General features: G+C 41.9%; 4 protein-coding genes and 2 long non-coding RNA genes across 6 annotated transcripts; 4 read left to right on the plus strand and 2 right to left on the minus strand.

Annotated features, from left to right (window-relative positions):
• Window positions 1–20,119: 20,119 nt before the first annotated feature.
• mc2r (melanocortin 2 receptor) lies at window positions 20,120–42,676 on the plus strand. Its single transcript, XM_028581335.1, has 2 exons — window positions 20,120–20,472; window positions 42,118–42,676. The coding sequence occupies exons 1-2, from the start codon at window positions 20,120–20,122 to the stop codon at window positions 42,674–42,676; spliced, it is 912 nt and encodes a 303-aa protein (XP_028437136.1).
• Window positions 42,677–55,701: 13,025 nt separating this feature from the next.
• On the minus strand, window positions 55,702–102,465 carry LOC114556901 (melanocortin receptor 5). The gene is made up of 6 exons (XM_028580022.1): window positions 102,172–102,465; window positions 95,862–95,969; window positions 80,266–80,470; window positions 79,088–79,194; window positions 68,132–68,320; window positions 55,702–56,260 (listed from the first exon to the last, which is right to left on the minus strand). The coding sequence occupies exons 3-6, from the start codon at window positions 80,431–80,433 to the stop codon at window positions 55,702–55,704; spliced, it is 1,023 nt and encodes a 340-aa protein (XP_028435823.1). The 5' UTR covers window positions 80,434–80,470; window positions 95,862–95,969; window positions 102,172–102,465.
• LOC114556903 (uncharacterized) lies at window positions 83,905–84,522 on the plus strand. The gene is made up of 3 exons (XR_003692748.1): window positions 83,905–84,018; window positions 84,170–84,404; window positions 84,495–84,522. It is a non-coding gene; the product is annotated as an uncharacterized LOC114556903 (long non-coding RNA).
• On the plus strand, window positions 84,525–85,553 carry LOC114556904 (uncharacterized). Its single transcript, XR_003692749.1, has 2 exons — window positions 84,525–85,082; window positions 85,180–85,553. It is a non-coding gene; the product is annotated as an uncharacterized LOC114556904 (long non-coding RNA).
• fam210aa (family with sequence similarity 210 member Aa) lies at window positions 101,931–111,416 on the plus strand. The gene is made up of 5 exons (XM_028580023.1): window positions 101,931–102,089; window positions 102,788–102,826; window positions 105,906–106,377; window positions 107,326–107,437; window positions 110,257–111,416. Exons 3-5 carry the CDS (start codon window positions 105,956–105,958, stop codon window positions 110,569–110,571), a joined length of 849 nt encoding a protein of 282 aa, XP_028435824.1. The 5' UTR covers window positions 101,931–102,089; window positions 102,788–102,826; window positions 105,906–105,955; the 3' UTR covers window positions 110,572–111,416.
• A 4,447-nt stretch (window positions 111,417–115,863) lies between these two features.
• On the minus strand, window positions 115,864–202,720 carry LOC114557698 (low-density lipoprotein receptor class A domain-containing protein 4). The gene is made up of 4 exons (XM_028581327.1): window positions 202,320–202,720; window positions 128,782–128,936; window positions 126,280–126,330; window positions 115,864–121,890 (listed from the first exon to the last, which is right to left on the minus strand). Exons 1-4 carry the CDS (start codon window positions 202,411–202,413, stop codon window positions 121,333–121,335), a joined length of 858 nt encoding a protein of 285 aa, XP_028437128.1. The 5' UTR covers window positions 202,414–202,720; the 3' UTR covers window positions 115,864–121,332.
• Between the last annotated feature and the right edge of the window lie 85,638 nt (window positions 202,721–288,358).

Below are 288,358 nucleotides of genomic sequence, written 5' to 3' on the forward strand. Positions count from 1 at the left end.
ACTTACATATTGCTTCAGGTGTCAATTCTCTTATGACTACATGTATGTGTCAACTTTAAACAACCCACCTTAACGTTCAAACTGTAATCCATAACCCCTTATGCTAATTGCCACAAATCACAATCAAAGCATTTTAGTACCCATTTAGTGACTAAATTGTTAAACTAAATTTCCCCATGTTTTATTATTTATTTAATAAATATTATTTATTTATTATTCAGCTGAAATTTTCTTTGTACTTAACCTTATGAAAGTGACTTTACTTATACAGTGATAATGATATTCCCTTAACCTCTGTCCACATAGCTCCACAAATCACTCAATTCTAGCAACATACCACAACTATGGTCTTTTTTTACAATATTCTTTTTTAAACTCAACTGTCTGGCTCGACCACCTAAGCTTTACTATACCTTTCCTCTATAAACTAAGTTTCTTTGATTTTACTTATGTTTTGTATGTATAGTCCTCTTCTTCCTGCTTCAAAAAACCCCGACGACAACTATAAAATGTATTAACATGTAATTTTATTTGTGCACTTTGAGCAGGCTATTTTTCATCATACAATTTGTTTCATCTCCATGCAGGTTATAGTCTATAGTTAGAAAATAGCTCTTTGCAGCTTATTTTCCTTTTTTCTTCTTCCACAGACACTTGGTAACCGTACATGGTGACTGGTTCCCTTCTCAGCCCTAGTCTCTTAATTTTTTCACGAAAGTTGAAACATCTGATTGCTCATTACCACCAAGCTAATGAGTTTTGAACTGTTAGTTTTCTATTTCTATTTTTTTTATTTTATTTTTTTTATTCTCCAACCCAACATAAAACCCTTGTATGCCTGATACCGACATTTTCCAACATATTGTATGTAATTATGCTATTGACTCAATCACAATCTGTTCCTGTTATCATTACTGGGTGTGGGGCTCCTCATTTGATGTTTGCTATGGCTCTTTTGCTGTCCGCCATTGTCATAGTTATTTTCCCCCTATTTGGGGACATTCTTTATAATTCCTGTCATTCTGACGTCATCCTTACCTGCATAATCCAATCTAGCACTTACTTTTCCCTCTACTCGTTCTTCCTTCTCTTTTATCACTTTATTTAAGACATAGTGGTTTAGCATTCTTGTTTCTCTTTCTTTCCATACGTTCACTTTCCTGTTCCTTTTCATCTTATCCTTACATAAACCTGACTTAATGTTCCACTCTCATTAACCAAAACCGTTTGGTTTTATTTATTTACATTCTTTTTAACTCATTCTTTATGGTTTCTCTGGATTTATTCTTAGGTTTCACCTCTTCCCAGTATGTCATATCAAAAGTACCGGGCCTCCGGCCACTGATGGCTACCTGGCACCCTCTCATGCCATTTTTCATGCAGCTTAAAATTTGTTTCTTTATTATTAACTCCACTGGGGCTGCTGTGCTGTTTGTTTGAATTTTTCTTGTGTTTTGCTCCCATATTTGCAACTTTTTAGGTGCTTTTACTTCTACTTTGAGCTGTCCTGCCTTTCCATTACAATTATTTTCATAATACCAGGCTTCAACTTTTCCTGTATCCTGATTATCCTGATTTCTTACCTAGCGCCTACCATCCGCGTGCTTCCATAGCTGTGAACTTTAAATGTATATTCTCCTTTGGCCTCTTGCCTCGCGCCTACCATCTGCTGCAACTTTAGTTCATTCAGTTCTCATTAGGCCTATGAGTATTCGACAATCGTAAATTCTTCGTAGATTTTCTGACTCTACCAGCGTTTTTCATCTACAACCCCCTCTGGTTTGTAGCTATTTCGACGATTGTCTATCCCTGACAAATGAAGCCTTTCCTTTTGGCCTCTTATCTGTCTGACCAACTCTTTCCTTTGTTCCACACTGAATGAAAAGTGGGATTTTCGTCAGTATGCGGCACTGTAGATTGTCGTGGAACTTCAGGTTTAGGACTGCACACTGCAATTTACAGGCAACACCGAAAACTGCCGTAAATTGTCGGAAATTGACGTGGGCCTTGCTTGGCAGTTGTCCCCCCATGACCCCCCCTCCCTCTAATTCTAGGTGAGGCTTTCACATGTAAATGAAAATGCTGTGAGCTATACAAATGCAAATCATGGTAGCAGCAGGGGGAGTTTTACCCCAGTCGACATTTTTCTAAAAGGTATTAACTTAATTTTAAGAAAATCTCTTAAAATAGATCAGACTCAGTATAGCCTAATTGTAGACTCTTCAATTGTAGCTTGAATTGATTTATTTAATGAAAGTATGCTAGATTAATTACTTTGTATGTCATTAGCAATGACCAATGTTATGTAAAAAAGATACACAAAATAATTTATTTCAACAATTAGTTTTACAGGCTTTGCCACAAAGGTAAAATGTGCATTCCATGATTTATTCACAGTCTCCTAGAGCTCAACCACCGTGCATAGTGACATGACTACAGTCTTTGGTCTTGCTCATCCGACATTGTCTGGTGGAATGGAAACAGAGGCATCACTGTATAGTTTTCTAAGGAAGTCTTTCTGCTGACACCAAAACACTGTGCTTCACATAAAGCATATCAGCTTTGTCATTGCATGACAAGGTCCCAACCATTTATCTTCTTAAAATACTGGCAAATTCAGCACCATATTCACATGTCCATGGCATATGAAGCTGTTGGCTCTGCTTAAATGGCCTCATAATCCAGACTTCAATTGTCTTATTATTAAGCTTTCCCAGTAATCCATTATAACTCACTGTAATTCACCTCCACACCAGTATGTGCGCTGTTCGCGCCCTGCTGGTTAATCTGCTCCACGGTCTCTCTCTATCATACTGCCCCGCCCCCTACCCCCGCCCTCACTGCTTCCATTTGAAAAAAATCGGCGGGACATGGGAGATGAGTCTGAGAGTTGGAGCAAAAACTTCGGAAATATGGGAATATTTCAGGCCAACTGGTAAAAGAGTTGTCGGTACACTCTGTCAAATTTCACTTGGAAACCCACGGGAGTTGTTCAAGACGTTTGGAGCGTTTTTTTTTCTCTCCTCCATGTCTCCTCCGTAAGTATATGATTATTAATGAAACGGCAAGCTAGTCTGTACTGTTTATTAACTCTTGATCGTACAATGACTGTCTTTGGATGTTAAACAGGCTACTTAGACTTGGCAGTAATGTTTTAAACCCCACCAAGTTTAAACGCGAGCAGCACAGAGATGTGGCTGCTTTCAGCGCCATTCATTACAGAGCTGAGCGGGTGAGTTGCTTTATAAAAGTATATTTTTTTTATCTTGTAATTTTCAGAAAGCTACGAACCGGAGCAAGGGTAAGATTTAAAGAATATGCTTTCATTTAATGAATTTCATTAATTCTTCTGTATAAGGACATAGATACGTTAATAGATACCGATCTTAACCATATTTTGGTTTTTTTTACAGACTAACCTCGCCTCATAACGAGGCTGTGACCTATATTTGCTCGGAGCTGTCTGCAAGTCCAGATTTACATGACGCTGATAATGACGCCATTGTGTGTAAGTAATTTTTACTTTTTCATCTTTCCTTGTTTAATTTTACTGTGACTTGTGTTTTTTATTCATACCACTCTCATTTAATTGTTTTCCAGCTGCCTGTAAGACATATTACCAGACAGCACGCAGGAGCTTCAGGTAGAAACAACCAGATGTGGCATCGCGGTCAGAAGCTGTGAAGAGTTCAGTCGGAGTCGGTCGAGAAGAAAAGAGGGTAAGATTCGGTAAGATTAGATCCGTTTGGTCAATGTGAATATTTTTCAGGTGCATTCATAGGTGTGTTGTGGCCATAAATAAATATCACGCAGTACTGATTGTCTTTATTGATTGATTTTACAGCTGCTGGAAGCAACACAGTGCTGGCTGCGGGTGAGGTGGGCATTTGGAAGTGCGCCAACATAGACATACAGGACAACGCACCACAGACGTCTGCAAAATGGACCGTATTCAGACCGAATGCTGCTGGTTACCAACAGCTCCAAGGCGGCCGTGGGTTAGGTGTTGACGGTGCTGCTTCTCGTGAGCGTGGGATATTTATTGTGTGTGCTGTCTCCGATGCTTTGTACATATTTTTTTTTCTGATTGCGTTTGTGTTTTGTGTCAATAAAGCTCTATCTTTGAATAAACAGCACGTTCCTGGCAAATCAATTTAACTATGATAATCATGACATGAATATACAACATAGCATATATGAAATAAATATATATAATACATAAATAAATAAATAAAAATATATATATATATATATTATCCAATATGCCCGAAATTTCTAATTTTTCTCAAGAGTCCAGGCCTGGGGATAGCTAACTGCAAATATTGACTCATAGCACCACCTGCTGGCAACATGAAATGAGCGTTATATTCAAGGCACTGTACTTTCATGATCTCCTCCTAAAGATTTTTCCCAATTGACATAGGGACTGTTAGGTATTTATGGAATGGACCACTGGAGGAAAATAGGGGAGGGTCATGTGTTTTTATTCTTTGTTTATGGGAGGGTCATCCAATTTTCTTAGTCTACGGGGGATGAGATGATTCATGAGAAGAGCAAAATTTCAAAGTGGCTTGTTTTATGCATATTTATCCATGTAGCTCCATTTAGCTCTCTCAGTCTCTGCCCCTATCGCTAGCAGATGGGTCCCTCCCTATTTAGTCAGCCAGACCTGTATCTTAGAGACCGTGGGATTTCCCAAACTAAATAAATCCCGTTCGCACACATAAACACAAAACTGCTTTGCTAGCTCAATCGTGTTGTAACTGTTGTCTGCTGAAAACATTATTTTATTCATTAGCATGATTGCTGTACTGTTTAGTTCAAAAACATCCAAAACACTGTACGAAAACATAGCTGACCAGACACAAGTTCGAGAACCAAAACTCGCCCAAGCCGAAACTCGCGCCATGGATAACACCAGCCGGCAGCCAGAAAGGCATGAGACGGGAGGTATATCCTTTCAGTCCCGGTGATTATTTGTGAAATTGTGCAAACGACAGCCTTTTCAAGGGATTTGAGAAGGAAGGAGTGGTAGCATGCAAGCTCCCAAATTGACGCTCGTCTGAGAAATGGAGTTTTGGATAATGTTCAACTTTGGCAGCTTTACCTATGCTAAAATATACAATGACTGAGGAAGCCTAGTGATGAGTCCATAGCAACCAGTGTTGAATTACCCAGTGTGCTTTGCTGAATGGTCTCAATGTTTTATTGTTTTATTTCACGTGACTACTAGTTTACTAGAGGAGTAAGTTAGTATTTGAAGTAATGCAGTAATGCAGGAAGTGTGCATTTAGTTTCCATGCTTATTGTGTTTCCACAACAATGTTAGTGAGTAAATCTACTGAAATGGCCACCACACCAAAACAGAGGAGTGTGATGCGTCAGATGAGAATGCAGCCATTTAGCCACCTATGTCATGGCTGTAAAAAAACAATGGAAATCTGTACAGCTTTGCCAAGCGTAAATCAGTACAATGAATTGTTGGGGAGGGTCATCCTTTTTCTCCCAATCATGTTGAAGGGTCATTCCAAAATGTATTGCTGATGGTCAGGTCTATTTTGACTAAAGGTCCCAAAACTCCTCCCGTGGCCCCTTAAATAAATAATGAACAGTCCCTTAAAAGGTTTTCTGTGCAATCTAAACATGCTAAAGATGAAAAGTTATTAAACACTTGAGTTTTTGTTGAACAATGCTGCCACTGCGTGATGGCCATTTTGAACATTTGGCCATTAAACAGGAACTTGTACTAATTCCAGTGTCCAACCTGCCCAAAGTATTTATTGGTGACAGTTTGCAACGCCCACTTTACTTTAGCCACGCCCCTTTCATAACTAATGAACCGTTTGAGACTCTTTTGTGAGGCAACATTACACTCAGCAGAGAGTTCCTTTACATTGGTGACAGTTTGCATGGCCCTTTTAATAACTCATGAACTGTTTATAACACTTGTGGACAAAGGAAGTGGACGTTTTGCCTTGAAACAGGAAGTTGGTGTAACTCAAGTGTGCATTGTCCAATCTGCCTGAAATTTCACATGCTTGATAAAAGTCCAGGCCTGAGGACATCTACTTGCTAAATTTGAGTCATAGTTATAGCACTCTGCTCGCAACAGGAAGTCAGTCTTCCATCCATCCATCCATCTTTGTCCGCTTATCCGGTGTCGGGTCGCGGGGGGAGCAGCTCCAGCAGGGGACCCCAAACTTCCCTTTCCCGAGCAACATTAACCAGCTCCGACTGGGGGATCCCGAGGCGTTCCCAGGCCAGGTTGGAGATATAATCCCTCCACCTAGTCCTGGGTCTTCCCCGAGGCCTCCTCCCAGCTGGACGTGCCTGGAACACCTCCCTAGGGAGGCGCCCAGGAGGCATCCTTACCAGATGCCCGAACCACCTCAACTGGCTCCTTTCGACGCAGCGAGCAGCGGCTCTCTCGAGCTCCTCACGGATGACTGAGCTTCTCACCCTATCTCTAAGGGAGACGCCAGCCACCCTCCTGAGGAAACCCATTTCGGCTGCTTGTACCCTGGATCTTTCGGTCATGACCCAGCCTTCATGACCATAAGTGAGGGTAGGAACGAAAACTGACCGGTAGATCGAGAACTTTGCCTTCTGGCTCAGCTCTCTTTTTGTCACAACGGTGCGATAGATTGAATGTAATACCGCACCCGCTGCGCCGATTCTCTGACCAATCTCCCGCTCCATTGTCCCCTCACTCGCGAACAAAACCCCAAGGTACTTGAACTCCTTCACTTGGGGTAAGGACTCATTCCCTACCTGGAGAAGGCATTCCATCGGTTTCCTGCTGAGAACCATGGCCTCCGATTTAGAGGTGCTGATCCTCATCCCAACCGCTTCACACTCGGTTGCGAACCGATCCAGTGAGTGCTGAAGGTCACAGGCCGATGATGCCATCAGGACCACATCATCTGCAAAGAGCAGCGATGAGATCCCCAGCCCACCAAACTGCAACCCCTCCCCACCCCGACTATGCCTCGATATCCTGTCCATAAATATTACAAACAGGACTGGTGACAAAGCGCAGCCCTGGCGGAGGCCAACCCTCACCTGAAACGAGTCCGACTTACTGCCGAGAACCCGGACACAGCTCTCACTTTGGTCGTACAGAGATTGGATGGCCCTGATTAGAGACCCCCTCACCCCATACTCCCGCAGCACCTCCCACAGTATCTCCCGGGAGACCCGGTCATACGCCTTCTCCAAATCCACAAAACACATGTAGACCCTCCAGGATCCTTGCGAGAGTGAAGAGCTGGTCCGTTTTTCCACGACCAGGACGGAATCCGCATTGTTCCTCCTCAACCCGAGGTTCGACTATCGGCCGAACCCTCCTTTCCAGCACCTTGGAGTAGACTTTACCAAGGAGGCTGAGAAGTGTGATACCCCTGTAATTGGCACACACCCTCTGGTCCCCCTTTTTAAAAAGGGGAACCACCACCCCAGTCTGCCACTCCTTTGGCACCGTCCCAGACTTCCCAGTTGAAGAGGCGTGTCAACCAGGACAGCCCCTCCACACCCAGAGCCTTGAGCATTTCTGGACGGATCTCATCAATCCCCGGGGCTTTGCCACTGTGGAGTTGTTTGACTACATCAGTGACTTCCGCCTGGGAAATCGACGACAATCCCCCGTTATCCTCCAGCTCTGCCTCTAACATAGAGGGCGTATTAGTCGGATTCAGGAGTTCCTCAAAGTGCTCCTTCCACCGCCCTATTACCTCCTCAGTTGAGGTCAACAGTGTCCCATCCTTACTGTACACAGCTTGGATGGTTCCCTGCTTCCCCCTCCTGAGGTGGCGAACAGTTTTCCAGAAGCACTTTGGTGCCGACCGAAAGTCCTTCTCCATGTCTTCTCCAAACTTCTCCCACACCCGCTGCTTTGCCTCTTTCACGGCAGAGGCTGCAGCCCTTCGGGCCCTTCGGTACCCTGCAACTGCCTCCGGAGTCCTCCGGGATAACATATCCCGGAAAAACTCCTTCTTCAGTCGGACAGCTTCCCAGACCACCTGTGTCCACCACGGTGTTCGTGGGTTACCGCCCCTTGAGGCACCTAAGACCCTAAGACCACAGCTCCTCGCCGCAGCTTCAGCAATGGAAACTTTGAACATTGTCCACTCGGGTTCAATGCCCCCAGCCTCCACAGGGATGCACGAAAAGCTGCGCCGGAGGTGTGAGTTGAAAGTCTGTCGGACAGGGGCCTCCTCCAGACGTTCCCAATGTACCCACACTACACGTTTGGGCTTACCAGGTCTGTCCAGAGTCTTCCCCCACCCCCTGACCCAACTCACCACCAGATGGTGATTGGTTGACAGCTCCGCCCCTCTCTTCACCCGAGTGTCCAAAACATACGGCCTCAGATCAGATGAAACGATTATGAAATCGATCATTGACCTTCGGCCTAGGGTGCTCTGGTACCAAGTACACTTATGAGCATCCCTATGTTCGAACATGGTGTGCGTTATAGACAATCCATGACTAGCACAGAAGTCCAACAACAAACAACCACTCTGGTTTAGATCAGGGAGGCCGTTCCTCCCAATCACGCCTCTCCAGGTGTCTCCATCATTGCCCACGTGTGCGTTGAAGTCCCCCAGCAGAACAATGGAGTCCCCCACTGGCGCCCCATGCAGGACTCCACTCAAGGTCTCCAAGTAGGCCGAATACTCCGAACTCCTGTTTGGTGCATATGCACAAACAACAGTCAGAGTTTCCCCCCCCACAACCCGTAGGCGTAGGGAGGCGACCCTCTCGTCCACCGGGGTAAACTCCAACGTAGCGGCGCTCAGCCGGGGGCTTGTGAGTATCCCCACACCCGCCCGGCGCCTCACACCCTGGGCAACTCCGGAAATGAAAAGAGTCCAACCCCTATCCAGGAGTATGGTTCCAGAACCGAGACTGTGCGTAGAGGTAAGCCCCACCAGATCTAACCGTAAGCGCTCCACCTCCCGCACCAGTTCCGGCTCCTTCCCCCACAGAGAGGTTACGTTCCACGTTCCACGTCCCAAGAGCCAGCGTCTGCTGCCCGGGTCTGGTCCTTCGAGGCCCCTGACCTTCACTGCCACCCATTTGGCAGCGCACCCGACCCCAGCGGTTCCTCCCACAGGTGGTGGGCCCATGGGCTGGAGAGATGGGAGCCACGTAGCTTGTTCGACCCTGCCCCGGGCTTCCTCGGGGCAGGGTCACTCCATCTCTACCTTGTTTTTCCATAGGGTTTTTTGAAGTCAGTCTTATGATAAACATTATCCAACTTACGTAAAATTTGCATTGTGTTGTCTAAACTTGATATAAAGCAACATAATTCATGTGATCCAAAATGTCGGGGACGAAGGCCCTATTGAAATTCAAAAGTTTTTTCTTCTTTCTTTCTTTTTTTTGTATAGGACCTGAGCACCGACAACGTCAATCAACAGAATTGGAGTTGATAGGGTTATAAGGGGCGAAGGCCCTATAGAAATTCAAAGGATTATTAGGACTCTGTTTTTTTAATTATTTTTTTATCAAATTAATTGAATTTTGAGGGCCTAAACATGCTCAAAAAGTTATGAAACTTCTACAGACATATCAGAAGTGCTATAAATTTACATTTGATATGGGCCTAGTAGCGCCCCCTACTGTCAACAGGAAGTTGCAGTCATTATACTTTGATTTCCTCTTCCTAGTGGGTTGACCAGATCTACATCAAAAGTGTTCAAGAAAGCATTGAGACCTTGCCCCAAATCTTTCATACACTGTAATTTCCATTTTTATGGATGAAATAAACTTGACTTTGACTTTGACTTTACACAATGGCAGTCCAGGCCTGAAAAGATCTACATGGATCTCAGGCTTGATTTAGTAAATTGGCTCAATAAGTAGCCACTGCAGTGCATTTCACATCACATCAAAATATAATATCCAGAGAATCTGTAATTTTATTCCATAGCAACATTTGATAACATTTATGTCCCATAATCAGGACATTGTAATTATTATTATTGTATATTATTATGATTACGGAAACATGGTTGGTCCTGATTGGTGGAAAATTCTTGCAGAATGAAATGTCTGTTGTCAGGTAAAAATGTCTGTCAAAGAGGCTGAAGCGAAAAGCTGACATGGAACAGCCAAGCTTTAATGATGAATGGACTGATAAGCAGGTCCTGTATGCCTCATTTGCAATGAAACGATGCTGTTGCAAAATAATACAACCAGCATCATCATCAAGAATGAAGAATGCGAACATAACAATTGCGCCGTTCACGTGCATATTAAGTAGCCACATTTTGGTCTTAATACATCCATATATTTACCGCCCCAACAGAGCAGATGGTTTGTTTAGCCAGCAGTAAAGTTGATAAAAATGTGTCCAAATTTCAAGATTCCCGGCAAACTAAGATAAACAGTAAGACTACAAACCGACAGCTTTTGTTTTAGCTTGTTTGTAAAAATTATCTTTTAAATTGACAAACATCATACTTGTAATCCATGGCTCAATTCAAACGGGATCAAAAAATAATTTGCCTCTCCCTGTCCACTACCGTTCATATTTTTTCTGAGTTAAGGTCCCATGAGGTCCACCGGAAGGGGCGTGACTTTGGCTCTCTATACCTGGACATGGCACGTTTGATAGATTCAGCCTTGTCTGCCGCATCCTTGAAAGTTTTCTCATGGAGGATCACGTGACCAACGACCGCAATGGCTGCCCAGAACTAAAGCTCCTCACCGACCTCATAGACCAGGTCTATTCCTGTTTCTTCGATGTCAATCTTTTTTTTTGTTAACACAGTGACACAGTGGAATGCCAGTGGGAGCAAAAAAGCAGGTCTCGTTGCTGTTTACCCGGACACAGAGAGTTACCAACATGGCGGCAGCGGCTAACATGGCTACTGATGCTAGCGTCGACCTACACATGGAAAACAGTGATGGCCAAGGTCTTGGAAAAACAACAAAATGGGCTTGAATCAGTGGTCCGCAACGCAGTGAGGGAAGCGTTAGCAGAAATTGATACCTCGCTGCAAACCTTCAGGACAGAGCTTGAAAGGTAGGGAGCTACAGTACGGGATCTGGTACAACGACTGGACAAGACGCAGTGAGACAACAGGCAGATGAGAAACATGGTGAAAGCCTGTGTTGATGACAAGAAGCAATTTGAGTTTAAGCTAGCCGAAATGGAGGACAGATCATGACGCAACAATGTATGCATCACTGAACTGAAAGAGGGCAGCGAAAAAGATGACCCAGTTGGGTTCCTGCAAAATCAGTTACCGGTGTGGATCCCCTCCTTACAAAACAGGGCTATCATTGAGATTGACAGAGCACACAGAATCTACGGCAAGGGTACAACGGCACATAATCAGATTTTCAGGTGTTTGAGATATCAGGACCGCCAAGCAATCCTTCAGGGGACAAGACAAGTACAGAAGAAAGGTCCGATTCGTGATTTTGAAGCAGCACTACTTTAAGCCTTACTACAGTGCATTCACTGTCCAGCGGCACCAATAATTTATAGGAGCACAGGGCAAGCTACTTGCTAAAGGCGTCTCAAACTTCCTTATTTATCTTTCCTTATTTATATTATATATTAGGATGGCGCGACATCCACATTGGCCGCTCCGCGGCTGGACCGGGTGCCGTTGTCGGGGCCGAAGGACGGAGGGGGGACTCCTTGTCTGATGCTGGAGCCGGTGGAGGGACCAGGGCTGATGCACTCAGCGGCTATAGAGTAGCGCTATCTGGAGTACTATACAAGTTTGACTCAAGAGTACCGTATCTAAGTTTTGGAACCAAGCATTAAAGGAACATTAAATTAGGCTGGAAAAACATGATGAAATGTTTGATGAAATTGTTGTAACATTGTTCATGTTTAACATAAGAGTTCACTAGACCTGTTTCATGCTACGTTTACACGTGGCCGGCTATTTTCATAAACGGACATTTCAACCTCTCCATTTTCAGAAAAGTGTTTGTTTATATGTACCCGTGTATATATGCCGTCAATGCCGTCAAGAGCATGCCAAACCTGTAGGTGACAGAGTAACGAGAATCCCGACAATAGCAACAACAGCAATCAATCACGTCCTCTTTCTCTCTCTCGGCTGCCTAAACCTCCGTTTGTCTCAGTTTACATGCAAACGTGCAAACAAAGATTTCTAAAATCTCCACTTTGGCCAGAGTTTTTAGAAATAATCGTTTTCTGTGATAAAAACGGGGTTTTTGTGTAAATGAGAGGCCAAACCGCAGGAAAATATCTGTGTCTTCCCTTTGTGTAAACGGGGCCTCAATTAACCTGTGACTTTTGATGTGGCCACATATCTTACAGACAGGGGAAGGGGTCTGCGGTCTCAGAGGTTAGGGGATTTATTTTATTTTTTATGTTTTTACCACACTTTGCTTAGATCTAAATGTACACGTGTACATTTTGAAGATGGCTGAGCTTTCAATCTTTTTTTTAAAGTGATGGTTCGGAGTAATTTCACCCTAGGGTCCTTTGCATCATGACCTCGAGCCAAACACCCCCCCAGAAGCTTTTTTCACCTGGGTCGAACATTGGACGAGTTAGCGTAGAGTAGTGTTATCAGCTGAATAACTTAGCGCAGGGGCTAATGGACCCACGTTTGTATCTTGTAAATGACCCCACTAATAATGCCCGAAATGATACCAAAATTCTACACGAGTACATATAGGTTATGCACTCATAAAACGATGGATTGGAAAGTTTGTAAGTACACCAGAAGTGTATGTAAATAACACTTGGCTGCTCTCTTCTGCTCTCTGTTGCTGCTGCTGCTGCTGTGGCAATACAGCCCAACTTTAAAAATGTTCAGGGAGAGTTTGCTGTGTTGAGTTTTAGTGATTTGATCTGACGTTGGACCAGATCTCCCTTTTATAAGTTGGACGATTGCTTAGGGCCGTCTACAAATTACTACACCAAAAAGAGATACAACAAAAATATTTATTAATTTAATGATTAAATAAGGTAATGTCTCCAAACTTACCTCAATTATTACTTGTCTCCTGCTAGTTATACTACAGCACTTTAAAAAAAGGTTATTATATTATATTTTTGTTGCATCTCTTTTCGGTGTTGTAATTTGTAGATGGCCCTAAGCACTCGTCTTACAGCAGCAACAACAACAGCAGAGAGCAGAAGCCAGCTGGCAAGTGTTATTTACATAAACTTCTGGTGTACTTACAAACTTTTCATCGTTTTATGAGTACATAACCTATTTGTACTAGTGTAGAAGTTTGGTATCATTTCGGGCATTATTAGTGGGGTCATTTACAAGATACAACCATGGGTCCATTAGCCCCTGCGCTAAGCTATTCAGCTGATAACGCTACTCTACGCTAACTCTCCCAATGTTTGACCCAGGTGAAAAAAACTTCTGGGGGGGTGTTTGGCTCAATGTCATGGTGCAAAGGACCCTAGGGTGAAATTACTCAGAACCATCACTTTAACATCAGGGGGCTAAACGATCAAACGAGCTAAATTCCTGGACTATTTAAAAGGAAGAACATAGATGTGGCACTTATACAAGAGTCACATTTACGTAAAATAGATCGTAAATCGTCAACAAAATAAATACTTCAAGGTTGCTGCCTCATCTAGTGACGACACCAAAACCAAGGGCTCCATTGTGTTGCTGTCGCAGAAATGCACACTGACCATAGACAAAAATATCAGGCAGGATATCTTATATACGTACCACGTTAAGGAGTAGGAAAATAGCCTTTGTTTCGTTATATGCACCGTCTACGTATGATGAAAGCGTTTTTCCGCACCTAACCAATGAATTGCTTTCTGTCAATGAATATTCATTAATTATAGGGGGAGACATGAATGCAGTACTAGATTTAAATCAGGATAGATCAGTGGTCACGCACACCAAAGACCAAAAACATATATCTGACATGTTTAAAGCAGTTGTGGAATCTCACCATTTTACAGATATATGGAGGATGCACAACCCTACTTGCAAGGATTACACCACTCTTGCATTGATTATATGTTGTGCTCCAGTGAGCTTAAGGCAATGTTCCACACGATAGCAATAGAACCAGCAATTCTGTCTGCTCACAATATGCTGATAACCACATTCCATTGTGATATGTTAGGAGAGAGATCTAGGAGGTGGCAATTTAATAACTCCCTTCTCCAGAACACAGCCTTTGATGCAGAATTTAGAGCCAGACTGGCTTGAGTTTATATCAATCAACACTGACTCAGTTTCTGACCCTGCACTTACCTGGCAGGCAACTAAAGGATTTATTAGAGAGTTCACATCCTTCCTTTCTTGCGGTCAACTTGAAGAGGAAAAGAGAGGCAAGGATTGCTGAGTTGGAAGAACATTGTAAATCTCTAGAGCAGTCTCTTAAGACGTGTTTTTCTAAATCTACACATACTCTTCTAGTCACAAGTTGAACAGCACTAAATGATCTGCTAAGGAGAGCTGAATTCATAATGCACAGAGTGAGGCAAAATTATTATTTTAATGGCTGTAAACCAAGCAAATTGCTTGCTCTGAAATTAAAACAAAGCAAATCCAGAGCTACTATCAATAGCATCTGCACAGACCGAGGTATCTCAACAAATCCTAAGGATATCAGCGCCACTTTTCAGTCCTTCTATTCAAACTTGTATGAGTCCTCCTGCAACTCAGATCTGACACAGTGCCAGGAGTTCCTAAAAGAACTAAATCTGCCTCTTCTTGACCCAGAGGAGGCAGAAGAACTGGGTCAACCTATAACGTTAGAGGAACTTAAATCAAAAACGCCAGGGTTGGATGGATTCCAACAATACTTCTTCTACAGTATTTTGAATATTAGGACCTACCATCTTACAAGCTTTAACATCAGCCATAGAGAATGGTATTTTCCACCAACAAACCAAAACCGCACTAATTTCTGTCATGCCCAAAAAGGGAAAAAGATCTTACAGATTGCTCAAATTTCAGGCTCATCAGCCTCATCGGGACTGATATTAAGCCTTATTCCAAAGTCTTGGCTCTCTGGCTAGAGCGCTTTATTGAGAAGCTAGTCCACCCCAACCAATCAGGTTTTATACAAAAGCGTCAATTTCCGGCAATAAAATTAATTGGAATAAATCTAATCTTTTATTGAACATCAGGCATGTGACATCAGCCATTAGTGTTACAATACCAACCCAAAGCAAAATTACATATTTGGGTATCACCATACATGCATCGCTACAGCGAGTTGTCCAGGACAACTATGAAACTATATTAAGTAGTGTTCAAAGGGATCTGGCCAATTTGTCTGCGCTGCCGGCATCGCTACGGTCCAGGATTGCTGTTGTTAAAATGAACATAGTTCCACGTGTGAATTTCTTAAGTACAATGATCTGGAAGAAACTTGATACCTATAATAAACAACCTAGGCTAAAATACTCTACCCTGCAACACAACACAAACACGGGAGGCCTGGCCCTCTCCAACTTTAAAATGTATCACAGAGCCTTTCAGCTACGGGCCCTCAGAGTGTGGATGGACCCCTCATCTACAGTTCCATGAAGAGAAATAGAGCAAAACCTCACTGGAAGTCTAAGACTGCCCTATTATCACCAACACATTGACCAACTTTAAACAGATGGAGGAGCAAGTATGCTACACCAATAAGTGGCATTTGAATAGCCCAATATGGCACAATGCACACTTAATGTCTGGTAACAAACCCTTTGCTTGTAAGCAGTGGAGTGTCAGAGGTATTTATACTTTATACCAGCTATTCAGTGAGAAAGGTATGTTGAGTTTTTAAGATCTGAGAGCTAGTTTTGAGGTCCCCAGGACATCCTTCTTCTTTTATCGTTTCAGCCTTAAAATGTTATGGAGTGCCATGGGGAAACAGTGTTGAGGCGCACCCAGTCACTAAATGGTTTGTTGATTTTCCTGTGAGAAGATTAGTGTCCAAGATTTATGCTAAGCTGATGCAAGTATCCATAGGAGAACTCCCAATAGTAAAGAAATGCGAGCAAGAGCTGAGCCCTGAGGGGAACACAATTAATTGGGAGACAGTTTGGGACATTTTCCATTGTTCCAAGAACCCAAATCACCAGCCGATCTACTTCAACATATGTCATAGGACATATTGGACTCCTCAGAAGAGATACGTCTCTAAAGTCATTCCCACTCCCTATTGCAAGTTCTGTTAACCTGAACAAACTGGAACTTTCCTGCATATGGTCTGGGAATGTGAACTGGTGCATGAGTTCTGGAATATAACAACATCAATAATATCTGATGTAACAGGATGTTTAATTCCTGCTGACCCAATTGTTTTGTTACTTAATGACGACTCTAAATTGCACCTGCTTGGGAAACAGAGGAAATTTTGGCTAGCTCAAAAACTCAACCAAGCTCAACCGCAAACAAGAAAATGATAGCTCAGCGCTGGCTCCCCCCCACTCGCTTTGTAAAAACAGTGGTTGCCGTATTTTCTAGACAAAGTTATGCTTGAGCTCTCTACAGCAAGGATTAACAAAGCCAAATCGTCGACTCTCAACCTATGGAAAAGCCCAGCAGCACAAATATCAGACCTAATGACCTCAGCGCCACAAGAAATAAAGACAGTGACTAGGCAAGGTGTGATTTCTGTTTGTTTATTTGTTCTGTTTTCCTTGAGACTGCAGAGAGTGGGGGCTAGGAGAGGGTTTTTGTTCTTGTTCAATTTTAGTTTCTCTGTTTTTTATGTCTAATGAGAAAAAAACAATAAAAAATTGAAAAGTTTTCCCATGTTTGGTCTCAAAATGGCGTTTAATACTCGATGTTCAGCAAACGTTTTCAAGACATAAAGTGCACACATCACGGTCCTTCTGAAACACAAACCCCACTCTTCTGTCCATGAGGGCTGGAACTTTAGCGTTCTTAGCTAGCGGGCCTGCCGAGATACCCGCTCCGCCAGCAGCATTACTAGTAGCCTACTAGCCAATCAGAGCAGAGCAGATTAGGGTGGGTCTTTTCTGCAAGTGGATGGGGATAGTTTTTATACAGTCTATGGTGGGGATACAAGTCAATCAAACTACCGTAAATAACAGGTGAACTGTGAACATTGTAATTTGGCATGCGGATAAGAGAGTGCTTCAGCATCTCAACCATGATTTCAACACATCAATAACTCTCTTGCACACATATTGCCAGCATGCCATTGGTTAAGGGTGGGACCTTAACCAATGGCACGCTGGCAATATGTGCTTAAGGTTGCAGACCCCTGCTGTACATTGCCCAATCTGCCCCAAACTGCTCAGGCTTTATAAGAGTCCTGGCCTGACGAAATCTACATACCAATATTGAATTATAGTCGTAGCGCCATCTTCTGGCAACAGAAAGTCAGCCTTGTGTGACAAAGATCATCCGATTTTCCTGATAAATACATGGTGTGGTCTAAACATGATATACATGATGTATAAATAATGTGTGTTCTCTAGCACCACATAGTGACACAGGTATGGGCACAGGTAGTGGTACAAAATGTAAAATATGTAATTTCCAACATCATGCACTCCATGGAGGGAATTAAGTCTTACTCTTGCGTGCACTGTCTGACAGTCATGCGCAGAGTGCAAGGGCCCACTCAATGCTGATGGGAACAACAATATTTGAAATTTGTACAGAAATAAATTTGTAGTTGTAAGATTAGAGTAAGATTGTTTCCAGCAGAAGCTTTGGCGGTAAGATGTAAATGCAGACGAGCCTCTGGAATCTCATCTCTCAGATTACCTTTCAAAAACACGACTGAATGACGTCAGTAGATTGGCAGCTGTCACCTGTGTGATGCGAAATTATGTAGTCTAGTCCACACTGATAGCAGTTTAGCCTAAGATGAGCTAAAAGCTTATTCATCCATGAAGACAAGAGCGGTGTTGGGACTAGGCCTGGCAAACCCGGTTCCTTTTAAGGATTCGAGTCACTTTTGCCAAGGAAACTCAGTCCTACTGCGTACACCCACTCGCCCCCTCATGCAGTCACGGAAAAAAGAAAGCATTTTGAGCCAGACTGTTTATTTATTGTCTTAACTTAGTGTAGCCTAAGCAATATATAGGCTTTCAATGTAGACATAGAAACAGGAACGGCAAAATGCTCGTAGTGAATACATAAAAATAATTTTTTTAAATCGACAGTGTGCTCCACCTAATTGCATTTCAACATATTACATTCATACACCAAACCTACAGTATGCCTAGCTAGGCTATGTGCAGAACATTGTATGTTATTTCAGAAGTGAAAGAATGGCTTTTCATTTGCGGGATTGACTGACATCGACAACTCACAAGTCATCGAGGGCTCGTGAGTCATCGAGGGCTCGTGAGTTCTTGAGTGAATCCCATGGTCTGCAAGATTCTGAGGCCTGCGGGTCGGATAACCTGTCTCGGACTGTCTCTCTGCTCACTCAGTCGCTTGAGTTGATTTGTGGAGTTGTTGCCTACGAAATTGTAAGTTATAAAGCTTTTTGCAGCTAAGATGGCTAGGACTAGTAGTAGCTAATGTTGCAAGAGGTTTGTGTGTGGCGCTGTTATCATTTTAGACTTAATTGTAGTAGGACTCAACTGATCCGAGTTAATGATACTAGAGACTTGCGATTCATGAGTCAATTTAAAGACTTGGGTTAAAGATCCAAGTGAATAACGACTCAAACAGGTTTAGTTGGAACACACACAGCCGTGGAGATGACAGAGCTCGGGAGGCAGCAGCTAGCTAATATGGCTACTTGGTCAACAGTGCACTGTTGTTCATTTTAGCACGGTTAGCACATATCCTTAGCAGTTAAATGAGTCAAGCCGCTAGCCAGTGCACGCCCAGCCCGGGTAATATTAGTGCGCTTAGCAGAGTGGTGGTGGGCATCTAACCAATGTGACACAAACATCCTACTAGTCACTGAGTCAGAATGTGAAATAACCTTTGCTGAAAAAGTGGAGGCAGAGAAACTGCTGCTGCTGCAGGCTGAGATGAGAGCCCAGCTGCTCTGATGCTTGGTTGGCTTCCAGCCGGCTATCATTTCCTGAATGTTCGGCCCAAAAGTGATTCCGTGGAGAGGGTGGTTCATTACAAATAGGACAGACTGGAGTTTAGTTTTTAGTTTATTTTTCTTTGAACTCGAAGTTGAACGGTCTTCTTTCTCTGTATGTTGGTTCGCCATTGTGAGTCAGCAGTAATGTAATGGAGGCACCCGACCCAATTAACATACCGTTTCATTGATTCTTTCCTTATCAGAAGTACCCAATTTCCGAGTACAATGGAACGCAGCATAACCGGCAAAACCAACCCCTGCTGACTAATGTAAAAAGCGTCACTAACTGTGTGAATTTAGGGCGGGAAAGTCGCACCAGACTCTCAGATTATACAACTTGACAAAGCAGCAAATACAGCTATATTCACATGTTTTGCACAGAGAATATCAGCTTCTGCCTTCAAATAGATGCTTTAGAGTTCATTCTTTCAATCGCATAAGACTTAAAAACTCTTTCATACATCAATCTATCCTATTATTAAACTAGCTACATTAAATCCAGTGCAATATTTATTCAGGGTTACAAGTCTCCAATAACTTGTCTGTGTGTATTTTCTGTTGCTATATATGTATACTTTCTTTTCTTACTTGGGTGTTTATGTCATTTGTGGTAATGTTTCATCTACTGTCTTTTGGTGTTATTCATCTTATGTATGTCTGTATGTATGTCTATGTCCTCTTTTTTATATGAGCTACCCAGGGATGCAAAAAGAATTTCAGCACTGGTTGACGATAAAGTTGTATCGTAATCCATGCACACATTCAACAGAAGCAGAAGGACTATACCAGTGTATTTTAGTTCTTTTTAATTTGTCTTTCCACAGATGACGCATCAAGCAAATATTCTTAACAGGCTTAAGAGAAACCAGACAGGAATCAAGAAGACCAATGATTACACCGCTACACGGCAATCTCATTGAACCACTTTGGCAATAACTTTCTGTAAGTCCTGGACAAACAATCACTGTCTGAAAAAAACACCTACAGAAAAAAATCGGTTGCATGTCCCGTGTGTAAACAGCCACAGAGAGACAGATGCAACCACATCGCTATATAATACGACTAAACTGTGCTGAATCCAACAACCAGCACGCCATCTTGGCCAACTATGAACGCTACCACAGCAAATCAGTCGGACTGCCTCGAGGTGAAGGTCCCAGTTCCTCTCTTCTTCATTATCGGTGTGGTAAGCCTGGCAGAGAACCTGCTGGTTGTGGTGGCCGTCATACGAAACAGGAACCTCCACTCACCCATGTACTGCTTCATCTGCAGCCTGGCAGCCTTTAACACCATTGCAAGCCTCACCAAAACCTGGGAGAACCTGATGATTGTGTTTGCCGATGTGGGACAGCTGGAGAAGAAAGGTTTCCCTGAGAAGAACCTGGATGATGTGATGGACTCCCTGCTGTGTATGTCATTTATGGGCTCCATTTTCAGTTTCCTTGCTATTGCTGTTGACCGGTATGTATGTATAGCTTGGATTTGCACACACAAATGTTTTAGATGAACGTTTTACAGCATTTTTATACCACATATTTGACAGTATGAGGGATGAATTGGAATCTGTGATGATATTAATGTGTTCCATCCCAGCCCACTAGTCCACCAGAATCCCCATGAACAAAAGCATCATGTAGTAGCTGTATGTGGCTGTCCACTGCTCCCTAAAGCTCAGAATAGGGTAAACGATTGTATGTGATGGATAATACAATTTCTGCTAGTTCTTTTCAAACTTGTAGAAAATATTTAGATAAAGTTGGTTTTTACATTGGTTGTCATGAGACCATTATAATTGTGAATATTTATTCTTGACCTCAAGTCAAGTGAAACAATTTGGACTTGGTCATTAATTCAATTCAATTCAATTGTATGTATAGTATCAAATCATAACAAGAGTTATCTCAGGACACTTTACAAATAGACCACACTCTATAATTTACAAAAACCCAACAATTCCAGTAATTCCTCCAAGAGCAAGCATTTAGTGTGACAGTGGCGAGGAAAAACTACTTTTAGGAAGAAACCTTGGGTGGTGAGAAAAACTTCCTTTTAGGGAGAAACCTCGGACAGACCCAGGCTCTTGGTAGGCGGGGTCTGACACTGCCGGCACTGCAGGGTGTTACAGGACATAGCAGGGCACAGCAGAGCATAGCAGCGTGTAACAGGGCATAGCAGGATGTTTATGAAAAGTCATAAAGTCGTAGAGCAGTCTGCTGTACTGAACTCAAGCGAATTGTCATTCGCTGACTTTGATGAATTTACTGTTTATCAGACCCCAGATGAGACAAGAAGCTAATGTTAGCTAACGCTGCTGTGACGGCCCCTCTGCCTCTGACTCCCGTTGCAGGAGAACGCTGTATTCCTCCGACACACTGTATTAACACTACTGTTTTAAAACCGTTTTCCAGGTTAGTGGGGGTGCATACCGCTCAAAACCAACATGAAAAACGTAGCTAGTAATGTTCACTCAGCGGTTAGTTTTGTTGTTAAACTGTGTGTGTAAAATGAGTGCCGCGGTGACGTTAAATCACCCTACTGTACCGTCTATTTGCTGGATGGTTTCAAGCTAAGGGTCGCAGCTAACATATAATCCAGCAGATATGCCCATACACTGACGTCCAATGGAATTACAGTAGTCCAGCCTGGAAGTAACGAATGCATGGACTAGTTTTTCAGCATAGTTTTGAGACAGGATGTGCCTAATTTTGGCAATGTTACAAAGATGAAAAAGGCTGTTCTTGAGGTTTGTTTTAAGTGGGCGTTGAAGGACATATCTTGTTCAAAAATAAGTCCTAGATTTCTGACAGTAGTGCTGGGGCCAGGGCAATACTATCCAGAGTAACTATTGTGGTGTAATTCAGTAGCGATGCTGTAATGCTATGTGGTGAGGAATCCGCCGACACTGTTTCTTGATTATAAAGGTTTATTTACATCAAAGAAATCAGCATCATGTACAAGCTCTGCAGAGCTCGGAGAGGACCTGTTTTCCCCGATTTTCCAGTGGTCCTCTGACTATCTTTGTTTTAACATGGTATATATTCTATAATGTGTGTAACATGGATGGGGGAGGAAACAATACTTTGACCAATGGCTCTGACTTCCAGAGAAGTGTCCAGCGAATGTAAGCTAAAGTTCATACGAGTTTCTTTGTTACCAAAAACTTAAGACAAAGTTTATAAAAGGTCCGTTAGAAGTCCAGATACTACATTTCCCCCCTTCCAGACTAATTAAGTCTCGAAAACAAAAAGAGTAACATTACAAAATAACACTTTCCATTACATCAGGTGTCTTGTAATATAACCTTAGCAATAACACAAGTTTTCATAGAGTGTAAACAATTTCTAGGAAGTGTAAACACACATTTTATGGAGTGTAAGAGCAAAAAACCTGTCTGGCAGCTTTCTTCCCAAATATCCATCAATCAATCTAGACAGGAAAATTCTCTCACGGCCCCTCTGCCCCAGGCGACCACCTCAGTACTCCAGATCAATTAGAAATCTTTTTATCAATCCATGTAATGTCTAGGTGTACTCAAATACATATGTCAACCTCAGGAATCAAATAAAATCAAAACATTGCCCCAATTCAGACTGATCGACTCATCGGATCTGAAAAAGGACCTTGCCTTACCTAGACCCCGCTGTCCCTGAGCGTCAAGAAAAACATAAAAACATCTGAGGTCTCCATGTGTATTCCACAACATATTCTTCAAACAATTTAATACAAAACGAATATAAGACAAAGTATATATCCATTGCAGCTCCTTTGCGGTGTCAAATCTCCAGTGTGATGTCGATGGAATCTGAACATTCATCATTGTATCCTTGTTCAGAGTTCTCCAGTCCATTTTATTGTCCATATTTAAGTATCTGAATCCCCTCTGCACATTACCCCATATGCTCTGGAAGAAAAGAAAACACCTACCAGTATTTTTGCAAAACAACACATAAAAGAAAACTCTATAAAATATCAAAATTACTATGAATGAACCAAAAATAATATGAATGATATGAATCACATATGAATCACATTCCATTTCCCCCATTTGATAAAATAAAAAACACTAAACAATATTCAAAGAAATGTGAAAATGACGACAGAATCAGATATTCAAAATGAAGAACTTTCCATCAATACTGCTAGATTTATCCTCAAATGATAGGATTCAAAATTACGAAAGTGTACATTGTCTCTCTTCACTCTACTTCCAGAACTAGAATCAGATTTAGCTGTAACAAGTGTTTCCCTCCTTTTGCAACACAAGCTAACTCATGTGCTTCCTAAATCCCTCTTTGCTGACTTATCGATAGTCAGCAACAAAAGTTATATCATTTTAAAGATAACTCTTATCCTAATGTATCAATCACACCTTCAACAAATTAAATCAAACAAATTGACCAAATCATAAACCTCCCCATTTTTTTATTAACACATATGGATGTAGCCAATTAGATAGAGAAGAACAAATTTATTTTAAGAGCCAATCATTTTGTAGCATGTAATTACGCACTTTCTACAATGTATCACACACAACTCTCTCTTCACTGTTTATTTAACAGATAGTGGGTGTTATAGATCTCCTTATGATAAACACCCCTTCTTTCAACATCATCTACTTGAAATTCCTGTATAAACTGGATTGAGGCTGAAAAATAACCTGACACAGCTATATACTAACATAAAGCAATGTAGCCACCTTGCCACATCATAAAATTATAACCATGCATATGGTAGTCAATACTGAATTCTCAATTTCTCAATGCAAGCCATCATTGAAATTTAGACTGATACTTAAACTAACATCTCAACACATCAGTGTAACATGTTGAACTGTGAAAATTATCCTAAACTCTTCATACCAAGTCAACTCGCAAATGTAATGTGCAGAACAATCGTTCCTCTCCCTTAACATTGTTTCTGTAATTAATAAGCCAAAATTGTAATCTCTATCAAAATTCAATGAATTGCAAAGCTTCACTCTGGAGTCTCTGTAAGTTATTTTACTGTCTAACTCTACAGGTTAGAATCCTGCAGGCTTCAGTAACACCACTGCAACTTATGCAGAATAGTGAAATTCAAATCAGATTTCTAAACCTCTATATAAATGACAAAAGATGCTGATCCATCATTGGACTGTAATAACTGATTTCCATTCGTGAATCTGTACTTAGAAAGAATGATATGAACAGATTACTGATACACTATAAACAACAAATTAACCAATGTAAAAACTTTTCATTTGACTAAGATATATCTGTGAGTGGAAGTGGTCTTATCTTTTCTCACATTATTACTGTTACTATTTTCATATGGTCCTAATGACACTTGTGATACACCTTGCCCTTCTTTTTGTGTTAAAGATAAAGGTGCATTTACGAACTACATCCAAGAATAGTTTACTGATGTTAATGTCAGGCTATTTTCACTAATAGTCACACAATTGTTCTAAGCTTATTTCTAAGATTTCTTTAGTCGATCAGTCATTTTTTATGCTTATTCATGCTTAATTACTCATTTCCAAGAAACTTATGAGCACATTTATGGTAAACACAAGATTTAAAGTGGTGCTTTTGCAGGATTAATTGTGGAGAAACTCAGTTTTACAGATGGTTAATTAACTACATTTATATTGTGCTTTTCTAGTCTTAACCACCTCTCAAAGCGCACAGCTCTGTCAATTAAATCAACTAATCGATTAGTCGACAAAATTGTATAAGTGTTAGTCGACTAAGAATTTCTTTAGTCGAGGACAGCCCTAGAAATAATTACTTCTTTAGAGTATATGTATTTTCAAAATGTGTGTTGTCAGCGCATTACCTACTTTCTATGCGTTGTTATGCGTCGATGCGTCGATGCGCCAGAGCAAATCCGGTCTCTCTCCCCTCCTTCTCTGGTCAGTCAGCTGATGTCCACGCTCATCTGTGGAGATCTGTACCAACTTGTGACTGTTTTTGTCCTTCTCTTTCCGATCCTGATGACACCTCCCTTTCAGATCTTCTGGGCACCTCTAGAATCCTGGCTCCAGACCCCTGTAAGGGTTCACCGGTCTTCCAATTGACGTTAGTTGGCACCTGAATCCTCTTCTGTAATTTCCTCTAGGATTCCATCCTGGTATATTGCAATCACAGGCAAAGTGGCCATCCTGTCCACAATTGAAACACGCTTGTGGAGATTGCATAAAATGCGGATTAAGTCTTCCAGCTCATCCTCTTCCTTTTCCTCTCCAGTTCTGTATCTGTCCAGAAGCTGGCTGTGGGTATAAAATAACTGGAATCACTAATGGTGGCTGTTGATTTGGTGAACACTGATTCTGCTTCTTGTCCTTATTCTTATCTTCCACCAGCTGCATTTGATTGAGTTTTCTGGGAGTTTCTCGATCTTGTTCTTTCTGCTCATGTTCCTTTCTCCTATATAGCTCTACCTGATGAGCTACATGATCTGCATAGACATTTTTTCCCATGCTTCCAAGTCCAACCACCTCTTCCAGTTTGCTCCTCACTGGTGATGGCAGCCCCTTCTGTATTTTGGCTCGCAAAATTGACTGCTCCACTTGACTCACATCTGGATCATTTCCGGTAATATTTCTCCACACCTGATAAGCTCTCGACACATAAGCTCTTGGTTTTTCTTCTTGTTTCAGTGGCTCAATTAGAATATTGTCCGGATGCACATTTGTTGGAAACATATCTTTCAGTGCTCTCCACAGTCGACCTCTATTTGTGGCCAACAATTCAAGATCACGTACAGCAGTTCCCACATATCGATTAAATCTAGCTTTCTGTAGAATATCTTCCATTGCCGGAATCCCAATAAGATTCGTCAAAAGTCTCTTAACATCTCCCATGACATACTGTGTTCCCACCGTAATTTCTTCCAACTTTAGGATCCAAGGATGTGCTCCATCTTGAAGAACAGGCAACTTATCAAGAATATCTGACATATTCTGTCCTTGAATTAGCACTGGAAGCATCTTCTTACTTGTCTTCCCTTTTCTTGACTTTCTCTCCACTTTTTGGGTTCCTTTTTTCAACAATTTGTCTCTGTATCTTCAGCTTCTCATATTGCTCTTCCAATCGCTCCATGTCTCTTTCAATCTCTTCTATGCTAGACATGCAGGATGAAATCCCATAGCTTCTTTACTCTCCAAATCTTCATCACTGTCTTCATCTTTACTTTCATCAGAGGTGTGATCTCTTGTATCTCTTCGTTTCCTCCATTCTTCATCACCTCTTTTCTCCGCTCTGGCCAGCCTCCTTCTGATCACAGGATCATATTCACCCATGATCTCTTCTGAATCACTCTGATCATCATCATCATCTTCAAACTCCATCCTTCTGAACCTCACTTTTCCCTTAGTTTCCAGACGTGTCGTTTTCTTCTTACTTCTGGAGTTTGGATTCATCTTTATGGTCGTTTCTGCTTGTCTTCTCTCTGTTATTTGTTCATCTTCATCTCTGATGCCATAATCACGCTCCTGAGTGATCATTGTCTCACTTTGTTCTATTGTCAGCACTGATCTGTAAAGATCTTTATCACTTTCAGCATCACACATCTTCTGAGTCCAGGTAAAGTTGGGCTGAACTCCTCAAACTTCAGTTCATCTGGGAATGTTCAACAAAGTGAGTTGCTTCTTTAATGTCAGTCTCTGATCATGCCCTGAAAACCATCTGGCTGTCCATTTCAACCACTCAATCATGGGCAGTTGCAAATCTGTCCCCCCTCCTTTTCTGCTGCTCCAACTCCAGATGTGCTTCTGGTGCAAGTGTGTGGGGGATGGGGCCAAAGTTGAACGCTGAATACTGTGTCTGTTGGATTGAGGTCATGTAGTTCAGGGTCTGGTATTGTCCGTCACCAGTTCTGTAGCTCGTTGGGGGAGTGAGACAGGTCCGCTCTGACATCCAGCGAGGCACACTGAATAAACAAAAAACACAGCTCCTCCAAGAGGCATTACTTTTACTTTAATCATACTCATTTTAGTTTTCTTAATTCTCCTTCTACATTCTAACCTGTGACATCGTTGATTCAAAATATTGCTACAAAAATATTACCTAAGTAAGAAAAGTATCATAAAATATGTGCTTCAAGTACTAAAAGTAGCAACTCAGAAAAGTCCCCATATTTTTAAAACTGGAAATGATCACAGTAATTCTATCAATCAACTAAATATGTAAGCAGCTAATCATTTCAACCAAACTTTGAAAGAGGTCTATATCTTTGTTATACAGTTTAACAACAATAAAACATCATATTTTGTAAACATATGTTTTATCTACACAAATCCTAAATCTTTTTTTTTAAATTTGTGATATGTCAGATCACAATAATATCCAAAAGCAATTCGTTTTGGAAATTACCAAAATTATTAATCATTCCTGAAAATTAACCAATTTGTCTCTTTTTCCTAAGTTTTGGTGCTTGTGGTATAGCAGTCTTTACTATCCTCATCTAAACGTTTACCCTCCTGTAGATTGGAGCCCAAATACTGCAGTTATCTCTGTACCAACAATATTAATATGAACCCCATTATCCTAATTCAAAAATACATTTGTCTCTTTCTTTGTCTTTCTGTCACTTTCACAACACTCTCTTTCTGTCTTTAACTAACTTAGTACATCCTTGTACCCTTAACTTTCCCTTAAAGTCATGCCTTATTTTCTTCCCATCGTCTCATAAAACTTTCTTTTCCCTTTCTGTTTTCCCTTTTTGCAACATACGCTTACCATTTTCTCTCAGCTTTCCTAACTATCTTTTGTAACAATTGTTACCCCTTTAATATACAAAGTATATAAACCAACTCAGTCTAATGTTTCATTAGGATTGAATTAATTTTACAGAAATCGGATTCATTGGCTCTGTTTCCCACCTTCACAAATGTCACTCATTTCCTTGGCATAATGACGTGACCACATGTGACAGTAGGGAACTTTAAGCAAAATCAAAAACCTTATAAAACTATCAAATTTTGAATTATTTTATTCAAAGTAAAATCATTTTAGAGGCCTTGCCACTCAAAACAAGTGGTCCAACATTTTGGAATGGCAGAGGTGACAATCCTGGAAACCATCAATCAGTCCTCTCATCTCTTACTTCCAATAGAGGTATAGAGGCTGGAATTTTCTTATTCCAGGGTGATCAATCACTGGTTTGGGTTCCAGATGCAAATCACCTATGCCAGCTGTTAATCTTTTTTTTTTTTTCTTCCCTTTTTTCTCTTCAGGTCTGAGCCTTGTTTATGCCTACTTTTATCCTCAAATCTTTCACCCAATTATTTTTTTATTTTTTTTCATACTTCAGAAGCAAGCATAGTTAAGGCTTCCTAATTAGAAGGACATTTTAAATTATGCCATTTCTCTAGATGTTTTATGCCGTTTTTCTATTTTTCTTTCTTTATATCTGTCAACATAACATTTATAGATTCAATGGATCTCAATCCAATAGTTTCATAGTCAAACAACCGCTATTTTAACAAACAGAATACTGAACCTCAAGTCTGAAAGTCTCCCCCTTTCTCATCTTTGCAGCACAGGCTGCAGCACCCCAGTGCAGGCAGGGAGTGGCTTAAACATCTGTGGACCCTAACATTCCTTAAATTCTAGACATGCGCTGTTCATTCACCAGTGCGATCCACCAGAGAGATGAGCTCTCCAAAATCACACTCCCAACTCAGCAACATAAGACAAAACGCACAAACCAACACAAAATTACACAAAACATCCAACACAAAGCCTACTTTGAAGCTTTTTAACTTGACTATAGTCTATTTTTCTTATTTTATCTAATCCGCCAACCTATACTTATTTTTTTATCCAAAACAAATCTTCTCTATAAGATCATAACGTCCTTCCAGAAGGCTCATACATTTTAACACATTCAACGTTCCCTCCAAAGGGAACTCATAGTTTTAACAGATTTTCAAAAACTTTCTCTCAAAAGAGAGACTCATAACTCTTTAACAAACTTTGGAAACGTTCTCAAAAGAGACTCATAGTTTTAACCGTAATAACCAGAATATCGTATCTAGAACCGAAACAGATATATATATATATATATCTAATGAACAGAATATCATCATGACATATGCACACAGTCTATCACACATCGCAGAGGCACCGCTGTTCACACACACACACACACTCTGTCTCTCATACACATCCAGCAACCAGAATGCATTCATTATAGAGCTACAATTCCTAAAGCATGATTCCGCCGTTTCCTTTTCTTGAATTTTTGTTACCTTTTGAGGTATAGACTGCAATGCAAGATTACTTCAAACATAAATTCGTCAACCCATGAAATCTGTAATTTCCATTGCAGTCTATTCTATACCCCCAGTTCCTAGAACTGACCTGAAACTTTACCTAGTAATTTTCAGGTTTTGTGGCCCATCTAACATTGCCTCACGAGGGTCTCGTTGAGGGCTTTTATCAACATTTATCAAATTAGCAGCGTTATCTCCTTATTTCCTTATTCTCCTAATGTCCTTTTTTTCCCCTGTATTTCCTCTTATTCCCCCTTGTTTTGTTTTCTGTTTGTTTTTTTTTACTCCAATGTGATCCCAGAAAGCCTAGTTTTTACGCAGTGTCTTAACCTGTTACTAATTAGGCTATTGTACACATCTTCCTCTGTCCTTCACCTCACTTTACCTTTCCTCCACTTCTCTATCTCAATTCCACGCACGCTCCCCCCTTTTGCGTTGCCTCACAACGCAAACAAAATTTAGAACAGAATCCTAACCACACAGCAAACAGCATGGCACACGCACACACAGGTTTGAAACGATGCAGCCCCCCTTAACGCACACACACAGAGACACAGAAGAACTGACCAGCGCTCTCAAAGTTGTGAGATAACTCACCTTATCAGCCAATGGAGCGGAAATCAGGTCGACCGTGCCCGCGATGAAACGTCGAGACCGGCGCGCATCACGTCCCGCAATCCTCGTCTCCAGATTTGTGGTGTAATTCGGTAGCGATGCTGTAATGCTATGTGGAGAGGAATCCGCCGACACTGTTTCTTGATTATAAAGGTTTATTTACATCAAAGAAATCAGCATCATGTACAAGCTCTGCAGAGCTCGGAGAGGACCTGTTTTCCCCGATTTTCCAGTGGTCCTCTGACTTTCTTTGTTTTAACATGGTATATATTCTATAATGTGTGTAACATAGATGGGGGAGGAAACAATACTTTGACCAATGGCTTTCATCCTTTTGGAACCAAGCCAACAAGGGCATCCCTAATTTTTTCCAGATGTTTCCAGAGAAATGTCCAGCGAATGTAGGCTAAAGTTCATACGAGTTTCTTTGTTACCAAAAACTTAAGACAAAGTTTATAAAAGGTCCGTTAGAAGTCCAGATACTACACTATATCTTTGGATATGAATATATGAATATTGCCTAGAGGAAGCATATATAAGGAGAATAGAATTGGTCCAAGCACTGAGCCTTGTGGAACGCCATGGCTAACTTTAGCGTACCTGGAGGATTTATCGTTAACATTAACAAATTGAGCTTGATCAGAGAAATAGGACTTAAACCAGCTTAGTGCGATTCCTTTAATGGCAACTAAATGTTCCAATCTCTGTAACAGGATGGTATGGTCAATAGCGTCGAATGCAGCACTAAGATCTAATAAGACAAGTACGGAGGCAAGTCCTTTGTCTGAAGTGGTTAGGTATTTAGTAATTTTCACCAGTGCCGTCTCTGTGCTATGATGCATTCTAAATCCTGACTGAAAGTCCTCAAATAGACTATTGCCGTATAGAAAATCAAATAACTGATTAGCGACTACTTTCTCAAGGATCTTGGAGAGAACGGGAAGGTTAGATATAGGTCTATAGTTGGCTAAGACCACATGATCGAGGGTGGTTTTTTTCAGAAGAGGTTTTATCACAGCTACTTTAAATGACTGCAGTACATCACCTGTTAATAAAGACATTGATCATATTTAGTAATGAAGTGTTAACCACGGGTAACACTTCTTTAAGTAGCCTTGTTGGGATGGGGTCTAAGAGACAGGTAGATGGCTTAGCTGAAGAGACATTTAACAGTAATTGTTGAAGGTCTATAGGATAAAAGCAGTCTACGTATATGTCAGGTCTTGTTATTCTTTCTAGTAGTCCTGCATTTAAAGGTGAACCGTAAGAAGTTGAGAGAAAAAGGTGATGAATTTTATCTCTAATTGTTATAATTTCATCATTGAAGAAGCTCATTAAGTCGTCACTAATCAGAGCTATAGGAATAGATGGCTCAATAGAGCTGTGACTATCTGTCAGCCTGGCTACAGTGCTGAAAAGAAACCTTGGGTTGTTCTTATTTTCTTCTATTAATGATGAGTAATAAATAGTCTGATCTGGCATTTCTGAGGGCTTTCCTATAGGTTTTCAGACTGTCATGCCAATCTAAACGAGATTCTTCCAGTTTGGTGGAAAACCATTTACTTTCAAGTTTTCGCGTGGTTTGTTTTAATGTGAGTTTGGGAGTTATACCAAGGTGCTAATTTCCTTTGCTTCATCATCTTCTTTTTGAGGGGAGCAACAGAGTCTAAAGTCGTCCGTAGGCAGGCCGTAGCACCATCTATAAGGTTCACTTTATGAGGTTATTTAACATTAATATGAGTTTCCCCAGCCTTCCAGTGGCTAGAAATGGCGATATGTGTAAACCAAGCCCTGGGTATCCTGCTCTGCCTTTGAGAAAATGAAAGCTCAGATGGGCCAATCTGGAAGGTTATCTCCCCTTTCTCTGCTTTGCCCGCCCAGAGAATTTGGCCCACCCATGAGAGAGAGACATCATGGCTTTCAAACGAGCAAAGTGGCAGTTGGTCAAGGTCGAAAAAAACTTATAAATGAGAGATTATTAGATGTGTTTTTGCCTCACCATACAGTTTGACAGACAGGCTTTGAATGGGCGATAATGGGGCAAGAACAGATTGCTCAATACACAGCCCGGTCTCATGGCAGTTCGTGATATGGTCACGTTATTGAATCTATTAAGTTGTGGACAGGACACATAAATGTAATTTTTTTGTGTGGCGATTACAAATTTTAAAGCAATGTATTTCAATGGGAAGCATATTTCGTGATCACAGAATGATGATGGTAGCGAGTAGTATTGATAAGGCAAAAGTCTGCGCAGGGAGGTTGGTCGGGGTGTGGATGGGTCAGAAAACACAGGACTTTCACCCCTGCACTCAGGGATCGCATCCCGCGAGTGGCGGCCCGTCCCGTTGTTGTGGCCGGCGTGTGGCGCCTCATTTTCCCGTTGTTGCGTCCCCCAGAGCAGGTTTGAAAATCGTGACCTGTACACATTCAAATTTCGTGGCGTGTACACGAAAAACACAGGACTTTCACCCCGGAGACCGGGGATTGCGTCCCGCGTGTTGCAGTTCCTTTCCTCGTTATTCTCTTCCTAACCACAACCGTCCCTCTGTTGTCGGTGTGTCCCACGTGTGACGGTTCTTTTCCCCGTTCTTCTTTTCCTAACCACAACTGTCCTGTTTTTCTTTGCTCTTTTGTCAGTTTGGGGAGCCCCAATGGCTCCATGAAGGAACACATTTCTTCATCAGTAGAGGACTAACTTTAACTTGCGCATTTTTTGAACTATCAAAATTCTTTGGATAAATTTTCATCATGAGGTTCAACAGATACTACCTATAGATTTCAGTGTTAAATTCTTTAAATATTGTTAATATCTACAATTGCTGCAAAAACATTGCAGCAATTGGATCCAGTATTTGCCACAGGTTGAAAATGTACTTGTGGTGGTAGGTGGCACAGGATGTGACGGCGCGGTGCATGAGGGCTGGGTTCAGTAATAAACCAGTCAAACATAGGTTTATGAACTATTTATTGAAAACAATGACTAGGCTAATAACTAGAACTAATAACATTAACAGATCATTTTGAAATAAATAACTATTTAGATATTAAAGAGGTATTCTAACAGCGCCATCTAATGGCCGATTCACTCTAAATTTGGCAAGGATGCTCATGCCCCTATGCGGAACAATTGTGTCATGCTTGGTGGCAATCAAAATTCTTTTGATATCTTTTTGTCATGAGGGTCCACCGAGTCTACGTGCACATTTATGTGCAGATGGGACTCACGCTCTAGGAGGAGTTAAAAAAAGTAGGTTTTGCTGAAAGCGAATTTGCTAATTATTTAAAAAAATCAAAACAGTGCCATCTTAAGGGTGATTGACGCTGAATTTGGCAAACAGCCTCATTGGCCCATGAGGAACAACTGTGTTATGTTTTGTGTCCATCGGAATAGCTGTTGCCAAGATACAACCGTTCCTGTTTCGATACCCACCTACAGGAAGTTGGTCCTCCATAACTTGCGCATTGTTTTAGCTGTCAAAATTCTTTTGATAACTTTTTGTCAGAAGGATCCACCAAGTCTATACACAAGCTTTCATGCCAATCAGACTCACGCCCCAGGACGAGTTAGACAAAGTAGGTTTCCCATACATCAATATTTTGCTTATTATTTCAAAAAATTAAAACAGTGCCATTTAATGGCCTATTGCCACCAAGTTTGGCAAAGATGCTTAACTTAATAATTGTTTCCAAGATAACGCAACTTCCTGTTTAGACAGGAAGTTGCTGTAACTTGCACATTTTTTGAACTATCAAAATTCTTTGGATACATTTTCATCATGAGGTTCAACAGATACTACCTGCAAAGACTCAAGAAGATTGAAGTTACGGCCTAGGACTGATTCGAAAATGTAAAACAAATAAAAAATACATAATTAAAAATGGCCACCTTCCGGATGGATGGAGCTAATGAAGGTAAATGGGAAATATGTCCGCAATGATTAGAGCAATATGTGTATTAAAGATGGTGACGATCGGAGCAACTATATCCAAGCCTTAGGGGGGGCTATAGAGCCCGCTTACAGGCACTCCCAAGCCTAAATGTGAATTCATGTGTAAGAGTTTAATATTCTGCACATGGCTGCCAAATTTTTAGAGTTTTCGTGCATCCTAAAGTCCTCAAACAAGTGTTGGTAAAATGAAGATTTTTGCATGAAAACCAATTTTTCAGAAATTTTAGAATTATGTAATTTTTTTCTAAAAATAGTACCATGGACTAATTACCAAATTAGAAAATTTGGTATATTAACTTATTACTTTTGTCCAATTTAAGGCGCGCGTTAGGGGGCGCTATGTAGCCCCCTGGCAACTAAGGCATGGATACCCGACCCGATGCCGACAGGTCTCGACGCGTCCCGACGGGCTGAGCCGGGTTTGGACAGATATTTAGAAAGTATGGGTCGGGTTCGGGTCGGGCTCGATCACATCAGCTCGATAAGGCCATCCATCCATCCATCCATCCATCTTCGTCCGCTTATCCGGTGTCGGGTCGCGGGGGGAGCAGCTCCAGCAGGGGACCCCAAACTTCCCTTTCCCGAGCAACATTAACCAGCTCCGACTGGGGGATCCCGAGGCGTTCCCAGGCCAGGTTGGAGATATAATCCCTCCACCTAGTCCTGGGTCTTCCCCGAGGCCTCCTCCCAGCTGGACGTGCCTGGAACACCTCCCTAGGGAGGCGCCCAGGGGGCATCCTTACCAGATGCCCGAACCACCTCAACTGGCTCCTTTCGACGCAAAGGAGCAGCGGCTCTACTCCGAGCTCCTCACGGATGACTGAGTTTCTCACCCTATCTCTAAGGGAGACACCAGCCACCCTCCTGAGGAAACCCATTTCAGCCGCTTGTATCCTGGATCTCGTTCTTTCGGTCATGACCCAGCCTTCATGACCATAGGTGAGGGTATGCACGAAAACTGACCGGTAGATCGAGAGCTTTGCCTTCTGGCTAAGCTCTCTTTTCGTCACAACGGTGCGATAGATTGAATGCAATACCGCACCCGCTGCGCCGATTCTCCGACCAATCTCCCGCTCCATTGTCCCCTCACTCGCGAACACAACCCCAAGGTACTTGAACTCCTTCACTTGGGGTAAGGACTCATTCCCTACCTGGAGAAGGCATTCCATCGGTTTCCTGCTGAGAACCATGGCCTCAGATTTAGAGGTGCTGATCCTCATCCCAACCGCTTCACACTCGGTTGCGAACCGATCCAGTGAGTGCTGAAGGTCACAGGCCGATGATGCCATCAGGACCACATAATCTGCAAAGAGCAGCGATGAGATCCCCAGCCCACCAAACTGCAACCCCTCCCCACTCCGACTACGCCTCGATATCCTGTCCATAAATACTACAAACAGGATTGGTGACAAAGCGCAGCCCTGGCGGAGGCCAACCCTCACCTGAAACGAGTCCGACTTACTACCGAGAACCCGGACACAGCTCTCGCTTTGGTTGTACAGAGATTGGATGGCCCTGAGTAGAGACCCCCTCACCCCATACTCCCAGCAGCACCTCCACAGTATCTCCCGGGGACCCGGTCATACGCCTTCTCCAAATCCACAAAACACATGTAGACCCGGTTGGGCATACTCCCAGGCTCCCTCCAGGATCCTTGCGAGAGTGAAGAGCTGGTCCGTTGTTCCACGACCAGGACGGAATCCGCAATGTTCCTCCTCAACCCGAGGTTCGACTATCGGCCGAACCCTCCTTTCCAGCACCTTGGAGTAGACTTTACCAGGGAGGCTGAGAAGTGTGATACCCCTATAATTGGCACACACCCTCTGGTCCCCCTTTTTAAAAAGGGGAACCACCACCCCAGTCTGCCACTCCTTTGGCACCATCCCAGACTTCCACGCAATGTTGAAAAGGCGTGTCAACCAGGACAGCCCCTCCACACCCAGAGCCTTGAGCATTTCTGGACGGATCTCATCAATCCCCGGGGCTTTTCCACTGTGTAGTTGTTTGACTACATCAGTGACTTCCGCCTGGGAAATCGACGACAATCCCCCATTATCCTCCAGCTCTGCCTCTAACATAGAGGGCGTATTAGTCGGATTCAGGAGTTCCTCAAAGTGCTCCTTCCACCGCCCTATTACCTCCTCAGTTGAGGTCAACAGTGTCCCATCCTTACTGTACACAGCTTGGATGGTTCCCTTCCCCTCCTGAGGTGGCGAACAGTTTTCCAGAAGCACTTTGGTGCCGACCGAAAGTCCTTCTCCATGTCTTCTCCAAACTTCTCCCACACCCGCTGCTTTGCCTCTTTCACGGCAGAGGCTGCAGCCCTTCGGGCCCTTCGGACCCTGCAACTGCCTCGAGTCCTCCGGGATAACATATCCCGGAAAGACTCCTTCTTCAGTCGGACGGCTTCCCTGACCACGGTGTCCACCACGGTGTTCGTGGGTTACCGCCCCTTGAGGCACCTAAGACCCTAAGACCACAGCTCCTCGCCGCAGCTTCAGCAATGGAAACTTTGAACATTGTCCACTCGGGTTCAATGCCCCCAGCCTCCACAGGGATGCACGAAAAGCTCCGCCGGAGGTGTGAGTTGAAAGTCTGTTGGACAGGGGCCTCCTCCAGACGTTCCCAATTTACCCGCACTACACGTTTGGGCTTACCAGGTCTGTCCAGAGTCTTCCCCCACCCTCTGACCCAACTCACCACCAGATGGTGATCGGTTGACAGCTCTGCCCCTCTCTTCACCCGAGTGTCCAAACACACGGCCTCAGATCAGATGAAACGATTATGAAATCGATCATTGACCTTCGGCCTAGGGTGCTCTGGTACCAGGTACACTTATGAGCATCCCTATGTTCGAACATGGTGTTCGTTATAGACAATCCATGACTAGCACAGAAGTCCAACAACAAACAACCACTCTGGTTTAGATCAGGGAGGCCGTTCCTCCCAATCACGCCTCTCCAGGTGTCTCCATCATTGCCCACGTGTGCGTTGAAGTCCCCCAGCAGAACAATGGAGTCCCCCACTGGAGCCCCATGCAGGATAAGGCATTTGTTGTAAATGGTGCTGCAGCTCCTTTAAGAGAGCTCAGTGCGTGTGGGTTTGTGTGTGTGTGTGTGTATGTGTGAGAGTGTGTGTGTGAGAGTGAGAGTGTGTGTGTGTGTGGTAAGTGGGCAGAAGAAAGAGGAAGCAGACGTGTTGTAGATACAACCGGAGCAGAGTTAGTGGTTATTCATTTTATAACGTCGGCCCTGGAGGTAACGAGTCTCTGCTGGTTTTCTGATTACGGTGGGAAATGAAGCGATCAGGAGAGGTTAACACATTGAACATTTTAACAGCTTATTAACATGAGCTTGTTGCCCTGTGTGCGCTGATGCGCTTGTAACCAGCTACTCAATAGCTGGCCACTTGTATATGGATAACCACCCAAATTTGCCTGATAGTAATAAATATCCAAGGTATCTAGATGTTTGGAATTTGGCCAGGTCAGAAAATCATAGGTTTGCTTGCTGAAGCCAAAAGATTGACTTACAACAGTGGAAGAACAACACAAGGCACTGGAGAGAGTTTAACTGCATGTATTGAACACACGGCAAGGTAAATAGCATCAATACAGTAACAATTTTATGTATCACAAATGTAGTAAAGTGGAAAAGTGGGATCCCATGTACAAAAGTAGAAAACTACAAAGTATCAAAATAATAAATGTTCATTTCAATTGCGAGTGCACTCAAAATACATTTCGACCCGGGTCTGTTAAAATAATGTTCAAATAAAGTCATCGATAGTGGATCGATGTGCAAGGTAATTGTCGTCCTCCAAGGAAAGCAAGTGTCAGTGTGCACAAAGTTCTACCTGACCCCTTGGGCCAAGGGGGTAATAGATCAAGGTTCTCCGGCTTAAAGTTCCTAAGTTGCAACCTCCTGGCTACAACCAGGCTCTTTTTCAAGTGGGGCTTGGCTCGCCATCCAGTCTGGAAAAGTTTCTCCAAGGTCTCGGAGGATTTCCACCACCGGTCTAGACTCCACCAGACTCAACCCTGACTCTCCTAAAAAACCTGACCTATATGGAATAGGTCAACATAAAATTACCTTAGAGCTAACACTGTTGACATTGCTGTCATAGGCTAAGGCTGGTATCAATGAACTCAATTATCACTAATCACAGTATCATGTTTCTAGGTCAGTTGTACAACATTAAATTTCTCACTACATCACAACTATCATTTTGAAATAAAGTGCATAACCATAATACATAGTCATCACTAAGGTGCATAATAACAATACATAGATGTAACACAATTACACAGAAATACATTCAAAATACGCTTAATAGCCCTAAATAAATGAATGAAGTGTTTGAAAGTCAAACCTCACTATCATTCACTAGTGTTAGTGTCTCAACAGGCCGCTAACAGAGCTTTAGCAAGGCTCCAGTGGGCCACTAGGCCACAACAGTTAATACAGCAAGTTAACTCGACGTTAAACAAATTTTAAACAAAGCTTGACGGAGCAACTCCACTCACCAGCGGTAGTAGTAGCAGTAGAATCGTCAACTCCATTTTAGCAATTTAACAAGGATAATACACTTTTTTGTTCAAATTAGCAGCAGCCGCAGCCGCTAGCGCTGTTTACATTGAGAACAATGGGCACCCAATGGCGAACATTAGCATATAGGCTAGCGGAACATATCAACTCACCAGGGCAATGAGACAGCTCACTCCGCTTTGGACTCTCTCTAGTGTTTCACACTACTAGTTACAGACAACAGTTTGAATATAAACACTTGAAGTTTATAATTAATGTACCGCTACGATGATTCAGCTAGCTACGCTAGTGTCACTTCCGGTCTCTCTTACTAGCGCGAACGGCTGAGAGGCGGGTCTAAACACTCTATTGACTAGGCTAATGCCACAATAACAATATGCCCTCGTATTGGATGATATCAATGTTACAAGCGATCCTTTCAACATAAAAGCATTTATTTATACTTCTATCTAACTTTCATATGCATTGTATAATCACCTGTATATAATTACCAAAACATTTATTGCATATTTATTTAACTCAGGACTTATTTATTTATTCTATGTTTGCCCAATTTATCTCTGGGTTACACGCTCATCTGTTGACATTTCCGAATGCCTTCCTACAGTTGCTTAATAAAAGCGGGCTTTCCACACAAACAAACGTAGCCTACATGTGTCATTAGTATGAGGAAGAAATGAGATTTTAACTGTGTCGGTCTCGGGTTGGGCTCGGACACAAATTTCTTAATGCCTGTCGGGCTTGGGCCGGGTTCGGTCGGGAATAATAATAATAATCTTAGCAAAAACAATATGTGCCTCGCACTTTCAGTGCTTTCGTGTTCGGGCCCTAATTAAAGCTGCAAGCAGCGATGAACGGGCCCTCGCCTCTTGCAGGTTGGGGTACTGCCGGACGCTAATCTTTGCAGCCGTGCATTTGCGCGGCACTCAGACTCACCCCGGATTTCCACTGGATGCGGAACGGCTGCGGAACGGCTCTGGAACGGCGGCGGAGTAATTAGGTTTCCATTAAAGTCAGTGTGTGTATTTCCACTGACTGCAGAACGGCTGCGTTCCGACTCCGGCACAGCTCCGGCACAGCTCCGGCACAGCTCCGGCGATCCACAGCCCTCCGGAGCAGATACGCAAAGCTTCTATTTTTGCCGGACGCCAGAGAGCTCCGCAGAAATTCAGCACACGGCAGATAGTGCAGGACAGGAAGTCGAGCACAGAAGCAAAATAAAACATCTGTTTAATTTTCTAAATAAAATACACCGTGCTCATGGCGGATCATATTTCCCTGCACTACACCTTGAAAACACAGCACAGAGTTGTTTCCCCTCTACTCCTCTGGATGGAAACTAACGGTTTTGTGGTTCTATTCTACGTGAATTCACGAGAACTTGTGGGTCCTCGTGACTACAGCTGTCAGTCATGGCCACAACCGTGCCGCAACAAATCCGGACCCTGTGGGTATTGATGGACGGCAGAGCACGTGGCAGACACGCAGCGGAGCTGGTCTGCAGCCGTTATGCATCCAGTGGAAATCCGGAGTGAGAGATAAACTTAATGTTAAATCTAGTTATAGATAGATATATATTTACCATTTAATGTTAAATCTAATTATAGATAAATAGGTAAATAAATAGATAGATAGGATTTTGGAATTTATGTACTAGAATTGTCATGTTTTGACCTGCCATCAACATGTATTCCTGAACTAGAAGGTCAACCATTTTTTTTACCTGATGAAGGTCAGGGACCAAAACGTATTTTTCTAAATAAATTATTGCTTGCGTAATGGTCAGTGACCATTTCACGAATTGCTGTGAGACTGTGTTGGACAATACCAGTAAAACATGTAATAATAAAACATTTTTTTAATTTAATATTATATGTGTGGGTCTACATAACGTATATACCGTATATCTGGCAGGATTTCTCCTATGGTTATTTCACTGATTTTACTTGGCTGTGTTGTAATTGTTTAACATTAAATGTTACACAATTACATTGTGCTAGTTGGATATCATTACATCTGAACACAACAAAGATAAATCAGTGAAATCATTTATGTGTGCTTTGTAAAACTGCACACACATTAACTCACTAATGCATTTGAGCTGGCATTAGCTAGTATTTGTTTTATTAAAGCAGCTGAAAGACTTGACAAAGATTGCATGGATCCAAAGCATTCAAAAATTGCACTGGCTACAGCCTTGGATAAGCAACAACATAGACCTGAGGAAAACTGAAGAGTCAGATGTAGGCCTGCACAATATTGGAAAAAACTTACATCGCGATATTGTTTTTTCCTGTGATATATATTGCGATATGAAAAAAAGACTAATTTTTACAAGAGGACATAAATAGCCCTATTTAGAAATACTAAATCATTCTCAACTACTGGGGTGATTTTGTAGGGGAGTGCATCTACAATGAAAATAAAAATGAAAATGGAAATTTTCTTATGTGAACCAGTCTTTGTTGAACTTTAATGCTTTACAAAAACCAAAGCAAGTAAGCGCTGTGACTACTCTTCTGAAGTGATTTTGGAGAGGGAAATTAGGAAGAAATACACTGGTTGACAGACATGACACCATTGTATTCATATAATATCAATCCAGGCTAAAGTGAATGATATTAATAATGCATGCATGTTGCTTCCTCTAAATTTCAGGTTGTGGTCGACTAGCGGGGCCTGCTTTGGTTGTTTGATAAATTGATTAAAAATGATCATGATTGTTGGTTTGCTGTGCATGCAGAGCCTGCATGTCACACTCTTGCAACAAACTGTGTATCCAAGAGCACTTAAATCAGTGTAAATTACGTTATATCAGACACAGACTGCTGTTGTAGATTAGTGTTATGTTTCAGCGTCGCAGCTCCAAACCATAACGTTAGTTGGGACAGACGCCTTGTTTCTTTAGGCTAACTATGTTAGCTTTAGCTTGGCTGGTAGCAGCTTTCTGCGGTGAAAAATGGCCAGGAGATGTCGGGATTATGCTGCATTAATCTGGTGATTTAGTTCGTCTTTGCAGCGTACATAAAACACTGACTACCCATGGCAGTATTACAGTATTAGCATCACTGTGTCGGTACGGTACTTTTCTATACACGGGAGAGCCTCACTTCCCATAACAACCCCGTCGGACTAACGTTACGTCACATGACCACTTGTCTTAAAGAGGAAGGGTCAGCCGGTAACAATCGTAAAAGGAGAACAGTGAAAGTTTACTTTTCTATCGAGCAGCAAAAAAGTGTTAGTGTCAACATCGCAATGTCCTGCAATGTAACTATCGCGCATGTGCACATCGCAATGTAGACGATGAAACAAAATATCATGCAGCCCTAGTCAGGTGTAAATTCTCTGTGTGTTTTAGTCATTAATCCTTCCTCCTGGGTCTGGTTAAACACTGGTGTTTTCCTTAAATGTCAGTACAACACGTTGCCTGGCCATGACATGTAGGCTACAGCACAAGTTTGTTTACTTTTTCTCTTGTTTTCTACTGCTGTCAATCAAACACAGAACTGCCCTCCAGGCCTCCAAGGCCTTTTTTTAACAATAAAATATATCAACAATACATTTAAAAAACACTCCACACCATTTTGACTACAAAAGGGAATGACTAGATGTAATTTCAGTTGGACTTTAATAAAAAATCTATATTAGTGTAGCTTTAAAGCTTCCAAGTGTAACTCAACACCAAAGGATTAACTAAGCAGATGATGAAATGATTTGTTTTCACTTCCAGTTACATCACCATTTTCCATGCTCTTCGATACCACAACATTATGACAATGAAGCGCACAAAGGCCATCTTGGGTGTCATCTGGATATCATGTGGGGTGTCAGCCGTGCTTATGGTGAGGTTCTTCGACTCCAAGTTAATCATGATCTGCTTTGTTGTTTTCTTTATTATCTCCTTGGCAATTATCTGCTTCCTCTACATCTACATGTTCATGCTGGCACGCATCCATGCCAGGAAGATCGCTGCTCTGTCCACCAGCGGCGAAGGGAAGTGTCGGCGTCAGCGGTGGTGGGGCAGCAGCATGAGAGGGTCCCTAACTCTCACCATCATGTTTGGGGTATTTGTGGTGTGTTGGACACCGTTTTTCCTCCACCTCATCATCATCATGGTGTGCCCCATGAACCCGTACTGTGAGTGTTACCGTTCGCTGTTCCAACTGCACGTGGTGCTGCTGATGAGCCACGCCCTCATCGACCCAGCCATCTATGCCTTCCGCAGCGCTGAGCTCAGGCATACCTTCAGGAAGATGCTGCTTTGTTCAGATTGGAACTGGTGCTCATAGCAAAATTTAGTTTATTGTACCCTTTTTATCCACAAAGAGTGCACAGTTGCCATTTACCTGTTGACTGCTGTTGGGAATTCGCAGGTGTACAGATTCAATCATTGGCAAATTATCAAGGATGTTTTATCAATATTAATAAAGTTATGAATATGGTTATTAATAACTTCATCAAATCGACAAACAATCAAAACGGGGCACCAACCTGGAATCAGGGACCAATAATCAAACTGTGAAACACTCTCATTTAGTTGGTTTCCCTTTAAAATACAGATCTTAACTTGGTTAATTTTTGGTTAAAAGGAACAAAAAGAAGGAACTCGAGCACTACCTGTTTCAACCAGCAATTATTATGACAAAATACACAAAACAATCACAGGCAACTGCTATTTGAAATATAGTGGAATTTATTAACTTCAAAATTATCAATGGCCACTCAGTAATCCTTTGATTAATTAAAACCAATATACCTTTTTTAAAACTACAACATAACAAAGCAAAAACAAACCAGCATGTTATCTGTGTGTATGTGTGTGTGTGTGTGTGTGTGTGTGTGAGAGAGAGAGAGAGTGCGAGGAGGAGGGGGGTAGCGCAACCCGGGGGTTGCTCGGTCACGCCCAGATTAGCCGTTAGCTCATTGAAGATAGGCTATGTGTTAGCTGCACAAAAGCTATTTAGCCTCAAGAGGGCGGTGGTGGGCTGTGTTTCAGCTCCATGTGGCTAAGCTAGCCAGTTAGCTAGTTAGCTCTCCACCCAACGTGTTTCTGACAAAAAGACGCTCCATGTAACGCAGTTATTGGTACGTGTGTGTGTGTGTGGTTGAGCGGTTAGTGAAAGAGGAAAGAAAAGAAAGAGACACACTTAGATCTTAGTTATCGATAATGATCAGCCCTCTCAGTCACTCAGGTCTGGACCAACGTGAAATTAGGGCAGACTCTGAGAATTTCGTCTCACTGAGGGGACGTTCATTATAACCACTCCAGTGTGCTAAACAGCTGATTCTTTGCAGAGATAACATGGCTCCGCCGGTCTACACAGACCGCGGGATGGTGTTCTCGTCACCTTGCGGCTGTGAACAGACGGACCGACGGAGATTATTATCTCGCCAAACAGTAACTAAAACTCCTCAGCAGTGGGAGAAGCAAAAAGTAGCATTTACAGCCTGAACAAGCTACATATTCAACACAACATATGAACAAATGCACCGTTATCAAAGTACATTCACAGAAACAGATTTGACTCAGCGGTCACAATCATAATATAGTTATAAATCAAACGCACGCCAGTAGCGCTTATCAATCGATCACATTAAGGGTAAACAAAGGCAACATTAGCCTTTGCACATTAATAACCATACTATGTTCTATCTCTGCCCAGAACACTAAGCCTTACTGTATGTAGACCATCAGTCCATAGGTTTCCACGAAAAAACAGAACGCAATCCGGCCGCTCGTCAACGGGCGCGGACAAGCTGCATGCTCCTCAGCACAAGCTAGGTCGACTTGATGAGAGGAAAAGAAAAGCGGTGTCCACTGTGTTGTGGAAGTTTCTTTTGCAGCAGGAGTAAAGTTTTGAAAGTTTAGTAAAGTGAAACAAATAAGACAGTCAAAGACTAAACCGAGTTAGGTTTTTGTATTTTATTAAGATATATTTGCAAATATAAGAGGAACACAGATTCACAAAAAGCACATCAGCTCAGTGTGGAGTCAGTTCCTCAAATGAGTGAACAGAAACACTAGGCTTATATGCATCTTCAGAGTGACAGCACACACGCACTTGGCTTATTATGACGCTACAATTCTTACAGGCAATCTGATACACATAAAAGACAATCAAAAAACACAAGAGACATCTTGGAGCCATTTCGCCTCCTCCTCCCTTTACGACTTTTACACCCCCAGTTACATCTCAACTGGCATGGGAAAAACTGAATAGGCAGAGAAAGATAGCTTACTGTGGCTTTGTACCCATTTTTCTGTTTCAGACAAACAGTGCTCACATTATGTTCCAGACTTTGTGAATCATTTTTCTACATGTGGAAATGAGATAAACTCCCTTTCAGCATTTGTGAGAGAATTAAAGTAGAAATAAAATTATTATGCTTAAATGCAATTTTGCCATTGTTGAACGAGGGTTCAGTTGAAAACCCCAAAAAAGCTAAGAATATATATTACTGCTCAGAAATGTATTAAACCAAAAACAGCTAAAAACCTATATTATTGCTATAAAAGTACTGGTATGTATTGGATCATGTTTTTGACTGTGTGCTTTCAAATGAAAGAGTGTAGGACACTGCTGTAGAAAAAGGGGAAGTTCATGTGATGGTCATTGATCATGTTGCCTGTGTATCATATAGAGATGGAACATGCTCAAAGGTGAAGTTTTCTGTTTGTGCCTTCTGCCTCTTGTCTACGTGACTTTTGGCTCATACCTGCATTAGCATATTCTTCTATGTGACCTTTTGGCCTGTGTATTTGTATTGGCTCCATGGGCATAAAGATTGGTGAAACAAACCTTGCTGCGTTTGGGGGAGTGAACCAGAAAGATGTACATAAATAAGCGAGTTTTGCCAGCAAAATTCTCTTGTGGACGCAAGGGTTTCAGTACTTCAGCATTTAGAGAAGTTACTCACTGACTCTACTAGGTTCGGGACTGTGTTCATTTTTCATTTTTGTTCAACTTAGCTTATTTGTTTTTGTTTTCCGTGCTTCATATAAAATAAAAATACCTGAGCTTGTGTTGAGCTAGGGAACCAAAAGCCCGTGAATTTTTGTGCCTTTTTTGGAAGATTTTCTCATTTTCCCTCCACACCTGCCTGTGGCGAGTTGCAGCCCGGCGGGGAACCGATCTTGACAGTCAGACCTCCTGTTATCTCTCAGCAGAGTGCATTTCCCTACCTGCACGGCCGGTCAAAGCCCCGAGCGCTTGGCCTCTCTCGACACGGCGACCAGGAAGGCTAGCGGGCGTCCTTTGGAAGGAAGGGACCTTTGGTGATCCTGAGAGGAGCGGCCTTAAAACCGTGAGTACTTAACAAAAATAATTTCGTTATAAAGATTCCCTCGGGCAGTGCTTTTCATACACAGGGGGTTAAGAGTCCGTTAGTAGGGGCCATCTAGGGTGGTAATCGAAGCCTCTTGCCTTGCCTCTGGGTTCCCTGACCCGGGCGAGGGCCCTTTACTACGGGCGTGTGTGTCTCTCTAATAAATCAAAAAGCAGGGAAGTATCTGAAATAACTCCTTTTAATATAGACCAAAACATCCAGACATTAGTTTCTGTGTGTCAGAGGATTTTATAGTTTAAGGCCCCATGCTGTGTTTGAGGAACCTCTGAACCAATGAGAAGAATCAAAGTTACAGGAAGGTGCGAACCTTATCTGCATTCCCCTCCCTGGAGACATTTTGTGACTCTTCTCCTGGTAGTTTGGTGAAAAGGGCTGCGGGTTTTCCAGCTAGGCCAAGATCTCTTTGTCTGTGTCCACATGTGCCACATGTGTGTCTTGTCTCCAGAGGTTAAAAATCAGGTTTAACACAAGTACTGGTCCCAACAAGTGCTTTACATTCATTGGGTGGCATTTACAGTGTGAGTCAACTATACACAAACCTGTACTGCCAATGAACAGTTGTGGGTGGTCAAGGACATCCTGTAGCAGAAAGTTTACAATGGGTCCCATTTTGCCACATCATATATGAGAAGACAGCTAAATCAAGGCTACTGCCAACAGTACATTTAGTTTTCTTTGTGATTAAATGAGCACACTCTTCATCTGTGTGTTTGCATGCACCTCTGATTGTTTCTGTGTATGTGTTTTTGTTTGTTTGTTTACTTTTACATTAGATAAATGCCATCATGCTTTTCTCTCAGGACTTGGATGTGTTTTTTAAATCTTGTATAAAATGACAGATCTTAACCACATTCACATGGAATGCATATTTCCCAGAACCTATTTTAGGACTACATTTTTTTGCATTAATCATAACCTTGTGATTTCCATCATTCACAGGACCATAGTGTACCACAGCTACTGATGCAAACCATATTATGAAAACAGCTCACCATTTTACCTTTTGCTTTTATTCAGACATACATAAATTAAATAAACAATGTTAATTAACATAGCAGTGACATTGGTTGTTTCAACTGAAACTCACATTCATATTTTTGCATGCCATGCCATTCTATTAACTAAAATGAAATATGTTTTCACAGCTGTTAATATGGTCTCACTGTACATAATTGTAGGACTGAGTATGCAATTAGCATGTGGGCTTCACCTCTGTCCAGTGTCACATCAAATTCTATGTTTTCGCTGCTGTTACTGTGGGAACAAAAACTGAGTACTTCACAATCAACAATAACAATGAATCATTTGGCATAATTCCACAGATATGTCATGTTGGAGGTGAATGGAGTAAGTAAAATGGAACTATTACTGTTTTTCTTCAATAAATAAACCTATAGAAAAAAGAATATCATTGGGTTAAAAGCATATGCTTTTCTTTTGATCACACAATTAAGCGCTTACAATAAAAATTAATGGAAAGTAGAAAAAGCAATTACTACACAAAACAGAAAAAAACATCCTTTAAATACTGTTCCGGTGTTAATTCCGGTGACGGAACATCCTTTATCTGGTATGTTTACCATCGTCACTTCCGGTTTTCTCTTGCACTTGTTCGCTAGTGAAGTACGTGATGCAACCAATGGGCACTACTCTGTGTTGTTGCCCAAGAAATAAAACCCGGCAGCTGATAGGACGAACGAGTCACGTGGATTTGTTTTCTCTGGAAATTCAAAGCCAGACTGTCATGGCGACCGTTCAGAATACGATCTCATATTGTACGAAAATATTTCACTGAAACGTGTTTCTGAAAACATTTTAAGCGAGAAATAGGCCATGCAGTTGCTGAATCTGTCTTCATTTCAGATCGACAAAGGTCCGTTTAAAAGATTTCCATCAGATTTTGAGAGACTCTAGTCACCTCATTCCGCTCGTCATTTCCGGGTGAGTCCCGACGGCGCTGCCGCCGACCGAACATGTCAGGTCGGCCAAAATGAACGCCGACAGCCCCTCAGACAGACGACGGCACAGGACACACCGAACAGATTTGAGTCACTGACCTCGGCAGACTGTCCCACGGTGTAAGCGTCCTTACAGAGAGTGCCCTTACAGAGAGTGCTGTGAAGCTATTTGTACATAAGTTTTACATTTCAAGTGTGAACATCTTTACCTAGTTTAATACAGACCACAGGCAGGGATGGAGTATGACTAGATAATCAGGGAGGACATTGACAGACTAGAGCAGCAATAAATATGTATTATGTAGATATAAGGCACAGACAGGAGAGTGAATTCAAATCATAGCAGAAACAGCTGTGCTACTGAATGTTGGAAGATTTGAAGAAGCTGCTTGTTAATTGTCACACAAATGCAGCAGCAGGAGGAGGCAGGGCATACTGCAGTGGTCAAAATTGTCTGTTGACAGGTGATGCCGTCCAAAAGTTTAGCAGCAGGCTACTTTTCCCAACTTACAGATGACAAACAAGGTAACACCCCTCTGAGGCCATAGACAGTCATGTGTGGTTTCTTGGGTTGTTAAAGGTGTAAAACACATAATTATGAAAATGATCTGCTCAACAGTGAATAATAAAAATGTATGTAGTTTAAGTAAATATTGGTTTTAAAACCTCTGACAGACTGTGAGCTTGTTGTGTTGCGCCTCTTTTCATCTTTTTCATTTAACAATACTTGTTTGTTTAGAGCACTTATGATATGTTTTTGACCGTGTGTTCACATAGACTAGTGGCTACATCACATGGTTTTGTCAATAACAACATGCCTCAGGGAAAGCAACAGGTCAGAAGGTTGGTGCAGCAAACTAGCAGCGATTCATCAAGGGTGTAGAAATATTTCACTAAAGATGAGGACTGTACCACTGTCACCAGTGTTTCCCACAGGTTGAGAATTTAATTGTGGTGGTGGGTGGTACAGGATGTGATGGCTGGGTTTCAGTAATAAACTAGTCAAACAAAGGTTATGAACTTTCTTTTTTTGTTGAAAACAATTACTACATAACATGAATAAATAATAATAAATATAAATAAATAATTGAAAAATAAATAACTATTTACATATTAAACAAACCAGACTAAAAGATGATACAGATGAAGGGCAGTCTTTGATGTCCTGTAGTTGGTTTGTCAAATAAATGTTATGGTTCAGCAGATAAAATACCGGATTACCCGGAGCCCAAATATAATGATTAACAACTTAACCTTAAACTATAAACTATATGACCCATAAAGACAGTTAAATGTCATTATAAATCTCAACACTGTCTCACTAACTCCTGAATCGTCGATGACGCTGTGTCATGCACGTGGCGCGCAACTTCACATCGTAGTCTCGGCGGGGCACCCAAGTAGAACCTATATATGGGAAACACAGGTAATTGCAAAATTTGTCAAAAAGCCAGCTCATTTGGAACTTCATTTGAAAGCCATGAAACATTTGGCTTTCAAATGAAGTAGGTGTTTGGATTTCTGCTACACTTAAGGAGAATTCCGGTCAATTTCAACACGTAGTTCTGTTGTTTGTAAATTACGAGTACTGTAAGTAGCGAGAAAAACGAAAATAATCGGTGCTGCCTACACCGAGTTATCCTCCTGCTAGATTTTGCACCCAACTAAAACAGGGCTTAAACGGGGCAAGTTTTAAACATGTTTTTAGCTTCTAAACATGTTCGAAATGCCATTACAAGTGCTTAGCCTTGTGCAGTTATTCCTTCCGAGGGAACACAGTGAATTTGACTGCAGTAGGTGTGACAGAAAGGCATAAGAGTTGTGTTAATAATACCTCTGTTGATTTACTGTTTTCCGGTGAAGTCCACACTAGTCAATTGCCGATCTCATACAATCCAATATTCCAAAATGTATTTTTTCCACAAAATAACAATTTGGTTCTCTCCATAGTAATGAGCATGTTTCAACAGGCTGTAACCTGACACCACAGTGGAGCGAGCAGAGCTGCAGTTCAAGAGTTCAACAGCTATCGCGCATACGTAACCTAGCAACGGTGGACACTGTCAGCAAAAGCAGGGAGGGGCTCACAAGCTGACAGACGGAGCTTGGAGTTAGTACAGGACTAATAAGAGAAAATGGTTCGAGTTTGTGCCTTTCCAAATTACGGAAACCAAATGAAGATATATTTGTGCTTGTGCTTTCAGCATCTACCCCTCTGCCACCGGGAGATTTTACAGTTGTGGCTGGTTGCATTCAGCTTGATGTGCAAACTCCCTTGCGAACATTACGTGAAAGGGATTACCGTGTTTGCAGCGGACATTTTGATGAGGACGACTTCACCGAAAAGAGCGTCAAGTCCCATTATCTGAAGGCAAATGCCATTCCAAAAGCGAAAAGATCAGCTGCAGACAAATTGGAGTTAACATTTTTATGATTTATACTTTCCAAGGCTAAAGTAATACTTACACTTTTTTTTTTCCTGTGAAGAAATGTTTCGTGGTGTTCTAAAAACACTGACACAATCCCAAAGCTCCGTCTTCGTCTCTCCCTCAGCTGACTGTGAGTCTCCACCGTTGCTAGGTTACCTATGCGCATGCGTAATAGCTGTTGAACTCACTTGAACTGCAGCTCTGCTCGCTCCACTGTGGTGTCAGGTTACAGCCTGTTGATACATACTCATTACTATGGAGAGAACCTCGGCAAATCGTTTTTTTGTGGAAAAAATACATTTTGGAATATTGGATTGTATGAGATCAGCAATCGATTAGTGTGGACTTCCGGAAAACAGTAAATCAACAGAGGTATGGATTAACTTTTAACTATTAACTTTTATGCCTTTCTGTCACATCTACTGCAGTCAAATTTGCTGTGTTCCCTTGGAAGGAATAACTGCACATGGCTAAGCACTTGTAATGGCATTTCAAACATGTTTAGATGCTAAAAACACCTTTAAAACTTGCCCCATTTAAGCCCTCTTTAAGCCTGTTGGGTGCAAAATCTAGCAGGAGGATAACTCGGTGTAGGCAGCACTGATTGTTTTCGTTTTTCTCGCTACTGACAGCACTCCTAATTTACAAACAACAGAGCTACGTGTTGAAATCGACCGGAATTCTCCTTTAAGGATTTTCAGAAGTTAGCTGTTGGTGTAAAGACACGCAGGAGCTAGGCTGTCGGAGATCGGATCACTGGATCATTGCATGGTGCCAATGCAAGAGGTGTGGTAGCGCTACACTTAATTGGCCATTTCAATTGTGTGCGCACATAAATAGGCATAAACACAATGCATTGGTTGCCAATGAAGGCGGACAATAGACTGTTACGGCAAACTTTTGATTGACTGAATTTATCATGGAAATGAATGATGCAGCGTCCAACATAAATACAGGGACTGGTGTGCACAAAATTACCACTGGTAAACCCAGTAGTGTGACATGGGTGTTAAAGCACAAACCGAAAGTCAAGCTCAGTGCAAAAGTGCTAATAAATTGGACAGGTTGCAAAATGCTAGAAAGGCTAAGCTACACAAAGCAAGCGTCTTAAGAAATTCAATACAGGGGGGTCACATGATGTAATGCCAGGGGAAGGCTGCTGAAAAGACGGCTCTGCATCACACTGCTACATTTATCTTTTTAAAGATATGTAACCAGGGACATTTGTGCTCAGCTTGGAGAAGAAACATTGCGGGAGCCAAGTACGTCGAAAAGGCAATAACTCCAAGGCATTTGGTGATATAAAGCATCTGCACTCAGGCAGACCCAAAGCTAGGTCTGTGAAATAACATTTTAACAACAATTACAATTTTGCCTCCGAACGATCACAAAAAAAAGTAAATGAGAAAAACGATAATTTTGCACATTACACAGTGTATCCTCCATGTAAATTCGGTCCGTCGCTGCATACAAATTATATAAAATATTACAGAAATAGTTTTACAAAAACTGTTACAGACAGGAACAGATAGGTCCTGTACAAAAGATAATCTGATTAGATAATAATCAAAGTACAAAGCTGCTCCACATACTTCAACATTGACATCACACCTCAAGTAGCTATCATAGCCAAGAGTTAAGGTAAGAGCCAAGGGGATATTAATTGCCTAGCTTTTACTATATCAATGAAGGGTTGCCAAGAAATAAAATGTTTCAACGGAACCACACAATGTACAGTATATCTGAGTTTTTCCAGTTTTAGGTGCTGCATAACGTCTTTGATCAACATAGTGAAAGTAGGAGATTGTGCCTGTTTCCAGTTCAATAGAATTAATCTACGCGCTAGAAGGGTTATGAATCTTGCTACCGAGAGAATACTGTAGGTCCTGTAAGAGGACTGTCCTCTCCTGGTACTCCAAATACAGCCAACATTGGGTTGTGTTTAACCATGTGTCACAGAATATCAGACAAAGTTTTAAATATTGAGTCCCAGAAACTGGATAACTTTGGGCACAACCACAACATGTGCCCCAACGAGGCAGGAAATATCCCACATTGGTCACATAAAGGATTTACATTAGGGCACATTTTAGATAGCTTGGCCTTCGAAAGATGGAGACGATGCAAAATCACCACAGAACGTCTTATTATATATATACAATATATTTTTTTATATTGTATATTGAATACATTTTATTTCCACAACTTTTTTAAAAGTGCATTCATAAACGATTCTTTGCAACAGCAAATCATTTCCAACTTCATGCAGGCCTAATTGAGACTACTTTTAAAATCATCACAAAATCAGTGGGCCTATCCACAAGTCAACAAAACATGCTTAACGTGTTATGATGCGGGGTCTGGGGGTCCACCCTCCGAAACTTTTGAACATTAAACACTTCATTTCCTGCATTCTGGTGAATTTGTATGCACTTATTTCTACCTTTTTCTGAATCAATATGCTGGAAATATCTTTATGTAAAGGGAAACATATTACAATCCAAATATAAAAACCTAATGGAATATATTGCAGTTAGGCTATCAGGCATTCTGTATTGCGTTATTCTCCTTTAGATCTGCTTTTCTAATTATACCTGAGTCAGTACACATGTAGCTTAGGCATAATTTACTCTTCTCTTTTGCATCTTTTGTTGAGGCAGTAACCTCAATTATACATTATTCATTTTAATTTATTAATAAACCCCTGGACTGTAATATTTCAGATGTTTGAGCAAGATTTCTGTGTCCAAAACTTTGTGCACATTCTAAATATAACTCTCTGAGATTTGGAGGAGTTGTGATATTTCGTGAAAAATAATAGGCTATTACAAGAGTAAAGTCACTATATCTCAGAAAATAATCTACCTGCACCATAGCCTGCTGTGCCATACGTGATTGCTCTGCTGATATGGTAGATCTCAGACCTTCTGACAGACACAGAACCTCGTTTGAGTCTCTGGTCTCTGAATGACACAAAGTTTAGGGAAGTGGCTGTATGCTGCTCTACATCAGAGGTGGAAAACCGAAACTACAGAAATACACAGAGCTCAAACGCGAAACATCTGCCGCAGCATGTCGACAGTAGACCGCGTCCTTTATAAATGTGAAGCTGCACAGCTTTTTACAGCGAGAGTGGACACAAAGCGATGTCCGGTTTTATATTTGTCAGTCAACTTTTCAAAATACATTTGTGGCTGAAGCCCCGGCAAAATCAGCTGATGCCGCGTCTGTCAGTGGGAACAGTGAGGCCGTGCTTTGATACGCAGAGGTGTTCGATGCGGGGCTGCGCTGCAGAGAGAAATAAAAGTCCTCCACCTGCAGCCTTGATCTGTATTTGTTTTTAATCAGGGTCAGTGCGGAAAACCCACACTCACACAAGTAGGTGGAGGTGCTGTCATTTGCTAGCACCTCCTTGCAGACCACACTCTGCGGTGCACCGACCAGGTGAAACCTAACTTTAACTCAGGATCATATTTCCTAAGTTTTTTGCTGGGTCCTGTCTCTTCCCTTAATGCTTACTTCTGTTGACTTGGGACAAGGAAACAATACATTTTAAAGCTAATACACGCACGCACAATTACCGATATCAATAGAGCTGCATACAGAGTTTTTTTTTTTTGGTGTGTTGCGCCCCCCAGGGGAGGCACGCCTCACCTATTGAAAACCCCTGTCCTATAACAAATAATCTTGGGCTGAACAGACATGCAACAGACAGAGGTTATCATGTATCCCAGTCCAGAATTCCAGGGGTCTCATTTATAAATTTGTGCGTAAGATCCATACTATAAGTGTACGTACGGCCAAAAGCTCAAAATGGCATACGCCGGAAAAAAGTCTGATTTATAAAACCGTGTGTACGCACACCTGTAAGCAATGTTCCCTTTATAAATCACAGATTGACTACAAGTGTGTGTTCGTGGATCAGCCTCTTATCCCGCCCTGTACACGCCCATTTTTAACCATAAATAGTCAATGCAAAGCACCTCGTGAATGCTGATAAGTATGTTAATGACCTTTGCAGTTGTTCTTTCGTTACACCGAATCATACTGAATCATGACGACTGGCGGAGAAAAAGCAAAAAACCTCTCAGACGCTCAGGAATTGCTGCCAATTGAATTATAATTTTGGCCTGTTCTTGCACAGTGTATGGAACCCTGATCTATAGACTACCTTTATTAATAAAATCTTCCAAAACGGCAGGCATTACAGCACTCGGGGACAACTTCGATATACCAGATGTATATAATAAGATTTAACAGAACTATATATTATATCCAAACAAGCCTTAGTGATAAAGTTGAAGATTATATATAATATTTATTTAAAAAAACACTTAGCTGTCTGACATTTCCCTCTGGAAACAGCCGGTTTCACCCAGAGTGGCAAGAACCTGTATTTGGACCAGGATATGGCACGGTTCCGGTGCGTTGCCCTCTCTACTGGACCCAATTCAGTACATAGATCCAAGAGCGCAGCTATATTACTATTACAGCTATATTAGGGAATTTAAATCGGCATATTAGCCAGTCATTGTCATGGTCCCTGAAGTCTCTTTTTTTCCTGATTCGTCCATTAGCGGAGTCCTCCTGTAGGGCCAGCAGTGCCATCATGCAGCATTACGCACGGATTCACCGCAGTATTTATGTTTACAACAATTTTATGATTGTTAACACCTTGCTAAAATCACAGCATCAGTGGTATCCACCACCCCGAGATACAATTTGAAATCGAAATGTAATAGGCAAACACACTTTTCTTCATGCAGGTTTTGTTATGAACAGTATTAAAGTTAGGACCGATAACGAGGACATTAAGTATAACGATTGCGCGAGAGCTTAACGGCTGTATTTCCAGACTTTGACATTTGATGATATATGCACAGTTTTAAAGACATATATTTAGTGTTCTGTGTTCTGCCATTATCTAATGCTAGGGTATTTGATGCTATCCTGTATTCCATGCAGTCGGGCCATCTCCTCCTCCTGCGAGACAGCGCTGATTAAATATTAAGACTGAGTTTTGATTTAAGATTTGAGTTGGAGGTGTTTATGGAACAATTATCACTCTGTACAAGCACAAATAACACTGCTGGATTTCATCTTCATGGTAACGTAGATGATATATGAGTGAAAGAATGTGCGTGAGGCATCAATACTGGATAATATTATTCCCATTTACTCTCTGCAGTCTGACTTCAGTTCACCACCTCACCATCTGCGTCGCCAATTCCTATTGGGAGGACCGCACATTCTCCCGTCAAGTTTGTTTTTTATAAATCACAACCTTTGCGTGGGAAGTGGCGTATTTATAAATGAGACCCCTGGACCTTATAACAGGACCATAGGCCATGAAGTAATTAGCTGCCCTCTGTCTTACATTTCAAACAATTTGGTGTCTTTCAAACCAAGTCTGAACAATCTGGAGGGAGTCCAAGAGAAGCAATGCATAATCTTGAACTGGATGAGTTGTACCCTCCATCGCAAATTCTGTCCCACTTCTCATCAACCAGTGTAATAAATTATCTGTCTTCTTGATTCTGACCAGGCTCCATCCTTGACCATCATTGGTCTATATGTCTCTTAATACTTACCTGTCAGATCGCAGATGTTTCTCAGGCTGTAACAACAGACAATCTCCTTAAAAGTTTTCCTCATCTCCTGACTCCTAAAAGCATAGATGAGTGGGTCAATCACAGAGTTGCACATGATGAGGATGAGGTACATGTTGAAGTGGGACATGAAGCACACGCAGTAGAGGTTGCGTGGACATGAAATCATGAGGATCAGGTGGAGGAAGAAGGGGGCCCAGCAGACGATGAAGATCCCCAGCAGGATGGTGAGTGTGATGGCCCCCTTCATGCTGGCCCGCTGGTGGATGGAGTTGTAGCCAGGCAGGGCAGCGATGCGCTTCACGTGTGAACGTGCCAGCATGAACATGTGGCTGTAGAGGGAGGCCATGATGAGCAGCATGGCAAAGAACATGGAGACCAGGCAGATGATGACGGGGGTGGTGTCTGAGTAGACGATAAAGACGATCCCGCAGCCCGTGCAGAAGGTCCAGATTCCCCCGATAATGCAGCCGGCTCTCCTCACTGTCATGATGTTGTGGTATCTCAGTGCATAGAAGATAGTGACGTACCTGTAGATAATGACATATATTGATATCTGAAGTGACCTAACTAACCTACTCTTTTCTAGCAACCTTACCTAGTCACTGAGGAATTGCAACAAAAAAAAGCAGCAATGATCAGGCCCTCACACCTTCCTACACATTTCCCGGACAATAGGGCTTTCGCCGAACGTTATTTGGTGCTCTGGCCCTAATAAACATAGTGATTTCAATAAGGCCTTCACCCCCAAAGTTGTCAGTTTTTGGGCCCTAACGATAAACATTTTCCCACTAACCATTCATTTATATGAATGCAGTGTTTCCCATACATAGTTTCTTACATACTTGGGCACCCCGCCCAGGTAGATTGAGACCCGCCCAGGTAGATAAAATCCGAATTAAATTTTTTAAAGTGCACATAGACAAGCGGCCTCCAGCCCCTCCCAATCGTGAAGTAGCCCTCCACGTGCATGACACACAGCATCAACGCGGCACTTCAGGCTATTGGTAGTAGTAGGCTGCTGGTGGTCTTGCCGTAGGGTTAACTGTACGAAACCGCAGAAACACCGCGGCCACGAACGTCATTTATTGTTGCTCACCCTCTTTACGGCAGCGTGTTCTGCTACATATCTTTATGATGGAGTTAACTGGAGCTGACTGGAACTAACCGCTACCAGAGTTAATCGTTGCTAACCGAGCCTTCAGTTGTTCTCTGTGCCCTTATTAGGGCCCGAGCGCCGACAGCGGCAAAGGCCCTATTGAAACTGAAGGAATTATTATTTCTTTTTCCCAGCAAATGAATTGGCTTTTTGAGGGGCTTAACATATTCAAAAACTCACCAAATTTGGCGGTCGCATCAACTCTGGTGAAAATGTACGTATTTTAAGGGTTTTGGGAATAGGCGCACAAAAATGGCTCGCTGGTAAAAAAAATTGAGCCCCTGAAGTGCGTTTAACGTAGACTCACAAAACTTGGTAGATGTATGTAGCATGTCAAGATGTACAAAAAACATCATTAGAGCCATTCCCTAAACCCAACAGGAAGTCCGCCATTTTGATTTCAAAGTTCGAAATTAGTGCGATTTTGGCCATTTCCACATGTCGTACTAATAAACTCCTCCTAGAGATTTCACCCGATGGACTTCAAACTTGGTCTGTATCATCCCAACACCTTAACGATGAAAAGTTACTAAAAGAAAAACTTTTCTCTCAGACGGTGTGGGCGTGGCGTGGGGGCCATTTTGAGTGTTTAGCGATGAGCAAAGAAGTTGTTGTAACTTAAGTGTACGTTGTCATATCTGCCCGAAATTTCTCACGATTGACAAGGGTCCAGGCCTGAGGACACCTACAGGCCAAAATTGACTTTTGGTCATAGCGCCCAACAGGAAATGCGCCTTATATGACAAACATCCTCCGATTTACATGAAACTCAGAATGTGTGGTCTACATGTGATACTGAGCCGCCCCCTATACTTTAACCACGCCCACTTACCCTGGCCACGCCCCCTTTCATAACATTTGAACCATTTAAGGTAGAGTCTTGTGTGAGGTGTCATTGAACTCAGCAGAGTTCCTTCTTCATTGGTGATGGTTTAGCCCGCCCCCTATGTTTAACCCACGGCCCCCTTTATAACTAATGACCCGTTTGATGTAGACCCTTGTGTGAGATATCATTGAACTCAGCAGAAAGTTCATTTTTAATTGGTGATGGTTTGACCCGCCCCATATGTTTAAGCCATGCCCCCTTTCATAAATGCTGATCCGTCTAAGGTAGAGTATTGTGTGAGGTATCATTGAATTCAGCAGAGACTTCCTTCTTCATTGGTGATGCTTTGGCCCGACCCTATATTTAAGCCACGCCCCCTTTCATAAATGCTGACCCATCTAAGGTAGATTCTTGTGTGAAGTATCATTGAACTCAGCAGAGAGTTCCTTTTTAATTGGTGATGGTTTGACCTGCCCCCTATGCATCAGCCACGCCCCTTTTCACAGCTAATGAACTGTATGACGTAGAGTCTTGTTTGAGGTATCGTTGAACTCGGCGGGGAGTTCCCTTTTCATTGTTGACGATTTGCGGCGTCTGAGTGCCGTGCAAATGCACAGTCGCAAGGAGCGGCGTACGCCGGTAACCCCAACGCACGCAGAGGTGCGAGAGCCCGTCCATCGCTGCTCGCAGCTTTAATTAATTTTATTAAGTTGGCTGTAAAAGTTTTAAAGGTCCAATGTGTGGGAATTTTTCCCATCTAGCGTTGAGATCATATATTGCAATCAACTCTCTTGCGCCACGCAGTTCAAAGTACGTATTACAGCTACAGTAGTCTTCACGCTTTTTTCTAATGATGCTGGTCTCTTGTTCTTTTCAATATCCTTTTTCTTTTTCTAGGTGAAGAAGAAGAAGACTCCTGTTCCTGAAATTTGGATTTTGAATATGTGTGGTTCTAGCCTGGTTGACACCAGACCCTTCTCAGTTGTAACTAAGAGTGGGTCTGGGAAAGGTTCATTGACAGTTCAAAGGGGCGTCACCAACGGACGCAGCTCAAATGCCTCGGGGCACATTGGGTAGTCAACATGTTGAATGTAAAAAAAAAGCTGCTCGCCGTCGCTGCGCTATCGTTGTCACGTAAAGCCCGACTCAACGGTTGTGATTGGTGTAAAGCCCGCCTCAACGGTCGTGATTGGTGTAAAGCCCGCCTCAGCGGTTGTGATTGGTGCCTCAATTTTGGGGACATTGGAAATGGGTTTGAATGGACTCTTCGCCAGACTGACTTGCAGAGCAAATCTCAAATTTGCCAGAAGTTCATCAGGGTTTACTCTGGCTAGTGCGGTCCTCCTTGTTTCCTTCTTCAAAGAAGCGGTATCATTAAACTCAGCCGAGACTTCCCTTTTAATTGGTGATGATTTGACCCGCCCCCTATGATTTAGCCACGCCCCTTTTCACAGCTAATGAACCGTATGACGAAGAGTCTTGTGTGAGGTATCGTTGAACTCGGCAGGGAGTTCCCTTTTCATTGGTGACGATTTGCGGTGTCTGAGTGCCGCGCAAATGCACGGTCGCAAGGAGCGGCGTCCGCCAGTAACCCTGGCGCATGCCGAGGCGCGAGGGCCTGTCCATCGCTGCTTGCAGCTTTAATTACAGTTTGAATTTCGTCACGGCACTTATATCACAGCTACCTCAAGGTCTTTCAAAGCTAACAGTTGTGTCCGATTTCAATTTAAGGCATTTTTGTGAACGTCAGGGGTCTTCTTAGGAGGAGCAGCTAGCTAGCTATGTGTCCCATTCAATACAATGGGAAAAGATCGCGGCTAGCTAGCTACACTTTCGGCATAACTATAGTATATTTACAGTTTGAATTTCGTCAAAGGCACTTATATTACAGGTTCGCCAAGGTCTTTCAAAGCTTACGTTCTAAGACATTTAATGTAAAAACATCCTTTTCATCTCATCTGTCCAGATATCACAGAGGGTGGAGTGTCACCCAGATAGCACCTGTTCATCTGTGTGAAGCTGCAGAACAGTATTTTCCAGGTGAGAGGGCACATGTTGCAGAGAATAAAGGAATTGATGTGAGTAATGCAGACCAAAGTAATGATGTTGATGTAGACCAAAGTAAGGCTGCTGAGAGTGATAAAGTGCAACATGCCTACACAGAAAATCTAGCTCTGTTTTACTTGGGTTTGCAGGCAAAGTATTTAGACTTTGGACACACCCACAAAAAAAAAGGAAAATGTGATTTTAATTTAGTTATGTATGGGCTATGGTTCTCTCACCTATCTCTCTCAACTCTTAGCTAACTATAAAAATATTTCATAACGTCACGCAGGCAGCGTTTGCTGCGATATGATATTAATGGCGAGCCGAAAGCGGTCGCAGTGCTGTTGATGTTATACTTCCTCTGAAACGAGCAGCCAGGGACAACAGTTATTTATGTGCCCTGGTGCCTGACTGACAGGCTGAGGGTGAAAGGCATGGCAACTTTATTTCTACAGCACCTTTCAGCAACAAGGCAATTACATGAAACATTAAAGAGAAATTAAAAACGGTCATCATGAAAATAAAAATTAAAAAATAATATACAAATACAATAATAAAAAAATATTTTTTTTTTCCTGTCATGACAGCAATGGGGCTGTCAGTTTACCTTCTATGTTGCAATTTCAAAAGTGACACTGAATTTGAAACAGCATATTGTAATTTCTGCATCTATTATCAAAGTATGTATTAGTAATACAGTGGAAATTAATAGAAATGTGAATATTTGGTTAGCATGTTGATTTAGGGTGTGTGCCCCTAAATCTTCTGGTTGTGCCCCTAAAATTTTCAGTTGGGGGCCACTGTGCTCCTAGTGAAAAAAGTTAGTCTGGAGCCCTGAGTACACCAGCACCACCCACTACAACCTCAATAATAACCATAAAGTATAATTATCACCTTCACCTATCACCTCTGACAGAGCTGTTGTGTTGGATTGCATTAGATTGCGCAGGTGTACCTAATAAAGTGGCTTGTGAGTGTATAGTGTAAGACGTATTTCAGCTGACAAACTCACATGAATGAGATGCAAATTGAGATTGCATTATTAATGCAATAGCTGAATTGGAAAGTAGTATGTAAGTATGGCAATTTGATCATTTCATGGTCGTTTTATTTGTCCCCAATTAAGACCAGCCGATTTTCAGCTGATCGGTCATTACCAGTGACTGGTTCAGGGTTCCCACTATGAACCACATACATTGTCATTCATTTTATAGTTAAAACCTCTGATAGTAAACTTTAAGACAGATTTGTATTCTTATTGTATAATGTCGACTGACATTTTCAGGAACACATAGCCATGGAAATTTGTCAAAAAGTCATGGAAAAGTATTGGTTAAAATGCGTATGAACCCTGCTGGCTGATCAGTCTCTTATATCAGATTTTTCACCAGATTATTAATGGATAAAATGATTTACAAATTTGTGCTTCCCACAATCAAATTCACGTGATCGAGCAATATTTAAAGTGATGGTTTGGAGTAATTTCATCCTGGGGTCCTTTGCACCATGACCTCGAGCCAAACATTCCCCCAGAAGCTTTTTTTACCTGGGTCTAACATTGGGAGAGTAGCGTAGAGTAGCGTTATCAGCTGAATAGCTTAATAGGCAAGTGTTATTTACATACACTTCTGGTGTACTTACAAACTTAACAATCCATCATTTATGAGTGCATAACCTATTTGTACTACTGTAGACGTTTGGTATCATTTCGGGCATTATTAGTGGGGTAATGTTAAGAAACACTTCGGATCCATTAGCCCCTGCGCTAAGCTATTCAGCTGATAACGCTACTCTACGCTACTCTCCCAATGTTAGACCCAGGTGAAAAAAGCTTCTGGGTGAGTGTTTGGCTCAAGGTCATGGTGCAAAGGACCCTAGAGTGAAATTACTCCGAACCATCACTTTAAAATGCTTCATTCCGTTCATAGAACGCTATGAACGTTTTTTTTTTCCCCAAAGCTCCGTAAACCAGTTTGATCACGTATTATGGCCAAAATGATAATCACGATTATTTTTATCAATATTGAGATCACGATTAATTATCACGATTATTTGTTGATTTTAACCAAAACTAATTTTATTGTTACCTAGGCTAATTATAACCGCTTTTACATCCATATTGTGCTACATACATCCATATTGTGCCACATTCCTACTAATACATCCATATTGTGCTACATTCCTCCTTTACTGAAGGATACTGTGAAGGAGTATGCCATTTCAGCTGTTGTGCGACCGCTTTCCACACATGCACATTTGCCGTGAAAGATACAGGCAATGCAATTTTCTGTTCACGTTAACGGCAAATGTGGTGCCCGGTATCTACCAGACGAAATAGCAACGCGGATTTCGGTGGCTCACTACACTGCCACTTACATGTCTGCGTTGCGCTCTGATGCTCTGAAGCCCAGGTTAGAGGCAACATAAACATTGCTGCATTTCATGCTAGTAAACCCTAATAACACGTTACACAGCAGGTAACGGTAGCCTACCGTCTGAAAAACAAAACAGACAGGACAAAATGTTGCGTTTACTGGTAAACTGGTAAACATCGTGACTGGCTTATGATGACCGACTGCTACCTGTTGTGGAATTTTCCTCACGTAACTGTCCTCTGTGACTGTCTACATCTATAAACTAAGCTGCGCGGTGCAGGGAACAACTCTGATTGGCTCATGCTCCAGCAGGGGACCCCACACTTCCCTTTCCCGAGCAACATTAACCAGCTCCGACTGGGGGATTCCGAGGCGTTCCCAGGCCAGGTTGGAGATATAATCCCTCCACCTAGTCCTGGGTCTTCCCCGAGGCCTCCCAGCTGGACGTGCCTGGAACACCTCCCTAGGGAGGCGCCCAGGGGGCATCCTTACCAGATGCCCGAACCACCACAACTGGCTCCTTTCGACGCGAAGCAGCAGCGGCTCTACTCAGAGCTCCTCACGGATGACTGAGCCTCTCACCCTATCTCTAAGGGAGACGCCAGCCACCCTCCTGAGGAAACCCATTTCGGCCGCTTGTACCCTGGATCTCGTTCTTTCGGTCATGACCCAGCCTTCATGACCATAGGTGAGGGTAGGAATGAAAACTGACCGGTAGATCGAGAGCTTTGCCTTCTGGCTCAGCTCTCTTTTCGTCACAACGGTGCGATAGATTGAATGTAATACCGCACCCGCTGCGCCGATTCTCCGACCAATCTCCCGCTCCATTGTCCCCTCACTCGCGAACAAAACCCCAAGGTACTTGAACTCCTTCACTTGGGGTAAGGACTCATTCCCTACCTGGAGAAGGCATTCCATCGGTTTCCTGCTGAGAACCATGGCCTCCGATTTAGAGGTGCTGATCCTCATCCCAACCGCTTTACACTTGGCTGCGAACCGATCCAGTGAGTGCTGAAGGTCACAGGCCGATGATGCCATCAGGACCACATCATCTTCAAAGATCAGCGATGAGATCCCCAGCCCACCGAACTGCAACCCCTCCCCACCCCGACTACGCCTCGATATCCTGTCCATAAATGTTACAAACAGGATTGGTGACAAAGCACAGCCCTGGCGGAGGCCAACCCTCACCTGAAACGAGTCCGACTTACTGCCGAGAACCCGGACACAGCTCTCACTTTGGTCGTACAGAGATTGGATGGCCCTGAGTAGAGACCCCCTCACCCCATACTCCCGCAGCACCTTCCACAGTATCTCCCGGGGGACCCGGTCATACGCCTTCTCCAAATCCACAAAACACATGTAGACCGGTTGGGCATACTCCCAGGCTCCCTCCAGGATCCTTGCGAGAGTGAAGAGCTGGTCCGTTGTTCCATGACCAGGACGGAATCCGCATTGTTCCTCCTCAACCAGGACAGCCCCTCCACACCCAGAGCCTTGAGCATTTCTGGACGGATCTCATCAATCCCCGGGGCTTTGCCACTGTGGAGTTGTTTGACTACATCAGTGACTTCCGCCTGGGAAATCGACGACAATCCCCCGTTATCCTCCAGCTCTGCCTCTAACATAGAGGGCGTATTAGTCGGATTCAGGAGTTCCTCAAAGTGCTCCTTCCACCGCCCTATTACCTCCTCAGTTGAGGTCAACAGTGTCCCATCCTTACTGTACACAGCTTGGATGGTTCCCCTTCCCCCCTCCTGAGGTGGCGAACAGTTTTCCAGAAGCACTTTGGTGCCGACCAAAAGTCCTTCTCCATGTCTTCTCCAAACTTCTCCCACACCCGCTGCTTTGCCTCATCACGGCACAGGCTGCAGCCCTTCGGGCCCTTCGGTACCCTGCAACTGCCTCCAGAGTCCTCTGGGATAACATATCCCAGAAAGACTCCTTCTTCAGTCGGACGGCTTCCCTGACCACCGGTGTCCACCACGGTGTTCGTGGGTTACCGCCCCTTGAGTCACCTAAGACCCTAAGACCACAGCTCCTCGCTGCAGCTTCAGCAATGGAAACTTTGAACATTGTTTACTCGGGTTCAATGCCCCCAGCCTCCACAGGGATGCACGAAAAGCTCCGCCGGAGGTGTGAGTTGAAAGTCTGTCGGACAGGGGCCTCCTCCATACGTTCCCAATTTACCCGCACTACACGTTTGGGCTTACCAGGTCTGTCCAGAGTCTTCCCCCACCACCTGACCCAACTCACCACCAGATGGTGATCGGTTGACAGCTCTGCTCCTCTCTTCACCCGAGTGTCCAAAACATACGGCCTCAGATCAGATGAAACGATTATAAAATCGATCATTGACCTTCGGCCTAGGGTGCTCTGGTACCAGGTACACTTATGAGCATCCCTATGTTCGAACATGGTGTTCGTTATAGACAATCCATGACTAGCACAGAAGTCCAACAACAAACAACCACTCTGGTTTAGATCAGGGAGGCCGTTCCTCCCAATCACGCCTCTCCAGGTGTCTCCATCATTGCCCACGTTGGCGTTGAAGTCCCCAGCAGAACAATGGGTCCCCGCTGGAGCCCCATGCAGGACTCCAGTCAAGGTCTCAAGAAGGCCGAATACTCCGAACTCCTGTTTGGTGCATATGCACAAACAACAGTCACGGTTTTCCCCCACAACCCGCAGGCGTGGGGAGGCGACCCTCTCGTCCACCGGGTAAACTCCAACGTGTAGGGCGCTCAGCCGGGGCTTGTGAGTATCCCCACACCCGCCCGGCGCCTCACACCCTGGGGAACTCCGGAGAAGAAAAGAGTCCAACCCCTATCCAGGAGTATGGTTCCAGAACCGAGACTGTGTGTAGAGGTAAGCCCCACCAGATCTAACCGGTAGCGCTCCACCTCCCGCACCAGTTCCGGCTCCTTCCCCCACAGAGAAGTTACGTTCCACGTCCCCAGAGCCAGCGTCTGCTGCCCGGGTCTGGTCCGTTGAGGCCCCTGACCTTCACTGCCACCCATGTGGCAGCGCACCCGACCCCAGCGGTTCCTCCCACAGGTGGTGGGCCCAAAAAAAATAAACATGTTCAATTTATATATGTTGTGGTGATTGTATTTGATCATTTTGCTGTATTACATGTTTAGTTATTCTAACTCATTATATTACATTGGTCTGGTGATTTGTCATTGTATTTTAGCATTAGAGTGGAAGAACACTATTCAGAATGTTATGTTTGAGATTTAAAGAAACTGTCCATAGAAATGGTACAGATTTTTCCGTGGTGAAGACATTTCTTAGTAGCAAATTCTGCTGAGGGTATACTGTAAATCTACGGAATTGTCCATTCTAGGATTAACAGAAATGTCTGTGAATAAACAGAGAATATATTGTAAATCTACGGAATTATCCGTTCTAGGATTAACAGAAGTGTCTGTGAATAAACAGAGAATATACTGTAAATCTACGGAATTATCCGTTCTAGGATTAACAGAAATGTCTGTGAATAAACAGAGAATATACTGTAAATCTACGTAATTATCCGTTCTAGGATTAATAGAAATGTCTGTGAATAAACAGAGAATATACTGTAAATCTACGGAATTATCCGTTCTAGGATTAACAGCAGTGTCTGTGAATAAACAGAGAATATACTGAAATCTACGGAATTATCCGTTCTAGGATTAACAGAAGTGTCCGTGACATTAACGGATAAATTCCTGGTAATTTTCTGCCAGGACTATATCCGTTTTTTTACAGATTTTTTTCTTACAGTGATATTTACCCACCAAACTGTCATTTTTCAACTATGACAAGGTACAATCTATCACCCCTTTAACTTTGTTTGTTATAGATGAATGAATGCCTTTATTGTCATTGCATTTACATACAATGAGATTATAGAGCCACTCTAGTAAGGTGCATCATTATAAAACATACAGTATCTATGTAAAACTCATCAAGGTGCATCATTATAAAACATACAGTATATATATAAAAACTCATCAAGGTGCATCATTATAAAACATACAGTATATATGCAAAACTGATCTTGCGACACATTCATTACACACACACACAAACACAAAACACACACACACACACACACACACACACACACAAAACATCTTACCCATCATTCCTACCATCATGTCTTTCCTACCAGCACATCCTAACCATAACACAAAAGCATAAGAACACAACTTGCCCACTCTCACACTAAGTGGTTAATAAATATTCTAATGTGATAAAGTGTAATAATAATGTGATGTTTTGTGGATCTTAATAAAGTTAAGCAGACTGTTTTGTAGCCTACTATGTTACATGTCCATGTTGCACACATTAAGATCTCATCTGAACAGATTTCCAGTTTAAAACTTTTACAGCTAACTTAATAAAATGTCTGGTTTTATTCGGGGTTGTGTCCATAAATATAATGAAGTCCATAAATATAATGAAGGCTCGGTTAGCAACAATTATCTCTGGTTAGTGGTTAGCTCCGGTCAGCTCCAGTTAACTCTGGGCCGGGCGTTTCTACCGGTTATTAATACAGTTAATCCCACCCAGCAAGCCACAACACCACAAGCAGCATGCTATTAAATAAATTGTTAAATTGTTAATATTTTGTTAATACTTTTAAGTCCCCAGTCGAAAGTCTAAAAAGTCTTAGTCTAAAAGGTTCCCTCAGTCCATTGTCTGCATTTTCACCGCTGTCTAAAGACCCGTAAAGACTAGGCAAATTAGTCTTACTTATGAGAGACATTTTGAAAAAAAGAATGGTCACAATTGATGCAGCTGGGTTTTTCACAATTGACAAAGCTCCTCCAGAGCCACGAAACACATTTACAATAGTATTCACAGGCTGAGTAGTACTAATCATAAGTAAACTACACCAAACTCAGACCTCTTTCAGAAAGAAATGTATGATTATATGGTAGGCTAGTTACTTATTGGGAGGAGATTAGAGGCAAGGCTGTATTACTTGAGTGCGGACTCGGACTCAAGACGCTTTTCTGTTGTCTCTGACTTGTCTTGGACTTGTTGGTATTTGAAGTCAGACTTGTCTCGGACTCGGCCATTGGACTCGCCAAATATTCTAGTTGGTCTCGACCAAGTGAAGCACTATATGCTTTTGTTCTAAAGTAACTTACTCCTTCAAAACAAAATAATTTATGAAGCGCGCTCGTTCAGAAAACAAGTATTAGTTTAATTCAAAAACCATCTAGAACAGGCATCGAGATTGGTCGCCTGGTACATACCTAGCTGCATCATATACTTCAATCATCAGGTATCAATCATTTTCATTTTGGCCACAGACACAATGTCAGGGAGCTCTTTGTACTTGAATTCTTCAGGAGAAGTAATACGTTCAAGAATGGGAACATTTCCATTTTATATTTTAAGTAAATAATATGGTTTAATTTGATCCTAAAAATATGTTACTCTGCACTTACTTTTTGATTATTACAAATAATAAAGCAAAATTATCATCTTAATAGATGATATACTGTCTCTATCATCACATCAGTTATGAACAGGTAAGTAAGTGGTCTTGATGAGGATTTGTTTTTTTTCTGTCTTGGTATTGACCCTTCTCTCATTTGGACTCGGTCTTGACTTGGACTCAAAGTTTTTTGGACTCGGTCTCGACTAGCCCTGGTCTTGGACTCGACAAAGGTGGACTTGACTACAGGCCTGGAGAGAAGTTGTTGATTTCCTGAGCAACTCCAGGGAAAGTAAATTGCACTGACTAAAAATTAAAAGAGATCCATGCTGCTGTTTTGCTAATTACACTGTGTCTATTGTTAGAAAACCCCATGTAACTTATTGTTTTATGTAACATTTGTATTAGCCTAATTAAAAGAGCGACCTTGTGCCTTGTTTTAGGACAAACAGAGCAAAGTAATTATGCACACTGACTCTTATTTTTGTCATACATGGATTTAGAACAAGATAAAAGTGCTTGTATATAGCCATACAAACCTCCCTCCATCATTACCTGTCCACAGCGATGGCCAGCAGGCTACACATTGACGCCACAACAGAGATGCAAATCATGGAGTCAAACACATTGTCCATTTGCCGGATGAAGTGATCCTCCACCACCAGCTGTCTGTTGTTGAGGAGGTAAATGATGATGGTCTCCCAGGCGTTGGACACACTAACCAGCATGTCTGCTACTGCCAGACTGCAACAACCAGACAAGTTGGGTTAAGCTTTGATCATAAGCATAGTTCTCAAATCTGTTATATATTATATGTTTCTGTTTATGTGCTTTCTTTCCATTAATCCAGGAGCCCACAGAGCAACTGTCCTAGCCCTCCCCCTGCATGATCACCAGTGTTGGGAGTAACGGCGTTTAAGTATAACGGCGTTTAAGTATAACGGCGTTACTAACGGCGTTATTTTTTCAGTAAGAGAGTAATCTAATTAATAACTTTTCACATTGTTGCAACGCCGTTATCGTTACTGAGAATGTAAAGTGGCGCGTTACTACAATTTGGTTGAATGAAGCGCGAGGTGAAGGTGTCAGGCTTTGCTACACACCAGCTGCCTGGAGAGAGCAGAGGGGGGGGATGATGACAACGTTGCAAATGCGATGATGATGACTGGGTGGGCGGATGCCCTGCTCACGCTGTCTCACTGCATGCCCTACTACCACTAAACACAAGACAGCGACAATGGCGATGAGCCAGGGAAATTCAAAGGTAGCGTTCTCGAACTGGAAGTACCGGCACTACTTCTCGCTCATTGAAATTAAAGGCAAGAATGTTTATGTAACGTGCACGCTATGCCCAGGAGAAAAGACTTTATCCACGTCTGCCTCAAGCAACTCGAATCTTATGAAGCCTCTCACATCAACACATGCTAACACGACACTTGTTGCTGCTGCTAACCCAACCCCAAGCCCAAATGCAGTTAGCGTGAGCTCCAGCGAAGGAGACGGAGCTGGAGTTAAAAGAAGCAACGCTCAATTTTTCGGGTCAGCAACAGGTGACCAAGGCCGAGCTGAACACATTGATTGCAAGGTATGTTGTTGAAAACATGCTACCCCTGTCCACTGTGGAGTCTGAGTCATTCAGAGCTATCCTAAATACCAAATGTTCTAAAATACTGTATATAGTGTTTTTATTCTTCAATTAGTTAATATAAACATAATTGAAGACGTTATAGAAAGTAATAGCGTTATAGAACATAAAAAATAACGTCACAGTTACTTTGCTAAGTAACTAATTACTTTTACAATGTGGTAACTGAGTTACTAACTGAATTACTTTTTGGGAGAAGGTTGCATCCATGACTCCTAGTATACCTCAGTCTGCCACTGTTCAGCAAGGAGCCTATGTGCCTTACTATGATACCTCTACTGTGAAGCACTCTGATGGTATCTATTCCTATCCTCAACAGCCTTCAGTACAACCTCCTCCTGCCTTTGATACAGATAAGCCTTACCATACCTGGTATCAGCAACCTCAGGTACCCCAATCCAGACCTGTGTATGTCCCACCACAACAAGTACCTTGGCACCAGCCTCATTCACCTTTCCAAAGGCCTTGCTATGGCAATCCAGTGCTTCCTCCCTCCGACCCAGCAGTCCAAGAACCGACCTACAGAGGTCCAAAGCCAACCATCCCATACTTTGTCACTAAGGATCCCAGTGAGTTTACTCGTCTTAAAATAGCTCTCGACAACCTTTTGCCTCCGAATGCGACCAAGCTATTCAAATACCAAATCCTCATGGACCATCTGAAACTAGAAGTAGCTCACTTGGTAGCAGATTCCTTTCTGAACTCACCTTTCCCCTATTCCGACACCATGGCTGCTCTGAATGAGAGGAATGGCCAGCCTCACAAGTTGGCTCTCAAGAAGATAGCTCAGGTGATGGATTCCTCAGATGTTCGGCGGGGAGACACAGAAGCTTTTGAAAGATTTGCTTTGCAAATTAGAGCTCTTGTAGGCATGCTCAACACTCTGGGCCCACAAGGTGAAGCAAAATTAAGATGTGGGTCACATGTGGAGCGACTTCTGACTAAGTTGCCAGCAGAGATAAGGTCAGAGTTCCGTCGATGGATGGGTCACCGTCCTGGAACTGTGTATACTCTTGTTGACCTATCAGAGTGGCTACATTATGAGGCATGGTGTCAAAGCTCTGAATCACAGACCAGCAGTAAACAACAGCAGAGACAAGGTCAAAGACAAGATCAGAAACATGAGGTCAAATCAACAGCTCGCTTTACCACCATACTGCATGGGACTAATGAGGTTACGGAGAATCAGATCACTGTGGTTTCCTAAGCCAACACAGTCAGCTAAGAAGCAAGCCTTCTGCCCATACTGCAGAAATGATCATTATCTCAGCCAGTGTACCACCTTCAAAGCCTTCAGAAAGAACAGATGTCTGATTGGATCCAGACCAATCATCGCTGTTGGCGTTGTGCCCGTACACATCAGGCCGCACAGTGTACGCTGAAGAAGCCGTGCAGTATCTGTAAAGGGAGACACCTACAGATCTTACATGAGGTCAACTCCAAGAGTTCAAGTAACAGAGGGGATTCATGCCTGCTGAGTTCAACAACAGAAACCTTGTATCTGGATAAGCCTACAGACTGCAGAAGAGTTCTTCTCAAGGTCATCAGAGTTCTGCTTCATCACCAAGGGAAGACACTCAACACTTATGCTGCTCTCAAACTTGGAATACAAGGCACAGAGGAGAGTTTAGCTCTGAGAACAATCGGCCAAGATGCTTCCTGAGCAGATGACTATCTGCTCAGGAAGCACGCCCCCCTGCTCAACAAGTTAAGAGACATCCAGTAGTGGGCCAGCAATGAGCCAGACGTTGTTAGTCACCTCCCTTCAGATGCCCAATCTGCCAAACTGGAGCTATGGCTCTCCCAGGACAAAGCTGAAGCAAAGGAATCCACCTTGGGCCTGAACTGGTCTTGCGACACTGATGCCCTAGGCTTCAAACATAGACCTGTCTCGTACAGTGCTCCTACAATGAGGAACATCTATCGTGTGTTGGCAACCCAATACAACCCCCTGGGTGTCCTCCTACCTTTCACCACCAGGGCAAAGTTGATCGTCCAACAGCTTTGGGACAAACATCGGGACTGGGATGATCCTAAACTCCCTGAACACCTCCTGCAAGCCTGGAGAGACTGGGAAGCCGAACTTCAGTACTTACCTAACATGATGTTGCCATGGTGCTAATTACCACCTGCAATGGACCACGCTCAGATGACACATGATGTCCACATCTTCTCTGATGCCTCAGAAAGGGCATACGGGTCTGTAGCGTACCTCAGGTCAACAGCTACTGGTGGTAATGTAATGCCTTTCTCATTGCAAGATCCCGTGTTGCCCCATGGAAGCAACGCTCAGTGCCCCGACTAGAGCTATGCGCAGCGTTAACTGGAGCACAGCTAGGGACGCTCCTCTTGAAGGAGCTCACGCTGACAATACAGGACGTCACCTACTGGACAGATTCCACAACTGTTCTCCATTGGTTGCAATCCCAGTCCTGCCACTTCAAGGTATTTGTGGGTACTAGAGTAGGCAGAGATTCAGGAGTTGACCGACTTGAAGTCATGGAGATATGTTGACTCTGCCAGGAACCCTGCAGATGAGCCTCAAAGATTTGCTTTGGGAAAACCAATGGATCCAAGGACCACAGTTTCTCCTACAGCCTCCCAGTGAATGGCCATCAAACCCTTCGAAACCAACTGGTGATGACGGTGCAGAGCTCAGAAAGACAGTCTTCTATGGGCTAATCACCTCACTACCACCTGTGACAGATGGATCCAAGCACAGCAGCTGGCAGGAATTACTGGAGGCAGTAGCTGAGGAGATTCATGGGGCCTGGCAAGTACCTTCCAGGCTGCAGAGCTTCTAGTGCTGAGAAGGGTCCAGATGGATTGCTTTCCTGAGGACTACCAGCTCCAGAGACAAACCAAACCAGTACCTCCTAACAGCCGATTAATCTGCCTCTCCCCTGAGTTTGATGAGTCCACTCAGCTCATCCGAGGTGGAGGCCACTTAAGTCTCATTAAGGACATTGACCCTGCTAAAAAGAACCGTAAATACAGTAAATCGGAGATCACTAAATTGAATGTTGAGTCACTTTGTGCATACGCAAAGACAATGTCGGACTCAGTAGTTTTCTCTGGACCCCTGCCAAACCTGACCAATGATGAAATATACAGCCATACGTCATGCTTCCACCGCTGGTTGTCAGGGTGGTGCCCAGCTAATGATGTGGGCTATGTGAATAACTGGGGGGCGTTCTGGGGAAAGCCATAAACCCTGACAACCCAAGTTTGATATTAGTAATCAGGGGTGCAGTACTACGCGCCCCTCTGTGCTTCCGTTGGAGCAGTCACCCACTCATAGTCTAATAAGCATGGTGTCTGTTCCCCAACTCAGATCGGTTAAATCAAAGGTAAACAAAAGATGCGCTATACTTAACAACCTAATTGGAATTAAAACAACTGCAACGATAGAACAAAATAGGAAAATTAGATGTGGACTATTAAATATTAGATCTCTGTCTTCTGAAGCATTATTGGTAAACGAGTTGATATCAGATAATAACATTGATTTATTTTGTCTTACTGAAACCTGGCTGGGCCATGAAGACTATGTTAGTCTAAATGAAGCCACTCCTCCCAGTCATATTAATACTCAAATTCCTAGAGGCTCAGGCCGAGGAGGGGGAGTTGCAGCCATCTTTGATGCAAGCCTGTTAATTACTCCTAAACATAAATTAAATTATAACTCCTTTGAAAGTCTTGTTCTTAATCTTCAACATCCAAAATGGAAAACATTACAGCCAATTATATTTGTTATTTACAGGGCTCCAGGTCCGTATTCTGAATTTTTATCTGAATTCTCAGAGTTTTTATCATGTTTAGTCCTTAAATCAGACCAAGTACTTATTGTGTGCACAAGGCGACGCACTGTTTTAACCACACCCTCGATCTTGTGCTGGCATATGGTATTGAAATTGAGGATTTAATAATATTTCCGCAGAATTCGGTATTATCAGATCATTCTTTAATCACTTTCGAATTCTTACTACCTGACTATATTAAATTAGATAGTGCTATAGCTAAATTTAAAGAAGATATTCCGACAGCATTCGACTCTATGTCATGCCTTAACATAACAGAGGACCTCAATGTTAACCTCAGTCCCTCTCAAATTGATACATTTGTAGACGGACCTTAGACTCCGTTGCTCCCTTGAAAAAGAAGATGATGAAGCAAAGGAAATTAGCACCTTGGTATAACTCCCAAACTCGCAAATTAAAACAAATCTCGTGAAATCTTGAATGTAAGTGGCGTTCCACAAAAGTGGAAGAATCCCGTTTGGATTGGCAAGAAAGTCTCAAAACCTATAGGAAGGCCCTAAGAAAGGCCAGATCAGACTATTACTCATCACTAATAGAAGAAAACAAGAACAACCCAAGGTTTCTTTTCAGCACTGTAGCCAGGCTGACAGATAGCCACAGCTCTACTGAGCCATCTATTCCTCTAGCTCTGAGTAGTGATGACTTCATGAGCTTCTTTAATGATAAAATTACATTTTAATTACATGACAATTAGAGATAAAATCCGTCACCTTTTGCCCTCAACTTCTAACGGTTCACCTTTAAACGCAGAGTCCCTAGAAATAACGACTAGTCTCGACATATACTTAGACTGCTTTTATCCTATAGACCTTCAACAATTAATGTTAAAGATATCCTCAGCTAAGCCATCTACCTGTCTTTTAGACCCCATCCCAATGAGATTACTCAAAGAAGCGTTACTCGTGGTAAACATTTCATTACTAGATATGATCAATATGTCCTTATTAACAGGTTATGTACCGCAGTCATTTAAAGTAGCTGTGATAAAACCTCTTCTGAAAAAACCCACCCTCGATCCTGAGGTCTTAGCAAACTATAGACCTATATCTAACCTTCCCTTTCTATCCAAGATCCTTGAGAAGGTGGTTACTAATCAGTTATGTGATTTTCTACATAGCAATAGTTTATTTGATGACTTTCAATCAGGATTTAGAAAGCATCATAGCACAGAGACGGCACTGGTGAAAATTATTAACGACCTTTTAACTGCTGTAGACAAAGGACTTGTCTCCATTCTTGTTTTACTAGATCTTAGTGCTGCATTTGACACTATTGACCATTCAATCCTGTTACAGAGATTGGAACACTTAGTTGGCATTAAAGGAATTGCTCTAAGCTGGTTTAAGTCCTATTTCTCTGATCAATCTCAATTTGTTAATGTTAATGATAAATCCTCCAAGTACGCTAAAGTTAGCCATGGGGTTCCTCAAGGCTCAGTGCTTGGACCAATTCTATTCTCCTTATATATGCTTCCTCTAGGCAATATTATTAGAAAACACTCAATTAACTTTCACTGTTATGCGGATGACACCCAATTATACTTGTCAATCAAACCAGACGAAACCAGTCAGCTAGCTAAATTTCAAGCGTGCATTAAAGATATAAAATCCTGGATGACCTATAATTTTTGGGGTGGCTTTGTTGGAAAGGCCGTGCCTGTGCGCATGCTTCTGTATGAACATTCCAACCGTCACCTCAAGGTGGACGCTCAGCTGAAAAGTGAGTTGTTGGTGTAATTTCTATATGTTTAGATACCTTTGAGCATTGTATGTGAGATATGTTTGAGTATCGTCACGTAGTTTGCTTAGATACATGTTTAGCGCGAGTCAATAGAACCTCCCATTCACGAAGATTATTTCACTTTGTAAACCCTTGTTGAAGAATGTTGGTATCCACTTAAACTGTAACCTGTTTTATATCTGTCCTATTCTAGCATTTGGATGTGACATTATTTTGCCTTATTAGACCCAATCCTGACAATGTATGCTATGTGTAAGATGTGGCACATTTATAATTAGATTAGTGGGCACATTTGTGGAAAATTCCAGAGCCTTTGTGTGCATTCTAATGTTAACTCATGTTGTATTGCATTTTGTAAATACTGTTGCGCCAATAGAATTAGCCACTATAGTACAGAAATGTCAGTTTATTCTGTATTAATGCAAATTCTTAGTTAACTTGATAATGGGAACTTGACAGACATGTTCTTAGTTTGTTCTTGTTTATTTCAGACCACACACTCATACAAGGAAACAAATATATTCCTAATCACCTACAAATAGATGACTATATAAGCCTTTAGTCATTGGTACATACCAAAGTGTACTCTATTGTGCTTTGCTGTGCTGTGTAAAAACAACTCGAATAAAGTTCTGGATTGAATGACATCGACTCCTTTGTGTTCTGACCGACACCCCAGTGAGACACCCATATTAAATACATCATTTCTAATACAGTCCTACCATATTTACCAAATCAACACCTATTTAATAACCAGGCTGGTCAGGATGGGACCAATGGAATGCAGAGATGAGTCTCCAGGTCCAGGATGCAACGAGCTGGGACCCAACCTCCCAGAAAGAGCCCCTCCCTCAACTTGAGAAGACACTTGACAGTATAAGCCAGCTTTCCACCAATGAGGCAGGTGGGAGTTGGGGCTCTAGAGGTGTACGGCGGAGTACTATCCTTGACAGGTTAAATGCGGGAGACGTGTAAGGTGGGATGAAGCCTTAAAGGGCGTGGAAGGCGTGGGTTTATGACTTTGGAGATGTGGAATGTGCCAATGAATCTGGGAGCAATCTTACGGGGCTCCATCATAAAGGGAATGTCCCAGGTGGAGAGCCAAACTCGCTGATTGGGTGAGTATAAGGGTGCTGTGGAGCGCCTCTGGTTAGATGCTTTTTAATACATTTTAGAGGTTCCAAGAAGGGTTGAGAAGGCCCTAAGCCAGGTGCAGCAGCACTGTCTGATGAACACCTGGACAGAGGGCACACTCATCTCCCGCTCCAGTTCCTGAAACAGTGGTGGTTGATAAACTATCAAGCACCAAAAGGAAATTGTCATCATTCAGCAAATCCTTTGCTGGCTCCCAGCCTGAGGCTGTGTGGTCAAACACTCAATTCCACTCACTCCACTGTGTCTCAGAAGTGGAGCATGCTGAGGACTGCCTCTCCCACTCTGCGGTTTCCAACAGCTTGGCCCGGTCAGTGAGCAGAGAGATTATGTAGGCTACCTTGGAGCGTTCAGTGGAAAAGGAGGAAGACTGAAGTTCAAAGGCCAAGGACCGCTTGATTAAAAAACGTTGGCAGCCGCCAAGCTCAGCCCAGTAGCACTCTGGAGGGGAGACCTGAAGTTATGGCCAGAGATGGCACAAGCAGGAGGACTAGTTGATTGGGCAGCAGCCAAAGCAGTAGCTGATACCTGACAGAGCAGAGTGAGCCACTGAACCTGGTCATGGAGTCTCCAGATTCTTGTCATGGCATTCAGAGGATTCCTTGAGAGACCCTGCAATAGCAGTGAGTTGATGCTCATGTTGGCGTAAAGCACTAGCCTGTGTCTCCACCTGTTGTAGCAAAAATCTAGGCAGGCAAAAGTACAAAGGACTGAAGCAAAAATCTGAAAAACACTAACTGGGTCAAAAACTAGGTCAAGATATAGAGCAATAAACTAAACGCTGGAAAGCTAAGGCAAAAGCACTAAGGGGGCTTTCACACCTGCCTCATTTAGTTCAGTTGAATTGCATTAGAGTTCGTTTTCTGCCTTTGTGCGGTTCGTTTGGGCAGGTGTGAATGCAGCAATCACACTCGGATGCACACCAAAAGCGGACCAAACAAGCTTGCCAAGACTTCCTTAATGAGGTGGTCTCGGTATGCTTTCAATCAAACTCTGGAGCAATTTGTTTGTGGTGAGAACATGCTTTGCAATCTGCGTTGCGGCAGAACATGCAAACTGTAGCAGCTTGCAATGTTTCTCTCACAGAAATAGACTCAGAAATCACTTGCATTTCCGTGCACAAACCAGACACCACTAAAGTTGTGGACAGACACCGTTAGAGCAGAGCAAAGTCTCGCTGACCAGAGCAGATGTAGTAAGGTTGCTTGCATAACAATGTCTGATTATTTAAATTAAATGAGCTGGTTTGGCCATGGAGATGAAAGAAATATGCATTAGTCCAGCACACAGGACCTTCTTCCTGTATTTACTTTCTTGCTCTGGTCCCAGACACGTCTAACCAATAAGTGGAGTGAACGTTCTTGTGTGGTTTGTGTATGATGCATTTTGGTATGCTTGGATTTTTCTAAGTGTTAAACAAAATCAAACCAATGGGAAATCGCTCCAAGTTTACAAAATCATCAACTGATTGGGACCATAGCAAACAAACTACATGTGTGAAAACGCCCTAAGACAGGGGTCATCAACTACATTTTTTCAAGGGCCAGAATTTTTCTAAGCAGACACTCTGGGGGCCGGACTTTGGAATAAAATGAATTTATACCTAATATAATTTATACCCTATACCTATTCTTGTTTGAAATTTTCACTTTCTTACTAAATTAATACTATATTTTTGTACATGTATTAGTGTGAGCAAACTCCTAAAAAACATGGAAACTCCATAATGATAACTGGCTCTTTAACTAGAAAATGATCTCAGACTAGGAGACAGTTCTTTGGCGTGTTCCTTTAAGCACGTTTTACAGTAACCGCAGCTGAGCTGGCGCGTGCATATGTGACGTCATGAAATCTCCGTGACTATTTATACCTGTGCTGGTGGTCGCGCTTTGTTGCGTGACGCTGAAAAAACACAGAGCCGTGCGCGACCTAAAAAAAACTTTATTCTGATTTAAAGTGTGTATTTTGTAATGCTATGAGGTTGCAGTCAAAGTGTGAGTGTGAGACATGTGAGAGCAGTTTTATATAGGCTATATATTACAAAAGTATTTTTATATTCTTATGTTGTATTTTTGCATTTATTGTTTCATATGTTGGAATTTTATTTTATTGAGAAATTAAATTATTTCTGAGACGATGTTGGATCTGGCCGAGAGCGGCGTGTGCTAAGGGCATATGACCAACGCTGTGTTTTCTCCTCTGTAAAACACTACAGTTTGCAGCAGCAATACATGTCCTGTGCCAAAGCCAGAGTCTCCAGTTGTCTGCTTCACACGTTAGACACAACGCAGGTAACCGGTACTGAGGCCGGGCCGGTTACACTTGCGCTGGGACCTATAGGCTTTAGCTTCAATTTTGATGAAATTATTCTCTAATCGGTTGCATATTATGTTGTGGATATATCCCTTGAATGCATACTGCAGTCCCTTTTGTCTTGCTCTCTCAGATATTTCACCTGTTCGCCAAAAATTACTAATTATCTCCTTGGGAATGTCTGAAACCGGTGCATACATACTTTAATAGACGTGCCAGGCACGAAAGCTTGTTGGGCTTAGCAACAGTAACTAAGGAGGGCAGGGCTTAGCGAAGGGTCAATTCTAAGTAAAAAAAAGTGATATAGGACACTTACTAAAGGAGTTCCGGTGAAACTAACTGTTTACCGTTCTGAATCAATGCACTACATTAAAAGAAAATGTGGATCTGTTAAGTGTAGCCTTTCAGTGCCACGTCCTGTAAACACCACAGGATGGCGCAAGAAGTAACTTACACTGCACCTCTGACATTACTTTGATTGTTTTACAGTGGTCATCCCATACGCTGTTCAGATCACTACTTTAGGCTGAGACAGTACACATAGTGTATTAGTTGTTTGTGAACGTAATATTAATTTGGGGATAATGACATGGCTGGATAGCTAGCTTGTCTTGTTGGTAAACATACTGTCAGATTATATTTACTGACTGCCAACTATACACATTGTTATTGATTTGACGTAAGTTTTGCTTGCATAACGTTAGCTGTCTGGTTCGTAGCTATCTGAGCCAAGAGTTCAATGAGCTGAGCGGACTATAAATATCTCTGCGCAGTGGACACCTTGTCGGACATTAACCCTTGCATATTTTATGGTGTATGTTCAACGGTTGAACCATTCACCTGCAGACGAAGAAATACATAGGTGAGTGGAGGTTCTTGTTCTTGACTATGGCTGTGATGACAAGGATGTTCTCCATCAGGGAAATGATACCCAGTATCAGAAAGACCTGAGAAGAATAAAATACCGTGGAACAGAGAAGAATGGAAGAGTAAAGATGAGCAGAAAAGTAGGGTGTATAGTGTAAAGTATGGCTCCCAACCCAAGTGTTGTTACTCCCCAAATGACGGGATAGTTAACAAAATAGGAAAGAGGAAGAAAAAATACAACTATGCAAAATGTTGTCAATATTTTTTTCTTCCCGAGAAATACTGAAGTGTTTTACCTCATGGGTACATTAAACTATAAAATTGAATCAATGTATCACTCTCATGCCAAAAAAGGTTAGGAACTAGTGGAGGGTTTTATGGTTAAAGTTACAGTAGAATAGCAGAATATTACTAAATAGTGAACAGTTAATTTGATCTAGCAGACATAATGTACAGTAGAGCACAAAACATTTTTGTGTTTGTACACATGTTCTGTGGGTGAAGCCTAACTGGTGGCAGATAGTGACAGTCGCGGTGGTGTCTATCATTTTTCCAACCTACTTTGGATGAAACCACAGCCACTGAAAACTTGATGGCTGTGTTCGTTCAAAAAATTCAGGTTTTTCAGACAAAATGTCTACTAGAAGTAGTAGGGTTGGCCTTTTTTTTTTTTTTTTTTTTTTTTTTAATGGTCTGCTTGGTAGAATGAGGGGGGCTGGAACAGCATAAGGAGCTGGCAAATTTTCACATCCTACTCTATGAATTAAGGCTTTTTTCGACCAAACCAGAGTTGTGATTATGATTGTAGGAACAATGGAATGACTACTTTTACTGAGTTTAATATGAGTTTGAATAAAGATGTTAGGGGTAGTTGCCACAAACACTGCCACTACCAACCAGTTGGCTGTTCGACTTTTTTTTTTTTATAACAGTTTTTATATTATACATTATAGTGGAATTAGCAAACTAGCTAGCTAACTAGCCAGCTGTCCCTGAAAAACAGTACATCCATCATTATTTCTACTGTTTTTCTGCCACCACAATGCGTGTGCAAGTGCAGTGACATAACTATGACGTCTCCTCCAAATTGGTTTAGAGCACAATTAAAAATAATGCATTTGGGTCTTTAATACCACACATACTGTGCATACCTCTACAGCAATGTGGACCTGCTCGCATGCTGCAGGTTTGAAAGTGCTGGTCTTGTCTGGTTGCATTGGAAGGGGCAGGGTGTAGTTCAGGTGAAAGTAGGAGTAAGCCCTGGTGAAGTTACCCAGCAGCGCATCCGCTTGGTAGGAGGACTCATCAGACAGATTCATCCCTGCTGTGGCTCTGGTCCAGATCACTGTTGCTCTACTGGGAAAACCATTTTTTAAGCAGGATGCAAAGAAAAACAGAAGTGAGACTGTCATATTTGTGAAGCTCTACACTAACTTCAATTAACCTTTAAATTCCTTTTTAACGATTAATGTTCTTTATATATACCAGCACCTTGGCATTAAGGCTTTGGGTTAACAGCGTGACAGTGGTTCCACACAAGGCATTTATACATAAAGTGTGTACTCATACATAAAATACAAACACAGACCTCCCACTCCCAAAACAACAGGCTAAAAGAAACACATCATTTGAATGGTAAAGCTGCTTTTAGGGGCAAATATAAACAAGGAAACAGAGGGATACAAAGGGTGACAGTCAGCTTCATTGAGGCAAACTATGGAACTGCAGCTTCTCTGTGGTTAAAAAAGGGGTTGCCATACTTTGAAAAATGTATTTCTGGATCCACTCAGTGTATGCTTAATTTTTTTGAGTTTACTAAAATGGAGAACATCTCTTATTCGAGCCTCCAAGGGTGGGGGGCAAGCTGACTTCCAACAAAGTAGTATAAGCTGTCTAGCTGATAGTGTTAAGAAAGCCACAAGGTCTGCTTTAATTTTAGGCAGGGCCACTGTGGATGGCAGAACCCCAAAGAGAGCTGTTAATATTGCTGGAGCAAACAGCACCTAAGAGTAGTAGATAATGTTTAAAAGATATTGGACCAATAGTTGTAAATAGACAGGCAGGACCAAAACATATAAATAAGTGAAGCAGGAGCTTGTCGACACCTGTCGTAGACAGGGTTAACATCCAGTTTAATTTGAGAGAGTCTAACTTTGGTCCTGTGAATGTGGTGGAGAATTTTACATTGAATTAGACCATGTTGGGCACACAGAAGAAGAGATTCCTTCACCTAAGTCCTGTTCTCATGCTGCCTTGACAGCTGACAATGAAGAACACTGGAAAGAGGAAATTCTCTTATATCCACCTTTTGACGAGTGGTAGTAGAAAAGTGTTCATGGAAGCTCTAAGGTAAAGGTAAAGGTACTTTATTGTCACATACACATGTAGCGAAATTCATTTTCTGCAGTTAACCATCCCTCAAGGGAGCAGTGGGCAGCTATTTACAGCGCCCGGGGACCAACTCCAGATCTGAGCCAGTGCCTTGATCAATGATGAATGGTGGGGGAAACCGGAGCACCTGGAGGAAACCCACGCAAACATGGGGAGAACATACAAACTCCACACAGAAAGGCCCGGAACGACCTGGATTCAAACTCAGTGCTAACCATTGGTCCACCATGCTGACCTGCTCTACAGGTCTTACTGGCCAGTATAATTCACACTTAAGAAAGCATGGTTCATAACAATAGGGGCATGCAGTGATAACGTCTGGCATCCAAAATGGTCATGTTAACAAAAATGTTGATGCAGTAGCCAACTATAACATCCTTTTTTCTTTATTTCTTTTACTTTTTTATTTCCTTTTATCAAGGGCAGTATGTCACAAACTTTCTTTTATGATACAGTAAAGTGCCACGGCTAAGTCTACAGAAAGGATAACAGTCCATAGATCTCTTTCATCCTAACCATAATACAAGGTGGCAGCATGTCTCTTTGTTTGTGCGTGAATGAGTGATTGATATTTGTTTGTTTATGGGATAATTGCCAACTGATCACTTTGTGAGCTTTCGAACAATACTACTACTCTAATGAAGAGTCATATTTGTCATTCTCGATGGTTGTTTATGACGAAAATCTGTATTGTTTAAGTCGGGACTGACATCCCCAGTGAACTGGCTCTGTAGTCCTAGGAAACTCAGGCTAGATTTTGCAAATTGGTTTCCCAGTTGGTGACACGTTGTTGTAAACTGACGTTAGATGTAGGCAACTTTGGTTCACTGAAAATATTTCAATGACAATAAACTGTTTATTGTGGACAAATACCTCTGTCAAGAAACATACACAGACATAACATGTTTCTAATTATTCATAAATAGGCCTATGTATAAAAAGAACAACACCTTATCCATGTCCTTTCCCGTTGGTTTTCCTGCAGATAACACAAACAAACACCTGTCCATGTGCTGTTTCTATGCTCATATAAGAAAACAGCAGCAAATCTTTTGTTATTGTGGCCTCCAAGTTTTCATACATCTGATGCTCTAGGCCAGTGGTTCCCAACCTTTTTTCCTTGGCGCCCCCCCTACTCATGTCTAAGAAAAGCTGAGCCCCCCCACCCCCACCCGAAACCGAAGTTGAGGTAACTCTCGAGATAGAGCCTTACTTTCTTTTCTGATACAGAGGAAAAATGAGGATACAACAAAATATATAGTTTTCATACAGACTTTTGTATACATTAGATATTGTAGTGTATTATCATAATTTGTTTAACATGTGCAAAACATTTTTTTTACCTCAACCTCAAACCAGATAAAGACTCGCGCCCCCCCTATGATCTTTGCCGCCCCCCCTGGGGGTGCCCGGACCCCAGGTTGGGAACCACGGCTCTAGGCTATGGCCAACCGTGGGTGGCAGTCATGCAACAAGTTGTTATGCCAAACACCAATATAACAGAAGAAGAAGAACACGCATCCCGACTATGTGAACGCTGGCAGTCGGAAAAACAACGTAATCACGGGGGCGGTCCCTGTTATTCCCAGGTGGCATGAACGCAGCAATACATCTTCGCCGTTTCTGGAGGATCTGTTTCATGCTGACTGGTTGGTGCCTGGAGCCTGTTCACCTGCTGGAGCTCGAGTGCAGACGTGTCGCTGATTTTGATGTGCCTGATCTCTTCAAGGAAAGTGCTTTTTTCCTCGTTCTTACTGCTGGTTTTAAGATATAGCCTGATGTTTTAGAGGCGGCTGGTCTGGCTTTTAACTCTTTCATCCGCAGCATTGCTTCACTCATTCTCAGATACACTTTTTTTCTTTCTGTTTGATTGTGTATGCATTATACGAACGATTTCAGGTGAGGTGTTGCCTTACAATGGATAATTCCACTCTCTATTGACTAAAAATGTAAAAAACATTGCATTCTAGGATGTGAGTATGGGAGCTACACAATGATGGATGTGCAGACCAACGAAATCGCGGACATACAGTAGGGGTGGGAATCACCAGAGGCCTCAAGATACAATATCATCACGATAGTTATGTCACGATACAATATTATTGCGATTTTAAACATATTGTAATATTCTGCAATATATTGCAATGTATGTAACTTTTTTCCAACTTCAAATTTTTCCCAAAAGAAAACATCTGTTTTATCTAAAAAGATACATTTCTCTGTCTGTTCATCTCACTTCAATTTTATTGCAGCAAAATGGTATTGTGAAGCAGACAGACTGACCAACACATATATCATAAAAGATCTATACTTGGCGTCTGTGTATCGATACAGTATTGCCACAAAAAATATTGCGATACTATGCTGTATCGATTTTTTCCCCCACCCCTAACATACAGCTGGTGCCGGTATTTGGAATCATTAGGTCTAACGCTCACCAACGATCACCCTCAGATCCAAAAGGAGAGAACGTAAAATCACCCACTACTATGACGTATGGCATGTAGCTAAAGGTAACGTGACCTTTTATTTATATATTGTTAAATACATTATAAAGACATTGATTACTAAACACATTTGTGAAGTGGCTATCAAAACTTTTGAAAAGTATATGTTGCTATGTTTGGTATGTAAACTAATTTCAATTTTAATTTGTCAAAGAAGCTGGAACAACTTGGCAAAGACAAGGACTGTGCTTTGGTGAAAAAGTGGCATAAAAGCATAGTCAACCACCTGTTCTGGTGTGCCACAAGCTCCGTCTCCAGAACAGAGAAGGTAGCGAAATGGAAGTATGTGTTGAACCACATTCAAGATGTCCACAGTCATTCTGACCCAGCTTTCCCCAAGTGTGTACATCAACCGAAGGCCTCAAAGGACTGTAGCAAGTGGTTTCAACCAGGTCTGTATTCTAAAGCAATGATTATACATGTTGTGTATCTTCATCAATATTCATGGTTTTAAATTACAATTTAAATTTACTTTCTCTTAGGTTCATCAGCTCTGAACAGACTTGACAAGTTCCTAACAAACAATAGGTACCTTACTGATGTTGAAAAGCTGTGGAGTCATTCCACAGTGTCATCCAGGGGTTTGCTCCCAAATCTTTGGTTTCCCTTTCAATGGAATGCTATGCATGGATGTACACTCCTTATGAACTTCATCATACAATAAAACAAGTCTTTAGACAGGCAAATGTGACTGGGGGACAAATTGTCTGCAGAAACTGGTTTTGTTCAGTGAAGGTGTGAGACATGAGTAATGGTCTGGAGACATCAGGCCTAATTGCCGGCCATCAAAATGCAAATCATTTCAGTTTTAGGCTGCTCTAACTGAAAGGCACTTGTAACAACACTGGTTAGAGTACAGCTTTAGCACAGCTTACAGTTTTAGCAACTGCTTTTGCTGTGAGTTAACAGGAGTATTTTGCTTGGTGAGATTCACAAAACCTTGCAGCCATGCACTACAATGAGAATAGTGAGCACCACAACGGAAGACAGCTAAGGGGAAACTAATGTACAGACAGAGGCCAAAAGGGGAGGCTACACCGTGAAACAAGTGAAGACAGAGCCAACAATTTGTAAGTTTAAAAAATATATTCTTTATTACAAACAACAAATCAAAATGTGCAACGGTATAGGTGCTAAAAAGAACTTTTATTGATTCACACACAACAGGCTATGTCTTAGACCTGATGCTACTGGTGTTCGAGGAGATCATCCATGACCCCCTTCCTTATGTGGATGCCGTCCAGCGGATTCCTGTGTCCCAGGACCTGTGTGCTCAGCTTGACAGGCCTTTCATGGAGGATGCTGTTGCTGAACATGTGTCACGGTTCAGTTGAGGGGGGGTCTGAACCCGACGTACTGCCCTGAAGCATCCGGAAACTCCCTCCGTATGCTTGTATACACAAGAGGGGATCAAGACACAGACACTTCTTCCAAGGAAACCCCAGCACCAGCTCACAAAAGTCCTGTAGGCCAAGTGTCTGCATTGCCTGCAAAGAGAACAGGGTGGAAAAGCACACTTTTTTTTATTATTATTTTTTTATCTTTTACATATCAGAGTATAACACTGGTTATATGATTGTTTTGAAACAAAAATAAAGTTTGTCATTTTGTTGTCTTGATCAAACCCTTAACAAAATTGGCCTCACCTTTCTATCCTTCTTATTCTCAACCGGCCATGGTCAGCTCTGTAAATATTCATTGCATTTTGCAAAGAATATATGTTGAGGCACACCGGATTGAGGCCATGATGGTCAATCATACAGGTTATCTCCTCAGGAACCTGGGTCATTCTTCTCAAGACCTGTAAAAATAAACATAATGACCCTGCTGTTATTTCATAATTTTGAATGAGCAGAAAGCATAAAGTAGTTGAGTTAATGTATCTCCAGTTTTAGTTACCAGTATAGAGCTCAACAGTCCCGCCCACAGCTGGTTCTGGAAGTAAAAATACAATGCAATTTCTCCATTGACAATTGGAGTATAAGCCATAAAATCTTAACCGTCGATGGTAGACTTAAAACCAGCTACAACATGACTATGCAATTGTATATGCTCATATAGATGCCAAAAGTTCACGGGACACCAACCTTGTTTTGGATAAGTACTTCATTACCCACAATCCTAAACAATCCCACAGTGATGCCTCTGATTGATGGAACTCATGCTGGTGAGGAGGGGGAGCTGTTGGTACCCAATCTGTGCTGCCTGCACAATCCGTCATGCACATGCGCAAGATGATAATCCTTTTGACGAAGATTTACGTCATTCACGATCCATTCCACACTTCTGCCATTAGCCTCCACTGAGAAGCTAATGTTAGTTTAGCTAACAGCTAATTCAGCTAACCGCTAGCTGACAGCTTGATTCAGTCTAAAATAATGTTAACTCAAACTAAACACTGGGAAAAGCAGGCTACAGTGACGTAACAGCTATTATATATTTAAACGGTTATTTTCAGGTTTTATTTTGAGGATCTTTTAAAGTTATTACATGCTGTCTCAGCTAGCGGTTAGCCGAATTAGCTGTTAACTGAATAAAGGAAGCTTAACTAACGTTAGCTTCCTTTATTCAGTGGTGCACAGTGGTTTATGGGATGAGTAGTTCCTTCGCTCCATAATGAAAATATGTAGACAGTCTTGTACCTTTGACTTTTTGGGGATTTTCAGTTTGTTTTTTCACTCAAAATTATATGTTGTATGCTTATGAGTCACGTCATAGCTGGTTAGCGTAAGGCATGGCCTAAAACTCTTTATATACAGATTTTTACAGACGTAAATGGGAGAAATGAATGGGAAATTTACTTACGGAACCCAAGGTCTCTCGGAGCTCTATTTCCCGGCAATATATATTTTCTCTCTCCTGGGGCATGTGTGCACAGTTTCCACAAGTACAACTGGCAAGAGGAGTTCAATGTAGTTGTAAGATCACATATTACTACATGGAAAGAAGGTAATAATCTCATAATCAGATGCCTAATCAGAAGGATAGTAGTTACAAGAGACACAGACAAGAGTAGTAATATTTTCGTTGATGCGAGTGGGACTCCTTTCACTACAGCTGTAGCCACTACAGAAATAGTAGGCTCCTGCCCAGCTAACTGGACGTCCTGTTGTAAGATCACATCAGAGCCGGCCCGAGGCATAAGCAAACTAAGCGGCTGCTTGGGGCCACCAGGGGGCCCCCAATCGAGTGTTGTTTTTTCTCCTTAAAGGGGTGATAGAATATAAAACCGATTTTACCCTGTCATAGTTGAATAACGAATAAGTTGAATAAGTCCCATTGACAGCCCTTTACTATGAAAATCTCATATTTTGAAACTGCCGCTGAAAACGGGCGAATCCCAACAAAGCTGGAAGTTGACGTCAACCTCCCAAAAACCAGAACCTTTGTCATCCCATGGGTGTATTAAGAGAACGGTCACGCCCCAACATTTACATAGGCTACACAACTGACCTGAGATCAGGTAGTCTTCTGAATCTAGGTCACGCAGATCTCTGCTATTCCATTACAAAATTCAGTTCTGAAACTTTTTTATGCGAGAAATCAACTATGTAAGGCTCAAATATGGGCCGTTTTATGAAAATGGATGGCTAATTGCAAATTTTGTCCAACTGTGTGTCGGAATTCAGCTGCCGGTGCTGCCTGTGTTGCTGCCTCGCTGCCCGACCTGCCTTCCTTCACAGACCCCGGCCTGCTATGAGGTACTTGGAGCTCCGTCACGACTGGCAGCCCACAGCACTCCATACCCGCTCAAAGTCACCGATTTTTGGATAATGGACTACTAAACGCCGGTGCTCTGACAGAGCTCCAGGGCCTGCAGCTCCCCTCTTCCTGCTAGCTAAATGCCCGGTGTGTGTGAGTGAGAGCACGGTCAGCGAGCTTGTTACGCCAGCAATCTCTTACCACAGGTTCCAGTTAATCTTTTAATGTGTGTAATTATAATGTGTTGAGTTATTTAAACAAACGATTGGGGAAAATAACGCCGCTTGTCCCTGAGTCTCATTGATAGAGCCTGCGGCTGGATGTAGCTCTATTAATGAGAGCTAGCTCCTCTTAGAATTCCTCTGAAATTCACAAATATTCATTAACTTGAAATCGGACACCGTTGTTAGCTTTATAAGACCTTTAGGGAGATGTTGTATAAGTGGCGTGACGAAATTCAAACTGTAAATATACAGAAATTATGCGGAAAATGAAGCTAACTATCCGTGATTTGTAGCTAGCTACACATAGCTAGGATTGAAGGGACAGTCATAGCTAACGAAACCCCCACTGTTCACAAAAATTCATTAACTTGAAATCGGACACCGTTGTTAGCTTCATAAGACATTTAGGGAGATGTTGTATAAGTGGCGTGACGAAATTCAAACTGTAAATATACAGAAATTATGCGGAAAATCAAGCTAACTATCCGTGATTTGTAGCTAGCTACACATAGCTAGGATTGAAGGGACAGTCATAGCTAACGAAACCCCCACTGTTCACAAAAATTCATTAACTTGAAATCGGACACCGTTGTTAGCTTTATAAGACATTTAGGAAGATGTTGTATAAGTGGCGTGACGAAATTCTAACTGTAAATATACAGAAATTATGCGGAAAATGAAGCTAACTATCCGTGATTTGTAGCTAGCTACACATCGCTAGGATTGAAGGGACAGTCATATCTAACGAAACCCCCACTGTTCACAAAAATTCATTAACCTGAAATCGGATACCGTTGTTAGCTTTATAAGACATTTAGGAAGATGTTGTATAAGTGGCGTGACGAAATTCTAACTGTAAATATACAGAAATTATGCGGAAAATGAAGCTAACTATCCGTGATTTGTAGCTAGCTACACATCGCTAGGATTGAAGGGACAGTCATATCTAACGAAACCCCCACTGTTCACAAAAATTCATTAACTTGAAATTGGACACCGTTGTTAGCTTTATAAGACATTTAGGGAGATGTTGTATAAGTGGCGTGACGAAATTCAAACTGTAAATATACTTTATTTATGCCGTAAATGAAGCCAACTATCTGTGATTTGTAGCTACACATAGCTAGGATTGAAGGGACAGTCATAGATAACGAAACCCCTAGCTAATCTTCAAAAAATTCATTAACTTGAAATCGGACACCGTTGTTAGCTTTAAGACCTTTTAGAAAGATGTTGTATAAGTGGCGTGACAAAATTCAAACTGTAAATATAGCTACTCTAGTTATGACTGATGGCTGACAGCCAGCCTAGATTAACTGGAACTGTGGTAAGAGATTGCTGGTGTAACAAGCTCGCTGACCGCGCTATCACTCTCACACACGGGCCATTTAGCTAGCAGGAAGAGGGGAGCTGCAGGCCGGGGTCTGTGAAGGAAGGAAGGCCGGGCAGCGAGGCAGCAACACAGGCAGCACCGGCAGCTGAACTCCGACACACAGTCTTACCAAATTTGCAATAAGCCACCAATTTTCGTGAAACGTCCCATATTTGAGCTTTATATAGTTGATTTCTTGATTAAAAAAGTCTCAGAAGTGAATTTAATAATGTAATAGCCCGACAAACAATGTATAACTTTGCAGTGAGACCTGCTGTCGAGTCTCCCATATGTTTCTATGTAGTTTGCTCAAACCAATCAGCGCGTAGCTCATTCTGAATATTCATGAGCATACCATATTTGGAAGAAAAGCTCTCGTTCCAAATAGAGCCATATTCACAGGGTAGTTAATAGGCCTAATAAAATAGCATTCGGGCAATTTTCAGCCCAACCAATGTTACATACCCCATTAGGAGACTTTAAGGAACAGTGTAAAATACCCTATATAATCATTCTATCACCCCTTTAACATTTGCCGACGGTCCCATCTGGGCTCCCGTAGTTCAGAATGGGCCCAGCCCTCCCCCCGCGCGTTTGCTATGGAGATACACAAACAACATGGCAGAGACAGCGGCTAATATTAGTTATTTTCTTAACTAGTCGTTTCATTACTTACTTAACCATAATCTCCCCGGAATGACCGGTGCTCTTTACCTGGCTCAAAGTCACCTATTCTCGAATAACTGAACCACGAACTACCGCTGACCTGACGGAGCGAGTATTGGACGGAGCACCATGGAGCACCGTCAGCTGTTGAGGAACTCGGTTGCAGCTCAACACATCTACTAGAACGCGCCATTAACCCGCTGATACGACCGAGCTGTAACGGAGGTCTGTAGCGGCTTAAACAACTAGCAATTATAGCACGGAGCTCCTCTTCAATGTTTTTTTTTAACGCTAGTTACTACGATGGAGCTTGCTACAGGTATGCTACACTCATGAGACCATGGCATGTTAATGTACGTTACTCCGCAACAGGTGAAAACAGGAGCAAGTCAAACTTCTAAACAACTAAAGTCAAAATGAATTGAACTTTTACTGAGGAACGAGAAGTGAATTACCTGTATGTGTGAAAACAGCTTTATCTCACGCATCCGTTTAGTTGTTGTTGATAGCATAATTATATAATTTGTTGAATACATAGCATATGATTTTGTCATTCTTTTACGGAGGGCGACCCCCCAATACAATGGTAGGGAAAACACTCAAATGAATTTGCATAAAATTGGCATGAATAATCATAATCATAATGGTATACATGTCCCGTGTGTGTGTGTGTGTGTGTGTGTGTGTGTGTGTGTGTGTGTGTGTGTGTGTGTGTGTGTGTGTGTGATCTTGTCATTTATTTGTCATCTGCAGATTGATTTTAAGTAGGGGGAAGAATCGATTTAAATCATGAATCAGATTTTTTGTGAAAAAAATCAGGGCATATCGCCCAGCCCTACTTCCTACTAACACAGTGTATGTCCGGCAAACCCACAGCTGACAACCACGCAGCTAAACTAATTGATGTGGTTGCTAACTCTCCCAGAAGGGTGGACTTGGACTTAGTCGTCTGATTGTTAACGGTTAATAAGCGGTTAACACGGGCAGGCTATCGGTCAGGACAAAAAAATCTAAATATGCATCCCTATCAGGATAAATAGAGAACATGAAGTCCTGTGGGATTGAACGTGTTGTTTGGCCCTGAAGCCCAAGTAGTTGTGTAAAGTCACTACCTTATTAAGTCAAAAAGCCAAAGGCTATGAATCTGAACAAATTTAGGTATTGCCCTTTCTGAAGCTGACCATCCCAAAAATGCACCAGAATACAGGAAATCACATCTATCACATTCAAAATTTTCTGGGGGAGCACCCCCAGACCCCCCACCCTCACAGTTTGCACCCACTTTTGCACAAATAGAGTAGGGGGGGAGGGTCCTTATGCATCTGTGCCCAGTGGGACAGTAGTTCATAAACCGTCACTGTATTAATACATAACCTCACTGTATTAATACATAACCTCACTGTATTAATTTATAAAGTAACATTATAGCGTGTATTTGTGTCAATAATCGCCAAGCACAGGTGACTCCGCGTGGTGGGAGGGGGGGCCCCCAAATCAAATTTTGCTTAGGGCCCCCAAAAGGCTCGGGCTGGCACTGGATCACATATTAATACTACATGGCAAAGAATGTAAGTGACTCATAATCAGATGACCTATTCAGCAGGAGGGTATATGGTAACAATATTACAATACTGACTAAGATGAGAGTATACTTTCGTTGCGAGCAGCCCTCATTTCACTATAGGCATATAACCTATGAACCGCCCACTACAGACTGGCTACGAACTTCTCAGCTAACTGGACGTCTTGACAGAAATTGCACGAGGGTACAAGTTGTAAAACATTTGTTTGTGTGCAAATTGATAACTTATGTTTTCTTACAATGCTAAAAACAAACCTGATACAAAGTTATGCTTAGGCTACGACACTGAAGTGCGAGTATTACACTAGTATAACAGCTAATGGGTGATGTTAGGCTACGTGTTGCAAATTCAAGTAAATGTTAAATGACATAACTTACCACTCTGAAGTAGTCATTTCCAATCTACAGGTGACTGGTTGCTCCTCTACATCAGATTCTTCCTCTGATTCAGGCTCAAACATATACGGTTCAATGGTTAGCACTGTGGCCTCACAGCAAGAAGGTTCTGTGTTCGAATCCAATAAGTCAGTGTGGTCCTTTAAAGGAACACACGACTTATTGGGACTTTAGCTTATTCACCGTATCCCCCAGAGTTAGATAAGTCCATACATGCCCTTCTCATCTCCGTGTGTTGTAACTCTGTCTAACGCTCGCAGCACCTGAGAAGCCCCGTGGTGAGGAGCAGATAGTCACAACAGTGCTTTTCAGGTGTTGCGCAAATCACTCCACCCAAGTAGCAGAAGTAGCAGTGCTTTACCTTCTGAGAATATAGTTCCCAGTATGTATACGGTTAGAAGATGGCTGTGTCTCATGTGACCTTGTTATTTGTACACGCTGTGACTATACAAATCACAACATGTAAATAGGAAAATGTTGGCGTTATTTTGTCACTTATTGGTAGCAGTAGGCTAGATGGAGCTTAAAAAATTAAAAATTGACTTTAGTATAGTCAAAGAGGCTTTTTTTGTAAAGCAGATTAAAGAAGAAGAAGAAGAAGAAGAAGACATACTTTATTAATCCCCAGGGGGGAAATTACATTTTTACACACACATATTACACATTACACACAGACCCGAAATACACACACTTGCACAAACAGGGCCTATACATGCAGATGATGTCAGAGTAAGGGGGCTGCTCAAGGAAGGCACCCCGAGCAGAGATGACAAAAGTACTCACTTCCCGTACTCAAGTAGAAGTAAAGATATTTTTGTTAAATACTCTGGTAAAAGTAGAAGTACTGATTTAACTTCTTTACTCAAGTAAAAGTAACAAAGTACAGGCTTGGAAATTTACTTAAAGTATAAAAGTAAAAGTAGCCTTGCGAATGAATACAATTTTTTATGAAAAGCTGCCTGGACCACACAAATCTAACTAGAGTGGTAGCTGAGAAACTTCAGTGGACTCTTTTTATGCCATTGCCTACATTTTAAATGGATGTCTGCCAATAGGCCTAAAACATGACATATATGATTATTGTGACAGAGACTGGGACTCCAGGTTAATAAGATTCTGGCTGAGTAGTAAGATAGAATTCACAGATCCAGTTTCTCTTTTTTAATCTTCCCCTTAACATTTAAAGGAATCTACGTGTGTGTGTGTGTGTGTGTGTGTGTGTGTGTGTGTGTGTGTGTGTGTGTGTGCTAAAATATGGCTTCTGTAATGAAAATAAAGGATTCAATATGAATTACTAAACAGACAACAAACAAACATCCATACCACTAGTGCTAACTACCACCATCAAGCCACAATGATTTGCCGCAAATGAATGCCGCCGAATCTGTCGAGTCGTTGCATCAAGTGCAATGTACAGTATATTCCCATCCAATTAGATCCAATTAGATTGAATTCGGTATTGATGATGCGAAAAATAATAACAGTAACTACAGTGAAATTATTTGAAACTTGTTAGTTAGGACTAGATTAGGACTGTATTTAAAGCTGATTCTGGTTTCCAACTTTGTCCCAGGTGTGTCTGTTAAAACACAGACGGAGACAACTTCTCTCTTTTGATGCTTTAATAAGATCAAGCAACGTGTGACCTAGCTAACAGGTGAAGAACACAAACAACAAAATCACGAGCTAACTTTTTAATTTAAGTTTGCAAGAAATATAGACCAATACAACAACAGGCTTAAATTAACTGACAACACAAGTTATACGACTTACAGTTCTCAAGGACGCACACACACAATCTCAACTGATTTATCCTCTTTTCTCTACATTTTTTTTCTGTGTGGCGCACCGCTTGCAGTGTAAGGCGCGTGTCCACGCTATTTTCCGACATGCACTCACAATCACTCCCGATAGACGACCTTTTGTACAAAACTAAAGTAACAAGCCAATTTTCTAAAACGTAAGGGAGTAGAAAGTACTGATATTCTTGTTAAAATGTAAGGAGTAAAAGTAAAAAGTCGCCACAAAAATTGCACTTCACACCGCGCGCACCACCCGGAGAAAAAAGTGAGAGAAAGAAAAAGGAGAGGTCACAGTTCGGACGATGACTATCCGTTTGAGATTGTGTGTGTGTGCGTCCTCGAAATCTGACCACACACAAACACACGTAAGCAGAGCTACCCACACCCATGTTTCTACTGTTGCTTAATTAAATATAACATCAAAAGAGAGAAGTTGTCTGAGTCGTGTTTTAAACAGACACACCTGGGGCGAAGTTGGGAACCAGAATCAGCTTTAAATCCAGTCCTAATCTAGTCCTCACTAACACGGGCCCAATTATAGTAACTACATGAAAACTTCACGGTTGTTGAATGAAATGTCGTTTGTGTTTAGCTTACATCATCATTTTCTATCATGTGAAACAAGACCCAGCCTAGTGGTGAATCTGCAGACAGATGCTTAACAGTGTGCTCCTCAGCAGTAAGCTCCCCCTGCTGCTCATAAGGTGCCTCTGCACCCCTTTGGTTTCAGACCCTCCCACCAGCCTTTGATCCACGCCTCCTCATTTACATTGACATGTGTCAAGTCCAAATGAAAAGGCAATGTTAAATGGAAATTCAAAAGCCAAATATTAAATGAAAATTAAAATCCAATGTTAAATTGAAATTCAAAAGCCAAATGAAAATTAAAATCCAATGTTAAATTGAAATTCAAAAGCCAAATATTAAATGAAAATTAAAATCCAATGTTAAATTGAAATTCAAAAGCCAAATGAAAATTAAAATCCAGTGTTGAAATTCAAAAGCCAAATATTAAATGAAAATTAAAATCCAATGTTAAATTGAAATTCAAAAGCCAAATATTAAATTCAAAAGCCAAAGCCAAATGGAAAATTTTAAAAATAATAATATTATTTTTAATTTGATCTCGCTTTGTTTTCCCTTTGGATTTTCAATTTCTCTTTGGACTTTCAATTTGAATTATGAATAAATATTTCCTCCATACAGCTGAGTCTTATGAGTCACTATTTACACACAAAGTGACTTGCCACACACCTCACCCTCAGCAGATGTCAGAAAGAAGCATATACTGCGCACAAAATAATAGAACTGAAATAAGGCGAGTTTTTGTTCCCCCAGCATGAGATGTGTTTATCAGGAACCAGCTCCTTGTCTCTCACTAAGTGATGCTCATTGCTGCTGCTTTGTCAGTGTGGTGACTAATCCTTGTGAGAAAATTATTACAATTATTACAGCTACAACAATAAAACCATTTCCTGCACAATGGGGGCGCCATCTATAAAGTGTTGTTTTTGTGTCACACAGTGTGACACGACTGTGCAGCATCTGGACCTATCTGTGTTTCCATAGGATATAGCAAAGCAGCTCAAAGGGAGGCTCTTTCTGGTTAAGGCTCTATCTGCACTGTGAAATCATAGCTACAGTACAGCAAATCATAGCTACAGCTAATATAATAAATGCATATTGCCACGGTGACCTAATTTTTCAACAGACATCAGGACTGCTTGGAGGATGAGGTATTGAGATAAAATGTCTGGCAGTTGTTTTTAAACATACATGCAACACAGCTTTGAGTCCATTATAGACAAAAGCTATTAAAATAAATGTATACATGTGTGGACAGTGTTGGTTTCGAGTTTAAGACGTGGAAAATACAGGTTCAATGCAAACTCTGTATTTAATACCAGAGACTAACATGACGTTACCATTCAAATAACATAGTGAAAAAAATTATAATCAAGTATGATGCCACTATGAAATCACACACCTGAAGCCTAGCCAATGTAGCACCACCTATTCTAAAAATTACCATTTTTGACAAAAATGAATGTTAAAAATGCAAAGAGGTGGTAAAATCTATTATGACTCGTAAGAGAATGACTCACCTCTTGCAGGATCTGTGACTCAAGTCCTTCCCAGAAGTGGCTTACTGGATTCTGCCTTTGTGGAGTATCAGACCAGTGGATTCACGCATCGTGAGTGGAGATGCTGAGCTGAGAGAGAGAGAGAGAGAGGGAGGGAAGGAGAGGAACTCCGCCTTCAGATCTGACAGTGTGAACACAACATGCAGCTACTGCCAGCAGTTTATAGCCATCTACCACAGTGGATTGAAAGAAGCAGCAGCAAAGAGCAGAGCTTCCTCCATGTTGAAAACATTTAATCTGTAAGGAGCTGCATCCTAAAAGAATTCAGCTCTTAGTGCAGAATTCCAACCTGCAGTACAGTAAAAAAAAATAGAATATGCAGCAAGGGGGAGAACAGATATTTTAAAATGACTTCAGTGGATATTTTGTGTTTGTTGGTTTAAACTCCAAAACTCAACCAACAATTTCATACTAATACATTTGTTGAAGTGGAAAGTTGTACTGATAGACTGTTGCTGTTATTCTGAAAATGTAACACATATCCTTCAGTAACAGACCAACACTGTAGTTACATGACTAAAGATAACATGACCCTCCAAATTACTTTGCAGCATTATCACTGGTATCACATACTAATTTGGAAGAGAGTAAATAAGCAAAAACTACTAAATGCATTTTGTATGCAGTTCAAAACTTTAAAGTACAGTAGTAGGCCTTAAATGGCCAAAGTCAAAAGTATTGAAAGAGGTAAAATGTGAAAATGGAGCCAGAACAAACTGGACTGAACAGACACTGGCTTTTGCAGTCTGAACTGGAAGTACAGTAACTGCCAAGTACTTTAGGGTTAGGCCTAACCCTTGAAATTATAGAAATTGGTGCCTTCTAGACCGAGATAAGCCAGAAAATGTGTTTTTTGCTCATTTGGATGAAAGACACCAAATCCCAGAATGCAGTTGCTTCGCTGCTTAGACTCCACTCCCAAGCCACGCCCACCTACAGACCGACAGTGAGGCAGCATTCAACTCAACCCAAATGTGTTTTATTGTCCTTTCAACCATATACACAAAACAACATTTCACCGTGGCTGTAATGGTTACACATTTAAAATATATAAAAACGACATACGAAAAAGGTGTTTACCAAGCGCTAATGCTAGTATGCATTAGCTGAACTTTACGTGTGTGTGCAATAGCTAAATGTAGCAGATTATAAACACAGTTGTCAATTTGAGTGAAATGTAGAATGGTCGGCATTTACTAGTCACAAACTTCCCCAGCAGTTAGCATTTAGTTGGATAGAAGCAGCTAATTTCTGCACAAGTCCGTGTTAACACAGCCCATCTCCACTCTTACCTGGCGACATGTTTCCACAACAAGAAAAACACAGTAGTCTCTGAACTCGCAATGGGAGTTTTGTTTAAGTTGGATGTACTCCAGTTTGTTGTCTAATGAGCAGACACTTGCAACCAGGATTGATGGAAAAGGTGGCTGGCTAGCGTTAGCTTTCCACCTAGCTAGGTTAGCTATACTCCAGCCCCCGTTTGCGTTTCACCGCTGAGAATGTCCCCCCATGATCGCGGCTGCTGCCCGCTCCGGCCGCCGCTGCTGTCCACTTCGGCCGCCGCTGCTGCCAGCTGGTCAAACTAACCTCTACGGCGGGCCGCAGCAACCAAACAGCAACCTCTTATTTCCGAACATTCATCTCTTGTCGTTTGTTTATTCAAAGTCAAAGACAGTCCAAAGTAGTGCTACTTTGCACATTTTTGTGGGTCTGAGGTGTATGTCACATTTTAGCTGCCAAAGCTGCGCTGCTCTATCTCTAGCTAAGTTTCCATCCACTTGTCAATCGAATTATCTGAAGTTCGGTAAAAAAACTCATGCGAATAAAGCTGGCGAAAGTGTGTTTCCATCCAACAGCTTTAAAGCGAATAAAAACCTGTGCGTAATAACGTCACATGCTGTTTTGCGATTAAATTGGTATATGGAATTGATTTGAGACATTTTAAGGGGTTTCCATTCATTTTCGCACTGAATCGCACAACATTCAAGCAAACGTTTTCGAACAAAGTTTTGCTAGACAAAAGTAGTTGTTGTTAATATTAGAAGCCAAGGAAGCTACGATGGGCCTTTGGATGGGGGATCTGATCCAGCTCATCAAAAAGGTGGAACTTTATTTTCCCTCCGGCACCGCTGCGAGGCAAACGCTGTTTGACCGCCTTCCATTTACTCCGGAGGACATCCCACGGCTTGTCGTAACCTTTGTTGGTCATTTCCTTCGCGAGCTCCTGATAAATGATGACATTTCTTTGATTTTTGCTATCTAAAATAGCAGTTATATTTTGCTCGTAAATTAAATTCAAAAAGTCTCTCATCTCCTCGTTCGTCCGCTTACATCCGTCTTTGTTGACACCTGTCATGTGTGCAAACGGAGCGGAAATACTGCGCGGAAATTAACTAAAACTTCTTCTTCTTCGTTTTGTGCCGGGTTGCAACCATAAAATGACCTAAAACTTAATCCAAATTCATTAATTTATTCGGCAAATAAGGTTTCCATCAACGTTTATCGCATAAGCCGTATATCGATCAAGAGAAAATCTGATGAGACCGAATGTATTTCATTTGAGTCGATATTCATGAAATTCTATCGAATTTTAATGTTTCCATAAGGCATTTTTCATTCGATATCACGTAATTCGGATAAAAACGTGTGGATGGAAACATAGCTTCTGTCTCTGGTCCTGCTCACTCAGTGTGAGAGGGGGAGTGGCCAGCGGCTAGAGCGGCAAAAGCCAATGTGTGCTTCTTTTCCGTGCAGAGACCTTTGGAGGGGCAGGTGCTAAAAGTATAAAAGGGGCACATGGAACAAGGCTTTAAATAGGGCTGTGCTCAAAATATCAATACATCAATATATTGTGACCAGAGGTGGAAAAAGTACTAAAATATTGTACTCAAGTAAAAGTACCAAAACTTTGATTAAATATTACTCAAGTACAAGTAAAAATACCTATCTGAAAAATTACTCAAGTAAAAGTAATAAGTAGTTAATTTAAAATGTATTTTAAGTAAAAGTTACTTAGTTACATTTAAAAAAAACTGTAAAACGGGGGGAGGGGGTAGTAGTGAAAATAGGACAAGGGGTCATAAATCTAAAACTATTGTTTTTAATTAATTAAAGAAAAATCTATACAAATGTATACACATCTATACAAATGTATACATATGTAATAACAACATAACACATGTCACACATATTATTTAAGACCCTTAGAAAGGTATAATGTGCAATTTTAGTTCGGACCATCCCATAAAATGTTTTCAAACAATCAACTGAAAGTAAAAGTACTGTACATTGTTAGTTCTGAGGGCCATCCTTCTTTTCTTCACAAACAACAGTTATAATGCAAATCAAGGCCAAATCACGTATTTTGACTCCATGAATGAGTTAAACCTATAGACTGTTAATTATATTAATATAAACAGACCCTAATGTTCACAGCCCAGACTAGGAGCTATCTTCTACACCTAAGTAGCCCGTATGAGCTAATTGATGTATGTGAATTAATTTAGCAGGTCTCCTACATACCTTGTCCTGGCAGGAGTGGGCAATTCATTTTCCCAAGGGGCCACATGAGAAACAGGGACTGTTGTGGAGGGCCGGAGCAATAGGCTAAACTTAATTCTGCTCAATATTAATTTTATGTCAGGCGACACGTTCTCAAACGTCTCTTTTTTTCTTCTGGGTATATTAGTGCAGCAGAGTCCACCAAACACTCTCTAATAAACTCCCCTTCAGAAAATGGCTTACTGTTTTGGTGATTTTGTGGTTTGTCAAAAAGCTGGTCTTGACTGCTGCATACCTGGATGCATTGCTGCTTGTGCAGCTTAACTAGCAAAGCTTCAGATGTCGGTACACACTCTGCATCAGTCAAGTCATTTTTTAGGGATAACAGCTCATTAACGTCCACTAACGTCTCCCACTCAGTTCACCGCTCGCCGACACATCCAGGTCCGTTACACACCAACCAGGCTAATACATCCATGGGTCCGACGGTGCGACACACTGCAGTTCTTCTAATTCTTTTTAATTGCTACTTGCAACCAGAGAAGAAAGAGCTGCATACGTTCGCGCAAAATAAAGAATGCTGGTGCATTCAGGGTGCATTACAGTCTATGGTCTGGTGTAGTCATTCCGGGTGCAATTTTTTTTCTTCTTCCTTTTGTTTTTTGTTTTTTTTACTCAGTAACGGATGGGATTTGTAATGTAGCGAAATACAATCCTTCAGTCAAAATGTAGTCAAGTTCATTTTAAAATACCGATTTAAATTTTTTTTTTTAAATACAATCACTCAATACTTGTCTTTATTGTTATTACTGTAAAGTCTTAATGTAGCTGTAGCCTGCTTTTCCCATTAAGTTTGACTTAACGTCATTTTAGACTGAATCTAGCTGTCAGCTAGCGGTTAGCCGAATTAGCTGTTAGCTAAACTAACGTTAGCTTCCTGGTGGAGGCTAGCCATAGGCTAGCGTGGAACAGATCGTGCAGCTCGTAAACAGTAATATCTTGCGCATGTGCAGATCAGATCGTGCAGGCAGAACGGATCGTGTACCGACACGCATGCGGCAAATCGTCCCAGTCTGGATCACCCGCAGCGCTACCATTGGGCCCGGGTGGGCCTGGGCCCACCCATTTTAGGTCCGGGCCCACCCATTTTGACCCAGGCCTATAGTGAGTAGTGAGTGATTTTCATTCTAGCAGTTCATCCAATAAGCAGCCCGAGGAAAGCTTCTCAGCCAATCAGCGGCTTCTACCCCACGTGTGGCCTCTTAAGCCCCGCCCACAGGCTGCATCATCACCAGCAAGTGATCCAATGAAATGAATGACGTTTCGCGCAAGCTTTTCAAGCAAGCTCAAAAAAAAAAAAAAAAAAAAGACACAGACGGCAGCTATTAGCTAATATGAAACGCAAAGCAGCTCGTTTTCATTTCAATTCAGCAAGAAACGCTCCGAGGAGCAGGAGGAGGACATTTAAAGTAACGCGGTTACAAGTGACGAGTTACCATCCTGCTCGGCCGCCCTCTCCCCATCAAGTCCTCCCGTAGCCACCCCCCCTCACACCAACAGTTAGGCTAACGTTAACGTTAGTGTCTGGCTGTCTGTATGCAGTGGAAACCTGTTTTTTTTTTGGCTTATTTTAACTGGCTGATGAGGTCGTCAGGTGAATGGTCATCATGTGATTCATTTTATTTACGAATAAATTATTATTCATTAATTTTACTAATAGTTAGATTTGGGCAGGCCTTCACAAAAGGCCTTTGCACGTGCCCAGTGCTTTACATGGTAGGCTAAAAGACACTTTGCAGTAAAAACAACACATTTAGCACATAAAAACAGATACAGCAATAAAACCAACACATAAAACTAGCATATTAAAGCAATGTAAAAATGTGGAGTGACTAGTAAGTAGATTTTTTTAAATCCATACGCATTCAGTCAGTCCGCTACTGTCTGTCGGGTGAAAACATGTGCCGCACGCGTATTCTCCATTTCTGCATCAGTAAATCTGTGATCGATACCGTGGTCTATTTAAGAAAGCCGTGCACTTATCCCAGCTATCTACACCTGGCTTGACATAGCTTAACTGTCTGATCCTGGCTCGGCAAACGTGCAACCGATTAAGCCGCGATGAGCTTTTGTGCAACAGGCCCCAGGTGTCTGAATATGAAAAAACAGGCCTTTTTTCTGTTTTATTTCTATTTTTGAGTGATTTTATTTTTGTTAGGCCTATATGAAATAGAAAACGAAAATCAAAGCATATTTTAAATGTCTCCCATCCCCTTTTGACCATGAAAAAAAAACGCTGTGTATTTCAATTTAAAAGTTTGTATTTTAAAACGAAAATCAAATAACCATTCATTTTTTGTTTTTTAATACGAAATGAAAATCGAATGACCAAAACATACACCGTCAAGGTTCGAAGGCATGGAGTTCGAATGTCGTCAGTGGCGCCATAGACATATGTCTATGAGTGGCACAGTGAAAACAAGAAGTTGACTTTACGCTAGGCATTCTGGGAAATGAATTTCTTGCAGGTCTTTGCTGCGAGTCGGACCAATGCGAACTACATTTCCCGTGGCTTTCTGCGCGGTTGGGCTTACGTATGCTGGTCTCTTCACGCGTCTATGCAGCGATAAATGTGGTCATTGAACGATACTAGCCCAGGCACATTTGCATGGCCATCAGGATTAAGCGGTAACGTTACGGTTTTTATCTCTTCCTTAACACTTCAAGTGTAGTCTGCTTTATATCCTTTGCTTTAGTATGTTGTACTTACATAGTGACAACTTATTTTCTTGCTTGTGTGGGTTAGCAGTGCAGCTAGCTAACTAGCTAACGTCAGAAACCAAAGTTGGCAGCAGTGTAAAGTCTGGCCTTAACAAGTCCGCCTGCCAGTCCGTGTCTGAAGCAGAATCACTGTCTGCTTTAACAAGATAAATGCCTCTTTACTTAGCCTCCCACGGCAGTGTCCCTAACAACATAGGGAATTAAAAGCTGCCTCCTTGTTGTCCTCCAGACAAAACTGGCCAATGTCAACTAACGTCAACGTTAGCCTAAAATAGATTACTGTGTAAAGCTAACATGATTTTAGTTTAATACTTCCGGTCGGAACTTATAAAATAAGCCAGGCCAAATACGCCCTCACTACGTACCGGTAGTAATAGTTAGTACCTTTTATTGTGAAGATAAATGTAACGACTTCCTGTGTTATTGTGGGGATTTCGCCCACCACTTACAGTGGTTTGGCTAACGTTAGCTGCTAGTAGTTTTACCAGAAGTTTTGTAACGTAACCATAAACCTTGCCCTGTTGTTTACGTTAGCGCTAAGTTTTGGAGACGAACATACTTGGACTTTTTGCATGGAACTCACCCACTTGTTTGTTTTTATCCAGGTGCTGCCTGCATTAATGAATGTGCAATCATAACACAAGGTACGTTCAGGACCTTCGATCTGTCTTATAACCTGTGTAATCAGTAGCTAAATGCAAAGGAGATAACCTTATCTTAACTTAGGTAATTGTTGGTTTGCTCAGGGAAAGTCCCCATGCACTCAAATGTGTTTTTCTTATGTCTATGTCTTCTAAAATGTCTGACCTTGACTACATTCATTTGTATATGTGCATAGTTTGTCACAAGAGTTGTTTTCACATTCCTCTACTGAAGGGTTAAAATAAAACAAATTTAAAATAATTGCCTGTGGAACTTTACAAGTGGGCTGTCCGGGCTGCGTGAGATGGCTGTCCACCCGCAGGGCTGCGTGAGGCTCATACTAGGGTCCTCCACTAACTCCAGTAATTTGATTATTAAAAATCATAGACAGGAGTGGATCTAGAAAAATATTAATGGGGTGGGGAGAGGGGGGCAGGAATTTTTGAGGGGTGGCAACTAGTGATGCACCGATGTGAAAATTGTGGCCGATACCGATAACCGATATTAATATGGCTGTTATGGCCGATACCGATATTCACCGATGTCGATATCTCTGTGTAGAACACATTTGTTATCATAATCAAATAAGGAACTATTTTCCAAAAGACATTTTTTTTTACTTTTGTGATTTATTTTCAGAAATCACTGATATTAGGTACTTTTACCTGTGTGCAAAATATGACTGTCATCAGATTTTCAGAAGAAAAAATAAATATTTATATAAAAATACATTTTTAAAAGGATACGCGTCCTGAATTCACACTATGAATAAGCCAACCCTGAGTATTCACAATAAACATCTAACTCACTTGAGACCAAGTCACTGTATTCTGTGAACATTGTACAACAGTTCAAAACTTTAAAGTACAGTAGTAGGCCTTAAATGGCCAAAGCCAAAAGTATTGAAAGAGGTAAAATGTGAAAATGGAGTCAGAACAAACTGGACTGAACAGACACTGGCTTTTGCAGTCTGAACTGGAAGTACAGTAACTGCCAAGTACTTTAGGGTTAGGCCTAACCCTTGAAATTGGTGCCTTCTAGACCGAGATAAGCCAGAAAATGTGTTTTTGGCTCATATGGATGAAAGACACCAAATCCCAGAATGCAGTTGCTTCGCTGCTTAGACTCCACTCCCAAGCCACGCCCACCTACAGACCGACAGTGAGGCAGCATTCAACTCAACCCAAATGTGTTTTATTGTCATTTCAACCATATACACGAAACAACATTTCACCGTGGCTGTAATGGTTACACATTTAAAATATATAAAAACGACATACGAAAAAGGTGTTTACAGTCAACCAAGCGCTAATGCTAGTATGCATTAGCTGAAGTTTACGTGTGTGTGCAATAGCTAAATGTAGCAGATTATAAACACAGTTGTAAATTTGCATGAAATGTAGAACGGTCGGCATTTACTAATCACAAACTTCCCCAGCAGTTAGCATTTAGTTGGATACAAGCAGCTTATTTCTGCACAAGTCCGTGTTAACACAGCCCATTTCCACTCTTACCGGCGACATGTTTCCACAACAAGAAAAACACAGTAGTCTCTGAACTCGCGATGGGAGTTTTGTTTAAGTTGGATGTACTCCAGTTTGTTGTCTAATGAGCAGACACTTGCAACCAGGATTGATGGAACAGGTGGCTGGCTAGCATTAGCTTTCCACCTAGCTAGGTTAGCTATACTCCAGCCCCCGTTTATCGTTTCACCGCTGAGAATGTTCCCCCATGATCGCGGCTGGTGCCCGGTCCGGCCACTGCTGCCGACCACTCCGGCGGCCGCCGCTGCTGCCCACTCCGACCGCCGCTGCTGCCCGCTGGTCAAACTAACTTGTACAGCGGGCCGTAGCAACCGAACAGCAACCTCTTATTTCTGAACATTCATCTCTCCTCCGCCCACCGAGAGCCGGTGGTCTACTAAAGTACACTTTTTCTTCTTCTTCTTCTTCTTCTTCCTACGCTGTTAAGCGTATTACTGCCCTCCACAGGTCAGATTTAAATCTAAATTCTCACACACTCACATCTAAGCTTACACACGTCAAATACACAGGAATGATTCTCATCGGCCCTATTTTGACATCGGAACGATACCGATGTGTAAAAAAAAAAAATGACCATATCGGCCGATATTATATCGGCAGCCGATATATCGTGCACCACTAGTCGCAACATATGGCAGACTTATATATACTGAATTCAATCACAGTTTGATGAGAAATGGTATATACACACTACAAAAGGGCACAGGCTGCCATTTGCAAACTCATACAGACAAACTTAATCTCATTCAATCAATGTCTTGGATTTGATGTTTCATGTGAAACCGTTCATATTAGGAATAAGTGACCATAAAATCTCACTCACTTAATAGGAGATAGAAGTATGTAAAGGGCATTATCACAGGAAAGGCATTAAGGTAAGACACAGGTGATGATTGGCAGATGTGTGAGAGGGGAAGCAAAAGTTTTTGACTGACTGCAGTTGGACATTGGAGATTCGCGCTCGTAAATTGTCAAACTGGCCATAACTTTTAATTTGTTGCTGCCAACTGGGGTGGCAGCAGGGGTGGCAAGGCTTTCTTTTAGGGTGGAATTTTCCACCCTATGGCACCCCGGTAGATCCGCCCCTGATCATAGATGTAAATTCTTTGCATCAAAGCTTTGTTCAATCCAAGACATTTATTTTTACAGCACATTTCAGCAACAAGGCCATTCAAAACACATTTTTTTTTAATAAAACATTAGAGAGCAGTTAAAAAGATACAAATAAAAGTTACAGTGCAGTGTAATACATTTAATAATTATTTGATTAAGTATGTTGAAGGGATGGGTTTGGGAAGGGAGAGGGAGGTGTTTTATTTTGTATGGAGTGAAAAGTCTTAAAAAAAATGTATTATTTTCAGGTATCGGTACCAGAATTTATTTATTTTTTTGTCTTGTGTGTAAAATGTATTAACTGTTTAATTGTTTTGTGTCTTTGCCTTACTTTAGACCACATGGTTACTACCTAGATTTGACATTTATACTGTGTGTGTTTTTTTGTTTGTTTTTTTTTGTTGTTTTTTTTGTCCTTCCACAGCCTGTGGTTAAACGTCACAGCAGCACAGAGGAGGTGTGGAGGAGTAGAGGATGATAATGCAGCGCTTCCTAACTCATGGTGCACGGCGTATGGCAGCTGCACGCCCATTACTGGTGGGTGTCACTATCCCTGAACCACCAGTAGCATTTTGTTGCTGTGTCCTCCGTCTGTCACTACCACCATCGACAGGCCAACACTGGCTGTCAACCTCAGCCTCAAGCAAGGCAGCACATCAGCCAAAACACGAGCCACCACAGGAGGAACCACAGTCAAGCTCAAAACCTCAAGCACAGGAGATCCAGAAAGGGGAAGCTGGGCCTGATGCTGTCGAGGTGGATCCCCTGCAGGACAAGTCCACTGGTCTGGTCCAGAGGTTTAAGAGGACCTTCAAACAGTATGGGAAGGTGATGATCCCTGTACATCTCATGACGTCCTCAGTCTGGTTTGGAACCTTCTATTACGCTGCTATGAAGTGAGTCCTGTTGTGTTCTGAGTTTATGGCTTTTCATTATAGAACAGATTTGACATTTATTCCAAAATAGGGCTAAGTGCTAAGGATGGAGTGGGCTAAATTTTCAGTTGTAAGTCAAAGCCACATGTTAGATGTTACAAGAGAGAGAAACTTTCTTGATCATGAAGCCAAATGTACAATTCTCTGGTTTATTTGTTAAATGTATAAACTACACTGCAGACTAGATTCTCTACACACAAAGTAGCATGCATTTTTATGGACTATATTAATCTGGTCGTATGTCACCTTTCTCACCTGGGTCCAGGCGCTGTCTCGCCGGCTCTTATTCATAGAACTAAAGTTTAAGTTACATCCAGTAACTACTGTTCTTCAGTCTTTTTCGCCATAGCGGCCTCCACAAAAGAACATTACTAGCGAAAATATTGGTACAAAGACAGTATTCCTCCTGCTTAACAAAATATACAGCTGTGCAAATAACAATTAAAAATGTAGGTAAATGTTAGCAGTGGGGGCCAGCACTGTCTCCCTCCATGTTGCAGGAGACCTTGTGAGCGAGTGGGTGAGAAGAGATACAAACACAGGCACGACTTTATGGAAGAAATGGTTATGTAACGCAACATCGAACGATATCAATATCAACAGTATTGTCTCATCCCATATCTCGTTTTAAAATATCGAAATACCTTTAAAAGTTAATATACCGCCCAGCCCTATTTCTGAAATTGATTTATGTATTTTAGAAGAGTGACAAACTGTATTTAATCTGATGTACAATCTTAACTCTAGCATACTAACTTCCACCAATAATTCAATAATTTCTCTATCCTAAAAGTTGGCAAATCATGTTTTTAAATGTTATGATGATGCAACACTATCAGGATTACAGCACAATTTGTGGCAACTAATTACAATTGTTCAAATTAAAACCCTCTGTTTTCTTCCCCTCAGAGGTGTGAATGTAGTGCCCTTCCTGGAGATGATTGGTCTACCTGAGTCACTAGTTGGCCTTTTGAGAGACTCTTCGAGTGGTTACGCTCTGACTGCGTATGCCATGTACAAGGTAATTTAATCCAGGATCCTCTGGGTTTTTATTGGAGTGACAGACTGATCTCATGAATTGGCGTATGTATGACACGCCAATTTGTATTCCGTTTTTGCGTGTTATCAAGACGCATAATCGCATTTTTTTTTTAATAACCCTTACCCAATGTTTCTTTCCTAAACCCAACCATTTATTGTTTTCCTAAGCGTGTTTTTGTCGTTATTTTCCGTGTTTTTGTCACTGTTTTGTCACTAAAGCCTTTCCCTGTGTTCTTTTCCTAAACCCAACCATTTTTTTTATTTTTATTTTTTTTAACACGTTGTTGCCACGTGGTGGGTATGTTTACATCAGCTGTATACAGCGTAGGCATACACGTTGATAGCTGAAAATGCGTACAATAACACGCCACATGGCTTTATGAAAGTGGCGTGTATATTTACGCAAAGTCATGATGCCATGTCGGGAGTGAACATTAGCTTTAGTGCCTACCAACCCACAGACGATGAAATAAGATAACCCACTACGTTTTTTTTTTTTTTTTCTTTTTTGGAGGCTGCCTAGATCAGAAAACATGGGATTCAACAAGCCATTTAATTTGGCTCCCCTTCCTATGTCAAATGCAGGCTTATTAGAATATACCGCACTATCCGAATATCTCCACCCATGTCTTGAGAACTACCTTTTGCAGAGGTGTGCCATATTTTTCTCGCAAGCCGAAGGCTTTAAAGTGATGGTTCGGAGTAATTTCACCCTAGGGTCCTTTGCACCATGACCTCGAGCCAAACACGAGTACGAGATCTCGCGAGATTAAAACGTGACGAGAATTCTCGTCGAGTGTCAATGTTTACATATTGTGTTCGTCTTGTCTGTCACTCTTTCGCCGTTTATTATTTCCGCAGGAAAACCAAAATGTTGCCACACAAATGATTTAAAAGTGGCAGGGGGATCTTCAATAGTAATTCCACGCTCCATCACGCTGACATCACATCGCCTCACAACTTTTCACCTCGACGAGAAATCTCGTCTCGTTCTCGTGAACCCAATCTCGTGATGTGTCGCGTCTCGTGGAGTAAGCGTCTTGTCACACCCCTACCAAACGTCTACAGTAGTACAACTAGGTTATACTCTCATAAAACGATGGATTGGAAAGTTTGTAAGTACCCCAGAAGTTTATGAACACTTGCCTGCTCTCTTCTGCTAGCTGCTGCTGCTGCTACCTGCACTTAGACGAGTGCTTAGGGCCGTCTACAAATTACAACACTGAAGAGATACAAGAAAAATATTTATTAATTTAATGATTAAATAAGGTAATGTCTCCAAACGTATCTCAATTATTACTTGTCTCCTGCTAGTTATACTACAGCACTTTAAAAAAAAAAGTTAAATTAAAAAATATTTTTGCAGCATCTCTTTTCGGTGTTGTAATTTGTAGACGGCCCTAAGCACTCGTCTTACAGCAGCAGCAACAACAGCAGAGAGCAGAAGCCAGCAGGCAAGTGTTATTTACATAAACTTCTGGTGTACTTACAAACTTTCCAATCCATCGAGAGCATAACCCATTTGTACTACTAGATTTTGTAAAGCCTGAAAATGGAGCCAAGAGGAGGCAGAAGTCTAGTTTTCTCTCTGACCACTTGAATTACATAATGCTGAAAAATTATGGAATTTTTGCCCAGCAGTGCCAAAAACAATCTGCCAATCACAGCTTTAAAAAGGCATGCACTAAAACAGAGTTTCAGATAGAAGGTGAACCTGACAATGAGCAAATATCTCCCTAAAACTCTCATCAGCACTTTTTTTTTTTTTTAAACACTTACTTGTGTTATTAAAACATTTACACTTTCACAACATTTCTTGACCTCTTACTCAATTTAGAAAAGCATGTCTCATTTCCTTAGGGCCCATTCAGACCAAAAAAAGCAATCTGGTGGCAGTGTGAGTACACTACACGTCTTAGTTACAACTAAGACGGCCCATTGGTGTGACGTCATGTTGTGTTCTTATACCCACCGATGTAGCACAAATAGACTTTATATTTCGCAGTTACTGTTATCTGTCAGGTCGTTTATAGATCTCAATATTTCCGACCGCACTTGAAGACAGCTTCAGGAGAAAGAGAAGAGTATGACAGATCGACAGCTTTGTAGTTTGGTGAGCCTTTAGCTGTTTCACAAACCTGGCTATTTAGTGCTCGTGTTTTGTGTTTAAAAAAACAAAAAGCGTTAACTGCACCATGACCGCTTTCGGCTCGCCATTGTATTACATTGCAGCAAATGCTGTCTGCGTGGAGTTTTAAAAACTGTAATCACACTTGCAACCGCTAAACCGGCATTTCCGTGACCCACTGTGACTTAAGCTGCAGAGGCAACGTAATTTTGCTCTGTCCGCACCATGCATGTGTCGGAGCTCCGCTCTCTGTCAACATGCAGAGAGGACAGGGAACCTTAAGTTTACGTGCTTTCAGGTAGCGAAAATTAGCATGTTTGATTTAACGTAAACCGTCCCTCGGTAGTACAGGATTGGCAACTGCAGCGTGACATAGGGTTGCGTTTCTCCAAAAGTGAAGTTCAACTTTTCGCAGCAGGCTGATTCATTTTATTTATTTTTTTTTGCTTCTCCCCCATTCAACAAACCCCACCACAACTCTACCTCCATCCAAAATGAATGGAAAGACTGGTGTTATTGCTGCAACATCTGACGGCCAATGCAGACAGTGTGAATGGAGACTTAGTCAGTGTGTATATAAAAGGCTGATGCAGTATATCCAACAAGTGATTTATGAGTGATGGATTCCTGCATTTTGCTCTGCTTACCAGCCATTGTTTGTTTCCCTACAGATTGCAACCCCTGCGAGATATACGGCAACTCTGGGCGGCACATCACTATCTGTTCAGTATCTCCGCAAGCACGGCTACTTATCAACACCACCACCGGTTAAAGAATACATCCAGGACAAAATGGAGGAGACCAAGGAGAAACTGACAGAAAAGATGGAGGAGACAAAGGAGAGATTTTCAGAGAAAATGGAGGAAACAAAAGAACGTTTCTCTGAGAAAATGGAAGAGACTAAGGACAAGCTTTCTGAAAAATTGCAGGAAACCAAAGATAGAGTTTCAGAGGGAAAAGCGTTTTTTAGAAAGAAAAGCGATTAGGGAAAACCGTTTACAGATGACGCCTCTGAATAAATTATCCTATTTTGATCCAAACAAATAATCCGTAAGCTTGGGGGAAATAACAGACTGCACTTGTGAGACTGTGCGCTAAGAGGAGACAGAGTTTGTACTATCCTTGTCCTAAAGTTTCACTTCACACATCTCAGTTATCAGTTGTTGTCTATTTACGTGTCAAATTCTGTCCTTGTCCAAACTCTGCCACGATGCACTGTAAATGTAGACCAGTGGTTCCCAACCTTTTTGGTCTGAGGTACCCCTAAAGCCCTGTTGGAGGGCTGTGTAATTTTATCATACAAGTAAATATTAAGGTTGGTTTGGTCAGCAATCATACTACAAAAAAGCTACTACTTTTACTACTACTTCAGTTAGCTGAAAGTAATACATTAGTATTACTTTCAGCTAACTATTTTAACCTATTCTCCATTAATTTTAGCTACCTGTTCAAACTTCTGTGCTAGCTTGCTAACAAGTTTTCACACACTCTTACATAATTGCAACACAGTGTTCAGGTGTTAACTTAATGCTAATATGTTGATATTTTCTTTGAATCAAATCATTATTTCAAATTAGTTGAGCTACTCTCCAATCTTTCCATGTACTCCCTGGAAACTGCAGAAGTACTCCTGGTTGGGAATCATTTAGCTTAACCGGATCCTGGTAATGCATCATTCTTCATTCTTATCTCAGACTGGATTTCCACAGCCTCAAGTGATCTGGACTGTAAAAATTAGAGAAGCTGTGTTCTTATTTCTCTTTACATAAATATATGAGGGGAAAAAAGAGGTCTGGGCTTCGAAGGGTTAAAAAAAAATGTCTGTGTAAAAACTGTGTGTGTGTGTGTGTGTATATATATATATATATATATATATATATATATATATATATATATATATATATATATATATATATATATATAAAAAAACTTGACGCTCATGGGATCCTGTGTGTACTAGTCCATCAAAGCCTTGTTTTTTCTAACAGTAATGCAAAAGAAAGGTTTTTAATTTTATCCTATAGCTCAAGCTAATATTACATTATGTACTGACTGAAAGTTGTGCATCAACATGTGTAAACATGCAGCGGGAACAGCAACTGTAGATAAAAATGTCTTGGGTACTTCTGTACTAAATACACGACTGAATAAAGTGAAATGCTAATCAAAGTTTGTACACTGCGTTTTTGGTTATAATTAGGGGTCCAAGTGACCCCTAATCGTAAAGATTATTTGCGCCTAATGAAATTCAATTCAAATGTTTCTTTGTCTTCTTTCTATTATTCTATGCGTTTGACCTCCTTTTTGAGGTGCTTGTGCTACTCGAAAACTTACGAAAATTGGGTATGCCTGTCAGACTTGGTGAAAAATTGCAATGTGATATGGGTCTCGGGCTTGGGCAAGGCAAATTGGCTCGATAGTGCCCCTTTTCAGTTTTCAAAGTTAAAGCCCCCTCCTTTAACTATTTTATTTTATTTTTTTAAATACTTTAATTGCAATTCCTTCATTTAATTTACAATACATTACCGTACAATGCAGTACAATTTTCATATCGCTGCAATTTGTTTAAATATATATATATATATAATCTGTGCATTTCACCCAGTGCTAATAATAAAATAACAAAAGCAACCCAAATAACTAAAGAAAAGTTAACTTAAAAAAATAAATCTATACATATACACATACATCTGCAGCCCTATACACTTCTAGTACATCTATACATATATACGTACATACATATACATTCACTCCCAAACTTTTACCTAAGAAAAGTAGGAGTTGATTTGTCTGTAATAACTTAACACACACAATACTTAACTTAAAACACAATAACTTAGTTCATTCATTCATTTATCGATCAGTCTGCCAAAAACACTAAGGAAAAGGAGGGAACTGCATGAATGAATAATCTTTTTACATAATATTTTTTCAAATTTAAATACATTGCGCATATTAACCCCTCTTTGGTGCGTTTAACTATACATGTCAAGTTATGTTTTTCTTTTTCTTTCCCAACCCGGCTCTGCTTGTTCTTCTTTACATTATTATATCAATCTAAATTCCTCGTACTTTACTGTATTAGTTGTTGGCTTTTTATTGTATCCATTTGGCCCAGCGTCTTTTATACTCAAATTCTTCATTTTTGATTCTGTATGTTATTCTCTCCATTTCTGAAATTTCATGCATTGTTTCTTTACATTTCTGGACTGTTGGTATTAATGGTCTCAGCCAGTTTCTTGTTATCTGCTTCATGGTTGCAATTCTGAAAATGTTATATAATTAATCTTTTATTTTAGCTCAGGTTGCGATTTTCCTAAGATTATGTGTGTTAGATTAATCGTTTCTTTCAGATTTATTGCCGTTATAACCAGTTGCCAGAATGATTTTAACATAGGGCAGAAAAAAAGTGAGTAATTTGCCTTCTCTTCATTGCAATTTCTCCAGCAGTATGATGTCCTAGTGCTATTAATTTTACTAAGAACACCTGGAGTAATAAAAAATCTGGCATATACTTTCCATGCAAATTGCTTCCAATATTTTTAGTTTGTTATTTTATGTATCCCACATCGTCGGAGGCGAAGGCCCTATTGGTCTTCTTTCTTTCTTTCTTTCTTTCTTTCTTTCTTCTTATTATGGCCCAAGCCCCAACATAATCGGGGGCGAAGCCCAATTGCTCTTCAAATGTTTTTTCTTCTGGTCGTCTTCTTCCTCACCATTTTCCTATGTTTTAAGTGCAAGCACTCAAAAACGCTCGGAAATTGGTACGCATATTAGACTTGGTGAAAATTGCGATCTGACATGGGTGTCAGACTTGGGCTTGGCAAATTGGCTCGATAGCCCCCCCCCCTATCAGTTTTAGTTAAGTTAAAGCCCCCTCCTTTAACTTTCACATAGATACATGAAATTTGGTAGGCATATGTATCATTTTTAGAATTACAAAAAAGCCTCTTGGAGCCCCCCCATAAACTCAACAGGAGGTCCACTATATTGAAATTAATTTTTAATTTATGGATGATTTTGACCATTTTCAGGGTTTGTACTTTAACTAAATCCTCCTAGAGATTTAACCTGATTAACTTCAAAATTGGTGATTATAATCTAAAGACCTAATCTAAAGCTATATTGTGAAGCTTTTTAGTTTACGCCAAACATTGTAGGCGGGGCATGGCGTTGATTTTTCATGCTTTGCCATGAAACGGGAAGGGGTTTGTAACTAGACTTAACGTTGTCCAATCTGCTTCAAACTGCTCAGGCTGTTTAAGGGTCCTGGCCCTTACTGACAACAGGAAGTTACAGTCGTTACACTTTGCTGTCCTCTACCTAATGGGTTAACCAGATCCACCTCAAAAGTGTTCAGGAAAGCCTTAAGACCTTAATGATACTTAATTTAGAACATTGTACATTTTTTGTTGAAGGTTGCTGGCAGCACAGTGAACTTCAATGTTACATCATGAAACAAAAAGATGTTGTACCTTTAACATTCATTGTCCGATTGGCCCCAAATCTTTCACACATGATGTTATTCAGGCCTCAGGCCTGATTATGGTAAATTGGCGCAATAGCGCCCCCTACACAATTTCAAAGAAGTAGCCATAGACGTGTTAATATTACGTGACATGTTAATATTAATGGACAGAGCATGTGTGATGTCATCCATTGGTTTGCGCAGAGCTGTTCTGAGTCGTCGAATTTGCCGTTACGGGCGCTGCCATCTTGGTTGCATTAAAAACGGATGTGACTATTTTTAAATGAGAGGGTGGAGTTTGGGAAGAGAGAGGAGGTGACTGATGAAGCTGTGAATGCTGTTTACACCCACCTGCATCGGCAACCTAACCGCAGCTGCTGCTAACAAAGTTAACAGGTGAAATGGGTACCATTTTCTCCTTTCCAAACAACTCACAAAGAAAGCCATTAATAAAGTTCGTAAGATTGTCGGCCTCATTCTCCAGAACCAGGAGATGTTGCTTTTTTATGGGAGTGCAGGTCTTTGTTCTCCCTTTGTAGAGCCTCATAATCATTTTCAAGTTGAACAAGCCGTTTCATTAGCAAAATATTCGAGTGATCCCAAACTTTCTTCACATTTATCCACTTTCGATTTTAAGCTTGTAATTAGTTCATTCACAGGTTGCAACTTTGTATCAAATGCTTCTGATATTTCCTCGCGGACAATGTAACGCAGTGTGGCTGCCAGCTCAGCGTTGCAAATTGTTTGTTTGGGTTTCGGCATTGTTGAAACAATTAATATATTTGTAGAGTGACCGAGGAATAAGTCCTTATTTAACAAGTTGTTTCATTATTTACGGATCATCCATGCCATCATTTATTCATTCCATGCACTGGAACCGGAAAAGCAACAAAAGAACCTACTGAAAAAAAGGTTTACCTACTGAAGTGTGTTATATAAATACAGTTGCCTTATCTTAGTAGTATCATAGCAGCCAATTAACTTACTCAGGCTGTGTATGTGTACTATGACTGTTGCATGTCAGTGCATCAGGCCTTAACCTGCACCAAGCATTGCAGAAACCAGGCTAAGTCTGGGAAGTTGCTGATCTGTCTTAATCCTGGGCCACGTTCAGCCCTGACAAAACGTAGCAACACGTTTTTTAAAACTGAAACGGGGTACCTAAACACCATGTTGTGTGCGCAAGCGCTCTGCCTTTTTATTACTACGAGTTTACAGACAAATCTCTGCTGATTGGGTATCACTTGTGACACAGCCAATAAACAAGAGACACACCCACCAAACGAGGCAAAACATATCTCAAAGCCCGTTGCACACTGTTTTACACCATTCCAAGGAAACATGTCGTTCAACCAGGAAACCGTAGCAAAACTGTGTACACCGATTTGAGATTGAACTTGCCCCAGTTCACGTTATTCGGCTGCATCAGTGAGAACAGATGAAGAACTTAGTGGCACCGCTGCTTGCACTGACTGAGACATCATTATCTATATAAAAAAAAAACACCAGAGTAATCACTTTTAAAGTTTTATTCATTACACTGCAGTTTGACTACAGTATAAGTACAAGCATAAAACCTTTGACTACAACAGCACTTAGAGCAACATTTTTGATTTTTTTTTCTTCTTTTCTGTAAAAGTATTGCAATAACAGACCTTAGGCCTAAAACCTATTACATCACAATTGCTTAAAGAAAAAGAGGCAAAAATACACAACAATTTTACCTCTCTTTGTGTGTGTGTGTGTGTGTATATATATATATATATATATATATATATATATATATATATATATATATATATATATATATATATATATATAGCTTTCAGCACAGAGGGGGAACGAGGATTCATTTAGTAAATAAAGCAAACTGATGTTACAATACCCATTATGGAAGGAGTTCTATAGTAACTGTCGAGACCGAGAGAATACCAAACTGCTGTGTCGTTATTGTTATTATTATCATCATTATTATTATTAAAATCTGGAAGGATAAAAATAGCTACTTGTTGTTAGCAGTCGAGAACGGTGGAAAAAGGGAATGGGGGTGGGTGGATCAAATGAAATTCTGTCTGAGCCCCAGTCAATTCTTCAAGCTAGTGCAGGAAATGAACAAAAAGGTCTATTAAGAAGAAGGAATGGCGATCCAGCCAAAGTTACAATAGAGACTTTTCCAAATTGAAACTATATAACTGCCACTTATTTGGTGATTTGAAGAGAAAATGTGGCATTGCTATGTACACTGTCTATAGATAAGAATGAACATGCTCTGCGGTTATTGTACAGTGGAGATCTTTTAAGTAAATAAATGACTGCAGATTAAACATGACTTTTGTTTCAATATACGGTGTCACATCTAACATTGTAATGTAGAAAATTAAAAACATGTCAAATGACAGTTTTTCACTCATTTTACACTAGGGCACGTTTCCAATCTTGACCAAAAAGGGATTGACCGCTTTTCCTTAAATGTTTTACACTCTTCCTGTTACTTAAATGCAATCATAAGTCAGTGATCCTTCAGTAATGGAGCTGAAACGCTTTAACCAGAGCCCAACATCCAGACATATTTTGCAGTGTTGAGTGTGCTCCACAGATTTATACTTTGGCCGATATACACAGGTTCAGCTGAAATTAACTAAAATGTTGTTGAGATCTATGAGTACGGACACATATTCGTCCATATTTGGAAGTGCTGACGGCTCTCTTGTGCATGTGAGGCTTCTTTCAAACTAGACCGCTTCGGCTTTTTGTTCAACAACCGGAGCCGGGCTGAAGTCATGGCATAAACAGCAACTGATGTGTGTGATTTCTGTTTTCCTAAAAGATCGGGATAGAACTATACATTTGTTGTCGATTGTGGTGAAAATAAAACCACCAGCCAATACCCAAATGATGCAAGAACAGTGAAAGCTTATTCTTAGATGAGGAATCCAGTAAACAAGTAAATAATATCCTTTCTCAACAACTTCCTTAACACATAGGTTATCTAATTCTTATATAACAGACTATTATTTATAGCAAAATATTATAAGTAGTAATTTGTATTTGTGTTGCAACCATATTTTTAGCATAATTTGCAAATCATGGTTTCTCATAAAAAAAGACAAAGCACTTTAACTGTAGGCATTTACAAATTTGATACTGCTTTCTTAAAATTCTTATATTGTCTGTACATTATATTACATTATTCACAAATTATTTTGTGGCTTCTACCCATTGGGTAGGATATGTGCATAATATATTCAATGTTATATACAGCACCTTACAAACAAACAAACAAACAAACAAAGAGACTACTGAAAAAAGCACCGTTGGAAGTGAGGCACAACAAAGGTGGGAGCTTTTTGAGTGCAAGTGAGTTCCTATGTCTGCTCCACACGCTGGTCAAATTACTGGTTGAAATGGTCTCCGTTGCTTCGCAAAGAGTGACCACTCCTGGCTGGCGCAATGGAAGCGAGCAGGCTGGCTGCCCATGAACACCGCTGGTGCACTTGTATGCTAAAGATAGTCAAGGTAGAAGTGCAGTTTAAAGAGGCAGCTGGTGCTTTGCGGACATGAAAACGGCACACTGCTGGTCCTGTGGTCACTAAATTTATAACTTCATGTAAAGCTTGAATTAAATAGGTTTTTTGTCCAATTCACTGCAGGGTCAGATTCAGTCTGTGATCAAACAGGAGCTCAAGAGCTGAATGAGAAACCCAGACCAGACTCCTGAAAGAAAGTCACCACTGTAACATCTGTCTATGACTTTACAAAAAGACAAGAATTAAAAAACCTAGCTAACCTTTTCCCACATATTTCCATTCCATTCTGCCAGACAGGCGATCAGCCTGAGAAAAAGCACCTGCAAGGATTCCAAGCAGCAGTTTGACTGAGGTGTGGTCTGCTCAAACATGAACATTAGGCACCTTATTTACTCGCATAATAGTAACATGCAAACCTTGTAGAAAACATATAATTCATCTTTATATCCTCAATTTACAAGCTATGACTGTGCGGACAGAACAATCCGAGAAAACAACAAAAAGAAGGAAGAAATTAAGGGTTTGAAGCAAGTCTGTAGAGTCAAAGGCTAAAGTGTTGGGACAATCTCTCTTCACAACTGAGGTGCCCAGGTTGGGTCTTACAGGTAACAAGACCATGTTTTGTCTCAATACTGCTTTTGACTGCAGATGGTCAGATTTCTCTTCTAGATTTTGGACGAGTTGAGGGGACAGGATGGACAGTAGGAAAGGGGGGGTTGGCATGAGAAGCAGCAGTAGCAAAAATATTAGCAGCAACAGCAATAGCAGCAGCAATGTAGACACACACACACACAAACACACACACACACGAGCCAGATGGACACTGACCATAAACACACTACTGATGCTAAAGGAGGCAGAGGGCTTTTGTTGTAACTGACCAAAAACTTTTTTTTCTCCAGCAGCAGGACATCTGAATTGTGTGCACAAGGACCTTTTCACTTAGTTCTTACTGATCTACAGGAACATTTCCAGGTGCATTAGGCAACTTAATACTACTCAAAGCAACTTCTATATTTTGTTATTAACATTAAATCCCACAAAAAGACCCAAACCAACAATGAATGTATCCTACTAACAAGTATTGTGTGTGCATCAAAGCCTGATAAATCTTATTCATCTGTGTCATAGAGCTCCATTGTTGTCCGCATGCTATTCAAAACATATCAATGAGGCACACAATTTTCCTTAATTGCCAACACCTACCAACAGGAATTTTATTTTAACTCAATACACATACAGCGCCCTGCTGCTCCATAAACTCACTAGAGCACCAAATGTGTATTATTCCACGGTTGAAAATAGTCCCCAACAAATGAACCATTGCCTCCTGTTTTGTTCTTGACATTGAAAAAAATAGTTTGACAAATCTTTCCACCACTTCCTCAACAGATGAAGTTTTTCAGTTGTCCAGCAATTTAGCTTAGTTGTTACAATGTGACCCAAGTAGGGAACTTTGGTCACGTCATAACAAGTGGCAGTATATATGTGGGGGAGAGATCCAAATGCACTTTCTCTGTTCAAAGATAGCCTTTGGTGTTGGGCTAAGGAGATTCATGTCCAATGCCAAAGACTTCAGAAAACACAGGCAAGTGGACAATTAGTCAAGAATTCTTTGTCATTTTGAGAGAAAGTAACACACTAGGTATTAGTCTTTTTGTGGGATTTCTTAACAATAAGAAACATGAAATAACACCAAGCGTATCTTCTTACCTCATCAAAGAGATAGCAAATTGTTTTCCAAAGACTTTGTACTTAAAACATTTTTTTAGTTGAGTTCATCTTGAGTTGTCTTACCACCATCCTTCTGTGTTTCCTTTGTGCACTGCATTGACAACAAGCATTTTTAGTGTACATACTCGGTGTGTGAATCTACTGTAGTAACTACTGAGTTTTCCTTGTGTTGCTTTAACAGAAGCTGTGGAGTGGACTGTGACACACTTTCTTTTAAACTGAGGTTTAATGAAAGCTTAGTTAATGATGTGTTAATATGGACAGTGCCAAATAAGTTACATATCCTTGAATCTCTCAGACAAAGCAGTCGATTAGGAACATTAAGTGCTGTTGTTAAATGGTCTCACACACACACCCATACGTACGTACCCGTACACGTACACGTACACGTACACACACACACACACAAACACACAAAATAATGGCTCCAGTCCAGTGTCCACTTTAAAGGGCTTTTTCTGCACACGGATGAGAGAGGGATGATAAAGAGTGTTTACCAGAGACACTGTTAACAAGCTGAGGTGGAGAACTGATGTTGAATGCTAACATAATTAAGAGACAGAGAAAGCACAAGAGCAGGGTAGAAGGCAACGATGAGCAGAGAAAAAGGCTAAATTTTTAAAAAGGCTTTCTTTTATAAAAAGGACTCTCCCATAGCCCTTTAACTTTGACCACAGACAGTTTTCATTTAAAACTTGATCACTGTGCTGGCAGATGCAGACAGGAATCTTCACTTTGTTTGTTGTCCTGTTTTTTTTTGTGGCTTTAGAAACGTGAAGGAGAGCTTCTTTTTTTGTTTTGTGTTTTCGTTGTTGGCGGGGTTTGTGTTCAGTGTGGCTGTTGGCAGAATGAACTGTGCATGTAGAGATGAGCGGTGAGAGAAGAAGGTGGGGATGAGGGGTATTGACGCAGGAAACAGAAAAGAGATGTTAGTGTTAGGTGCTCAGATTTTGGGACAGAGTTAAAAAGTGGATAGATATGTTTTTTTGTTATAGAGTTATATTATTCTTAGTTAACTTGATATCCAACCATCTGGTCAGATTTGTTAGTATGGAGCATGTTGAATCTTGCCACCAGCTCTCAACTTTCTAAGAGGTTAGGAACTTCTTGGGTTTGGGAAACCCATCTACAAATCTTTTAACAAACTACCAGAGAAAGTAAGAAATGTTCCGTCCACGCAGCAGCTGGCACGAGGCAGATTTCTTTCTCACAGACATGAGCAGTACAATGTTATTCTCTTACTAAGTCTCTCTGTCCTGTGGTGTAAGCAGACAGAGATGTTGTAGGCTGGGTACGATATTGTTTTCAAAGAAGGAAGGACATAAGCTTATAATAATTGTTTTTTTTGCTCCCAACTGTTTAAACAGCTTTGGAGGCAAAGTTCAGTCAGTCGGTCCATTCATGAAAAGGACGAAACAAAAAAGAGAAAAACAAACATCATTATCATCAAATAGCATAATTTCCCTCTTCTCTTTTACAACAAAAATATAGTGCAACTTTTAGATAACTTTTCTTTTTTGTGTTTTGAATGTTAGAACGAGTCATTTTTACCTCTTTGTTTTGCTTCCTCATAAACCTTGGCACTAAGATTTGGGTTTGTGAGTCTCTTGTTTTGTTGTGTTCTCTTTAAGTCCTTGATTCTCAGTTCTCGCTTTGTGCACAGATCCCGGTCCGAAAAAGGAACAAAAAATAAAAACATCATCCTCAGTTCCCTGGGACAGAGCCTTCACCCCAGAGGACAAAAACAAGAAAATTGTTTCAATCTGTGCTAGCAGTATGTTTTTATCTTGAACGTTGGAAAGAAAGGAAATAAAATCAACTCTTGGTTCCTCTCTTTCCTTGTTTAGTTGTAGCTAAGATTGATTTTTATTTGTGCATGGGAGTGTGGAGAGAGGACATGAGATAAACAGAGAGTGCGCAGGATAGAGAGACCACAGCTTACAGGTGATCAGGAGTGAAGTTAAGAGACAGTTTATAGTCTTGGGTGGGTGGCCCCACCTGCCCCCCTACCCTTTTCTTCACACCAGGTCCTTCGGTTGGCCATCCTTGGCCTTGGCCGGTACTATTGTGCTTTCTGATTGGCTCCTGTCCCCCGGGCCCCCAACCCTCTGGTTATTGCTGTGCTGGTGTAGAAAAAACGCTGAGCCAGGGTAGTGGCCCATCACCTCGCTGTACGCTGGCGGGGGGCCCTCCATGCGCTCGTGGCTGCTGGAGTTGACCGCACTGATACCCGAGTTACTGCTTGGCGGCCTCGGACCGCCTCCTCCTATTCCTCCCACCCCTCCCAGGCTTCCGCCTCCTCCCATGTCGATCAAGTCACTGTCGTAGATGGTCCGGTTAGGCGGTGCCCTCACCGACTCGCGATTGAGCTCCATCTGCTGCTCAGGGTCGCGGAGCTGCAGGGTACAAGGCCCCTGGTAAGGCGGGGGCTCCTCGCCATCCGACAGCGAGATAGTGGGTGGCAGGTCGATCTGGTGCTGCAGGTAGGGGTAGGTGGGCTGGAAGCGACTGAAGCGGTCACGCTGCATGAAGGAGGGAGCAGTGAAGCGATCCCTGGCCTGGGGAGCATATAATACCTGAGAGAAAGACAGAAAAGGAGGGAGGGAAGGAAGGGGAGGCAGAAAGGGAGATTCAGGGAGAAGAAGGCAGGGGAAAAGAAGGAGGGAAGAGGAGGAAGATATTATATTTTTCAGATATATACCACAATATGGCAAATGTATGCATATAATTACCAGTTCAAACCAAAGAATCGCGACTTGCAACTACTTGCAAATGTGCCAGTCTGCAACGTTCTGAAACCTGCCAGTTTACACCAATGCAATGAGACGAGGCGAGGCAACTCCTCTCTGTACTTCTGTTCTAATTTCTGACTTTTTTTGTTGCTGGATATATAAGTGTTATGTCTAAATATGAATGGGGATTGTTATAGTGAGATAATTGCCACAGTTGCATTCCTAGTAATTAATCGGCAAAAAATGTAGTAATAAAAAAGAGAGGGTCTACAATTTGGAGCTGTCCGTGCGATGAATAGGCCGCCATCGTGCCATCTTAAGTTTCTTAAAACTTGACCCCCAGGTTGAGACCTGACTAAACTGTATCTCAAAATCAGACCTCATGACATGTATTACAGTGTATACACGAGACACGTATGCCGAGACAATAAAAGGAATATATTTATACTGTATATATATTGTTAACTGCTCAGAAAATATTTATTTGTCTGTGTCAAGTATACCTACATTTAATGTAAACACTTGATTTCAATGAATGATGATCCTGTTGCAGCAATAGCACTCACCAATGTATCACCAATTCATTATTAAAGATATTAAAGTGTAATAACAGTAAAAGGGGACACTGAATGGTTTATCCTCCATCTTTTGTCTTAGATCTTCACCTCAATAAGCTCTTAAGACTCTGATTGCATGGTCCATTTCTTAATTTCTCACATTTCTGTCCAACTCGACACATTTCTACTGTGGCAATTCATTATAAAAGTGAACCCATTTCAATTAGTGACTGTGGCTCTAATAGTCAACCCCCACTGACAAGGCAGCCTGGATGGAGAGAACAACAGACTGGAAAAACAACCTAGAGGATCAGGGCAATTGAAAATGAAGAAAGAGAAAGAGTGGAACTGAAAGGATCAAAAATAAAGGCTACCGAGATAAGGAGAAAGAAAGAGAGAGTACTGAAAGGAGAGGAGAAAAAAAGCCATGAAGGTAAAGAAGAGCTAGAAAGATAAAGACAGAAAGAACAAAGAAAAAAAGAGAACGTATGAAAGAAGACAGATAGACAGACAGGCAGACAGAGGGAGGGAGGGAGGGGGAGAAAAAAAAGGTGCATAGCTGCTAGAAGGTGCCGTCTGAGAGCAGGGCAGCTCTCAGACGGCTGTCTAGACAGTGTCAGGGGAGGTGTTGCTGATTAATGGGACCGCCCCATAATGGGACCCCCCCCCCCACACACACACACACACACACACACACACACACACACTTCCTTGCATCTATCAGCCACCCACACTCATTGGCTTTGTGTGCCTCTGTGTTTCTCTCTCCATGGCCTTTTCCTTTTTTCCAGATCTTTCTGGGTGCTTCTACATTGACACTGTTTTTACCTGCCTTCACCTGCCATCTATTGTTTTCTCTCTCCATCTACCCTTCATGTCTGTTTCTCTCTCTTCTTCTCTTTTTTGTTTACACATAAGGCTTTTCTGGCACGGAACTCTAAATGAAAGCACATTTTGTATGCTTGTTTTGGTGTAAATCTGCCCCTATGCCCACACAAAGTTGCAATATACTATTGTCTGCGAGTTATCAACAGTATCATGTGATTAGTTGCATTTTCAAATGTTCTATAAATTGAATGTTCTCCTCCAACCGCAACTTGTAAGCTCTTCAATCTGGCATTGTCACAATTAAGCAGGTCACCAGTCACAGTGAGTATACTGGCATTTGTTTGCAATTCTGTATTGTAAATGTGACACGCTTACAACAATATTGGAATAAAACAGAGACTGCCAAAGGCCTTGTCCGTTATATCACTTGTTTATAGCAATTATCGCAAATTAACACAATTATTTGACAGTGATTTCTTAATACTGAATAATACATACAGCATCTTTTAAAATAAAGCTTCAAGTGCGACCTGACGTGGTTGTTGTCGATGAATTATCCTGCTTTTATAGATTTGTGGAGACATTAGTTGCGTTTTGTGGACATTTTCCAGGCCTTTTTACACCCTCAAAAGTCTCTGATCGGAGGGTAGTATTTTCTGAAAGTACAGGAACCTTCAGGGTGCCCATTGCTGATGGGTCAAACACACACAGTGTGGCTGCTTCAAATGACCTACCGCTTTATTTATGAGTACTCTCATATCGATTTATAACCATTTTAGATGAGGGGAGAACATTTCTCTTTGTTTGATAAAATAAAAAATAGGGATGTCTCTAACATCTTTTTTTACCCCCGATCCAATCAGATTTTTTAAATATTGAATATCTGCCGATACCGAGTCCCGATCCGATACCAGTTGCTCAGTTAATAGAGCTGCACACGTTTTTTTTGTTTACACAAATAACTAAGTAAACAAAGTAACTAAAATATGTCTTAAGCTTAATACATAAAAATTGTGCAGCAAATGAGTGTTTCCTCTCAACCCCAAAACATTAACAGTTTCAACCTCCCCGCTGGACAACGAAAACTTACACTTAGTGCACTTAATAGTCAATCTTTGGTAAAACTAAACTTAGTGACGCCTCATGCGCTTAATAGTCAATTTCTGATTTTCTTATCATGTTTACCGATGTTGGCTCCAGGGAATAACAGCCTGTAAAGTGGTTTTTCCGTGGAATCATGGAAGAAGTGTGGAGAATTGGAGTAATCCGCTTCTGTAAAAAAGGTGACTAAGAAAGACGTACTTTTTTACTTGTTGCCAAGGGCTGGCAAGCTACAAGACACTGTTGACGGACACTGGTGAGCGGCCGCGCCATCTTGGTTTGAAAGTGCCAAGTCTGCCAAAATCGGCTGTTGGCTTTCCGACTCATTTTTAAAAAGACTGATAAAAAGGAAGAGAAACTGCTTGAGTCAGCGGACACTGAATTAAACTGATGTTGGTTGCGAGCTCCGGCAAGCGAGGAGAGAGAGAGAGAGAGAGAGAGAGAGAGAGAGAGAGAGAGAGAGAAAAAGAGAGAGAGCGGAAGGGCCTGTGAATTAGAGAAATACAACTTTATATTCTGATTGTATTACGTTTTACAGCACTAATAAATAACCATCCAACACTCAACAGATGATTTACTGTGGAGACAGACGCTCTTATAATTTCATTCTCCTTCTCTGCATTTCTTTCATATCTGTGCAGCAGTAAAAAAGAAAGTAGGCTACCCTAGCATCGATTTATAATTATTGTAGGACAAGGGCAGAATGGCTTTGCTGTTGGCTTTCTGACTCATTTTAAAAAAGACAGAGAGAAAAAGAAAGAGATTTGCGTGAGCCAGCAATCACACTGAACAAAAGGGTTCAAAAACCATTTTTTATCAAATTACCAACATTGTGAGTCTCTTACTGACCTAAATGTCTTGTACATTTTCATAATTGAAATTTAAAAAAATCAATTACAACTGAAACATCCTTATTCACATTCAAAGATCACTTGCTTCAAACTATGCACTAACAATTTCTCTCTAATGGCGTTTTTCCATTACATGGTACCTGCTCGCCTCGACTCGACTCGCCTCGACTCGGCGCACTGTGCATCCCTTTTCCTTTGCAGATTTTAGTACCGCCTCAGCGTGGGTGGTCGTCATAGCGACTGCCGTGGGCGTGGCTTGGTAGCGTTGCATTTCCCCCCATGATTTCCCCCTTTTATATATGTCAGTGATTTCCCCCGACTCATTTCCTGGTTCTCCTTCTCCGTAAACAACATGAAATCAACAAGATAATTAACTTTTGCTGCTCCAGATTTCCCACCGTGGTCAGAAAGAACAGGGGAGACACTTTGTTTCTCTCACTTTATGACTCTAGAGTCTCTACTCGCTGCGGAGCTAATCGCTGGCACTCTCTCACTTCTCCCTCGCTCACCAGCTCCCCACACACACACACGGCGACTCAACACACACACCAGCACACAAGTATAAACATCAGGCCACTTGTATGCTACGGAGAAAGCTGTGCGTGGAGCCTACGGCAGCAAAAAACATGCATGGGATGATTATTAAAAAGCTTTGCAGGAACAAATAAACAAGAAACACCGCAATGGTGAGGAAGGACAAATACTGTGTGCTGACAATAAATAGTTTTAAAAGTCATAGGAAAAGCTTTTTTAACCTCAATATTGATTGGTAAAAATTACTATTAGTTTTCTTCCCCGTTGTGAGCAGAAACGTGCAGCCCTGAATTAAACTAACCAAAGTCCAATCAAGTGAACAAGGCTTGGCTTGGTTGGGTTTAATAGGGGTAGTGACTTACCTCTGAGGCACCTTGTCGAGAGCTGCTGTCTGAAGGCCACAGACACCCATCCTAAACAAAACAAGAAAGAATAAGGCCAACTTTTTAAAAGTTCCCAGGTGGCTTTAAAGTGCCCACATTATGAAAAAAACACTTTTTCTGGGATTTGGGGTGCTATTTTGTGTCTCTGGTGCTTCCACACGCATACAAACTTTGAAAAAAATCCATCCATGCTGTTTTGAGTGAGATACGGTTTCTGAATATGTCCTGCCTTCAGTCTCCTAGTAAGCTGTTTAAAATCGGCATGGCTTTCTACGTCACAAGCCGAAACGAGGTGGCTAACCGCAACCGTTAGCTCGTAGCGTTAGCATGCTAACGCTAGCATGCTACCTCGTTCTCAATAGCAAAGCACTGCTACAACACACACAAGTTCACCATAATCTACACAAGAACTACTTACATGTGCGCCCTCGTTTAGAAGTCTCCCAGCTAATCCTGCCTTGTAACTGACCGAAGTTGAAGAAACAGCCTTTCTTTTACTGTCTATGGAGCTAGCTAGCTGACATGATCTAGCTACATCTGAGCTACTGCGCATGTGCGAGTGCAATCAAAGATAGTACAGAAGAAGAAGAAGAAGACAAGAGGTCTCACTTTGGAGCTAAAACAGAGACCAGGTGAAAAGAGGATCTGCAGCAGTGAGAGAGAGCTGTGCAGTATAACAAAAATATGGTGTTTTTTGAAAATTAGGTACAACCTTAAAATACAATTATGAACCTGAAAATGAGCATAATATGGGCGCTTTAAGATTGCTATATACTGAAGCTTGTAAGCAAGTTTATGTTTGAGCTTTACCCCGCTCAATGTTTTTTGCCTTCAAGGCACCTAACCCTAACCTTAACCATAACCAGTGCCTCCCAACGGTGCCTTCCAGGCAGCGCTGCCTGGAAGGCACCGTTGGGGCAAAAAAAAAACCTTACCCCGATAAACCTTTACCCCTCATCCTACAGTCACATTAGAGAGCGACATGCACTCACTTGTGGGCACTCCTGGGCGTGCCTAGTCTACCCCTGGTTGCTTGGCAACAGTCAACAGAAATTCTCTGGTGCTACCTTCAAGCACGTCTTAAAAGTTAAGATAAAATGCCAAACATATCAGATATATACATAAATACGATGTCCTGAAGTGTTTTCCGCTATCTTGAATTATTTTCTTCGACTCGAGCCACTGACGGTTGACTTGAGGATTTTTTTGGTAGTGCATATTTAGCTCTTAAGATCTAGAAAGGAGGACAAACATGCATACATCCTGTAGTTTATGTCTGTTAGGGGTAAAGGCTATTGCCATGCTATGCCCAGCTACGCCCTGCAGTGTCCTGCTAAAACCTGCTACGCCATGCAGTGCCCTGCTACGCCATGATTTACTAAAACAACTACTATTTCTAGTCATAGTTCCATTATTGCCACTGTTCATCACACTCCCAACTTGCACCGTCAGACACCGCCTGCCAAGAGCCTGGGTCTGTCCAAAGTTTCTCCCTAAAAGGAAGTTTTCCTCACCACTCAAGGTTTCTGCCTAAAAGGGAGTTTTTTCTCGCCACTAAATGCTTGCTCTTGGGGGAATACTGGAATTGTTGGGTCTTAAATTATAGAGTGTGGTATAGACCTACTCTATCTGTAAAGTGTCTTGAGATAACTCTTGTTATGATTTGATACTATAAATAAAATTGAATTTGAATTGAATTGGCTATTCTTCCGAATTGCACTTTCTCTGCAACGGGTCTTGTTGGTTTCTGATGTTGCAGTTATGGCATTCTGTTTGCATAATATTTGTTTTGATTGGATGGTAGAGAGCACAGAGTGAGAGGAGAGATGAAAAAGATGGGATGAGAGGATGCAGAATATAAATGATCTGTTTTTCTGATACTGATCAAGAAGTTGAATATATCAATGGACCAATAATTTTGTATTATGGATCATATTATGTACCTGAGCCTATTTCACTGGGTGCAATGTTGAAAACTGCGTATATGCAAGTTTGTATGTGTGTGTATTTGTTCTAAAGTGTCGACATGTCAGTATAGGGGCAGAGCTGCTGCTGTCTAGATGGCACTGAAGTGAATAAAACAAGTCCTGACAGAGTCTGGCTCTGAAGAAATCAATTCAGCAACTTCACCTAACAGACTGGAGCAAAGCTGTTACCTCAGTGAAACTGGGACAGAGATTTTGACTGGGATAAAAGGATTTCATTTAGCTCAACGCAGCTTTACTGGGAACAAACTGGTGAGCTACTTTTGTCCTGGTTGAGAAATAAAGAAATATACTCTCACAATGCAGGGACATTCAATGAAAACAGATAAAAAAGGCACACATGTAGTTTTCACTCACCATCAGTTTAGATCAAAATGTTATTGGCATGGATGCTGAAAGAACAGCACTGCCAGAGCAACTACAGTAGACCAATATAACCAATATAAACAGTATCTTTTAGTCTGTCATTTACTCTCACACACATAGTGTCACTGACCTGCTGCAGGGCATGGTTGTGCCTGCGGGCCTGGCTCTGCCTTGTTATGAAGGACCAGGTGGAGAGCTTGTAGTGGTTGAGCAAGCAGATGATCACCACCACCATCACTGTCATCACCACAATGATGATGACAATCTGAACAAACTCCAGTTCAGCTGCACATAGACACAAAAGGAGAGGGGGATTAGCATCAAACATGTACAAGAGATGTGGGTACAAAATATATTTAATCAACGTACATTTTAAACAATATCATGCACACCTAATACATCTGCACAGTTACTGAAAGGCTAGCTGTTGAGGCTAGCTGTGAAGTATAAGATGTAAGTACAGGATAAGGTTAGAACGAAACATAACTATTCAAATTATTGGGATTGTAGTAAAGCAATGTATTGAAACAAAATCATCTTATTTTTTCATAGTGTAATCTTTCTTTTCGGTCTTTATCTGAGTGTGAACATGCAATGTAAAAATCCTACAGCCTGATAACTAGAAGTCATTAAAGTGCAAAGAAAAAGTGAACATCTACAACTGCACTGAGGGAGATTGAGTGATTCAATCAAAAGCTGCAGAACAGCTACAAAATGGACCTTGTGGTGTGATTTTGTTTGTCAGCAAGCTGCTAATTGTTGTCTTTAAGACACTTTGAAATACTTGAGGCAGTAGATTAAAATATTATTGGTTTGCAACCCTTATATAACAAGTCAAAATGTCTGCTGTGAAAAAGGCCAACTACAAAAGCTACTCAAACTGCGCAAACTGATAATGATAAAACTCAAGAACAGCTACTAACCCTTTCCTCAATTAGTAACTTTTATAAAGTGATTTAAATGAAAATGTTAATACTTTGTAAGGAGTCACTATTCTAAAAAGAAGTGTTTCCTCACTATGTTGCACTAAATGCTTGCTCTTGAGGGAATTACTGGAATTTTTCAGTCTTATAAATTATAGAGTGGTCTAGACCTACTCTATAGGGGTGTGCAAAAAAATTGATTCACATTGATATCGCGATTCAAGCTCTACAGATTCCAAATCGATTCATATTTTAAAATTTTTTTTTTTATTGTATGTCTACTGCAATCACATGGGGAAAGTAACTACATTTACATACTGTGAATCATTTTTTGTTTAATCAAGAATCGTTTTTTGATTCGATATTCGATATTGAATCGAATCGTGACATTTTCTGAATCGTGCACCCCTACTACTCTATCTGTAAAGTGTCTTGAAATATGTTGTTATGATTTGTTACTATAAATAAAATTGAATTGAATTGTTCTGACTAATTGTTATAACTTGTGTTCACCAGCAGAGGGTAGCACAGGTCAAACTCCATATGTGCGAGTGTGGACCTGAGGGTTCGACAGAGGAAAGCTTCAAATCACAGAAAAGATGAGTGTTGAGACTCTTTGTCCCAGTGTACAGTGGTTTCTATGTGGAGATACTGAATACTATAGCGTTTCTGTCCTCAACAAGCAACATTCAGTGACACACACACCAGCATTAGAGCTGATAACCTCCTAGATCAGGGCACCACTTGGAGACAATGATCGCTGCCTTACAGTCACGTCTCCTTCTCATCTCTTGTTCATTGTTTTATCCTTTTTTTCTTCTCCTCCCACTCTCTCTTTGTACCCTTTCTGCATCTCCACTTGCCCCTCATCTTTCTATCCAGCTTTCATCTAACCCAACTTCTCCACCCTCTTTTCTCTCCCACAAGTCTCTTTTTGTATTCTCCCAACTGCCTGCCTTTATCAATTCTTTATCACCCACCATCACTTTCTCTTTAATTCTTATTCCCCAATGTCTCCCACTTTAAGTTTCTCTCTTACTCTGTCTATCCATCCTTCCTCTCTCCCTGCCCCCCAGTCTGCCGTCTGAGACTCTTTTGTTGTGGGTTCTGAGCAAGTCTTGACCTTGTCTGGTCTTGGCACCCAGTTTGACCTCTGACTCACATCTTACTCACTGCTGGACACTCCCGTATTTTGTGTGTGTGTTTATACAGTTTGTGTCCTTTTGTGTTCATGCAGCTCTGTATGTGTATACACTCTACGCTATTTGAACTACAATGTCTTGATTCTGTTTGACAGCTCCTCCAAAAGTCTCTGTAAAATATTTCTGTAAAAGTGTATTACCCACAATCTACCTGGGCAGTTTTTGATACAATAGAGTTTTGTTTCAGGTAAATAAAACAGTAAGGGAAAATCCAAAAGAAGAAGGAAAAGTCAGAGTTTTGAAAAAATAAACATTCAAAACAAAATAACATATGTATTCTTACAAAATAATTAAAAACATGCAGAAAACACAAAAATTAAAGCCAAGTCCAGTCAAACCCAACCTATCCCAGTCTTCCCACACCAAAGCAGCCACAGGGGAGGGGTGGGGTAAGACGGAGAGGAAGAAGGCCATCTAGTACAAACCATATGGAGGGGATGAAAAAGAATGAAACCTAAGCTAAGTAAAAGCAATCGTCACTAACCTCCAAAGAGTGGAGGAATGAGTGCAGAACAATAACAGACAAACTCAACAACTTTTCTTTTGCAAGTGCCCATTTTTTGCACCAGACATTTGAAAATTAGTTTTTAAGTTATTCGTAAGAATATGAGTCAGCTAATGTGGAACAGGTAGGAATATGGCTGCCTGCCAATCGGAAGGTTGGTGGTTCGATCCCTGGCCCTGCAGTCCCATGTCGAAGTGTCCTTGGGCAAGACACTGAACCTGGGCATCACTCCGATGCCCAGGTTCAGTGTCTTGCCCAAGGACACTTGGAGTGTAAATGTGCGTGAATGTTTATCTGATGAGCAGGTGTCACCTTGTATGGCAGCATTGGCCACAGTGTATGAATGTGTGTGAATGGTAAATAGTTCCTGTACTACTACGCTTTGAGTAGTCGTAAAGACTAGAAAAGCGCTATATAAATACAGTCCATTTACTGAGGTAACAAAGTGCTGAAAGTGAAGATGAAGAACCAAAACGGCACTAAATGCCCCTCTGTCAATGTCATCAACCTAACATAAGAGGAAAGAAGTGGAGTGTTCTGGAAATACGAATGCCCTGAGCTTGTAGAGCCAAATTTGCCATGAGGTAGAGGGGCTGAGGTAAAGTTACATTCCAGAAACCAGTGCTCTCAAAACTAACATAACCTCTTATAGCTGTTTTTTTTGTCTTGTGAACCAGTAATGTTGTGTACAGCACCTTTAAACAAGGCTTATAGTGAAGTGACAAGTGGTGAGTGCATCACCCACTTTGTCACAGTTTTGTGAAGCTGATAGGCTTAACTAGCTTTGTATCAATTCATTTGGCAATGGCTTGAATGTAATGGACGTTAATTAACATAAAATAGTTGCACACTATAGCTGTATCTATGTGTAGCTTTCATTCTCAAGACTTCCTCTATTTAACTGCAGCCATTTTCAGTATAGTACAGTAGAGCAGAGATCTTCGACAGAGGGTCTTAGGGGGCCCTGAGAGTTACTCCAGTGGGTCTGCCAAATTTTTGTTTGCTAAAAAATTTAAATGTCTGAACATATACATTAATATGAATCCAACATATTATTAGCAAAGGTTAATTGGCCTATTTGTGAAGAAAACAAACATTTAATTTACACAACACTGATGATGCCTTACTTTAGGAAGGTAGCCACTATGGTAGCCATCCACAAATATAGTTAAGCTTAAGGATTCACTGTGCTGTATGTTTAACATTGAAACATGATGTATAAATAATGTATGAATATTCATCCATCCACCCAGTTTAATATGCAACTTATTTGTATTCAATATATGCAGTAGGGATCTCTCTCTTTCAGCTATAGGCTCTGACACACCAACCTGACAGCCGACCGTCGGCAGAAAAGGCAGTCAGACTGATCAGTCGGCTCCCGTCTCTCAAAAAAGTGCCTTGGAACACACCGAAGCGACGCCGACTTGAGCGTACGTTCTGTGCGTGCATAACAGCAGGCAGCGCTAATCTGTATTGTTGCCCAAAAAATGAAAACCAGAAATGATGGAACATCTCAACAAGTCGAATCGGCCAAAATGGATGCCGACGGCTCCTCCGACTGACGACTGCACGGAACACACCGAACAGACTTGAGTCACCGACCTGGCCAATAATCGGGTTGGTGTGTCAGGGCCTTAAGGGTTCCTTGGCCTAAAAAATGTTGAAGACCCCTGCAGTAGAAAACTAAAACAATAGTAGTTGTTGTAGAGACTCGGGCTTTGTTAGAACTAGGGCTGGGTATAATTTAAAATTTGTGTTGATTTAATACCCTAGTTTCTGTACTAGTAACAAAAATGTTATCTTTTTGGATATCTGACTTTGAGGAACATAAGTATGTTGCTTTTGTCTACAAAACCCTTTACTTTTTAAAATGATGTTTCTTGGCATTATTACCATTATTTTGATAGTCAATAGTAAAGAGGTGATTGGAAATTAAGGGAGAGAGAAGAGGGATGACAGGCAACAAGGTTCCGGAGTTGGACTAAACCCTACATTCAGCTTTCAGGACTTGTCGGATTTTGATACTCGGTGCTACAGACATATAGCCTGGATGCCAGCCGAACTTAGCCCCGCCCACAAAATTCGAGGTTGGGAAGTTCACATCTGACTAGAATCTGAGTAGGACCACGTCAGGCTAACAGACATATTATGATCAGTACTAAAAAATATTGAGGTTTAATACCCAGGCTTACCAAACCCAAACAGCAGTCACAGTAGCTTTTCCCAATCATATTTCATAAAAGCTGAACACACTGCATACACAGTGACCCAATGACAGCCCTTTGACCTTTGACTGTGTGTGTCAGCAAGGTGAATGGGAGGTCATATAGTTCAGAAGACCTGCCAGTGAAAAAAGTCGCTATCAGAGCACAACACTGAGGAAACATTAAGTAAAATACAAGAGATATTATAATTTTTGTGATGGAACATTAATTACTCATAATTACTTAGTAATAATACTACCAATAATAATAATCCTTATATTTCATTTCTCCAAGTTTTGAGATATCAATCTTCGGAATTTCGCTGCAGATGTTTTTCATTGGAATTCCATAGCTCAAGTCTTTTTTTAAGGTTTTTTTGGTTTGCTGCTCAAAGGCCCCGAAGTAAGGTCTGTGGTTAACACCATAGAATTTATAAAATATGGATGTAGTCTCTGTGGTGTCACCCATAGGTTTCTTAAGAGCCAAAATGAAGCTCAAAGTGGGCAGCTAAAAATTCCCCTGCAAATGACCTACCATATTTCATCGAACACCGAGGTGGTGCTGTGTGGGTGCCGCCGTGGCGGGGATAGGGTACGCGCCTCTGATAACCTTTACTGGGCATTGCCCAAAAAGATACGGAACCCCGACCCAAGTGCGATGCGGTGATCTCGCCCTGGCCGTCCTCCGTGCACCTCCAGGTAGCCAACTCTCGGGGGAACAGATATGTCAGTAAATTTAAGTAAAAGCAGGCTTTGCTTATCCCGTGCAAATGCGCCACACGAAACTTAGATGTAAGGGGAGTAATTTATAAATCACACAAGGGCTCCAGATGATACTAATCCCATGCAAATGCTATTGCATCCGAAACACCCAAAATCAGTATGAAGCCATTGGAAGCTACTGGTGCATGTGACTGGTGTAGTTCATTTACAGCCTTACGTTAGCTTTTTACTTCTGGCAATTGCATTTATGTTTAAAAAAATCATAAAAATTGTGTTTATTTGTGAAGATTATCTTGCTGAAAAAAACTTGTAGTAACAGTAAGGTTTGTTTGCCAGAGAGCTTATTTTCTGGGCGATGCTAACTTCGATGCTAACATCCGGGTTGGCCTACAGAAATACATCATCCTCACAACACTATTTAGTACACTCATCTCTAACATGCATCTGTCTGCTATTCCCAGCCAGCTTAGCAACAGCCTGCCAGGTAGGAGGTCCGAGTTTATGTGATTGGGTTGAAAGTCACAATCATAAGAGTGTGCCTCCCTTTGTTTCCTCCCTCAAATTGTCAAAAGTCAGATGTAACTGGACTGTATTTATATAGCGCTTTTCTAGTCTTTACGAGTGCTTTTACATCGTACAGGCACCATTTACCATTCACACACACACACATGCATGCGCTGCTGGCCGAGGCCGCCTTTTGTTCAAACTTAACATCTGCTCATCAGATAAACATTCACACACCAAGGGCACAGCAGGAAACAGACAGAAATGACTGGGATTTGCGTTTACAATAATCTAAATAATATATATATATATATGCTCGCCACTGTAGGCAGTCTGACTAATCAAAAACAGAAATATAGCGCCAACTAGGGGTGTAAGAAAAAAATCGATACACTTGAGTATTGTGATGTTTTATTTTGCAGTACTGTATAGATTTTCAAAAACGCATTATTGAATTTTTTTAGTTTACGTGCAAAAATATTCCTGTAAGACAGTGGCTCACGTTTATGTTGTGTTTAAACCCCCTACCGCTAGATGGCTATGCTGAGATGCAACACTAGTGTCCTCGCCTAACAGTGCCTAGCAGTGCCTGACTTTTTGCTAGAAGCTAACAATATAGCTATGGCTGAACTTTGGCCTACTTTAGCATATAATCATTTGCTCACTAAGAACCTGTGAACCACAATTCCAAACTGGTTTTATTTTCTGTGTACTGAATTGTTTATCTAAAGAAAACTTCTTTGACTTTTATGCACATCATGTCTTTTTTTAAATATTAGTTTTTCTAAAATTATACTTTTAAAAAATCCCAATATATCGCCTTACGCACAGTATCGAAATATATTGCAATATACTGAATCGTGACCCATGTATTGTGATAGGTATAATATCGCCAGATTCTTGCCAATACACAGCCCTAGAGCCAAATGTTAACCAAATAAAACAATACATATGGCAGAATGTTATTTATTATTCACCATAAGGCTACTTCAAATGACTGACGTTAAACGGTTCACGGTCTGAGGGCATACGTCACTACGGTAAGCGAGGCTAACAATAGCCATGTAAGCTGAGGCTAGCTCTAATATTAACTTTGAGTACATTGGAAGAATATTACTGACAGTTTCATACTACCTCCACCTGCCGTTAAACGGTGTGCCGGTAGACCACAAGCAGGCATGCCACTCCACTGACCAGCACATGCCGCTGTAGTAAGGGGACTGTGCCGCTAGGGGATCAGTTTATGCCGCTGTACCACAGTGCCAGTGTAGTGAGCGGCCTGTGCTGACAGGGGCTCGGCTTATGCCTTTGTGCCACAGTAGCATGACATCAGCCTCTTTTCAATCTCGGCGCTACTGTGACAGAGGAAGTTCTGCAAGTGTAAAATTGTGCTAGTCCCAGGAATTCAATCTGTGGGTTAACTTATACATATACAGTATATCTGTAAACTATAAACCTTTATTAGGGGTCCAAGCCCGAGTCTGGAAGAAACGGCGTGTAGCAATAGCTACGCCGTTCGCACAGCAGGGCTGTGGAACCCTATTGTTTTTCTAAGGATTTTTCTTCTTCTTACTTATTATTCTTCTCCGCCTAAAACTCTGACTGCAGCCTAAACCGTACATAGCGGGGAGTTGCCATTTTCAGGACTGGTCCCAAACCCCGCAAGGACCTCAGTCGCAAAAATTGACCCATTTCCACCACTAGGTGGCGCTATTTCAGACAAAAACGCGTTTGGCCCTATAACTTCCACACCGTACACCCGACATTCAAAAACAATACATCTACGCGTTCCCTGGATCCAACTGAATCACGTGATATAGGCCACGCCCATTTCCGCCTAGACTTTTATGCCTTAAAAATCGCAATTTATGAAAAACCTACTTTTTTGAACTACTCCTACACCGAGCGACCGATCTGCACGAAACTTGGACCGTGGCATCTCCAGACTGGCCTGACTAAAAGTTATGGAAATCAATTTTATACGATAAAAATTGCGCATATAACGCACAAGCAAATTTGCGTAGCTAACTAAGAAAACACCAACTTTGCCATATCTCAGCCAAAATGAAAGCTATCAACCCCAAACTTTAGATTATTCTTTGCCATGCCCCTCTGGAGGGACCCCATGCGTTTTAAGAAAATTGGTCGCTAGGGGGCGCTACAACTACAAAAAGTTTATATCTCATGAACGGCTCATCCGATTTATACGAAATTTGACGGGTACCATCTGGGGCCAATCCTGAGGCCATCCCTAGAATGGAGTACCGAGGGGTCAAAGTGGGCGTGGCCTATGGGACCCAATGTGACCCAACTCTAGATTCACCACTTACACTAATGTGAACAACTTTAAATTTACAGGGTAGATGGACAATGGGCCATGGATCACACCTACCAAAAATTACACATATGGACCACTAGGTGGCGCTGTAATGGTTTTTTGTCATTAACTCCCACAATACACATCTCACATTAGAAATTCTTACATCCACGTGTTCCTTGAATCAAGCTGAATTGCCTGATATAGGCCCTGACCATTTCCACGCAAACGTTTTTTCGCAGTATCGCGCAACGTGCAAAACCAACTTTTGCGAACTAGTCCTAGGCCGTTCGACCGATCTGCACGAAACCTGGTAGTTAGCATCTCCAGATAGACCTGACAAAAAGTTATGGAAATTGTTTTGCTACGTTGAAGTATGCCAATTTGACAACCAAACAAATTGTCCTAGTTAGCTACGACACACGTATCATATCATATCTCAGTTAAATTTCAAGTTATCACCAAATGACTTGAGATCCTTGTTCACCATGCCACTACGATACTGTGTACCAAATTTGGCGAAGATCGGCCTTTAGGGGGCGCTATGAGCAACGTTTATTTGTTTTCCCGCCAATTTTCTTAGTACATTTCAAAGGGAAATTTGCTATGGCAATATCTCTGCCACAGTAAAAGCAATCAACACAAAATTTGTGGTGCTCTTTCGGGATGGCGTTCTGAGGCGCTGTACCAAATTTGGCGAAGATCGGCCTTTAGGGGGCGCTATAAGCAACGTTTATTTGTTTCGCCCACTTACTCAATGCATTTAAATGGGAAATTTGCAATTGCAATATCTCTGCCACAGTAAAAGCAATCAACACAAAATTTGTGGTGCTCGCTCGGCATGGCGTCCCGAGGCGTTCTACCAAATTTGGCTAAGATCGGCCTTTAGGGGGCGCTATAAGCAACGTTTATTTGTTTTCCCGCCAATTTTCTCAATACATTTCAATGGGAAATTTGCTATTGCCATATCTCTGCCACAGTAAAAGCAATCAACACAAAATTTGTGGCGCTCGCTCGGCATGGCGTTCCGAGGCGCTGTACCAAATTTGGCGAATTTGGTCCATAACTTTTGGACCACCACCCTCTCAGTCACTCTCTCATTTCTCTCTGCTGTCCCCTGTGGTCAGGGGGGTTAAGAAGTTTGTTTATAGTAGAGAATTGTTAAAAGCAGTCTGTGCATGCAAGGAGACGAACTGTTAACCACTACATTTTCAAAAGCAGAGTACCGCAGACCTCGCGCATCAAACCTCTCGATATTCACCGACGTGTGCCCCCCCTACTCAATGCTTCGAGTCCCGCATCGGCGCAGCTTTGCGCTTCTTCGGGTGCGACTGGCGCGGCTCCGGGGGCATCGCGGACGACGGGCATCGGAGGCGAATGGCGTCGGAGGCGGACGGCGTCGGAGGCTGGCGGCGATGGAGGCTGGCGGCGTCGAAGGCTGGCGGCTATGGAGACGGGCGGCGTCGGAGGCTTGGGCCCCGTTCGTAACTGCTTGCAGTTCTAGTTATAATATATGTTGTAGGTAAAAAGAGACAGAAAACCCAAAATATGACGCTGTCTTTGCTCCAACTTGCTCGTCCTTCTCATGCTGCCCAGAGAGCTCCAGCCCAGTTAGAGGCCTGCTGAGTTCACAGCCTGCTGCCCACCACACACACACAAACACACAGCCCTCTCTGCTGCCACTGCCGTTGCTATGGTAACCATTGGGCACGGTGCCGTGATCAACAAGGCCCGGAGCTGCTGGGGCGCCACTGCAGCGACCTGGCTGGCACACATGTGCACACGGTGGCACAGAGAGAGATAGAAGGAGACAAGGAGCGAGAGGAAGCAAATGCACACACACTCACCTAAAAAGACAATAGCAAGTTAAAGGGAAGGAGAGAGTTTAGTAATAAAGGGACAGAAAGAGAGAGAGAAAAAGAGGTGTACACACACACACACACACACTTGGGAAATGTGCACTGTAATGTCTAGACGGCCGGTGTATCAGCCTAGCAGCAACACTGTGTGTCAGTGTGTGCGTGTGTGTGTGTGACACAGCATGTAGTAGATATCAGCCTACTTACCTCCTCACCTCCTTCACTACAGTCAGACAGTCTCTCTATGGAAATAAATTAACGTTTTGGTGCTGCTTAACCCTGAGGTGAGGGGGCCTGTTTGTGTGTGTGTGTGTGTGTGTGTGTGTGTGTGTGTGTGTGTGTGTGTGTGTGTGTGTGTGCGTGCGTGCGTGAACGTGCAGGATACTCAGCCAGGTATCTTGGGGTCAGGAAGAACATGGAGACAGTGAGGATGGAAAGAGAAAGACTGGAATGAGGAAAGAGGGAGGAGGATGTAATGAGTGTGTCAGAGATAAAGGGAAATGCAGATAGAGGAAGAGACACTGACAGAAAGAGAGACAGAGAGAGAAAGGTGCCAGACATGCTATGGGGACTCAGGCAACAAGAGAACAAACAATTACAGCTCTGTCTCTTTTCCCCATTCTCTCTCCTCTCTCTATCCATCTATCCATCCCTTCTTGTCTCGCTCTTACAGCACAGGGAAATCAGACTAAATAGGATTAAAAAGCAGGTCTCAAATATGATGTTCTAGTTCTTATTTGTGCATAGGACAGGAGACATTCTGCCATGCTTTACTCACATAATTTTTAATTCAGAACTTGAAAAACCAGCAGCAGAACTGCACACAAACACATTTATCGGTAGAGCTTGAAAGGTTTATGACAACCTCGTAGGGAGAAATAGGACTAGAGCCCGACTGATTAATCGACTGGCTGATATTAGGCATTTTTCAAACTATCGTATTGGCATTTATAATGGCCGATAAATTCATATTTTAAAAATAAAAACGGACGAAACACTCTTCAACCATGTTATGTTGCCGTTGCATAGTTTGTCCACCAGAGAGCACTCTACAACGTTCCTGTTGTTAACACTCGTGTTTAGAACGCCACAAACCCTACAACCAGCTGATCCAGCCAGAGTCGGGCAGAGTGAACGAGTTATCCACGACTGAGCTCATCGGTGAAGTGTGTTCATGGTAAGTTGGCAACTGTCACGACACAAGACATACATTGCTTGGATAACAATTAAAAGAACATCCCCATCAGTTCTCTCAACTCAAATAAGCATGACAAAATTTGTGACTACCATGTCCAGTTTTGCTGCTGATACATGTAAGCCGAGAGTGAAACGGAATTAGCTAGTAATTATGTTATGTTGTTACAGTATAGTTGACTGACTGTCGGTTTAAGAGACTCTAGAGAGCTATACAAATGCAAATCAGGGTAGCAGCAGGGGTAGTTTTACCCCAGGTGACATTTTTCTAAAAGGTATTAACTTAATTTTAAGCAAATCTCTTAAAATAGATCAGACTCATTTATAGCCTAATTGTAGACTCTTCAATTTGAGCTTGAATTGATTTATTTAATGAAAGTATGCTAGATTAATTACTGTGTATGTCATTAGTAATGACTAATGTTATGTAAAAAAGATACATACAAAAAGATACACAAAATAATTTATTTCAACAATTAGTTTTAATCAGGCTTTGCCACAAAGGTAAAATGTGCATTCCATGCTCATAGCTCAACCACTGTGCATAGTGACATGACTACAGTGGCCTTTCTTTGGTCTTGCTCATCCAACATTGTCTGGTGGAATGGATACAGAGGCTCCACTGTACAGTTTTTTTAAGAACTGTCTTTCTGCTGACACCAAAACACTGTGCTTCACATAAAGCATATCAGCTGTGTCATTGCATGACAAGGTCCCAACCATTTGTCTTCTTAAAATCCTGGCAAATTCAGCACCATATTTACATGTCCATGGCATATGAAGCTGTTGGGTCAGCTGAAACGGCCTCATAATCTAGACTTCAATTGTCCTATTATTAAGCTTTCCCAGTATTCCATTATAACTCACTGTAATTCACCTCCACACCAGTGTGTGCGCTGTTCGCGCCCTGCTGGTTAATCTGCTCATCTTTGTTTCTCTATCACTCTGCTCCGCCTCCTACCCCCGCCCTCACTGCTACCATTTGAAAAATATCGGCGGGACTCGGGAGATGAGTATGAGAGTTGGAGCAGAAACTTCCGAAATATGGGAATATTTCAGGCCAACTGGTAAAATAGTTATCTGTACACTCTGTCAAACTTCACTTGGAAACACACAGGAGTTGTTCGAGACGTTTGGAGCGTTTTTTTTCTCTCCTCCATATCACCTCCGGGGCTCCAAAGATGCGCTCACAGAAAAGAAGAACGTAAGTATATGATTATTAATGAAACGGCGAGCTAGTCTGTACTGTTTATTAACTCTTGGGAAGTACAATGACTGTCTTTGGATGTTAAACAGGCTACTTAGACTTGGCAGTAATGTTTTAAATCCCACCAAGTTTAAACGCGAGCAGCACAGAGCTGTGTGCAAGGGTAAGATTTAAAGAATATGCTTTCATTAAATGAATTGCATTACTTCTTCTGTATAAGTACATAGATACGTTAATAGATACCGATCTTAACCATATTTTTTTTTTTAACAGACTAACCTCGCCTCATAAAGAGGCTGTGACCTATATTTGCTCGGAGCTATGTCTGCAAGTCCAGATTTGATGACGCTGATAATTACGCCATTGTGTGTAAGTAATTTTTACTTTTTCATCTTTCCTTGTTTAATTTTACTGTGACTTGTTTTTTTTATTCATACCACTCTCATATAATTGTTTTCCAGCTGCCTGTAAGACCTATTACGAGACAGCACGCAGGAGCTTCAGCTAGAAACAACCAGATGTGGCATCGCTGGCAGAAGCTGTGAAGAGTTCAGCTCGGAGTCGGTCGAGAAGAAAAGAGGGTAAGATTAGATCCGTTTGGTTAATAGGAATATTTTTCAGGTGCATTCATAGATGTGTTGTGTCCATAAGCAGTATATCACGCAGTACTGATTGATTGATTTTACAGCTGCTGGAAGCGAGACAGAGTGTGCTGGCCGCGCCTGAGGTGGACATTTGGAAGTGCGCCACCATAGACATCCAGGACAACGCACCACAGACGTCTGCAAAATGGACCGAATGCTGCCGGTTACCTACAGCTCCGAGGCGGCCGTGAGGGGTTGACGGTGCTGCTTCTCGTGAGCGTGGGATAATTGTTGTGTGTGCTGTGTGTCTCCGATGCTTTGTACATAGTTTTTTCTGATTGCGTTTGTGTTTTGTGTCAATAAAGCTCTATCTTTGAATAAACAGCACGTTCCTGGCAAATCATTTTAATGATTAGGATTATATATATATATATGTATATATATATATATTTTTTTTTTACTATTATTATTATTATAATAATGGCCCAGGTTGACCAATAGCCTAACCCATGACAGACCTGTCAACCAATCACAAGAGATTTTTCTTCCAGCCAGGCCAGACAGTTTCTGGCCAGGCGCCTATTCATATTCTATTTAGATCCATTAACACCTCCGTGGGGGCTATCCACATCGTCAAGGTTCGTTTACGGCAATATGTGGCACAGACGAACGTGACGTTCGCAGCCTGTAAATTGTCGATAACTGCCGAAAATTAGCGAGATTTCCGGGCGTTTTCAGGCGTTTACGGGGACGGAAATCTCTCTTTTCATGCAGTGTAGGTGTCCCACAGCATTCTATCATACAGGCAGTACAGACGAGGTGGAACTACAAATCTTGGTGAGGATGATCGAACAAAAAAGAGCCATCACTGCATATGCTAGCGACCATGGACATTTCTCATGTCTGTCAGCAGAGGAATGGTCCATTGTGTCAAACCTGGCAGAGACCCTTGGACCACTGGAGGAGGTAACACTGGAATTCAGTAGAGCATCCTGCATTTTAACATGCACAGCAGTGTTACGCCGTTTACTTGAGTCAGAGGGACCTACCACAAGGGGTATTCAAACCATGAGAAGAGATGCTTGATAGCTTGCAAAAAAGGTTTGCAAAAGTTAAGGACTCTAAAGAGGTGGTGCTTGCCTGTGTCCTTGATCCACGATACAAAGAGCATCTTTTGGTACCAGAAATTCTGACAAAAGTGAAAACCTGGCTGAAAGAGGCTATGGAGACCAGTCCACCAGATTCTGCCACTGAAACTCCATCTGAGGAGAGCGATCCCAAAAGGCCGAGAACAGAGGACCAAGTACCCAGTCTCTTAGACTCGCTTTATGACCCTGTGCTCCTAGAAGCTGGAACGGTACTTCAGAGAGCCTGTCATTGACAGAAAGAGTGGAAATCCATATGATTAGTGGAAACACAACAACAACTGTTTCACCAGACTGTCAGCTTTGGCAAGGCAGTACCTCTCCTGTCCACCCTCCTCTGTGGCGAGTTAAAGAGTGTATAGGGAATATTTATGAGGATAGGCAAAGCTCTCTGAAAGGAGAGAATGCAGAGAAACTTTGCTTCTTGTACTACAACCTGCCTCTGCTGGACTGGAGCTATTGAGGACTGACCTCATATATTGTATACAGTTTATATTTTGCTGTTGTTATAAGAGATGCACCGATTACAACTTTCTAGGCCGATTCCGAGTTCCGATTTTCTTTGAGTTAGGCCAGCCAATACCGATTTTAGCCAATTCCGATTTCATTTTTTCTAACCACTTAACAGCACACACAAATATTTATTTTCTATCTTTTCTTTAATAGAACATTTTGCACAGAACATAGAAACATTTTTGAACAGATAATAGATCACTATGAAATAGAACTATATAAATTACTCCTGGAAATTCACACACATCTAAAGTGCAATGTTAGAACCATTTCCTTCTTTTCCCATCCAATATCCAACTAAAAAAATGTGATTGTGGTTTTTGGTGTCCCTCCACGCCCTACTTTTTCCTTGCAGGTGTTGCATATTGCAAACGTGTTATCTTCTGCACACACACTGAAGAATTTCCAAACAGCTGACATGTTGCAGGTTAATTCACGAGGTTTCCTACATGTGTTCGAGAATAGCACGGACACGCTCTTCACACCGCGAGCGAGTACGCGCAACACACGGCGGAAAAGTTGAGAGAAAGGAAAAAGAGACTGTGCTGTCGCGTCAGTGTGTGTCCTTGAGAACTGTAACTTGTATAACTTATGTTGTCAGTTAATTGTAGCGTTGACCGGCATTAAATCGGCATATGTCAGACTGACCTGCTGGTCGCCGGTCATGGCTGAGCACGTGAAAACTGGCCAATTACGGTCTATCGGTGCATCTCTAGTTGTTATTTATCAGAACTTATAGAACTTAACAGATTAGTTTTTTTCCCAGTCTTGTTCAAAGTTATATTTATGAAGCTTACCAAGTTTATTAATACTGGTAACTTTTATTGTGTTTTTGTTCAAAGGACATTAAGTTAAGATATGAATCTTAAGTTTGTATTTTTTACATTTACATATATTTATCAGAACTTTAATATATTTAGATTTTCCTCTGTTCTGTTGTGACAGTAAAACAAAAGTTTATTTTTAAACTGCATTATCATATTATTTTAGTGAGGACTCATAAATAACTACAAATAACTAATGATTTGTTTTTTAAATATATATATATATAAAAATCCATTATATTATTATTATAAAATTAGTAGAGCTGGACCCAAATATTCAACTATTCGTTCGTGTTCACATGCCATCCTTTCCAGCATTTTCCTGATTCTCCTGCCTTGCTGTGTTCCTAATAAACCAGACCTGTCTTCTGTACCTGACTATGATTCCTGCCTCAGTCCGTTCTGTTTCTTGTGAGTGTCCCACCTCTATTAGACCTGGATTCTGTGGACTCTGTGTGAAGGTGAGCATGCCTTCCAAGCCGTGTACCTCTCTGTTGCAATCAAAGACTCTGATTCCCAGTATTCAAGTCAAGAGAGCCATAACAACTCCAAAAAATAAAAGGTCTTTCCAGAGAAATGAAAAGGCCTCCACACATGAAAATTAACCACTTTAAGTCGTAGGGGTATCCCCTAAAATAGAATCATCAATTGAGAAACCCCAGAGTCAAACCTCATTTCGTCAGTTCAATAATTGCACCTTTTGTTGCTGCATCATTGTACACAGTGCAACACAGGGCAACATTGTCAGGATATAAACTTTTACAAACTTGGTCTGGATCAAAATCACCTAACTATAAAACTAATTGTCATAGAAAATCAACTTGGAAAATTCTGATTCATATACAGCCCCAACTTTCATCAAACCATCATATCAGACAATGAATATATTGATACTAGCCCTCGTATTATGTTGAAAAAAATTACATTGATGATGTTACAGGTCAAAATGACCCGTACAGTGTAAATACACTCAAAAACAATTTTTACCAATTATTTAGTGAAAATATTTCCGGTATACACTTGCATATTATATGCATAGCTAGATTTGGCATCATAGGATGCCCATATTTTGATGCCATACTTGGCAGGCTTGTTGGGCATGTACTGTCAGAAGGGACAGCGCCCCCTGAATGGAACAAGGCGTTCATCTACAGTGACATGGAGATCAGGATTGTACAAGACAGGTAAAATTTTGAACCATTTATCCCATACATCTCTGATTGCAGCTAGTTTGTCTCTTTCACGTCGACCAGTTCTGGTGTTGCGGAACACCCAAACTATCATGAATTGACTTCAAAGACATTGTTGATCGAAAGATTGGCCTTCCACTCTCTTCATTCCACAGACTGGCAATTGCTTCTCCCTTTGACTTGTACACTCCAGCTAATACCAGGATTTCAATGTATGCATGCAAGTCAATCTGATCCAGTGGCTTCCATTTCTCTTGAAGTACACACCTCCCCTGCAAGTTGGTCATGTCCAGTATGATCCTCTCTATTGGTTGGGATGAAATATGGGATGAAATATGAAGAGATGAAATGGTGATTGAATATCATCAACTAGTGTGGCAGAAAATCTTGTGGGGCTTGGAGTCATTTTGATGACAGTCTGCCTTGACTTCAGAGTGGTGATGTTGTTACCATCTTTAGCTGTCCAGGTCCCCACTGTTGAGCATGATTACTGCCCATTGTTTTCAGCTGAACCAGACTGGTCCTCTGAATCCTCTTCATCATAGGAAAATTCACAATCCAGATCGTCACTAGCATTGTCCTCGGTCTCTGAAAGATCCTCTGACTCTTCAACCTCTTCCTCTACATCACTATTACCATCAAAAATAAGTGCTAAAGCTTGTTCCGTTGCAAATCTTTTGGAGCTCATTTTGTAGTGTATGTGTCAAAGAGATGACATTACAACAGTGAAGAGGACAAGCTTGAGAATCCTCCTTCACACACACACACACACACACACACACACACACACACACACACACACACACACACACGCGGTTCTAAATGGGTGTTGAAAGTGTCTGGGTCAAAATGACCCACAACATCATCTTTGTATACAAACTCTGAACAGACATTCCACTACACATCAGTGTGTCCAGATTTAATGAACAAGTCCATGACCCTAAATGAGGAAATGTCATACAATTTCATGGAGAAAAAGATAGGTTAACCAGTGTTTTGGTCAACACAAAAACGCAAATGGGTCAAATTGACCCTTAACATAATACAAGGGCTAGGTGAAGGGAAACATTGTGATAGTCTAGCCTCAGATTGTTTCACTCATTTACTATCATTAGTGGGAATGCTGATTCAGCAGCATTCCAACTATTGTTATTCTGTTCTTTATTGTGGGAATGCTGTTCTAAAGTTGCTCTCTTTCTCATTTTTCCTCTCTTTTTCCTCTCCTCTCTTTCCTCTCTCCTTCTCTCTTTATTCTCTTTCTCTCCTCTCCTCTCTCCTGCTCTTCTTTCTTCTCTCTTTCTCCCCTTTCCTCTCTTTCTTCTTGTTCAGCCCCATTCTTTTCACCTAATATATTTCGCATCTTATCTCAGCTAGATTGATGCTTTTTCGTTCTATGCAGTGTATATGTCTGATAATATTACAAAGTGTTTCTTCTTTCAGCCTTTTCAGGCAATTCATTTCAACTTTAATCTATGACAGTATTACAGTTCAGCTTCCAGCTTTTCTAACAATGTATTTTAGCTCTTCACTTATTTAGGTAATGCAATGGTCAATTTGTGTAAGAGGGGGCGGGTCCGTGAGTGATTAGCTGCATTCACATTGCCTGCGTTTGTCGTTAGATGGTGCAGCGAAAACACAGGTCTTTCCATTCATTTTGAATGGGGAAGTACGTTTAGGCTGCAGTGGGAGTGAGAAACGAAGTTGAAAAGTTGAGACTGAGTCAACTTTTTGACAAATGCAACCAGTCATCATGCTGTGGTGGCCAAGAATGTAACCAGCAATCAGACTTGTCACAGCGAAAACACACAGGATGCGGCCGCGAAGCGGAGCTGTTCCACATTATCCAATCTGTCAGTTCATACCAGCAGGAGCGGAGCGGGCGCGTTGGCCCGCGTGCTACAGCGATCATTATGGCATCTCCTCTATTTGTTCCACGAGTGTGTCAAGCCAGGTAGGTAATCAGTATCACATACAGAAAGGCCACAGTGCAGCCGGATACTTTACAAATTAAAACAAATTTCAAAATAAAACACCTATGTTTATGGTGATTTTGGCACACAGAGAGAGAGAACGAACGACGGACGGACGGACAGACAGAGTGACACACACACACACACACACACACACACACACACACAACCATTCACTTACAGGGCGAGAGAGCCGTTCTTTAGAGTGGAAAAGGAGATGGATCGCTTTGTAACCGGCGCCAAGAAATACGCGGCTGGTATGAACAGCCAGACGCGATCAGGCACAAATCTATGCTTCACAGCGCGTCGCAGGTGGTGTGTTCCCGGCATTAGTCGGTTTTGAGGCGGTGAAAGAGTCCCGTACAGGAAACATTAATGGCAATAATACATTACATTGACAAAAATAATTATTTGTTTACATTTCTGAATGTGAATTTGTTAAGCACCATTCAATTAAAATGTGACTGTGAACTAAAATATGACAGCAGATTGTAGTTTCTGTATTTATTACCAAAGCATTTATCAATAATACAAGTTAAAATGGGGGAAATGTGAAAAACTGCATTACAGTTTAAAGAACTATAACTTTCATGAAGGTAGAATTTATTATAGAACTGTTGCATTAGATTGTTTTAGTTTTAGCTGGGTGTACCTAATTAACTGGCAAGTGGAGTGTACGTAAATGATCCAGATGGACAGAAGAGTCTTAAAGCATTATCCTAAAAAGTAAGTGCTGATAGCTCTGTGACTCTAATGTAAACATAATACATGAAAGACCCAAACTGGGGTTAGGTCATAGTCATTGTTGTACCTTGCTGCATTCACTGTATAACATCAGCCTAGTTTCATTCTCTTGTCTATCACATGAACTAAACCTTCTCACTCTGCCTCTACATGCATTTGTGTTACAGCTAAAAGTTTTTACCATATTTTCTGTAATAATAGATTAAGTTTGATTATTGCTGAAGTAGGCCATATTAATGAGACTCTATGCTGAGCAGACAAAAAAAAACACTTTAGCTCCTGAAAAGGACTAATGTAGCCATATCAACTCCATCTACATGAATATAACATGAACAAAGATACCAACACAGCTGTGGCTCTGTGGTAACATAACATCAAAATTACAATATAGTCTAATATTATCAATATTCCAATGATGTAATATTCATGAATAGCAGTAGGCTACATCAGAGAAGGGAGCAGTGTTAAAGTATTCATCAAGTTGGTGAGATGGCGGACGAGTGGCTGGCTCAACAGGTCACTTCACTAAACGCACACTCCCCTGCAGTCTCTTAGGTGAATGTACATTATCAGAGCCAGACAGACAGGATAGCGTCTAGACACCTCTACCCCCCCAACCCTACTGCAATACAGCCAGGCCGACTACACTCTCTCTGAATGATTGCACCAGACTGGATGGTCGGTATGTCAGGATTAAAGTGAGTGTGTGCGTGTGTCTAGGTGCTAGTTGCTGATAATTTCCACTATTTTTTTAAAGGAAATTGGGCAGTCTGTTGCACTATTTCTAAGCATGCTGGTAGCAAATGACTGAAAGACAGAAAGTGAAGGCAATCAGTCTAAAAATACAACAATAGCATGGACCCAAAGCCCAAGCAAAAAGAGCAACGCAATAAGCAGTGAAGGCCACTGCAGGGAGTGTGGGGGGTTGGGGGCCCAGACAATGTTGTCCGACAGACCATAATAACCTAGAGCAGATTAGGAGGATTCAAGGGGTTTGTAGTAATGTGCTTTAACCTGGAAGCAAAGCTTTGACAGTGAATGGCAACGACGGGCTTCATTAGCCTCATCGCTAACATACTCACCATCATCAACCTATCCTGTCAAATAAAGACCAAAAGGCAAGCACATGGTTATAGCAGATATTGATAGGGCTGGGTATTGTTCAAAATCTTTCGATCCGGTGCCAATTTTGATACCTCAGTTTCGATGCCAGTTCCTAACAATACTTTTTTCGATACCATGTTTTAAAATCCATTTCAAAACAACAAAAATCCATTTAACACAAAGTGCCTTGCAAGCTCAGCTTGTCAGTCAGTCATCAGGGCAGAGAAACCACTGTTCTGCCTGCTTGTCTAAGAGGAAGTGTAACGTCAACAGCACCGCGACCACTCTCGGCTCGCCATTAATATCATATTAACAGTTGAAAAACTGTAACCACACTTGAAACCACTTTATCGGCATCGCCGTGACTCACTGTGACTTCAACAAAACTTCAGACAGTTTACTCCATCCGCACCTCTCTGTGTGTGTGTGTGTGTGTGTGTTGGTCGGAGCTCCGCTCTGTGTCAATATGCAGAGAGGACAGATAAGCTTGCGCTTACGCGCTCAGACGCTTTTGGAACCAAAATTTGGCACCGAAAGATAAATATTTTTTTTCCAGTGCCATATAAGTATCGACGTTCGGTACCCAGCCCTAGATACTGATATTGTGTTTTACTCATGTACAGATCACATTTGCAAACCCATAATAGGCTAAATCGTAATGTTTGATTATTACTGGCGATGTTCTAGATTTTTGTTTTTGTCAACTTACCATTAAAAAAAATAAATTCAATTATAACAATGAATTGATGTATCTTAGTTAGGGATTTCAACATCAACATGTCTTTTAAAAGATCAAAATACTTACACATTACAAAATAAACTAATAAAATAATACCCTATATAGTAAAACCTATGCTAATTTAAAGGATATATACCTCTCTCCCTCTCTCTTTCTCTCCATTGTGTTGAGAACTGAGCCTCCTAGCAAGCTAGATAGCAATCTAGCCAGCCAGCCAGCCAGCCAGCAGGCCAGACACAAAATTAGTAAGTGAGGGAAGGAGTGAGGTAGAGGGACCTTAGGGTCTATGCTGCCGCAGGCTGATTCAGCTGAGAGTTGTATTGTATGTATCATAGCAACGGTTTGTATACAGTTTCCCTTTTTGAATTACGAATAGATTACCGCTGCCTGCTGGCATGTACAGTTATTTCCTCTCACACAGGCGTATGTGCTAGTTGGCCATCGACTGTAGTCTTTGCACTGTGCTCAAGTGCAACCTTTTGGCCAAAATACAGGCGACTTAAGGCACGTCACAACCTGCCTTCAACACCACTAGTTCTTTGCCATCTGCCTACTGTGTCAGCACCTTAAACTGAAATAAATAGTGAATTAGACTATTTCAATCAGCAGGAGAGGAATAACAGAAAACCTGGATAGTTTTTACCAACTGTCTTGGCAAGAAGGATAAATTACATGCGTCACGGCCAGGCACAGGGGAGAAAGCTACTTAAATCTACGTCTACCTCCCTGAGTTGAGTGTGGGTTTATTATAATAAACATAACAATTTTGTGATAGTGGAAAACTTTACTTTTTGGTGGAATGCATGGAACATAAATATTGGTGTCAGCGTTGGTGTACAACATGCGGAATGCGAAAGAAACGCCAACAAATGTTCCGTATTTGTTTCATTTTCGTTTTGTCCTTGGTGTGAAAAGGCCTTAAGATGGTTGCCATATGGTTCTATATATTGGCAAGTCAGAATGACATGTCATGTCTAGTTTTATATCTATGATGGCCAAAAGAATGTGGACCCCACAACATCTCATTCCTTAACTATGGACATTTTTCTCCCTTTTTATTTTCTTTTATATTTTACAGAGTAAACCAATAATCATGATCCTAATGAGATTAATCGATAATGAAAAAAAAGTTTGATGCAGCGTTACTTTTAGGGCATTTTCACACATGAAAGTCCGAACCAAGGTCCGGACCAAGGTTCTTATTTTTGTTACATTGTATACCTTTGATCCGGTAAGTTTTGGTTTCACACTGCAGTTATGCAAGTGCACTAAAGATCTATACGTGACAAAACTACGTCCTGCTGTCATCACATACGTGAGCTGCGTCTCCAGATACTTATAATTGATTGGTTTGTTGACGGGCTTCCCCGTCCTCTTGTATCCTCCCTGTGTCGGAGTTTTTTCAACTGACTGCTGCTCTCCTCTACATTGTTTTGTTGTGATGTTGAGAAGCAAGACACGGGAACTTTCTTTCTGGAGCATTTATTCAGAGACAAATGGAAACCTACACTTTACATTTACTACCACTTAACATATAAACTGTTGATGTATTCTCTGCTCTTATAGCCGACAGCTGTCTGCTCTGAGCGCATTCACCGTCACTCTCTCTCTCTCACTAAGCACCGAGTTATTCCTTAAAGGAGCTTCCCTTGTCTTGTAACACAGGGAGAGCCTGCCAGAGTTTCTTGTATTTGGTCCGAAAGTCCAAAACATCCAAAAAATGCTTTCACACTATAAACGAACCAGACCATGGTTCAGTTTGGTCCGGACCGAGACCACCTCTTTTTATCGGACCAAAATTTGGTCTTTTGATCCGGACCGTGGTCCGGGGGAGATTTCACACCTGTAATTTTGGTTCGGATCAAACTAAAAAGTCAGAAAGTCCAGACCAAATAAGGTATGTGTGAAAACGCCCTTAAGCATACTTCTGTCTAATATATCATTGCATGCAATATCATTAAGATTTCCCTAAGGAGCCAAGTCCAAACTCTAACCTTTGACATTTTAAAGACTGAACGATTACCTAAAAAGATATACATAGAAAAGATGAACAACCAATCACCGTGACTTTGGTGCGACTCACAATTTTGACCAATCACCGCAACTTTGACCAATAACTGTTGTTTCCCGCAATTTCAACTAATCCCAGCAGTCCCACGTGCCAGACTTTATGTCAGTATAACGTGAATCTGAGAGCCACTGACCAAGCGGGATTGAGAGAGAGCTTGTTTTCTCGAACATCTCACATTTACCAACAAAATGTACAGCGAAAGGCAAAACATTTCAGACCGTCCTGCCAACCTGTATAAATTTTTTACATTCATCAATGTACGCTGTAAAATTTTTTCACTCTGAAGTCGCTAAAAGCTGCTGCTGTTTCAATCCTGTCGGCTATCTGCAGCAGGCGGAGGCAGGGATGCTGCTCAGTTCCCCCCGCTACTGACGCGCACACACACAAACACACGGTGGATGCAGGAAAAAACGGATATGAGACGACACAATGACCTAAATTGAGGACAGCTACGCTTGTTATTGTAAGTGCAATGATAAGTTAAGTACTTCATCGAACCGTATGAATGTGTGTCCCAGGCCAGGATAGGAAATTAACTAACAATGTAAAGATCAACAAGCCACTGACACATATGTTCAAATTTGATTCATTCAATAAATTTTCTGCCCTAAAACAAGTTTTATTTTTTATTTTTAAAGAACTATAAAAAAAAAAATCGCAACTTTTTTTGCAACTTTCACTGTCTCCCCCAACTTCATTGCAACAAACATACAAAAGACATTGCAACTTTTATCGCAACTTTTTACAAAAGCTCCCGCCAAATCAGACATTTTGGGATGCAACAATCTCAAAAAAAGGCAGTGAAATCCTGGAGGGACTGGATGAATGAAAGATGAATTGATAATGGACATATTTGCAAGAGATAAACTAAAAAACAAATATGTGGACTAAAACATCTAAAACACATAATGAGGAAACAGAAAGCTCTGTGTCTTCACAAGACAAATGGCCTCCTCCTCTGGTGTGTAATTGCACACCGTCTGTTTATAATAACTCAGTTTAATCTGCTCAGCTTTTTTTTTTATCTTTCACAGCCAATCACAACTGGCTTTCATTTTGGAAAAAGATGGCTTCTCAACAGCAACATATGCTTGCGTGGCATTTTATTCTGCTATGACTCACTGTAATATTCGCTGTCTCTCCACCAAGTTGGACTGTCTCTCTCTCTATTTTAGTCTGCGTTTCTCCTCTCTCTCATTATGTCTGTCTCTTGTACTCTTTTTGTCACACTCCTCTGACTCTCCTTCAGTCTGTTTATCTGTCTGATTTTTAATCCATCTATCCTTTTTCTTTTTCATAATTTATTGCTCTCCTTTCTTTTGTCTCTTTCAGCCTCCTCTATCCCACCTCTTCTCTTTTACTTGACTATATATTATTTCTGCCATCTTTTCTGCCTACCTCTCTCTTAACCCATCCACTCTCTGTCTCCTACCATCCCTCCCACTTTTTCCTCCTCTCCCACTCCCTCAGATTCTCAGATGAAAGGGTGTGTTGCTAGCACTTTACATTACAGCTCAGTAATACCATGATAGGTGGGGTAATAGGATAATAGCCATACTATTGAAGTAATACCATGTTATTACCATGGTAATAACCAGGTAGCCTAATAGCTTGGTATTAACAATGGGTAAATATGGGTAATATTAGACTGAATGTATGTAGCAGGGTAATAAGGGGTCAAAAACAAAGGCTAATACCAGGGAAACATGTAAAGATGGCAGTTAGGCAAAATTTAGTCTATATCCACGACGTTCCACTTCCAGGATTGCTCTGGTGCCGCCAGATATTCCGTTGGATGTCACTCTTTTCAACCGGATGTCCGTTACCTTCTGTTTTCTTTGTGTTGGCATTGTAAAATCCGGTGGATTTATGGGGACTATCTGCTCCTCAGATCTCTGAAGGGCAAATCCAGACAGCTAGCTAGACTATCTGTCCAATCTGAGTTTTCTGTTGGATGACTAAAACAACCTTTGAACGTACACACGTTCCACCAAAACAAGTTCCTTTCTGAGGCTATTTTGCAGCGGCACCGTCCGGCACTTAGCACCGCCAAAGATGATTGTGATTGGTTCAAAGAAATGCCAATAAACCAGAGCACGTTTTTCTCCCATCCCGGAATGCTGTGTGTACTAGCTATGCGAGACTAGACACAATTATTTAGTAGTAGGGTTGGGTACCGACCGAATTACGTCGGTACTACCGAGGACCGATTCACGCTAAATCAAACGGTACCAAATCTCGGTACCTGAGAGCGCGTAAGGGCAAGCTTATCTGTCCTCACTACATATTGACAGAGAGCGGAGCTCCGACACCCACGCGCGCAGAGGTGCGGACGGAGTAAACTCGAGCAAACTACATCGGCTTTGCAGTTTTGTTGAAGTCACAGTGAGTCACGGAAATGCCGGTAAAGCGTTTCTAAGTGTGGTTACAGTTTTTCAAAACTTCACGCAGACAGCGTTTGCTGCGATGTGATATTAATGGCGAGACAAGCAGGCACAACAGTGGTTTCTATGCCCTGGTGACTGAGTGACAGGCTGAGGTTGTAAGGCAAGGCAACTTTATTTCTATAGCACCTTTCAGCAACAAGGCAATTCAAAGTGCTTTACATAAAACATTTAAGAGCAGTTGATGAAAATAAAACAGGCTAAAAAAGAATAATATACAAATACAAGAATAGAAGTTACAGTGAGTAAGAAATGAATAATTTTTCAATTTAATAGGTTGTAGGGATGGGTTTGGGAGGAGTTTTATTTTTGTTTTATTTCTGTAGAGTGTAAAATATTCTAAATAAATAATGTTTTAAGTAAATAGGATAAATAGGTTTGGAATTATTTTTACAACTGAAATAAAAAAAAATTAATTACAGGGAAAAAGTACCGAAAAAAGGTACCGTTGGGTACCAGAACCAATAAAAATGTGAACGGTACCCATCCCTATTTAGTAGTAATATAGTAATACTTTGGTAACAATACGGTAACTAGTGTTTCTTTTGTCAACGAAAATTATGACGAAATATCGTCGTTAACGAACCTTTATCACGTGATGAAAACGAGACGCAACGTAAATGCTGGTCATGTGACAATGACTATAATTAAATGTATAATGCAATATTGTTGACGAATAAAAACGAGACTAAATGTGGTTTACAAAATAAAAACTATGCTAAAATGTCTCTTCATTTTCGTTGACCAAAACGAGACAAGACAAAATGTTATAACATTATTTTGTCTCATTATTTTGCAGTATTTCTGTTTCCTGTGTCTCGCTTCAGGGGCTGCATCAGGTCGCACTACGCAGATGCAGGCAACGTTACTTCCTCAAGCCCCACTCGCGGAATTATTTAGAAGATGCAGCTAAAGGTGAGTTAGCTAGAATAAACGACAACAAACAAAGAAGAGAAAAAGAAGAAACAACATTTGGAAAGAAAGAAAAAATCAAGACATTAACGTAACGTTACATTCTATTTTAGAAAGTTCATGCCAACTCATGAAGCTGAATTGAAAATTTGCTTCAAAGTTTTCGGAGTTGAGAAGCTCCATGAAGTGAGGCGACAGCCAGTAGGTGCCTGCCCCGGCCGCTAGCTCGTCGCTCGGACAGTTATGCTCAGAGACCCCGCTGTAAGCTGGAGGGCTCTCAGACCGGTCTCGTAAATAAGAGGCTTTTATTTTGCCGTTGACGGTTCATTTGTTTAAATATCACAACACATGTCCATTAAGATTAATGGGAACCTGTGGTTAACTGTCTTTTCAGAGTTAAACTCTACAGGCTTGACAACCTTGCTGACCAGGCCATCACACACACACACACACACACACACACACACACACACACACACACACACACACACAAACACACACACAGTTCCCGCAATTTCATCGCATAAAATTGGATTTTTGCCCGCAACAATCACAAAAAAACTCTGCATTTTTCTGGAAGGACTGAGGTTTCATGCAGACCAGTCCTAGGAGGCCTAGGAGGAGATAGAAAAAGTTGGTTTTGTGCATTGCGCGATATTGCGAAAAAACTTCTTAGCAGAAATGGGTGTGGCTATACCATCAGATTCAGCTCGATTCAAGGAACACGTGGATGTAAGGTTTTCTAATGTACGATGTGAAATGTGGGAGTTACAAGCAAAAAAAAAGTTTTACATCATCATAGCGCCACCTAGTGGTCCAGTGGTCCATATGTGTACTTTTTGGTATGTGAGGTCCATGAACAGGTACAGGTAGGATGAAGATACATCTACACTGTACATTTTATTTCTTTTTAGCAGTGGGGGCAGGTCTTTCCAAACAGCAAACCCTATTCAATATTGTTGTATAGAATTGTAATAAAACAATACCATTTCTCATCCTATTTTATGGTACAACTGGTATTCCTAACAAATTGGGCCTAGACCTAATACCATACCATTGTGCAAATTTACTTAATTTATACCTAGTCGTAGGTCAGGGGTCATGAGGGCCAGAATACAACCAGCATCATCATAAAGAATAGCTTTGCTACCGCCGATTCTTCCAGACTCGGGCTTGGACCCCTAATTAAAACAGGCTGCCAAAAACAACACTAGGTAACCAACAATAAAATGGTTATATCAGTGCAATAGCTTGATAATATTGAGGTAAAAGGTAATAGGTTGATGTTTGGGCAGTTGTCAATGAAGAGGAGGGGCCTGCCGGAGTTCCCTTTGAAACTCACCATGTGTCAATTGTCTTGAGGATCACAGATCTGTCTCACAGAGCTTCCGGTGATTTTGTTTAGACTGATCTATGCTCTCCATTTAAGCTATCCTGAGAAGCTAAGTGGCTTCTTTAAGTTCATCCAGTTTGTCCTCTTAAACCTTGATGATGGGAGAAAGCAGCTCAAACCTGTTACAGGCTTTGAGAAATGAGCTACAGAGTAAAGGTATAAACAGGTTCTGTTGTTTAAGGTCAGCAGTGTTCTGAAAATTATCTTTTAGCTTGCATGCCAAAAACAGTACTTGTCTTACATAATTGGTTGGCGGTAAATTTCAGCTGTAGTGAAAAACAAGCACAAATAAATACACTGTTCTGGCAAAGGTTTTGTATATGTATACTTGTGAGGCAACATTTAGAAAGAAAGACATCTAACATCACAACATTAAAAAGAAATTTACTAAATGCAAATGTGTGGAGTGAGTTTTAATACTCAGATTTTGACAGAAGTATACATAACTAGACTCATAAAACGTTTTGTAGTTTAAAAACAGTAGCGCCCAAATATTGATTATTCAATAATTGATTATACAACAAGTGACACAATGATGAAGACAAGCGAGAGACTGAGAGGAAGCAAAAAGGGGGATAAAAAGTGAGTTGCAAATATAGACCAGGAGAAAAATGCAAGACAAAGGGAAATACATGTGGAAAAAAAAAACTTTTCTCCTCGCTGGAACACTTGGCCGCGACCGCGGGCTGAACCTCGGTGTGGTGCTGAGCAACAGCTGCCAACAACAGAGGAAACTACAAAAAAAGAAAAGAAGCTGCAGAAGAAGAACAAGCAGCAGGCAGGCGAGTTGCGGCAGGGAGTGAGAGCCATTCTCTAATAGTGGTGGTGTTTTGGAGATGACCAGGATGTTTTAGGCTTGCTCAGGGAGGGATGCAGGTATAAATAGACCTGGAGTGGGGGGGGGAAGGAGGATTGAATGGGTTCAAACAGAGGGGAGAATAGTTAAATGTGGAGAGCAGCTTGTGCCTTAAAAAGCAGAAAAACTCAAGTCCTCCGGGCAAAAGACCAATCCAGATGCTGCAGTAATACAGTATCTCTCCATACCAGCAACTGACTGCTTCCCTTAACTGGCATTGAAGCAATAAGGTTAAGAATTTCAAGGGGTTTGTTCACCAAAATGAAAAGAATTTCTCTCACTAACCTCTAGCGCCGGGGTCAGCAATTAGGTTCAACCATGGTCCACGATCACACATTACTTTAAGCTTTTACTTTTAGCTAACTATTTCAACTTTTAGCTATTTTAACCATTTCTCCATTATTTTAGCTAATTTTAAACAGCATCCAAACTGTTAGGTCATTACTTTTAACTAGTTATTTATTTCTACCATTTATTCATTACTTTTAGGAAACATTCTGTGCTCACTTGCTAACTAGCTTTCACACATTCTTACATAACTGCAACACATAGTGTTTAGGTGTTACAAGTGTGTTAATATGTAGATATATTTTTCCAATGAAATCATAGTTTCTATTTTTTCAAATTAGTTGAGCTACTTACGATCTTTCCACATACCCCCTGGCAACTGCAAAAGTATGCCTGGTTGGGAATCACTGTACTATGTCATGGTGCATTGCATTTCTGGCAAATCGCATTATTAATTTTCAACCAGGAGCATAAAGCGACAAATCCAAATCAACAGAGAACCCTGTAGAAAACAATAACACAAAAACAAGTGTAGTGAATCACACTCCAGGAGTTACTCCAAATAATATGATTCCTGGCATCTCATTACTACATATATTAAAGAATGTTTCAAAGATGGCCAACCAGAATGGTACAAGACTTGGGCAGCTCCAAAACTCATAGTACAGAGTGGATTCATCCTGATGACAGCGAGAGAAGATCTTATCTAATCCTGGGTCTGTGCTAATGAATGGATGATGAATGTAAACTTGAAACTTCAGACTGCCATACAGTCCAAAAGTCTTTAGCCCACTAAGGTAATTCAAAGAAGGGGAGACCATTTGTTGAACTGTATAGTTTGGATATCAGGCCACACTGCAGTCTAGAAATCCCTCTATCAAACCTTGTATTGTTGGAGATGAGAAGGGAACAAACAGTTTAATAAAATTATTCACCTGGTCATATTTGTTGAAATAGGAGTGTTGAATGTCATACTGTTTTCAAAAGGGATACAATTATTGTCTTGATAGAGATTCCTAAAGGGCCACCCAAGAACGATAACTAGAACTGCAAGCAGTTATGACGGGGTCCAAGCCTCCCCGGCGCAAGTCGGCCCTGTTGACCCATGGAGCCCTCAAAAGCGGAACCCAAAGAATGTTGCCGGCGAGGCAAACGTCACGAAATATGGCAATGCATGAGCTGCAAGTTCTGTAGTATATTGCAAATTTCCCATTTACATTAATTGAGTTATTGGCCGAAACCTTGGCCTTGATAATAGCACCCCTAAGGGTCAATCTTCACCAAATTTTAGCAGAGCCTCAGAGTGGCATGGCAAACGTGAATCTCAAGTTTTGTGTCGATAGCATTTACTATGGCAAACAAATTACAATTGTAAATTTTCCATTTACATGCATTGAGTTATTAGCCAAAAAGCATCTACGTTGATTTTAGCACCCCCTAGTGGTGGATTTTCACCGAATTTGGTAGAGAGCCCCCGAGTAGCATGTCGAACAATAATCTTAAATTTCCCGTTGATAGCGTTTACTTTGGCCGAGATATGCTAACGTTTGTGTTTGGTAGCTAGCTACAAAAGCTTGTCCGTTAACCCGTAATTTGCACATATCTTGATGCGATTTTGTGGGGAAAAACTTGGGGGCATGGCCTATATCATGTGATTCAGCTCGATTCAAGGAACGGGTAGATGTAAGGTTGTTTTTTTATGTTTAAATGTTTAATATGCAAATTATAGGCCAAGGCCTACAATGGTCTTTGATGCATTGTACATCTACCCTATAATTTGAAGTTGTTTTTTCCTTTAAAAAGTCCAATATGTAATATATTTACTGTAATAAATCCAAAAATGACCCAATCAGATATTAAGGAAACATGCTAAGTTGAAATACTATCTTTTCTGACAACAATGCTAATGCCTGTATTTTCTCCTTTTGAAATTTCTGTTCCGTGACAGAATTTCTGTTTGTGTTTTGGCCTATGTGTTGGTATCAACTGCCCAGTTTGACAGCTAGGCTGGGTTGCCAGATATACCTGTAAAAACGTAAACCCAGCACGCTACAGCAGCTTTAACGTTAGTACAGCCATGAAAGCAGCAAACAAACGAACAGGATCAACGGAGATTGATTCTACCAGACCTTAAAAAAAAAAACAGTTGCGTGACCAGAGACATAACAAACCCCGGGTAAATATTGGAGATGTATTTGAAAAGTGGAGACAGCTTAGAGCCCAAAAGGACGCAAAGTTGGCTAATTTCCTCCTGAATAGGTAAGCATTAACTTCAGGTTAATTTATCACAGCTACTAGGGATGGGCATTTTATGTAATTTCAACATTTGTGTACTCACATTGAACTATATAGATAGAGTACCTCGAGTTGGTTAGTCGCAAAAACATATTACATACTTTTTGTCCAAATAAGATAACATACTCCTAATACCTGTAGTGTGCCATCTGTACTAGAGTTGGGCAATATATCGATATTATATCGATATCGTGATATGAAATTAGATATTGTCTTAGATTTTGGATATCATAATATCGTAATATAGCATAAGTGGTGTCTTTTCCTGGTTTTAAAGACTGCATTACAGTAAAGTTATGTCACTTACCAGACTGTTGTAACTGTTCTATTATTTGCCTTTACCCACTTAGTCATTATATCCACATTACTGATGATTATTTATCAAAAATCTCATTGTATAAATATTTTGTGAAAGCACCAATAGTCAACACTACAATATCGTTGCGGTATCGATATTGAGGTATTTGGGCAAAAATATTGTGATATTTGATTTTCTCCATATCGCCTAGCCGTAATATGTACTATACGGTGTTGAGATAAACAACTGCTGTATGTATTTTGTTTAAGCATACACCTATGGACATACAGATTCATGACTGTGGGTACTACAGCTACTACATTTCTGTTTTATGTTATGTGCCTTGTTGTACTGTTTTCGTCTGTCAAATGTACAAAAACTCAATAAATACATGTTTAAAAAAAAAAATCCCGACTGGTCCTGGCTAACGCCGTCATGCTAACCCTGCTAACTGCTAACATTACCGTAGGATCAGGCAAGCGGGCCACGGCTGTTCGCAACGTGTAGCCTGTTCAGCGGCCGTAGCAGACAATGGTGAGTTATTTTAAGCCAAGAGAGGGGGGCTGTAAATCGGGAAGAGAGAACCGTGAATTTGCAGTGTGTTTAGTGATTTTTGCCATAATTCTAAGCCAATAAAGTGTGTTCAGTTGGGTGGAGAGGACGGCGAGGTTGTTGGGTTTTTTGCAGTTCCTATCGTAATTCTAAGCCGAGGAAGTGTGTCTGTCAGTTTGGTACAGAGCTCCGCGTGAGCACAGGCTTTTATGACTGTCAATACAGCCAGCAGCTACTCCACTGTGCTGTGAAGTAATGTCTGGCTATGTGAGACAAGCGTCTAGCAACATTCTTGTGGATGCTGCGGTATTAGCCTGGCAACATCCGTGAACTTCGAGTCTGTGGAGGAGGGGGTGGGGGGAGACAACTCTCTCCAGTATTTTGAATTTGTACTGCAGTAACTATTTTAAAAACTAGCTGTCAGTATTAAATATTGCACCTTTAATGTAAGAGGTCAATCCCAAAAAAAAATGTTGGGGTACAATAGGTCATGTCCATTTTGACATTCGGTACACCATTGTTGGCCTGGCCACAGAAGTGTGCCTAGATGGTACCCTCCATGTTTTGTAAAAATCGGATGAACCCATGAGATATAAACTCTTCGCATTTGTAGCGCACCCTATGGGCCAATCATCGCCAAATTTGTTGGCGAGCCTTTACGTTGATAGCATTTAATTTGGCCAATATACCGTATGTAAAAGTTTGTGTTTTCATAGCTAGCTACACAAATTTGTTTGTACGTAACTGGCAAGCCCCCAGGAACAGCACCATGCTTTGAGGCAACCATGGGCTTAGCGGCCAACAGTGGAATTGAAATGTCTGGCAATCCACTGGCCCAGATAGACTTTTCCAATAGAATTTACATAGCGAAAGAAACGTCTATATTTCAGCTGACAATTTTTTGGGGGGTACATCAACTTACAAGTCCGAACACTTAAATTGTCCTTGTTTAAACCATGATGTTTTAAATGTTTTAAGACCCAAGGGACTGCGCCCACGTCACCCTGCACTGCAGGCTCAAATTTCGGTTCTCCTTAGATTCATTCTGTAGCTGTAATAAGGGATATAATGGCTGTAATTCATCATGTGTATTATCTTCTAATACATCTGAGCACTGTATGCTGTAACACTGTATGCTCATGATGTAATGTTATTAACGGCTCTGTTCCCAAACTGTCAGAGCCATCGGCTAGTAGCTAACGTCAGCGGTAGCTAGTAGCACGACATAATGATTACATATCCTTGGATCTCTCAATACATCCATCGTTTATTTAGATAAGCATTAAACGATGAGAAACAAGGAAAAGCCAATGTTTAACGTTATAATTTAACAAATATTTTAGATGAATGGTGAGTTCTCCATGTATACTTGTTGCTAGATACAAGAGAGAAGCTCACGAACAAGCAGTGTTGCTATGACAACTCAAACAAACGGTCGCTAGTGCACATGTCCATCGTGATGTCATGGGCCAGTCAGTGCGTAAGATCTGGGTATTTTTTTAGCTCCATGACTGCATCATGCGCTACTGAGCAACTCTCATTGGAATGAACAGGGCTTTGCGCCGAACGCTTTCATGAGCCCACATCACAACTATAACGACAACTGCAGTGGCGAACAATATTGTTGGTATCACTTTCAGAGCGATTAGATGACTGATAGAAACACTGACAGCCAATCAAAATCCATCTGAGTTTACAACATGGCACGGCAGAGACACTGCAGAGAGATTTCTTTCACACAGGTGGTCAGTGGCATGACTTGAGTTATCCCCTCGGTGGGGCTACGATCCTTTAGCTCAGTGTGTTTTTATATCTTTAGTTTCCACTAGTACTGTGTACTGTATTTATCATGTCACAGAAACCACTGAGAGTGAATCTTGTGTTTTGGGTGTTATTATCATACTGTTATTGATACTGTTATTATCATCTGTGTTTTTGTTCCAGTGCTCTGCACAGATCTGACACCCGCCTGCTCCCATCACCGGCTCTCTGGATCTCTGTACGCCACTGTAGCCTGAGTAAGGCAGCGGTGTTGGCACCCCAGGGACCGCTGGTTTTTGGTTCATAAAATGTACCTGAATTTACAAATATGTAGGTACAGACATTCCTGTAATCTTACGTTGAAACGTTTTGCTTTATTAGTGTATTATTTATTATTATCAGCTGGAGCGTGCAGTGCGTGCTTGACGCCACTGTTTGCAGAACGTTATCGTTAAGCAGTGTGGATGCTCACATCGTTACAGGTATGGCCCTTTACACATCTTAATCCCTTTCTGAAGGTGAAAATTCCTATAGGCTGTTTTTTCATAATGCAATATATGTCCCAGACAAAAAAAAAAAGTTTTTTTCTAATATCATGCATTGGCTGTAATAGGCAGTAGAGGCAGTGCCTGTATACTTGAATTGACACCTAAACTGAGACCATATTTTGACTGTGTTAATCACAATGGGGTTTGTCAGGTTCTTCTTGCTGAGAGGTAGTGCTGTACAGAGCATTGATGTTAAAGACACTGAAATACATGAGCCTGCTCCATCTTCATCAACTTAACAACACCCACCTACAGACACACACTTTAATATCTTTTAAGTAATCTTTGCAGTACTTCTTGTGCTGATGGTTGGTTACCCTTTCTTTTCAGAGGAAAGTCAGGTCAAGATCATGGTGACTTTCCATTTAGCCCATATCATTGGACAGCTTTAAATAAATGTTTTTAAGTGAGGTGTTTTTACAAAATGGAGTTTAAAACTCTGAGTAAACTTAAATCTGAGTAAAATTGGGATTTCTTTAACACTAGACCTGCAAAGCATGTTAACCGCCAAGTCCAACGCCCAAGAGCACCTGTATACTTCTGTTATCACTGATGGGCCATTTACGCTTTACCCCTCTCCATCTCTATAACGCTGCATTAATCTTTATAGCAGCAAGGACACACACAGCCCACACACAGTATTCACAGCCAGATAGCTTATCTAACAGCTTGAACCCACACAAAAGTGGTGTACTCTTAGCAGTGTAAAATGTGCTATTTTAGAAAAAAATATTTTCACGCTGCCACCCGATGCAGTTATAGTGCGATCATTTGTGCTATGTGTCGTTCAGTTCAGTTTAGTCAACAGTCAACACAAAATCTCAGAGGTTTCTGTGAGAAACTCCCACAAATAAATCAATTTTGATGAAAAAACACATCTATTTGGTTATATCTGATGCTGTTGAATTGTAAGCAGTATATACAGTGAGGACAATAAGTATTTGAACACCCTGCTATTTTGCAAGTTCTCCCACTTAGAAATCATGGAGGGGTCTGAAATTGTCATCGTAGGTGCATATCCACTGTGAGAGACATAATCTAAAAAAAAAATAAAATCCAGAAATCACAATGTATGATTTTTTAACTATTTATTTGTATGATACAGCTGCAAATAAGTATTTGAACACCTGAGAAAATCAATGTTAATATTTGGTACAGTAGCCTTTGTTTGCAAGTACAGAGGTCAAACGTTTCCTGTAGTTTTTCACCAGGTTTGCACACACTGCAGGAGGGATTTTGGCCCACTCCTCCACACAGATCTTCTCTAGATCAGTCAGGTTTCTGGGCTGTCGCTGAGAAACACAGAGTTTGAGCTCCCTCCAAAGTTATCTATTGGGTTTAGGTCTGGAGACTGGCTAGGCCATGCCAGAACCTTGATATGCTTCTTACAGAGCCACTCCTTGGTTATCCTGGCCGTGTGCTTCGGGTCATTGTCATGTTGGAAGACCCAGCCTCGACCCATCTTCAATGCTCCTGTCCCATGTGCAGAAAAACACCCCCAAAGCATGATGCTAGCACCCCCATGCTTCACAGTAGGGATGGTGTTCTTGGGATGGTACTCATCATTCTTCTTCCTCCAAACACGGTTAGTGGAATTATGACCAAAAAGTTCTATTTTGTTCTCATCTGACCACATGACTTTCTCCCATGACTCCTCTGGATCACCAAATGGTCATTGGCAAACTTAAGACGGGCCTTGACATGTGCTGGTTTAAGCAGGGGAACCTTCCGTGCCATGCATGATTTCAAACCATGACGTCTTAGTGTATTACCAACAGTAACCTTGGAAACGGTGGTCCCAGCTCTTTTCAGGTCATTGACCAGCTCCTCCCGTGTAGTTCTGGGCTGATTTCTCAGCTTTCTTAGGATCATTCAGACCCCACGAGGTGAGATCTTGCATGGAGCCCCAGTCCGAGGGAGATTGACAGTCATGTTTAGCTTCTTCCATTTTCTAATGATTGCTCCAACAGTGGACCTTTTTTCACCAAGCTGCTTGGCAATTTCCCCGTAGCCCTTTCCAGCCTTGTGGAGGTGTACAATTTTGTCTCTAGTGTCTTTGGACAGGTCTTTGGTTTTGGCCATGTTAGTAGTTGGATTCTTACTGATTGTATGGGGTGGACAGGTGTCTTAATGCAGCTAACGACCTCAAACAGGTGCATCTAATTTAGGATAATAAATGGAGTGGAGGTGGACATTTTAAAGGCAGACTAACAGGTCTTTGAGGGTCAGAATTCTAGCTGATAGACAGGTGTTCAAATACTTATTTGCAGCTGTATCATACAAATAAATAGTTAAAAAAATCATATATTGTGATTTCTGGATTTTTTTTTTTTGATTATGTCTCTCACAGTGGACTTTCACCTACGAAGACAATTTCAGACCCCTCCATGGTTTCTAAGTGAGAGAACTTGCAAAATAGCAGGGTGTTCAAATACTTATTTTCCTCACTGTAACCTGCATCATACAACCTAAAAGGCATGAAATAAATGCTGAAACATTAAAATAAACTAAAAGGTAAATATAATCACTAGGCTTGAAAACAGTGTAAAAATGTTCAAACCGGTTTGATTTCAAGCTAAACACCGGAACAGACCAGTATACTGGCACTGCAACGTGCCTCCTTTCAGATGCTTCAGCATAAGGAAAGTTCAGTTTTGCAAATGTTACAGTTCACCGCCTTTATGTTAGCATTAAGAGTGAAATGCTCCCATACTTTTGATGTTTTTTGTCATGATGGTGTAGCCATTGCATCACACTGTTCCCTCATGTAAGCGGTGTCAAAGGCAGCAACTGATGATGTCACTAATCAATGACTAAATTTATTGCAAAGTTCAATGGCGTGGGCTATGACAGTGTTAAAGCAGAATTAGACAATCTTGGATTGAGGCTGATTCACTGCCATCCAATGCTGCATGGAGACTGACTGACTGAAAAACAGCTGAAAGATCATGTCGGTCTTTAGGGCTGTGACACGTACGCACGCACAAATGCACGTACACATAATTGCTGTAAATGAGCAGCACCAGGTGCCACATAATTTGTAGGGGTCTAACTTTATGTAAATAATAATAATAATAATTATTATTATTATTATAACAATCACAAATGCATAGGATTTTTGACAATTTACAACATAAGTGGGTGTAACTTTTATGGATTTGCAATTTATAGATAAAGGCATCGATGGCACAGACTTGGACAAGTTTTGGTGTGGCCCCTTTATGAAGCCTCACCTGGTGCAGACCTCAGTGTAGGTGATCCACTGGGTTAATCTGGCCAATATATGGGGCAGGCTGTGGGTAGGCAGGGGCCGTGTATTGCGATAGTGATGGGACCGCACTGGGCTAGACCAAGCCGGATGCTGTGACTATGACCTATATAAATAATTTATATGCAGGATCTCCATGCTGCTCATTGGCAACAATGAGTTAGCTTTCAGCAGAATGCCAAGCGCAAAATTAAGAGATGGAAGATAGGTAGAAAGTATCTCTGTCTCACTCTCAATTTTTCATGTGCATTATTTAAAACTAAAAATATATCCTTTATATAGTGAGAAAGACTGTGTGTGTGTGTGTGTGTGTTCAGTGCATGTACTTGTGGTAAAAGTGGTAAAGTTGAACACAAATGGCCACTTAAACTCAAGTCAAATGCTGCAGTTAGCCTACATTATACATTTGTCCCTTCAGCTTTCTCTTCAGGGCGTCTGACCAGAGGCGGGTAGAGTAGCCAAAAATTGTACTCAACTAATAGTACTGTTACTTCAGAATAATATGACTCAAGTAAAAGTAAAAAGTAGTCATCCAAATAATTACTTGAGTAAGAGTAAAAAAGTACTTGGTGAAAAAACTACTCAAGTACTGAGTTGAGTAACATCGGATTTATTTTTTAACACAATCATTCAATCAGACAGACAAAAATACAAAATAATCATCTTTAGGCTAATTATAGTTCATCCAATCAATTAAAATGTAAATGTAAATTAATTAATTAATTACAAAATAGCTTAAATTAAAATAATCCATGTAAATTCAAGTACTTAAAAATAAAATCAATTAAATAATAATACATAAAAAATAAATAAGCTCAAGTAACACAAATTCCCAAACCTTTATACTTTTTTTACCAGGCTCTGCAGGCAGAAATAGAACAAGGTAATGTAGCTGCTGTTTGGCACTTTTAAAGTAAACATGCTTTCATTATGAGGCCATTACGAAGCAAGATCTGGGGTTAACAAAGTAACTTCAGGTTCACCAGGGTTTTCTGTATCACAAAGGTGGATCACTTGTTACCGGGTTCAATCGCTGTGGTAACTTATGCTGAACACCTAACCTGGTTGTGAGCAGGTTAAGTTGGAGATGAGAGATCAACTGGTGTAAAAGCATCGCCTACTGACCAATCAATACTCGATTGATAACGGCGTCACTGTTCTTAGAAGATCAGGCAGAGCTCGGTGCGAGGAGAGAGAGAGAGATAGAGAGAGAGAGGGAGGCGCTCATAGAAAAAACACTTAGAGACCGACGACCCCGTTAAGATTCCCTGATGGCGTGATGGGTATATTTATATCGGCTATTCTCTGCTTCTTGAGCCGTGTGTAATGCGCACAGCGGTTTGAATTATGTTTTTTATATTTTTTTTTATTTGATCTCACGATCGCTTCCACTGCCAGGGTTGCAACTGAAATAATAGGCTAAAGCAACGGCAGTTTATGGAAAGTAGAAGTGTAATTATGGTCAGATCTACGCATCTACAGCATTGCCTAATTTTTTTGCCAGCTGTCCTCCTGTTTTAGGAAGCAGCGACTGTATTGCGTTTTGCCTGTAAAACCGTGTCTGTGTTCTTCATTCTTGTGTAGAATTATAGTTTGCTCTTCTTATGTAAAATATGTGGCTATTGGTCATGTTGTGCAAACATTGCATCTTTTATGTGAACACGCGGCGCTAGGTTGGGAAACCCTGATGGTTGATTGAACTAGTTGTTAACCACTGTCATGACACAGCTTGCAGGACCGCGGTGGTTAGGTTAGGTGAAGCCGGGTAACTGAAATAAATCCAGGACATGTTGATCTGGCCTCTGGGTTGTTCCTCCTTGTCTGTGTCTGCATTGCCGACGGTTGATTCTGACATTGTCATTTTTGTTTTGCTGCGACTGTAAAGCTAACGCGTCCCGCCGCTGAGATTGAGTATGGTGACGTGACAAGACTGCACAACTACGTTTGATTGGTGAAACACAGTCACATGGTAGAGCCTTTAGCGGAAGTCTCTCTCTCTGTCAAAATAAAACATTAAAATGAGGCGGGGGGGGATAAAAACAATGACCCGTAGAATACCAAAGAGGTAAAAAGAAAAGTAAAGAGCTCATTGTAGCCTAATGTAGCGGAGTAAGAGTACAGTTTCTTCTTCACAAATCTACTCAAGTAAAAGTAAAAAGTATAGTGATTTAAAACTACTCCTAGAAGTATCATTTTTTCAAAAACTTACTCAAGTAAATGTAACAGAGTAAATGTAACTCGTTACTACCCACCTCTGCTACTGACTAACTTTTTCTTTTACTAGGAGCCCTGTAGCCCCTAACTGAAAATGTTAGGGGCACAAGCAGAAAATGATATACAGTACAGACTTTATATTCCACCAGAGTAGTCTTGTCAACATATTGTCATTGTCTGTAGAGACCTGCATTATAAAAGAACTCCCTAAATTTGATCAAATCACGTTTGAGTATAAGGTTTGTGTTTTTTTTATATCATTTGGCACTCAGTACCTACTAAAAATGTAAATCTTAAAAAAAGAATACATCAAAAAAGGCTTGTTTTCAGCGAACATGAATCAAATAAGAGTAAATAGGGTGTGTGTTAATGGTAATGAAGTAACACGTCACCCAGTGCAACAGTGTGGCTTATTGATGCGTTTTAATAGTTTTTGGTCAACAATGGACCTCTATGGCACAGAGGAATAAGTTACATCAGGCATTGGATACACACAGACAATACTTGTTAGCAATAATTTATTGTTGGTTTTTCATAGTATGTTGACAATAAGGAAAATACAGAATATTTCCAGCCTTATACTTTAATCAAGAGTACTTTTCCAATCTCTTAACACCAGTTCATTTAAGGGAACGACCGATTACAGGCCTCAGCATTTTTACGATTATCGGAATCTGTATTTTTTTTATCGACTGCGATCAAACAAATGAATTTTAAATGTACTACTTTGCTCAGTGAGAGATGCGTTGATCATGCTGCTTCCAAAACCAGGAAAAACCTAACACTAAATGTGAGAATATGCGACCTATAGGTTTAATAAACACTGATACAAAAATCCTCAGTAAAATTTTGGCAAAAAGGCTAGAGTGCTTCCAAGTATTGTGGGGATGACCAAAATAGATTTGTAAAGGGAAGGCTAGGATTCCATAATGCACTGTACTGCCAAAAAAAAAGAAAAAAGATACAGCTCTTACACCAATACCTATTTACTTTCAAGCTCTCATCCAATTTTACATATTTCTGCATCAAAACACATTTTTTTCTATAGAAATATATGAAATATGATAGGAAGAATAAATATATAAAAAATGAACATATTGCCTAAATTCATGTATTTATTTAAAAATATCCCTCTCGCTCCACCTGCAGGAATGTCTAAGAAACTCACAGCAGGAAGGCTTTAGGAAACTTATATGGAATAAGAAATGTCCTAGAATCTGCTTATCTCTGCTGTATCTTCCATTTTATACTGGGGGCTGAAATGTCTAAATCTTATTGGTAATATTTAGCAACACAATTGAGAAATATAATACTCTATTTTTCTTCTGGAGATGGATGGACATGGAGTCATTCTCCTTTAAGGTACAATTGCATTTGTACCTGTATTCAGCTAAGCTAAAGTACTTAAGAACACATACTGCTCACTCTAGAGTTCTAAATATGATTAATGTATGGTATGAGGTAAAAAAATAAATAGCGTCTCTGTCACAATTCAGCACAGTGTGGGGCAATGTTTCATTTAAACCAGGCAAGCTGGATGCAGGATTCCAGATATGGGGAAAAAAGGTAAAAAGTAAAGTAGGTGACCTCTTTAAAAAAGGGATTCTAATGACTTTTGAAGAAATATCACTAATGTATGACATTTTCATCCTTAGAAGAAACTATAATAAACAAGTGCAATGAGAGGGGTTTGATTTCATCAATATAACTGGCTCTAAAGAAACCAGACTTAAGACATGGAGGGTAAAAAAAGACTATAGCTCTCATCTGGAAGAAAACTGAGGCACTTACACTTGGTGCTTGGATCAGGAATATGGTGCAATGTATGTTAATAAAGAGATTAACATATATATAAAAAAACAAATTGGGGGTGTATGAGAAAATCTGAAAACTATTTTCACCAGTTTATGAAAAAAATTGAGACATAGGGAGCTTCTACAAAGGGTAAATGCCAGACAGGATACCTGAAATTCAACAAGTGGTGAACCCCAGAAGGGGAAAGGTCTAAGACATGTTTCGGAGGGTGATAGCAAAGGTGCAATTCTTGTTTGTTTTTGTATTTGTGCGTATCATGGCTTTGCTGGAGGTGCCATTGTTCTGTACATGTGATACTGTCATACAATTTGCTTTTAATTTTTTTGCTGTTCGACTACAACAGAGGTTAAGAGAGACATTTTGTTGTGGTCTGGGACGGAGGTTGTTAAAAGTTGTAATGGCAATACAAAAATCAATAAAAACATAGTACTACTTTGGTTCTGATGCAGCCGCTTCTCTGTTTGAAGTTACCACTGTAGTCTGATTAGTTACATGTTACGAGTAATAGCCTACAACACTGAAGGCGTATGCCTCTGATGGGCAAAGACGACGAATGCATTCGCAGACAAGCAGAGCTGTGCGTCTAACATAAGGCAGCATATATTGCTGATGTTGCAATAAATATCACAATCCTTTACGCTAAAGTTGCAAAAACACCCAGTGTTTCTGCCATGGCAACAATAAAAGAACTAAAAAGGTAGTTACTAAATGTAATGTAAACTTCAGAGTGAGAAGCCTTTTCAGGTGTGTGAGAGGAGATTCAGATAGAGATTGTTTCCAGAGGGAGACAATCACAGAGGCAGCACGCTGCAGGCTGATGGCGGCAAACCACACGCTTCTACACAGGGAACACTATTGAAGACAAAAACTCTGAAAGACTATTCTTGTTTTCCCAAAACATAACTTTTGTAAATAGACCTTTTAAAACCTTAAATAACCAAGGAACAGGCTCAAGAGACGCTGTCCCTCCCGATGACCAAAGACAGCAAGCCTGGCTTCAGAACGCGGAACATGAAATGACACGGCGGCTGGGTGAGTCAGTTTAACCCTTGTGTTGTCTTCCCGTCAACCTTGAAAAAAACAATTTTTTCAATGTTTTTGTTTTTGCTTTTTCCAACGTTTTAAATTGTTAAATTTTTCTTCTACACATTTTCAGCACTTATTTCTACGTCCCATATTTTCTGATATAAAACAAAAATTGAAAACGGTTCAATGTGACCCAAAGTCAACACAAGGGTTAACCCAGCACAACCCTTCTTGACTATAATTTCCAATGTTCATCACACCCCTACCCGGCACCGTCAGACACCACCTACCAAGAGCCTGGGTCTGTCCAAGGTTTCTCTGAAGTTTTCCTCACCACTCAAGGTTTCTCCTCGCTAAATGCTTGCTCTTGGGGGAATTACTGGAATTGGTAATTGTAAATTACAGAGTGTAGACTAGACCTACTCTATCTGTGAAGTCTTGAGATAACTAGTTAAGATTTGATACTATAAATAAAATTGAATTCAATTCTTAGGTAGGAAAGTAAACAATCATCCAGGCCAGTTTAGTCTTATTCTCCCGTTAAATGCAACACGTAGGGAAAAGGAAACCGGGGGATAATGTTACAGGCTAGGCTAGCCCTTAGTAGCTGTGTGTCTTTCTTACACGAGCCCAGGTTAGCTTAGAGCAATATGCTTAAAAGCATTTAACCCTCTGGAGTCGAGAGCTCCGCCGCCGTAGCTCGGCAGGATAAAAATGTCATGTATTTAGAGTAATAGCTTCGTGAGCTTTTATTATTCAAGCTTGGCAAAATATTGACAGAATCTGTATATTATACACTTTCCAAAGTATCCACTGCCAAATAATATCTTATTTTTTAAATTATGTGAATTAAATAAAACCGTAAACTTTTCACATTACTCAGTCACAGCAGGTAACATTCCACAGGGAGAGCGCAAACCCAGCCCCGTGTATTTGCATCTCTATTCACATGGCGATTAGTTTCGGTATTGCGGGTGGATCTAAGTCACACTGGACTACCAGAGAAAATGCCATGCACCTTTAAGCATAATTCATTTGGATTCAAGCGTTGCATTTTGGAAGATGGACGGGATTCTGGACGCTGATGTCCGCAGAGCAGAGATATAGTGTGTTACGCAGCACATGTACCTAACTTGGAACGATACAGAGAGGATTATCAACGGCCTCTAGTGCTCTGTCTGCATGTAGTCTCTCTCTCTCCTCCGCCGCCACTGTTTTACACAACGCGCTACTCCGAAAAGCTACGAAAGCTATCTGATTATAGTCTAACGGTTTATGTTAGTTTACCACGAATCCTTGTGTAATTAGCTGCTGGCTTAAAGGGCAACTATTATATAGCATTTTCAGGGTTTTAGTTGTATTTTGTGTTTGTACTAGAACATGTTTATATGCTTTAATGTTAAATAAAAACAACTTCATTTTTCTCATACTGCCCATGGCTGCTGCACCTGTATTCACCCTCTGTATGAGATGCTCTGTAGGGGAGCCTGTCTCTTTAAGCCCCCTTCCCGACAAAGCCCAGTCTGCTCTGATTGGCCTGCTCTGAGTGTTCCTGGAATCTGCAGCCTCGCTGTTGTATTGAAGCTGGAGCTAGTGCAACAAAGTATATAGCAGGGCGTTGTACTGTGAAAAATAAAAAATAAAGGCTTCTAAACCAAATACTACACATGTCTCATGTAATACTCAAATACTCACATGTCGCAGCAGTAATTTGACCCCGAAATTGGGGAGAAATGACCAGCATCTGCCACCAAGATTACAGCTGTCTCGCGTTAGCATGCAGTTACTTAATATTTAGCACCAGGCTAACGTTAGATTGTAATGGAAAGAAGCAACACTTTCTACCTTCAAAAATCGCAGATAAAAGGCTTCTAAACCAAACACTACCCAATCGAACATGTTCCAGCAAGAATGCGACCCGATATTGGGGAGAATTTAAGAAAAATCCTGCCAACCTGGAGCAGATGACTAATCATAGCAGGGCGGCTTAGAGTTGCTTGACACTTAGCCAAGAGTAGAAAAAAATGTTGAAACCGGAGCGTTCAGAACAATTGAAAGTTTTAGCTCTAGGGGTTTCTCTAAAATACGTTTACCTCATTATTGAAAGTTTTGGCCACGTTTAACATAAAAATCCGACATTATAACATTGTAGATGTGACAGAAAATATGAAAAAACATATGTCCACTTTAGACAAACCCTAATCTCCATTGGAGCGGTAATTCCACATGGCTAATTAATATGCACGCGAATGACATCATCACACTTTGCGTTTTTCATTCTTTCTAAACTTAACTCAGTATTTTGATATCAGGAATTATTTTATTTATTTTAATGACAATAGCTCAGGGAAATGTCCAGTCCCCGGGCACTGAGCTTTCTGTGTCCCTCTTAACAGAATAGAAGGAATAGCCCTGCCAGGCTCTCTACTTTTTACAACTTGTTTATTTACCAGTTATTTAAAAAGTACAATCATGAAATACATTCTACTTAGATATTAATGTAGCTGAACTTGTGCTGAATAGAAAAAAAGTGGTGCTTCAAAAATGCATCTTCGATTAATTCAAATTAACAACAATATCAGAGCATGCCAAAATCATCAGTTTCTGTAAACACCCTCGGAGCCCAGAGGTTTACACAACGTTTTTTATTTATTTATTTTTTTACTACAAATGTATATTGGTTCCAAATATCAGTTATTATCTTCGATCGGTTCCAAATATCGGTCATTACCTTCTTGATTACTTATATTGTATGTTGTAAAACATTTGGGTTGACACCTTGCTGTTTCAGGGGCATGGCGGTTTCTGACTTGTGTGTCTGGTTGGAAGGGAGGGGGACCAAAAATCAAACATCCCTCTAAATCACTACTAAAGACCAGGGAGTAGAGTGGGAGGAGAGAAAATGGGGATTCTGATGCTGAAAAGACGTTTGTCAGGGTCGAATGGGACTTCCTTCTTACCGTACTAAATAAATTTGGGTTGGGTGATATATTTATTTCATGGATATGCCTTCTCTATACATCCCCAGCTAATATTTTCTCTAAGGGTATTCAATCAGCTTATTTCGCTTTATCTTGTGGCACCCGACAGGGTTATCCTTTATCTCCTTTACTTTTTGCGCTGGCCATAGAGCCTTTGTCTACAGTATCTATCTGAGATCCTCCTCAATTTTCTCTGGGATATCACGTTTGGGAATGGAATTCAAACTCTTCCTTTACGCGGATGATTTATTGCTGTATGTCTCCGATCCCGGCCGCTCTATACCAGTAATTGTATCCTTTATTCAGAAATTTGGCTCATTTTCAGGTTATCAAGTTAATATCTCCATGGGCCCACCACCTGTGGGAGGAACCGTTGGGGTCGGGTGCGATGCCACATGGGTGGCAGTGAAGGTCAGGGGCCTCGACGGACCAGACCCGGGCGGCAGACGCTGGCTCTGGGGACGTGGAACGTCACCTCTCTGTGGGGGAAGGAGCCGGAACTGGTGCGGGAGGTGGGCGCTACCGGTTAGATCTGGTGGGGCTTACCTCACGCACAGTCTCGGTTCTGGAACCATACTCCTGGATAGGGGTTGGACTCTTTTCTTCTCCGGAGTTGCCCAGGGTGTGAGGCGCCGGGCGGGTGTGGGGATACTCACAAGCCCCGGCTGGCGCCCGCTGTGTTGGAGTTTACCCGGTGGGACGAGAGGGTCGCCCCCACGCCTGCGGGTTGTGGGGAAAACTCTGACTGTTGTTTGTGCATATGCACCAAACAGGAGTTCGGAGTATTCGGCCTTCTTGGAGACCTTGACTGGAGTCCTGCATGGGGCTCCAGTGGGGGACTCCATTGTTCTGCTGGGGGACTTCAACGCACACGTGGGCAATGATGGAGACACCTGGAGGCGTGATTGGGAGGAACGGCCTCCTGATCTAAACCAGAGTGGTTGTTTGTTGTTGGACTTCTGTGCTAGTCATGGATTGTCTATAACGAACACCATGTTCGAACATAGGGATGCTCATAAGTGTACCTGGTACCAGAGCACCCTAGGCCGAAGGTCAATGATCGATTTCATAATCGTTTCATCTGATCTGAGGCCGTATGTTTTGGACACTCGGGTGAAGAGAGGGGCAGAGCTGTCAACCGATCACCATCTGGTGGTGAGTTGGGTCAGGGGGTGGGGAAGACTCTGGACAGACCTGGTAAGCCCAAGCGTGTAGTGCGGGTAAATTGGGAACGTCTGGAGGAGGCCCCTGTCCGACAGACTTTCAACTCACACCTCCGGGCGGAGCTTTTCGTGCATCCCTGTGGAGGCTGGGGGCATTGAACCCGAGTGGACAATGTTCAAAGTTTCCATTGCTGAAGCTGCGGTGAGGAGCTGTGGTCTTAGGATCTTAGGTGCCTCAAGGGGCGGTAACCCACGAACACCGTGGTGGACACCAGTGGTCAGGGAAGCCGTCCGACTGAAGAAGGAGTCCTTCCGGGATATGTTATCTCGGAGGACTCCAGAGGCGGTTGCAGGGTACCCGAAGGGCCCGAAGGGCTGCAGCCTCTGCCGTGAAAGAGGCAAAGCAGCGGGTGTGGGAGAAGTTTGGAGAAGACATGGAGAAGGACTTTCGGTCGGCACCAAAGTGTTTCTGGAAAACTGTTCGCCACCTCAGGAGGGGCGGGGAACCATCCAAGCTGTGTACAGTAAGGATGGGACACTGTTGACCTCCACTGAGGAGGTAATAGGGCGGTGGAAGGAGCACTTTGAGGAACTCCTGAATCCGACTAATACGCCCTCTATGTTAGAGGCAGAGCTGGAGGATAACGGGGATTGTCGTCGATTTCCCAGGCGGAAGTCACTGATGTAGTCAAACAACTACACAGTGGCAAAGCCCCGGGATTGATGAGATCCGTCCAGAAATGCTCAAGGCTCTGGGTGTGGAGGGGCTGTCCTGGTTGACACGCCTCTTCAACATTGCGTGGAAGTCTGGGGACGGTGCCAAAGGAGTGGCAGACTGGGGTGGTGGTTCCTTTTTTAAAAAGGGGACCAGAGGGTGTGTGCCAATTATAGGGTATCACACTTCTCAGCCTCCCTGGTAAAGTCTACTCCAAGGTGCTGGAAAGGAGGGTTCGGCCGATAGTCGAACCTCGGGTTGAGGAGGAACAATGCGGTTCCGTCCTGGTCGTGGAACAACGGACCAGCTCTTCACTCGCAAGGATCCTGGAGGGAGCCTGGGAGTATGCCCAACCGGTCTACATGTGTTTTGTGGATTTGGAGAAGGCGTATGACCGGGTCCCCGGGAGATACTGTGGGAGGTGCTGCGGGAGTATGGGGTGAGGGGGTCTCTACTCAGGGCCATCCAATCTCTGTATGACCAAAGTGAGAGCTGTGTCCGGGTTCTCGGTAGTAAGTCGGACTCGTTTCAGGTGAGGGTTGGCCTCCGCCAGGGCTGCGCTTTGTCACCAATCCTGTTTGTAATATTTATGGACAGGATATCGAGGCGTAGTCGGGGTGGGGAGGGGTTGCAGTTTGGTGGGCTGGGGATCTCATCGCTGCTCTTTGCAGATGATGTGGTCCTGATGGCATCATCGGCCTGCGACCTTCAGCACTCACTGGATCGGTTCGCAACCGAGTGTGAAGCGGTTGGGATGAGGATCAGCAGGAAACCGATGGAATGCCTTCTCCAGGTAGGGAATGAGTCCTTACCCCAAGTGAAGGAGTTCAAGTACCTTGGGGTTTTGTTCGCGAGTGAGGGGACAATGGAGCGGGAGATTGGTCGGAGAATCGGGCGCAGCGGGTGCGGTATTGCATTCAATCTATCGCACCGCCAGGACGAAAAAGAGAGCTGAGCCAGAAGGCAAAGCTCTCGATCTACCGGTCAGTTTTCGTTCCTACCCTCACCTATGGTCATGAAGGCTGGGTCATGACCGAAAGAACGAGATCCAGGGTACAAGCGGCCGAAATGGGTTTCCTCAGGAGGGTGGCTGGCGTCTCCCTTAGAGATAGGGTGAGAAGCTCAGTCATCCGTGAGGAGCTCGGAGTAGAGCCGCTGCTCCTTTGCGTCGAAAGGAGCCAGTTGAGGTGGTTCGGGCATCTGGTAAGGATGCCCCCTGGGCGCCTCCCTAGGGAGGTGTTCCAGGCACGTCCAGCTGGGAGGAGGCCTCGGGGAAGACCCAGGACTAGGTGGAGGGATTATATCTCCAACCTGGCCTGGGAACGCCTCGGGATCCCCCAGTCGGAGCTGGTTAATGTTGCTCGGGAAAGGGAAGTTTGGGGTCCCCTGCTGGAGCTGCTCCCCCCGCGACCCGACACCGGATAAGCGGACGAAGATGGATGGATGGATGGATGGATGGATGGATATCTCCAAAAGTGAATTATATCCGGTTAGTGCTCTGGCGTGTCAACTGAATCAGTCTGAAATGCTTCAGATTGAGCCCCTTAGGTCTTAAGTATTTAGGAGTCAATGTAACCAGAAAGCTAACCTCCCTTTTTCTGCCAATTTCTCCCCTTTAATGTCTAAAATTAAGTCTGACCTTAAAAAAGGTGACCACCAGCTTACCATTGTCGCTTATAGGAAGGATCAACACAGCAAAAATGAACATTCTGCCCAATTTCTTGTTTTTATTCCAATGTCTCCCTCTATTCCTATCTAATCGGGGTTTTTTTTTAACTATTGATCAGAATATTTCTAGATTTTTATTGTGCGGAAAGGCATCTAGAATAAGTAAATCTCTTCAGAGATGTAAACTTAATGTCGGACTCTCTCTGCCAAATTTCCAACTATATTAGTGGGCAACACATATTCACAAAATCTTATTTGGGTCCAAATCTACACATCCCCCCATGGTGCAAGTTAGCGATACATTCATACGGCTCATCCTCTGTTGGCTTTGCTCAGCTTTTCTATTTCTACCAACCTCTCTGGCTTTACAGATAACCCAGTGGTAAATTCCCCTCTAAAAATCTGGTACCAATTTAGAAGGTATCTTTGGGCGTTTTCACACCTGTAGTTCGTTTGTTTTGGTCTGAATCAGTTGGTGAGTTAGTAAACTTGGAGCGATTTTTCCCTTGGTCGGTTTGGTTTGGTTTGACACCTGGAAAAATCCAAGCGTACCAAAATGCGTCATTATGTTTATTTATTTAAATAAACATAATACTAAAAAAACAACATTTGTTTCAACCTGCATTATCTGATCCCACGCTTTCTACATGACATGACAAAGGCCTGAAAACTTTTAAAGATCTCTAAAGGGATGGTACTTTTCGTATCTTTGCAGATTTGTCAAGTGAATTTCAACTCCCACCATCTCACCTCTTCCGCTATTTCCAAATTAGACCAAATCCTTGTTCCCAGCTTTTCCCTTTTTACCCCCTCAGGAGTCTTTCATTTCAAAAATCTATAACTCCTGAATCATGATAGCTCACCCACCATTAAAATAAAGGCTGCCTGGGAGGGTGAACTTGGGTTGAAGTTGCATGAAACTTGGTGGGACATTTCCCTCAACAAAATCCACACTAGTTCAACCTGTGCCCGTCTACCTTTGATACAATTCAAAGTATTGTACAGGATCCATTTTTTCCAAAGCACATCTGTCACAAATCTTTCCCACTGTCACTGACAGCTGTGACAAATGCCATGCCTCTCCCTGCAATCTAACCCATATGTTTTATTCTTGCCGTTAGTTTTTTCCTTCTGGCAGAGGTACTTTGATACTATCTCCAAAATACTTGGAGATAGATACTGACTGTAAAAGTCTCCCCATATTGCCATATTTGGATGCCCAGAGGATTACAATAAATTTACTTCAAAGCAATTAGACATCTTTGCTTTCACATCTTTACTGGCGAGACAACATCTCCTTCTGCACTGGAAATCTACAAAAGCCCCTTCCAGCACTCAATGGCTAAGGGATGTTTTTTCTGAAATAAGAAAAGATTAAATATTCTCTGAGAGGTGATTCCAATAAGTTTTACAGTAAGTGGCAGCCCTTTTTAACTTTCTTTAAATCTCTTCCTTTTTACCCCGATTGATTGAACACCCACCCTCCCCCCCTTTTTATTTTCATTTTCATTATCAATTATTGGTTTTATTTTATTCATTTTTTTTCTGTATTTGCGTATGCCTGAATTTGAATTTTGTATTTTCTTATTTATGTTATTATTTATATGTTTCTTATTTATGTATTTTCTTTGCTTTGTATATGTATCAGTTCAGTGACACTACTCAGGTTAATTAACCGGCTGTCCGGTCAGTTCATCAACACTAGTTTTGAAGTGCTGGTCAGTCAACCTCCTCTAATTTAGCTACAGCCAGTCAAACAATAGCATGGATACTGCATATGCAGGAGACTTAAGTCGTCGGTGTGGAAGTATTTTGGAGGTTGTTCAACAATTATTGGTTTTATTTTATTCATTTTTTTCTGTATTTGTGTATGCCTGAATTTGAATTTTGTATTTTCTTTGCTTTGTGTATGTATGTTTGTTTACATTTTGTACAGTAAAAAAAATAAAAACAGCTAAGAATGGCTCTATTTTCTCTCTTTTCAATAAAAATATCGAACAAAAAAAGAAAAAACAAAAGGGTCTGATGCAGACACATATTTGTTATTATTTACGGGGTTCTGCTCCAGGCTGGAAGCTTAAAGGAATACGCTACCGTTTGTTGAAATTGGGTTATTCACCGTCTCCTCTATATTTATATAGTTGGGTAAACGCATTTTTGTCTCAGTGCATGCATTGCCTTAGTCCGGCGGTGCCGTGGCTAGCTTAGCTTAGCGTAATGAATGGAATCCTTTGTGGCCGTGTAGCATGTCGTGAGTAAAATTGACCCAACAACAACAAAAACGAAATCTGGTGGCCTGCGTACTCACAACGAGAAAAATAGCCATGCAGATTAAGACTAGATGATTTCCTAGGCAAATATTGACTTGGGACTATATTGGGTGGAAGTAGACTACAGCCGAAGCACTGCTCCTCGGGCACAGAGATATCTGCAGCCCACGGGGCTCTGCGGCCGGCGCAAAGTCCCCCTTTCTCGGTTACTGTTTTACCGAAATGCTGATGCCCTGACGAGACTTCTCTACTTCACAAAAATGTATTAAAGTTAAATCGATCAAAAGCGTTAGCTTGGTAAGACCATAGAGTATGTGTTATATAAATGGCATGACGAAATTCAAAGTGTAAATATACGCAATGTATGTCGAAAGTCTAGCTGCAATGTTTCCCCGTTGGAATCAATGGCAAACAGAGCTATAGCTAGCTTCCTCCTAACGAGGCCTCTCCAGTTCACAAAAATGTATTAAATTGAAATCGGTAAAAAACGTTAGCTTTGTAAGACCATGTAGTATGTGTTATATAAATGCCATGACGAAATTCAAAGTGTAAATATACGTAATGTATGTTGAAAGTCTAGCCGCAATGTTTCCCCATTGGAATGAATGACAAAATATACACAATGTATGTCGAAAGCCCGTGGAGCCCCGCAGGCTGCCGATATCTCTGTGCCCGAGTAGCAGTGCTTCGGCTGTGCAATATAGTCCCAAGTAAATATCAGCCTAGAAAATCACTTATTCTTCAATGTGCGTTGCTATTTTTACTCGTTGTGAGTACGCAGGCCACAAGGAGTAATAAGGTTTCGTTTTTGTTGTTGTTGGGTCACTTTTACCCACGACATGCTACACGGCCACAAAGGATTCCATTCATTACGCTAAGCTAAGCTAGCCACGGCACCGCCGGACTAAGACAATGCATTCACTGAGACAAAAATGTGTTTTCCCACCTATATAAATATAGAGGAAACGGTGAATAACCCAATTTCAACAAACGGTGGCGTATTCCTTTAAAGTGGGTTAAAATGTAAAAATAATATATCAATAATAATAAATAATTTACTGAAAACCAAAATTAGCATTATCTTTACTGTATTGTTATCTGTTGGGAACACGTAAATTTCCCCTTAAACAAGGTAACTTAAAATCAGATGCATAATTCTGATATTTGACTGCTTCTGACAAGTCTGAAAGAGAGGCTTCTGTATCTACCTAGATAATATACAACCAAAGGCCTGTAATTATCATGTACCTACTATCCAGTTATGATTTAGCCATTTACCGTCAATCACCAAGGATACATCTTACTGTATTATCTGGTCAGAAAGGGTTTAAAATCTTTAGTATCTTAAAGAGTCAAACTGTGTGTAAATAGATGTTGACCGAGACTACAAACGACCCCCATCACAATCACACACACACTTGACGGATGTGACCTGTCTTCAAAGCACACTAGAACTACAAATCTGCCCTGGTCCCAAGGGCATTTTGGGAACTAAGAGAGGAGGTCTGGGGTGTGTGTGCATCTGTGCGTGCGTGGGGTTGGGGGGTGCAGAATCGAGACACAAAGGCAGGATTTTCCCTGGGTGTTTGGAGCGCGTGCACATGACGTCAAACGCTCACTTGCATGTTGGTGACGTCATTGCGCAATTATTTGCCTAAAGCTTAGTGGTTGTCAGAGATCTCTAAAGCAAAACATGGAGGAGCAGCTTGTCACTAAAATGAGAATAGCTAGTCCACCTTAAAGCCAGCCCACCTTAAGTTAGTAACCCTGAAGTTGTCGCTATCTCCGTGCCAGCTAACCCCATTCACTTTAACCAGCAGGTAGCAAGCAGACACAGGAACTTGGTTGGGTATTGAGTGTTGTAGTATTTATTCACCAACAGATAAACTATACACACTGCACTGTTACATTTACAGCTACAATGTTACTGCTAATTTCATACTCACTGACAAACCCACCTCCCCCTTTTTTTCTCTCTCGCTCTCCACCGCACTTTTTTGTTTACTCCTTCCCTATAATTGTGGAAGCTTAAACTGGGTTAAAATGTAAAATTAATATATAAATAATAATAATAAATAATTTACTGAAAACCAAAATGAGTTTGTTGAGACACTTAATTGTTCAGAGAAGACTATGGACATGGCTGTTTTATTGTTTTTGTTTGTTTTGTTGTGAACTTGAATGTCATCTTCTGTGAAGAAGACTGCAGTTACAAAAGAGAAACTAGATGGCAGGTTATAGATATAAGTTATTGTGACATTATGTTGTTAATAAATGTTTTAAATTTGACAATGTGTGACATTGTGAACAAATGTCAGATATTATATTGCATAAAAGTATAGTCCAAAAATGGCATAGCAACCTGTGCTTTAAAAAAAAAATAAAGTAAAAATCGAAAATCGAATCGAACCGTGACCTTAGAATCGAAAATGTAATCGAATCGAGGATTTGGAGAATCATGACACCCCTATTCATTTCCTGTAAATTCTTCACAATAACAATAACCACCTGTTATTTTTAGCTTAAGCTTTCAATATGAAGCAGGGAATTAAGGAAATGTTGGGTCTTCATCAGCAGTATTTTAACACAACTCCTATAAGCAAACATGAAAATAAAGCAGTGAAATAAAGCAGATATAGAAACTACTTTGAAGGTAATTTCAGACTGACTTTCAACAGTAAAGCCAACCAACAACGAAGTATTATCAAATCATATCAGCAGTCTGAAATAGGTGTAGGCTAAAGCTCTTGCTTAATGCCTACCCTTTTTAAACAAATCATATTTTATAGGGGTGTAACGATATATCGTGGTACGATTTATCGCAATGCAAAAATGTTACGATATGTATCGTAGAGGTATGGCGATATTATTATAATTTTTTTTTTTACTACCACCATATAGGTGCTGACACACATACCAGACGGCCGACCATCGGCAGAAAAGCCAGTCGAGATGATCAGTCGCGTCCCCGAGGTCCAAAAAACCATAGATAGAGAACAATATGCAAAAAACTGCCTTGGGACACATCAAAAAGACGAGGCGACGAGACGTAATACGCCTCCATAACAGCAGGCGGCGCTAATCTGTATTGTTGCCCAAGAAATGACAACCGGCAGCTGATTGGACGAACGCGTCACATGGGTTTGTGTTCTCCGGAAATTCAAAGCCAGACTGTCATGGCGGCCGTTCAGAATACGATCTCATATTGTACTAAAATAGTTCACTGAAACGTGTTTCTGAAAACATTTTAAGCGAGAAATAGGCCATGCAGTTGCTGAATCTGTCTTTATTTAAGATCAACAAAGGTCAGTTTAAAAGATTTTCATCAGATTTTGAGAGACTCATTCTGCTCGGCATTTCCGGGTGAGTCCCGACTGCCCTGCCGCCGACCGAACACGTCAGGTCGGCGAAAATTAACGCCGACAACCCCCCAGACTGACGACGGCACGGGACACAACGAACAGATTCGTGTCACTGACCTCGCCAGACTGTCCAACGGCCGAAAATCGGCCCTGTGTGTCCTGGCCTATGACGTCCGTTTAATCCTATTGGTTTAGCTACCGTACCCGCGTCATGTTTACATTCACTGCATTCATGCTCCAATAAATAGGATATGACGTCTGACTTTACATACAGAAGGATAAACAAAATCTTGATTTATATTGAAGTATTGTACATTCTTTAAGTTAAGTGTATAACAAGTTATTGAACACTGTTAATGTTAAATAAATCTGTTATTTGATTTTCAGTTGAATTTTTTTCTAAATATCGTGATACATATTGTATCGTGAACCCAGTATCGTGATACATATCGAATCATGAGCTGAGTGTATCGTTATACCCCTAATATTTTAGAAAATAATAAGTGTCTTACTTCAGACGATTATAAACAAACAAGAATAAACAAGACAATACAAAACAATCATATACAGCACAGTTGCACAATCCAGATCAAGGCAAACACAGCCATTACTTACTTTCCGCTCAACCAGTTAATAGTTAACTTACTGAGTGTCCAACATGTTTTCAATTCCTCATGACAGCTGTTCCATAGATTTACTGCTTTAACTGAAATACAATGATATTTTGCATTGGTGCTCACTAAGTGTATTGAATTTACAAGTTCCTCTTAAATCATGTTGACATGCTCTTACTGTAAACAACATTTGGATACTTTCTAGTAATTTGCTTTGTACATGATCTGTAATGTTTTTAGTTCAACTAGAGCATTTAATTTAGGGCTGTCCCAAACGATTATTTTTTAAACGATTAATCTAGCGATAACGATACATTTTTCAATTAGCAATTATTTTCCCATTGCTCAATTATAAACAATTCACACAAAACAAATTTCAATAAAGCTCAAATCTCTATTTATTCAAATTGTTTAACACTGCACTGTTCAAGTAAAATGATTTTTTTGTGCAACCTGAAGCCAGATGTAGTCTATCAATCCAAACACAAACTAAAGTCACTTTCAGGAGGAATACAAAACTAAAAACTTAAAGTAAACAGAGCAAGTGCAAAAAGAGTAGCCTGTATTTGCTTTTTTTAACAGTAGGTAAAATAATGAATAAGCTCTTGTTTAACATCTAAGTTCTTCTCCCTTTAATTTAACTTTAATTATTTGTATCTAAAGGGTGGTTAAGCACTGTAGGGAGGAGAAGTTGGAGGCAGGAGGGCATGACACAGGACCTGACAAAAAACTGCATGTAGGCAGAGAGCTTGGCTAGCTTCAGAGCTAAGGCGGGGCTACAGATTAGGTGTCCTTAAGCCTAAACAATACAAAGTATATAATGATTTTTCATTTTAGAAATCTTTTACTTTATATAGGGGTGCAACAGATCACAAAACTCATGGTTCGGATCACGGTTTTGAGTCACAATTGGATACATTTTCGGATCGCATCATTCGCTTGCATACGCGGTTCCCATGCCCCCTCGGGCTTGGACCCCTAATTATAATGTCTGTGCAACATGAAAAGGGCTTTTACGTGACAACAAGATCTGTTTTCAACTCAGACATCCTGCCGCTAGCTCGTCCTGCTAGCTGTCTGGGAGTGTATTCAGCCAGGCTTTGATGATAATCATCACGCAGCAGTTCCGTGTGTATTTGTAGTGTGTGACATCGATCTGGCGTTGGTGAGTAGGAGTCTTGGCAGTGGCGATTTGTGTGGTAGTTTCCTTACAACAAAAATACAACGAGCGCCCGCTGGTCTGGTGGATGTCCTCCAGAGGACAGGTCATGCCTTCGTGTGAATAATTGTAGTTTATTTCCCCCTCAAAAATATGTAATTGAGCACTGTAGTGGTTATGATATACCATATGATATCAGTGACTATGTAACTACATGGACACAGGATAAATGATGTCTGTGGCTTGCACAGTAATAGCGTTACTGAAAGCTAGCTGTAGCTTGCGCTTGGAGCATCTGCTTCACCTGCCTGTTGCTGCACCTCTGTCTGTCTCGTTCTTTCCACCTCTTGTGAGGCTAGTTCTTTGTCTGTATACTCCGGTTCGACTAAATAAGGACGACCATCAAACTCAAAAGCCTCTTCTATGTGTTCAATATCTTCTATATTCTACATAGTTACGTTACTCCAAGCTTCTTCCCTTGTGAACACCTCCGCGCTTCACTCTTCACACACTACACTCCGATCTGCACACTGCTATTCACCTTTTTCCTGCTACAACTGAATTCCCCCGGGACTTCAGCACGACACTACAGCTAGCCATCTGTAACACTATTTTACTGTACAAGGCACAGACATAATTTGGTCCGTTTCCATGTAGTTACATAGTCACTGATATGGTCATGGTTGTTGTCACGTAAGAGCCCTGTTCATGTTGCAAAGACATTTTAATTACATTGTGTGTCTGTTAAAGGAACAAAGGCACTCTTTAGTATATGCCCCCAAAACTGCCGTTTTAGCTAAATGGGAGCTATGGGCATTAGCTGCAGCAACTTTAGTTTGCTAGTACCGATTCTGTTTTTTTTTTTTTTTTTTTTTTTGCCAACGGCTGTACTCACATATTTATAGCGATCAAGATTAACATAAAAATTGCCTGGAGTTCTCCTTTAAACCTTTTTTACTTTTTACACAAGGTGAAACTTATATAGCGCTTATATAGTCTTAACGACTACTCAAAGTGCTTTTACATAGTACAGGAACCATTCGCACACATTCATACACTGTGGCCGAGGCTGCCATACAAGGTGCCACCTGCTCATCATATAAACATTCACACACATTTACACTTCGATATCACACATTCGGGGTTCAGTGTCTTGCTGTCAGGACATAGGACTGTAGGGCCAGGAATCAAACTACCAACCTTCCAATTGGTACCACCTAAGCTACAGCGGCCCCTTACAGCCATATTCAATACATTTGTTCCAAAAAATCCGAAAGGAAAACAATCAAAATAAAACTTTGATATTTTCCAATGTATTGTACTGCGTGGATAGTTTCACCCACAAGGCAGAGTTACTAATTTCCACTCTGTGTATTTGACTCAACACTTTCTCATTGCTAAGAGGCCATCAGTCCCCACCAGGGTCTCGGTCGTGGTGCAACAATAAATGTAGATAAACATGAACACTAAATAAACCATACAAAACTAAAACTCAGATAACTTGCACACCCAAAACATTAACAGAACATTATTAAAACACACTTTAACTAGGACATAATCCTTTCAGAACATGTTCATTTTTAACTGATCGGGGATCGGCATTTACCCTGATTACCTTACTCCGATCATTTACATCAGCTTGTAGTGATCACTGCCTTTAATCACACACGCCCTGCACCACAGACACACCGCCTGACTGCCTGGATGTTGGCACTTTCAAACCAAGATGGCGCAGCCACTCACCAGTGTCTGTCCACAGAGTGTCTCGTAGCTTGCCAGCCCTTGGCAACAAGTAACAAAGTCCATCTTTCTTAGTCACCCGTTTTTTACAGAAGCGGATTATCCAATTCTCCACACTTCTTCCGTGATTCCACCAGAAAACCATGCTTTCAAGCAATCATTCCCTGAAGCCAACATCACACGAGAAGAAAATTAAAGGTTGACTATTAAGCGCAAGTTTAGTTTTTGTTGTCCAGTGGGGAACTTGAAACTGTTTATGTTTTGGTTGGGGGTTTGTTGGGATCATAAAGATCACTGTGTTGAGAGAAAACACTAATTTGCTAGTTAATGTATTAAGCTTAAGACATATTTTAGTTACTTTGTTTACTTTGTTATTTTTGTATCGGATCTGGATCTTTATTTAAAAAATCGGATCAGATCGGGGGTCAAAAAAGCTGATCGAGACATCCCTAGTTTTAACATCTGTGCTGAGTGATCCGATCACAAGTACGTGTGTTCACACCTGGCAGTAGAATGTTTTTTTCCAGATGCACCTTGTTAAAGAGCCCCTATTAGGCTACGTTCACACCGCAAGTCTATGCATCAGCTCCAACGGTTGACAGCTGGGTTTATCGCCCAAAACGCGGCCAAGCTCGTTATAAAATGGGCAGGTGATGCGACCAAATTTAGCTATAAGGCTCTTCACCTTCCTTTGACACTGCGGCCACGTTCTCCTGTGTCCCCGTTCTTCCATTTCATTTGCTATTTTTTTAAAAACGGAGCGGTTGAAGTTGTGGAATTGCCGTTTGTGACACATATGTTCTCCCAGGCAATTTGTACTGGCTGTCAAATGTTTGCAGCATTCCTCGAGTGTTTGTGCGATAGACTACAGACTCTGTACTACATTTAACAATTATTTATTAAACACTAAATATTAAATTTAAATAATAATATATAATTACTAAATCATATATATGTGGCTGTCACATGGCGAGTAAATGTTTGTACCAAAATAGTTCTGTTTTTCATTGTTCATTTTGGCGAAGGTGCAGCTACTTTCTTCTGCTCCTCTGCTATCTGCGGGTCGGAGCTTCACGGGGGCTGGCCGACACACGCACACACACAGACGCCAGACACCACATCACTTCTGTTTACTGATAGCTATCGTTTACCTCAGGCTAATTAATTAGCTAGTAAACTAGTAAGTAAGTGGTGATTTTTGGCAACCAACTTTCCAAAAGAAAGCACATTGAAATTAAATAACTGATCATTACGACAAGCAGGAAACGGAGTCTCAGTTCACCGTCCGGGAGGCACACTTTCCACGGACAGCTGTAGGCTCGTACCGGTTAATGTTCTGTGCATTGTCCGACACATGCAGCCACCTTCCTGAAACCGCTTGCGAGACTGACACAAGTCTACAGCGGAGTGTATGTCCGAGCCTGTCTCCACCGCCGCCACCTGCAGGTTGTCAACTGTGTGGTTTGGAATGAAAGGCAGTAGGCACGTCTTGCTTGCTGATTTGAAAAAAATCAGATCTGGGCAAGATTTGAGTGTTCACACTACTTCTGAAGAAGTCTGACCTGGTCACTTGACCCCAAAACTATCAGATTTGGGCCACTTTTGCCTGCAATCTGAACGTAGCCTCCTTTTCAGCATCACATTGTACTCTTGGGGTCTACTAGAATAGGTTTACATGCTTTGATGTTGAAAAAACATGTTTCTCATACTGCCCCTCTTCCAAATCATTACATGTTGTTTAGCCAAACTTTGTTCAAACCCACAGAACTTTATTTTAAATTCTGCTGGAGATCAGAAAGTTTACATAGAAAGACAAAGGGCCGCAGGTTGGAACCCGAACCCTAGGCCGCTGCGGTAAGGAGTGAGCCTTGGCACATGGGGCGGATGCTCTACCAGGTGAGCTACCAGGGTGCCCCTAGAATGTTTGATGGAATGGTGCAGCTATAAAAACATGCAATCTTGGGGTTAAATATTTCAATGTGGAGCAGCAACAATTAGTTGATTAATCAGTCAATCGATAGAAAATTGCCAAACATTTTTAAAATCAATTTACCATTTAAGTAATTGTTTAAGGATAAAATTGCAAAAGATTCACTGGTATGATGTTCTCTGATGTGAATATTTCCAGGTTATTTTGTGTGTCTTATAGTAAATTACTTATCTTTTAGGTTTGGGTCCAACTGTTGGTCAGACATTTCAAATCTCTAGGAACTATTCATTATTTGCTGACATTTTATAATCTATGATTAAAACAATCTGTCCTATTTCACTCATTGTTGACTTCATATAGCTTCAATAAAGATCTGGAACAAGCAGATAATTAAAATACAGTTCATGTAATTATGTCAGACAGTATAAAATAACCTTTAAGCTTAAGATAAAATATAAGGGTAGTATTGGATTTTAAGAGGCTAAAACACCCAAAGGCAATGGCTAATTAAGATATATATTTCAGCATCCTGAAAATATTTATGTAATTGGGAAAACTATAATATTTTCTCCAGATGACTTTACAATATGGATATTGTTGCAGTGTGCGCTCTACCAGAAAATGTGTTAAAGTTACCTTACACCTCCATGGTGTAATAGGGTCTGGGGACTCCTCTGACTTACATAAAACAAAGAGCTCATTCTTAACTGTTACAGGTTTAGCATCACTGTTCACTGCCACAACCCCTCAGCTCAGGAGAGGTGGCAGACTTAATAAGGCTCCACTGAGAGACACTAACCAAGTGTTGAAATTCCCTGTGAAATTAATTACAAAAGCAGTGATCACAAAATAAATCTGTCTGGGAGAAAAAAAAGATTTTATTTTTAAATGCTGTTGTTTGGTTGTCTTAGACACTCCCCTCCCCAAGGTGTCAGAATTTCTATTCAGACTCACAGTTTGAAGTCTCTTTTTTTTCAGGGCTAATTATTGAAATTCATTAATAATAAAACTGAATAAAAAAGCCAAACCAATTCCAAATGAACAACACCTCGACAAACAAACCAAACATAAAAAGGGGGCAAAAAACTAGCCCCAACTAAACAAAGAGCTTAGTGAGAAATTGGATTGGCTGTCTGGCGGGAGACTGCAGGGTAAATATTGTCTGAGCCCGAGAGTGCGTGTGTGTGTGTGTGTGTGTGTGTATGTGTGTGTATGTGTTTGTGTGTGTGCGTGTGTGTGTGCGCATGTGTCTGAGGGAGAGTCAACAAGTAGCCGTGTGCGTGTTTGGCCTGAGGTAGTTGACAGATGACCCTGCTGCCACCTACACACTAACACCACTCATACACAGGATTACAGATCAGGCCGTTCGCAGCCGTCTGGCTGGCTGGCTGGCCTCTGCTGCAGGCTAACTGTTACATACACAGAGACGCAGACAGCTACTCAAGTCTCTGAAGTAGGGACTCAGACCTTTCCCAGTGGCAAGTCCATGTACTGTATAGTGCTACTATATACTGCTATGTGTGCATCAAAAGAACCAGGATGATGATAATAATAATAATTGTATTATGATACAATATTCTAAGATCATTATTTCATACAAGTGTCTTCCAGTTAGGCCTGTCACGATAACAAATTCTGCTGGACGATAAATTGTCCCAGAAATTATTGCGATAAACGATAATATTGTTGTTCTGAGACCATTTTCATCTAATATAATGATAATGGCATAATAATGCAGGTACACCTTTTCAAAGATCAATACACTTTTTTTTCTAGAGAATATTTAACACTGGAACTGGAAGACATTTTAAATATCCACAATATGTCTTCGATCTCCTTTAGTATGTCGTCTTTCACGCTGTTGCACAGTTGGGGAATTGCCGTTTGTTCATTTAACAATTATTTATTAAACACTAAATATTAAATTTAATAATATTAATAATAATATATAATTAATAAATTATATCTATTTCTATGTGGCTATTTTCCACATGGCGAGTAAATGTTTGTAACAAAATAGTTCTGTTTTTCAGTCTTCATTTTGGCGAAGGTGCCGCTACTTTCTTCTGCTCCTCTGCTGTCTACATGTCGGAGCTTCGCGGGGGTGGGCCGACACACACACACACACACACACACACACACACACACACACACACACACACACACGCACACACACGCGCGCAACTCTGACACACTTTCCGCACTCCGTGTCCACGGACAGCTGTAGGCTTTTACCGGTGATAATGTTCTGTGCATTGTCGGACACATGCAACCACTTTCCTGAAACTGCTTGCGAGATTGACAAGTCCACAGCGGCGTGTATGTCCGCCTGTCTCCACCGCCTCCACTTGCAGGTTGTCAACTGTGTGGTTTGGAATGAAAGGGAGAAAACAGGATGCAGAGTAACACGGCGGATATCACTCATATACAATTTTTTTTTTTTTACGCCGCCTAAACTGCAAAGGAAACCTTGCTCCAACTCTCAACTAGCGTTTTCTGTCTCTCTCTCTCTCTCTCTCTCTCTCTCTCTCTCTCTCTCTCCGCCAGGAGTCCCTCCTCCCAACACAAAGACCATGCGACTGACAAGAGGGTTCACTCCTCGTTACGCTAAGGAACCAAGAGTGGTCCTCCAGTTGCTTTGGTAGAGAGAGAGATAGACAAGGAAAACAAACAAGCATGCAAATGGGAATTATCGCGGCTGGAAAAGTTATCAAGCTAATTTTTTTTTTTATTGTGCGATTAATTGATTTATTAACTATCGCGACAGGCTTACTTCTGACTTTAAATTTGTTGATACTAGTGCTAGTTTTGGTACCAATAAAGGAAATGTTTGGATGCCTTACAATGAGAAATATAAATGTCTTGATACAGAACCATTTTTCATCAAAAATGCCAATGTTCTTAAATGTTAAATGTCTAACCTGGTTTCTGCAGGTTTCACAAAGTCAAATTTAAGACTTTTCTAAGACCTTTTTAAGACCATCATGAATAAAATTTAAGACCTATATCACGACATTAAAAACACAAATGTCATAGATGTCATAGTCGGGAAACATCATCTAAAACAATTCTCCAATTACCTCATTCGCATTATAGGACTGGTGTCTAGTCAACCTGTGGTAGGGTTGGGCGATGTCCCCTAAATTGCCAGTTGACGATGTTTACAGTAAAACATCATGATGGACGATGATATCACACTCTTTATTTTACTATATCTCTTTACATAAATACTTTTTTCTACTACTATGGGCTAACAGTTCGATCAGACATAATTTAAATGCCCTCTGTAAATAGACAGTATTACATGGCTATGCTGCCGCCTGCTGGTAGGGGCAGTAATTACAATTTGACCTACTTAACTTAACTATGGCGCCATAAAGTCTAGACTCAATCAGATGTCCGTGATCTGCGTAACGACAGTACAGTGGAACGTTTGCCTTTAACAAAGCGACAGTATAACTTAATAAACCATCACTACTGAGACTAAACTACATTCTCCGTTATATTTGCACTGAATAACGCATTCAATAAACAGAAACATAACTCTTACAGCGCACGTGAACAGATGCGCAATATAAGCTCACACATAAAATAGCACCCTCGTGAATTAGCCTACTGTTGCTAACGTACATTCATAAATCCTGCATAACAGTGTCCCGTACCTACAGGACATCATACTTACTTATTGTTGCACAGCAGTGTCCATAAACTTAGTCCAATGAGGGAACAAAGTAAAGTGTGATAGTATTCCACGTTAACGCCTTTTCTCTCTCAACTACCGCATGCTTAATTGCGTTAATAGTCCAGGGCTACTACTGACAGGGAGAGAGAGAGACTGTATTGGCGCTTTTCCATTACATGGTACCTACTCGCCTCGCCTCTACTCGCCTTTTTTGGTTTTCCATTACGAATAAAAGTACCTGGTACCTGCTAACAGGTACTTTTTTTAGTACCCCCTAAGTCGAGGTTCCAAGCGAGCTGAGGCGAGCCGAGAAGGTGACGTGAAACCATGTAGGCTACAGATTGGTCGGAAAGAATCGTCACTGATCACTGCATTGCTAGCAACAGACGGCATTTTTAAATAGTTTAGCCAGCGGTATTTATTTTGCTGCCGGAGGCTCCACGCAGAGCTTTCTCCGTAGCATACAAGTGGCCTGATGTTTATAGTTGTGCGCTGGTGTGTGTGTCGAGTCGCCGTGTGTGTGTGTAGCTGGTGAGCGAGGGAGAAGTGAGATAGTGCCGGCGATTAGCTCCGCAGCGAGTAGTGACTCTAGAGTCCTATAGTGAGGCGCAGCCAATCCAGTCTGCTCAAAGCGATGGTCTTTTTCACAAATAGGTTGCACGTAAGGGGAAAGAAAGTATCTTCCACTTAAGGGGCCCTATCTTGCACCGTGTGCAGCACAGTGCAAAGCCCGATGCAAATGTAAATTTTCCATCCAGTGCCAGCAACTAGGTTTAGCGTGTGTTTGACAGGGTGGGGGGCGTGGCATCACGATCTCCATCCATCGGCACAACCCTACCCTGTGGAGGACCCAGAGTAGGGTTTGGTTTAATTTTTTTCCGATACCGGTCCTAAAACAATACTTTTAATTACTTATAACCAGTGTTGCCACAGTTAATTTGAAAAAATAACTTAGTTACTTTACAGATTACTTGATTTTAAAAGTAATTAAGTTACTTTACAGATTACTTGATTTTAAAAGTGTTACTTTTTTAGTTACATTCAGCAACTGCCGACAACACCCCCACAGCCTCAAGATAAAAATGACAACCGATTTACTGTGAGGCAGCTCGGCACTGCCAGTAGTAGGGATCTTGTTTATTACGGCACGAAAGAGAGCGAGTCAACCATGTTTAAGGGCAGCATTTCCGCTACAATATACTGCCCGACCAACTTCAACTCTCCCCCATTTACTGGTTTAGCACCGAAGTCCAGCTTTTGTTGTTTGGGTGGTGGGGGACCTACTTCTCTCTGCTTTGCACCACCTGCTGGGACTTGCTCTGTAAGTTTGACTGCAGTGCTGCGACTCCAAATGTTTCTTTAAATTTGACGTATTTTTGTAGCTAGATAGCACTTTGTCGCCACCAGCACAGAGTGTACAACAAACCTTAATATTGCCGTCTTTAGCCGACATAAACTCAAAATAGTGACTGTATTTCCAGCTCAAAAACGCGCATCTCTCTCCTCCCTCCATTGTTGTTTGTTTGTGTCGCTGCTTGGTACACGTGAACTGTCCACATGGTGAAAACGTGACTTGTCGCATACGTGACTTCACTCCCCGAGACGCAAGAAGAAAGCAAAAATATATATTTTTACTAAGGAAAATGACAAAAATAGTAACGCACAGTGACTTGGATAAGTAACTTTAATCTGATTACTGGTTTGGAAATACGCGTTAGATTTCTCGTTACTGAAAAAAGTGGTCAGATTACGCGTTACTGGCATCACTGCTTATAACAAACTTATTTTACCAGTGAATTGCAGTTACACAACAAAATGAACCACTAGATGACAAAAGGGTATTTTACAAAAACATGGAATGCACCACCAGCTTCCCAACTGTAATTGAACGTACCATTAAGTCCCGTCTGTGTTGTTTCTCCGACAACTCTGAAAGCACCACCAGTCTATGGTGCAGGTACTCTGTGTCTTAACTGCAGACTGTTGGACGTACCAGTGTGAAATACTGCCACACTTTACACCATTTAACTTTCAGCATTTAACCGTATTCAATTCAATTTTTATTTATAGTATCAAATAGTAACAGCGTAGTAGCACATTCAAGCAGCTACTGGCTAACGGTAGGCTAACATTACCTTCTGCACCGATGCTTCTGTTGCCTCTGATGTGCATTTTAGAGCACCAAAGAGCAGCACAGGCATTTAAGTGGCACCATCAAAATGAGGCACCTAAATCCACGTTCCTATTCGGCCTGGTAGATAACATATTGGCACCTAGTTTCAGTACCTCCGCTCTGTTTGCTCTGATCCAAAATAGGCACGGAGGTCACTTACAGGACCTGCGGAGCTGCTGTCTTGGTCTTGCCTAGGGAGTGTGGAGGTAGTGCTGGGGCCGGAGCCGCCAGATACTCGGCAGAACTGGTTGATGGCTTTCGTTAGCTGGAGACCATTCACAACAGTTAGATGTTTCTCACTTTCTGCATGAGACTCCAGTGCCTGTACACCCAACGTTCCTAGTTTAATTGCTTTTGCGCTTGCATATCAGAAAGTATGGGGCGTAGAAATAAGCGCTGAAAAATTTAACAATTTAAAACGTTGGAAAAAGCAAAAACAAACGGTGAAAAAAAGGCTTTGAAAACGTCGAAAAAAAGGTTTTTTAAGGTTGATGGGAAGACAACACAAGGGTTAGGCTAAGTTGCATGTTGTCTCATTTGTAGTCGTTATAAAGAGAATTATATTTGCACTAGCAAAAGAAAGAACTACAACACCACAGAATAAAAAATTAAAAAAAACATTCTAAAGCGCTGCAAGAGCATTTCAACGAGCATTAGAGGTAGCATTACATGGAGGTAGGAAAAATAAGACCCTTTTAAATCTATTTAAGACCTAGACAAAATACTTTAAGACTTTTTATGGCCTTACATTTTTGAAATGTCAGACTTTTTAAGACCCGCAGAACACAAGCAACCTTTGTTTTGTCTGCTGTTTTTCAATCACTGTACATCACTTTGAATTGCATTTTGTTGTTTGAAAGGAGCTATATAAATAGTTTGATTGATTGATTGATTGATTAATTGATTGATTGATTGATTTAAGAACTTTGCCAAAAATAAGAGTAATAAATTGGCAACGGTTTGATTTAAATCAACTAACTGATCAAAGAATAAGTAAACAGGATTATAAATCTAACCAGACTTTAAATGTCAGCTTTCTGTACTTGACAGTTGTTTGTACTTAGTGCTATAGACACATTTTGGTTATACCAAAATGTATTGAGTTTTGATACCCTATTAATTTTTTTTCCAGGCAAAAAAGACAAAAATTAAGAAGGTACTTGTCACACAACAAAAAGTGCTAATTTTTTTATTCAATTACTTGCGGATGACTACTACCTGACTTAATTATATTACTTCTTGCAAGCAAAAAAAAATACATTTTGAAGTTACTACACTACATTATAAAAGTTAATTGTTATTTCTAGTTTTTAATCCTTGTTTTTCAGGTTATTTTCCTGATTGCTGGTGCAGTTTAACTTTGTTTAAGAATCTTCTGGAATCCATAATACAAAACAAACCACTGCACAGCAATCAAGATAACGTCTCTTGATTAAAAAAAGAAAGTGGTTGCATTAGGGACAAGTGAAATGACCTCACACAGTCATGGCATTTCCCCACTTTTTTAAGAAAGACAGTAATGATAGGAGGATTAAACGATGACGACACTTTTGAAAAGACATTTTTGATCTCAATGAGTCGTTCCTGGTTAAATAAAAGGTCAAATAAAATAAATAAAACAATTTGTACAGAGACCGTACGAAAAAAGGAGCATTCTTGGGGAAAAGTACACGGGGAAGTTTGATTACCTGGTAAGTCGTTTGCCCACTCATCTTGCAGACAGACCTGATAAAGTATGAATTTACACTTTTTAATAATCGCCATTTTGATGTTGTTATTTTGGCATCATTTGTTTATCCATTTATTGCAATTAAAATACAACTAAACTAGGGATGGGCATTCGATTAAATTTTCTTAGTCGATCGTCGGGAGAATTAATGATCATTTTTTATATTAAAATTCATTATTTATTTAACTTTTTATAAAATTAAAAATGCAATGAAAATACAATAATACAGTGTGTTTTTCCTCAATGAGATCTTAATTACAAGAAGAACAACTTGTGGCAGTTAAACTGGAGGTTATAGAAAAATATATAGATTATAGATAGCCTATATGCGCTGTGGTGCGGTGCTCTGAAGTAGCGGAACCTGCAGCTGCGAGCCGGCGTTCTTAAACAGAGACCCTCGTTTGTTCCAAAATAATAAATAAAAAGAATCATATTAAATAATAACTTAACCAAAAACATAATAATACTTAGATCTGACAGGTTTTGTTAAATGTAACTCAAAACTATCCAAGGCACGGACAAAGCCTAATAAAAAATAACTAGTAGGCTAACTCACATACAACTTCTGCACCAGTCTACCGATGTTTGTTGAGAAAGATAAGCAAGTTGAAATGATCTGGGGTCAGACGCGACCACTACCTGGTGACCGTCAGTCCAGCCCCCAAAAACAGCCGCGTTGCCGGGATGCACAGGTACCTCCGCGCTAACTTGGCCAGCCCGGGGAACCTTATTTTGTTCTTCGTAGTGAGTTTCTACCAGTCTAGTGATGGTACGTCGTGACAAAATGTGATATGCTGGTTCCAATATCCATCTCAATGAACTTGCAGATCCCTTGGGTAATTTTCTGTGCTCGTTGTGCATCACAGCTCCTCCGTGCTAACGCAAAGTTTATGCTAGGTTGAGACAGAGCAGGATGCACCGCGACCGCCACCAACATTAACCAGGCTCGGATGCACTTTGTTTAGTGTTAGGTTACATCATTTGAGTCGTGGCCGTGTTGTACTAATACACGGCATCTCAGTGTTTGCGGTGAACTAAGTCGTTTAAAAAAATTATTCTAAATGGTCCCACGCCACACTTTTAATTGAATTGCTTCAAGACTCCCAGTACGCAACGCAACCAGCAGTAGTGTAATCGATAACAAATTAACGTGATTGACGAAATTCTTAATAATCAATTATCGATCGACGAGTAATCATGCCCATCCCTAAACTAAATCTGTACCTCAAGTAGGGCTGGAAGTGGGCTGGAAGTGGCAGTCATAGTAGTAGTAGTCACGTCCTGGAGTAGAAGTGAAAATTACCATGCTTTTTGCTCCTCCAGATGATATTATTAATCTAGACAGGACCAGGCACGGCGCCAGGATTCCAGTTTTGGATGGGCCAGACCAATTGTGGGTGGGCCTTAAATTAAAAACGTTATCAAATCCCTGTTTAACCTAATACAAATGACTGGCTAATATACTGTTATATTATGTATATTATATGTGCTTACATAATAAAGATTGTAATAGCTTGATGCTATTTATATGTTGTTGCATTGTAAAAAGTTTCGGTGCAAAGGACGGACCTATCCGCGATCGCTCTCCTTGGTTCTGCCCAAAAGAAGAGCGCTTTGGACTCTCCATTACGCACCATACCTGGCTGCGCTATAGCGCATCTCTCCTAACCTAAGGCCTATCGACTGTAAAAGTGGTCAGGAATCTAATATTTCCCCAAAACATAGTTTAGTTCTGCTCGTATAACATAAGGCCGAATATTTCACAATTCTTTTCAACTGTTTTAAGTTTTCAACAATATACAGATCAACAATACTGCCCGACAGTTTCAATCAATAATCGGCCACAGAACATGTTCATTGACAACGTCATCTGTCATGTAAAACAAGACTCAAGTTATTTCCTTACTTTAGTGTGATGATTCATGTTAAAAACATGTTTAACAAAAATAAATAAATCGCATTAAAAGCCCTAAAGCATTATTGGCCATAACAAGAGAAAACCATGAGGGAAAAAACAACTTGACAACAGTAACAAGCTGTTATAGAAATAGAACTGCGCCTGCAGCTTCTGTAGCGGGTTATGAATTGATTATTTTAATCCATATATCTCATATAACGACATAATACAATACAGGCAGAGTAGCCACATACCTTACTGTTATCCTCTGGCGGTCCTACACAATTAAACTCAGCAGAAGAAGTGACCGGATACTTTAGCACGGGTTGAGTTGCGGGCTCATCCACGGAAGACCGATCCACAGGGCTATATCCATAGGGGCTATTTCATCCACTCGCGAGGCAGAGGCAAAGGCTATAGCACCGGCGCTGGTCGCGCTAACCGCGCTGGCCGCGCTAGCCGCGTTAGCATCCTGCGGTGGCCAAGACAAAGATGTGCTAGGCGTTGTGGATCTCAGCTCTCCATCTCCTGGTTGCAGCGATGACTCTGAGACCGTTCGTGCACGTTTAAGGTACCTAAACAACGGCTGTTGCAACCTTGTCCTTTACTGGAAATTATTTTCACACTCTCAGATCACTGGGAGCTAGCCTAGCATACCTACAAGCTACATCCAATCCAAACCTCACTGTCTGCTGAACTTGCGCAGAAACATAAAAATAGACATGACCAGTTTTTTTTAATTGTTTTTGAAAACTAAACATTTAGACAATTTTAGCACAAATTATGAGATTATTTGCCGATTTTTAATAATTCTTCACCAAATTATAATATATTAATTAATTAATGTTTTTTGAGGAAATGTTTTGGGTGGGCCTGTTGAAAAGTGGGTGGGCCTAGGCCCGTCAGTCCCACCCATAACGCCGTGCCTGGACAGGACCCGGGCACAAAGCAACAATAGTGGTTATTTTGGCCATATTGATGACAAAAAGAAACGCTGTTGGTGCCCACAGCTCTCCAGCGGCAGGTGGCGCAAGTAGCACAAGTAATGCAATTAAACTGCAATGATCCTAATATGATCTCGCAATCAAACTCACACGATCAAACTATGGCAATCAACTCACACAATCAAAGCAACGTGAATGTTGGCTCCGCCTCAATGTCAACGCGACATTAAGAGTTGAAAATGTTGGCAGATGACCTGCCATGGTGTCACCCTGCATGGACTATACCTTTACACAGAAATCTAACTTTCTATAAAATTTGATTTGCAATTAGATGAATGATAGTTCTTATCATTGTGGGTTAAAAATGTTAAAAGAAAAAGAGTATTTTCTGGGACTGCTAACAGTAGGTTTAAGCTAAACAATGTGCACAAATACAGCAAGTCTTTTATGAAGCTGTGCTGTTTAACCTCAGGACTTTATAATACCATACCTGTGATATGAGATAACTGTACTACACAATGAATCCAAGCACAGCAACAACATTCCCAGTGTGTAAGCATGGGGTTCAATTCCTGGCCATGACACACTGTCTGCACTGTGATCCTTCTATGTTCGTAGTCCCTTTCAATTTTCCTCCTCGTCTGACTAAATAGGAAACACACCAGTGAGACCGCCTGCTTCACTTTAAAAAAAAAAGGCAGACTGTAGCTCTTTTCTTCAGCCAGAGAAATCATCAAAGCATGAGCTACATTATTCAGCCTTGCCGAGTCTGCATGACAACACAGCCGACAAACAAGAGCTCTTTTCAAACCAGACGGCCACTACAGTAGGACACAGCTATTTCAAACCACTTGTGAACAGAGGCTCCCTCCAACTAGTGAGATGTTCAGAAATACATTAAAAATACCAGGCCAGCATTTATTTAGTACCAAACATAGTCAGTCGCATGCATAATCGTTAATATACTATGCTGTTAAATATGCTGCAAGTATCAATCAACACAGTTATTTGATTTTGTTTTGCAGCTCTGCTTTTCTGCTCAGTTTGGAAGTTTTAGGCAGTTATACTGGATTCTCTAATTACACTCTCTCTGCTGTTATCAGTGTGTCTGTGAATGCACCAGTTCATGCCTTACTATGTGTTTTTACTGGCTGGCAACACGATGATGCCACAGAAAACGAATGGTAGAACACCAGTCCGTCTGCTGGACAAACACACACACACACACACACACACACACACACACACACACACACACACACACACACACACACACACACACACACGCACACTTCTTGGTTACAATGTGGCAGCAGCGCAACCACGCTCAGCTGCCAAATCTACATCTAATATCCTGCGTTCACCTCACTTTGCCCAGGCCTGGCCTCGGCCCTGGTGGAAATTACACATCACTGTAACTCTGTCCATCCGTCTGTAGCTTGTCTGTCTGTCAGTATGTCTGCCTGTCTAGCTTGGGATGTGTCTATCTACATCTCTGTCGGTACTTGTCCAGCTATCTGGTTATAAATCTACCTGCATGTCTGCTAGGTGCATCCTCTTGTTATTTGTCTTCTTCTGTCGGACTGGATATATACACTGTCTGGCTGTCCTCTGCATTGCTACCTGTCTGTCTGTATGTCTGTCTGTCTGTGGTTCAGTCATAAGAGGAACATCTGCAGTGGATCTAGCAGGCGGCAGTGTTAGGGCAGAGCTGATAATGATAGTTTCTCTCTGGGCTGCTCAGAAGGCAGACAGACATAACATACCATTCCAGCATTTCCTGTCTATGCTGACAGGCAAACTATTTAACCCTCTGTGGTGATCCATCAGCGCATATGCACAGCTCAGCAGGCCTATAAGGCTAAATCTTCCAAGTTTAAATATAAAACCAACCCCTATAGCAGAAAACGTCCATGAAATGTAAAGCAGATAACTTAAAGTCAGAAGAAACAGTAAAGGAAAACTCACAATAGAAGACTTCTCGTTAAAAGCAACTACAGTAAATCTTTATTACATATCAAGAACTAAAATATAAGTATGTAAAATGCTAATGCTATATGAATATGACATGTTTTTCCACTGTAACTGTTGAGTACTAACGTTACAGCATGTCTATGTAACGTTAATGGCTACTAAAAGCTTAGCCATATCATAAAGTTTGATATAACCATACTATAAACTCAATATTGTGTGGTACAAACTTTAAGTCAAACGAAGACAATACAAGAGATTATAAACACCAGTGAGTACTCTAAGGTCACCATAAAGTTACTATTAGACATAGCCGACTGTTAGTCCCTATAGAAGTATTATAGACTACTATAAAGAATATCAGTGTGAGAGGAAACGGTCGATAGCGAGTTAACAGCAGAATTGGTTGACCGTCTTGGATTAATACTCTTGGTAGATGTTTTACCGTGAGGAGAAACGCAACAAATGTTACTCACATATCTCCATTCCCTGTGGCTGGGAAGCAGAGCAGTTGCAGGAGCAGGTGACATTGGAGTTGCCGGGGCCGCCAGGGGCCGTTAGGTTTTGCATGGGGCTGGGCAGACCGGGACACCGCTCCGGGGAGAGAGCCGCCGCCACCGTCGGGGCCCCACGACTGAAAAAAAAAAAAAAAAAAAAAAAAAAACTTCCAGTCAGCTGCAGCAGGGTCCGCCGCTACGAGTAACTCCCGACAGTTTCGCACTTATTTTCCACGGTTTCTCTCACGCCATATTTGTCTCGGAACGGCTCGGATAGTGAATTAGAAGGAGATTTGGGGGCGAGCCATTGCCCGTGGCTAACGCATTGTATGTTTTCCCGTTCCTTCCTCCGCCGCTCAGAGCAGCCTGTCCTTCCTCTACTAGAGCAGAGCACACACACACACACACACACACACACACACACACACACACACACACACACACACACACACACACACACACACACACACACACACACACACACACACACACAGCAGGCTCACGCCCACGCCTCGCCCACAAACTGACAGACTGCCACTCCATCCAATCAGAGGGCTCCAGAGGAGAGACAGACAGGGGAAAAGAGATGTGTTGCCTTCAGGAGCGGACTGAAATACCAACATTCTAAGCCAAAAATATAATCAAATGCCATGTGTTTAGTGTTTAGTAAATGTGTTTAGGCTCAGCACATGATCTGACTCAACGACATTATATGTTCATAATTTGCAGTAATGCAAATTAGAGATAAAAAAACACTATGTGCTTGTGATAAGTAGCCTACTTTTTAAATACGTAAAAGATCATTTTTGTTTATGCAGGGATCCCTGTTTCAGTCATGCTTGGTGTCGTGCTGTGTGGTGTCAGTATTTAATATTCATGAACACCCTTGCATATATTAGCTGCAGAATGCATTCATTGGGTATTGTAATGCCACAATTTATCCAGCTGAGAGTGCTGCACCTGTTTAGCAGACTACTATCTTAATAGTTAAGTCGGAAGTCTTTGCTTTAAGCAGCAAAAATACTGCAGCCCCCACCCCCACCCGCTGACCTGACTCAGAAAACTAGCAGACGGCTCGGTCGTGGTTATGGCTGAAGAGGAGGGGGGGAGGCAAGGCCAGGACTAGTCAGTCTGTTTTATTTGGGTAGGGTGGGGAGAGTGCTTCGAGTTTCACTCCCTTGTTACGGTGAACCGCAGCCAGTGGAGACAAATCTTTGAAGGGGCTAACCTTGAGGTGACCCTCTGCGCCAGTCTTGTGGTTGAGGGGCACATGTGCAGCAGAGAAGACCCCCCTACCCTCCCCATCCTCCCCTCCAGCCCAAATATCCCCTCTGAATCTAACCAACAGTGCGACCCCCTGAACCAACGCACAGACATAAACACACTCTAGCACAGGACTACCTGCAGTCTATAAATAAACTAGCCTGTTCAAATTAAAGAGAGCCACTCTTGACCAGCAGTGTTGGGAGTAACGCGTTACAAAAGTAACGCAATTACAGTAATGTATTCCTTTTTGCTGTAACACAGTAATATAACGCATTACTAATTACATTTCTGTAATATTATACCCGTTACAATCTCAGTAACGCGAGTTACAACGCATTTTAACGTAACATTTAGTGGTGTTTTGTTTTTTTAAGAATTCACCAACACCAAACATTTCTTCACAGGAAAAAAATAAAAATTCGATGGTTGAGATGACTGCAGAGACAGATAGGCTACATTTGCGAGATGGACATAATTTTCAGAAGTTATTACACTGCGTTGAAGCGAGCTGTCCCGTCACTGTTGCCGCGGTCAGAGCCAGAACCAGAGACGCAGAGGTGTCAAAAGTATTCACATTCATTACTGTGAATACTTTTGGTACAACTGGCAAACTGGTATAGATACTAGGGTTTGAAAAGACTTTTGTAGAAGTTGAAGTATCAACTCAAGCTTTTTACTTAAGTAAAAGTGTAAAAGTACTGGTTTCAAAACTACTTAAAGTATAAAAGTAAAAGTAATATAAGGCAGAGATCTTCAACGGGGTCCTCAGAGTCATTGCAGGGGGGCCTCCAAATTATTGTAAATTTTTGAGTCTTTAAAAAAAAAATGAAAATAATTAAACTTCATAATTCCAACTTATTATTAGCAAATATAAATTCCCACTGATGATAGGCTTACTGGCCTATAGGTAATGTAGTCACTAAGATATCAGCCCACAGATATAGTTAATCCTAGATTCACTGGGCCACATATGTAACATTAAAATATGATTTATAAAATCATGCCAACAATTAATAAATATTTTAATAGCTTATGAAAAAAGGGTATGTAAGAAGTCTTTAGGTTGCCATAACAGTTATTGTAGGCCCAGTTTAATATGCAACTTAATTTCATACAATATGTAGTAGGGGGTCCCTGCTACATCTCACTTTAAGTTAAAGGGTCCTTGGCTTAAAAAACGTTGAAGACCCCTCATGTAAGGGGGAAAAAATGCCATTAAGGACAAAAGCTTAACCCCAAAACGTGGGAACAAAACCCCACTACAATAAAAAAAATAATTTCTAAGGGCCATAATGACTATAATAATGTTATATTAAAATCATACGTGCAAACTCAGAAGGGCTGAAAAAGGTGACACATCTCCTCTGTGTTTTTCAGACAACGGCAGCTACAGTCTGGTGTTACAATCCTCTCCAGTGAAATACAGACACATTTTTACACCGTTTAGCTGTCAGCATTTTAACCGTGTTTACTCCAGCTGCTAGCTAACCGTAGGCTAACGTTATCTGCTGCCAACTGTAGTGTTAACTAGCGTCCGGTGCGGCGATGTTTCAGTTCCCTCTAACGTCCATTTTTGCATCAGAGAGAAGCGCAGGCATTTAAGTGTGCACCTAAATAAGGTACGAAATCCGCGTTGCAATTCGGTCCGGTAGATAACGGTTGTTAAATCGCCGGTGACGTATTAGCACCAGGTCTGTGCATGTGCGATGGATCGCGTACAAACCAATAGGGTGTCGGAATAGCTATGTTTATACTTCTCATCCAACCACAATCAAAATCACTCTCTCCGGATGGTGCGATTTATCTGGATAGGGTTTTTTTGTGTGTGTGTTTTTGAATGATGACGAGCCGGAATGAAAACAAGCCGAACTGAAATAGGAGTAACAAGGCTATTTTTAAAATGTAAGGAGTAGAAAGTAGGCTAGCCTACAGATAATTGCGTGAAAATGTAAGGAGTAGAAGTAAAAAGTATGCTGTAAAATAATTACTCCAGTAAAGTATAGATACCCAAAATTTCTACTTAAGTAAGGTAACAAAGTATTTGTACTAAAAAAAACTCATCACACTGACTGAAAACTGTTTGGGAAATGCCTGCCCTAGAGGGGGGAAAACACCAGTAACCAAAGACAATAAAATGGACCTCTGTGAAAGAAAATACGTTAAAATCAAAGACCTTCAACAGATGTTGTGCATTAAGTGCCGCATCACTAGCCAAGTTCTACATCCAATCATGCAAAAATATTTTCTTTAACGGCTTACACACTCCTCCATGAGCGAACTGACACTTATGAAAGCGAAGAAAAAATGACCCTGATGCAATTTACAAATGCCTGGCTGCTGTCATGATTTTATTGAAGCAACAAATTGAGATGCTGCTGTCTTGACAACTAAAGCAGCATTATCAATTGAGACACTGAGGAGAGTTTTTTTTCTGCCTTGATGTGAGGTCATTCTAATGTCCTCACATAAAACACACTCCAGACATGCATGCACATCCCAGACAAGCTCTCATATACAGACAGACTTAGACACACACCAATTCTCGCTTTTGCAACCCACCTCTTTCCACTCACAAACATCCCACCACCACCAAATAACACTTACACACACTCAGACACATGCACAGTCTGTCTGGAGCGTCAATTTAGTCCCCGGGGAGCATGCAGGGTGACACCACTAACAGGCCAGACCAGACTAGACAGCCAGCAGACAGATAAATACTAGGCACGGCTGAATACCTAATGCACTCTAGTCTAGCAGCTCGCCTACCATCCCCCATGACTGCAGTCTGCAAACACACACACACACACACACACACACACACACTGCACGCATAGCCTGTCTGTGTCTCTCTGGAAACATCTGTCTCATCTTGTATTTGAGGAATACTAACCTTAGGTTGATAGGTTTATCACACTCTGCACATGTGTATGAGTCTATTTAAGGAACTTTGCATATGGCTTTCCTGCTTACATATGGGTTTCATGCTTATTCAGGAGTTCACTCTGTGTTGCTGTTGTTTTGTGACCATTTGATTCAAAGCATGGCATGTTCATGTTATGTCTAAAAGATCTAAAAATATATATTTTTTATATTAAATGCAAGCAGGAAAGGAAACACCACCACCATGTGTCTGCACACAACCATACCGATGACATTACCACTCCACACTTGAAGCCTTGATAAGCCTGTTGTTGTGTGTATCACATATTTAAAGATAAAGTTAAAAAGGTTTAATGTATTTTTTTTTCACCATATAGATGACTAAGAAAGATAAAAAAAGAAAAACTTTCACTCACGTAGTTTCTTATCAGCCACATATGCTTAAAAGTTTAGTTGAGATTTTGTTTGTGATGAGACCATGGACACATCAGGTATGTGATCAGGCTGATACTGAAAAAAGCAGCACAGTAAAGGCCTCAGTGGAAGATAGTTCCATCCCTCCCCTCTCTAAAAAAACAAACCCTTTTCTCCAGAGCAACCTCTTTGTCTGAACTTGTGTGGGGCTGAGAGAGACAGACTACTTCATAGCGCCATCTTGTGGCTCAGCTTGGAAAAGCTTTGTTTTATGCCTCATCCCAAACATTGACTGAAAAAACTTTTCCACTTCTCTGGTGTCTGCTTCAGTCCCCTTAAGTCTCTTCTTAGTCACTCCATTACTTGTGAATACCAAAGCCGCCTCCCGGGCACAGGTTTAACCTTTGAATCAATTACGAGTCATCTTCATCAGAAACTACAATTGTACTCAGGGAACTAGGACTCAGGGAAAATGAGAGTCCCATCCTACAGCTTATATAGAGATGTGCTCTGTTCTTGCAAAGAGACTGCAAGGCATCGGAGGAGCGGGGGGGTGGCTAATTGGGCTTAAGCCCTGAATGTTTTGTCAAAAGCCCCAAATCTTTTAGGTTTTTTAAAATAACTTCAACTTTGTTTCATTTCCTCTCTGTCTTTCTGACTGGAGCGGCAAAAATGAAACAAAAGCTCTATTACCGACGTTTTTTTTCATGTCACATGGGGGGCGGCACGAGAACTTAAAAAAAAGAAAATCCTCTGCGCCGCGAAACGTATTTCTGTTTTCTATAATTTCACTGTGTGGGGAATTGGCAGATCAGCGCCCCCAGCAGCTGCAGGCGCCCTGCTTGTTGAGAGAGGTCAACACCCCCCACTTTCACAATGAAATGGACTAGTCCGTAACAGTGCGCCGCAGCGCGAAAGATAAACACAAAGTGACAGGAGAGCTGGGAAGTACCAAAGCGGAAAGTCTACGGAAAGCTATTCAACTCCCTATCCAGCCCCATTGTACCGGATTTGGTTGCAGTTCCACCAGAGTTCCACTGGGGGTGATCGCGGTCCAGTGCAAAATGAATGGGACCCTATGGAGCTAGACGGCTAAATGTGTATCTTTCGTCTGAGTGTCGTTGAGAAACCTCAGATTTGATTGTAGATTTTGCAAGTTCAACATGGGTTATAGGTCGAAAGTTGAATGAATGAGTACTTATGTCCTTTTGATTTCTTACAGGTTGAGTCGTTGTAGCCCATAACACGCTAGCATTCTGGTAATGAATGCTGATTGGTCAGTGGAGGACTGATTACGATCGGAGCTCCAGCTTGACGGCATCCGAAGCAGAGCCAGAATGTCAGAGTGAATATTTCGGCGTGGTCTTTAAAACATTAGCAAACCTTTTTCTTGCACCTGTATTGACAGGGAGAGCCTTACCTGTTAGCTGTGTTGTCGATGCCTCGAGAGAACGAAGGAAGGGACTCCGAGCTTGCCGTAAAGCAGTATCTCTGGCCGTATATGTGTATGACGTCATTGACATTTTAAAAGGCTTTTTAGAACAGAAAAGCGACTTTAAAAAAATCTAACACCCAGCAGTGTGTATTTTCTTCCTTTCGAATGCAACATTCAAATTACTAGACAAAAAATTATATCCTGAGAAAAGTGGGTTTTGAGGGGTATAGCTCCATAGAGTCTCATTCATTCTGCACTGGCCTGTGAGCGCCCACTATATGGATTTCTGGTGGAACTGCAACCAGTTCAGAGGCGCAAGTAACGAGGGAGTGGAACTTCTTCCTTTATTATAAATTCTTTGGAAGTACACAGAGACAGAGAAAGACCATGAGAAAGACGAGTCTAAAACTCTCTTTTATGTCAATGGTCTAAACGCCAAAATGAAACAAAGTTAGCCTACCCAAGCGGCTCAAATAAAAGAAAAAAGCGAAAAGACATGTTTTCGGCAGTAGCAGGACCTCCATCAGCTCCCGTGGCTGATGATAGTGGTGCTGATGTCGGCTACAGTGACATGCACAGTGAGGAGGAGACTCAGGAGGAGAGGGACAGAGATGAGGGAGTGAGGCTACATCCTGCGGTAAGCACAGCTCCCCTTAAAACACTTGAAAACCCCTTGATAAAACTGAGTGGTGGACAAACTGTTGATGATAACACTACAACAATAAAAGACGTAGGCATGCTTTACTGTATGATTGCATTAGTAGCCTATATAAACGTTGCACATCATGCAAACTTTCTTATCGAGAATTGATGCTTTTCTATCTGCATTGACAGACAAAAACTCATGATAGACATCTTCAAATTATAGCATAGGGCATCTTGAAATTATTTATATATATATATATATATATATATATATATATATATATATATATAGCTTGTTTTATGATTTATTATGAGTATACAGTTTTAGTGTATTAATAAATGGCACTTTGTTGAAGTATTTAATATGTCAACTCTAACTAATTCTTGCTTACTCATTACATGGCGTTAGTAGTTTTAGGAGTTGGTATACATATTCAGGGGAGCGCAAGAACGGGTACAGCTTTATCAATACTAGTTAAACAGTTTTACAGTTTTATTCCCAACATGTATATATTTTCAATTATTTGTTTTTATATTCTATCCTATTATTATTTCATGTATATTCTGTGTGTGCAGTGTGTCTGATATTGTGCTGCTGCATGGTATTTCCCATTTTTTTGGGATCAATACAAATCTATCTATCTATCTATCTATCTATCTATCTATCTATTTATCTATCTATCTATCTACCTACCTACCTATGTATGTATTTATTTATTTATTTATGATCTTATGTGGTGGGCCGGTCTGGCCCAAATTGCCAGGGCAGATCTTTGGTCCCAGTCCGTCCCTGTCAGTCACTGTGGCTCAAGCAGAGAGGAGCTTTTCCGAACTTAAGTTGATCAAGTCATACCTGAGGTCACGATGTCCCAGGAACGGCTCACTGGCCTCGCTATCATCAATATCAATCACCCAATAGGGGAGCAGATTACATACGATGACATCATTGATGATTTTGCATCAAGGAAGGCCAGAAAGGTCAGGTTTTAGTTGTAGTTTGGGTTTTCTGTTCTTAGTGCTATAGTGTAATAATTACATTATCTTTAATGTGCCACTCGTAAAACCGAAACACAGCTTGTATCAAATGCTAAGTTATCTCAGGGCATGTTTTACAGCTAATCTCGGCACATTAGTGGGATAAGAAGAGAGACTAATTGAGAAATATAGTGATAAAGAAGATCAGAAAGACATGAGAAATTTTATTTAAATAGTCAGATAAAGGTTGCCTCTTTTTAGTTGCCAGGGGTGAAAATGAGTCATCCTTAACATTTTTGGTGTTTTGGATTCACTACAGCTGGAGAACAATTAAATACAAAATAGGTGGTAGGCTCTACTGGGTGATTTGTTTTTTTGTTTTTTACTGAGTAACTATCATCATTTTCCTAGATAGTATATAGAATTTTAGGCATTTTATTATCTCAAACAGCCTGAAAAATTTAGCTGACGTAATTGGGAAAAAAATCTCCACCGGGGGAGCATGCCCTCAGACCCCCCTAGGTTTGGGCTAAGCCCACGAATGTTTATATCGTCTGGCTCCGCCCCTGCTGCAAGGCTGAGAGTATTTCTAAATTCATACTGAGCAGAAATGTCATGTGAATCATAGTGTGCAGTTTGAAAAGGAAAGCACATACAAAGCTAAATATAGCAGTTTTCTTGTTCTAGTTTTCTTTGATCGTGGGCTGTTTTATGGTTTGGGCTTAGCGCCTTAAATCTAGTCCATGAAATCTTAATGCCGCAGCATACAATCATATCTGTTCTTATCTGAAGTTCAGTTTACTTGTCAGGAGAAGTCCAAGTCAGATTGTAAAAACAGTTGTATTATGTCTTGTGTGGCTAGTGAGGACACTTTCCAAAGTTTGACAAATTAACCCTAATGATGTCATCAGGCTTGGGCTTAAGACTAAACATATTTAACAGAAACCCTACATTACAAACTATAGCATTTAGAAGGCAGGGAGGGTTTAGTAAAAGACACCGTTGCATTATGGAAAATGTTGACTTGACCCAAACTAACTAACTAACTAACTAACTAACTAACTGTGTGGTTCAATTGAACTCAAGTGTGTTTGCCTATTTAGTTTGGTTTGTTTTGGCTGGTGTGAAAGCTGTCAATTGAGCTCTGCTGCAGTCCAAACAACCAAACTGAGACCACCTAAAAAGGAGGGTCTCGGTCTCAGAATCAGAAAGGAGTTTATTGCCACAGTAATGGGCACAGTTATCCTACGTGGAATTTTCCTTGAGAATTGGTGTATACATACACAAACAAACATATAAACATTAATAAGAATAAACAATAATTACAGTATCATTGACAAATACATACAAAATAGCTGTAATTTAAGCACTGTGTGCAATGGAGAGATGTATAGTCCAAAAAACTATATAGTTTGCTTTTTTAATTAACTTTACCTCTTAGTAAAATAAATGTCAAGAGAGAAATTATTTTGTGTGCTCGGACGGGGTATAAATATGTGGAAAAAAATGCTTTAATGTATTGTACTACACAATAACATTATCGTGTCAGTGTAAAAATCAATAAAGACTAAAAAACTAATTTATGTATCAGGGCTGAAGCCAGATGTATAATGTTTAATAAACACCAAGCACAAGAAATAACCTACAACACTTTGAATCTACACAATGTACTTATAGCCAGTGGATAAACTCCAGTAAAACTGTTTCTATCCTGCATCTCTAATGCATGTTTATCCCAAAAAAATCCTCCTGTGGGTGCAGCCTCTATCATGGAACCTGTGTGAAGAAAGTAATTGCGCGTGACGATGATCCATTTTCAATTCAATTCAATTTTATTTATAGTATCAAATCATAACAAGAGTTATCTCAAGACAGATTATCTCTTTACAGATAGAGTAGAAGTCCCCCGGAAGTCTAAAACTATAACAGCATAATTTTGTAAATTATAGAGTGTGGTCTAGACCTACTCTATCTGTAAAGTGTCTCGAGATAACTCTTGTTATGATTTGATACTATAAATAAAATTGAATTGAATTGAATTGAATAATTAAGAGCTGGTGCAAGGCAAACCTGAGCCAGTTCTATAAGGATTGGTAGATGAATCTGACAACTATGAAGAGAAGCAGAGAAGAGAAGGGGTTCTGTGTCTGTAGGTATACACCCTCCCCCGCCGGTCTAGGTGAACGCTGCAACTCCTCCCTCCCTAACTATAAGCTTTATCAAAGAGGAGAGTTTTAAGATCTTAAATGTGGTGACGGTGTCTGCCTCCCGAACACAGACCGAGAGCTGGTTCCACAGGAGAGGAGCCTGATAACTGAAGGCTCTGGCTCCCATTCTACTTTTATAGACTCTAGGAACCACAAGTAGCTTTGCATTCTGGGAGTGCAGTGGTCTAGTGGGACAATAAGGTACTATGAGCTCTTCAAGATATGATGGTGCTTGACCATTTAGAGCTTTGTAGGTCAGGAGAAGGATTTTAAATTCAGTCCTGGCTTTTACAGGAAGCCAATGCAGAGAAGCTAATATAGGAGAAATATGATCACTTTTCTTATTTCTTGTCAGAACACGCGCTGCAGCATTCTGGATCAGCTGGAGAGTCTTAAGGGACTTATTTGAGCAACCAGATAGTAAGGAATTACAGTAGTCCAGCCTGGAAGTAACAAATGCACGGACTAGTTTTTCAGCATTGTTTTTAGACAGAATGTGCCTAATTTTGGCAATGTTATGAAGGTGAAAAAACGCTGTTCTTGAGGTTTGTTTTAAGTGGGCATTAAAGGATATATCCTGATCAAAATAACTCTTAGATTTCTGACAGTAGTGCTGGAAGCCAGGGCAATACCATCCAGAGGTTTGGAGGTGTTTAGGGCCCAGCACAATAAACTTCAGAGTTTAACATCAGAAAATTGTAGGTCATTCATGATTTTATATCTTTAATGCATGCTTGAAGTTTAACTGACTGGTTTCGTCTGGCTTGATTGATAGGTATAATTGGGTGTCATCTGCATAACAGTGAAAGTTAATTGAGTGTTTCCTAATAATGTTGCTTAGAGGAAGGAGAATAGAATTGGTCCAAGCATTGAGCCTTGTGGAACGCCATGGCTTACTTTAGCGTGCCTGGAGGATTCATCGTTAACATTAACAAATTGAGATTGATCAGAGAAATAGGACTTAAAACAGCTTAGTGCAATTCCTTTAATGCCATCTAAATGTTCCAGTGTCTGTAACAGGATGGTATGGTCAATAGTGTTGAATGCAGCACTAAGATCTAGTAAGACAAATACAGAGACAAGTCCTTTGTCTGAAGCAGTTAGAAGGTTGTTAGTAATTTTCACCAGTGCCGTTTCTGTGCTATGATGCATTCTAAATCCTGACTGAAAGTCCTCAAATAAACTTTTCCTATGTAGAAAATCACATAACTGATTAGCGACTAGCTTCTCAAGGATCTTGGAGAGAAAGGGGAGATGGGTTTTTTCAGAAGAATTTTATCACAGCTAGTTTAAATGACTGCGTACATAACCTGTTAATAAAGACATATTGATCATATCTAATAATGAACTTGTAACCACAGGTAACGCTTCTTTAAGTAGCCTCATTGGAATGGGGTCTAAGAGACAGGTAGATGACTTAGTTGAAGAGACCTTTAAAATTAATTGTTGCAGGTCTATAGGATAAAAGCAGTCAAAGTATATGTCAGGTCTTGTCGTTCTTTCTAGCGGTCCTGCGTTTAAAGGTGAACCGTTAGAAGTTTAGGGCAAGAGCTGATGAATTTTATCTCTAATTGTTATAATTTTATCATTAAAGAAGCTCATAAAGTCGTCACTACTCAGAGCTATAGGAATAGATGGCTCAATAGAGCTGTGGCTCTCTGACAGCCTGGCTACAGTGCAGAAAAGAAACCTTGGTTTCTTCTTATTTTCTTCTATTAGTGATGAGTAATAGTCTGATCTGGCATTTCTGAGGGCCTTCCTATATGTTTTCAGACTGTCTTGCAAATCTAAACAAGATTCTTCCAGTTTGGTGGAACGCCATTTACTCAAGTTTTCGTGAGGTTTGTTTTAAAGTTTGGGAGTTATACCAAGGTGCTAGTTTCCTTTGCTTAGTCTGACATAACATTTTCAGTAGGACTAATAACTCAAAACACCCTGTGACTTCTATGTGGAATCAGTATTACTGAAAGCAATTCCAAATGTCCGAACAAAAGATGGATATGACTCAGCCTTTATACCAAGGCTGAAATTGGATTCATGAATTAACTGCAATGCATCTCACCAGCTGACAAAGCTGGAGAACAAGAGAAAGAGCTTGGCATCTTCAGCGGAGCGCTAAGTAACAGAAAGGCCACTCAAGCCACTCAGATTGCAGAGCAGAGAGTTGCGTTAAATAAATGTCACACCACATTATATCTGCTGCATATTGCACTTGTCTTAGCTGCATTGCCGTGTCATATCCTGTCCACACAGGTGCACCAGCTGTCTGGTTTCCACACACATACACACACACCTCGCTTCCACCCCTGTCATTTTAAAAAAACACCCCTCCCTACCTCTCTTACTGCAGCAGACACCACTGCAATGACACCACAGCACATACTGGAAAAATTTGTATTTAAGAGACAGAGGGAAAAAGAGAAAAAGAAAGGAAGATGGCAGACAGACAAATATACAGTGTGTGTGTCTAAGTTTGGGTTTGAATAAGAGAAAGACAAATTAAATAAGACCGATCAAAAAAGAGATAGAGAAAGCCTGAGGTAGAGGATACTTGACTGAGTGAATGAATACATGAAGAGAAGACAAGAGAAGAAGAAATGAGGAGAGAAGAGAAAAAAAGGAAGAGGAAATAGAGTGAAAGCAAAAGCAAGTGAGTCAGGGAGAGGGACACAGCCAGAGAGAAAGAGTAGATAATCAGCAGGTATTGAGCTCTTTTCACCCCTGCGGTAGGGCCCTGCTGAGCATTGTAATGGGCTGTCTGCCCAGTTGAGGCGATGAGCTCATGTCTGGCTTTAATGCCAATCTCCTAAACTGGCACACGGCTCGGCGGAGTGAGCACCGCCAGAAAGCTGGCGCTCCACCACCGCCAGAGGAAGGACAGAGCACAGCTGAGAAAGGACAAGAAAAACGTGAAAAAGAGACAGAAAAGTGATTGAGAGAGGCAGGGAGGGTGAAGTTGTGTTTATGTGTCAGGTCCGGTGTGTGTGTGTGTGTGTGTGTGTCCGTCAGCTATGTCCGTTACAACACTGATAAGAGCCTTGAAACAGACAACAATAATCACACAGCCAGTGAGACACACAGCAGCTATAAATGTGTGTCAGTCATAAACAGCAATGATTACAGAGTGTGGATAGTGCAAGTTACAGCGTCCTGCTTTTTAGAGTCCATGCTCTTAAAAGCAGGAGGAATGAGGTTGCTGTTTTTGTTAGCATGTTAGCGGCTAATGGAGTGGTGGCTAATGTGAACACGTTCTCTAATATGGAGGAATTAATCGACCGGGTCTTGGAGAAGCAGCTAATGCCTGGCTCACATTACAGGAGTTTTAGGCCGATTTATGCCCGATTTACCCCTCCCGAGAATCTGAGAAAAAATCTTGACGAGGACCTCGATCGGTTCCGATGTTCGGCGCAGATTATCTGGTAATGTGAGGCGTTCACAGATCGAATCTTGCACCTCCCGATCTGCTTGAGGTATATTGATATTAGGGGCCGCCCCGATAATATCAAAGATGTTTGATATCTAGGATTATAATCGGGCGGGAAATGACTATGATTACATCAGTACTTCCACAATAGCCAATGAGAGACAGGTTTGCCAGGAGACAGAAGTGACGGAAACTTTTGAAAATGTCCACGAAAGCAGCTGTAGTACGGGTCCGGTGGACAACTGAGTTGGAAGAAAGGATGGTGGAGATGTGGCAACAGCACGAGTGCCTGTTTAATGTCTCATCTAAAGAATATCATAATCGGAATGATAAAGAGAAGGGCTAGGGAGAGATCGCTTCAGATTTGGACCTACCGGGTGAGTGTACAAAGTTGCTAGCGCACTAGCTAGCAAAGGTAAACATTAGATCTAGGTCAATGATCATCTGCTACATTCAGGTCTAACATAAGCATGCATTGCACATACCGTATTTTTTGGACTATAAATCGCTCCGGAGTTTAAGTCACACAGAACAACTAGCAGGGCGTGGAGACGTAACTAACTAAGCCCCTCCCGGAAGCACGTTGTTCAAGCACCCACCTGTGGACTCGTTCCTCCAGCTCTGGCCATCTTGCTTTCAGCCCGCGATTAGCCGATTAGCTTTCTTTGATTTCTTCATTGCAGTAAGAGTCACCTTTTCGCCAGTCCCTCACAAGTTTCTCCCTCATTTCAAACTTTCTTTCTGCTGCTCGATTACCGTTTTCTGCTGCATATTTTACTACCTGCAGTTTATCTCTTTCTTTCTCAGTTGTCTTTAGGAGCAGCATTCTAGTTGTCACAAGCCTAGAGCGCCCTCTCGCAGCTGTAGACGGTAATGTTTTCAGTATGAATTAACATTTAAAAACATGTTAAATTATATATATTTTGATATAGAAGTCGCACCTCACTATAAGTTTTTATAGTCCAGAAAATAAAAAAAATTTGTTTGAATAATATTATTGTCCACGCTCATTTTATTTTATTTTGTTTTTTAGTTTTTTAAGTATTACTACAGCAAGTTGCCGTGACACAGTATCCATTTTCTTTACATGCGCTTCCCCGTGAGATCGCGTCACGTGAGGTGCTAAATCTGGCAAGATAATCTTAAAAATATCTTGTAGTGTGTGATGCCCCACTATTTTCAAATCTTGTAGTGTGAGCATGTTTAAGATTTGAGGGAAGAAAATCTGCAAAGATTCTCCTCAAGTGTGTGCTGCAACCAGATTTCAAAATAGGTTAGGATTTTAAAACTCCTGTAGTGCGAGCCAGGCTTAAGTGTGCTTAAATCAGTGATCTTCGCACAGTGAAGGGAGTGCTGGCCGAAATTAATGCCTCGCAGCAATACATCGGGGCAGAACCTGAAATGCAGGAAATCATGGTATGTGAGCCGGACCAATCTGACTGCGTCACATTCACGATCCAGCAGCTTCAGATGCTTGAAGGAATACAACATGAGCTGCACGCTGAACGCAACTCGGACTCGTTCATCTGCCGCGCTGCCCTGGGAGCGACAAGCGTGGGGAGAGAGTTCGCCTTCACTGCAGCTGTTAGACAAGAAAAGTGGCGTAGTGTAGCTACACCTCTTCAGCTTTGTTATTCCACTTAGATCTTCTCCAAGCTAACTAGTGTCTCTCGATGTTTCTCAGTGTTTTCTTTCCTCTTCTCGATTTGCGATTCTCTCCACTCTCCTGTGTCTCCGCTCAGCCGTTTTGCTGTTTGTTTGTTTGTGTGTCTGTCTGTCTGTGTGTGTGCATGTCTGCCTGTGTGTGTGAAACGGGTTAGGCTACTGAGAATGTTGTTTTTCATTTGAATTTTTAACACTTCTAATCTCAACGAATCCTAAAGATATCACCGCCACTTTCCAATCCTTTTATTCAAAGTTGTATGAATCCTCCTGCAATCTGGATCCGACAAAGTGCCTCTTGTTGACCCAGAGGAGGCAGAAGAACTGGGTCGACCTATAACATTAGAGGAACTTAAATCAGCGTTAAAAACAGCTAAGAAAGGGAAAACACTGGGGCAGCAGTTTCATCATCCTTCTTCCTTTATCTTCGCTTAAGATCAGCCCTAAAATGTTACGGAGTGCCATGGGGGAACAGTCTTGAGACACACCCAATCATTAAATGGCTTGTTGATTCTCCTGTGAGAGGATTAGTGTCCAAGATTTATGCTAAACTGATGCAAGTATCCGTACGAGAACTCCCAATAGTAAAGAAATGGGAGCGAGAGCACGTGTCGTGCGCCATGGACCAACGTTGACAGGCAGGACTCAGCACAGTCAATCAGACAACAGGGCTATGGATCACACTGTAAAACAAAGACAAGGAAGCAGGTGTGTAGAGGAGGGGTTTGTCTCAGGTTGAAAAGCCAGTCCCTCTTGCGCATTTCCCTGCCGTCAATCATTCTTTCCAACATCTAGTCTCTGCTGAATAAAACCGATGAGCTACAGACGCAGGCTCGTTACTCTCACGAGTTCAGAGATGCCCGCATTCTTGCGCTTACGGAGGCTTGGCTGTCGGATAGAGACTTGAACAGTGACCTAGGAATATGCGGGTTTGGGTCGTCCATTTGGCTGGACAGAGACGCAACAACTACAGGCAAGTCGACGGGTGGGGGTGTGTGTCTCTATGTGAATGAGCGCTGGTGCAAATCGGCCATTGTTAGAGATAAACTCTGCACTCCCGATGTTGAACTGCTCACGGTTTCACTTCGCCCTCACTACCTGCCCCGTGAGTTTCCCCAGCTCTTCATCACCCTTGTATACATCCATCCTAAGGCGAACAGTGACAATGCATGTGAACTTACACTCACCTAAAGGATTATTAGGAACACCCTATTTATACCGTGTTTAATCCCCTTTCACCTTCAGAACCAGGGGCGTCGGACTGGGGGCAAAACCGATACTGATTACCAGGGCCCAAGGGGAGAGAGGGCCCTTGAAAAGTCTAGAATATATTTTATTTCACCTGAATATTTTCATTTCCTAATTAAATTTCATAATGCATGTTAGATGAAATGTAAAGTTAGTGTATTGGCTGAATAACTTGGTTGATTGACTGACTACATTTTGTATACAAAAAAAAAACTAAGGTCTCACCCACCCCTTGCTAATGCGCCAAATGGTTTAGTCCATCTGCACGCATTTTGTTTACGTTAGCTAGTTCAGTTGAGCGTCTGGTGGAGCGCAAACTTCTGCTGTAGAAATGTCTTTCTCAAAGAAAGCCAAATCAGACTACCAAAAAACAAAGGAAAGACAGGAGGAGAGAAAACAAAATGAGGGGAAACAATTGGTAACTGACTTCTTTTCAAAGAAAGGTGAGCACAAACTAGAAAACCAAATCCATGGTGCTAAACTGCTTGAATATCTCTGTGACTGTTAGTGCTAACAACGGACTGAGACAACCCTTATAAAGAGCAGAACATACACTTTCAAATGATAATTTGCTTATACATGTAATCTGAGGTAAAGGATAAATAAATAAACTACACTAACAATGCTGTTTGCATACAACACACCGTTGTAATAGCCTAATTTAAAACATGTTTAATTTTAAATTAATAGGCTATAATGTCTATAATTAGCAATAATAGGCTAATCAGTGTCATAGGTAGCTTGGTAGCTCATCGGTAGATACATATCATGTCAACATTATAGTTATTTCAGATTTAGTAGAAGCAGATGTTAACATTGTGAAACACATGGCCCTCAGTTTCAGAAACTGTCACAGCAGGGAGTGGAGTAGCAACAGCCCCTCAGCCTCCTTTTTGGATTTGAAACAAGGGAAGCTTATATCAAAATTAAAGCAAACCATGTTTAGCCATTTTGACTGAAAGGTGTTAAGTAACACTAACATCTTAGTGGGTTTATTATATTAGGTTACAATTAGGATAAGAAGTTAATATCAGATGTATCCTTCATAGAGAAAGATGATAGAGAACATCTGATTGAGGATGATGGGAGTGAAGACAGCAGGGAGCATGAGTGTTGCTCTGAGCACAGTGTGAAAATGAGGAGCTGGAAAGTAGGCAGAGCAGTGCAGACCAGTTTTTGCCAGAGGATCCAGGACTATGGCCAGATAAATGCATTGAGGAACATGGGGGCCCATCAGGACTGCCTATGCATAGGGCCCAGGGTCTGGTGCTACGCCCCTGTTCAGAACTGTCTTAATTCTTCGTGGCATTGATTCAACAAGGGGCTGGAAACATTCTTTAGAAATGTTGGCCCATATTGATAGGATAGCATCTTGCAGTTGATGGAGATTTGTGGGATGCACATCCAGCACGAAGCTCTCATTCCACCACATCCCAAAGATGTTCTATTGGGTTGAGATTGTGACTGTAGGGGCCATTTTAGTACAGTAAACTCATTGTCATGTTCAAGAAACCAATTTGAAATGATTCAAGCTTTGTGACATGGTGCATTATCCTGCTGGAAGTAGCCATCAGAAGATGGGTACATGGTGGTCATGAAGGGATTGACATGGTCAGAAACAATACTCAGGTAGGCTGTGGCATTTAAACGATGCCCAATTGGTACTAAGGGGCCTAAAGTGTGCCAAGAAAAAAATTCCCCACACCATAACACCACCACTACCAGCCTGCACAGTGGTAACAAGGCATGACGGATCCATTTTGTCATTCTGTTTACGCCAAATTCTGACTCTAGCATCTGAATGTCTCAACAGAAATCAAGACAGTCTTCAACTGTCCAATTTTGGTGAGCTCGTACAAATTGTAGCCTCATTTTCCTATTTTTAGTGGAGATGAGTGGTACCAGATGGGGACTTCTGCTGGTGTAGCCCATACGCCTCAAGGTTGTTTGTGTTGTTGCTTCACAAATACTTTGCTGCATACCTCGGTTGTAACGAGTGGTTATTTGAGTCAAAGTTGATCTTCTATCAGCTGGAATCAGTTGGCCCACTCTGACCTGTAGCATCAACAAGGCATTTTTGCCCAGAGGACTGCCGCATACTGGATGTTTTTCCTTTTTCAGACCATTCTTTGTAAACCCTACAAATGGGTGTGCATGAAAATCCCAGTAACTGAGCAGATTGTGAAATACCCAAACCAGCCCGTCTGGCACCAACAACCATGCCACATTCAAAGTTGCTTAGATCACCTTTCTTTACCATTTTGACATTAAGTTTGGAGTTCAGGAGATTGTCTAGACCTGGACGACACCCCTAAATGCATTGAAGGAGCTGCCGTGTGATTGGTTGATTAGATAATTGCATTAACGAGAAATCTTACAGGTGTTCCTAATAATCCTTTAGGTGAGTGTATATTTCAAGCAACTCAAAAGCCCCAAATGCGTTCTCCAGACGCCCCAATCATCATTCCGTAGCCGTTCATTGTCCAAAACACAGATTTTCACCAGAACGTCAAATGCCCTACCAGGCACAGTAAAACTTTGGATCTGTGCTACTGCACAGTTAAAGACGCATACAAGTCCATCCCTCTCCCACCGTTAGGCTCATCTGACCACAATTAAGTCCCTTAATATATCGTCCCTTCATATCGCACTGCCCTTAAGAGGGGTAAAGTACAGACTGTGCACGTAAAAGACTTGCTTGGATTGCACGGAGTGGAATATGTTCAAGGAGTCCAGCTCTGATATTAATGAATTGACAGATGTTATCAGCAGTTGGATCTCATACTGTGAGAGTATGGTTATTCCAACTAAGGTTATAAAAGTATATCCAAACAGTAAACCATGGGTTACAAAGTCCCTGAAGACGTTATTGCATGAAAAGTATAGGGCTTTTAAGGAAGGAAACTTACAGATACTACATAAGCTTCAAAAGGACATTAAAAGGGGAATTAGAGCAGGTAAACTTAAGCACAAAGATAAAATAGAAACACAGCTCAGGATGAATAACCTGGGCTCTGCCTGGGACAGTATGAAGTCAATTGTGGGGCTTAAGGGAGGGGGGAGGAGTAGGCTTGAACTGAACAGTTACAAGTCTGACTCACTGCTGGCACAGGACCTTAACAGGTTTTATGTCAGATTCAATGAACGTAGTGTCATCAACTGCTTTAAACACTGCAGACCTAAGAAAAGTCCAGGCCCAGATAATATTAGCAGCCACCTGCTGAAAGTGTGTGCAGAGCAACTAGGTCCAGTATTCTATGATATATTCATCTTGTCACTCTCCCAGCAGAGTGCCATCTCTATGGAAAGTCTGTGGTGGTGCCTGTTGCCAAGGTTAGCCAACCCAAAACCCTTAATGATTTCAGGCCTGTCCTCCTTGGTCATGAAATCCTTAGAAAAACTTATAAAAGTTGATCTTTTAGCTAAGGCGGAACTCCTTTTAGATCCATTTCAGTTTGCCTACAGGGCCAAGAGGGGGGTACAAGATGTCACCATCACCTTACTAGGCTAGAATCATGCTAGGCTACTCTTTGTTGATTTCTCATCTGCTTCAAATACCATACAACCTCATTTGTTATTTTAACCTTGATGTGAGCTTGGTAGGCTGGATACTGGATTTTCTCACTCAGAGATGTCAGAGGGTGAGGGTGAACAGTGAGCTTTCCAGTGAGTTAATATCATCCACTGGAACCCCACAGGGATGTGTCCTGTCCCCTCTGTTTTACATCCTATACACCAACAACTGTTGTAACCATCATGATAATAGACACATTATCAAGTTTGCAGATGACTCGGTTATTTTTAGCCTTCTTAGTGCACATGAAAATGACCATGGTGCAGGGATTTATGATTGTGTTGCCTGGTGTGAGAATGCTTTCCTTCATCTAAACTTTACAAAAACTAAGGATATGTCCATTGACCTCAGACGTCATCCCAATGTCCCCTGTAGTAGTGTCATCAAGGGCCAGGACATAGACATGGTGCCATACTACAAATATCTGGGCACCTTAATTGACAACCAGAGAATACTTGTTATTACCTTCTGGCTTACGTTTTAGCGCCCCCTTGGCTCTTAAACAGAGATACAAAAACTCCTTTAATTCTCGTTCCATTCAGGCACTCAACTCAGCTAAGAGGTGCCATACTACAAATATCTGGGCACCTTAATTGACAACCAGAGAATACTTGTTATTACCTTCTGGCTTACGTTTTAGCGCCCCCTTGGCTCTTAAACAGAGATACAAAAACTCCTTTAATTCTCGTTCCATTCAGGCACTCAACTCAGCTAAGAGGAGGTGATAGCCATTGCTTCTAGTGCTGTCAAATGATTAAAATATTTAATCGCGATTAATCGCCCAGACCCGAATCGACCAGACCCGGGCAGCAGACGCTGGCTCTGGGGACGTGGAACGTCACCTCTCTGTGGGGGAAGGAGCCGGAACTGGTGCGGGAGGTGGAGCGCTACCGGTTAGATCTGGTGGGGCTTACCTCTACGCACAGTCTTGGTTCTGGAACCATACTCCTGGATAGGGGTTGGACTCTTTTCTTCTCCGGAGTTGCCCAGGGTGTGAGGCGCCGGGCGGGTGGGGATACTCACAAGCCCCGGCTGAGCACCGCTGTGTTGGAGTTTACCCGGTGGACGAGAGGGTCGCCTCCCACGCCTGCGGGTTGTGGGGGAAAACTCTGACTGTTGTTTGTGCATATGCACCAAACAGGAGTTCGGAGTATTCGGCCTTCTTGGAGACCTTGACTGGAGTCCTGCATGGGGCTCCAGTGGGGGACTCCATTGTTCTGCTGGGGGACTTCAACGCACACGTGGGCAATGATGGAGACACCTGAGAGGCGTGATTGGGAGGAACGGCCTCCCTGATCTAAACCAGAGTGGTTGTTTGTTGTTGGACTTCTGTGCTAGTCATGGATTGTCTATAACGAACACCATGTTCGAACATAGGGATGCTCATAAGTGTACCTGGTACCAGAGCACCCTAGGCCGAAGGTCAATGATCGATTTCATAATCGTTTCATCTGATCTGAGGCCGTATGTTTTGGACACTCGGGTGAAGAGAGGGGCAGAGCTGTCAACCGATCACCATCTGGTGGTGAGTTGGGTCAGAGGGTGGGGAAGACTCTGGACAGACCTGGTAAGCCCAAACGTAGTGCGGGTAAATTGGGAACGTCTGGAGGAGGCCCCTGTCCAACAGACTTTCAACTCACACCTCCGGGCGGAGCTTTTCGTGCATCCCTGTGGAGGCTGGGGGCATTGAACCCGAGTGGACAATGTTCAAAGTTTCCATTGCTGAAGCTGCGGCGAGGAGCTGTGGTCTTAGGGTCTTAGGTGCCTCAAGGGGCGGTAACCCACGAACACCGTGGTGGACACCGGTGGTCAGGGAAGCCGTCCGACTGAAGAAGGAGTCTTTCCGGGATATGTTATCCCGGAGGACTCAGGAGGCAGTTGCAGGGTACCGAAGGGCCCGAAGGGCTGCAGCCTCTGCCGTGAAAGAGGCAAAGCAGCGGGTGTGGGAGAAGTTTGGAGAAGACATGGAGAAGGACTTTCGGTCGGCACCAAAGTGCTTCTGGAAAACTGTTCGCCACCTCAGGAGGGGGAAGCGGGGAACCATCCAAGCTGTGTACAGTAAGGATGGGACACTGTTGACCTCAACTGAGGAGGTAATAGGGCGGTGGAAGGAGCACTTTGAGGAACTCCTGAATCCGACTAATACGCCTTCTATGTTAGAGGCAGAGCTGGAGGATAATGGGGGATTGTCGTCGATTTCCCAGGCGGAAGTCACTGATGTAGTCAAACAACTACACAGTGGCAAAGCCCCGGGGATTGATGAGATCCGTCCAGAAATGCTCAAGGCTCTGGGTGTGGAGGGGCTGTCCTGGTTGACACGCCTTTTCAACATTGCGTGGAAGTCTGGGACGGTGCCAAAGGAGTGGCAGACTGGGGTGGTGGTTCCCCTTTTTAAAAAGGGGGACCAGAGGGTGTGTGCCAATTATAGGGGTATCACACTTCTCAGCCTCCCTGGTAAAGTCTACTCCAAGGTGCTGGAAAGGAGGGTTCGGCCAATAGTCGAACCTCGGGTTGAGGAGGAACAATGCAGATTCCGTCCTGGTCGTGGAACAACGGACCAGCTCTTCACTCTCGCAAGGATCCTGGAGGGAGCCTGGGAGTATGCCCAACCGGTCTACATGTGTTTTGTGGATTTGGAGAAGGCGTATGACCGGGTCCCCGGGAGATACTGTGGGAGGTGCTGCGGGAGTATGGGGTGAGGGGGTCTCTTCTCAGGGCCATCCAATCTCTGTACAACCAAAGCTAGAGCTGTGTCCGGGTTCTCGGTAGTAAGTCGGACTCGTTTCAGGTGAGGGTTGGCCTCCGCCAGGGCTGCGCTTTGTCACCAATCCTGTTTGTAGTATTTATGGACAGGATATCGAGGCGTAGTCGGGTGGGGAGGGGTTGCAGTTTGGTGGGCTGGGGATCTCATCGCTGCTCTTTGCAGATGATGTGGTCCTGATGGCATCATCGGCCTGCGACCTTCAGCACTCACTGGATCGGTTCGCAACCGAGTGTGAAGCGGTTGGGATGAGGATCAGCACCTCTAAATCTGAGGCCATGGTTCTCAGCAGGAAACCGATGGAATGCCTTCTCCAGGTAGGGAATGAGTCCTTACCCCAAGTGAAGGAGTTCAAGTACCTTGGGGTTGTGTTCGCGAGTGAGGGGACAATGGAGCGGGAGATTGGTCGGAGAATCGGGCGCAGCGGGTGCGGTATTGCATTCAATCTATCGCACCACAGATTTAAAAGAGAGCTTAGCCAGAAGGCAAAGCTCTTGATCTACCGGTCAGTTTTCGTTCCTACCCTCACCTATAGTCATGAAGGCTGGGTCATGACCGAAAGAACGAGATCCAGGGTACAAGCGGCTGAAATGGGTTTCCTCAGGAGGGTGGCTGGCGTCTCCCTTAGAGATAGGGTGAGAAGCTCAGTCATCCGTGAGGAGCTCGGAGTAGAGCCGCTGCTCCTTTGCGTCGAAAGGAGCCAGTTGAGGTGGTTCGGGCATCTGGTAAGGATGCCCCCTGGGCGCCTCCCTAGGGAGGTGTTCCAGGCACGTCCAGCTGGGAGGAGGCCTCGGGGAAGACCCAGGACTAGGTGGAGGGATTATATCTCCAACCTGGCCTGGGGAACGCCGGGATCCCCAGTCGGAGCTGGTTAATGTTGCTCGGGAAAGGGAAGTTTGGGGTCCCCTGCTGGAGCTGCTCCCCCCGCGACCCGACACCGGATAAGCGGACGAAGATGGATGGATGGATAATCGCATTAATGTTAACTCGCAATTAATCGCAAATCTTTATCTATTTTAAATGTCCCTTGATGAACATGTACGATACGTTTAAAACGGTGCCTGAACCGAAAGATATAAATATTTAAAAAGGAGCACCTTGTTCAATTGTATTTGTCTGTTCTGTATGTTCAAAAATATAAAACAATAAAAAGTTGATCTAAAAAAAAAGGAGCGCAAAACAGTGAAAACAACCACTGGATGGGAAAAGGGTATTTTACAATTACAGTGAATGCACGACGAGGCTGGCGAGGCCAGCAACATGACATCATGACTGTGTTTTTCAGACAACGGCAGCTACAGTCCGGTGTTGGAATCATCTCCAGTGAAATACAGACACACTTTACACCGTTTAGCTGTAAATATTTTAACCGTGTTTAATCCAGCTGCTAGCTAACGGTAGGCTAACGTTACCTGCTGCTAAGTGTAGTGTTGACTGGCCTCCTGTGCGGCAATGTTTCAGTTCCCTCTAACTTCCGTTTTCGGAGCATCAGAGAGAAGCGCAGGCATTTAAGTGGCACCTAAATAAGGCACCGAAATCCGCGTTGCTATTCAGTCCGGTAGATAACGGTTGTTAAGGCACCGGTGCCGTATTAGCACCGGGTCTCGGACCCCATTCAAAACGTCGATTTTCATCAAAAAGCGACTAGTTTGCACGTACTCTTTGGCCGGCTCGTAAGCAAGTGCAAACAAGTGTGTGCAGGGTGCATGTTGTTTTGTTTACGGTCTAGCTAGAGTGGTGTTGTAGTTTTTCTAACGTTAATAGTTGTTGCAACAGCATGTGAAAAAATGCTCGGCCAAAAAGAACTTTAATCTCGCGCTAAAGAAATTGACACCGTTAAAATGGGTTTGCGTTAACGCCGTTAATAACGCGTTTAACTGACAGCACTATTAATTACCCCTGTATTTATTTATTTATCTTTATTATTATTATCTATCGTTTAAGTTTTTGTAGTTCTTTTTACTTTTATTATGGTTCCAACACAACTCTGCTACTATTCATTCTTAACTCAGGCTGAAGCTGCTGATTTTATTGTTGTTTTTATTAAGTTAATTGTTGTGTGGTTTGTGTTGTATATTTTCATGTGATGTCTTCCTGCTGCACAAAAATTGCCCTTCTGGGACAAATAATAAACTGAACTGAACTGAGAGCTGAGGGAACGTAATTAATTGTGAAACAGTTTGGGACTTCCCACTGTTCCAAGAACCCAAATCACCACCAGCAGATCCACTTCAACATATGCCATAGGACATATTGGACTCCTCAGAAGAGATACATCTTTGAAGTCATTCCTACTCCCTATTGCACGTTCTGTCAACCTGAACAAACTGGAACTTTCCTGCACATGGTCTGGAAGTGTGAACAGGTGCATGAGTTTTGGAATAAAACTAGGATGTCGAATTCCTACTGACCTGATTGTTTTGTTACTTAATGATGACTCTGAATTACATCTGCTTGGGAGACAGAAGAAAATTTGGCTAGCCGGCTCAACCGCAACCAAGAAAATTATAGCTCACCGCTGGCTGCCCCCCCCCCCCCCCACTCGCTTTGTATAAAACAGTGGTTGGCGTACTTCCTAGACATAATTATGCTGGAGCTCTCTACAGCAAGGATTAACAAAGCCAAGTCATTGACTATAGACCTATGGAAAAACGCAGCAGCACAAGTATCAGACCTAATGACAGCGGCATGCAACCATAAAAAGGGAACTTTAGATGGGGTGAGCTGTGACAATGCTGCTGCATCTCTGCTATAGTTGCGAATGAATCTTCTGTAAAAATTAGCAAACCCCAAAAACCTCTGCAACTGCTTACGGGTGGAAGAGATGGGCCACCTGGCCATGGCCTGGATCTTGGCAAGATCTGCCTAACTGACCCTTCTCCACCACGAACCCTAAGAAATTGACAGATGTGATATGGAACTCGTATTTTTTAGCCTTAACAAAAAGTCTGCTCTCAAGCAGTCTCTGTAACACGAGTCTTACATGTTGAGTGTGTTCATTCATGTCTCTGGAAAATATCAAGATATCATCTAGGTAGACGAACACAAATCTGTTTAGCATACCCCGTAGAACATAATTGACGAGAGCTTGGAAAATGGCAGGGGGGTTGGTCAGGCCAAAATGCCAAGAGGGGTGTTGAAAGCGGTTTTCCATTTGTCTCCTTTATCCTGATAAGGTGGTAGGCGTTGCGGAGATCTAGCTTGGAGAAGACGGCGGACTGGTGCAAGGGGCCAAAAGCGGGGTCTATTAATGGCAGAGGACACTTATTTTTTACAGTCATATCATTAAGGACCCTTAAAATAATGCAAGGATGCAAAGACAAAAACTCCAGCTCAAAACTGCCCCTCCTGTCTAAAGTCACAGGTTAACTGAAACAGGTCTAATGCTTTCCTATGTTAAACATGGACAATGTTGCAAAAAAACTACTCAAAACTACGTCCCAACCATGTATTAAGTTCTGAAATAAACTGTATAAAAAACAAATTAGCCATGTAGGAGTAGTAGACATAGATTATAAAATGCAGTCCTTATGCTCCTTATAACTCAGCTCCCAAGCGCATTCATCATAGTTACGACCAGCTATTACGCTCTGAAATAGACTGTGTGGGAAACAAACCATGTAAGAGTAGTAAATATAGGTTATAAGATAAGTCTTTATCATGTTCTTTCAGTCTAATCAAATATTTCTCCCCAGCTTGACTCCCAAACTCACCCAACACATTCCAACCAGCTACCAGTTTCTGGAGTAGGCAGTGTAAATTAAGCAGTCTTTGTCCGTCATGTTTTCAGCCTCCTCAAACATTCCTTTAAAGTGAGGTTTAAAGGAACTTAAATGCAATGCCCTCAGTTAACCTTGCACAGTGTTCCATATACGCAAATCCACAGTCGTCTGGTCTGCCCGCTCAGCTTCCCGCATCAGACAAGAGGTCCCCACGCTGTCCTCCGGGCAAAGCGCCCAATGTGGATGCCATGTCCCCCTTCTTCATATCCAAATCCCAATGGAGCCTGTCCGCTTCCTCGGGTGCAGTGAATGTGAGCATTCTCCCTCCGTGGTTTACCCTCAGAGTTGCCGGATAAATAAGACAGTTTGGGATTCATTAGCATGCAGCTTACGCTGCACTCCTATAAACTCCTGGCGCCGTTGGATCCTGGTATCTCAGACACCTGAGAATCAGCATGCACGTTGTTGCACCCTTGCCGTAGATTCTGTGTGCCCTGTCAATTTCGATGGTAGCCCCGTTCCGTAAGGAGGGGGTCCATTTTGGCAACTGTTTTTGCAAAAATCCAACTGGGTCATCTTTTTTGCTGCCCTGTTTCAGTCCAATGCACACGTTATTTCTTCTCGATCTGTCTTCCAGTTCAGCCAACTTCAACTCAAATTTTCTCTGGTCATCAATGCAGGCATTCACCATGTTTCTCAGCTGTCCTTTGCCTTGTCTAGTCGTTGTAATAGATCTCTTACTGTAGTTCCCTGCCTCTCCAGCTCTTTCCTGATGTGTTGAAGTGAGGTGTCAATTTCTGCTAACGCTTCCTTCACTGCAATGCGGACCGCTGATTGAAGCCCGCTTTGTTGCTTTTCCAGGACTCTGGTCATAGCCTCCTCCATACGTAGGTCCTCGTTAGCATCAGAAACCAAGGACTTTAGTTGTTAGTCCAATTTCAGTTTTTTCTTTTTGTTAGGTGTAATAGATTGTAGCTAAATTCTTCCGCCAAACTGTTAACAATACATTTTCTTAAGTACAATCTACGCCCTGGTAGTTTGTCTAGAACAACAACTTGGGCAGCCATCTCAGCTGAGGTGTTTCATAAATCATCTCTTACATACATTTGAGAATGTCACAACATAAGCTACCAACTGTAAGGACAGCAGGTTTGGAACAGATGGACGCTCATATTGTGTGGCGGCTGCGGATCAGGTGGTAGAGCGGTTGCGTACCAATCGGTAAGTTGGTGGTCTGATCCCTGGCCCTGCAGTCCCATATCAAAGTGTCCTTGGGCAAGACACTAAACCCCGAATTGCTCCCGATGCTGCGCCATCGGACTGTAAATGTGTGGGAATGTTTACCTAATGAGCAGGTGGCACCTTGTATAGCAGCCTAGCAGCCAGCCACAGTGTATGAATGGTGTGCAGTGGCGCCGGATTCTATTTCATAGTATGTACAAAAACCGCCCACCCACTGAAGCGGTTTACTGCGCCAGAAATCAGCTGTTTTTATAATATTTAATGTGGGGAGATATGAATAACGTGATTTCTCTGTGTGCTATGTAAACATCATATCCCAAATATGATCAAAAACAGGATAAGCCTCATAACCACAATATTCATGTTAACACACGATTCTAACAACATGCTAGCTCTGTCCGTGGTTTTAGTAATACTCAGGGTCCAGGACAGGACACGATAATGTCATTTTTTTGTGTGTGGTGATTATGAATTTTGAAGCAATGTATTTCAATGGGAAGCATATTTCCTGATCACAGAACGATGACGGTAGCAAGTATTATTGATAAGGCAAAAGTCCGCACAGGGAGGTTGGTCGGGGTGGTGGATGATGCAAACAACACAGGACTTTCACCCCGGAGACCAGAGATCGCGTCTCGTGTTTTGCAGTTCCTTTCCTCGTTATTCTCTTCCTAACCACAACCGCTCCGTTGTTGTGTGCCCCTGCACCCGGGGATCGCGTCCCGCGAGTGGCGGCCCGTCCTGTTGTTGTCGCTGGCGTGTGGCGTTTCGTTTCCCCGTTGTTGTGTGCCCCTGCGCCTGGGGATGCGCCCGGGGATCGCTATATACAGCTTTGATATTATTGGTATTTTTAGCCCAATAACAGCTGTTTTAATCAACATTCATTCACATTTGTGAAAGATGAGCAATAGATTGTGGCTGTGTGATGTGCTTCAGTCTGACTACATATCACTTTGTTCATGTTTTTTTATTGTAAGTGTGACAGGATGAGGTTTTTCCCCTCCCTCTTACCTGCGCGGATCAGCATACCATAAGGGCCAGTACTCCCCGGCGTGTTCTTCAATCCACTGATGCTGGATTCTGGTAAAAATATTGTGGATATAGCCTATGAGTGCTGGATGCAGAGCATTCTGGACTGATTGGTGTTGGAGCGGATATAGCTCTCCTGGAGTGAGAGGCTAAGGGTTGGAAAAATTCAGATAACTGTAGAAAAGGATTGTTTTATATCAATGCTGGATATTAACTGTTGTATCTCTTGCATGGTGTGATTTTGGTTAATTTTGTTTGGCTTTTCTTTTTTTTTATTACACATGGTGGTTTATTGATTTGAATTGTTTTCTTTATTATTTTTCTAATATCACTTATTTTCTTAACAGAAAAGATTTATATTTTAAAACCTAATTAAATAAAATTGTATATTTTTATAATTACTTTATTGTCTCTGACGCCTGATTTTGAGAACCAATGTGTAATCTCCCCTCTTAAATGGCTTGTTGCCTGTTTGTGGGTTTTTGGCTTCAGCATGGTCCTTTGTTGCCCTGTCCTTAAGATTCTTCCACCGCAATTTGATTTGGTCTGTGGTCCTCCTCTGGCCAGACCCTATGGCATTCACATTTTCTGTGATTAAAGTCCAAACATCATTTTTCTTTTTGTTGGTATCCTTAGCGGAATTAAAACTTCCCACTATTGTTCCATAATGGCACCGAACACCCTCTAGTAGTGCATTGGTTTCAGCAGCAGTGAAGTTACAGCTTCTTGAGTCCATGGTTCCGTTGCTTTACTATAGTGAACATTGTTCATCAATTATAGGCCTTGGGTCCAATTGCCTCAATTGAACACAAGCCCAAACCAATCAGTTGTAATAGGTGTGTTTGAAACGACCAACTACACAGCCATATAAATCAGCCTTTCTCAGAGGATTCACAGAGAGACAGTGACATGGCAGGTGTTGTCCACCGCCACCACCACTTTGCCAGGAGAGGATACCGTCAAAGGGTGTATGTTGAACGTACCAAGCCACTGGAGCAATACACCACGGAGGAGCTGTGTGTCCGGTTTCGCTTTGGGAAGGCTGATTGTTCTGGTCGAGAAATGTAAATGTGAATTTAAGTATTCTGAGCCTGTTTTGTTAGGCTGTTGTGCATCATTGTTGGTGCAAGAGCGTTGCCTAATGGCGGAAATGGGTAGTGCATTTTGTGACGGTTACTGTTGTTAACTAGTGGATGAGTTTAGTTCCCACACGTGTCATGGTGAAATACTGCTGTACGGCTGTTCTATATATATATATATATATGTCGGATCCTTGGAGTAGCACGTCCGTAAGTGTTCTTTTGGTTGTTGTATGCAGATATCATAATTAACACTTATGTGATAATATAATAGTTATTAAGCGTTAACGTAGCTCATTCTTTTTCCGTGTGTAAGTTATGCTAGCGCTAGCTGCGTGTGTATGCACAGGCTAATATGTGTGTGAATGAAAATGTGAAAGGAATATTTGGCTATTTAGTAATTATATTTCTGTTTGTATTCCTTAGTTTTACAAAAAAGAAAACTGCTTGGACTGAACTCTTCAATTCAACTTAAGAAGACGTCAAACCAGCTTCATTAATTTTCCTTGTTCGCTATCTGCCTAAGCATTGTTAGGACACAACTGCTAGGACAGAATACTGATATAGAATACCTTGTGAACCTTCTCTGGCCAAAACTTCAACACAGAACCCAAAGGAGTCACAGTCTGTCTGTGGAAGACCAGATCCTCATTGCTCTCCGATTTTATGCATGTGGGACTTTCTATCAAGTTGTTGGTGACTATATGGGAGTGGTGAAATCCGCTGTGTGTGATGTGGTGAGAGATGTGTCAATCGCACTGGACAGCCTGGTCAATGAATTAGTTTCTTTTCCAAAGGACAACCAGATTGCCCAGGCCAAGCACAACTTTTTTCTTTTGGGGAATATGCCGAATACTATTGGAGCAATCGACTGCACACATGTGCATATACAAGCACCTCGTGAGAATGAATGGGAGTTTATAAACAGAAAGGGGAGGCACAGCATCAATGTCCAACTTGTGTGTGATGCTGACCTCATCATCACCAACTGCGTTGTCAAGTGGCCAGGGTCTGTCCATGATGCACGCATCCTGAGGGAGATCGCGCTATATAGAGACCTCCAAACCAACCGACCGGATGGCATAATATTAGGAGACAGTGCCTACCCACTCCTACCGTGGCTGATGACTCCTTTTCTAACAGCAAATACACCGGCGCAGGCACGCTTCAACACAGCTCATTGCAGAGCAAGATGTGCAATTGAGCGTTTAAATGGAGTTCTTAAGAGGCGCTTTGCATGCCTTAACTACCTGAGAGCGGAACCACAGAAAGCATGCAACATAACCCTTGCCTGTATTGTCCTGCACAACATCGCTACTAAGCGCAATGTCCCTCTCTGTGCTGAAATGATGCACCTGAGCCCCTTGGAGACCCTAACCAACCTCCTGCATTCTGCCAGAACGAGCAAACAGGACGTGCAACAAGGGACGCAATAGTTAGACACTATTTCTGATTTGGATTTGTTTTGGATTTCAAAAATCGGTTATTGCCATTCTTTGCATTTTTTTGGTTATTCTGTAATCATTGCATGCATCACTTATAAATATTCTAAAAACTAAAATATTTTCGATTGGGATGAATATATATATCAATTAGTGACAGAATAAAATGTATTGTTTTTGGTCAATTTTGACAGCTGTTTGGGGGATTATTTTATGAGGCCAAACTCTTTCTACTTTGCTGTAGGCCTATACTGAAAGGCTGAATACGTTAAAGCCTACCTAATCACTGTAGCCTGACGGATGAACAAATAAAATTAAAACCTTATGAATGAATAGGATATCTTGTAAGATACTGCATGATCCAAATATAGTATTATTTGATACATTTTTAAAGTTTTCATTACATTTTGGGCATGAAATCCACACTGAATCCACCCTTCTGATGGGATCAGTTTAATGGAGATTTTTTGGATCAAAGTGATCCAAATCCTACAAAAAAGTTCTGAAAAACCCAAACTAAAGGTTTGATCCGGATCAAAACCAAGATTGGATTACGTGATCTAATCCGATTATGTAATCCGTTTTTTTTTTTAGAAAAACCCATTTTCAAGATTTGATCCAATCCGTTATCCAAAATCCTAGTGGATTACTTTTGAAAAACCGTTCCCAGATGTGAGGAATACTGCTAGATGCTGCCATACTGGACCATAACCTGAAGACAGAAATATGTCCTAATGCTGATATCCTGAACATAAGTTGAATTTAAAGAGCTCGTTTTGATCAGCCAAAGCAAAAGTATTACTGTTTTTACTTAAGTAAGTTACCCGGAAGAAATAAGGACCAAATAAACATTAAGTTTCAGTTTTGCTATCTTGATCACCCACTCTATCTCTGTATTTGTTTCTTGTCATTTCCTCTGTTAACTGGCCTTAGCTGCACCTACTGTGTATCCTTTGTCACATTAATGTGTGCAAACAGCAACAATGCAATATGCACAAATAAAGCAAGGCCGAAAATCTTGAATTTCAAATTATATATGAAAAAATGTGTTATACTGCAATATTTAGCAACCATGAAATGTCTTTTCTACAATCACAATGCCTGTGTGGGACTAAATACTGTATATCTTAATCAAAGATACAATATGCATTAAAGCTGCAACCAGCGATGTACAGGCTCTCACACCTCTCTGCACATTGGGGATATCGGTGGTATGACGGTACATACTGCCAGTAAAAGAGGTGGGGCAAACCTTTACAAATGAAAAAAGGAACTCTGTGCTGAGCACAATGGTGCATCACACAAGTGTCTATGACAAATGGTTCATTAGTTATGAAAGGGGGCGGGGATAAGGTATATGGGGCGGGGAAACCCTCACCAATGAAAAGGAACTCTGTGCTGAGTGAAATGAGGCCTCACACAGGCCTGAGTTATGAAGGGCTAAAACGTTGGGGGTGGGGCAGACCAGCAACAATTAAAAAGGAACTCTCTGCCGGGCGCAATGATATACACCGTTCACATGTACATGGTTATTTTGAAAAAATTATACATTTGCCTTCATTTGTGCCCTTCGTTTACACGCAAACCGAGAACTCGTCTCTGAAAACAATTCTCTCTGAAAACGATTCTTGAGTGGAGATTTTGGAAAACTTTGTTTGCACATTTGCATGTAAACTGAGACAAACAGAGGTTTAAGCAGCTGAGGAAGTGAGGAAGAGAAGAGAGAGGAAGTGATTCGTTGCTGTTGTTGCTTTTTTCGGGATTCTGATTGGCTAATGTTGGCTTGAGCTTCTCGTTACACTGCCACCTACAGGTTTGGCATGCTCTTGACGGCACTGACGGCATATATACACGGGTACGTGTAAACGAACACTTTTCTGAAAATTGACAGCTGGGCACAAAAAATGTCATTTAATGTCCATTTATGAAAATAGCCGGCCACGTGTAAACATAGCAATAACGATAACGGTTCATGAGTTATGAATGGGGTGTGGCTTAAGTACCAGGGCGTGGCTACAGTATAGGAGATGGCTTAATATCTAGTGTAGACCACACATTGTACATTTCATGTAAATCGGAATCTAACTTCCTGTTGCCAGCAGGTGGCGCTATGAGTCAATATTGGCAAGTAGATGTCCGGAGGCCTGGACTCTTACCAAGCAGAAATTTCAGGAAATTTTGCGCAGATTTGACAATGTACATTCACAGACACAACAAATTCCTGGTCCATGACAAAACGCTCAAAATGGCCACTGTGCCACGGCCGCATCATTTGACGGAAACTCGAAAAAACTGAAAGTTAAAGGAGGGGGCTTCAACTTTGAAAATTTGTAGGGGGCGCTAGCGAGCCATTTTGGCACGCCTATTTACAAAAGCCTGGTGCTAAAGGCAATAAGTTTGCTGATCCATCTAGGGGTCCGGGATTAACCCCCCTGGCCCTGGTTTCTGCGCCTGGCAGAAATCGAGCCAGCACAGCGGGCATCTGAAGGTCTGTGGTCCACCCTGGCAAAGTATGGTTAGTCTCCCAGTGGCGGGGAATACAACTAACCCCTTATCCCCGGTTCTGAAAACATCCGAGAGGAGACACTAACATGTAAAATGGTTTCATTTGCTAATGTTAGCTCGCTTTCTCGCTAACCAGTCAGCTATCATCACAAATGACATGACATCAAATGAAAAGACATTACTAAACATAACATGAATAAAACTTAATTTAACTAATACATTAACTCATTAACTAAATGGTGGTTGTTGATGAATGGGGACAACTCCCATGATCCCACACAACTTCAGAACCTTATCCCAAAAAATGTAAACCTCAATTGAAACCTCTAGCAGCAGAATATTATATATAGTACTTTAAGGACTTACTTTTTTTGTGGCATTTTCAACCTTTAATCATGGGACAGCATAGATATGAAAGGGGAGAAAGAGGGGGAAGACATGCATTAAATTGCCGCAGGTCAATTCGAACCCTGGACCTCTGCATCAAGGAATAAACTCTATGGGCGCATGATCTACCAACTGAGCTATCCAGGTGCTCTTAAAGGAGAACTCCGGGCAATTTTTACGTTAATCTTGATTGCTATATGTATATGAGTACTGTCGATAGCAAAAAAAACGAGCCGAATCGGTGCTAGCAATACGGAGCTTCTGCAGCTAATGCCGAGAGCTCCCACTCAGCTAAAATTAGGTCGAGCAGACAGTCCAAAACATTGCAAGCCAGCAATACTGACTCAATGACTCCCACAACCTGGATCAGTTTAGTTAGTGACTGAGAATAACCTGAATCCTTAAAAGGAATCGAGTTTGCCAGGCCTAGCATTTGGAATTTGGCCATCGCCATTTTGGTTTTTTGAAATAGTTCTCCCAGGACAAGGAAACAGGGCATATCTTTCTGGCCAATATGTATCAACTTACCACAACTTGAGGGACTGTGAATGACGACTGACGGACCGACACACAAATGCATGCACGCACAAAAACACACACACACACACACACACACACACACACACACTGTTGATTGGCTCTCATATCATGCCGGCTGGGTAGCACACTGCCATGAGTCAAATGTCTGATTACTCCACATTTTGATAGTGATATTTTGTGATTAAATTCTGATTCTGCTACGTTGTCTGTCAGGTAAATGTAGTAATACAATGTCTTCCTCTGATGTAGAAGTACACTGTAAGTCAGTAGTAGGCTATAGAGTGTAGTTGCATATTTAGTGGTTTGGGCTCCTTCTTTAAGTAATTGTGGGGTAAAATTTGGTTCTGGAAAATGCTACAAGCAGCAATACCACAGGCCAAGCAACAGCCCGTTCCAAACAGGCATATTTTGAACGGGCACTGTACTAGTACCTTAAATGCGCCATGAAAAGAAGTTGTTGTAACTTTAATGTATATTGCCCAATCTGCCCCAAATCTGTCATGCATGATGAGAGTCCATTCCTGAGCACATCCACACGCCATTATTGACGTATATTAATAGTGCCACTTACTGTCAACAGGAAGTTACAGTCACCATAGTTTGATGTGTACCTAATAGCAAGTTGACTAGATTCACAAAAGAAAAGCATTAAGACCTTGATAATGCTTTGTTGTGAAGATTGTGAGTCTGCGTTAAAGGGCGTGGCTGTGGCGGCACGGCCAATTTCAATGTTGCCCAATGAAACATGAAGTTGTTGTAACTCGAAGGTACATTGTAGCCTCGTGAGACCGTCCTGATCTCGCGAGCTCCAGTTTTCCACTCGCAGATCAGTCTGGCATCTTGAGGCAGAGAAAATTTGGAGCCGTTAGCCAAATGACCGGGCCAATCAGCGTTGGTTTTGAGGTGGGTTAGGTGGTGATAGACAGATGGTTTATCCAATCAGCTAACCAGTATTTTCAGACAGCGGTAGCCGCTCACTAATGCTTTTTTTCTCTTGGATCCTTCTTTTGGAATATGGTCCGTGAACCTGAAATGGTGCCTTTTATTCCTAAATTCTCGTTACACAAACGGCAAATATCCTTTACCGACATGTTTGCATGCTGAGCTAACGAGCTATGCTTTGCCTGCAGCAGCAGGGGCGGGCTTGTGGTTGTATTTTCATACGCTTCGTTGATCTGATTGGTTGATTTGGCCCGTCTATCACCAACATAGGTGATAGACAGATGGTTCATCCAATCAGCTAACCAGTATTTCCACCCCTTCCCAAAAGTTCTCCAACGGAAAGTTCCCAGATGGATATGCCGAGCAAATGCGAAGCAATCCATCTGGCGGAGTCAGGTTAGGTACATTGTCCAATCTGCCCCAAATTTGTTATGCATGATAACAGTATAAGCCTGAAGACATCTACATGGGTTTTGGTCTTGGATGTGGTAAATTGGCTCAAAAGCGCCCCCTACAATATTTCAAAGACATAACCCCTGTCGTTTCACCTAGATGTATGAAATGTTGTAGGCATATGTATCATGACCAGCCTCCTAGAGCCATTCAATGCATCGAGAAGTCAGCCATTTTGAACAAAAAATTAATTTTATCTGACTTTTTTGAGCATTTGCAGGCATTGTACTTTAAGAACTCCTCCCACAGATCTAACCCAATTGACTTCAAAATCGGTCAGCAAAATCAAAAGACCCCTGCATCCCCTGTCAATACTGGTACAAAATAACGGCCTCCAAAACATGAAATTCAGCCAAATGAGCCCCCACTTGTCACAAACCGGTGCCGCACGGCCATGACAAAAAATGAGATGCACTCAACAAAGCCAATTAACAAATAATTTATTAGTTTAAATCATAAGGCAAAAATAAACTTAAACTAATAATGGGATGTGTAATCAATGAGTTCAGTAAGATGAGTGGGTGCATGTATGTATGTATGTGTAGTGTTGTATGGTGCAGCAAAACAAACCAAAAAGCAACCAAGGCCAGGATGATGGTGTGTCAGCGAGGAGGAAGCACAACTTAGCTTAACTGTTTTCCTTGCAATTGTGAGATTAATCTTTCTCTTTCTTCCTGATATTTAGGACAGTGTAGAATAACATGCTCTATAGACTCTGGACTATCACAGAATACACAGTTGCCATCAGCATGCTTCTTCATTATTAACAAAGTATTATTTAATCTTGTGTGTCCATACCTCATTCTTGAAAATACATCCTCCTCGCTTCTGTTCATATTTCTGCTCTTTCCCACTTTATTCTGGATATTATAGAACTGTCTTCCAGTCTGCCCATTGTCCCATAATGTTTGCCATTTACCCTTAACTATGTTTTTAACCATACTTTTTTTCTGCTTTGCTATAATTGACCTCAATATTTATGCTAGAATTTCCAGCTGCTTGCTTAGCACATTTATCTGCTAACTCATTTCCTACAACTCCTATATGAGCTGAGTCATCTCGGTTCCTGACTGTAACAGATTATTTGCAACTATCTGGTCTTGATTTTGACTGAAAAGTTTTGACGCTAATCAAAGCTGAACTGGAGTCTGAAGCAATTACTGCCTTCCTTGGCCTATTGACTACCACCCATAGTAGAGCTAGCCACACAGCGACCAACTCCGCTGTGTAAACTGCTAAATCATCACTGATTCTTTTACCTATTTTAACTTTTAATTTTGGGATGACATAAGCAACCCCCATTATTTTATCAGTCCGTTTAGATGCATCCGTATATATAGTTATATCCTCTTTATACCTCTCCATTAAATAGCTCTACACCCTATATTTGTCCATGCCAATTCCTTGCTTTTCTTCTAACAACCCCAAATCAATGGACACTTCTTTAAAAACCCATGGTGGAGCAGCTGGGAAAGGTACAGTAGGGCTTAAATCATTAAACCCCATTTCATTTACCTTATCATTGATCACCCAACCAAAACTTCTCACTTGAGCATTTCCACACTCTTGGCATTGCTTCAAAACTGATTGACTCATATGCTTTTCATTATGATCCCTCAAGTTTGCCTAATACACAAGGGCTAGCTGATCTCTTCTAAAGGTGCAGAGGCATTTCTCCCATCTCCACCTGGATAGCTGTCACGGGTGTAGTTTTTAACGCACCACAGTAATGTGGCAAATACTGTATCTGAAGTCTCAGCCTTGGTGCAAAATTACAGCCACTAGAGCCAGTCCCACAATGAGCTTTCCTTAGTATGTGCCATTTCTGCGTCTGTAGCTATTGAGGAGGAGAGAGGGGGGGCAAGGTGGAGAGTGGGGGTGTGGCCTTGACCAACTGCCACTTTGCTCGTTTGAAAGCCATGATGTCTCTCTCTCATGGGTGGGCTAAATTCTCTGGGCAGGCAAAGCAGAGAAAGGGGAGGTAACCTTGCTCCTTATGACCTCATAAGGAGCAAGATTCCAGATCGTCCCATCTGAGCTTTAATTTTCTCAAAAGGCAGAGCAGGATACCCAGGGCTCGGTTTACACCTATCACCATTTCTAGCCACTGGGGGACCATAAGCAGGCTGGGGGAATGCATATTAATGTTAAAAAACCTCATAAAGTGAAATTTTCATGCCATGGGACCTTTAACGCTTGATTTTGGATCACATCCAACTTACTCAGCAATGTTTTGGTTGCAGACCCATATATTAAGCTTCCATAATCTAATACCGACCTGATCAATCCTATGTAAATTGTTCTTAGAGCAGGTCTACTTGCTCCCCACTCCACTCTACACTTAGAATTTTCTTGCATTTATCAATTATTTTTGTATATGCACTGCCCATGTTAATCTTTGATCAAACCATATGCCCAGGTATTTAAAGGAGTTAACCCTTTCCAATTCATTAGCAGACAATTTCACTTTTATATCCTTTTATATATTTTCTTTCTTGGTTTTATCAATTGAGATTCTAAAACCCCATCTAATGGACCATTTATCCACTACATCAACTGTTTGTTGTATCTTATTCACCACAAATTCAACATTTCTCTCTCTTTTCCATAAAGCACCTCATCTGCAAACAATGCCACATCCACAAGATTCTCCACTTCCTTAAAAATGTAATTTATCATAATGGAGAACAATAAAGGACTGATAATACTCCCTTGCGGGATACCATTTTCTACCTGATACAACTCACTTGTCACCCCATTTATCTTCACCATTATTGTTCTGACAAGAATTCCTTAACCCAGGTGAACACTCTTCCCTTGATTCCCATATGATTTAACTTAATTAAAAGGCCTTCCTTCCACATCATGTCGTACACTTTCTCAATATCAAAAAAGACAGCCACAACTGATTCCTTATTCACTTTGAGCTCATCTTATGGCATCCTCTAAATATACTAAAGGATCCATGGTACCTCTGCCTCTTCTAAAACCACTCTGATAATTTTCTATCAATCCTTTAGTCTCAACTGTATATATAAGCCTGTCATTTATTATCCTTTCCATTGTTTTCCCCATTTGAGATGTTAGTGCTATTGGTCTGTAGTTTCTAGGAATCTGTGGATCTTTCCCATGTTTTCAATAGGGATAATTATAGATTATTTCCATACTCTTGGAATTATTCCTTCTGTCCAGACCTTATTGTAAAAACACAATAACACTTACTTTCCTTTGTCAGTTATGTTCTCCAGCATAGAATAACAAATACCATCCCCCCCAGAGAAGATTTACGTAACTTTATTAGCATTATTGAGTTCAGTTATTGTGAATAAGTCATTAAAAACCCCTCCTATCACATCTACATTCTCAAATTCATGTTGATATTTTCAACTGTTTCTGCTCTTGCGCACTTTACATGTTGTCTAAGATTTTGAGTACTATGTACCTTACTAAATGTTTTTGCCATTATCTCTGCTTTGCCAATACTACTAGTGATTATATCTTGTTGTTGTCAATCAATCCAGGATGACCATATTCTTTTCCACTCCCTTTCATTTACTTTATCATGCCCCAAACTCTCGCCACTGGAGTTGTTCTTCCTATAGAGTCACAGAACCTTCTCCAACAACCATTCTTAGCAACCCTTATGGTTTACAACTGCTTGAGAGTTCTTAAAGTCAATTAGGTTTTGGAAATTGTGTGTTCTTTTCAAAACTCTAAAAGCTTTGTTCCTATCTTTTACCACCATGGTACTATTTTACTTAGATTTTTAGGTTTGGATTTAGGAATGGCTAAACTTGCAGCACTGATTATGCCAACACTAATATCTTTATTTATACTGACAGAATTTCATCACTATTCTCTCTAAATTTGTCCCAATCTGCTTTCTCTAAAATCCATCTCTCATTTTTGACTTCATGCTCAATTGTAACTTCCATTCCTACCTGAATTGTAATAGGGAAGTGATCACTACCTATAACATTGTCCTTTAATACCTCCCACTCACACTTGTCTGCTAATGTTATTGTAGCTAATGTGAGGTCTATTGCTGATTCTGTTCCCCTAACAACATCCATTCTAGTACATGAACCATCGGCGGAGCGGGAGGGGGTGGCTAATTGGGCTTAAGCCCCGAATGTTTTGTCAAAAGCCCCGAATCTTTTAGGTTTTTTAAAATAACTTCAACTTTGTTTCATTTCCTCTCTGTCTTTCTGACTGGAGCGGCAAAAATGAAACAAAAGCTCTATTACCGACGTGTTTTTTCATGTCACATGGGGGGCGGCACGAGAACTTAAAAAAAAGAAAATCCTCTGCGCCGCGAAGCGTATTTCTGTTTTCTATAATTTCACTGTGTGGGGAATTGGCAGATCAGCGCCCCCAGCAGCTGCAGGCGCCCTGCTTGTTGAGAGAGGTCAACACCCCCCACTTTCACAGTGAAATGGACTAGTCCGTAACAGTGCGCCGCAGCGCAAAAGATAAACACAAAGTGACAGGAGAACTGGGAAGTACACAGAGACGGAGAAAGACCATGAGAAAGACGAGTCTAAAACTCTTTTATGTCAATGGTCTAAACGCCAAAATGAAACAAAGTTAGCCTACCCAAGCGGCTCAAATAAAAGAAAAAAGCGAAAAGACATGTTTTCGGCAGTAGCAGGACCTCCATCAGCTCCCGTGGCTGATGATAGTGGTGCTGGTGTTGGCTACAGTGACATGCACAGTGAGGAGGAGACTCAGGAGGAGAGGGACAGAGATGAGGGAGTGAGGCTACATCCTGCGGTAAGCACAGCTCCCCTTAAAACAAGGTAATAAAACTGAGTGGTGGACAAACTGTTGATGATAACACTACAACAATAAAAGACGTAGGCATGCTTTACTGTTTGATTGCATTAGTAGCCTATATAAACGTTGCACATCATGCAAACATCCTTATCGAGAATTAATGCTTTTCTATCTGCATTGACAGACAAAAACTCATGATAGACATCTTCAAATTAAAGCCTAGGGCCTCTTGAAATTATTTATATATTAATAGAGCTTGTTTTATGATTTATTATGAGTATACAGTTTTAGTGTATTAATAAATGGCACTTTGTTGAAGTATTTAATATGTCAACTCTAACTAATTCTTGCTTACTCATTACATGGCGTTAGTAGTTTTAGGAGTTGGTATACATATTGAGGGGAGCGCAAGAACGGGTACAGCTTTATCAATACTAGTTAAACAGTTTTACAGTTTTATTCCCAACATGTATATATTTTCAATTATTTGTTCTTATATTCTATCCTATTATTATTTCATGTATATTGTAGCCTATTTCATTTATATTCTGTGTGTCTGATATTGTGCTGCTGCATAGTATTCTTTTGGGATCTATATCTATCTATCTATCTATCTATCTATCTATCTATCTATTTATTTATTTATTTGTGATCTTATGTGGTGGGCCGGTCTGGCCCAAAATGCCAGGGCAAATCTTTGGTCCCAGTCCGTCCCTGTCAGTCACTTTGGCTCAAGCAGAGAGGAGCTTTTCCAAACTAAAGTTGATCAAGTCATACCTGAGGTGACCATGTCCCAGGAACGGCTCACTGGCCTTGCTATCATCAATATCAATCACCCAATAGGGGAGCAGATTACATACGATGATATCATTGATGATTTTGCATCAAGGAAGGCCAGAAAGGTCAGGTTTTAGTTGTAGTTTGGGTTTTCTGTTCTTAGTACTATAGTGTAATAATTACATTATCTTTAATGTGCCACTTGTAAAACCGAAACACACAGCTTGTATCAAATGCTAAGTTATCTCAGGGCATGTTTTACAGCTAATCTTGGCACATTAGTGGGATAAGAAGAGAGAATAATTGAGAAATATAGTGATAAAGAAGATCAGAAAGACATGAGAAAGTTTATTTAAATAGTCAGATAAAGGTTGCCTCTTTTTAGTTGCCAAGGGTGAAAATGAGTCATCCTTAACATTTTTGGTGTTTTGGATTCACTACAGCTGGAGAACAATTAAATACAAAATAGATTGTAGGCTCTATTGGGTGATTTGTTTTTTTGTTTTTTACTGAGTAACTATCATCATTTTCCTAGATAGTGTATAGAATTTTTCTATTATCTCAAACAGCCTGAAAAAAAGTGCTTTTAGCTGACGTAATTGGGAAAAAAATCTCCACCGGGGGAGCATGCCCCCAGACCCCCCTAGGTTTGGGCTAAGCCCAGAATGTTTATATCGTCTGGCTCCGCCCCTGACCTGAACCATCATTAAGACAAACTTAATCTTCCTCGTCCATAAATTCTAAAATCACATCCCCATTAACATCATTCCTATCGCCCCACAATGTGCTATGTGCATTAAAGTCACCACACCATACCACTCTCCCTTTTGTATCCTTCCAAATTTCTGCCAATTGGCTTAATTCTAATTGCCTACATGGATTATAAAAATGTATTGTTTCTATATTGCCTTCATTTGACCAGACCTCTATTACAGTGAATTCTATATAAGTCCCTCTTTTAATTTCCCTATATTGAATACATATATTGAATGTGGTTCCTAGAGTCTCTAAAAGTAAAATGGGAGCCAGAGCCTTCAGTTATCAGGCTCCTCTCCTGTGGAACCAGCTCCCAGTCTGGGTCCGGGGCAGACACCGTCACCACATTTAAGAGTAAACTTAAAACTCTCCTCTTTGATAAAGCTTATAGTTAGGGAGTGAGGAGTTGCAGCATCCGCCTAACCAGGCCCACCTGCTTTTCGTCATAGTCGTCAGATTCATCTACCATATAATCAATGATACAATCAAAGTAGAGGGAGACAGGCCAGTACAGCCCGATCCGGTTGGGGAGAGTTCTAGCCCGACCAGGCTCCTCTCCTTAACCTGTCTCTCTTAATTATGCTGTTATAGTTTTAGACTGCCGGGGGACTTCCTTTGACACACTGAGCTTCTCTCTCCTCTCTCTTTCCATCTGTGCTCTTCCATGTTCCAGAAATGCTTGTTACTAACCTAGCTCTGGGGAGCTTATTCCCCGGAGTCCATAGGTTTTCTTTTCGCCCAGCATGTTTCCTTGGATTAGGGTGGCCCCTAAATCATGGTTGCAGCCTGTCGCCGTGGTCCTGCTGCGCACCCTGCTATGCCCTGTTACAACTGCTACGCTCTGCAGTGCCCTGCTACGTCCTACTACACCCTGCAGTGCTCTGCTATGTCCTGTGATGCCCTGCTATACCCTGCTACATCCTGTGACACTCTGCAGTGCCCTGCTATGCCATGAACTACTACAACTATTATTTCTAATCACTGATCCATTATCTTTATTGTGACTATTATTGCCACTGTTCATCACACCCCCAACCACCTACCAAGAGCCTGGGTGTGGTCTAGACCTACTCTATCTGTAAAGTGTCTTGAGAGAACTCTTGTTATGAATTGATACTATAAATAAAATTGAATTGAATACCTTTTTGTATGAAAAAAGTTTGTTATGACTCCCCCACCTTTTCCAGTTTCTGTATCTCTCCTTATTGAGGAATATCCTTTAATAATAAAATCCAATTTGGGAATCAACCAAGTTTCCTGTATACAAATAACATTGTGTTTTACACAGTGTTGGGAACGTTACTTTAAAAAAGTAATTAGTTATAGTTACTCACTACTTGTTCAAAAAAGTAACTGAGTTAGTAACTGAATTACTCTATAATAAAAGTAACTTGTTACCAGGGAAAGTAACTATTTGCGTTACTTTAAAAAAAAAAAAAAATGTCAAAGAATTTTGATTTTTTTTAGCAGTTTTCACAAGTCAGTTGAAATGAGTAGAACAGACAGGTGTTTAACGTACATAACTTTCGATATTTATTGCACGTCGACAGACAGCAAGAGATTTATCCTGCACTTCAAGTATTATCTTTGTAAGAAAAGTAAACAGTTACACCATATAAACTTACTGTATATGACACTGCCTGTCATACGGTTGACTTCAGCCTGTGTCATAGGTTTTTGTTGTGAGGCAGAAAGATCTAGTTTTTGCTGCTTGGAGGACTTTGCTCCGAGTCCTTCTTTGCTAGCGGATAGCGAGCTATCATCTGTGGTGGAGGTATCGCTGGTTTTGGCCACTAGCTTTGTAGATGCGTGTGTCGTTGTGAGATGCTTCATTAAATTAGAGTTGCTTATAACGGATGTCGACAAAGTCTTCGCTCCTGAACATAATGTACACATGCACGTTCTTGCCTTTGACCACAATTAATTTGAAGTAGTGCATATCTCCACCTTGAAAATGCCAACTTTTCATCGGATTGCTCCTGACTCGCAATGTCTGCCTAATCGGTTTAGCTGTTGTGTGTGTGGCGCGTGTACTGGCATGTGTGTAAAACACTGGTTCTGATTGGCTACCATGAAACACGACTCTGCCTTAGCCAATCATAAACGCTTACCTCGTTATTAACCCACTTCCTCAGTAGCTGTTAGCAAGGGATGCGTTCGGATTACACAGTTTATTCAATCAATGCATAGTAATGCACCGCATTTAACGTCCAGTAACGTTAACGGCGTTGTAACGACGGGAAAAGTAATTAGTTAGATTACCCCGTTACTGAAAAAATAATGCCGTTACCTAACGCCGTTCTTTTAAACGGCGTTATTCCAAACACTGGTTTTACACGTAGATTATCAACATAGTTTTTAAATTCCTGCCCATTCGCTATTAAGCTCCTAGCATTCCATTGCAATATTATCAAGACCATTAACCTGAGCCAACCCATACTTGCGATTGTTGTACATCTTCATGAAAGTGTCTCTGACTGATTCCCACAACAACTCTTTCACACCCAAGACATTCTCAGCCGATTTGACTATAATTTTAATTCTCTCTGTTCAGCTTGTAGCCTGTGCTGAGCAATTGACGATCTCAGCCATAAACAACACTAAGTTACTTTAAGATACAATCAATGTTTCCTCTTTAATTTTGTCAAAATTTGTGCACTGTCTCCCCTCTTTAACAACTGAGACTGCACCTACCACTGCCCTGTCTTTGTTGCTTCTGCATAAGATAGCCCTTGAGTAACTTTGAGCCGCTGTACTTCCTGCATTCTCTTGTTCACTTCACATCCTCTGTAAGCTGCGCTGTGTTCCCCCCCACAATTACTGCATTTTAACTTTGTATCCTTATCACATTCCTCATACTCATGCTCTCCACTGCACTTACTGCATCTTTACACACTGCAGCTGTCCAAACTTTTGGCACTTAAAACATCAAAGTGGTGGTGGAATATACATCTTGACTTCATAACTCATACCTTCCTAGAAACTTCCTGAATACCCTTTCAGGAAGTTTCTCTTCTTCAAATGTTAGCACAATTGAGAGGCTATCGGTTATAACTCCATCTTGTCTCGTTTTGTCGGTTTGCTTCCTTTACCTTGGCATTAGTTATGCTTCCTTTGTCATCATCCACTGATTCCCTTAACGGGATCCCTGAAATTAATCCCCTTACACGTTTCTTGTCAAACACCACTGAACACTTGACTCCTTTACCATTTATTTTATTAACTTTGATTGCATTTCTTTGCTGTTCTTCATCCTTACATGTCATCAGTAGACATCCATTTCTCAGCTTTTTAGCGCTCCTTACCTCACCAAACTCCTTATGTAGTGCTTTGGTTAGTTGTATTGGACTCCACTCGTCAAATGTAGATCCCTCACGAACCAATTTCAAAAACAATTTGTACTCTGCTTTACTCCTTTCCACTACATTACATCTTTCCTCCTTATCACTAGACTTTTTTTTATCCTTTTTTTCCGCTTTTTACCCCTAGCTGCCATCCATGGTCCACAACTCCCGCTTTCTTCCATTCCCTCACATTAATTTCCTGAAACATCACTTCCCCTTGCAATCTCCTGACCCTACCCAGTCTAGTTGCCACCAACCACCTCCACAACACTTCCTCCACTCGTCTCATCCATCCGACTGCCGTATTCTTCCTCTTCCAGGAAGCACAACTTAATCCAAAAGGCCTTTTTAAAAGGTCACTAGCTCATAGAGCACAGGTTTTGCCAATGAAACAAATGAGCCCAGGATCTTCCACTCTACTAATGACACCCTCTGCCACGCCCACCTGCAGTACCTGCAGGGAAAGCAGCCACACAAACAAAGTAACATAGCGAGGGTCGTCACAGTCTGGTACACACATTTATGACCTAATGAGTGTACCAGATCCACCTCAAATGTGTTCAGAAAGCCTTAAGACCTTGATGATGCGTCATTTAGAACAATTAAATTTTTTTGTTGAAGGTCGTTGTCGTGGCAGCACGGCAAACTTCAATGTTACATCACAACACAAAAAAGTTGTTGTAACTTTAACATAGGGATGCCATCCATCCATCCATCCATCCATCCATCTTCGTCCGCTTATCCGGTGTCGGGTCGCGGGGGGAGCAGCTCCAGCAGGGGACCCCAAACTTCCCTTTCCCGAGCAACATTAACCAGCTCCGACTGGGGGATCCCGAGGTGTTCCCAGGCCAGGTTGGAGATATAATCCCTCCACCTAGTCCTGGGTCTTCCCCGAGGCCTCCTCCCAGCTGGACGTGCCTGGAACACCTCCCTAGGGAGGCGCCCAGGGGGCATCCTTACCAGATGCCCGAACCACCTCAACTGGCTCCTTTCGACGCAAAGGAGCAGCGGCTCTACTCCGAGCTCCTCACGGATGACTGAGCTTCTCACCCTATCTCTAAGGGAGACGCCAGCCACCCTCCTGAGGAAACCCATTTCAGCCGCTTGTACCCTGGATCTCGTTCTTTCGGTCATGACCCAGCCTTCATGACCATAGGTGAGGGTAGGAACGAAAACTGACCGGTAGATCGAGAGCTTAGCCTTCTGGCTAAGCTCTCTTTTCGTCACAACGGTGCGATAGATTGAATGCAATACCGCACCCGCTGCGCCGATTCTCCGACCAATCTCCCGCTCCATTGTCCCCTCACTCGCGAACAAAACCCCAAGGTATTTGAACTCCTTCACTTGGGGTAAGGACTCATTCCCTACCTGGAGAAGGCATTCCATCGGTTTCCTGCTGAGAACCATGGCCTCAGATTTAGAGGTGCTGATCCTCATCCCAACCGCTTCACACTCGGTTGCGAACCGATCCAGTGAGTGCTGAAGGTCGCAGGCCGATGATGCCATCAGGACCACATCATCTGCAAAGAGCAGCGATGAGATCCCCAGCCCACCAAACTGCAACCCCTCCCCACCCCGACCTACGCCTCGATATCCTGTCCATAAATATTACAAACAGGATTGGTGACAAAGCGCAGCCCTGGCGGAGGCCAACCCTCACCTGAAACGAGTCCGACTTACTACCGAGAACCCGGACACAGCTCTCACTTTGGTCATACAGAGATTGGATGGCCCTGAGTAGAGACCCCCTCACCCCATACTCCCGCAGCACCTCCCACAGTATCTCCCGGGGGACCCGGTCATACGCCTTCTCCAAATCCACATAGGGATGCACCGAACCGAAAACCGAACCCACTGGTTAAGATTCTGCCGAACCCCGAACCAAACCCTACTCCCATTCTTAACACAGTAAACACATTAATGAAGTAAACAACGTCCACAGCAGTGCATTTTTCATTGTATTTTAACTGTAAAAAATAAAAAAGAATAGGCAACATTATGCCTGGCACACAAGTGGGAAAAACTGTTTTTGACAAGGCCTATGTTTACCCTATCTCAAGATCCAACCAATATCCAAAATATTAGCCTTTTAGATTTATAATCCCATAAAGTAGGCTACCCCCACGCTCTATTCACATCGTAGGAAAGTACAGCTCTATTGCCAGATGGGTGACAATGTAGTTTGGCAAACTTTCGCTAACCAGGGTATGATGAAGACATGTTGGGTGGGTGAAATTAGACAGCTACCGTTAGCTAACGAGCGGCAGCCGGCCGTTCGGTCGCTCCGCTCCCGCTGTAGGAAGACTCATTTCCAGAGAGAACGCTGACAGCCTGGGAGAGGCACGGTCTGGTTAACACAAGTTTTTAGCTGTGACTGTCCTTCCTTTGCCGTACCTGAAGTTGCTGCATTTTGGCTGCTGTCTGGAGATTCCTTCATGCACAAGTCGTATTCTTTCGGATGTTTCATATGCAAATGTCTTAACAGCGGCGATGTTGTGTATTGTTTAGGGTCCTCGTCACCACGAGACCAATCTGTATTGCAAATTGAACATGTAGCTCGACTTGAATCGCCTTCTTTTGACTGAAAGTACTGCCAAACAACACTTTTTCTGCTCACAAGTTCCATTTTCACTTTCTCACAGCCTACTGCCGTTGCTAGGTTGCTGCATTGTGTCTAGCTCCAACTACGTCATTACGTCGACCATGTAACTCTACAAAGAGTAGTGAAGTAACAAGATAGTTCAGTCCAAGATGGCGGAGCTGCAGCTCTGTCATTGGTGCGTTTGTTTGCAATGGAACGTTCTGTTGAGTTTCACCTCTTGTTACTTCTATACTCTTTGGCAAGAGCAGAAACTCAACACAACGTTCGCCTTTTTTTCTCGAGTTTCGCCTCTCGTTACTTCTCTTTGGTACCGTTCGGTTCGGTCTAAAAAAATTCTAACATTCGGCAGTACCCGAACTTCGTCAAAAAGCCCAAAGTTCGGCCGAATTCGTTGCATCCCTACTTTAACACACATTGTCTGATCGGCCCCAAATCTTTCACACATGTTAGTCCAGACCTGAAGTGAATCACATGGGTCTCAGATTTGATTATGGTAAATTGGCTCAATAGCGCCCCCTACAACATTTAAAAAAAACTAGCCCTTGCAGTGTGTTTCACCATAGACATATGAGATTTGGTATACAAATGTATCATGTCCAGATTTACAAAAAAGTCTCTTGGAGCCATACCCTTAACCCAACAGTATATCAGCTACATTAATATTAATGTGCAAATTATGGATGATTTTGACCATTTACAGGCTACTTTATTGAACTCCTACAGATTTAACCCGAATTTCTTCATAATTGGTCAGTACAATCTAAAGACCTAAGTAAGTAACCTAAATTGCGAATCTTTTGGAGAAAAAACCCAAATGGATATCAGCTGTATTAAAATTAATTTGGAATTTATGGATGATTTTGACTAATTGCAGGCTACTTTAACGAACTTGTGAAAAAGACCATTACTTTGAGCAGACTGGATTGGCTGTAGCGATTTTATTGAGTTTAGACTTTACCGCAGTTAAATGAAAGTAGGTGAAATTGTAATTAACTGCCCCTACCAGCAGGCAGCAGCATAGCCATGTAATACTGTCAACTTACAGAGGGCATTTGAATGTATGTCTGGTAGTTTCTATGTTAATGTTAATTGTTAGCCCATATGCCTATAACTGGTAAGGATTTAGATATACAGATATACTGAATGCAGTCTGTTTGATTTGGGATTTAAGTTAATGGTTTATTTGTAACTTAGTTCTAGGATCATACACATTATTTACTTTGTACTTATATCATTTCAGAACCACACCTCCATGTAGGCATTAACATACTGTTGGAGAAATGAGCGTGTGTTGATTGTGAGGCAATAAAGGATAATTAATAAGTGACACTTGTCTGGTTCTTATCGGACCGCCTTCAGTGGACTCTGATTCACTACTAACCGGTTACTGGTACATGGGTAGCGCCATCGTGCACCCGTATTTTTAATGGTTCTTCGAGCCGGATCCAGGCCCACTGTTGTTGACGATGTCAGATTATCCAGATGCGCCCACAGAGCGGGTGCAGAGACAGACTGCACTTCCAGCACGTTTGATGGACTACTATATACTGGTCTAGAACCAAGGAGACGCAGTTCACTGCCTACATCAACACACGCTCCAACTGACCAACCAAGGGAGGAAAAGGAGCATGAGAGGAGTAGAGACCACAGTCGCTCATCTTCACCAGTAAGTCAGGAGCGGCACAGCCTATCACAATGGATGTTAGAAGACAGCTGGAATGAGAGGACCAATCTGTTACGAACGGAGAACAGAGTCTTAAAGCTTGAGCAGAAAGCTCTCCTGGAGTCCATGCAGGAATTCCGTCTGCGTAATGAGGATCTACACCTCCAGGCTGAAGTGAGTGCTAGAGCAGCTCAGACGCCAAACTACGCATGAGACCGAGCAGCTTCATCAGCAATTACAACACCTAGGAAGAGTACTCCAACGGTTCCAAAACACTAATGAACCTGCAATTCAGCCTCAGCCGACAGTTCAGCATCAAAGTGATGATGCTGAGATGAGAAAAGGGAATAGGGACTTTCCGTGTGTTGCTCAACAAAGTCCCATATTAGGATCTAATCAGCCTATTCTCGAGAGCCAGCAGGATAGAGTAGATCTACAACTCACCATGGCAGATGGAGGTGGAAGGCATAAGGGTGGACAACGACTCTATGCTCACTCAGGTGCATTTCCTCCAACGGATTACCCTATTGAGCACCGTGAGCATCGTCAATCTCGTTCCCCTGAGTATAGCCACTGCTCCACAGAGCGATGTAAAGCTCATTCCCCTGAGTATTGCCACATGCATCGGAGACATTCACACAGATCGGTGAGGAGTCCCAGCCAGTCACCAAGAAGCAGCCGCGCTCGCTCTCCTGTGAGTCACTACTCCCCAGAGTACTCACATGCCCGCTTGTCTGAGAATTGTTGCACCGCCGAGAAGCCCAAATTCTGTTCCCCTGACCATTACCATACAGAAGGGAGAGGTAATTGGGAAGCCACCAAGCAGCGCTACTCCCCACCAAGACACGGTGGTCCATGATACTATCGCTCTCACTCCCGACACTGCAGCCACAGTCCAGCTGGTGGCCAAGAACGGTCATACACCTACTATACCAGACTTTGTTCATCCAAATCCCCGAGAGTTTGCAAGTCTGAAAGTTGCACTAGACAACATCCTACCACCTGATGCAACAGAAAAGTTCAAGTTCCAAATTATAGTTGATCACCTGAAGCTTGAGGAAGCCCTATTGATTGCTGACTCTTACTCAAACTCACAGCACCCTTTCACAGACACTATGGCTGCTCTTACTGAGCAGTACGGACAGCCTCATCAGTTAGCTCTACAGAGGACTGCAGAGTTAATGGACGCTCCCAGTGTAGCCAGTGGGGATGTAAAGGCCTTCTGCATGTTTGCATTAAAGGTGCATCCCTTGTGAGCATGCTGGAGCAGCTGGGGGGAAAGGGGAAAATGGAGCTGCAGTGTGGGTACCATGTGTCTAGATCGCTAGGGAAGCTACCTCATGACCTGAGAGCCAGTTTCCGTCGTTTTATTCACCCTCATCACACTCCCATTTCCACGCTTTTTGATCTTTTGGACTGGTTAGAGTTTGAGATTCAAGTCCAAGTTGATACTGCCCGATACCAACCAAAGACATCCAGGACTGGACCCGAGCCAGTTCAAGACCTTCACGGAGCTTCTAGAATCAACAGCTTGTGACTTGTGTGAATCAGATGATGGCTCTCTCTGTGCCGATTAATACCAGAAAGCCGAGAACTCTCTGCTGCAACAAGTGTAGCAAGACTGCTTCCCTGAAGAACTGGCCCTGCTGCAGGCAGGAAAACCTGTGCCAAACAGTAGTCGGCTTCTCCTGAGTTAGAAAGAAGCTCACAGCTAATTCGGGTAGGCCGATGTCTGCGTCACACCACCGGACTTGTCAAGCCAGCATCTACCCTATAGTGCTGGACCCTAAGCACATGATTACACACTGACTCCTTCCTCATGGCTTTCAGGCGCTTCATGTCCCGCAGGGGAAAGCCTTTCGAACTGCTATCTGACCAGGCCACCAACTTTAGAGGTGGAGAACGCAAACTAAAGGAGGCCTTCGCAGCCCTAGGACTAGAGATCCAAGCCCAGCTTGCCCCACAGCAAATCAAATTCAAGTTCAACCCACCAAGTGCACTACATTTCGGGGGCTGTTGGGAAAGGGAGATTTGCTCCCTCAAAAATGCTCTGCAAGTCACCCTGGGAGCACAATCCGTTACAGAGGAAGTGTTACGCACGGTGTCGATTAAGATTGAAGGGATTTTGAACTCGAGACCCTTTGGCTACATTTCCTCTGACATAAGAGACCCGGATCCGGTTACCCCTAACTCCCTGCTATTGGGGCGGCCAGATGCCTCCCTTCCCCAGGTTGTCTATCCCGAAACTGAACTGTTGTCCAGGCGCAGATAGAGACACAGCCAACTGCTTGTGGACCATTTCTGGAATTACTTACCAACTCTGACAACCTCTCTGCTGGTGCAGTTGTTGTGGTAGTGGAACCACAGTTACCACGGGCGTTATGGCCTGTCGGACCGATTACCCAGTGCATGGCAGGATCTGATGGTCGGGTCAGGACTGTTAAAGTAGAAGTAGGCAGATGTACCTACTTACGGCCAGTGTCTCAGATTATATGCCTCCCTGTCTTGCCGGACTAAATTGATGATCAGGCCCAAAGTCTCTGGTCTTATTGACTGTACAGATTTCTACACCAAATCTGGGGGCGGCTGTGAAAAAGACCATTCATTTGAGCAGACTGGATTGGTTGTAGCGATACACTCTCTCCCTGTAATCAGTGGCTCGCTCTATCTGGACTAGTAACGTATCGGCATGCGGTAAGGTCATGCTCTGCACCTCAGCTTAGGCACAGTGGTCTTGAGCGAGAGAAAAACACGTTAACGTGAAACGCTATATCACTTATTTTTCTCCCATCATTGGAAGTTTGTGGACACTACTGTGTGCGTGCATCAATAAGTAAGTCTGACATCCTGTAGGTACGGGACGATGTTATGTAGGATTTATAAATGCACGTTAGCAACAGTAGGCTAATTCACGAGGGTGCTATTTCATGTGTAAGCTAATATTTGCGCATCTGTTTATGTGCGCTGCAGGAGTAATGTGTCGGTTTGTTGAATGCGTTGTTCAGTGCAAATATAACTAAGAGTGTAGCTTAATCTCAGTAATGATGATACAATGGGTTATTACCGTCTTCCGTTGGAAGCAAATGTTCCACGGTGCTGTAGTTACGCAGATCACAGAGATTTTATTGAGTGTAGACTTTTTTCACCTGGGTCGAACATTGGGAGAGTTAGCGTAGAGTAGCGTTATCAGCTGAATAGCTTAGCGCAGGGGCTAATGGATCCAGTGATGTATCTCGTTAATGACCCCACTAATAATGCCCGAAATTATACCAAACTTCTACACTAGTACAAATAGGTTATGCACTCATAGAATGATGGAATGGAAAGTTTGTAAGTACACCAGAAGTGTACGTAAATAACACTTGCCTGTTGGCTTCTGCTCTCTGCTGTTGTTGTTGTTGTTGGCTGCTGCCGGCAGTTAGACGAGTGCTTAGGGCCGTCTACAAATTACAACACCGAAAAGAGATGCAACAAAAATATTTATTAATTTAATCATTAAATAAGGTAATGTCTCCAAACTTACCTCAATTATAACTTGTCTCCTGCTAGTTATACTAGCACTTACTTTAAAAAAAAAGTTAAATTAATAAATATTTTTGTTGCATCTCTTTTCTGTGTTGTAATTTGCCCTAAGCACTCTTACGGTAGCAGCAGCAGCAGCAGCAGCAGCAGAGACGAGAAGCCAACAGGCAAGTGTTATTTACATACACTTCTGGTGTAAATAAACTATTTGTACTAGTGTAGAAGTTTGGTATCATTTTGGGCATTATTAGTGGGGTCATTTACGAGATACATCACTGGATCCATTAGCCCCTGCGCTAATAAGCTATTCAGCTGATAACGCTATCAGAAAACCAGGGGAGACTCGTTACGTCCAGGGCCGACGTTTTAAAATGAATAAAGTCAGGGTTAAAATCCTATTTCTGGTGAGCCAATGACTGAACTTGGCTTTCAATCTGGGGTTTATTTCGGACACTGCAAAAAGTTGCAAAAGTATCGGTTTCTGTAGTCTATGAGAAAGTGACCCACTTCTCACTTGATTTATTACCTCAGTTCACATTTTCATGAAGAGTTTATGGTCTCAATCGCTAGTTTTAAGTCTTCTGCAACACAGAATGATGTTCATTTTTTGAATTATGGTCTTGTTGATTTTAAAATTGGCAATAAAGCAGGGGGTGTTTTAGAGTGTGGCTATGAGGTGATTGACAGTTCGCAGCCTGTCAATCACGACAGAGGTTTAGCAAAGCTTATCCAAGGCACGTAAACTTAATTTTGGAGTTTGACCACCCTTTCTTCATAGTGACTGTGACACTTTGGTCACCTAATGTACACTCAAAGGAGTCAGCAGTTCAGTTTTTCCGGTAAGTAACGTTAAAAAAAATTTAAATACTGTTTTTGGTTAGCCAACGTTAGCATCCCAATTAATATCAGTTAGCTAGCTAGATTGCACCTTGCTCACCAAGCTAGCGGGCTAACGTTATGCAGACCGTATAAACAGATTCAAATATATATTTAACGTTACAGTCGTATACAGTAGGTATGCACAATGGTCTTGCCGGTGATCTATTTTTAACTATATGTGGTGTTGTTGCTAATCAATGCGCATGCCTAACCTTAACCCGCAAGCTAACATTACCATTACATGTAATGTGTGATGGTTGGGGCCGGCTGGCTGTGAGTTAATTTTTCTCTGCTGTTAGTATTTTTCTGTTTGCTCTGTCTCTCTCTCCCTGTGTCTCTTTTTGCTTTCCCTCCTCCCCTCCTACCTACTGCCTGCCAGCTGACTACACACACCTGCTGCCAATCAACTATCACTGCTCTCCCGCCACACACACCTGCCAGCCATCTACAATCAAGCACAGTACTTCAACCCCGGCCCAACAGACCATCTCAGCTGAATTGTTGCCTCAGCTTCACTGAGTTCATTTCCACATCCTCCAGATCCAGTCAGCTGGCTTGCATTTGAGTCCGTTCTGTCCACCATAACATAATGGTAGCTAATGTTAGCTTAAAATCAAAGCCTGATATAACGTTATGGTGCAAATTCATATAAACCCTATATTCACACTAGATTAGAATCATTTTGAGACCGTGTGTGATTTAGAAATGACCCCCTCACATCTGAGTTTTGTGTGGCGCATTCGCACAGGACAAGCAGAGACTGCTTTTACTTGAATATACTGAAATATATGTTCCTGCCCGAGAGTTGGGCAACGTTACCCGGAGGCACCCGAAGGACAGGCACATACCCTATCATCCCGGCCGCGGGGCACCCACACAGCATCACCATCACCCTCACCCTTGGACAAAGCCGTGGGGGGAGCGCGATAAAATGTCACACATGAAAAAATATATATATTATTGTAAAGTTACATTAGTGTTCCATCTTGAAAAATCTTCAGTTCTGCAGCCAAATGTATTGTATAAAGCACCAGGTTCAATAATGGAGCGTCACTATGTAAGGTCTTTTCTCAAAAAATTCTAAATACATTATTTCAGACTGTTAATGTACCTAACAAGCATGCTGTTGCAGGAGTTATTAACCAATGTTGTTGGAACTTTCGGTTAAGGGCTAATGGAGTAGACGTGTTCTCTCTTGCTCCCATATCTTTCAGCTTAACACAACATTTTAAGTCATCTTGATCGTTTATTTAGTCTCCAAACTGAACTAAATATACTACGCACGCTATTACTCTGTCTAAACATGGCTTCTAAATCGACTAAGCAGAGCAAAAAAGAAACGAAAACTGACTCTGTGGACGGCACTCCTAGCGAGCTTAACATGGCAGCGATGGTCAAGCTCCTGGAACAACATCGCCAGGCCTTATTGGCCGAATTCAAAACAACCATCTTGACACTCGAAGAGAAGATTGATCGCATTCAGAGCACGTTGTCGGATCACACACATAAAATTACCTCACTCGAATCGAGTGCCAATGATCTAGACGAACGGGTGCGGGCGTTGGAAATGACCTGCGCCACATTGGCAGAATGTAATGCGAAATTACAAGATAAAGCCGAAACAACATTCGGATTGTGGCCTACCGCCTATCTGCCTATCGCTCGAAGGGCCACGTCCTTCAGTTTTCTTTGCGCAAGTCCTCAGACATTCTGGGAGAAGAAACTTTACCCTCTCCGCCGGATATTGACTGGGCACATAGAGCCCTCGTTAGCAGACCAGCGACCGGGAAGAAACCGAGGCCAGTTATCATCCGGTTCCATCGCTACCGTTCCATCGCTACCGTCAAAAAGAGTTGATCATCCGGGAGGCTCGAGCCAAAAGAGGCAAGCTGGCGTACCAAGGCAACCCGGTCGCCATCTAGGAGGATTACGCGCTTGAAGTGGCCACTGAACGCGCTAAATACTGAGCCGTAATGGCAGAACTATATAACCTTGGATATAAACCAACTTTATTTTTTCCTGCACGGCTCTCAATCTGGACCAAAGATGGAGGTAAGAAGATGTTCTCTTCAGTGACGGAGGCCGAGAACTTTGTTGCAGCTGCCCGTTCCTTGGATCATATGCCATAAATACAGCCTAACGGTCAACCAGTCTACGAGGTTAATATTGTGAATATTGCTGTTCTCAGTTTTCTATAGCGGTTAAATTGATGCAAGTTACAGAAACTATTTCCAACTATAAACAAACTGCTTTCCCTTTGTGCTGAAGCCGGGGTATATATATATATATATATATATATATTTTTTATTTTTTTATTTTTTTATTTTCTCAGAGAGTCGGAAATTATAGTAGTTTTTCTAACCGCTCATAGCCGTATATAGTAACTGTCCGGTTGGCTTGACTTGATTATTGCATCGGTTATTCCGTTGAATTACCGTATTTCTGTATGCATGTCTGAACATACGATGCATTGTTATTATTTTTGATATTGTTTTGTTCGACTGTGTTCGACGCGTTCATTTATATAATTACTTATTGATCTTTATTTTACTCTCTGGGAAGAGGTTGAGTGCCATCTTTTATGTTATGTGTGTTTGCAGAGACTAGGCTATTTTTTTTATTTTATTCTTAAGGTTTATGTTTCTTCATACTATTGTTTTGGAAAACCACATTGGTTGCCTCATAGCTGACAAATGCACCTTGAAACGATTACTATTTTTATTTATTTCATTTTGGCATTCTATTTTTATTTATTTTGTTTTATATATGTGTATTGCATATATAAAATTAGTCTTATTCAACTCACACCTCCGGCGGAGCTTTTCGTGCATCCCTGTGGAGGCTGGGGGCATTGAACCCGAGTGGACAATGTTCAAAGTTTCCATTGCTGAAGCTGCGGCGAGGAGCTGTGGTCTTAGGATCTTAGGTGCCTCAAGGGGCGGTAACCCACGAACACCGTGGTGGACACCAGTGGTCAGGGAAGCCGTCCGACTGAAGAAGGAGTCCTTCCGGGATATGTTATCTCGGAGAACTCCGGAGGCAGTTGCAGGGTACCGAAGGGCCCGAAGGGCTGCAGCCTCTGCCGTGAAAGAGGCAAAGCAGCGGGTGTGGGAGAAGTTTGGAGAAGACATGGAGAAGGACTTTCGGTCGGCACCAAAGTGTTTCTGGAAAACTGTTCGCCACCTCAGGAGGGGGCGGGGAACCATCCAAGCTGTGTACAGTAAGGATGGGACACTGTTGACCTCCACTGAGGAGGTAATAGGGCGGTGGAAGGAGCACTTTGAGGAACTCCTGAATCCGACTAATACGCCCTCTATGTTAGAGGCAGAGCTGGAGGATAACGGGGATTGTCGTCGATTTCCCAGGCGGAAGTCACTGATGTAGTCAAACAACTACACAGTGGCAAAGCCCGGGGATTGATGAGATCCGTCCAGAAATGCTCAAGGCTCTGGGTGTGGAGGGGCTGTCCTGGTTGACACGCCTCTTCAACATTGCGTGGAAGTCTGGGACGGTGCCAAAGGAGTGGCAGACTGGGGTGGTGGTTCCTCTTTTTAAAAAGGGGGACCAGAGGGTGTGTGCCAATTATAGGGGTATCACACTTCTCAGCCTCCCTGGTAAAGTCTACTCCAAGGTGCTGGAAAGGAGGGTTCGGCCGATAGTCGAACCTCGGGTTGAGGAGGAACAATGCGGATTCCGTCCTGGTCGTGGAACAACGGACCAGCTCTTCACTCTCGCAAGGATCCTGGAGGGAGCCTGGGAGTATGCCCAACCGGTCTACATGTGTTTTGTGGATTTGGAGAAGGCGTATGACCGGGTCCCCGGGGAGATACTGTGGGAGGTGCTGCGGGAGTATGGGGTGAGGGGGTCTCTACTCAGGGCCATCCAATCTCTGTATGACCAAAGTGAGAGCTGTGTCCGGGTTCTCGGTAGTAAGTCGGACTCGTTTCAGGTGAGGGTTGGCCTCCGCCAGGGCTGCGCTTTGTCACCAATCCTGTTTGTAATATTTATGGACAGGATATCGAGGCGTAGTCGGGGTGGGGAGGGGTTGCAGTTTGGTGGGCTGGGGATCTCATCGCTGCTCTTTGCAGATGATGTGGTCCTGATGGCATCATCGGCCTGCGACCTTCAGCACTCACTGGATCGGTTCGCAACCGAGTGTGAAGCGGTTGGGATGAGGATCAGCACCTCTAAATCGGAGGCCATGGTTCTCAGCAGGAAACCGATGGAATGCCTTCTCCAGGTAGGGAATGAGTCCTTACCCCAAGTGAAGGAGTTCAAGTACCTTGGGGTTTTGTTCGCAGTGAGGGGACAATGGGGCGGGAGATTGGTCGGAGAATCGGGCGCAGCGGGTGCGGTATTGCATTCAATCTATCGCACCGTTGTGACGAAAAGAGAGCTGAGCCAGAAGGCAAAGCTCTCGATCTACCGGTCAGTTTTCGTTCCTACCCTCACCTATGGTCATGAAGGCTGGGTCATGACCGAAAGAACGAGATCCAGGGTACAAGCGGCGAAATGGGTTTCCTCAGGAGGGTGGCTGGCGTCTCACTTAGAGATAGGGTGAGAAGCTCAGTCATCCGTGAGGAGCTCGGAGTAGAGCCGCTGCTCCTTTGCGTCGAAAGGAGCCAGTTGAGGTGGTTCGGGCATCTGGTAAGGATGCCCCCTGGGCGCCTCCCTAGGGAGGTGTTCCAGGCACGTCCAGCTGGGAGGAGGCCTCGGGGAAGACCCAGGACTAGGTGGAGGGATTATATCTCCAACCTGGCCTGGGAACGCCTCGGGATCCCCCAGTCGGAGCTGGTTAATGTTGCTCGGGAAAGGGAAGTTTGGGGTCCCCTGCTGGAGCTGCTCCCCCCGCGACCCGACACCGGATAAGTGGACGAAGATGGATGGATGGATGGATGGATGGATGGAGTCTTATTCAATTTATTTATATTTGTTTTTGTTTGTTGAGGCTCTTCCCTTTTGTATTTCTATGCTATAAAAAGTTGTGTTTTAAAGTTGTTCAAGTTTTATAGGGCTTACTACTGGAACAGGGGAATGAGATCCAGAAGGATAGAATCAGTAGCTGAAGTTGAGACTAAGTGCTCAGGCAAGTTAGTTGTTGAAGGTGAGTGGGGGGTGGTTAGTTGTGGGACGGGGGTGTGTTGGATATATTGGTCTTCCTTTACTTTTTTTTTTCTCCTATATTTGGATCCAGAATGCTTTCTGCCAGTTCAATGCTATACTGTTCCGTTAAACTCACAGAATGGTTAACACCATATTGGTAGGTCACGGAAGCCTGCGCTTAGTGTCATGGAAAACCAAGGGGATGAACAGTGCCGTCAAAACTAGTAAGATTTTAGCGCATTTACGGGATCTTAAGGCAGATATTATGTTTCTACAAGAAACTCACCTACAGACGGTAGATACATTACGTATCAAAAGATCATGGATGGGTCACCTGTTTCATTCCAAATTCTCTCAGAGAGTTTGCGGGGCTGCTATCATTATTCATAAAAGAGTTATGTTTGAACACAATGGCCCTCATTTATCAACCTAACGTAGAAACCAGTGCAGATATGAGCGCAGAAATCATGACAGGCTTCAAGTGGGATTCATGAAAAGTTTGTATCACACCAATCCGAGCGTAAGAATGCTCGTACATTGATAAATGCGGCGGCTGGAAACGATCGTCATTTAAATATCACGCCCCAATATATTCTGGGTTTTGAGGCCTCGCCCCTACAATTTCCGACATGGCGAGACGTAATCCGGCTGAGAAGCGGCACTTTTCAGAGGTGGAGATTGAAACCCTGATACCTCAGGTTCATTTGCACTAACGTGTGTACTATTTGGCAGCCTGAAAACTGGTATTAACCCTTGTATTGTCCTTCGTGTCATGGGAACTTGTTTAGTTTATTCACTTTTGTATTAGACTCGCGGCCTCTGTCCTTCAGGTCCCGGGGACCCTCGCTCATTGTGATTCTATGCATTTGCTACTAGCCTCGCGGCCTCTGTTCTTTGGGTCCCCGGGACCCTGGCTTATTGTGATTCTATGCATTTGCTACTAGCCTCGCGGCCTCTGTTCTTCGGGTCCCGGGGACCCTGGCTTATTCCATGTTATTCCATGTCACACGCTCGCCTCGTCCTTCGGGTACCCGGGACCCTGGCTTATTCCATGTCACACGCTCGCCTTGTCCCCGGGATCCTAGCCTACTATTTGACCGCCTTGCCACGTCAACTACCGCGGTGGCAACTATTTGGCCCTTGGGGTCTCCGGGACCCTCGCCTAGTCAATGACATTTTTGTCTCTCGCTACTGGCCTCGTGGCGGCTTGTGTCCCTCGGGTCCCGGGACCCTTGTTGCATTGGAAAGTTGATGTCCCTGGTTGTTTTTTTTTTTTTTTTTTTTTTTTGTGTGCAGCGTAAAGGCAAAGACGAAGCTCAAACCGCCGCGCGAGCCAAGAGGCTACTGTCTCACGCAGTCCGCGCAGTAGGGCTGTGTGCAGCTCCCACAGACGTATCTCTGGCAGCCACCGCACACGGTGTGTGTCTTGCGGTCCTTTTTCTTTGGACAGAACTGACACCTCTTTCACTTGCTGGGCACTCTTGGCGCTCTCGCCGCTGCTTCTTCCTCCTCGTCTCCTCGCTGGTCCTGTCGGGCTCGCCTGACACCAGTGCCTGACCTTGGCGCGCCTGACCTCGCCGCCACGACTTTGACTTTGACTTTAACGTATGGGTCACAGAGACCCGAAGGCCAGGGCCGCTGTATTGGAGAAATACCACGGAATAACGTATGGGTCACAGAGACCCGAAGGCCAGGGCCGCTGTATTGGAGAAATACCACGGAATAACGTATGGGTCACAGAGACCCGAAGGCCAGGGCCGCTGTATTGGAGAACTACCACGGAATAACGTATGGGTCACAGAGACCCGAAGGCCAGGGCCGCTGTATTGGAGAAATACCACGGAATAGCATTATGGGTCACAGAGACCCGAAGGCCAGGGCCGCTGTATTGGAGAAATACCACGGAATAACGTATGGGTCACAGACACCCGAATGCCAGGGCCGCTGTATTGGAGAACTACCACGGAATAACGTATGGGTCACAGAGAATCAAAGGCCAGGGCCGCGGTAGCAGGGAAATACCACGGAATAACGTGTACCGTGGTTGCAGGGAAATACCACGGAATAACGTTAGGTCACAGAGACCCGAAGCGCAACGCCAGGCCAATACAAAAAGTCAAATAAACTGAACGGGTCCCTGTGACCCAAAGGATAACACAAGGGTTAAAGGCTGTAGAAAGAATGCGGAATGGAAAGAGATCACTGATGCGGTCAACAGTGTTGCCGTAGTAAATCGGACTCCATCTGAAGTTTAGCCTATTTAATTTATACATCCTTGACACATTTTCTATAGTCCTAATAGTAATATACAGGCTTCTATTGCAATATATTAGGCCTACATGTAGGTGTACCTATATTTAAATAAACACACGGTAGCGGAGTTTATGCAGTGTCTTTTATTTTACTTGTGTTCGTCGGAACGAGGCAACAGCTGAGGGAGAGCGCGTGTCCTCCGCCCCCCCATGCTGGACCCTGTCTCCTGACAGCAGAGGGGCTGGAAAAACAAGCCAAAATAACTCTGTCAATGGCAGAAATAAATTATTCACTTGAAAGAGAAACAAAAACCTGAAGAATAAATAAAAATGTTGTGCATCGTCATGTTTCCTGTATTGAATATCATTGCCAAACATAACACTATAGGCTACCTTTTAAAAGTGAGGAATAATATCCTGTCTCCTTCATACAGCCCTCAGTTGGGGCTGTTCGGGACACTGCTCTCTGGGCATCGGGTCATCTGGCTCCATCGCTACATTTATGGCACCGTGTTTTCCTGTGCGATGTTGTGCAGAACCCCACAGGCTAAAACAATGTTGCAGACCCGGCGATAGAGGTCTTCTAAAAGAGCCAGATCTGCCATTGCTGATAAGTGATCAACTGATGACTTCTCCTTCTCCTGTTAAACTGATTATATGCTGCACTGCAAGGCCACGCTGACTCAGAAACTTGCGTACACGAGTTCAGACCAGACGTGAGATTTTATCGCAGCCTACGCTCACGTCCAAATTGATAAATGCCTAGCTTTGCGTAGGAATTGGCGTACGCCCGTCGTACTCCTGTTTTAGGTCGTACGCACGTTTCATAAATGAGGGCCAATGAGTCTATTATAGATCCTAATGACCGTTTTGTTATGGTCTCGGGCAAGCTTCAAAATATACCAGTAATTTTAGCTTCCATATATGCCCCCAACTGGGACAATTATGAGTTTTTTGTTAAGTTTTTTTCAAGCCTACCAAAAGTAGATGAACATCATATAATTAATGGAGGGGATTTTAACTTGGTTCAAGATGTATCCATGGACAGGTCTTCCTCTAAACAGTCTACTCTAACAAAATCAGCTAACGTGGTGCTAAACAACGCCTCTCAACTGGGACTCTCTGACCCTTGGAGGTTTAAAAACCCTCAAGGCAAGGCTTTTTCATTCTTTTCTCATGTTCATCATACATTTTCTAGAATTGATTTCTTTCTGGTAGATAATAAATTGTTACACTGTATTTCTGCGTGCACATATCACACATTAGTGGTCTCTGACCATGCCCCAGTATCTATTGATTTAACTTTGCCAACTAACAGACCGTCGACCCCACCCTGGAGATTCAACTCCTCCGGCCTATCAGATAGCGCATTCAAAGATTTCCTTTCTTCGCAGATTAAGTTTTACTTCGAGCTCAATCAGACTCCAGATATTAGCAGTCACACCTTGTGGGAGGCTTTCAAAGCATTCATTCGTGGCCAGGTAATTTCATATTCTTCAAAAGTAAGGAAAGCCAAAAATCTTAGACTAGCCACATTAGCTGACAAACTGTCTAAGTTAGATGTTTCTTATGCCGCTTCTCCTTCACCTGTCCTCTATGCTAAAAGAGTTCAATTACATTCAGAATTCAACCTTCAGTTTACCGATCTAATAGAGAGACAGCTCAGGCAATGTAGACAGCATTTTTTTGAGCATGGAGATAAGGCTGGTAAGCTCTTGGCCTACCAGGCTTGTTCGGCTAGCACTTCAAGATGGATTTCTGGTATCAGATCCCCAACAGGTGATTTAGTTACGGAACCAGCTGAAATTAACCTGGTTTTCTCAGACTATTATGCTAGACTGTACACTTCAGAAAGCCCTCCCAATAATACTACACATTTAGATCTTCTCAACTCTCTTGAATATCCCACAATAGATGAAAACACCGCTAAAACTCTAGGCGACCCAATTACAGAATATGAGATACAGGTAGCAATTAATTCTATGAAACCGGGGAAATCTCCTGGCCCTGATGGCTTTACTGTTGAGTTTTATAAAGCTTTTGCTCCCCTTTTAATTCCCACTTTAACACAGCTTTTCAATGACTCTTTTAAGGTGGGCTGCCTTCCTCCCACTTTATCCGAGGCCTCTATCTCTTTGCTCCTTCAAAAGGATAAAGACCCTATTTCTTGCAGTAGTTATAGACCAATATCACTTTTAAACGTAGATTTTAAAATTCTGGCTAAAGTTTTATGTTTTTGCCTTGAACGTGTATTACCATGTTTAATTTCTCATGACCAGACAGGGTTCACCCCAGGACGACACTCTTTTTTTCAATACTAGAAGGCTTCTCAACATTCTCTTTTCCCGTCCATCTGACTTGCCCGAAATTATTGTGTCTTTGGATGCTGAGAAGGCCTTCGACAGGGTGGAATGGGGTTACTTGTTTTTTATTTGGAAAAAGTTTGGGTTAGATTCTAATTTTATTTCCTGGATCCGACTTCTTTACTCCTCCCCTATGGCATCTGTTCATACTAATGGCATACGATCACCTTATTTCTCGCTTCAGCGTGGGACGCGACAGGGATGCCCCCTTTCTCCTTTAATTTTTAATCTAGCCATAGAACCTTTAGCTATCTGGCTCCGTAGCCACAATGGCTTCGAGGGAATTTCGCGCCATGGTTTAGTTCACAAGCTCTCTCTTTATGCGGACAACCTTTTATTATATGTCTCAAACCCTGCTGCCTCCATACCCCCAGTTTTAGATATCCTAGACAAATTTAGTCAATTATCTGGCTACAAGATAAATTTACAAAAAAGTGAAGTTTTCTTGGTTAACTCTGAAGCTAAAAAACTTCCACGATCTCTCTTACCCTTCAAGATTGCGCCTGATGGTTTCAGATACCTGGGGGTCTTCTTTACAAATTCATATAATATTCTATTTGCAAAAACTTTTCGACCGCTTGTAGACAAATCGAAACTGGATATGTCTAGGTGGGCCTCTATACCTTTATCCCTTGTAGGTCGTATTAACTTGGTCAAAATGGTTATTCTACCCAAATTTATGTACCTCTTTCAGCACTTACCTATTTGTATTAATAAATCTTTCTTTACTGGCTTTGACAGTCTTTTGCGGTCATTTCTTTGGGGAAATAAACCCGCTCGCCTTAAGAAATCAATTATCCAACTTCCTAAAGCTAAAGGAAGCCTTGCACTTCCCAACTTTCAGCAGTATTACTGGGCCTGTAACATCACCAAGCTTCTTTTTTGGAACAAAGATATCTACTCTGACAGTCCTCCATGGGTGCATACAGAAACATCATCAGTGAAAAGCACTCTCTATTCAGTTGTCTGCTCTCAGCTTCCCTTAGTTGTAAACAAAGTTTCAGATAATCCAGTAGTCACTAGCTCTCTTAAAATTTGGGTCCAATTTAGGAAACATTACGGTTTACATAGACGCTCCACTTATATGCCCATCCTCAATAACTACTTTTTCCCCCCATCTAGTTCAGACCCTGCATTTCGTCTCTGGTCTGGTCTAATGGCCTTCGCAATATTAGTGGCCTTTATGACGAGGGAGTATTTGTCTCTTTCTCTTCCTTATCTAAAAAGTATAACCTACCCAGCCATCACTTATTCCGGTTCTTTCAAATCAGACACTTTGTACAGAAGCAGTTCCCCTACTTTCCCAATTGTCCCCCTGAATCAAAAATGTATCACTTTCTTGCTTTAGATGCCAACCACAGGCATTTAATTTCAGTCTTTTATAACTTAATAAATTCTATTAATTCTGACACTAATGCCACTCTTAAAGATACCTGGGAGCAAGACCTTGGTGTTACTTTTACAGAGGATCTATGGCATAACATCTTGAACCAGGTGCATACCTCTTCCATATGTGTGAGGCATGGCTTAATGCAATGTAAAATACTATTCCGAGTGCACTTAACTAATGCCAAATTGGCAAAAATCTTTCCAGACAAGAGTGATGCCTGCAACCGTTGTAAGCTCTCTCCTGCCAACCATCTACACGTTTTGGACTTGCCCGCAGCTGGTGGCCTATTGGTCTAATGTATTTCAGACGTTTAAAAAAGCTATCAACACTAATATTGACCCTGATCCTATTATAGCCTTATTTGGGGTTTCCCCTTTGCCTGATTTGGCTGCCCGAGATCGTAAAATCATTGCTTTTACTACAATCTTGGCTAGACGGGCCATCATTCTTAAGTGGAGGCATGACATATTTTATTTTATATTTTATGTATAGGATTAAACTGTTAGAATTCGATATTGACATTGCATGTCCATGTATGGTGTTTAGTTTTCATATTTTAAAAATGCCAGTGCAGTAAGGTACATTGATTTAATTATTGAATAAGTTTATTTTTTCTTTGCAATTTGTGATCATACTTTTGTTATGAATTTACAATAACCCTACACAGATTAAACAGCACCTAGTGCATTTTCAATTACCTACTAAACACTTGACTATGTATTTAAAAATTAAATATATTCCTATAAATTAATCTAAAAGGATTTTGGTGAAGTGTTTTAATGGTGATTAAAATTGACAAGTACATAAAGACACATTTTGCTGATCCTTCTTTGTCAACTTTCAAGTAAGTGGTAACATTTAAGAAATCATTTATGTTGATTAAAGCCAAAATAGACACTTTTAATCAATTACGAATTCTATCAAATTACCCATGTCTTGTATTCCTACAATACTGTATATTCCTATAGTTACTTCAGAAAAACAACAAATGTAGCTTTAAAAAGACCTTTATTTCACATTGAAATGGGCATTAACTTCAAAAACTACATAAACCACAAACAACACTGGCAATATTTTCACCATTATGTTTAAATTGATGAATTAAATAATGTAGTTCACCTTTTACAATCCAGTGTACATTCCACACATAAATCACTGCTGTGGGTCAAGGTAAAGGCAAACTTCACTGTCACAAGTGAAGTCTGCAAAATAAATGCCAGAGAAGATGAACTTCATGCCTGGATACTGCAGGTAGAGGTTCTGCAGGTCCTCCTTCATTCCTGTGACTTCCTTGGCATCTCCCAGGTCATTCCCACCACAGTGAACAAGGAGGACATCTGGGGATGCTCTTCTTTGTAGGGACTGGAAAAAAAGGGAGAAGGCTCCTACACCGCAGACCACCCTAGCCGAACCAATAGATGTAGATATCTTCAATGCCAAGGATGGAAAAACACATTGTAATAGTGAGAAAAGTATCATATTTTAGGCTATAGAGAAAATGAATAAATGAGCAGCACTCTTAATTACACAGTTATTTGAAAATGCATTATTACCTCGGCTTAGTTTTACAAAAGAAGTCCTATAAAAGTTTAATGTCGTACAATAAATAGCAAAAGAAAAGTAACTATTACTTAATTCTGAGTCATTGGGTGGGTGCACATGCCATCATGGCTCTCCACACTCCTATTTCGGAAAGAAAGAAAAAGAGTCATCAATTTCCATTTGAGCCCCTCATAGTTAACTAGAAAATGCATTTCCTGCAGAAAATGTGTGGGAATGCTGGATAGCTGAATTGCTAAAGCTAAACTGGATGAATAGCTTAAATACGTAAAAAGAAGATGAAGTAGTGAAAATAGTTGAAAAAGTAGGAATGGTTTTAATTAACTTGAATTTCGTATCATAGTACCACTACTGTACAAAAGATGTGGAATAATTCAAGTTTTTTTGAAAAGCTTATGCTAAAGCTAAACTGGATTGCTGGTTAAAATGTGTAAAGAGAGAAAAGAGAACAGAGAGAACAGAGAAAAGAGGACAGAGAAAGGACAGAACAAAGAACAGAGGACAGAGAACAGAAAAAGAGGACAGGACAGAGGACAGAGAAAGAACAGAAGAAAGAGGACAGAGAACAGAGAAGACAGACAGACAGACAGACAGACCAGAGAAAGAGAACAGAACAGAGAAGACAGACAGACAGAAGTGGAAGGCAAAAGCTATAGACTAATGTTCATATTACTGCCTGTAGTAGCTGTGTGTGTGTCTGTGAAAGTGCTGTCATGGTAACCAATGACCAGTGAATATGTTTGTAAACATCCTTTGAAGTGTAATCAGTTAACGAGCGTATCACCTGCTGAAACTGTCACCTGGGCCACAATGCAGCTATTCAGAGACACTAACAGTGAGCTCTCAAATAAAGGCTCAGACTGGCAAAATGATAACTTCTATCAGTCAAATGACATTATCCTGAGCACCACAAGGCCTTTATGAACGTATCGGTATAACATTTATGTTGATAAACTTAAAAATGTGGACATATCAGCGATTTAAAAAACTGGTTTGTTCTATGTTTCGCTGGAAAATATGGAGGACGTTTACCATTGCAGCAAATGGAGGAAGATTTGGAACTCTCGTCATTTGGAAGCTCATTGAGCCAACGTTTTGATGTATAAATTGTGTATGACAAGTAGATATTGTGGGCGTGAAAGCAATTTATAGAGAAGGAACTAAGATATTTTTTTTTAAGGCTCTGTGCTCTAGCTATGACATCATCCACTCTAAGCAGCGGAATACACACTCTGTTTAATCAATAAAAAATGATCACTAAACTTAAACAGCTTTTTCACAAAAACTGTAAAAGATATCAAACTGAAAAGATATAGCTGAATAGTTTGTGAACATTGTAAAGTTTGTTTGGCGTCTGTAGGTGAAAGTATGAAGGAGCTGAACATTTTGGGAGCGGGAGAAGATTTTAAGGACTTGAAGCATGCTCTTATTCACTTCAATGTTAAAAAAAGTGTTAAAAAGCTTAATATTTTAAAAAGTAGAAATAGTAGAAAAAAAGTTGAAGAAGTCCCATCATTAGCTGAAAGAGCTGAAAATGTTAAAAGTTGAATGGTTTTAACAGCTGAAAGAAGTTACAAATAACAATAGTTGGAATGCTGCACAGTAGCATGCAACTGTACTTCATTAATTATCTAGGAGAATACAGATGAATCAACAACAGTGTATTGTTCTTTAGTGTAACTTTAACTTAGTTAAATGAGCTTATTCCTGCTAACGTTAGCTCTTAAAAGCATGTAAAGGCTAAATGCGCCAACCATAGACTGATGGCGCAAACAGTAGCAAAATATTATCGGTGCTTTATGGTTATTACAGTTAGCCAAACGTTCTAAGAAACTTGGTTAGACATTTGCTAATAGTTGGCGTTAGATAATGATAAGCATTGACAATCGCCGTTTTGCATTTCGCTGACACTACGTTTGAATTAAGAAAATGGAGCTAAACTTCAATTTGCAGGAAATTAACGTTAGCATGTTTTAGCATAAGTGGCTAGCTAACGTTACAGACAATTTACATGGTAACGTCAGATACATTTACTTTACAATGTGACTCCTCTTATATGTAATATAACTATGGGACGAAGATATATTTAAAACCTAGCGAAGCTCAATCTTACCTTGAATTATGTATGCTAGCTTTCAGCAGAAGTTGCATCCAGATTGCCAGTGAACATGTGTAACGTAACGAAGAGTGTAAGCAGCATTGCCATCTCAAAAAAAAAAAATAAACAGTCAGATACCGCCCAACAGTCTATGGCTCCTCCCTTACTCCTCCCTCTCATCTAAAAACATCACATCCGCAATCAGGATGGCTGCGCCCATAAACACAAACGCGACGACGGATTTCTGATCTCCACAAACCAATGGGTGACGTCACACATGCTCTGTCCATTAATATTAACAGTCTATGTTTGTAACTCAATTGTGCATTGTCCAATCTGCCCCAAACGTTTTATGCTTAGTTATAGAACAGGCCTGAGAGCATGTACAAGTCAATAATGAGATATAGTCATAGCACTACCTACTGGCAACAGGAAGTAAGCCCTGATGAAAATCCTTCAATTTACCTGAAATTAACATGGGGTGGTCTACATATGATACACAACATGACGTATAATAGTGTGTGTTCTCTAGCACCACATAGTGTACACAGGAAGTTGTGCGCAATTTGAAATACAGTGGGGGAAATAAGTATTTGACCCCTTGCTGATTTTGCAGGTTTGCCCACTTACAAAGAATGCAAAAATCTACAATTTTAATCATATGTACATTCTAACAGTGAAAGACAGAATCCCAAAGAAAATTCCAGAAAATCACATCATATGAATTTATTAAAATTGATAACCATCTGATGAGGAAAAACAAGTATTTGACCCCCTGGACAAACAGCAAGTATTCTGGCTCCTACAAGCCAGTTAGTCTTTCTTTAAGACACAGCCCCAATCCGAACCAATTATCTACATCAAATAAACCTGCCTCACCTCGTTACCTGTATAAAAGACACCTGTCAACACCCAAACAACCAGCATCCAACATCACCACCATGGGCAAGACCAAAAGCTTTCTACGGACATCAGGGACAAGATTGTTGATCTGCACAAGGCTGGGATGGGCTACAAGAGAATCGGAAAGCAACTTGAGAGAAAAGATCAACTGTCGGTGCAGTTATCAGGAAATGGAAGAAGCACCACACCACCGCCAACCTCCCTCGGTCTGGGCCTCCACACAAGATCTTGCCTCGTGGGGTGTCCCTGATCATGCGAACGGTGAGGAATCATCCCAAAACCACAAGGGGGAACTGATGAATCAACTGAAGGAAGCTGGGACCACAGTTACAAAAAAAGCGGTTGGTAACACACTACGCCGTCATGGATTGAAATCCTGCAGCGCACGCAAGGTCCCCCTGCTCAAGAAGAAACATGTACAAGCCCGCATGAAGTTCGCCATTCACCACCTGGACGACTCAGAAGAGGCCTGGAAGAAGGTGATGTGGTCAGATGAGACCAAAATAGAACTTTTTGGCCTCAACTCAACTCGTCGTGTTTGGAGGGCAAAGAACACCGAGTACAACCCAAAGAACACCATCCCCACCGTCAAGCATGGTGGCAGAAGAAGAAGCACATCAAGGTTCTGGAGTGGCCTAGCCAGTCTCCAGACCTGAATCCGATTGAAAATCTTTGGAGGGAGCTTAAAATTCGAGTTGCCAGGCGACAACCTCGGAACCTGAATGATTTGGAGGCTGTCTGCAGGGAGGAGTGGGCCAACATCCCTGCCGAAATGTGCACAAACCTTGTCACCAACTATAAAAACCGTTTGACATCTGTGCTGGCCAATAATGGCTTTTCTACAAAATATTAACATGCTGTTTGTCCAGGGGGTCAAATACTTGTTTTTCCTCATCAGATGGTTATCAATTTTAATAAATTCATATGATGTGATTTTCTGGAATTTTCTTTGGGATTCTGTCTTTCACTGTTAGAATGTACATATGATTAAAATTGTAGATTTTTGCATTCTTTGTAAGTGGGCAAACCTGCAAAATCAGCAAGGGGTCAAATACTTATTTCCCCCACTGTATGTAATTTCAAACGCTATACACTCCATGGATTGATTTAAGTCTATCTCCTGCGTGCAGTGTCCGGCAGTCACAGAAATATATGGCTGCATTGACCAGAAACTGACTGGCATTCCCGACGTGTGCAGAGCGCGAGGGCCCGTTCATCGCTGCTTGTATTTCCACTGTAGTTGTCAAATAACATTGTGGTAATTACATTGTTTGAATTGGATATGGTCAGTTTTTGTTTGTGTTGAACAGCACAGGGACATAATGCTATCCTGGGCACGATGGGCAGTACCTGCTTTCCCTTTCTCATTTCCATCACCTTCTCTCTTTCTTTTTCTCTCAGTCTCCATTTAGTGCTTTATCTCTTCCCTTCCCAATGCTGAGCTTTGATTGACACAGTCTTAATTTTCCATCCATCCATCCATCCATCTATCTTCATCCGCTTATCCGGTGTCGGGTCATGGGGGGAGCAGCTCCAGCAGGGGAACCCAAACTTCCCTTTCACGAGCCACATTAACCAGCTCCGACTGGGGGATCCCGAGGCGTTCCCAGGCCAGGTTGGAGATATAATCCCTCCACCTAGTCCTGGATCTTCCCCTAGGCCTCCTTCCAGCTGGACGTGCCTGGAACACCTCCCTAGGGAGGCACCCAGGGGGCATCCTTACCAGATGCCCGAACCACCTCAACTGGCTCTTTTCGACGTGAAGGAGCAGCGGCTCTACTCCGAGCTCCTCACGGATGACTGAGCTTCTCACCCTATCTCTAAGGGAGACGCCAGCCACCCTCCTGAGGAAACCCATTTCGGCCGCTTGTACCCTGGATCTCGTTCTTTCGGTCATGACCCAGCCTTCATGACCGTAGGTGAGGGTATGAACGAAAACTGACCGGTAGATCGAGAGCTTTGCCTTCTGGCTTAGCTCTCTTTTCATCACAACGGTGCGATAAATTGAATGTAATACCGCACCTGCTGCGCCGATTCTCCGACCAATCTCCCGCTCCATTATCCCCTCACTCGCGAACAAAACCCCAAGGTACTGAAACTCCTTCACTTGGGGTAAGGACTCATTCCCTACCTGGAGTAGGCACTCCATCGGTTTCCTGCTGAGAACCATGGCCTCAGATTTAGAGGTGCTGATCCTCATCCCAACTGCTTCACACTCGGCTGCGAACCGATCCAGTGAGTGCTGAAGGTCACAGGCCGATGATGCCATCAGGACCACATCAACTGCAAAGAGCAGCGATGAGATCCCCAACCCACAAAACTGCAACCCCTCCCCACCCCACCTCTCCGTGATCCATTACCTTATTGTGGTGGAGAGGTTTGTGTGTCTCTGTGAACCTGAGGGCTGTGTTGTCTGGAGCTTTGTGCTCCTTGTAGGGTCTCCCAAGGCAAAGTGGTCTCAGGTGAGGGGCCAGACAAAGAATGGTTCAAAAACCCTATGAATAAACAAGGTAGAGATGGAGTGACCCTGCCCGGAGGAAGCCCGGGGCCCCCGTCTGGAGCCAGGCCCAGATGGCGGGCTTGTCGGCGAGTGCCTGGTGGCTGGGTTTGCCACGGAGCCCGGCCGGGCACAGCCCGAAAAAGCTATGTGGCTCCCATCTCTCCAGCCCATGGGCCCACCACCTGTGGGAGGAACCGCTGGGGTTGGGTGCGTTGTGGGGGAAGACTCTGGACAGACCTGGTAAGCCCAAACAGGTAGTGCAGGTAAATCGGGAAAGTCTGGAGGAGGCCCCTGTCAGACAGACTTTCAACTCACACCTCCGGCGGAGCTTTTTGTGCATCCCTGTGGAGGCTGGGGGCATTGAACCCGAGTTGACAATGTTCAAAGTTTCCATTGCTGAAGCTGCGGCGAGGAGTCTTAGGTGCCTCAAGGGGCGGTAACCCATGAACACCGTGGTGGACACCGGTGGTCAGGGAAGCCGTCCGACTGAAGAAGGAGTCTTTCCAGGATATGTTATCCCGGAGGACTCCGGAGGCATTTGCAGGGTCACGAAGGGCCCAAAGGGCTGCAGCCTCTGCCGTGAAAGAGGCTGCAGCCTCTTTCACGGCAGAGGAGAAGTTTGGAGAAGACATGGAGAAGGACTTTCGGTCAAGGTGCTTCTGGAAAACTGTTCGCCACCTCAGGAGGGGGAAGCGGGGAACCATCCAAGCTGTGTATAGTAAGGATGGCACACTGTTGACCTCAACTGAGGAGGTAATAGGGCGGTGGAAGGAGCACTTTGAGGAACTCCTGAATCCGACTAATACGCCCTCTATGTTAGAGGCAGAGCTGGAGGATGATGGGGGATTGTTGTCAATTTCCCAGGCGGAAGTCACTGATGTAGTCAAACAACTCCACAGTGGCAAAGCCCCAGGGATTGATGAGATCCGTCCAGAAATGCTCAAGGCTCTGGTTGTGGAGGGGCTGTCTTGGTAGACACGCCTCTTCAATATTGCGTGGAAGTCTGGGACAGTGTCAAAGGAGTGGCAGACCGGGGTGGTGGTTCCCCTTTTTAAAAAAGGGGACCTGAGGGTGTGTGCCAATTACAGGGGTATCACACTTCTCAGCCTCCCTGGTAAAGTCTACTCCAAGGTGCTGGAAAGGAGGGTTCGGCCGATAGTCGAACCTCAGATGGAAGAGGAACAATGCGGATTCCGTCCTGGTCGTGGAACAACGGACCAGCTCTTCACTTTCGCAAGGATCCTGGAGGGAGCCTGGGAGTATGTGTTTTGTGGATCTGGAAAAGGCGTATGACCGGGTCCCCCGGGAGATACTGTGGGGGGTGCTGTGGGAGTATGGGATGAGGGGGTCTCTTCTTAGGGCCATCCAATCTCTGTACGACCAAAGCGAGAGCTGTGTCCAGGTTATCGGCAGTAAGTCGGACTCGTTTCAGGTGAGGGTTGGCCTCTGCCAGGGCTGCGCTTTGTCTCCAGTCCTGTTTATAATATTTATGGACAGGATATCAAGGCGTAGTCGGGGTGGGGAGGGGTTGCATTTCTTTTAATTTCCGTCTTTCTAAATAAAGTAAAATGAACTAGCCGGCAATATGATGGACTGCCACTGTTTAATGTAGTGTGACCGCACAGGAGCTATTCAGATGATGTCTGGGGATGAAAGGCATTAAACAACAAGCAGTCTTCCTCAAGAAGTTGACGTAATCATGGTCGTAAACATCCATCGCAGTTAACAGAGCCTTGATAATTCAACCTTGCCCGCTGAATTTTCCAAGTTTCATGTACACACAGTTCTCCTGTGCAATGAGAGATTATTTCAGACATTACAGATGTCCTTACATTTAGTTTTTAGTTTGACCTCCAAAGTGGTTTAGATTGTCCTTTCCCAACCTTGGGGTTGGTACACCATGCTGCCTGATATGAATGGTTGTAAGAAAGTAATATATCAAGTTATTATGAATCTAGTCACTCAAATTGAGTCAAAGTCAAATTGAAATTAGACAAATTGTTATGATGTTTAATGTTAAAAAAATAAATTTCTTGAATTATACCTGCACATTGAAACGACCTGGCAGTCAGCGCAGCTGTATCTGTAGCAAAGGAAGCAATCCGTCCTGTGATGTGCTTTAAGCCAGCAAGCTATTAAAAAGCTTCTGTGTGTTTGGGGGATTGACCCATTTCACAGTGTTGCCATCTCCACCAGCCAGTGCCATCCAACAGCTGATTGAGCTGTCATGCAATTGGATGTCACAAGGACTGCATTAATAGGGTTTCAGTGGAGGAATTTGGAGGAGGAAATTTTGGTTTGGAGCAAGAGGGAAATACCCATAGATGTTAATGTTTCAAACTTATGGTTCCCATAGCAAGAAGCTTTACTTGTGTGAAGCTGGGTTTAGTGCTCTCATTTGCATAAAATCACAGTACCAGTCCAGGCTAAAGTTTATTTTAGAGAGCAGGGCTTTCTTTATTTTTTTTTCTCTGCTGCCGAAATGTTTCGCGGTGTTGGTGAATTCCTAAACACCACTTAATTTTGGGTTAAAATGCGTTGTAACTCGCGTTAGTAAGATTGTAATGGATATAATATTACCAACATTTTATTAGTAATGGGTTATATTACTGCATTACAGCAAAAAGCAATACATTACTGTAATTGCGTTACTTCTGTAAGTCGTTACTCCCAACAATGGTTACAACTGTCTGATCATCTGACCACTTGTGTTTTTGCTGTGTATAATGTTCTTGCGTTCCCCAATATCAGTAATGACTTTGGTGAGTAACGAATTGCTTTGTTATGAAAAATATCTGTGTTAATAAATAACATCACCTTGGTGTTCTCTAAGCATTCTTCTCGTGTTTTGGAGAAGAATGCTTTTTTCCTCTACTACAAACAACATAGTTTACCATAGCACTCCACTCCCAGACGAGCAGCAGTGTTGCAGGATACATGCAGACTGGAAGGATTTTTACAATGAATCCCAATGCAGCCTAAGTGCTACAGTTTTGGTAAGTAGTGAAGTGAGCTGACTTTCTAGTTGTTGACCTATAGCTACAACAGCAGCTTCTGCCATCTGTCCTTAATATGTCACAGCAATCATCCCATATTTATGTACTGCAGGTTGTATGTCCTACATGCATTTTTTCCTCACACCATCTCTATTACAAGTGGGATTCAAAGTGGAAAAACTGATCATGTGACTCTGGGTAAAATACCAAAAGGTCAAAAATAGTGACTGCTAAAGATAATTTTTCCTCATGTTTTCTTCCCTGAGAAAAAGGACAGTCAGTTTGGCCTTGTTGACCAGACTAGTTCCCATAGCGACCAGTGCTTCTGCCGTGGTTTCGTCGACTGACACTGTCACTCTGTGTCTTCCATTCTTTGTTGCTTTTTCATCATTTTTCCGGTTGTTCTCTCTTTCATCGTTTTTCGAAATGTGGAGTCTGCTTTCTAATCTCCTCCCTCTGTCTGAGTTGGTCTTTATCTTGACAACCCCACTTCCTCTCTGCAGTACTTATCGGAGCATCTCTCTCCTCTCTGATTTAGCATCCCCCCACTACTTTCTTTTCCTCCATACTTCCTCCTTATTCTGCTCTATTCCTGTCTCTAATCCTCTCAACCCTTATCTTTCCCTGCCCTTCCTCTGCATCACAAACTCTTCCTCCTCTTGTGTTCCACTTCAATTTAATTCACAATAACGCAAAAGTGCTTCGGAGAAAGGGATTGCAAGACTTTTTCCCCTCCTTTTTCTGTATTATTTCAAACCCTGAGCACATGCAATTTTCTTTCATTTTTCTTTCAGAGTATCTCAGCAGCAGCACTTGAGGGAAATAATATGGACAGAGTGCAATATTCCTAATATGCATTTGTTGCGCTGAATATAAGCACTTAGATTGGAAGACAAACAATCAACAGGGTAATATTCTAATTCCACACACCAAAAAAACTAAAACTAAACTTGTTTCCCATGATAATGCTGTCCACTATACGTTGTGTTGTGCTTTGATATATGTTTGGTTTACTAACCAATATACAGCACAAACCTCCCTTTTATGACAGAGATACAGCACTGCTAATTCAATGTACTGTAATTACAGCGGATTTGTTAGTGGTATAACTCAATTGGAACATGGATAGTTGAAGGGTTATGCTCATTACAGCAGTAAGCATGCTCTGAAAAATCCCATTTTCTGTGTGAGTTGTTATCCTGATCAAAGTCAAGCTAGTAGAGGTGTGATGATATCTCGTCCCACGAGATTCAAACTTGACTAGGTAAAAAGTGTCTCGCAATATCAGTACACAAGTGTAGAGCAGCAGCCAGCATGACGGATGAGTCTGACTTTGACCTCGAAATTATCATAGAAGAACCACCCCTCCCCCCTCCTCGTGTTCTCCAAAATTGACTTGAGTAAATTTTTGCAGAGCGGTAGCAGAAGAAAAAAGCTGCCTAGAACATTAGCGAGTACCGCCGCTCTCTCTCTCTCCCCCTCTCTTGGCTGAGACACACGCATCTGCAGCATTCACTGTGGCGCTGTCTCAGCAGACCACTCTCTTTCCCTTTTCCTTTTTAAAAATGAGTCGGGAAACGGACAGCAAAACCTAACTTGACTTTTAATGATATTCAACAAAGATAATGTTCTCCCTTTGTCCTATAATGGTCATAAATTGATACTGTCAGGTTGGATGCTTAGATCAAATTGCAGGAAAGCGAGGAGTGAGCATCAGTTTGAATAAATAATAATTTAATGGAACACAAAGAGACTTACAAACGTTTAAACTGGAGAATATAATCCAGAAAAACAGGAACAGGGAAGGAACTGGGAAAAACTCCAGGAACACCAAAATACTGAATAGAAGACTGATGATGACAAACCATCAGACACAGAAAGCACACAAACTAAATCCACATATAAACGAGAGTGAAACAAGGGACAGGTGACACAATGTCTGCAGGACAGACAATCTCAAAATCGCACACAAGACAGGAAGTAAAACAAGACATGATATGGGAGAAACTGCAAAATAAAACAGGAAACTAAGCACGAAACCCTCAATGGTGTTTTTTGCCCCCAACAGCTCCTTTGAGGCAGCGCTGCGACTGCTGCCTTCAAGGCACCTAAGCCTAACATTAATCATAACCATAACCAGACCATTGGTCTTTAAACCAAGATGGCGCCGCAGACAGTCGACTCGGTGTGTTTGTGCGTGATGTTTTGTGTTTTAACTTTGTTTTTTGCGATGATACCCGGATCGCTTTCTCCAGAGAAGAGCTCTTTAACATCAGGGGAACAACGCCAGAGGATTTATTTCCTACTTTTCTTCTCCCTTCACTGGAAATTGTGGACATTCTGACCTGTAGTGAGGACATCAAGGAAGTGGACCAGTGTAGCTGTGGAGGATCTCCAGACGTGCTTGGACTCTACTGACTGGGATGTGTTCAGGACTGCTACCAACAGTCTGGATGAGTACACAGAGGCTGTGACGTCATACATCAGCTTCTGTGAGGACTGCTCTGTTCCATCATGCACCAGGGTGAGCTTCAACAAAGACAAACCCTGGTTCACAGCCAAACTCAGAAGGCTAAGGTTGGACAAGGCAGAGGCGTTCAGGAGTGGAGACCAAAACAGACTTAAAGTAACAAAGTACAAGTTTAGCAAGGCGGTGAAAGAGGCTAAACAACGGTACTCTGAGAAACTCCAAAACCAGTTCTCAGCAAACAACTCTGCTTCTGTCTGGAGAGGGCTTAAACAGATCACCAGCTTCAAGCCTAAAGTGTCCCACTCCACCAACGACCGACGCCTAGCCAACGAACTTAATGAGTTCTACTGTCGCTTTGAAGGACAAAGGGTCGGTCCTGTAACCATCCCCCTCAACACCTCCAAAAAAAGGGTCTTCCCTGATTCCATCCCCCGCGACACCTCCCAACAGCTCCAGCTACAGTGCATCACCTCCACCTCCACCTCCCCCACCTTAAAGGTCCCCCCTCCACCTCCCCACCCACCTCAGTGACGATTCTCTCCATCAATGAGGAAGACGTCTACAGACTGTTCAGGAGACAGAACCCCAGGAAAGCTGCTGGACCGGATGCTGTCTACCCATCCAGCTTGAAGCACTGTGCTGACCAGCTGTCACAGACATTTTCAACACCTCACTGGAGACATGCCACGTGCCAGCCTGCTTCAAGTCCTCAACAATCATCCCCGTTCCCAAGAAGCCTAGGACCACAGGACTAAATGACTTCAGACCCGTCGCCCTGACCTCTGTGGTTATGAAGTCCTTTGAGCGCCTTGTGTTTTCACAGCTAAAAGCCATCACCGACCCCCTCCTGGACCCCCTGCAGTTCGCCTACAGAGCCAATAGGTCTGTAGATGATGCAGTCAACCTGGCCCTCCATTAACCTGTTTGTTTAACTTATTTTAGATAATGTGTGACATGCACCTACGACACCAAAACAAATTCCTTGTATGTGTAAAAAATGTATTTGGCAATAAAGCTTTTCTGATTCTGATTCTGATAACCATAACCAGTGCCTAATCCTAGTGTCTTCTAGGCAGTGCTGTATTTACAACAAGGTCAAACACAGAAGACAGAAACATGAGACGTGAAACAGAATGAATAAAACAGAAAAGAACTACAATAGAAACCCACAACCGTGACAGTTGGTGATTTACATTAGTTTCCTAATGCACAGAAAGATTTTTTTTTTTATTTATCCAGGTAAGTTGATTGAGAACAAGTTCTCATTTGCAACAATGTCCTGTAGTCCTAGTATGCATGTCTTTATGGTGGGAAGAAACCAGAGCACCTGGAGGAACCCCACACAAACACAGGGAGAACATACAAACTACACACAGAAAGGCCCGGACCTAGCTGGACTCAAACCCAGAACCTTCTTGCTGTGAGGCAGAAGTGCTAACCACTGAGCCACCGTGCTGATTTACTTGATGTTAAAGTGGTTTGTGGTTAGTAGTTGACTGTGCTGACAGAACTGGCCTCAGGGACTCTCAGGCCCATGTTGGGCATATTACCACTTGTACAGGCCAACTCTGTTGATTTTATGTAACCGATGTGAGAAGGTTTGCTGTACTGTAATAGAACTGATGAATAACAACCCAGTGTTATAATTTAGCAAAATTTTAATGTCTTAAAACAAGTGATGTCTTTCAAAGTGTTCAATGCACAGATATGTCTTAGTTAGGAGTCTGTCAGTTCTGTCTTCTCAGGTTGCGCATCCGCTGGTCCAGCCTGTCTGAATCACCTAACATTAGAGGGAAACAACACAAACAGATACATACATGTGCTGGGTAACCTCCTGGGTAATTTTTTATTTTAATTTTTTTCGGGTCCTGTCTCAATCACCCACCACTCAGCATGGCTCTATGTATATATTTCTTATTATCTGTATTTATATTTTTCCATCTGTATTTATATCTTTTCCATTCCAAGTACTTACTTTTTCAATATTATTTATATTATGGTCACACTTAAATATAATTTATATTATGGTTAATTACTTTCGCTGTTATGTAATTATATATTTTTCAATCTAATTTCACATCAATTACGTACTTACATTACAGTATTTTTTTTGCACTATGGCCACCTCACTTTACTTAAATACTTTTTATATAATGCCACTTTACATTCATTCAGTGTTTTTTTTTGCACATTGTCTGTTTTTTGCCTGTTTGTTGGTTTGTTTTTATTGTGGAAAAACTGCTGCTGTAATAAGTGAATTTCCCCATTGTGGGATAAATAAAGTATTATCTAATCTAATCATCAAAGACATCTTTACATTTAAACAATACAACCTACATTACTTAAATGTTACTTAATGTAAACAGGTCATAATCAAATTATTTTAGCTCAAATTAAATATGGCCTAACCTAAAATGCCTATTTTAGTAATAATAATAATAATATATAATAAAAATAATGTCACCGGTCTTATTTTACCTCCGATCTTTCACAGTGTAAATGAAAGGCGGAGTGCAGCGGCGTTCTACATCCGGCCGGAACTGCTTCTCTCGGCGAGGCGCAAAGCTTCGCCGCGCTGTTTACTCAGTTCCTGCTGTTGACGGTAATAACGTAGTTACTATTTATTTTCAAACCTCATACAAACACCCTTTGTTCAAAAGTATTATCACTGTACATGTAAACACTACAAAGTTACGTTACAACTTTGGTGCAAGCGTCCGTCCCTGAGGCTTCTGTCTATGGCTAATTACTATAATAAATAATTTTCAATATTTATTTAGATGAAATTGTCACATTTAAATTAATGGTAAATATTTTCAAGGCCTTCAGCTAAATTACCGCTCTGGTAATGGGCATCATTCTGTTTTTCAGTCACGTAATCAGGGTACACTCCTGTCAATCTCTTGGAAGCGGCCGCTTTTGAGGACCATGGTAAGATTTTCTTTGGCTGTTTGCATTTTTAGACGTGTAACATCTCCATGACAACGCCTTGTTGTACTTCCTTTCTACTTCAGACTTCCAGGCTTTTTGTAGCTGGATATATCATTTGTTTTGTCTATGTATCAATGTGGATAACTTTAGTGATAGGGAGACGCTTGCTACAGTTACACTTCTAGTGATGAATCGTTTTATTTCTCTGAGTTACGGCTTTGTTCTAACGCCGCTGGGCTCTCTCTCTCTTCAGTCACTTCTTATCTCTCTCCCCCATATCGTGCTTTCGGGCACTCGTTGAAGCTCCATCTAAAACTCAGCTTTTTGCTGCATGTAACATTAAAATAAAATGGATTATGGATCATTTTATTTCTATAGTTTATAGCTGAGTTCTCTATTGGCTGTTACGTTCTGCGATTTGAACAGCTGAAAGTCTAGATCCTGATTATAGGATGATCCTACTTTTTCAGACTTTTTTCTAGGAAAAAAAACCCTGTCTTTTGGTGCGTTCTATTATTCTCAACGAACTGACTCGGACCTCGGATATGACGTCACTTCCACACTTCAAGCGTTCTGGTGTGTTTTGCGCAAGTCGAAGAAAAAACATGGAAGCCACCCGGAAAGCTGTTGCTATGGTAGCACTGGCCGAGTTAGCAACGGTAGCCACGTTAGCAAACAAGGCTTCATTCAATATTGCACTCGCAACAAGACCAATTCTAGTTAAACGTTTATTAATTAATTTAATAGTGCTTTGATATGTGACTGGGTTTATTATTATGGTTTGTTGCACAGCATTACAATGGTCAAATCAAAATGTGGCTATTAACTAATCAGAAGAACTATGACAACCCTTTTGTATAAGGGCCAGCAATCAAGAATTGAACAACTTTGTTGCAGCTGCTAACAATGACTACTTTACTGTTAGATCCTACAGATCACCATGTACCAGTTTCCCTCAGCCTTGAGAGAAAGGGATGTTCCTGAGGAGAAGGTGAAGTAGCTACACAATCTAAGTCAATATTCAAAGGCATTGCCTGCTAATGCTAAATTGACAAATGAAGAAGTATTTTGGTCCAATTTGGTTGTTGTAAGTCTGTAGAATCAGAAATATGATCCATCTGGACATTGATAATGGCATAATACCTGTATTTACTTGCACAAGATGGACATAAAATGATTTATATGACCTAAGTCAATACTGTTAACTACTAAATTGCAGCAACGGTTGGACACACACCCTTGCTGTTAAAAACAGATAAACAAAACCAGCTATGACCAGTGTATTACATTCTCACTCACAGAAATAAACAGAAACTCAAAACACTCATTACTCAAATATATGTAGCCATGTAGTTCATTCATTTAAATATAATTTTCTACTGGTGTGAGATAGTTCTCAAAGTTGTCTAATGTGTTCTTTGTTTTCTTTTGAGTGTAACATTGTGAAATAAGTAAAATGTGAAGCAGATTTTAAGTGAGCTGCATAGTAACATGATTTAGAAAAAGGCCTAAACTAATAGCTTGGGTGTTAACACATCTGTTACAAATACTTACCAATAATGTAATCCATGATTAACTCATGAGTTACTACTGGTTAGTTAAGTATACTGCGTGAGCCCATCTAAAGTGAGTACTTTCTATGCTTTACAAACCATTTATAAATGAGTTCCAAAGGCTAACAGAACCTGGACACACACATGTATTGCTCTATTTGGACATGCCTTCAGAAATATGACTATGGATAGTTAGTGTTAATACATCTTTAACAAGCACTTACCAACATATCAATCCATGATTAACTCATGAGTTACTACTGGTTAGTTAAGTATACTGTGTGAGCCCATCTAAAGTGAGCACTTTCTATGCTTTACAAAGCATTTATAAATGAGTTCCAAAGGCTAACAGAACCTGGACACACATGTATTACTCTATTTGGACATGCCTTCAGAAATATGCCTACGGATAGTTAGTGTTAATACATCTTTAACAAGCACTTACCAACACATCAATCCATGATTAACTCATGAGTTACTACTGATTAGTTGACTACATGATGTGAGCCCATCTAAAGTGAGGACTTGCTATGCTTTACAAAGCATTTATGAATGAGTTGCAAAGGCTAGCAGATACAACAGAAACACAAGTAAAAAAAGTATTTGTAACCCTTATTATGATGTAGTAAGAATGTACATTTATGAAATAGCTCGTAGTAGTGTTATGTAGTTGATATCAATGTGAATTTGGACCACAACCAGAAGAAAACTAGATTGTTAAGAGCCAGAGAATTGAACATTAATAAAGAGACTAGGAAACCAGGATAAAGTTTGAGAAGTGTATTAATATACACAGAAACATGGCATACACATATACAGATAAAACACAGGTATGAAAAATAACAACTAAAATAATAAAAGTGCGCTCATGAAATAAACCCTTTTCAGTTCTATGAGCTCAATTGTTCTTTCGTTCAAGAGTTCAGAGATGTTCAACGTTGGGGCCCATATGAGTTTGGTTTCTGTTTGTCCTACCACCATGAAGAAGGAATCCAGGGCAATCCGTATAAGTTCTGAGTCTCGATCCTGTAGCTCACCATCCAGCCCACTGAACTGGGAATCTCTAACCCCTGGAAGACTCTGGGATCTGAAGAATCAATGTGATCCAATATCCCTCGCTGGACCGGACCTCCCGTGCGTAGCGCTTCTCAAATATCCACCTCCTCCACCTGTAGATAAGGCCAAATCAGTTCTCTCAATTACTATTCAGTAATAAAATCAATTGCTTAGGCTACAATGAAAATAAAATGAGGTGATATTTCATAACCCATATTGAAATATCTAAATCTCTATTCAGTTGTACAACCGTTCTTAAATTTCTTCTCTTAAGTATCAAAAGTATATAAATCCCTTTCAGGTATCAAAAGTACATTTATTAGGGGTCCAAGCCCGAGGGGGCAAGGGAACCGCGTGTTGCAAGGGAACCGCGTGTTGCAAGGCAACGCGGTTTACGTCTCCAGCGGAGCGTGGAACCCTATTGTTTTTCTAAGGATTTTTTTTATTATTCTTCTCCGCCTAAAACTCCGACTGCAGCCTAAACCGTACATGGTGGGGGGTTGCAATTTTCAGGACTTTTTCAAACTCCTCCTAGACCGTGCGACCGATCTGCACGAAACGTGGAACCTAGCATCCTCAGACTGACCTGACAAAAATTTAAAAGGAATTTTTGTACAATAAAAATTGTGCATATAACGCATAAACTAATTTGTGTAGCTAACTATGAAAACACGAACTTTGCCATATCTCGGCCAAAATAAATGCTATCAACCCCAAACTTTAGATTATTCTTTGCCATGACCCTCTGGAGGTACCCCATGCGTTTTACAAAAATTGGTCATTAGGGGGCGCTACAACTACAAAAAGTTTATATCTCATGAACGGCTCATCCGATTTATACGAAATTTGATGCGTACCATCTGGGGCCAATCCTGAGGCCATCCCTAGAATGGAGTACCGAGGGGTCAAAGTGGGCATGGACTATGGGACCCAATGTGACCCAACTCTAGATTCACCACTTACGCTAATGTGAACAACTTTAAATTTACAGTGTAGATGGACAATGGGCCATGGACCACACCTACCAAAGATTACACATGTGGACCCCTAGGTGTCGCTGTAATGTTTTTTTGTCTTTAACTCTCACATTACACATCGCACATTAGAAATTTTTACATCCACGTGTTCCTTGAATCAAGCTGAATTACCTGATATAGGCCACGCCCATTTCCGCGCAAAAGTTTTTTCCATGCGACCGATCTGCATGAAACCTGGTAGATAGCATCTCGAGATGGACTTGACAAAAAGGAATTTTGCTACGTTAAAGTATGCGCATTTGACGACAAAACAAATTTTCCTAGCTAGCTACCACACACATATCATATCATATCTCGGCCAAATTAAATGTTATCAGCAAATAACTTGAGGTCCTTGTTCAACATCTGACGACAATACTCTGTACCAAATTTGGCTAAGATCGGCCTTTAGGGGGCGCTATAAGCAACGTTTATTTTTTTCCCGCCGATTTTCTCAATGCATTTCAATGGGAAATTTGCAATTGCAATATCTCTGCCACAGTAAAAGCAATCAACACAAAATTGGTGGTGCTGGTTCGGCATGGCGTCCTGAGGCGCTCTACCAAATTTGGCAAAGATCAGCCATTAGTGGGCGCTAAAATCAACATAAAAGTGTTTTGCCCTGTTAATCAATGTTAATGGAATATTTGCAATGGGAATGTATCAAAGACCTTGCAGCTCACACTTCTCAATATTTACTGATGTTTACCTCCTACCGTTATGTTTTGGTTTTCGCTTTCGTGTGCTCCCCTGGTGTTGTATACAATAAACAAACTTCTTAACCTACCTGACAAAGTTTCTACAACCTTCACAGTGGACAAATGTAACTCTTTTCTCCCACTTTTTCAATCCAAAATCAACACCATTCATATACCCGTATACCGTGCAATTAAACATTGCAGTTGGTGCTAAGTGGAGAGTCTGTCATAGTGTGATTGGGTATGTCGGTGGCATTGATTCTTAATTTCCCACGAAGGTGATGGTGGTTACGTGTCAGTTAAACTTCTCATCTCCAATACTATCTGTATTTGTGAGAAGTGGCGCTGTCCTGAGTTGAAAGCCTACTTTATGGCTTTATTATTGAGTTAATAGGCGCGTGTGTTCGTGTCGGCCACTGTCCATTTCCTAAGGTTCTGAAATGCAAAGAACTTTTGACTACTTTTTTTTTTTTGAACGACGTGCGCCTGTGAGCACCCACAGAGGAAAACATCAATCGGCGTCTATGACACCATTTACAACAACCTGACCACCTCCCCTGCTCTTTCAACCACCACACCTGCCAGTACCTCCACCCTCTAAGTCACTCTCTCATTTCTCTCTGCTGTCCCCTGTGGTCAGGGGGGTTAAGAAGTTTGTTTATAGTAGAGAATTGTTAAAAGTAGTCTGTATATGCATGGAGATGAACTGTTAAACACTACATTTACAACGGCAGAGTACCGCAGACCTCGTGCATCAAACCTCTCGATATTCACCAACGTTTGCCCCCCCTACGTAATGCTTCGGGTCCCGCATTGGAGCAGCCTCGTGGGTCATCGGGGGCGACTGGCGCGGCTCCCCGGGGCATCGCGGACGACTGGAATCGGAAGCGAATGGCATCAGAGGCGAATGGCATTGGAGGCGAATGGCATCGGAGGCGAATGGCATCGGAGGCGAATGGCATCGGAGGCGAATGG

Source organism: Perca flavescens, chromosome 6 (genome assembly GCF_004354835.1).
Source record: "Perca flavescens isolate YP-PL-M2 chromosome 6, PFLA_1.0, whole genome shotgun sequence".
Lineage (NCBI taxonomy): Eukaryota > Metazoa > Chordata > Actinopteri > Perciformes > Percidae > Perca > Perca flavescens.

Excerpts from the sequence above, each read along its gene's own strand:
- mc2r (XM_028581335.1), top strand. The coding sequence starts at position 20,120 with ATGAACGCTACCACAGCAAATCAGTCGGACTGCCTCGAGGTGAAGGTC. Across the intron at positions 20,473-42,117 it reads CTTGCTATTGCTGTTGACCG|TTACATCACCATTTTCCATG; the intron begins GTATGTATGTAT and ends TTTCACTTCCAG.
- LOC114556901 (XM_028580022.1), bottom strand. The coding sequence starts at position 80,433 with ATGAATCTGTCTGATGAGTCCTCCTACCAAGCGGATGCGCTGCTGGGT. Across the intron at positions 79,195-80,265 it reads AGGTCCACATTGCTGTAGAG|GTCTTTCTGATACTGGGTAT; the intron begins GTATGCACAGTA and ends TATTCTTCTCAG. Across the intron at positions 56,261-68,131 it reads CTGGCCATCGCTGTGGACAG|GTACGTCACTATCTTCTATG; the intron begins GTAATGATGGAG and ends CATTATCTACAG.
- fam210aa (XM_028580023.1), top strand. The coding sequence starts at position 105,956 with ATGATAATGCAGCGCTTCCTAACTCATGGTGCACGGCGTATGGCAGCT. Across the intron at positions 106,378-107,325 it reads TTCTATTACGCTGCTATGAA|AGGTGTGAATGTAGTGCCCT; the intron begins GTGAGTCCTGTT and ends TCTTCCCCTCAG. Across the intron at positions 107,438-110,256 it reads CTGCGTATGCCATGTACAAG|ATTGCAACCCCTGCGAGATA; the intron begins GTAATTTAATCC and ends GTTTCCCTACAG.
- LOC114557698 (XM_028581327.1), bottom strand. The coding sequence starts at position 202,413 with ATGCAAAACCTAACGGCCCCTGGCGGCCCCGGCAACTCCAATGTCACC. Across the intron at positions 128,937-202,319 it reads GCCACAGGGAATGGAGATAT|CTGAACTGGAGTTTGTTCAG; the intron begins GTGAGTAACATT and ends GTCTATGTGCAG. Across the intron at positions 121,891-126,279 it reads CTCGACAAGGTGCCTCAGAG|GTATTATATGCTCCCCAGGC; the intron begins GTAAGTCACTAC and ends TCTTTCTCTCAG.